We start from the raw sequence: 255,149 nt of genomic DNA, 5'->3' as shown, positions 1-255,149 counted from the left end.
AGGAATTATGCCCAGATATCTAAGACAGGAGCAGTACTTAATTTTAATGTTGCTATATCAATCAATGTTACCCGAAATCTAAGTGTGTACTAACAGGTGCTTGATAGGAACAAATGACCAGTTATACCAAATCAGATCAGCAGCCCAAGCCCAGACAATTTGGTATCCAGTGTCTTAGAAGTGGTCACTGTCAGGTGCTTCTGAGAAACATAGAATAAACCCACAATGGACAATTAGGTGATTTCTCACAAAGGAAGTTTCTTTCTAATGCCATTAAGTCAGTGGCTGATTTATGCCCTGATATGTGGGAGTTTTTATTCTGTAAAATACATTCTTATTGGAAGAGTAAACCACCAATAAAATATAAGAATGGATGTTATTTTTTAAGGGATGGTTCATAGATTCATAGATGTTTGGGTCCGAAAGGACCTCGGTAGATCATTGAGCCTGACCCCCTGCCCTGGGCAGAAAAGAGCACTGGGGTTAGATGACCCCAGCCAGGTACATGTCCAGCCTCCTCTTAAAGACCCCCAAGGTAGGGGAGAGCACCACCTCCCTTAGAAGCCCATTCCAGATTCTGGCAACCTTTACCTTAAAGAAGTTCTTCCTAATGTCTAACCTAAATCTGCTCTCCGTCAGTTTGTGGCCATTGTTCTTAGTTACTCCAAGGGATGCCCTGGCAAACAGAGCATCTCCTGTTCCTTGCTGCCCCTCTCTCCCCTCCCCCCGTGACAAATTTGTAGGTGCCACAAGATCACCTCTCAGCCCTCTCTTGTGGAGGCTGAAGAGATCCAGGTCCCTCAATCTCTCCTTGTAGGGCTTTGCCTGCAGGCCATACGAGTGGCCCTCTTCTGAACCCTCTTGAGGTTGTCCACATCCCTTTTGAAGTGCAGCACTCAAAACTGGATGCAGTACTCCAGCTGAGGCCTGACAAATGCCGCATAGAAGGTATCACCTCCCTGGACCTGTTTGTCACGCACCTGCTAATGCATGATAAAGTGTGGTTAGCTTTACTGATCGCTTCGTCATACTGACATCTCATGTCCATCTTGGTGTCAACAATCACTCTGAGATCCCTTTTCACTGCTGTGCTGCTGAGAGGGTCATCCCTTAGCCTGTAAGTGTGCTGGATATCCCTTCTCCCTAGGTGCAGCACTTTGCACTTGTCTTTCTTGAGCTGCATCCTATTTTGTTTTGCCCACTTTTCCAACCTGTCCAGATCTGCCTGGATTCATTCCCTACCCTCTAGTGTGTTAACTTTACCCCATAATTTGGTATCATCTGTGAATTTGGACAGAGTGCTTTCCACGCCCAAGTCACTGATGAAGACATTGAACAGCACAGGTCCAAGGACCTAGCCCTGTGGGACTCCACTGCCCACATCTGTCCAGGTCGATACCAACCCATCCACTACCACTCTCTGGGTGTGACCCCTAAGCCAATTTATCACCCACCTGACCATGTAATAATCTACGTCACAGCCACTCAGTTTATTTATGAGAATAGGATGAGATAACATATCGAAGGCCTTCTTAAAATCCAAGTAAATGACATCTACCTTGACTCCTGAGTCTAAGCATTTTGTGACCTGGTCGTAAAAAGAAACAAGGTTTGTCAGGCAGGTTCTATCTGCTATGAATCCACGCTGGTTGCCCTTCAGGATTAATTTTCCTGCTGGACTCCCGCAAATGTAATCCTTAATAATTTTTTCAAAGGTTTTCCCAAGGATAGAGGTGAGACTAACCGGTCTAAAGTTACCTGGATCCTCCTTCCTCCCCTTCTTGAAAATAGGGACCGCATTGGCCCTTTTCCAGTCCTCTGGGACCTGACCTGAACACCATGAGTGCTCAAACAGGCATGCCAGTGGCTCTGCTATGACACTGGCCAATTCCTTCAGCACCCTTGGATAAAGATCATTCGGGCCTGCTGACTTAAACACATCCAGTCCTTCCAGGTGCCTCTTCACCAAGTCGGCACTAACAGTTGGTGGGCTGGTGTCCCTTTTGTGCCTGTTTATGATCCATTTGAGAGATTTGTCCTGATCCATGTTCTGGAATACAGAAGCAAAGAACTCATTGAATAGCTCGGCCTTGCCCGCCCCCATCTGTCACTAATTGCCTTAGTTTGTCCTGTAGGGGTCCTGGTATTCTTTCATTAGATATTATTACTGTTAGGAATGGAGGGCTTCAGAATAAACCTGGAGAAAGCCTAAGCACTATGATTGAAGTCAGAATGGGATCACTTGGATTGCTCAGGATGATGAACCTGTCATGGAGAGAGAGGAGAAATTTTCTTTTTCTCAAACAAAAATATACTTAGCTTCTGATTTTTAAATAGATTTCTTAGAATTTCTGCTAGCAGTCCAGGAAGGTTAAACAGCTCTGAGACAAAGAGTTCAATTTTTCTTGAAAATTTGGCTTTGGGACAAAGCAAAATTCTTTCTTCCCTGGTACCTACTGAGGCAGCAGTATAAGATACCCTGGTGAGTGAGGGATGCACAGGAGAAATCAGCAGGCTCTTGTTGAGAAAAATGTGTGCATCTGTATGTGTATATATAAAGGAGACACACACATATGGATCAGCATACACACACATGCATGCATATACAATTTAAGATTTTTTAATTCACTTCGGGGAAAATCTGAAGTCCTTATTCACACTAAACTTCTGTTTAACTCAGTCCTGTTTAATTCAGCCTTCAAAATCATTGAGGACACACCCAAAGAAGGATTAAAAGCCTGATTTTGCAATGCTCCTGTCAGGTCCTGAGCAGTGACACTGTCAACTTCCATGGTTAGGCCCCAATAAGGAAACTTGGATTTTCCCCTGTGTTTGAAAATGTTTTTTACTCTGTGTGGATCCCTTTGCATTTTGCAGTACATTGATTTTATTGGTTTTGTTTCTCAAGTTCTACTTATGTCAGTTCAAAACAGTGTATATACCAACCTCATCAGTTAATGTCAGAAGAGTTTTGGGAATAGCATTTATTAGTAGTTAGTGGCTGCTTCAGAACCAGTAGGGAGAAAAAAATTGTTGTTTTTGTAATGTTTACCTTACACACTGGTGGCTGACATTATTTTTATATGTTGTGCGTCTGACTGATCTATTTGAAACCCCCCCCCACTATTAACAACAACTCGGGTTTGGGGCCTAATATATTAACAGTCTTTCATGGTTAACAGGTTTCCTTTTGCCATTAATGTTTATAGGGCCTCTATACAAACTGAAGGATATAGGAAACAAGCAATAAGAATGTGAAATATTGCTAATGTGATGAAAATTATTTATGACCAACTTGACATAAATTAACCCCAAAAGGAAGAGTGCCTAGACAGCATTAAGGGATAGAAAGGGAAGATGGAAGATCTGTGACACAATTATTGTTGTCAAAATTATTTATGCCTTTGAGCTGTAGTTCAGCATTGAAAAGGGGGGAGGCGGGGGACACAGGGTGTGAAGGCTGGTAGAGAAGATAATAAAGACTGAAAAATAAAAGAAAAAAATAGAATGAAAAGAAAAAACCCAAAATCCTATGCCTGCTTGTGGAAGTACTTGAATCCCCAACATGCCTACTCTTGAGGGAGTTTAATTATCCAGAAGTCTATGACATAAAAAGTACAACCAAAAAACCCATTTAGAAGACATTCCAACGTTACATATGTAAGGCTAGAACCAGAAAAAAGGAAATTCCAGGCAACTGGCTATTCATTTTGGGTCTGCGTCCTACCAGCACAGAGCAACTGAAGGAAAACAATAATAGGAAAGTTTTGAAACAGGAGTTTAGATTTAGTATAGTGAAGAGTGGGCTTACAGAACACAAGCAGTAAAAGACTATTTAATGTTACAGAATGAAAAAATCTTGTGAATAAACACATGGCAGCAAAAGGTATTACAAATTCACCAGCATAGGGTAAGGCAAGAGAATCCCAAAAGGTGCCATACTAAAAGTAAAATGAACTACACATTCTTGAGAATAAGGAACAAAAAAGCAGCTGCTTCATAAATAGTTACTTAAAAAAATCAAGAATTTCAAACCAACTGGACAGGAAAGGGGGAGGGGGGAAGCAATCAAACAACAATGCCTGGTTAAATGAAGGAAGACAGAAGTAAAAGAACACTAGGAAACAGATTCTCTACATATTGCCAAGTAAGTTTAAGGGAAATGAGTAGGGGCTTTTACAACTCTTAAGCAAGAAGAGTGAAGCTTAAGTTATTGGTTAGTGCCTCCAGAATCCCAGCCTTAATTTATGTTTTGCAGCAGCCAATGTTGCCTAGGGCTGAGTGTAGCCCATTATCTCCACAGAACCAAACTCAATGGGGAATCTGGAGTACTTATGGCACTTTTTCATTTCTATTTCCTGCTGACTAAATAGGGAAAACTTTGGACTGCCTGAAGAAGCAAGGCTATTTTAATGTATTTATTATTAGGGTTTCCAGTTTTAGACAAACATCAATAAAATCTCATCAAGCCACAATTCTTAAGATTATTAAATAGATGCTAAAAGAAGAAAGGAACGAAGGAGGTAAAGATTTAAACAGCACAACATAATTTAGTCTTTAAGATGAAATGAACAATTATTCCTGATCTCTTGATTTGTGTGGCTGCATTATGTATTCTACATTTGGACACCTCAGAGTTTTTCAGTTACCTCAGGATCCTAACCATGTATATATATTTTTTGATTCTCTGAACCACTTCCTTCTCTTATTAATCTGAAATCATGCAGCTTTAACAGACCAGAATCTGTCCTTGTGTTTTTAATGATGACATGTTTGCAGCAGTCGCCATTTTTGTACTAAGTGTGCGGGCCGTGGGCGAGCCGGGCCCGTCTTTGTGCACGCAGACTGTGGCCAGCAGCCTGGGCACGCGGGGCTGGAGAAAACCGCGGGGCGGTTTGGTACGCGCGAGCTAGAATTAGTCATGGAGGCGTAGTGGTTGATTGAAAAGATTATTTACTTACACCCAAGATGGTCGCGGTGTAGGCTGGACAGCTTTCCAGGTGCAGCTCCACTTGAGTCCTCGTTGGAGGACTCTGACAAACTCGGTTCTTTGGCCCCGGAGTGGTTTAGGCTCTGCGGGTTCGGCAATTCTTTCCTCACGAAGTTGCTGAAGCTCCGTGGGTTCAGTTCGGTTCCCAGGTCCCCCGGAGCAGTTAAGACTCCGTGGGTTTGAAAATTGGGTTCAGTTCCCTGGCCCAGGAGCTGTTAAGACTCCGTGGGTTCGAAAATTGGGTTTAAAGGATAGGGATACGTCTAGGATTGTGCTCGGCGACGGGGAGAGGCCAGAGGCTGTTTAGACCTCTGTTGCCTGCTTAAGAAAGGCGCGTTGGGTCCGCAAGGGTCCACATCGCTTGGAAATCTTCACACAGCACGAAGTCGTCTCCTCCTCCTGGCGAGTTCTGTCTCTCTCCAGTTTTCCTCTCTCTCCGACTTGGGCAGAAACTACCCAAGCCTTTTGTACGGCTAGCAAGCCAATAGCTAGCCGCCACGTGTGCCTACATTTAGAACCAGCCAATAACGTGGCGCGAATCTAAATACAAATGGCGGGAACTCCTTTGCACTGTGCATCTCCGAGATGCAAAAGAAATGCACCATGCAAAGAAGCTGTAAATAGGTGGGAAATCCCCCGTTGCACCAGAGTTCTCTCCCGCAGTAGAGAACTCCACCGTGCAAGGAAACTGTAATTTAGGCAGGAACATAATTTAGCCTTGCCAAAGTGCACACAAACAACAAATCACAACTTTGGGTTGTGACACTAAGCACATAAGGTATTATATTTACACGTTAGTACGTCAACTTAACATAACCATCAATTTGACTTAATGACTAATGTTCAAAAGCCGCAGTAATCAGAAGTGATACCTGAATAAAGCAACATTTAGAAATTGTGATGTTTAATTGGCTATGGAGACCACTTGACTTTGGTTACAGCTTGCTGTGGCTCAGGAGACCCTTTACAGCCCCCCTTGCATTGTTTAAGTATAATAGGATTATCATATAGTGTCCTCTGTGGGATATAGGGACATCACTGTTTTGCATTTTTTTTAATTTATAGATACTAAGCACAATCAACAAAGAGTTCCTGAGGCTGAATGTTGTCAGTATACGAAGCACTGAATAACCCTTTTTCCCCCCTGAATGCTGTGCTTTCAGTTTTAAAGGGGAAAAATAACATTGGAAGACACAGCAGTACATATATGAAGGGTTTTTTAAAATTAATTTTACATCAGTTTAACTCTCACCTGAGATATCCCCGATATGCAAGTATGTGAGAGCAGAATCAGGATACTTAATTGGAATTTTCTTCATATTTCAGCTTGACTTCTATTTGGTTTACATTGCTGTATTTTTTGTCAGAAAGTCTAGAATATTGCAGCTGTTGTGACAGATTTTTCTCTTTAAGAATCAGTCACTGGTTCATTGTGGCCACAGGGGCCAAGTTCAGCTGAAAAAATCCCTTGTGCCTAGATTAATTCTACACTGTGCATAGGTGTGCAGTAACAGTATTTATATAATACATAACAGACAACCAGCACAAAAAAAAATCCAACTGGTGCAATGTTTGCAAAAGATTAGAAGAGGGCTTTGAAAGAGTCCACAGACCGGTTTTCAACCACATTTGAGTAGGTTATGATTTCTAATAGTACCCACCAGGTGCTGTCTGCTTCTCTCATTTTTAAAAGCTTAATTATGAATTGAAGCAATTTAAAGTTAACTAAATGCAGAATTTAATGCACATATGTCTGTCTATTCATTCCTAGCGCATCCATCACTATTAGTACCTAGGTGCTGTAAAGGCTGCACCCACACACAATAATTAACAATAATTAACAGTATAAATATGTGTCTATACAAAAACAAGGCTGAATTTTCATATTTCTTTTGTTAGACTGCAAGGCAAATGTTTCCTTAAGAGATACCATGAATCAATGTGTGTAAGATCACACATTCAACCTTCAGTTTAAAAATACCTTTTTAACAAACTATTAGTTGCCATCACTGTTCCTTGTGCAGCAGGACGCACAGAAGGGGGAATGGTCCCTGCTCCCCAGAGCTTACAATGTCACTTAGGATGCTGCAAACACTTAGCCATTCTCAACTTTATGCCTGTGAAAATCCCACAGGCTAGGGGCAAAAGTTACACATAAACCGGTTTAAGTGATCAGAAACTGGTTTAAACCCATAACAAAACATAAGTTCAGTGCATATAAACCAGCTTCAAAATTGCTGAAACTGGTTTAAGATAAACCTGGTTGAATGTCGGATCAGACTTAACTGATCTGAGTCAAACTTTTTATGGAACTTCTGCCCCAGCCCCCTTCCTGGTTTAAGTTAAACCAGAGTCCCCCAGCATCCCAGCATGCTCTGCAGCCCTGGGCTGGGTTCTGCTCTCTGCTCTGGAGAGCAGGGCTGGCCCTGCCCCTCTGCTTTCTAGCCAGAGCAGGCCAGATGCATGCCAGCACGGCCCTGTTAAGGCATAGTGGGCAGGGAGGGGGTTGATTCTTCCCTCCTTCCCCCCCCCCCCCGCAGCTGGGTCTGCCTGTCTGCGGGTGAGCAGCAGAGGCAGCAGACCCCAGCTGCAGTTCCCAGGGCCAGAAGGCTCGGAGGGAGGAATTAACCCCCTCCCTCTCCCCTTCGCCTTAACAGGGCCATGCCCCACCCCCGCTTCTGGAGCAGCAAGGGGAGGGGGAGGGGCAGCAGCCTCTGTCAGGGTGCCCCAGGGAGTGCAAGCATGGAGGGGGTTATTCCCCCCTCTCTTCCCTGTTCCACCAGCAGGGACCAACACCTTAAAATAAATGGGAAGATTTGTATTGATTGCCAAGAGAGTGGTGTCAGACCCTACATCCTCTCACTTACCAGAAGACTCCCGTTTATGAGGCTCATTCAAGGGACCTAATCATTAAAGTTCACAAAAAAATAAACTGAAGAGAACTTGAACGCTCAGGGAATATATATGCCTGTCTCCAAAGCTCTATTATGTGATTAAAAACTTGTATAGTTTGCATTTTGCTGTTACAAATATCTTTCTAGATCCAGCAATAGGTAGGTTTAAACAGAATATTAACACAGAGAACTGTAGTGTATTTTGAGGAGTATTAAAATGTCACCAAAGATTCTATTTACTTTCCACAGCCCTTTTGTGATAAATGACTTCAGTAAAAGCAAAGTTTGCTTTTTCTTATTTATGAAACACCTCTTCACCTTTGTATAAAAAGCTAACTCTCTCCATGCTCTAAAAAGTGCATAAACAGTAGTTGAAAAAGTGGGAGAAAGCTCATGCCTGAGATAACAGGAGCAAAGCAAGACTTTAAAACAAAAAGCTACTCAATATTTCTTCCTAAAAGAAATGGGATGAAGCATCATCAGATTTATTTGTAATATCCCTGATTACGTAGTACAAAATGAAATGAAAAATACATCAGCCCTCAAGCCTGTTTGATTACAGAGCTCATTCTTAACGAAATATACATTTGTCCTTTGTGTTTCTTAAAGAAACATACCTTTCTGAAATATGAATGTTCATTTCCACCTGGGAGCAATTTTACAGTCTTTGCATTCTCCTATGCCTGAGGACGGGTGTTTGTGCTCAAAAGCTTGCAAATAAAGATTTTTTTGTTGCAAATATGTAGTTGGTCTAATAAAAGATACTACCTCTGCCACGAATTCCATTACGTTTGTCCCTAGGCATTTATCCTACACAGCTTTTCATACTGCTTGATCTTTTCCCACCACTTTTCCCACTCAGTCTTTCCCAATTCATTTTGGGCAGCTGGACCCCAGAACATTCTATAATTAGGCTGGTTTTTTTTTCAGAAATTGGTTCTGGACTTAAAGGGTTTCTAACAAACACCGTATAATATTTTGGCACAATGTACTGTTTTGTTTGCTTCCATAGGTATGCTCAGTAGGCAGCAGTTATACTGAAAAAAAAAGCAGTTAAGAGGCAAACAGACTCCAACAACACAGATTTTACTTGTGAGTTTTTCAGCAGCTCAAGAAAAGTGCATCACAGCTGACAATAAGTATGTTTCCAAAAGGGAATTGGTTTTAAATACATACACAATCAGTTAAACAAAATTCGCAAAATCATTGTGCTCTTGTCTTGGCTTTTACCTGTGGCTCATTAGGGTGTTCTTGGTGTCCAAAATTGCTCTATGTACTTGTGGCTAAGGGCTTGAAGGGCAGGTTCAGGATACCTTGGTTAACAATTGCTGGGAAATGCAAGGAATTGGACCTACTGGTCTAGGAGGTGCCTCCAGTCCTCTGTTCCTGTCTGTATCAGCACAAACTGAGACTCTCAATTATGTCATAGTTTGGAATGTGGCAAATATGAGTTTAAGGTTAAAATCTACTAAACAGAACACAGAGAATGGAAACCTAAGGGTGGGAGAGTGGAGTAGTTTCATAGTTTCATAGCTGGTAGGGTCGGAAGGGACCTGAGGAGATCATCTAGTCCGACCCCCTGCCGTGGCAGGAAAGAGTACTGGGGTCAAATGACCCTGGCCAGATGTTCATCCAGCCTCCTTTTAAAGACCCCCAGGGTAGGAGCCAGCACCACTTCTTTTGGAAGTTGGTTCCAGATCCTAACCGCCCTGACAGTGAAATAGCACTTCCTAATGTCTAGCCTGAAGCTACCCTCTGCTAGCTTGTGTCCGTTGTTTCTTGTAACTCCCGGGATTGCTCGGGGGAACAGGGACTCTCCCAATGCCTGCTGGTCCCCCTTGACTAGTTTGTAGACTGCCACTAGATCCCCTCTCAGCCTTCTCTTTTGGGTGCTGAACAGGTTCTCGCTCCTCGCAGGGCCTGCCCTGCTGACCCCTGATCATGCGGGTGGCCCTCCTTTGGACCCTCTCCATATTGGCCACATCCCTCCTGAAGTGCGGCGCCCAGAACTGGATGCAGTACTCCAGCTGCAGTCTGACCAGTGTCACATAGAGGGGGAGGATAACCTCCTTGGACCTGCTTGAGATGCATCTGTGGATGCACGACAAGGTATGGTTGGCCTTCCTGACCGCGTCCCCACACTGTCGGCCCATGTTCATTGTAGCGTCAATGATGACTCCAAGATCCTTTTCTGTCTTGACACTGGCGAGAAGGGAGTTCCCCCAGCCTGTAGGTGTGCCGCTGGTTCTTCCTCCCCAGGTGCAGCACCTTGCACTTGTCAGTGTTGAACCCCATCCTGTTCTCATCCGCCCACCCCTGTAACCTGTCTAGATCTGCTTGCAGCCTGTTCCTTCCTACTAGCGTACCCACTTCCCCCCACATCTTAGTGTCATCTGCGAACTTGAACAGGGTGCCTTCTACCCCCTCGCCCAAGTCACTGATGAAGATGTTGAATAGTGTGGGCCCAAGGACCGAGCCCTGGGGAACCCCACTGCCCACATCCCTCCAGGTTGAATAAGACCCGTCCACCACCACCCTCTGGGTGCGGCCCTCCAGCCAGTTAGTAACCCATCTGACTGTGTAGGCATCTGACCGCGTAGGCACCACTGCCTCCTAGTTTCTTACTGAGAATGGGGTGAGAGACCATGTCAAAGGCCTTCCTGAAGTCCAGAAAGACTATATCCACTGCGACACCTGCATCCAAAGACTTGGTGACCTGGTCATAGAAGGCCACCAGGTTGGTTTGACAAGACCTGCCCCTAATGAATCCATGCTGGTTGCCCCTGAGCATAACCTCCCCTGCTGGCCCTTCCTGGACATGTGCCAGGATAATTCTTTCGAAAAGCTTCCCCAGGACTGAGGTAAGACTCACGGGCCTATAGTTTCCTGGGTCCTCCTTCCTCCCTTTTTTGAAGATGGGGACCACATTGGCCCTTTTCCAGTCCTCCGGCACATTGCCCAAACACCATGAGTGCTCGTAGAGCTGTGCCAGAGGTCCCGCAATGAGCCCTGCTAGTTCCTTCAGCACTCTGGGCTGGAGATCATCAGGACCTGCAGATTTAAATACATCTAGTCCCTCCAGAAGTTCCCTGACAAGGTCCGCATTAACCCTAGGCCTGGGTGTGCCACCCACAGGGCCCTCAGGGGGGCCAGTGGGGGAGATATCCGGGTCCCTCCTCAGAAATACGGAGGCAAAGAAATTGTTGAATATGTCAGCCTTACCGTCAGGTGAGATGACCAGATTCCCTAGCGTGTCCTGCAGAGGCCCCATGTTACGTGGCACCTTCTTTTGCCCCCCCTATGTATTTGAAAAAGGACTTCTTGTTGTCCTTGATCTGGGTCACTAGTCCCAGCTCCATTTCTGCCTTGGCCTTCCTGACCGCCCCCCTACATTCCCAAGCTACCGAGGTATACTCCTCTCTTGTGATGGCCCCTCCCCTCCAATGGGTATACTCCTCCTTTTTTGTTTGGAGATGTTCCTGGATGCTTTTGGTGAGCCGTGGGGGCCTTTGCACCCTCTTGCCCCCTTTGATTCGTGTAGGGATTACTTCCCTTTGAGCTTGGAGGATCATCCCCTTAAGGAGTGGCCACTCCTCCTGGACACTCAACTCCCTCCAGCTCTGGGACCTCAGTGGTTCCCCCACTAGTCTTCTTCCCTCATTAAAGTCCGCCCTCCCGAAGTCAAGGGCTGCTGCCTTGCTGGAGGCTTTCGCCACCTTGCGCTGGATGGTGAATTCCTGCAACAGAAGTAGCAATATCGCTGGAACACACATAAGCATAAAGCTTGTGCTGCCACATCCACTTTTTAAGGCAAGGAATCCCACACTGCCCTACTCCAGCCCGGATTGTTGTTGTTGATCTCCATTCACACTTCCAGTGGAACGTAACAGTATCACATGTCCTGTTAAAACCATGCAAGAACTTGTGAGATAAAAAGTTTGTTTGTTTTAAATTTGCCAATGTTTTCCAGAATTTAATTTTAAAATGCTTTCAAACAATGTAGTTTGCTTGTTGGACATATTTATTTTTCTTCTGCTCCAGCTGTAAACATTCATAATTGGGATAATGTACCGAGTTAAGGAAAATGGTTTGAACAACTGGTTCCTGGATTCCCTGGCACACCATTTTCACTGCTTCTGGAATGCAGCGAAAATTAGACTTTCTTTTATCCCTTTGACTGACATGTCATGCTAGCTCAATAATGAATGTATGATCAGGAGATCACATGATCACTACTTCAAAGAGTGTATGTGCTGATTTCTTTGGCTGCGTACTACTGAAACAGTTAAATAAAGTTTTATCAACAATTTAATCTGAAGACAGGTGTTCTATTTGGGTGACCAGCAAACGTAAAATAAAGCATTTTAAAAGCTGGCGATTTAAATAGTATTGAAAGCTCAGGAATTACTCAGGAAAAATGGAAAAGAAGACCTAAAGTTAGAAGCTGGTATTTTGATGTGAGTGATCTTGGCAGGCTGGAAAAAAAATTTTAATGAATGAGAGCTTTGATATGCTTAATAATATTAGACTTGATTTCTTACAAGCATATGAATAAGTATTAGCATAATTTGGGTGGTATGTGTTAAAACCTACACTAAATATTTTGTATGAAGCTGCTAGATTTGCATGCATACATTTCTTCATTACCAGTTTCCAGTCACATAGTCCTCATTTCTGAAAACATCCAGCAAGAAATGTCAGCTTGTGCTTAATATTAAGCATGTGAGTAACCCCAGGCTGCTCACATAGTATCATAGGAAAGTAGGGCTGGAAGGGACCATACAAAGTAATCTAGTCCAGCTGCCTGCTCAAGGCAAGATCATCGCTGATTAAACCATTCCAGCCAACTGTCTGTCTAGCCTGCTCTTGAAAACATAGAAAGATGGAAATTCCATAATTTCTTTAGGTAGCTTGTTCCAATGCTTGACCACCCTCATAGTCAGAAAGTTTCTCTTAATCTTAAATTTAAATTTTCCCTGATGCAGCTTGAGGCCACTCACTACTTCTAGTCCTGTTCTCTACAGCCACAAAGAAGAGTCCATCTCCATCCTCTTCACAATCACCCTTTCGGTATTTGAAGACTGTTATCAAATCCCTCCTCGGTCTTTTCTTCTCCAGACTAAATAACCCTAGTTCTTTCAGCCTTCCCTCATTAATCTTGCTTTCTAGGCCCCTAATAATTTTTGTTGCTGTGTTCTGTACTCTTTCCAAACTCTCCACATTTTTCTTGACATGTGGGGCCCAAAACTGGAGACAGCACTCCAGATGAGGCGTCACTGGTGCTGAATAGAGCAGAAGAATCACTTCCCTTGATTTGCAAGTGACACTCCTGTTACTACAGGGGTGGGCAAAAGGGCAGATCTTGCCAGTGGCTGGACTCCATTTCCTAGCAGCCCCTGCCTGCATCATTGTGGCTGGTTTCCATAGAGACACCAGCAGCTGCGGAGCTGTGATAGTGCGGGGCCAGGGTTTCCATGGAGACTGGCCCCAGCAGCGCTGGCAGGGTGCACTGCTGGGTGGGGAGCTGCTCTGGGGCTGGGATCTTGCAGCAGTGACAGCTGGGCCGGAGCTGGGGCAGAGCCATGATCCACTGCCTGCACGCCCCTACCCGGGGCCTGCACACCCCTACCCACTCCTACCACACTGTCATCGCTGCAAGATCCCAGCCCCAGAGCAGCTCGCCACCCAGCTGTGCACCCTGCCAGCGCCTCTGGGGCTGGTCTCCATGGAAACCCTGGCCCCACGCTGTCTTGGCACTACACTGCTGGGGTCTCCATGGAAACTGGCTGCAGCAATGCAGGCAGGGGCTGCTGGGAAATGGAGTCTGCTGCAGGCCCGATCCATCCCATGGGCTGGACTTTGCTCAACCCTGTGTTAATATACCCAGTATACTGTTGACTTTTTTTGTTTTTGCAACAGGAGCACACTGCTGGCTCATTCTCAGCTTATGGTCCACTAACCACCCGTCCTTCCAGGGGCAATATGTAGTGGGTGCACGTGCACCCCCTGAGCATGGAGGTGCACCCCCTGCAAAAAGGCACTGCCAACAGTGTCGATGGCACCTGCAGGCAGTCGCCACTTGCCATCCTACTGCTGACACCGCCAGCAGCATCTGTAGGAGCTCTCAGCTTACCGCTGCTGGGCTCCCGCTGCCTTCACTGCGCTCCTGCCACTGCCAGCACAGCTGTGGCCCGCCAGCCGCTGGGGACATATGCCATTCATGCGTCCTTCTCTGCACTATGTACTTCAGCCCCCCTTCAGTTATTTTGTGTATTAGGGCAAGAGTGGTCAGTTCTTTATGACACACCTTATGACATTATTAACCCTGATAGGGTGATATTATTTCTATCAAGACTATCCTGCAATAAAATGTGGTATGACATGTTTACAGCACACAAAAACAGCATCATGGACAGAATACCTCCCTGTCATACAGGGGAATGTAGGGTGCATGAAGAAAGAGGAATGCAACAGTTTCTCCTTTCTGAGTCCTAGGCTGCAATTCTCCCTGGCTCTTATGCAGACAGTGCTAACTGGGATGTGTATTTGCATAAGGGACAGAGAGAATTTGGTGCAGTAGTTCCTCTATTGATCATATCATTTTAGCAGAAGGTTCCAGGCTCAGCCACTTCTTGTTATTCGAGAAACAGCAAATATTAAGGTAGCTAGCTGTCTAAAATGTTATTGTAATGTGAAAGTTCTGATTGGATGAATAAAAGAATTCACTATATCGATAGATGATTTTTTTTTCTGTAATTCACTACTAGCAACTCAGATTTCCACCCCTATGGAGCCTGTGGATTTTTTGGATTGTTTATTGAAGTAATTGGCATTTGTTTCAGAGTGTTTGGTGAAGGATGCCTTGGGGTTTTTGTCAGTGTCTAAAACACCCTCGAACAGCAGGGGAGTTTTATAACTCATTGTATAAAATGAATATCTAGTGTGCAGAACAGTGAGGAGATATATACAATTGCTTTTGTGATGGGCTTAGCTTGACAAAGTGTGTTAATAGAGAGTTCCTTTGTCCTCACTCCTTGGTTTGTTGTTCTTTATACACTTTTGTGAGCAAATGAATGTGTTAAATTAGGTCCTGTAGAGGCTTGTTCACAGTTTTAAAGGCATAGCATAATGAAACTTGTTTCAGACTCTGCAGGGTTATACTCTTTTGAAAACCTAGCAAATTAAACATTGGGTGGGCTTGCTTCAATCAATTCACTAACAAATGGGCAAGAGGGTGCATGGCACCCTGCCTTTTCACCCTCCTGCCTCCATATTGGCACAGGGGAGGACCAGAATTCTCTTCCTCAGAGGCTGTATGCTTAGGCCTTTTGGGTTGTCTCAGATTGGGCACCTCAAATCACTAGTCACTCTTGAAAATCTTGGTGGTAATCTGAAATAACCATCATTGTTTTAGCTGGTCTAGCAGTTGTTAAGAGCTCCATTATCAGAAGCCCATTTCAGTCTAGAGACAAAATATATTGTCCCTCACAGATTTAGGCAAAGTCATCTCCAGCAGCACTGGACTTATTTTAAGATTAAAAAAAAGCCAGTGGGCTTTCTGACCCCATTAGAACATAAATGATCTTTCAGAAAAATCCTCTGCCTTCTGACTATCCTAATGAGCTGGGTTGAGAGCTTTTTTCTAGAAGACAGTGGTGAAAATTACAATGCAAAGTCCTGAGGACATGTTATGGTTTTGAAGAGAATACCTCCTTGGTATTGTTCTTAGAATAACAAATTATTATGTTATTATTGTTATGAAGCAGGAAAATGATTTTTCCAGCAGCACAGTAACACCTGGCTAGGAAATACATACCTAGCAATATGCAGTAGACTGCTGCTTAAGAAACTGATTAGCACCAGTTTAATATTGCATACATACCATGGAAATAAGGGCCTAGTCCTATTTTCACTGATGTCAATAGATCATCAGTGGGGAGCTGGGTCAGGGCCAAGGTAGGTTGCACATACTGTTAGGGTGGCCATCATAGAGGACATTCTGTTTTTCAGCTACTCTCTCCTCTGTCCTCTATTGATATGAAACCCAATGCCTTTATGTCCTCTATTTTTCTCTTCAATAGTTAATGTTTTCTCTTCAAGAGAAAAATAGAGGACGTAAAGGCACTGGGTTTCATATCAATAGAGGACAGAGGACAACCAGACTGTCCTCTATGATGGCCATACTGTATATCCAGAGCCAATAGAATCTGTACACAGATGAGAAATGCTTTCATGCAAAAAATAAAGTAAGCCTATGAAAATACTAATGACCCATTCCTGTTACCAGAATATTTGTTTCTCCCTTTGAAGCTGGAAATGCCCATATAGAGACTATTTCTTTTAAAATTCATATAACTAAACAGTGAAAATCATCAGTCATTTAATTAGTTACCAAGACCTGAGTGCAGCGCTAAGCAGTTTTCTTCCTATGATTTGCAAAGTCAGCCACAGGTAAAATATCTGAAGATACTGAATGCTCAACATGGCTATAGGTGTCAGTGATTTTATCAACTGCACTCAGATTTTCACAGAAGAAAAACCTTTCGACTTACCTTCAAATTTGTCCTTTGAGCGTAGGAATAGGAGGGGGAGGAAAAATTCATACCAACTTAACAACGAAGCTCAGTACTTGAGCCTTTCCTTGCAAATTGTCTATGTAGTTCTGAATTTAACATCGGGGTTTCAATTTGCCCAAACGAAAGTGACTATATAAACGTTCAGAGCTATAAAGACAGTAACAATGTCTGCAGTCATACCATGCTCACACATTTGGAACTGTTAAAAGAACAAGTAGTAGTTAAAATAAATATTACCGATGGTATTTACTGTGCAAATTACCAGTATATTCCAGCTTCTAAAACAGAGTGAAATTAGCCTGTCCCTGCTCCACAGACTCAATACAAGTCACAAATTTAATGAAAAGTGAGGAAGAATGCAGTAATAGCTAGATCCAGATCTCTGCAGGCACAGCATTCACTGTAGATGGGCAAATTGACCCCCAGCTAGTAGTTAAGTCTTCCTCATTATTTCCACAGCACATAAAGTTCTCTGGTGTGAAAATGCCATAGGTTCACTTTGTTTCCGAGAGTTAGGTGGAAGCCCTATTATCTGTCTCCAGATGGACACATTGGTGTGCCAGCCTTTGCATCTGCAGTCAATGCTCCAAATAGTCACATAATTCATTCAAGTAACGTTGCCATAATTCATTCAAATACGTCAATGATGCTTAGATGGGGAGGGGAGAAGCTGCTGCATCCAAAAGAAAAAAGAATTGGGCTGAACCCAAATGAGTGTTGCTGGATTTTGTTCCTGACACTTCATTCTGGCTCAGAAAGAAAATCATCAGCATGGTTCACAGAAATTCAGGTGCACTAATCTCATCTGGCAGAAGCATAAATCTATTTCAGACTCCCTGTTAACTCTCCTTTTGTCCACATGCTTCCCAGGTAGAGAAAACTATAAACATTTTCACTTCTAGAGCATCCTATCCCCAACAGTTTCACAGAGAAATAGTACTCATTTAGATTTTATTTTAATGTTGAAAAAAATAAACTTGCTAAAGATAAAGGGACTTAGCTTTTCCAGCATGTGGGGCAGTTCAGAAGTGAGTTCCTGATCTGGAGAAGCTAGAGAATGAGAAGGTCCCTTGCACAGAAGGATGCATTCCTGCCAACAATCTGAAGGGGGAAGGTACTATCTTTTTGTTATATGTTTGTACAGTGGGGCACAAGCACAATGAGGATCTGTTCTCTGACTGGATCCCTAAGAATAGCCACAATGTATATGATAAACTCTTGCTGGGCCTTCCTCACTCCACCATCTGTTAAAACCAGAATCATGGCTGCATTAGCACTGCTGGTGCTCCACTGAAATGAGACTAGAATTGTTTTAGTGGGTGCTTCAGTAATTTGCATCCATTTCCCCAATTCATTCCTCAGTTATTCAAAGTCATCTGCCCTTCCCCCACTGCTGTTAGGAGTAGTTTGACAGCTCCTACTATGTCACCATGTGGTTGATTTCTAATGTGGATGAGGAGATGCTTGAGAAGGTGATTTCCTTAAAGTTATGGAACCTTTCTAGTGAAAGCATAAGACTTATTACTCCTTAAATTTGATTCTGTCTGATGGATCCCTGTTTTAGCTGGCTTGGGTAAATAATTCTATTCATAGCAAACCTGCTTTCTAGTGAATCATGCTGAACTGTTCTCACATCTTTTCACACAGGATATGAAAGTGTAACAACTGCCCCAGAAGAGGTAGAATTAATAGTGTATGAAGATGGTCTTCCCAGTGCAGTAAGGAGGACTGAGCTGCAATTACAGAGGAAATATTACAAAACATGTGTGCAAGGGATTCATGCTGCCATTTAGCTTCCAGAGTTCAGTATTCACTATCCCCACTGCAAAAATTTATAAACATTTTGGAACCCTTCTAGTCCATTAAAATGGGGTCCCTCTGTGTCACAGCACCAATGAAAATTCAAGTAATGTCTGATTAGTTAAAGCAGGTCCAATAAGAGAATATGGGTGTAGCAAGCTTACCTTTTTCAGGGCTTGGGTAGAGTCCCAAGCTTGAGGGTCTGCTGTTTGATTGGTAGAGCTTGTCCACCAATCCGGAGACAGCAAAAGGAAGCAATACCATGTGCTTTTCGGAAGAGGGGGGGCAAGGAGCAGCTGGACCTGAATGAGAACTGCACTAGCCAGGTCTGGAAAACTTCGGGGGTGGAGCCCCTGAAGAGTATAAAAGGGGAGCGCACTCGTCGGGTTGGGGAGAGACAACAAGGGACAGCAAGAGCTCCAGAGACGGCTGTCCTTGGGACCCTGCTTGAGCTTCAGCAGTGCGCAAATTGGCACAGGGGGATCAGGCTCAAGGAGCCGCTCAAGGCAGCTTAAGCCTGCGTACCCAGCAAGCGGTTAGGCAGTTGGTGTGCAGATCGGCACATGGAGAGCTGGCCCTGGGAGCAACTTGCGGCTCAGGTCTCACCCAGTGCGTGGGTAGGTGCACGGAGAACCGCCTTGGAAGCAGCTCGTGGCTGCTCACATTAGTCCCGACCCTAGGCTAAGCGACTGGAGCCCTGCAGTGCACCTCCATCTTTAACTAAAAGAGCCCCAGTGCCCAGAGCAGGGCCTGGGAAAGGGGAGAACCCCTGGTGTGAGACCGGGGAGTTGGAGCCTGTAAGGGCTTGGGTCCTACAAGAGACAGCCCTGGGTGCCCAGTGTGGGGCACTGGGCCATCGAGGAGAGCCAAAGGTGCCACTGGGGAGAGGTTCTTGTGGGATCAGCCACCAGGGGACGAGCCTTGACTTCTCCAGAAAGGAAGCATGAGTTACTGGGGAAGCAGGCCCCGCAAGGGAGGCTGACATGGGTGAGGAGGGTCTGCTGCCTCCACCCTCCATTGCGGGAGGGGTGTGCCCATGTCCCAGGGCCCTAAAGGGGAGGGGCTTCAGGGAAATCCCTCGGGGAGGTGCTGAGTGCACTCCCTATTTTGAGGTTGTCATTGTGTTAAGGGCTATATAGCTAGGGGTATTCTTTAAGGGTGTTTATATGGTTTATGTGTTTTAATGCCTCAGTGTGTATATTGGTATTGTTATTCATGAAGGTTTAAAGATATATTATTGTTAATTTACTTGGGTTATATAGGTTAATACCCCTATGTGTTAACTGTGTTGTATAGGTTGTAATTTATTTGGTTCTATTTTGGTATTATATGTGAATTGTGGAATATTATATATAGTATATATATGTTATATGTTAAGCCTTGTAAATATTGTGTTTTATAGTGTCTGTATTTATTCTTGTAATAAATCGTACATAGGTAAGTACTTGGTTTCATCCTAGCTCTATAGAGAGGGGAGGAAGCTGCTCTAGTAGCTAACCCCTTCCTCAGCACCCTGTCTGACCACGACCACTGTCATTGGAGGACAGGGCACACCCCTTGGGTGTACCCAGGCTACATGGGATTTTATAGCACATAAGCCTTAACAATTGAAACAATGAAAATCTTAGAATATAGCGCATGTATTTCTATATTTTCTTCACTACCTTAGTACCTGGTCTCCTAATGACACCTTTGACTCCTCTAATGAAAGATGTATCCTGTGGCTTTCTAAACATGTAAACATGGTAGCATTTTCCTTCTGAGATGGCAAACCAAGTCTATGCAATTGTATTAATGGTACTTCTTCTCAGTACTGTCCTTTAACAATAGTTTTTAGTCAACACCAGCAAGATACCACAATTACTAGGCACCAAGAGACTTCTCATGAGAGGCATATGATTAGATAGATTAGATATCTGCTGGAGAAGTGCCAAGTGACAGCTGAGGAAAAGCAGTATTTGACAAGAAATTAAGATTTAAAAAAAGCACAAGAAAATCAGATGCAGAACACTCCACACCTTTCCCAGTCTCCTTTCTCTGGAGTGGATGCTCTTTTGGCATGGTACTGTAGTGATCACTGGGTTTCATAAACACAGACGTGCTTGGATGAGAAGAACTGACAATAACTTTTATTTGTGGAGCTATAAACAAGCCTCTGCAATCTCTTGGTTTCTCTGACTAGCTGCTTAACTGAGGGACCATCTCCTAGGTACCAACTTCCTCAGTCTCCTCAGTTTGGAAGTATCTTTAAATTACAACTTCTGTCACTACAGGTATATGTGAAGTGTCTTGATTCCACAGAGATAGACAATGATCATTACTTCCATTAAAAAGCCTCATTGCAAGATTGGATTCTAACATTTGTGATGGTAAGGAAAAGAGGATCCTTGTTATTTTTTCACTTGTGTTGTGGTAGCCCCTAGGGATCAGAATCAGTTCCTGTGCGTAGGCACTATACAGACAGAAGCAGTTCCTGCCCCAGACAGCTTATGATCCAAACCAGGGGTTTCCTTGCAGTTCTTCTTAGGGTTTGTCTACATGGAGAAACTGACTGGAATTGTTGTTCTGGAATAACTCCCTATGTGGGCACCTCTTATTCTGCATAACAACTTCACCCTCCCAACTCTTATTTTGGAAAGGAGGTTTCTGCATGAGGAGTTATTTCAGGATAGCTATTCTAATTAATTTCCCCTTGGCTAGGGACAGACATTCAAAAAGCTGAAGCCTGAATTGATTCAACCTTTGCAGGTTAGTCTAACCTGCCTAGGCTGAATCGGTTTGTAACAGGACAAACATCCTATCTGGACTGAGGCAATTCAGGCATTGGGTCTGCCCAGTGTTCCCTACTTGCTGCTGCAGCAGCAGGCATCATGGCCCCTGAGGCAGAGGGGGGCATAGAGGAGAGTTAGTCTCTGTGCTCGCAGCAAGCCCCTTCCCAGCAGGAGGGGGCTTATTCAGCTGCTGGCGCAGCAGCAGGGTCTGCCTGACCAAGTCCCTACTGCTCTGTGCTCAGGGCCAGTGGCTGAATAAGCCCCCTCCTGCTGTAAGAAAGCTTGCCCCAAGCACAGAGAGGTGGTGGCAGCTGAGCCGGGCAGACCCCACTGCGGTGTGAGCAGCCTCTCTGTGCTCAGGACAGGAGAGGACTTATTCAGCTGCTGGCCGCTGGCACCACAGCGGGGTCTGCCCGGCCAGGCCACAGCTGAAGCTCGGGGGAGAATAATAGGGGGAAACATCCACTGACTGGGAGCCTAGGGGCTGCAAGTTAACCCTTCCAGGACTGCAAGTGCTCAGGGTCAGCAGCTGAATAAGCCCCCTTTTTCTGGGAGGGGTTTTGCCTCAAGCACAAAACGAGCATCACAGTCACTCACCTGGCATCTGGAGCAGGGAGTGGCAAGTGACCATGACGGAGAGCAGCCCTTCACAGCTTCCTGGCGTGCGATCGCCTTCCCAGCGCGGGGCCATGCTTGGGGCTAGCAGAGCTGCTGTGGAGCGCAGCGGCACTGCAGGGGGCTTGCAGGGCTCTGGCCCATTCCAGACCCCAGTGCTCGCTGGGAAGGGGCTTGCACTTCCTCACATTATGACAGGGGCTGCTGCCCCCAATAAGGGCCCTGCCCTGTCCCGCTGCAGCAGCGGGGAGAGGGCACGGCCAGGCAGGACAGTGCATCCAGCAGCACCTTTCAAAACTCCATTTGTAGAAATTTGGTTTTGGTTCTAAGATGAATTTGTTCACTTCTGTTCACAGGCAAGGGAAGCTGTAAAAATTCAGACCAACGTAGGGCTTGTCACAAACATTCAAAACAATAAAAATAACAGGAAGACAAAAAGAGGAGATTAACATGGAAGGAAGGAGGGGAAGGGGGAGAGAAGGATTATGTGATTCTGCTTTAGCTCTGTTCAGAATATGGCCTTCTCACACTTGACAGAGGGTCCAAACTTTGTGAACCTAATCCATAATGAAATGGGAAGCAATCGGGAATAATCTGAGGCCCAAGAAGAGTATTTCATGCAAGCACCCCATTATGCCTGGTTGGAGATGATGAAGAACGAAAACAACTTCATCCCATGCTCAGCCTGGGATTAAAAATGACAACTGCATTATGCTTCTAGATACTGTTGATGCCTGAGAATAAAGAGCCCTCATGAGGTTCTGATCTAACAGGCTCCTCTTCAGAGCTGTCCCAGTAGGCTCACCCAGAGCTTACTGTCATTTTGTTTTCCCTTCAAGTCAGTGTTCTCTAGGGGATTTCTTATGACTGCCTCCAGCACACCCAACCTGACAACTCTTAAATAGGCTCCAGTCTCAGCCTTTCCCGCACCCTCCATGCAGACAAGCAGACACAGATACACTCCAAAACAACAAGAATTCTGTAAAAATAAAGTAAATAAAGGACTTGGAACTGTGTAGGAAGCAACATAAAATTCAGGGTTTGAAGCTAATTAGCCCTTGAACTGTCAGGCCCAATTACTTCCAGTGGGCTCTGACATTTCTAAGATTAATTAGGGAGCTAGCTGTCACATTTAACAAAGAGTCACCATTATACGGGCAAAATCTACCTGCTTTCTGCACACAATGTCTTGGAATTTTACGATGTGAAACTATATCCAAATGCTAATGGGGGAGCCTGTGATAAAACTTTTGCATTCCTATTGAAGAATGCATTGTATTTATTTGCTAAAATATAATCATACAGGTTTGAAAGAAAAATGTAAATGTCTAGACATTGGTTTTAAGCTGGTGAAACTGCCAGGGAGATGTGTTTTTGTTCTAACACTACTTGGATAGTAGGGATCCTGGTTTTCTCTGATTTAAATAATCCCCAATTTTCAGTTTAAAAAAGTAACCATTTTTCCATTATTAAAATGAAACACCATTGTCTGTCTGTCTGTCTGTCTGTCTGTCTGTCTTAGCGGTGTTTCATTTAAATCACAGAAAAATGTGGATTTGGGGTTACTTTTATTTAACCGAAAATTGGGGCTATTTTTAAATCAGAGAAAAGCAGGATCCCTGGCTATTAGCAATGTTCATATATTCAACATAAAAGTAGCTTATACTCACCATAGGACAGCTCCAGTCATATTGGAGTGTAACTGTGCTTGGAACCAGCTTTCCAAAATGTTTAAGATCTACAGGGGATAGTTAAAAAAAATCCACGTATAAACAAAAGAACCGCTTGTTGCATTTTAATTCTGTTATTTTACTATTGTTTGGAAATTATTGAATTACTCACTAAAAATATTTTAAAAAAAGCAAAGGCAAACTGTACTGTTCTTACCTCAGCTTCCATGATCGGACACTTCACAGATATGGAGGTCCATAAGCTGGCAGAGGACAGAGCTGAAGAAGCAGCTGTAGTTTGAATGCGGTTTTGGCCATATGGATCTTCCTCACATCCAAGTGCTGAGGGCCTGGGGACTACCTTCTGCAGAGAGACAAGCTCGCTGTCCTACAGAATGAAGTAGAAGAAGTTCTGACCTGCTGAGTTTGCTGCTACTTTCATGACTTTTCTCTCTTCAGGAGAAAAGTTAAGACCTTCACCTACAGTTGTACATCAACAGTATCATGAGAAACCATACGCAGAAGCCCCTTAACTCAGGATAACTTATCGCTGTGTATCTATGGCAATCAGTTCTTATAGGATCAGGACCCATATGAACAGTCAGTGTTAACCAAGAACAACAACGATTCTCGATTAATTCGCCCTTCAGTGAATTGTTCCCCATATACTCCAGTTCAAAAAAAATGAAACTACAGTTCATTATAGAATCATAAAATCAGAGAAAAAAATGGCCTGAAAGGGACCTCAAGAGATCACCAAGTCCAACCATCTGCTCAAGGCAGGATCCTCCTTGTCCTGGACAAATGGTTATCCAACCTGCACTTAAACGCTTCCAGTGACAGGGATGAACACATCACATATGGATCCACAGCAGATTTCCAGCACTGGCATGTGGCCTTGTGGATGTATTTTATATGATGCAATGCATATAGTTAAAACGAACCAAAGCAAAAAAAGATTTATTTGATAACATTTTCTGTGGAGAGTCACAGGTAACAAGCTAAAGAGCCACTTGTGCCTCAAAAGCCATTACCCACATAACCACCTATAGACAGCTATTGGGTGGAAGCTACTTTCCAGAGGTGGAGCCAAAACTTCACTCAGAAGGTGGTGGCACCTGCAGTCATTTGTCTGTCTGGTGAAAAAGGATTCCACAAACACAAGACAGCTGCAAAAAGCATTGAGTCTCCTGGGCTAGGGACAGACGTTCAAAAAGCCTGAGCCTGCACTGATTCAGTCTTTGCAGGTTTGTCGAACCTGCAGAGAGTGAACTGGTTTGCAAATGGATAGATGTTGGGCACATGCCTGCTGTGGCTCAAGCCAGAAGCCCAGGGGCACTAGAGCAGCCCTCCCTTCCACAGGGAAGCTGAGCTGAGGAGGGAAGGGTGGCATGGCTAGGCCCACTCCAGCAGTTCCCTGATAGCCAGGAGTAATCCAGGCACCATGATAGTCACGTGCCTCTGGAGGCTGGTGGGGTGCAGCAACCGCCCACAGGTGGCAACGGCGGTGTGGCAGCAGTGAGCAAGAAGCTCCTGCAGGCAGCTGTGGCAGTGTTGCCGGCGAGGGGGGCGGATGGCAAGAGCAGATGCGATCAGCATTGGTGGTGATGAGCAACCACCCACAGATGCTGCCGGTGGTGGGGTATGAGGGAAGGTGGGGGATGTAAGGTGGGGGGGGTGTGCGGCAAGCAGGAGGGGGAGGGTTGGCAAGTGGTGAGTGGTGACCACCAGCAGGCACCACTGGCAGTGTCGGCAGCACCCAATCTCAGGGGGAGCATGTGCATCCTCATGCTCCCCCTACACGTTACCAATGCCAGGCACACAGGACTGCCTGGCCCCAAAGGGGAACTCTTACCCCTCCTCCTTTTCCCCCACCACTGTGGGGCTAGGAGGGGGGCCCTGTTCGGGGCTTGAAGGGCTCTACTCCCTCCTCCTTCCCCCTATCATGGGGTGGGGAGGGGGGCTCTGTGAGGCTGCCTGGCCCCAGAGGGGAACTTTTACCCCCACTCCTCACCACCCAGGACAGGGGGAGGCTCTGTTCCATGCTGGGGGGAACTCTTCCCCCTCCTCCTCCTCCTCCCCCCAGAGGGGCAGCAGGAGCACGAAGCTCAGGTGAGCAGGGTGTGGGTGTGTGGGGTGTGATGGAGGGTGGGGTGTATGAACCCCCACACACACTCACTCCCCCCATGGCATGCAGCCCTCGATGCCTAGTAGCGGCAGCAGGCAGGGAGGTCAGGGTGCTGGTGCCCAGCTCAGGTGTGGCTCTGTCCAGAGGTACCCAAGGGGAAGGATTGAAGCTTGCCTTATCCCCGCGGCTCTGTTCCCTGAGCTTGAGCCTGAAGCTTCAGCCCTTGCAGCGGGGGAAGCCCCACACTGGAGCCAGCTGCTTCCCCCGCTACCTGCTATGCAGGTCTCACACTCTGCCAAGAGTGGAGGAAGCCCCACCCCCTGCTTCTTCACAGAGTACAGTGCTAGGCTTCCCTGCTGTGGGTGTGTCCACACATGCAAGCACGGGTGCTTTCAGCAGCTCAAAAACAAGCAGTGCAAATTTGAGCCGGGGCTTTTTGCCTCAGTGCACGTGCTCAGATATGCACTTTGTTGTGGAACAAATTGTGCCACTTGGGGCAAAATAACCCTGCCTGGCTCCTGTATCTGCAGCCAGGGGGAGCTAGAGCCTGGGGCCAGCACCTGTGCTGTCCCTAGCCATATAAAAAGCTGCCCTGTCCTGGCCCCATCCGTACAAAAAGCTGCCTTGGCAAGCAGCTCAGGGCTACTCACTCTCTGGAGCTTTTGGGGCTCGGCCACTTGGTACCTGGGGACACTGCCCCTTGTGCCAGCTGGACTGCTGCAGCAGCATCCCAAATCCATTTTTAAAAATACCCCCAAATCCATGTTTTTCCACAATTAACACAAAAGACCAATCTATATACAAACATACAAAAACACACATATATATATCGAGAGAGAGAGAGAGAGCGCAATCAGTTGAGCAATGCTTTATTGGTATATTTACAATGTTAAAGCAATGTGGAAGCCTACCAGTGTCTCTATCATCAGGATAAAATAAATTCTAAATACCTATATGTGTAGATGTGTACTTTTTGTTTTCTTCCCACATGATGGGTGTGTGATGGAGGGATGTGGTGTTTGCAGGAAGGGGGTGGGAAGGGAAGAGTATTTGAACACTTGTAGTGCACGGGCCAGGTCCCAGAGGACTGGAAAAGGGCCAATGTGGTCCCCATTTTCAAGAAGGGGAGGAAGGAGGACCCGGGCAACTATAGGCCAGACAATCTCACCTCCATCCAAGGCAAAGTCTTTGAAAAAATTATCAAGGTTCACATTTGTGAGAGCCCGGCAGAAAAATTATGCTGAGGGGAAACCAGCACAGGTTCGTAGCAGGTAGATCATGCCTGACTAATCTAGTCTCTTTTTATGACCAGGTTACAAAACACCTGGACGCAGGAGTAGGGGTTGACATCGTTTACTTAGACTTCAGGAAGGCCTTCAATACGGTATCCCACCCCATACTGGTGAACAAGTTAAGAGGCTGTGACTTAGATGACTACACAGTCCGGTGGGTGGCGAATTGGCTGGAGGGTCGTACCCAGAGAGTCGTAGTGGATGGGTCGGTTTCGACCTGGAAGGGTGTGGGCAGTGGGGTCCTGCAGGGCTTCGTCCTTGGACCGATACTCTTCAATGTCTTCATCAGCGACTTGGACAAGGGAGTGAAGTGTACTCTGTCCAAGTTTGGGGATGACACAAAACTGTGGAGAGAAGTGGACATGCCGGAGGGCAGGGAACAACTACAAGCAGACCTGGACAGGTTGGACGTATGGGCACAAAACAACAGAATGCAATTCAACAAGGAGAAATGCAAAGTGCTGCACTTAGGGAGGAAAAATGTCCAGCATACCTACTACCTAGGAAATGACCTGCTTGGAGGCACGGAAGTGGAAAGGGATCTTGAAGTCCTAGTGGACTCCAAGATGACCATGAGTCGTCAGTGTGACGAAGCCATCAGAAACGCTAATGGCACTTAATCGTGCATCAGCAGATGCATGATGAACAGAACCAAGGAAGTGATACTTCCCCTCTATTGGGCACCGGTCAGACCGTAGTTGGAATACTGCGTGCAATTTTGGGTGCCGTACTTCAAGAGGGATGTGGATAACCTGGAGAGGGTCCAGAGAAGGGCCACTTGTATGGTTAAGGGCTTGCAGGCCAAGCCCTATGAGGAGAGACTAGGGCACCTGGACCTCTTCAGCCTCCGCAAGAGAAGGTTGGGAGGCAACCTTGTGGCTGCCTATAAGTTCATCATGGGGGCACAGAAGGGAATTGGTGAGGCTTTACTCACCAAGGCGCCCCTGAGAGTTACAAGAAATAATGGCCATAAGCTAGCAGAGAGCAGATTTAGACTGGACATTAGATTCATAGATTCATAGCTGTTAGGGTCGGAAGGGACCTCAATAGATCATCGAGTCCGACCCCCTGCATAGGCAGGAAAGAGTGCTGGGTCTAGATGACCCCAGCTAGATACTCGTCTAACCTCCTCTTGAAGACCCCCAGGGTAGGGGAGAGCACCACCTCCCTTGGGAGCCCGTTCCAGACCTTGGCCACTCTAACTGTGAAGAAGTTCTTCCTAATGTCTAGTCTAAATCTGCTCTCTGCTAGCTTGTGGCCATTGTTTCTTGTAACCCCCGGGGGCGCCTTGGTGAATAAATCCTCACCTATTCCCTTCTGTGCCCCCGTGATGAACTTATAGGCAGCCACAAGGTCGCCTCTCAACCTTCTCTTGCAGAGGCTGAAAAGGTCCAGTTTCTCTAGTCTCTCCTCGTAGGGCTTGGTCTGCAGGCCCTTGACCGTACGAGTTGCCCTTCTCTGTACCCTCTCCAGGTTATCCGCATCCTTCTTGAAGTGTGGCGCCCAGAATTGCACGCAGTACTCCAACTGCGGTCTGACCAACGCCCTATAGAGGGGAAGTATCACCTCCCTGGACCTATTCGTCATGCATCTGCTGATGCACAATAAAGTGCCATTGGCTTTTCTGATGGCTTCGTCACACTGCCGACTCATGTTCATCTTAGAGTCCACTAGGACTCCAAGATCCCTTTCCACTTCCGTGCCACCCAGCAGGTCATTCCCTAGGCTGTAGGTGTGCTGGACATTTTTCCTCCCTAGGTGCAGCACTTTGCATTTCTCCTTGTTGAACTGCATCCTGTTGTTTTCTGCCCACTTGTCTAACCTGTCCAGGTCTGCTTGCAGCTGTTCCCTGCCCTCCGGCGTGTCCACATCTCCCCATAGCTTTGTGTCATCCGCAAACTTGGACAGAGTACACTTCACTCCCTGGTCCAAGTTGCTGATGAAGACATTGAAGAGTATCGGTCCAAGGACCGAGCCCTGCGGGACCCCACTGCCGACACTCTTCCAGGTCGAAGCCGACCCATCCACCACGACTCTCTGGGTGTGACCCTCCAGCCAATTCGCCACCCACCGAACTGTGTAGTCATCTAAGTCACAGCCTCTTAACTTGTTCACCAGTATGGGGTGGGATACCGTATCAAAGGCCTTCCTGAAGTCTAAGTATACGACATCCACCCCTCCTCCTGTGTCCAGGCGTTTTGTAACCTGGTCATAAAAAGAGACTAGATTGGTTAGGCACGATCTGACTGCCACGAACCCATGCTGGTTTTCCCTCAGCATAATTTGTCCTGCCGGGCTCTTGCATATGTGAGCCTTGATAATTTTTTCAAAGACTTTGCCTTGGATGGAGGTGAGACTGACTGGCCTATAGTTGCCCAGGTCCTCCTTCCTCCCCTTCTTGAAAATGGGGACCACATTGGCCCTTTTCCAGTCCTCCGGGACTTGGCCCATGTGCCACGAGCGTTCAAATATTCCCGCCAGTGGCTCTGCAATGATGTCGGCCAGTGCCTTCAGCACCCTCGGATGGAGCTCATCCGGGCCTGCCGACTTAAAGGCATCCAGTTCTTCCAAGTGACTCTGCACCATCTCAGGGTCTACGCATGGAAGTCTGGCGCCTTGCTGCTGCCTCTCTACAACCCCAGTGAGAGACTTGTCGTGCCCCTCGCTTAGGAACACTGAGGCAAAGAACTTGTTGAGGAGTTCAGCCTTGTCCCCTCTGTCCATCACCAATTGTTTCTGCCCATTTAGCAGGGGTCCTATTCCTCCCTGGGCTTTCCTTTTATTCCCTATATATCTAAAAAACAATTTCTTGTTGTCCTTTACTTGGGTTGCCATCCTCAGCTCCATGGTAGCTTTGGCCCGTCTAACTGCCTCCCTACAAGCACGAGCAGAGGAGGTATATTCGTCTTTGGTGATCTCTCCCTGTTTCCACTTTTTATGTGCTCCCCTTTTGGCCCTTAGGCTGCCCTGGATTTCTGCGGTCAGCCAGGGAAGCCTCCTGGCCCCATTCCCTCTTTTACCCTGCATGGGGATCGTCTCACTTTGTGCCCGAAGGATCGTTTCCTTAAGGCACAGCCACCCTTCTTGGGCTCCCATCATTTCAAAACTCCTACTCTGCAGTGCGTCCTTGATTAATCGCCTGAGTTAATTTAAATCAGCTTTCCTAAAGTCTAGCACTTTCACCCTACTAGTTACCTTACCCACTCGACATCTTATGGTAAATTCTATTATTAGGTGATCACTGTCCCCCAGATCTGTAGGTCCCCTACCATGTCATCCCCCGTTGCTAATACCAGATCCAGTATGGCATTCCCCCTAGTGGGACCATGTACCTTCTGTGTCAGGTGGAGGTCCTGTACACAGGTTAGAAACCTGCGTGAGCGGTGGGACTTTGCTGTCTGTGTCTCCCAGCAGATGTCTGGGTAGTTTAGGTCCCCCATGACTACCGTCTCTTTAGCTTTTATGGTCTCCATGAGCTGCCTCAGGAGCCCCGCATCTATTTCTTCCTCTTGATGTGGGGGTCTGTAGCAGACCCCTACCCCCAAATCCCTTTCTCCTTGCCCCCCATGTAGCCTAACCCACAATCCTTCTACTTCCTCATCCTTGGATTCTGTCTTGATGAGGGTTGATGTATATTGCTCAATGACAAGTTAGGAAGAACTTCTTCACAGTTAGAGTAGCCAAGGTCTGGAATGGGCTCCCAAGGGAGGTGATGCTCTCTCCTCCCCTGGGGGTCTTCAAGGGGAGGTTAGATGAGTATCTAGCTGGGGTCATCTAAACCCAGCACTCTTTCCTGCCTATGCAGGGGGTCAGACTTAATGATCTATTGAGGTCCCTTCCGACCCTAACATTTATGAATCTATGAATCTATGAATCTAAGGGCTGTGGGGGAAGGTGGGTGGGTGTGTGTGGAGGGATGTGGGTTGGTGTGTGGGTAAGTGTGGGGCGATTGCTGTGGGTGTGGGGGACCTTGTAGGGGGGCTGCTCAGGAGGGATGGATCCCCTAGCCCCCACAAGGTGCAGCCCTCCCCCCCACAGCACATGGAATGCCCCTCCCCACAGGGCCCCAGCTCCCCCCTCGGGGGCCATGGCCCCTATCCCCCACAGGGCCCTAGCACCTCCACCCAGGGTACCAGGGCCCAGCTGGGTCCTGCCAGCCCTGGGATACCTCTGCCGCCTGGCCGGGCTGGGCCCTTGGTGGCAGGACCTGGCACGGCATGCAGTCCCCGCTTGCCGGGCCCGCCTGGGTCATGCTGCCCTCAGGGCCCCTCTGCCACTCGGCTGGGCTGGGCCCAGGGTGGCAGGACCCGGCTGGGCAGGGATCAGGCAGGTCTGAGGGGTGGTGGGGGAGGGTCTGGGCAGGGATTGTGGGGCTGGGGGGCTGGCAGGGGGAGGGGCAGGGCAAGGATCGGGTGGGCTGGGGGAGTGGGTGGGGTCGTCAGGGGTCCCTCCATGGTCCCCTCCCCCACTTCAGCCCCCTCCCCGATCCCTTACTCACTATCACTAAAGCCCTGGTGCTGAACACGCACAAGGGCGAGGGGCCAACCATGGCAGCCAGAGCATCACTCTGGCACCCAGAGTGTCTCCCTGGAGGACCCAGCCTCCGGTTGCCTCAGGCCATGGTCCAGGACTGTGCCCCAACCCGCTTTTTTTTCTGTTTCATATTTTTTAGACCCCAGGGGTCTAATTTTCTCGTAATTTTTCATTCCCACACATGCCTCTTGCCCCGCCTCAAAGGGGTTTGAGGTGCGGCAAGAGGCACATGCATGTTCGTCTGGGCATGCCCTGTGAGTGCAGAGCTGCAGGTGTGATATGGAGCCACAGGAATACAAGTGGCTGGGCAGGCTGGATGGGGCTGCACTCCTTGCCCCACTGCAGACTGACTGCCTCTTATCGTGGCTCCATTCTGTGCACCTACAGCTCCACACTCACAGTGGGGTAGCCCCACACTGGACTCTGTGGGGAAGCAGGGCGCAGGGCTCCCTCCACTCCTGGCAGAGTGCTGGGCCCTCACAGTGAGGAGTGGGGGAAGCAGCTGGCTCCAGTGTGGGGTTTCCCCCACTGTGAGGGCTGGAGCTGTAGGCTCAGACTCAGGGAACAGAGCCACAGGGACAAGGCAAGCTCCACTCCCTCCCCCTGTACAGCACTAGCTGGGGCTGGAGCAGGAGCTGGAGCTGTGCCTGCGCCAGGCACCAGTGCCCTGACCTCCCTGTCTGCTGCTGCTGCCAAGCAGCAGGGGCTGCACACCATAGGGGGAGGGTGTGGGGGTCCTTACACCCCCCACCTTCCTTCATACCCCACTCACCCACACCCTGCTCAGCTGAGCTCTGCACTCCTGCTGCTCCTCTGGGGGGAGGAAGAGGAGGAAGTGGAGGGGCAAGGCTCCCCCCAGCATAGAACAGAGCATAGCCCTGCACCCCACCCCTGCTCTGGGGCTTGGCAGGTTCGCATGAAGCCTCCCCACCCCCCGCAGCCCAGCAGTGGCAGCAGGGGAAGGGGAGGAGGAGGAAGAGTTCCCATCCAGCACCTCAGAGAGTTCCCCACCCCATCCTGGAAGGAGGAGGAAGGGGAAGAGTCCTCCCCAGCACAGAACAGAGCCCTACCCCCCCAGACCTGCAGGACACCCTATCCAGCATGGCCCCATTAAAGTGAAGGGGACAGGGAGAAGGGTTAATTCTTCCCTCTGTCCCTTCCCTGCAGGTGGGGTCTGCCAGCTCTAGGGGCCACCACTGCAGCCTTCTCCCCTCTGCTTCCTGGCAGACAAGCTGACCCCAGCTGCGGTGGGGGAAGAGAGGAAAGAGGGAAGAATTAACCTCCTCCCTTCCCACTTTGCCTTAATGGGACCATGCCAGTCGGTGTCTCTTCTAGGACCGGTCCCTGCTCCAGCTGGAGAGCAGAGGGGTCGGGTCAGCCCTGCGGCTGGAGCAGAGAGCCCCACCCAGCCCAGAGAGCATGCTGGGATGCTGGGGAAGTCTGGTTTATCTTAAACCAGCAAGGAGTCTAGGACAGACGTTGCATAAACCGGTTTGAGCCAAATCAGTTAAGTCTGATACTACATTCAACCAGGTTTATCTCAAACTGGTTTTGACCATTTTGAAACTGGTTTATGTGCACTGAATGTCTGTTTTGTTACAGGTTTAAACCAGTTTCTGATCACTTAAACTGCTTTATGTGTTATATCTGTCCCTAGCCCTGTACACACGACCTTCATCACAGGCAGAATCAGCTCCAGTGTTTTTAGTGAATTAAGGAGTCATAGCAGACAACTGTCAGAGAGAGAGAAGTTACTGGTATAGTATTTAGAACATGAAGATAAGGCAGGGTATACCAAGGAGTACGTCAGTGTAGAATCGATCCTCCTGTGATTCGTTATTTCCAGAAGCACCCACAGGCCCCAACTGAAGAGGACACTGTACATACACACAAAAAGGCATAGTCCCTGCCTGAAGAACTTACTGTCTACAGAGAGGCAAAAATTAGAAGAAAATATGACCATCTTCATTTCATAGTGGGGGGGGGAGGGGAGGGGGGCGCATCTGAAGAGGTTACACAAACAGAGCAAGGTCAGACACACGGGCAGGTTTAGAAAAAATCAGGAACTAGAGGCAGATCTTCTGAGTCTCTGTCATGTGCCCTAACCACAAGACATCCTCCCTTTCATGAACAGCTATCCACACACTTTTTAAACCCTAATAGGAACCTAGCCAAGTAAGAACTGGGGCACAAATTCCAAATGCTTTATCATCCTTTGTGCCATCAAGACAGTGTTTGCAAATACTCCGTGAAGCCAGTCCAATGCTTTAAAATGTTAATTGACTATACAAAAGAAGAGGAAAAAAACGTTACTCAGCAGACCACTGTTAATCATATATCAACATGTAAAAATGTAAAATCCTTGCCCCTTTGGGGTGCTATAAGAAGTGTACAAACAGAGATAACAAGAAAGATTGGTTTGTACTTCTTTTGGAAATTACTGCAAAGCTACTAGGAAAGGAGAATTTAAATCTTTATTAATTGGATTTGGTATGTTTGCTGCTTTTTAAGATAACCAGGTACTTAAAAGCTAGTAAACAATCAGTGCATCAGTAACTGATGCTAAAGAAATGAAGTCATTTGCATTGTGCTTTGGATTATGCACAGAATCCAATATGTAAATGTTTAGTCAGTCTTATTTTGCTGACTCACTGACTTCCCCTTTCAAGATCCAGTACAGTACTTGTGGCTTTGCTCAGAATACTGGAGAAAGAGCTTCTCCGTAGGCTGAAACATATTACCTTAGATGGGCTGGGTAGTTAACTACCGAGCTAAGTTTTGATTATGTATACCAGAGGTGAATACTAACAGCTAATGAGGTCTGAGTTAAGATTCTTTTAGGGCCTGATCATTTTAGGTGATAAATACCCTTTTATCAGGTACTGAATAGATTCAACTTCCTGTAAAATCAGTAGGAATTAAGGGTGCTAGGCACCACACAGGATTAAATCATATTTTTCAATGACTAAATAGTATGATATTCCTAAATATTGCATGGGTTTTTATGAACATGGTGCTTAATTTTTTGTAGCTCTTCATGTTTTATTCATTTACCAGTGAAATCTTTTGCTGCTCAATATCCTTAGACTTCTCTCAGTTTAAAAGAAAAATATTAATTGTTTCATTTCCCAAAATGGCTTGGTCACTGGAAAAGAAGGCAGTGACATGCAAACTCCTCCTCCTCTGCATCTAGCCTCTTACCAGAAGCACTACACCATTCAGGAACCAAAAGCCACCCTTGTGGGAGAGAAAGCTGGCAAGAAATCCTCCCCTGTGCTTCCAAAGCACTGGAACTCTATCCTCCTCAAGGCACTTAGTCTGACTTTTGAGACATGAATGTCTCAATGCCACCTGCTGGTGAGAACAAGGGAGGGAGACTGGATATCCATGTTCATGTTGCTTTTTTAATAGAAAACTAAGGTTTACTTTAGGAAAAATATTTATGCTTACCGAGAAAAAAATCCCCTATGCTGATTTGGGAAGCAACAAATGTGAAGTTATTAATCTTCTCAGAAAAATATACCATAACACAGTATTTTTAATTCATTGCTTTTGTCTGTCAACATAAAAAGCAAGCCTGCATACAAGTGGAACATCACAGCTCAGGCTGTACACATGTAGAAACACTTAAAGTTCTGCACCGGTTATGTGTTATGGCTCAAGGCTAAGCAGCGCATCTGATATGGGCAGAGATCTTAAGTATTTCTGGTCATGTCGTGTCATTAGCATATCATTCTGAACAAACATTTCTCTTTGTATATTAATATGTTGCCTTCATGAAAATTTACTGATGTGTTTCATAAGCTATGGTATATCGTATAGCTCATTTCATGACAGAGGTATGTGTAATAGAATTTACTTATTTCAGTGATCTGGGATTCTGGAGATGTGCTCAAGTCCTTCCTCCACCACAGACTCCGGGACCTTGGGCACGTCAACATCTATGCAGTATCTCAGTTCCCCATCCTAAATACAGGGATAATATTGCCCAACCTCATAGGAGTGTATTGAGGAGGAAATGCATTAGTGATGGTAAGGAGCTCAGATGTTAATGGGATAAAACCTATTAAGTACCTGCACAGAAACAGTGAATTTTATGGTTTTCTTAAGGTAATTTCTACAACAGTAAGAACAGCAACAACAAAACCTATTTACAATAAATAGTTACCACAGCTTTGGCTGAGTCCCCCTCTGTGCTCACCAGACTTTAATATTCAAACTCAATATCTGGATCCCTCATGCCCCTCAGCCAGCCCCTCAGCATTACAATGTCACACTGTTTCTAGCTCTAGGCTTGTGCCTCTCTCCCTGAGGCCCTTCTTTGAGATACAGGGTTCTTCTGTTTACTTGTGTGAGGCCCCAAGGCCAGTGCTCAGACATCCTAGGAATCTTTCTCTTATTTTTTAATTCAATTATAGTTTTAGGAAAAATATAGAAACAATTTTGGGAGCAGGGATTGGAACCCAAGACTCCAGCCTCCCAGTTGTATGCCCTGTTGCAGTATTCTTGACTGCATTAAGGCCCAGCTTCATCAAGAAGGGTGGAAAGCGCCCCAATACCAGTCTCATCTCTCCCCTGGTGATTAGAGCATTTTCCTGGTAAACAAGAAATACAGACTGTCACCCCTCAGGCAGAGGAGGATACTGAAACTAGGTTTCCCACTGCCTGGATCCCAGTCAGGCTGAGACAGGAGGCAGGTGTAAGGCTGCTCTGGGGTGCACAGTTCTGGGCATAAGCCTTGGTGTCTTGGGAACTTTCAGGTGAATCAAAGAGACACCTAATGAGTTTGGATGTCTCCAAGATGAGGTAGCTTTTGAGCAGGGGCTTTTTGGAAGGCAATTTTGGACTTACAACCTAAAGTCCCCTAAGTTCGGGGTTAGGCACTGAAGTTCTTTATCTGGCACTAGCCCTAAGTGACTTGCCCAGAACCTCAGAGTGAGTCAGTGCCAGTCAGGTTGAGAATTTATCATTTTCTGAATCCTTACGCTGTCTTTAAAGAACTAGACTAGAAAACTTTTCAGGATTGGGATGCTCATGGGAGTGCTAGAGAAAGAGAGCAGGAAGAGTTTGGTCCTATTTACCCGGAAAGTGTCTCTTTAATATATAGTCCAATATGTGAAGCAATCTCAAATGAACTTTATTCTGTAGCTGATATGTGAGACACACCCTGTGTTCTGTAAATATACTGCAATTTCTCATTTAGAGTAAAGTTCTGAAGAGGTAGTATGTGGCAGGTTATATTGAGAATATGCCTCAAATGGGAGACAATTATGTTGTGAATGCATTGGGAAAGTATAATCAGTAAGAAAAATAAATTATTTTGGAGCAACTTCTTCTGGACATATGTACAATATTGTGCTTCTCCTACCTAGTGAATGGCTTATAAGGGGATCTTGTGTGTGGGTGTGATCTGTAGGTTATCAGTAGGTAGGAGAATTATTTGACAACAGGAATGGCTCAAAATCTCAGAACAAAGAGCCCACATACAATTTCACTTTAAAACACTGTAAGTATTTCTCTCAGATCTTTGTGAAGTTGTAATCCAACATGCCTATGCTGGTCACAGAAATTTGCTTGGTTAAAGAGCTGTTCTGATTATCTGAATTAGGCACTATGAACTTAGTGCTCAAATGGATAATGCAGAGTTACAGTGGAAGCATTATATCACAGACTTCAGAAACATGAATTAAATTAAGCTCCATTCTAATAAATTAAAGCATTGTGTGTATTTATTTTATTTTGCCTAATTATAATAAAAAGTCAATTAGAGCCTATAAAAATCGTCCTATGTTTCCCACATCAAACCTTGCTCCATTGCAGTCATGTAAAATATGGTTAAGGGGAAGATCCCAGTGATCTGTAGGTGCCTCAGACAGCATAGAGCGGAGGCTCCAAGAAAAATTCAGGCCAACTCACAGATGGGATTCTGATTAACATCTACTTAGGAGGGTGTAGTGGCAGGGGGGAAGGGAATAGATGCTCCTTGCATCAACCCCATCTGTCTCTGTGCAGAGGCTGGCCAGTATCTAGCCCCGTAATCTTAGCACCATATTAAATAGCTTCTAAAATAAAACTGCACTGAACCATTTCTAACAAAACAGCCCTCCACTTGCTATCAAAGACAAAATGGCTTGTGTATTTACAGCTTAAAATGGCAGAAGAGAATATGTAAATGTGAAATGACTTTCCAACAACAAATAGGCCAAGCCTTTGGTGCTACATGAAAGTACCATTTCTGTTTCCTGTGAAACAGCAACATCATGACACAGATGCAAGAGCCCATCAAAGTCAGCAAAACTTCTGCAAAAAACACTACATAAGTAACAGCGGTTGAGGCCTGAGGCCTGGGGCAAGGGTGAGATGGGAGCTACTCATCAGCACGGTACGCACAGTGCAGCTGCATGGCCAAGAATAGGACAGACCCACAGCACTGGGGACCATTCTCTACTCAGTGGGCCCAATCCTGAAACTCCATTGATTTTGATGGCATGAAACCGACATGAAGCTAGAATAACGGAGAGCTAAGTCATGTTCACTGCACAAGCAGCAGCTCTGGAAAGGAAGCTGCAAAGAAGAACTCAGTATAACAGCTGGTTGCCCAAAGACTGTGTGCAGCTGGGAAAGAAGAAGTGAAAGGAAGAAACTCTTGCTTGGGTAGGAAGGACTAAGTGCTGAGAGAAGTGTGACTGGCCAAGAAAGGTCAATATTTGGAGATGTTTAGCTGCAGGGGGAAAAGCCACTGGCTGCCAATGGTAACCAAGCACTAAGATATATAGCATGAAAAGATCGCTATAGCAGTCAGCCCTTCCCCAGCCTTGTCCAGCTGTGCACTCAACAGCAACACCCACTAGATTCATAGATTCATAGATGTTAGGGTCGGAAGGGACCTCAATAGATCATCAAGTCCGACCCCCTGCATAAGCAGGAAAGAGTGCTGGGTCTAGATGACCCCAGCTAGATACTCGTCTAACCTCCTCTTGAAGACCCCCAGGGTAGGGGAGAGCACCACCTCCCTTGGGAGCCCGTTCCAGACCTTGGCCACTCTAACTGTGAAGAAGTTCTTCCTAATGTCTAGTCTAAATCTGCTCTCTGCTAGCTTGTGGCCATTATTTCTTGTAACCCCCGGGGGTGCCTTGGTGAATAAATCCTCACCTATTCCCTTCTGTGCCCCCGTGATGAACTTATAGGCAGCCACAAGGTCGCCTCTCAACCTTCTCTTGCAGAGGCTGAAAAGGTCCAGTTTCTCTAGTCTCTCCTCGTAGGGCTTGGTCTGCAGGCCCTTGACCATACGAGTTGCCCTTCTCTGTACCCTCTCCAGGTTATCCGCATCCTTCTTGAAGTGTGGCGCCCAGAATTGCACGCAGTACTCCAACTGCGGTCTGACCAACGCCCTATAGAGGGGAAGTATCACCTCCCTGGACCTATTCATCATGCATCTGCTGGTGCACGATAAAGTGCCATTGGCTTTTCTGATGGCTTCGTCACACTGTCGACTCATGTTCATCTTGGAGTCCACTAGGACTCCAAGATCCCTTTCCACCTCTGTGCCACCCAGCAGGTCATTCCCTAGGCTGTAGGTGTGCTGGACATTTTTCCTCCCTAGGTGCAGCACTTTGCATTTCTCCTTGTTGAACTGCATCCTGTTGTTTTCTGCCCACTTGTGCAACCTATCCAGGTCTAATCTAGTGATGAGGGACAATATTGTGTTCCTAGTTTTGGACAATCATCACCTTTTTGTGCCCCTGGTTCCTTTCAGATTACATGATCTTTTGGGGTGGGAACTCTCCTAGCACAGCTGTTACTATTGCAGTATTGTTACAGGCTATGAATTTTACTGAGACACAGTTAGCAGTGTTAGTTCGACATCAAGTAGAAGGCATGGTAGATTTACACTTTATAAACTAACTAAAGTATAAAATATAAGTTTTATTGTTACATTTCTGTGTTAATTGCATTAATCCTGTTATAATATTGTGTGACTCAGTTTACCTCATTAGCCTGTGCACTGAAAACTGGCCAGGTCTGGCTGTGTGCACAACAAGATATGGACTTTTAGCATCAAAGGAGTCTTGCATACCTTTGTTGATGTATTGACAAAGGTGAGATGCCCCACAACAAGGGGGGCATAAACATGACAGTGACGATGGGAGAGCAGGCTGGGGGAAACAGCCCGTCAGCTCCTCCACAGAAATCTGGGGTGTTTTTACATGTACTCCAAGGATGGGGCGCGAGTAGCTCCAAGAGCCATCAGCTCATTGAATGACTTTTAGTTAAAGCGCCTCCACTGTCATTTTGAAGCACAGGGATGCTGATACATGAGACATGGAGGCTACTGGAGCACACTAATTAGCACACTCCAGCATCCTCCCCACATGTCTACAGGCACCTGTGGAGACTGAGACAAGTGGAACAGCTGATTATCTTCAGGGGTGCTCAAGGCTGTGTGGGCTGGATTAGTGGCAGAGGGACTGCCTAACCCCATTGGAGGAGGACAGAGAATGTTTGGTTGGGCAGCCTTTGCTTCAATAAATGCCTCTATTGAAGAGACTGTCTGCTTTGCTCCTTGGGACTTCAGGCTGCACCAGGTGCCCCCAAGAGGAGATGAAGTCCCTGTTTCAGGAATGGAACTAAACACTTGCTCCTGGAGTCAGGGCCACAGGAAACCAGGGAGAGTGAGGGATTGAAAGGCAAGGATCCTCTCAGTTGGAAGGAGTCTGGGCTCCTACCCTGCTCTAGAACCATGTCTAAGGTAGCTTCAAGGGGTGCTCCCAGATACCAAACAAGGCCATGGTGGTCCCAAGCAAGCACTCCTCAGAAGGTACTCCATGACAAATATAAATAATGAGAAACTCAGTGGGCGCATCTACATGTACTATTAATGCACCTCAATAAACTCCAGTATGACTACAGTTTACATCAGTTTATTGCTCCTGGGCGCAGCATTTATACGCTTGCCTAGCCAGGGCAATGCAGCTCAGGCTGCCAGGGGACCTGTGGGGTCAGCCTGCCAATCCATAGCTGCCTTCCGCCAACTCAACATCCTGCTGCGGGGCTGTCTGGGGCATGAGGGTGCTATAGTGTGGGGCTAGCTGGCAGGCAGCCCCCGCACTGTAGCACCCTCATGCCCCAGCCAGCCCTGGTCACTGTCTACATGTGCACTGCAGCACACTAAATAACTCCATCATAGGATAGTACTTGTGTCAGGCAGTACTATATCCTACGGCAGAGTTAATTAGTTTACTGCAGCCTAATAGCACCACATGTGTAGATGGTGATACTTTATTGCAAAGCTAATTAGTCAACTCCACGATAAAGTGCACATGAAGATGCCCCCAGAGTCTCTCCATCCTCACTGGACTAAGCTGGCTCTTTATGGGGTTCCTCTTCTCAAAATTATTTTTGTCAAACAATTTCCTGAGTGCTACTCTCACAACTAGAGGTTCTCATGATACAAAATCTCTCTTTTTCTTTTAACCGGCTTCTTTAACTCACAATGCATTTGCCTCTTGGTGAAAACAGGTTTTTTTGATGGAAGAAAAAACACTTTTCTCAGCAGTGTAGAAGGAGTTGAGTATCTCAGCTTTCTGTCAGTCCTCATTCATTTAATTCCCTCCCTTGTTTATTATCTGAGCTCCCTTGTCCTCCTCTTCCCCTTGGTATGGCTGTCAGGGTACTTCTTATTCCCTTCTGGACAGTATGACTTCTTTTTCCTTTTATCTTTCCTTCTCTCTTAACAGATTCCAATGGTCATATTTTAAAGAACAGCCTATTAATTTATACCTACATTTAGTTATTCAGAGACATTCAGGGCACAGGAAGGAAAATTGAGATTTAGGGACATTACAAGATTACCCAGACTGTTAAACTGACCTGGCAACTGTTATCTGTGCTTTCATTATCTTCAGGTTGCTTTGTACTGCTTGGGTCTTGATAAGAAGGAGATATATCTGATAAAATGCAGTAGATGGAGGGAAGATTTAGGCACCATATGGCCCCACTGTTTCATTATATACACTGGATCCTTCTTCATTACCCAGTCAAGTTCTAGGTGGTAGCGCAAATGGTTGTGACAAACCTCTTAATGGGACAGGCCCATATTGCCCAACTAGCTGACTTTCTTCCTGGGCTTTGACACTATAGCTGTGATTGTCCAGAACACTGTTATGAATAAAGCACAGGGAGAGTGTGAAGGGCCTCTTGATTGCAGACCCAACACTATTAACAGAGAACAGGAGGACTGTGCTACTCACAACCTTCAGGTCATATTGTAAAGTCCACATTTCAAGAAAACAAACTCTAAGGGCCGGAACTAAAGAAGCTTGCCTGTACACTCTGAGATAGAAGCCAGTATCATATTTTCTGGTGTGTAAGATACACACCTCAAAACAGGATAATGTGGGGAAACTTTCAGTCAAATTTTATTATAATGATTACATGATTATAATGAATATATTGAAAATATATAATCATTATGTTGTATACTATATAATCTCTCTCTCTCTCTATATATATATTATATATATATATATATATATATATAAAACACTATAATCATTATAATATACTGATTGTATACTATATAATCTTTCTAGATATATAAAGATTGATATATGTATATAAAGATATATATCTAGAAAGATTGTATAGTAGACAATCACTACATTATAATGATTATAGTGATTTTTTAGGTAGCTTTGGGTTCTAAGATATGCTTTATTTTTAGGCACCCTATTTTGGGGGAAAAGGTGCTGCTTATGCTCTGGAAAATATGGTAATTAAAATGAGGAAGGGATAGTGAATGGTCTGTCCTGTTGGACAGAACTCACTAAATCTGATTCAACTCGCTCTCTCTTATTCTAGTGTCAATCATCAGTCACTCTATTAAAGACAATGGAGGTATCCCACAGCCAAATGACTTGGAGTAGGCAATTGAGCCCATCACCTTCTGCAACCCATGTAAGACATCTTCATGCCAGAGGACAAATGGATTTGTCTAACCTGGTCCAAAAGCACAGTTCCTTCCTCTGCAATGGAGTCCTTGACCCATGTGGCATTCTTTTCACTGTACCCTACCTTTGCACATGCAGGCAGAAAGAATCCCAGTGCAAGTCCTCCTTAAGCCCATTGAGTACTGGAGTCATTGTGCTAGCTGTGGCCAGAGAACCATCCCCACTAAATACCAGCCATTGGTCTATGGCCATTTTTGGTGAGACCATTTCCTGCATCCCCATAAAATGAGGTATAGAAGCCAATTCCAGGTACTTCCCTCATCACAACCACAGGCAGGAGACCTCCCCTCAGTGCTCTCCTGATGCAGTGTCAGAAACTTCAAGCAGCTTATCTCTACCTGTCCATCCCTTTTAATGTGGCTGTGTCTCTAGCAGCCATGCAGGGTCAACATCAGACATGCTTAGTTGTTTTAATGCACAATATTTTTATTTCTGCCTCAAAGAAATGACTTGCATCGGGTTGGAATTTTCAAGCTTAACCCAGCTGCATTTTTTTCTTCATAATAAGGTGCTACATTGATTTTATGAGTTGATGGATGTAGCAGGCACTGCCAATGTCAGAGGTCCTGTTTCAATCAGCCAGTTATCTGGGCAAGCTATGCAGGCTGCCAAATGCTAGACAATACCATGCTGTTCAGCGATTTTGGTAGCCGCTTCTAATGTAACGCTGCAATAATGTGCCAGCCTATCTATTTCAGGTTCCTAGCTCACTGGAGAGCTTATGTAAATAGAACCCAAAATAGAACATAGGATTGAAAAGGAACACCAGGGTCATCAGGTCCCACCCCCTGCTGTCACAAGCAACCACTTTCTGTGATCACTTTTCATAAAATGGTGTATTACCAGCTGAAAACTAGCTAAGTCTCTTGCTCAAGTTCCTTCTCTTGGAGAGTTCCAAAACCTCATTGCTCATGGCCAGTTTATACCCATGTGTCCTTGTGCCAACACTACCCTTTAGCTTAAATAGTTCTTCTCAGATGCTTACTTTCTTAAAAGTAATCATACCCCATTCTCAGCCTTCCTTTTCCTAAGCTAAACAAACCAAACTCTTTTAGCTTCCTCCCCTCTGACAGGCTCTCCATTCTCCAATCATCTTAGTAGTTCTCCTTTGCTCTATTTAGCCCTTCCGAGCACACAAGTCCAACATTTTGGGACTCAAACACAGCAAACACGGTGCGGGGGAATCTGGTATGAGGAACCCTATGGGGGGTGAGGGGGTTGTGAGTTGAATGTGAATTGGACTGAATTAGAAAAAGGTACTTGTCACAGAACAGCAGTATTACTATGGGGAATTATTCTGGGATAGGTACTTCAGTGAATTTTCAGGTACAGACAAGCTCTACATTTGTGTAAATTTATGTTACTCAATTTAATAAAATAAGACTGAATGTACATTATTAATCTTATTATATTAGGAATATGACCTGCCCTTGAAGCTACTGTAATGTCAAATTGCATCATAATGTCATCCAAAGTATGACATTATAATTTTGTAATTCCACAACACTGCTGGAACACAGAGTCTGGAAGATTGCAAATACTACTTCACCAGTATTGCTAAGTGATGTTGCTTACACTGCTGAAAGCTATAAGGAGTATGTTCACTAACCAAACTTTTCAGCTGTGATTGGTGATTTGGGATGCCTCCATGTTGAGATGCCCTCCTTGACACACCTGAGTTTCAGAGAGGGAGTGCTCAGTACTTCCTTTAAAGGTTTCCAAAGTCAGGCACCCAAACCTTGAAAAAACAATCACTAGTCACATGTGAAAATCTTTTCTCTCACTTTTAATCTTAGTATATTTCATGCTGCCCTCCCACACCTTTTTAAAAATGTCTGAAAAACATAAGCCTTTACAGCATGGACCTAGAATTTAAACGAAAAAGGTCTGCAACAAACCTCAACACAATAGGTCTTTACTGGGTTAAATAGTTACCAAAGCAGCCCTTGCACTGCAGTGTTGTGCTGCCAGCGTTTTAACAAGAGGCTCCCATGAGAATATTGCACTTAGTCTATATTAAACTCCACATGCCAGCAGTGTATGGAACTGCAGACAGGAACACTTGAAGATGAAGTACCTCTTTATATGTTCTCCCATTTAAACAAAACCATGTACTCACTAAACACAGCTAAGGAAGTAAGCAGCACCATTGGCAAGCAAACCTATAGGCAAAGTATTTGCTGTGAATGTTTATACTACGTATCAAGAATGTACTAGGCATACTGATATTACAACAATGTTCAGCCTGTGTCACTGGAAATGAGAGAGAGAGTATGTGTGTAAGGGGTGGCTGGAGGGGAGGGTGAAGATCTAATAGGTGGCTCCAGGGATGTCCTCAGACAGGATGAATAAACACTTCGGGGTGTTTGATTAAACCTAAGATTCAGATGTATCTATGGCAGAAATAAAAAATATAATCATAAAAGAAAAATTAGAAAGGCCAAAAGTGAGAATGAAAATTCCTAGTTCTTGCCTATATAGAGAAAGCAAGAACAAAAAGCTAGGAGATAATATGTCCCTAAACAAGTATTAGTTACAGCATGAAGGTCCATCAGAGGCAAGACAGGAATCCTAATCTATCTTTCAGATGGAAGCCAAACTCTAACATAGGGCCGTGAGAGAGTCCCTTCCTGCACTTCCCTGCAATTCTGCCCACCTTCTGGAAGAACCTGAATAAATACAGCATTGCTAACCACAAAGGGCTCCAAAATCAGGATTGGCCTCTTCCCTCCATTGTGAAATCAATTTAAAAGCCTGGGATTTTAAGAACCATAGAGCTGGAAGGGACCCCAAAGGAACATCGGGTCCAGCCTCCTGCATGAGCAGGAAAGACATCTGGGGTCAGATGACCCCAGCCAGGTGACTGTCCAGTCTTCTCTTGAAGACCTCTAGGGTAGATGATTGCACCACCTCTGGGGGGAGCTTGTTCCATAGTCTGGACACCCTAGTTGTAAAAGAGTTTTTCCTAATGTTCAGCCTGAAACTATCTTCCAGGAGTTTGTGGCCATTGTTTCTAGTTTTCCCCAAGGGCGCCCTAGTGAACCGAGACCCTGATGTATGCCTCTGATATAGCGGTAAGCCGCAATCAGGTCCCCTCTCAGCCTTTTTTTCTTTAGGCTGAAGAATCTGAGATCCCTCAGCCTCTCCTCATGTGGCTTGCCACGCAAGTCACTGATCATGCGGGTGGCTCTTCTAGGGACCCTCTCGAGCTTTAGCACGTCCTTATTGAACTGCGGCACCCAGAACCGAATGCAATACTCCAGCTGCAGCCACACCAATGTTGTGTAAAGTGGGAGAATCACTTCTTTGTATTTACTGGAGATGCATTGATTGATGCACGCCAGAGTTTTATTGGCCCTACCAGCTACTGCATCACATTGCTGGACATTGCTGGGTCATATTCATGCTGGGGTCTATTGGTACCCCAAGATCCTTTCATTTGTAGTGCTGGTCAGGTTAGCAATGTCCAGCCTGTAGGTGTGCTGGGGGTTCTTCCTTCCCAGATGCAGCACTTTGCATTTCTCTACATTGAACCTCATCTGTTTCTGTTCTGCCCAACATGCCAGCCTCTCTAGGTCTGCTTGTATCTGCAGCCTATTTGCAGGTGTGCCCGCACAACTCCATGTCTTGGTGTTGTCCACGAACTTGGCCAATGGGCTTTTCACCCCCTCATCCAGGTCATTAATGAAGATATTGAACAGCACTGGGCCGAGTACCGACCCCTGGGGTATGCCGCTGCCCACATCTTGCCAGGATGACACCGATCCATTCATTTGGACTCTTTGTGTCCTACCCCACAACCAGTTTCTCACTCACTTGACCGTCCCCCAGTTGAGCCCAATATCTTTCAGTTTTCTGATCAGTACCTCATGGGATACCAGGTCAACAACTTTCTGGAAGTCAAGGTATATGATGACAACCGCTTTTCTCTCATCCAGGTGATGAGTCACCTGATCAAAGAAAGAAATAAGGTTGTTCAGGCAAGACCTGCCCACGATGAAGCCATGCTGGCTGTCATTCAGTATCATGCCTTCTGCAAGTTTGTCACATATAGCCTCTTTGATGAATGTTTCTAGGATTTTCCCTGGAATAGAAGTTAAGCTAATTGGCCTGTAGTTTCCTGGGTCTTCTTGCTTCCCCTTCTTGAAGATGGGCACAAATTGGCCTCTGGGATTTCTCCAGAAGCTCTTGATTTTTGAAAGACCTTTACCAGGGGCTCTACGATTGCTTTGGCCAACTCTTGCATCACTCTTGGGTGTTCATCTGATCCTGCTGATTTATATACGTCTAATTTCTTTAATTGATTGTACACCAGTTCTATGGCAATTGTGGGAATGGTGTCAATCCCACCCTGCTCGTTCTGTGCCCTACCTGGCATGTTGTTCCCCTTGATCTTGTGAAAGACCAAGGCAAAGTAGTCATTTAGGAGTTCTATTTTTTCCTGAGTGGTAGTGACCAGGTATCCTGAGGCATTGAGCAGAGGCCCCACACTCCCATTAGTTTTCCTTTTACTCCCTATGTAGCTAAAGAAGGACTTCTTGTTGCCCTTGATTCTTGTAGCTAGTTATAGTTCAGATTCTGCCTTAGCTTGCCTAATCTGTTTTCTACAAGTGTGAGCCATTGTCAAGTAGTCTTCCTTAGAGGCTGTCCCAAGCTTTCAATGGTTTGTACGCCTCTTTCCTTTTCTGTAGGAGGGCTGCAACTTCTCTGCTTAGCCAAGAGGGTTTTTTGACCCTTCTGCTACTTTTTTCTGTAAGTAATCTGTGGGCTGGACAAACCTGGGGATCCTCTCTGTGACATCATGGATCCTTGCCCCAGGGAGACAGCAGACCTCCCGTACTGTAGGATCTGGACGGCAGGTGTCTTCCTCCATTCCTCTCAGCAGGGAGTCGCCTACTACGATTACCTGACATCTTCTCCTCTGGTTGCTCTGTTGCCTCGCAGCCTGCCTGGTGGTAGTTGTGGGTGCAGCCTCTGTTGCTGCACTGTCCATTGCTGCACTCTCTCCCAGAGATGCCAGGGCCTCAAATCAGTTTCCCAGCTGCACTGGAGGATTTGTTTCAGCTATACGGAGTCTAATTCTGCATCGTCCAGAATTAGAGGTAACTGTTTTCCATCTGTCCATGTCAGGTCCCTCTTGTGTTGCCATCCTGCCATTTGAGTGATTCTGCAAAGATTGCAAAGGTCAGTGATGAACTCAATGGTCATCACAATGACCATACGGCCTGCTAACCTCTGCCTGGACTTCCCTCACCTGCCCCTCCAGGGTCTCAATCTGGGTACATGTGGAACAGGTGAGGGGACTCCTGGCCATCCCGCCGCCCCCAGGCCCTGAGGACCCACCAGGCAACCCCTGTAGGCAGGGGGCCCAGGTGTCACCAACCCACCCAGAGGCTCTGTCTGGGTGGAGGCCTAAGAGGCTGGGTGGGAGGCAGCATTGGGACAGGGTCCCTGGCTGCACACCAAGTCACCACCCCCATTAACACTCCCTTATGTGCACTCACCTAAAGACTCGGGAGACCCTGTCTGAAGCCACCAACTATGACACGTGAAATCTCAGGCCACTCCCGTGCAAACTCCAGTGCACTCCTAAAGAGTGAGTCTGTTTGTGGGGCCTGTTTGCGCAGCTCCCACCCGGTGTAGCTTAAAAACTATTCACTGTTCTCTCTACTCTCCCCTCTGTTGTGGAGCCTCTGCAATTCTTGTTTGCAAGCTTTTCTAGGTAGTTATGAAGGCTAGCAACTTTTTTTTAAGTAACATCTAAGTTTCCCAGATAATCACCTGACTCCAGGAGCTGAAGCTGTTAGAAAATCATTAAATATTGTGAGACGTAGGATGAAAATCACACAAGTTTTCTAGATCATAAAACAGTCACTGTAAATATGGGATTTTATTTTCTTAGCATGAAAAAGACACCAAAGAACACAATGTAATCACCCTGTGATGAAAGGCAATTATACAGTATAGAAAAAGTCCAACCACCCTTAGATATTGATAAGGTCAAAGCTTTATTCCTGCTCTCTGTTTCTAGAATAGTCTAAATGCATACCCTGGATCTAAACTTCTACCAAAAGGGACAAGAAGAAGTTTGGATGCAGCTAGGGCCCATCTCTTGCTCCCATTCAGCTAGGACCCATCTCTTGGACTGTTTCTTTAAATGGCTTGAAATGAACCTAATGAAGTAGTCAGACAGCCTGTAATCATTTCCTACTGCCTTCAGGACTCCTGGGAAAGCAGCCAAGAAAGAAACTACTTTGGAGAGAGGAAGAGGTTTACTTTGCTGCCCAAAGGCTGAGTTAGGGGAAAGTAACCAAGTACTGAATTGCTTTGATGGCTTGGCACATAAAAGAGCAAACCAAAACTGCATTGTCCAGTCTCAAGTACCTGAATGAATGGGCCAAGATAACTCTGTCTTCAAACCCAACAATCCTATCTTAACACAGTCCAAGCCTCAACTCAACAGTGTTGCCTGTCTGCAGGCAGGGCCAGATTCAAGCATATTTTCTTTTTCACTTACCATTTCTCCAGGCTCTTGCACTCACATACAACACGGAAAGTGGCTGTGGGGAACCTTGTTACAGTAGGGTTGGGAAGAAAGTGTGGGAAAAGGAATTACTAACTTCAGTATGAAATTCACTTCAGGACAGATGGCTTGCGCAAAGCCTTACCAGTACATAAGCTTTTGATGGTGTGGGTTGGTCAGCCAAGACGTGTATAATGTTGAGATTCCCAGTTCTGCACCTAATCAGCCATGTGACTTGGGCACATCTCATAAATGCTCTGTGCTTCATTTCCCCCACCAGTCAAATGAGAACAACAATACTCTGCTGCCTTTGAAAAGTGCTTTGGAATCAGGTTTCAGCTCCTTCCTCTGCCAAAATCATGGAATAACTTAAAAATAAAATGGACTTTTTACTTGCTTTCTGTCTTTGAATGCTTAAGGCTCATGTTTTCAAGTTTTATGCCACCAAAAATAAAGACATTTGGAAAGAGGTGTCATCAGTATGCTGAGGACACCCAGCTCTATCTTTCTTTCTCACCTGACCTGGGTCCCACAGCCTGTCCTTTCCCAGTGCCTGGCTAGAGTTGGGGACTGGATGTAGGAGAACCAACTAAAGCTGAATCCAGACGAGATGGAGGTGATAGTGGAAGGTAGCTTCCCTTTGTCACTCAGGTTCACAGCCTTGCGGTGCTCCTGGATCCTCTATTGCACCTGCATCTCTAAGTGGCAGTGGTTAGGAGCACCTTTCACAAACTCTATCTGGCTAGAAGCCTGCAGCCTTTTCTTTTAGACTTAGATCTGGCCACCATCATTCAGGCCCTTGTAACCTCGTGGCTAAACTGTTCCAGTGTGTTCTATGTGGGGATGCCCTTGATGACTGTCTGGAACCTGCAGCTGGCTTGGCTTCTGCCTGGGGTGGATCCCCAAGAACATATAACTCCAGTGCTGCAGAATCTGCACTGGCTCCCAGTAGCTTTCTGGGCAAAATACAAGGTGAAGGTTTTGACTGATAAGGCCCTAAATAGCCTGGGGTCTTTGTACCTAAAGGGCCACCTTTTTCCTTATGTCCCATTGCAATTCCTAAGGTCAGCCAAAAGCAACCTCTTGCAAGTACCATCAGTGTGCCAAGTTTGCTTGGCAAATACAAATGGGAGGTTGTTCTCACTAGTTGCCCCTCAGCCCTGGAATTCCCTCCCTCTGAAGGCCTGCCAGAGCCTGAGCCTGGACATTTTCCAGAAGTGCTGTAAGAACTTCTGGTCTAGGCAGGTGTTTAGCAGGGATATTAGCTAAGCTGGGCTATTGTTTGGTACGGGCTGATATATAGTTTATTTTAATACTCTATAGGCTTTTATAAGTTACTGGCATTTAGTTCCCCCCTGTTCTGTTCTCTTTTCACTTGTTTTATCAGTTATTTTCTCTCTTTTGTAAGGAGCCCAGAGCCTTTGTCAGGAAAGGTAGCATATCAATCTAATACTGTAAATGAACACATAAAATTATCTGTATGAAAAAACATAGAATTTTATTTTTAAAAACATAGAAAACTGACATTCTGGTATGTGCATGACTCCAGGATCTTACAGTCTAAGAAAAACACCAAGTATTGCAACTCTCAAGATTAAATTACAAAAGTTGGCAATGTTGGATATTGGGAGATATGCAACAAAAGTTGGCAATGTTGGATATTGGGGGAAAGTGCTGGATTGGTGATAATTATTAACAATGATAGTTACTTTATTACACTTGTGTGAGACCAGAATGACAACTATTAGACCTGTTCACTTTGCAAAGGAACAGGATACCGAAGCCAAGGCCAAATTTTATTTTTTTTTAAAGAAGGAACCTCCCCCTTTACGACACTGGTCCTCTTAGCTTTTTTAAAGCATTCTCTAATAAGGGGAATTGTGATAATGCTCTCTCAGTTCCAGTTCAAGCTGGATCAGTCTCACAGTGTTGGCTCAAACTTTGCCCTCACTTTAAAGTACAAAAAAGAATAAAAATCTATCAAATACAAGATAAAACATGTTTTGTATTCCAAATGTCAGAGATGGGGAGAATCCTGAGTTTGTTAAGCGAAAGCATTTTAATTGAAGACTCATTTCCCATTTATTTCACTAAACTCAATCTGCAAGCTAACTTGTAAGCTTTCCTGTTTGTACAATGTTTCCTCTTTTCTATTTATATAGAGAATATTCCCATTATGTCTCCAAAAAAAAAAGTAATATCCTTAACGTAAGTTACAGCAGTGCTTCTAGCACTCAAAAAGGTACTAACTGCATATGCCCACACAGATTATGAAAAATTGCTTTTAGGCATATGTGGGTAGTGAATTATCTATGCTCAGTTTTATCCTGAAAAGGGGATCCTGTTAGCACAAACATTGCTCCTCCCAACAAATTACCTGCCTTTTTTTGCCATTTTGCAGGCTGAGAAAATTATCATTTAGCCATTGCAGGCAACCCAACATAAAAATATGAAACCTATGCCAAAGCATTCAAATTAATCAAATCAGTGGGAGTGAAAAATTGCATTTTGCAGTATGCAGTTGTTTTGGCTGCTTTCTGTGATCTGATTTTTTTTGTACTAGGTTTTTATGGATTAAAGACAGAAGAAAGGGTTTTTGTTTTGTTTTTTGAACTAGAACTAAGTTCCTTGAATGGTTTTATTGGGCCAGAACAATGCAAATGCTAATGCCTTCACGAAACATCCTTGTTCAGATTGCTTATCAGCTGTTAGCGTTCCAGGTGGGGGTGGAGGTTGGGGTACTGTGCATGGTTAACAGTCTACAGGTTGCAAGTTCAAGGCCATAGCAGAAATGCTGATGGCTGGCCTGTCAGATTCTAACAAAATCTGCAAATTCTGCTAAATACCTTATCACAAGGACATAAGAAAGAATAATACCTCAGACATCACTACATCCATTTTATGGTGTCTTTCCTACTCAGCATTCAGGTCAGTATACAAGGCATAGAAAATTGGTGTCTAGTCAGTTGTGTATCTTAAACACAGTTGAGGTTTTTCCAAGGTTAGCCTTGCCTGACCTTTCGTAGAAAAGGAAAGGGGGAGAGGGGTAATAGGCAATGAAGCCCTGAGCATGGCAGTTTTCTGAGTTCTGGTTAAAATGGTACCAGGTAATTAAGGCTCCATTTGTGACTACTGTGAAAACAATGAGCTTAGTTCACCTTTTGGTTACATCACTGTGTTTGGCAAAGCGATGCACTCAGAGGTGACAGGGGAAGAGAAACATGCTCAAGTTCCACCAGTGGCAGGATGTATTCTGCTTTTGGATTATGTGACCAAGCAAATAAATTACATGGTGCAGATAGGAAAGCAGCAGATGCAGAGAAAGCACTTCCTTTTTGTTTGTGGTGGGTTGAATGTGTCCTGCCTGCCTCTGCCTTCCACCTGACAATGGACGTGGAAAGAAGTGGCAGTTGCCAGGGCCCTAATTGCCTTCAGTCCCAGCCCTTGGGCTTATATGTGCCCAGGGCCCTGCCTTGTTCTGGTCAGCTGACCGGGTGCAGATGCAGGCTAATTCCCTCATTTGCCTGCTGCCAGGGCAGCCTGCACCTGTGGGGTTTCTGCCTGGCTTCTAGGGCCCTCTCTCTAGGCAGTTTCTGCCCTTAAAGGTGCAGGCACACCTTAGTGCCCTGCGACACACCTCCCCACTTAAGACCCAAGCTCACCAGAGTGGGCCTTCACTCTTTGCCACACCGCGTTCTTCTCCTTAGGCTTCTCTTGTTCTTTCTTCTGCCACCCAATAACTCAGGAACATGGGGGCAGAGGTTTTCAGGCGCCTCCTACTAGCCTTTTCCACAAGGAAGCACCATGTGGGATTTGATGGGAGCTATCCCGCCATGGGTAGTCCCCCCACATTAGCCAACCTTGGTAGGGTGGAATTTAGACCGGTCTTTTCACCGGCTAAACTAAGCCCTCAAGCATGAAGCCAGAACATCCTCTCTCCTCCTGGAAGATCTGTCCTCTAGCTTCTGGGGTACATTCTCCTCTTCACCCCAGGCTTGGTATTGCTTCATCATTATGTGCCCTGGTTCTCGTCTTCTTTGAGTCAGCAGATGTGACGTTTCTCATCTCCCTACGGCTCCTTGCAGGTCCATGAGTCTGCCCCAAAGCTCCCACTGAATCCTGAGTGCTCTCTGAGCATATTCCTCATCCCAGAATTCTACCTTTCCTCGTCCAGTCCCCATATAAACTCCCCCAGTCCCCGTATAAACGCTAACATAGGCCACACCCCTGACTCTTGCTGACACCAATTTCCTCAGTGTCTACCACCTAACTTGCTCTGGGAGGTTATTAACATACACCTGGAGTCTTGCAGGTCTCTGCCCCACTTCTCACCCAGTTACCTTGGGTGCTGAGGAACTTCCTGCTTCCTTGGTTTGGTTTACCATCTGAGTCCAGCACGGTGTTGGCTTCTGTGTGTGGCTTAGGGGCTTTTCCTCATGGTTGGATTGCGGCATAATTTGGTTTTGTCTTGAGCCTCCCTGGGTGTTTGACCCTTTCTCCTCATCTCAGGCTCTTCAGCCCACTTCCCGACTAGGGCTTCTGCCACTCTCTCCTCCAGAATATGTATCTGGTTTGCGGTGCACTGGGACTTGGGCCATCTTTGGCCTCTGGCCCTTTTGTTTTGGGTATTTCCCCTTCTGAGAACAACCTTGGCACAACAGGCCACTTGGGATTGGACTCCTCACTTTTCAGCTCTGTTGTGATTTCCTCGTCTTTCACTTCTCTTTGCTGGATCCATTCTGTCACTGTTACTGTACTCGCTTTCTGCCTGCTGGTGAGTTCTTCTAGTTTCTTTCTTAGTCAGTCCATCTCTTCTGTATACTGGCTCATCCACTAGCTCCATTTCCGATCCAGGCCTTCTTTGACTGTGTACAGAATCTCTCCCTGTGTAATTGCAGGGTCTGCCCCTGAGGGTCCCCTCCATCATTGTGTTCTTCTGCTGCAGTACTGGTCCTATCTCATCTCCTGGACTTCCTGGGCCCAAATTCCTGAATGGGTCCTGGTGCTCCTGGAATTTCTGGATTCCTAGCTGTACAGCCTCAGCGCCACCTCTCTAGCCCTGCTTGTTTTTAGAAGGGTCTGCAAGGCCTGTATCTCTTCGCCAAGTCAGGCTTTTTCCACCTCCCCATTCTGCGCCTGAGTCTGTAATGCCTTACACTCCTCAGTTTTGACCTTCACCTGTTTTAAAAGACTGCATCTGGTTCTGCATCACTTTGTAACCTTCCATCTGGGCTCTAACTTTATCCATTTACCTTGATATCAGCTTTCCTGTCTTCTCTGCTTGACTATGGCATTTGACTAACTTGTCCCGCAACTCTTGCACCAGGTGTTCTGCTTGGCAGCACTGCTGGTGCCAGCTCTCCAGCTCCTCATGCAGCTCTTCTGTCTGGTCTGCTTGGATCCGCAGTTTTTTTGCAGGGCCTCTACAAGGCCTTTTGACACTTCCAGCAGCCATGCAGCATCCTCCTGTTCATCCGTCTGGGCTGTGCCTGTGTCAGAAGACCTTGTCATCCATGCTGCTATCTCCTTCTGCATCTGCTGCAGCTTCTCTTCCCACTCCCAGCTCTTCTCTGCCTCCTTCACAATAAGCTGTTCCAGCACTCAAGTCCTTTCAGCCTCCTCCACAATCAGGCACCTAATTTCCTTGGTCCCTCCTTGTTTCTTGCCAGATTGTACCTGGCGCTCTAAAGCAGCCATCTTTCCCTCGGCTTGCTCCTTCTGGGACTTCACCACTTCTAACTCCCAGCCTAACCAAGCTGCTTTTTCCTCTACCTCATCGACCCGCAATAGCCAGGTGAAGTTCTCTTGTTTCAGACTTTTCACAGTCTCTGTCTCTGTCATGATTAGCTCCAGGCCTGACTTCTTTTCTGGCCCAGCCCTAAAGTCTTCCCTTCTACAGTCTCTTGCACCAGTATTCCCCTCCCCCTGCCACCCCGGTTCTTCCTCCAGAGCTGTGGTGCCACTGCCTTACGATAAACCCCTCTAGGTCTATATTCTGGCCCAAAGGTTCGTTTCCCTTCTCAGGGACACAGGTTTCTTCCCAGTGCATGGCTGGATTCCCGGCCAATGCACCACTTGCATGGGGTGGGGTCCCCAGAGATGGCTATGATATCTTTAGGCCCCGTGCCAGCTTTGCCCTGAAAGCACCTTCTAGTCTCGCTTGCCATGTCTTGTTGTTTGAAATAATAAGTTGGGAGGCTGTCCACAAGATTGTGTGGTCCCAGTCCTGCTGAACCCCACTAGATCCTGCTGCCCCCGGATCCCTTGCCAGAACTTACTCAAAGTCCATGCCTCTCGAGACACCCTGAGCCCTATGGGCTAGATGCATGGCTCTAAAACCACTCCTTTACCATGCCCCATGCCTCGCAGGTGGTATTCAAATGTTGTCCCTCTGAGGCCTTAGTCTAGCTTGGCCTCCTGTTGTCACTGGGCCCTTGGCCCCTGTCTAGGCACCTTCCCTGGCACCGGGCTCTCCACAGCTCCTATCTGTGCACTTTCTGGCACTAGGCCCTCTGCAGCCCCTGTCTGTGCGCCCTCTGGCACTGGGCTCTCCACAGCCCCTGTCTGCATACCCTCTGGTGCTGGGCTCGCTGCAGTCCCTGTCACTGTGCCCTCTGGCACTGGGGCTCTGCATGGTAGTGTGCCCCAACATGGTCTCCTCCTCCCTAACACTCATTAGTCTCACCAGCAGCAGAACAGGCTCCCAGGTATCTCCATGGAGTTTTCTGCACGAACTCAACTCCCCCTGGCCACTACCAGGACCCTAATTGCCTTCAGTTTCAGCCCTAGGGCTTATATGTGCCCAGGGCCCTGACTGGGTGCAAGTGCAGGCTAATTCTCTCATTTGCCCGCTGCCATGGCATCCTGCATCTGTCAGGTTTCTGCCTGGCTCCTAGGGCCCTCTCTCTATGCAGTTTCTGCACTTAAAGGAGCAGGCACATCTTAGACAGAATCCTTTGCTATTTGGAAGTGTACTATTTGTGCTGGAACAGATTTTTTAAAAAGCCTTCTGTCTGAGGGTAATATATATCATAGACATACACCTCCCCCTCCAGGTAAATGTACATTTTCAAAAGCCACCTTCTTGGCATATGGCAAATGAAATTCAGCATCAGCTAGGGATTTGACTCCCTTCGGGTTCTTTAAAATCTCTTGCCTTCATATTTTGACTCAAACCTCCTAACATTTTTTCTGTTTTTCCTAACATGCTTCATAGCATAGCGTTTGGCATAACCCAGAGGAGTCAGGTTTTGAAAAAGATGTGGCTAAGTACACACACACACACACACACACACATACACACACACACACACACACACACACACACACACACACCCCCCCTTGAAATGTCCTTTTATCAATTAGTACCATGGTGGTTTGAAGACAGCTTGATCAACTGCTGTTGCTGCAGCTTGTAGGCAGCCCAGTCAACTCTTGCCACTGGGGACAGGGGAGCTAAGGAGCACCCCACTATCTCCTCCTAGTTGGAGAATGTGCCTTTAAGAGGACTCTGTAGCACTCCAGCCAAGGGGCTGTTCATGCATACTGCCAGTGGCACTCTGTTCATTTAGTCTACAAAGTACTGAGGCCTCATACTTTGAGGGGCTCCTGAAGTGCAGCCCACAGGCCACTTGCAGCCCACAAGGTATTTGTATGTAGCTCACAAAGGAACTTTTTAATATTGGCTTTCCTTGAGAGAACCAGCTGATTGGCAAGACTGTAGTAGCCTTTGATTGTTGACCAGTAAATGACTGACAGACCTTAGCAGTAGCCTGGTGATTCATTATTAATGATAACTGATGTCCTTTGTACTCTGGCTTCCCCTCCCCACTCAAATAGATCCCCTGTGCCCCGGCAGTTCGTGACTCTGGTCCCCTCATTTCCTTCTCTTTTCTTACGAGTGCTCAGAAATGACATGTTTTGTTACAATGAAATGAACCAGGCTTTTGTTTTGGTGAAAGAAACCAAACATTTTTATTTTCATTTAAATATATTTTTTAAATATTTTCTTTTAGGCTTCCAATGTGGTCTACCTGCATAAACAGATTTAGTAAGTTTTATACCCTTGATTGTTCTAAGCAGACTAGAATACTTAGGGTGAATTCTACAGAATTACTTAAGTTTATGTACAGCTGCTATTTCAAGAAGGTATTCGCTTTTTTTCTCCTTATTATGCAAGGAAGATATTATCCAAGGTACACTATTCAATTTAAATTTCTGTCTAGGTGTTTGGAACAACCAAAACAAAGACAGAGAATCCTTCCCAAAATTGTGTTGGTATAAAGAGTTTGGGAGACCAGGACCCAACTTAACAGGGTATCTCAGCATATGACTCATTTGAAGGCCATGGATTACTCAATTAAAGTTAAGAAAATGCTAGTGCTGTGCTTCACTGGAGTCTTAGGCCACATCCAGATGTACTGAATTTGTGAATGGATCCAGGATGACCAGACATACTTTACTCAACTTTAGAGGCTACCAAAAACACTAAAAAATGTTTAGTTTTCTGGCATAGAAAACAAGTGAAGAGCTAATAACTGCTAAAGGCCTCCAGGAGCATGACTGAGCTGTGCTACAAAACAGAAACTCATAGGGAAGTGCGATGAAAGCCAAAAACAATTACAGAGATAGGGTCAGTAGATAAAGGGATAAGGCATTAAAAACTTTAAATGGCACAGCCACACAAGCCTTAAAACCCAGATCAAGAAAAAAGATAAAGAGAAAAGGAGAAAAAGAAAGGAAAAAAATGATCCCCAAAAGAATATTTCATGGAGGATCAACCCTTCAGCTGTACTGCATGATCTAGTCCCCTCTGACTTCTCTCCTTGTGCTTTCTCCAGCCAATACGTTTGATTTTGTCAGCTTTTGTGTTATTTCATTTTATTTTTATTGCAGCGACTCATGGAAGCTTCTACTGAGATGGGAGTCCAGTTGTGCTCTGTGCTATACAAATGTATAGAGGGAGCAAGGGTCCCTGCCTTAAAAGAGTTTAGAATGTACAGAAACAAGGCAAACAGAAGAAGTTACAGTTAGGACCTATAGTTCAAACCTACACAGAAAGTCTGTGGCTGTACCAGGAACTGCAATCAGATCTGAGCCCCAATCTAGGTCTCTTCTCATGAGACTATCCATGTGCATCTTTTCTTACATGGATGGCACCAGCCTGGATTCCCAGTTTGTTCCTTGCAGCCACCTCAGTATCTCCTCCTCAGTCTTGTATAGGGAGCACTCTTCCTCCAGGTATTTGCTCAGAATCCACCTTCACCAGGACCAAATGCTTTTTAAACTTGATATATTTATATATGTAAATTTGAGAGACTGCTCCCAACCTTACATTAAAACCCCACCAAGAGGTGGTCATGATTTACCAAGTAACCACATCAAATTATCACTGACATTCTTGTTTACTTCCCCGCTCTTGCCTTGCCTCTTCATAGACCTCACTGAGGAATTGATCCATAGCCCAGTGTAGATAATAGAAAGTAGAGCTGTGCGAAACAGGCGCTATTTGATTCGGATTCTGATTCTGCCTGAATCAGGGACAGGGATTCGATCCGTGGATTCAGATCACTGTGCCTGATGCAATTCGGCCGAATCTGAATCTGAAGATTTGATGCTGATTTGGTGAATCAGCGATTCGGACACAGGCACAACTTTAAAAGTTTTTTTCTACATACCTTGAGGTAGCAGAGCAGCTTGTGATAACTGCAGTGCTGGGGCAGATGAAGCATCCCACAGGAGCATGGGGGGCTCTCCAGTGTGCTCAGCAGCAACCCAGAAGTGGATCAGATCTATAGGCAACTATAGGCCAGTCAGTCTCACCTCCATCCTTGGCAAAGTCTTTGAAAAAATTATCAAGGCTCACATTTGCGAGAGCCCGGCAGGAAAAATTATGCTGAGGGGAAACCAGCACAGGTTCATAGCAGGTAGATCATGCCTAACTAATCTAGTCTCTTTTTATGACCAGGTTACAAAACGCCTGGATGCAGGAGTAGGGGTTGACGTCATATACTTAGACTTCAGGAAGGCCTTCGATACGGTATCCCACCCCATACTGGTGAACAAGTTAAGAGGCTGTGACTTGGATGACTACACAGCCCGGTGGGTGGCGAATTGGCTAGAAGGGTCGCACCCAAAGAGTCATAGTGGATGGGTCGGTCTCGACCTGGAAGGGTGTGGGCAGTGGAGTCCCGCAGGGCTCGGTCCTTGGACCGATACTCTTCAATGTCTTCATCAGTGACTTGGACGAGGGAGTGAAGTGTACTCTGTCCAAGTTTGCGAATGACACAAAAATGTGGGGAGAAGTAGACACGCCGGAGGGCAGGGAACAACTACAAGCAGACCTGGACAGGTTGGACAAATGGGAAGAAAACAACAGAATGCAATTCTACAAGGAGAAATGCAAAGTGCTGCACCTAGGGAGGAAAAATGTCCAGCACATCTACTGCCTAGGAAATGACCTGCTTGGTGGCACGGAAGTGGAAAGGGATCTTGGAGTCCTAGTGGACTCCAAGATGGACTTGAGTCGGCAGTGTGATGAAGCCATCAGAAAAGCTAATGGCACTTTATCGTGCATCAGCAGATGCATGACGAATAGATCCAAGGAGGTGATACTTCCCCTCTATCGGGCACTGGTCAGACCGCAGTTGGAATACTGCGTGCAATTTTGGGCGCCACACTTCAAGAGGGATGTGGATAACCTGGAGAGGGTCCAGAGAAGGGCCACTCGTATGGTTAAGGGCTTGCAGGCCAAGCCCTATGAGGAGAGACTAGGGCACCTGGACCTCTTCAGCCTCCGCAAGAGAAGGTTGAGAGGCGACCTTGTGGCTGCCTATAAGCTCATCACGGGGGCACAGAAGGGAATTGTTGAGGTTTTATTCACCAAGGCACCCCCGGGGGTTACAAGAAATAATGGCCACAAGCTAGCAGAGAGCAGATTTAGACTGGACATCAGGAAGAACTTCTTCACAGTTCGAGTGGCCAAGGTCTGAAATGGGCTCCCAAGGGAGGTGGTGCTCTCCCCTACCCTGGGGGTCTTCAAGAGATTAGATAAGCATCTAGCTGGGGTCATCTGAACCCAGCACTCTTTCCTGCCTATGCAGGGGGTCGGACTCGATGATCTATTGAGGTCCCTTCCAACCCTAGCATCTATGAATCTATGAATCTATAAGAAGTACTTCCAGTCCACTTCTGGATCTACCAGGGAGCACGCTGGGGGGCCTCTTGTGCCCCTCCGGGCTCAGTGATTGGCTGCAGGGGGACCCCGGGTGCCCCCCCCAGACCCAGAAGGCACCAGTCACTGAGCTGGGGGGCATGGGGAGGCCTCCGCAGCGCGCTTCCTGGTGGACCAGGAAGTGGACTGGAAGTGCTTCTGGTCTACTTTCAAGTCTGCTACCAAGTGCGCTGGGGAGCTCCCCGTGCTCTTGTGGGACGCTGCATCTGCCCCAGTGCCGCAGTGTTCAGAGCCCCTGCTACCTAGAGGTATGTAGAATAAACATTTAAAGCTGTATCTATGTCCAAATCACTGAATCTGTCCTAATCTCTCTGAATCGATTCAGAGGTTAAAGGGTCCTCTGACTTGATTTGGATTTGGAGATTTGGCCACCGGATTGGGCCAAATCTCTGCCAAATCAAATCAGGGACTGAACCTTTGCACAGTCCTAATACAAAATTCGTTTGGAGGCTTGTGTGGGGTTTGGGTCAAGCCCATATGCTATGTTCCATTTAGCCTGTGCATTCCTGTGACCAGGAAAGACATCTTTGTTTGATTTTTACAAGCACTAGCATGTTGTCTGGTGTTTGGAAAAAAATATAGAAGCGGGGTCATAAGACTGGATGGTCAAAGAAACCAGAGATAAAGCTGAGGGGAAGGGAGGTTCCTGAATGATCTCCATACTGCTAGTGTTAACCGGTTACAGAAGGAAAGAACAGGCTACCAGCAGTATAGAGTCACATCAGTAACTTCACTAGCCCTAGGACTCCTCTGTTCAGGCTGTTCTGACCATCATTTATTCTGACACCAGAAATGCAAAGGGACAGAACAGCCATTGATAATTAGAAGAATAAAATCAAGCCAGTGTAATCCCCAGCAATGAAAATAAAACAGACAAGCATCAGATTAAAAAGCAACACAACACAAGCTGACACAAGACACAATTAATGAGAACTGCTACAGTCAAAAGGAGTTTGTGAGGCCAAGAAACTGGAATCCAATAAATAATCAAGAGCAGTATGGCCGTCTTTAAATGTAGTTACAGGTAGAAAAGTGACCTCCTTATTCAACACATTTGTTCCCTATGTCTTTGCATCATATGTGCTGCCCTGAGACAATTTCCATTTATTTGAATGTCAGCTGGATATGATAAAAATGCTGATAGAAGTCACAAGTTTTGTTCTTGAAGACGGCCTAAATATTTGATTCCAAATATGTTCATATAACTCATATAGATGCACCTGTTAACTTTACTAAGGAGTAGTGCCCTTAAGCATGATACCCCATCCCATGGAGCTGCATTCACACAATGCTTTAGGTGGGCTAATTAGAAGTACTGAGTGACAGGGACAGTTAGCCCACCCATATTTAATTAATCCACCTACAGCAGTATGTGGCCCCAGTGACACTGCTTTCAGTTCAGGAAGCTGCCTCCAAGGAGCCACATAGCATGGATAAGGGTGACAGGCACGGTAAGTTTACCATGGAGACATGGCCTGAGAAATTTGTGAGAGGTCTATAGCACTTATAGTTTCATAGTTTCATAGTAGCTAGGGTCAGGAGGGACCTGAACAGATCATCTAGCCTGACCCCCTGCCACAGGCAGGAATGAATGCTGGGTTCATAAGACCCCAGACAGGTGATCATCCAACCTCCTCTTGAATATGCCCAAGGTAGGGGCAAGGACCACTTCCCTGGGAAGTTGGTTCCAGATTTTGGCCACCCTAACTGTAAAATATTGCCTTCTGATCTCCAACCTAAACCTATTCTCCATCAGCTTATGACCATTGTTCCTCATCACCCCAGGTGGTGCTGGGGAGAAAAGAGCTCTGCCTTTTTGCTGTTGATCCCCCTTGTTGAGCTTGTAGGCAGCCACCCCTCAGCCTCCTCCTGCTGAGGCTGAACAGGTTCAGGTCCTTCAGTCTCTTCTCGTAGGGCCTGTCTTGCTGCCCTCTCACCAAGGGGGTGGCCCTCCTCTCTACCCTCTCCAGGCTGGCCACATCCCTTTTGAAGCGCGACACCCTGGATCCTTCTTCTTTCACAGGATTAGGCCCTTCTTTCATTAACAACAGCATGGAGAAGGACCAGGTGCCACCACTGGGGAGATATAATCATTTAGTGATGTTGGATTTTGAAGTAAGAACCTGTCATTTTGCAGGATGCTTTTCTCATCTGTGTAAGCTAAAAAAAATCTGCAACATGCACAAGCCATCAGGTATCGAGAATGAAAGATGACACAAAAGCAACAGCATTGTCATCTTAATGAGCAACAGGGACTGGTTGATTACCTACCTAGGAGCTGCTTAATTTAAGAGCAATTACATATTCCTGGTTTGCCTTGTTGGTGTCATATAGCTATGTTCATCTGGGGAGGCAATTACTTAGCCTTTTACCTTATGACTCACGTTGTACATAAAGCATGACTGGCATACATGACGTCATAATTACACACTCTTTGTACATCACTCTTTGCACATATCATCCTACCTTATAGAAATGAACACATGATCAAAGAAATAGGTACAGTAATACACACGAGCATTATTATCAAGGGAATACACATTTGGCTGCCAAATATGTATAAAAAATTCCTCCCTGGCAGTTCAAACTCGTTTCCTACACTGCACTTAATATTTATTACTCAGAAGCTACTGTATAACAGAGCAGCTGTATAGCTGTTTTTGTTTCAAAACCAATTTTTAGGATTAGAAAATTTCAGGTAATATGATACTTGATTTGTGTGGAATCCAAGAAACAGCCAACTTCATTATAAACACATACCACTGGACTTAGGTCTGGAACCAACTCCCATTGAAGTCAGTGGGCATCTTTCAATTGACTTGAATGGAAACTGGGTTGATCCCGGAAGCTTTAGCAATGATATCTACCTAAGCCTCTATCTGTAATGTCCTGTTTGTATTTATGGCCCAGTATTGCAACCCCTTCTTTTGCTGCTGAGCTCATACTCGTAAGAGAAGTCCCACTGAAGCTGATGTGACTAAATGTGTCAGAAAGGGCTGATGAGGTTTTGCTTTTAGTTTTGATATCACAGTCCTTTTCCAGAAAGAACAGTGTCTTTCAGAACAGCTGGCAAATGTGGAAAGTTCCCTGACCCCCTGATTTTTTATTTTGACCCTTAATTAACTTTGTGCTAGACACTGTACAAGAAAGAGATAATTCACACCCAGAGGAATAGTTAAGTTTCATGGAAAAGAAAGAATGGTGTTACAAACTATTATAAAATGTTTTAGCTAATATGTCCAGCTCTTCATTTTATTTATAATTATTTGAACCTTGATCTTATTACTTCAAAGTGAAGACAAGCACACTACAGTCATTTGAACTAGTATAATCATTTGAAAACCAGCAGCATTTCAGACTCTTCTGTAAGCCAAGCCAGCTGTAGTAGTAAAGACAAGTAGGAAAATGGGGCCTAACATTCTGCTGGTCTGGGGTCAGGTGGTGAATGGCGTTTATGTACTTTGAGATGAAATTTTAGTAAGTTGTGGCACATAAGTAGCATTATTTAAGGACTTGGCTTTTGGGGGAAGGTATCTGCAAATGCTTTGCAGATGAAGACAAATGACCCCTGATCAAACACTTCTCCCATTACAAGATCATGTATTTTGAGATGAAGTTCAGTACTAACTAAGGGTCTAACCCTGCTCTAACTGAATTCAGTGGAAGCAGGAGCAAGCTCTAGTAAGGCAAAAGCTCCCTTTGCCCTCAGTCAGGTCTGGTTCTGCCACTCTCATGTTCTTTGAGTGGTCCCCTCTTCCAAAAATCATAGAATTATAGAAAATTAGGGTTGAAAGAGATCTCAGGAGGTCATTTAGTCCAACCCCCTGCTCAAAGCAGGACCACCCCCAACTAGATCATTCCAGCCAAGGCTTTGTCTAGCAGATCTTAAAAACCTCCAAGGATGGAGCTTCCAAAACCTCTCTGGGTAACCTGCTCCTTCTGTGAAAGTTTTTCCTAATATCTAATGTAAACTTCCCTTGCTGCAACTTGCGACCTTTTCTCTTTGTTCTGTCATCTGCCACCACCTGGAACAGTCCAGCTCTACCCTCTTTTGAACCCCCCCTTTCAGGTAGTTGAAGGCTGCTATTAAATCCCTCTCAGTCTCCTCTTCTGCAGACTAAATAAGACCAATTCCCTCAGCCTCTCCTCAGAAGTCATGTGCCCCAGCCCCCTAACCATCAAAGGTCATCTCAAATCTTGGTGACCCGCTGGCCCAGGATGGCTAAAGCTGCCTTCAGCCTGAATCACTAAGTCCCGTTTACAGCTGGGTCCATTTGGATCAGCTATCATTGTGCAATGCTCAATTTAACAGCTGCAGATCTGCAGCAAGATGCCTTAACTGCTCTGCCACCACACAGCCTATTCCAGGGACGGGCAATTATTTCCAGCGGAGGGCCACTTACCCAGTTTTGGCATGCTGTCAAGGGCTGCATGAGTAGACCTGCCCCTTGACAGGTGCCCTAACCCCTGGCTGCCGTCTTGTGACTGGAAGTCCCACCCCCTAAGCCCTGACCTTTGCCACCAGAAGTCCCTCCCCTTGCCCCGAGAAACACTGCTTTCAGCAAGGGGTTTTGCCATCTCAGAACCAGAAAAATACCAAATTATATTCTAAAAAGTGAACATCTACAACATTCATTACTTTAATTTAAAAGAAAATCTTTTTGTCCTGATTTACATGTGTTTGTATAGTGTATATAGAAGTGATTGCACAATAGTTTAAAATGAAACCTTACTCTTGTATGTTGTGCGGGGTGGGTATAGGTTTGTGGGGGGGTTGTGGGTGTGTCTGTGGGGGTGGATAGGTGTGGAGTGAGGGAGCATGTAGGTGTGTGTGAATATGTGGGGTGTGGGTAGGTATGGGGCTTGTGGGGGACTGTGTGTGGGGAAGGATGGCTGGGGTGTGTGAAGGGGTGTGGGTGTGGGGGTGTGCATGTATGGCAATGCAAGGGGGTGTGGGTGCATGTGTATGGTGGGATGTGCACTTGGGGCTCACCCTACGAACATACACACACACACACACACACACACACACACACACACACACACACTCTGCCCCTACACACACACATACACATATACACTGTCCCTTCCTACTCCCCACCCCTGCTCCTGGCCCCAGGGTACCAGTGCAGCCCTGTGATCCCGGTCCGGCGATGCAGCCAGGAACCATGTGGTGCTAGGCAGGAAGGCAGGGAAATAGTTGGGGGTGGGCAGAGCTGGGCTGGTCAGTCCTGCTGAGGTTCCCCCTGGGTCCTGCTGCCCAGACTTCTGTCATCTTTGACAGGAAGCCAGAAGCAAATAAATATTAAGCTGCTAATTTTTTATGGGCCCCACGGGCCAGATGGAATGGCCTGGCAAGTTGAATCTGGCCCGTGGGCCATATTTTGCCTACCCCTGGCCTATTCTATCAGTACCCCAATGGAAATACCGCAGCTATTTGTGGCATGAGGTGCTGATCAGTATGTTAGAATCAGGCTCTTTGTGGTCCACAGACTTTCAGTCCAGAATCAGTAAAAGGAGCTGTAACTCAGCAGTCTGCCTTGCTTAATGTGAAAAAGACTGACAGTTACCAGACCCAGATTTATGTGTCACTGATTTCCATGGCAACCCTACCTGGTAAAATAATGACGTTTGTAAAAGTGCATCCTGCAAGCTCTCTTATCAGCATCCAGTCAAGCTAACAGTCTGCAAGAAGTGCTAGTATTGCTGGAGCTGCTCTGCAGCTTAAAAATACTCATGGACACAGAGAGCAAAGAGCTTCAATTAGGAGACCAGCACATAAAACACCCCTGGGCCTTACGTTATTTTAGTACAGGCCAGCCAGGCGTGAGTCATGGTGTGTAGTGCAAGCCACATGACAGTAAAAAAGTCATCTCCCCCAATTAAATAAACTAGCACATAATGTCCAAAGGCTTTAAAGTGATTAGTGGATAGCACTGAGGAAAATGCACCAGCATCACAACTCCATGCTGAACCCCAGTAGGTAACCAGGAGACTGCATGAGTCTCCCAAGTTTAAAACATTTTCCTGTTGTTCAGGTAAACTTTGCAAAGGGAGGTAGTTGTAAGAACAGCATTTAGTTTACCCTTCTCGTCAGCCTATCTTCATAGGCAGGGTTGGGTGATGTCACCAGCTGTCTGCCCTCTGGGTAATCACGTGGAGTGGGCCTGGGTATTTTGCAGCTTCAGAGGAGCTGAAAGACAAAAGGGGAATGTTTACAAACTGTGATATGTCAAATGACTAGCCTTGTTATTTGGGCCATGTACCATATGATTCTAAAGATCATGGGCCTGATTCGCCCCCTAACTTGTGCCAGCATAAATCAGGAGCGGTTCCAGCATGCATAGTAGATTCATGTCACTATGACATGGAGGGAAGGGAGAAGAGAATCAGGCCTTTTCTGAGCAGCTGACAGGATAACCTTTACTTATACAGATCATACATAGTCTGTAAACCATGGTCAGTTTTCCAGTTGAAAATGAATATTCAGGGCATAAATAAAGATACAAAACAAAACTGCCATAGGGACCTATTTGTTTCAATGCTCAGAATCAGGGGCCTAATACTAACTAAACATTCCGATGTAGGCAGCTGTTTGTCCTGTGTAACCCCTGTTTAGATCAAAGGGTGAGTAAAGCTCGTGGAATTGGAGAGTTCATGAACATTTTATATTATTGTGGAAAGAGGGGGATTGAAGTGTCTGTAGCAGCAGTGTGACTGAGGCAGAGTGACCATGGCAGTAGCCCCAAGTACTTCCGGTGCAGGGAGGGAACTAGGGAATACAAAAATACCTACTGCCTGCTGCCATCAGTACCAGTGCAGCTAGTGCTGTCCTGTGCATCACAGCAGCTCTGGGTGGGGACTTCCCTGCTATACCTGTGGTCTGTAGAAATAGGGGCTGAGCCTACCTCCTGTGAGTACCCTGTGTCTTGTGTAGAAAACATGTTATACGCATTCAAGTTCTAGTCTAGTAATCCCAGTATTTCATAGGAGTGGGCCATTAGTTTTCTTGGAGGTGCAGCATATGGAACTTTTATGCAAAACTATATGGAACAAACAAGACAGAAAAACCTGAAAGGCCTGTACTTTAGTTTCAGGATTGCATTTCCAGCAGTTAAGTACTGCAGATTCCTTAATTACCATGCCAGTTCAGGTGCTCAGCCTCTTTCAGTAGATGCCAAGCCATTCTTAGCACTGGGCACTTAATTTTATGGAATTTAAATAATTATTTGAATAAACGTTGCTCTATTTAGTTTTACTTATTTACTTCTTTTAGCTAGCTATGTTGCGAACCAGCGATGTCAAGGGTGTCCCAGGTTTGATTGGAAGAATCATCACATTTGGAGTAATTACACTATTATTTTTCCTCTGAACCTCTGTGAGTAACACGTTGTTGTTTGTTTTGAACCTGTTATTGTTCACACAAAACACATTCAGAAAGAAAAGGTCAAATGTAAACAAGTTGTTTCTGATTTAATTTTGATGGAAACTTTAAAAAAGGAAAAACAAAAACAGGAGCAGTTCTGTGTGTCATTCTGCTATTAATCGCAGTTGGTCAAATGTTGTTGTCTATTGGGAGTTTTGCTTAAAAACGATATAAAAAAGAGCTGCAAAAATTTGGCTTAGTGCTGTTTATTTTAAAGGTAATGCATCCTTTTTCCTTTGTGTGTTTTCAGCTTCACTCCCAAAAAATGGACATTGATGTTTCTAGTTTTATTCTTGTCTTTCATGATATCTCTAGTTTTAATGGATGAGAAATAACAGATCTGTTTCATTGGTTTAAATTGTGAAAATTCCTGGATTGCTGGGACAGGATGGCCATTTTTTTCTGTTGTTGAATGGGCCTGGGCCTGAGCCCAAGCCCGAGCCCAAGCCAGGGGAGAAAAAGGCCAGCCGCAGCGGTGGGGGGGGGAGCAGCGGGCCTGGCCCGACGCGGCAGCAGCTGGGGGAGGGAAGAAGAGAACCTCTTCTCCATCTTGGGTCTGGGCCCACTCCTCCCTCCCCACCCGTCCTCCCCTTGTCAGCTCCGAGCCTGCTCCTCCCATTCCCCCACTGCCACCCAGTTGGCCCGGCCCCACTGCTTCCCCCACCGTGGCGGGCCGGCTTCTTCTCGGGCTCAGGCTTGGTCCTCCTCCCCCCACCAAGTGGGGCCTGGGCCCACTCCTCACCTCACCCACCAACGCCGCTGCTGCGGCACGCCCACTATTTCCCCAACCCGTGTCGGGCCTGCTCCTCCCTCCACCACTGCTGCATCATCCTGCATCGGACCCTGCAGGTGGTGATGATGGAAGTGGGGAGGGGCAGGCAGCAGGGCAGGGGGGTGAGGCCAGTATTGCTGGCCTGGCCCCCTCATTCTGTCTGCTCCATTGGCTCCACCTCCAGGGAGCAGGGTTGGGGTTAGGATTAGGGTTGGGCACAGCTAGCTTTGCCCTTCCTCCCCCCAATCCCCTGTGTCCCCACCATCATGGTGGCACTCCACCGGCCATCTGCTACTGTTGGAATGCTTTTTTGCACTCTGATTGGCTACTTGTGAATAAAGCATTACAGACAGACAGACAGACACACAGACTTAGGTTTTTATAATATGAGAAACTACATGCAGGCTAAGGACAGAAATTATACATAGACTGGTATAAGTAATTGGAAAACAGTGCAAATCTGTAACATAACAGAGCTAAGTATACATAGTGAAAAAGCCTGAGGATGAATCATTTCAGTTTTTGCAAGTTAGTCTAAGATGCAGAGATTAAAATGAGAAAAAACTAGATAGACATTCACTTTCAATTCAGGAAATGAAGCCACATGCCTGCAGTGGCTCAGGCCAGGAGCTGAGGGGCACTAGAACGTGGCTGTCTGGCATGTAGCCAGCATGGGCTGTGTATTTGCTTCCTCTTCCTGCTGTCCCTGAAGTCTCTGGGATTTGCAGTCCAGAATCACAGCAGTAAGACTCTTCAGTGCGGGGTTGCTCACCACTTCCTTTTCCTGCTTCCAGGTGTCTCTGGGATGTGTAGTCCACAATTGCAGCCAACAGTAAGTTTTTAGCAGGGCAGGGCAGCTCTGTACTTGGAGGAAAGGAAGTTTAACCCCCCACCCTCGCCCCAGACCCCAGTCAGGGTTTGCCTTTATGGGGCACTACTTGCCCCACCCCTCTCTCATCCCCTCTCTGCTGGAGTATACAGTGCAGCCCACCACAGGTCTGGGAAGCATGCTGCGGGGACCGTGATTTAACATAAACCAGGAAGGGGCATGGGACAGAAGTTTCATAAACTGGTTTGACCCAAATCAGTTAAGTCTGATACTACATTCAGCCAGATTTATCTTAAACCAGTTTTGGTCATTCTGAAAGTGGTTGATATGCACTGAACTTCTGTTCCGTTACAGGTTTAAACCAGTTTCTAATGACTTAAACCAGTTTATGTGTAACTTCTGTCCCTAGCCCAGAAACTCAGTACGCATTAACCACTTGCAAAATGGCTGAAACCAGTTTAAGATAAACCTGGCTGGATGTAGTATCAGACTTAACTAATTTAGATTAAATCGGTTTATTGAACTTCTGTCCCAGATCCCCTCCAGATTCAAGTTAACTAACAGTCCCCCAGCATCCCAGGATGTTTTGTACCTCCCCAGCAAATCCCCCCTTACAGGTTGGGTGGGCTTGCCTTGGCCCAAGCTGTCTGCTCCAACCCATCAGGGAAACATGCTCTAGTGCTCCCTGGCTTCTGACCTGAGCCACTGCAGGCATGTGGCTGCATTTCTGGAATCAAAAGTGAATGTCTGTTCATCTGTTTATCAGTTCAATCTACGCAGCCCAGACTAAACTGTGAAGACTAAATTGATTCAGCCTTGGGCTTTTTGACTGTCTGAACTTAGCCACATTGTCCAGTGCATGATGAAGTAACCTTATTCTGCAGCATCCCATGGACCAATTGAATAAGGTAGCACTCACCATATAAGTAGAAGTGGAAGAATCTGGACCAGAATACATTTTGGGAGACAGTATGTTTATGCTTGTTCACTTCCTGTAACTTAATTTTCTAATTGTTTTACCCAAGTTGAGGAATTTTTATTTATATTCACTCTGATAATTATAGTCTCTGCCTCTTAAAATACTGATGTCACTTGTATGGTTAATCTTAAACTAAGATATGTGTTACACCTGACATAATAGACTTCTTCAGGCTGAAGCAATAAGAAAAAGAGTCAACAGGAAGACTGGAAGTCCATTAAAATTGAGCCCAGAGAATCCATAGGTTGTGAAATAGCTGGGACAAAGTTAAGTGTGTAAACCTGGCCAGGAAGTTAGGTAATTGCTTACTGAACAGGGCCAATACACTATGCTCAGAATGTGGAAGACACATAACTAAGAATTAGAAGGATGAAATTAATTTTGAAACTAATATTCCAGGTATTGAATGCATGCAGAATAGGAGGGGAGTCATTACTTAAGGAGTGCCTTTCTGGGGTTGTGGTGGTTAAAAAATAAAAGAAAAGAGTGGTAATGTTGAAGAGAGGTTGCAGGAAATATGATAGAGGCAAGTATTTTTGTGGATGATGTCTTTTATTGGTAATGTATTGACAAACTATGTTTATATAATGCCTAACACAATAAGGGCCTCCTGGGGATTTTGGTGTATAGATACTACTGTCAAAAAATAAAGGCAAGATTGTTTGGACTGGTCAGAATATGACCAGGAATTCTAGATACAGATTAATATTTCAAACTGTACCTCCCTGGATTAACACACTAGATGTTTACTGTCATGGTTGAACCATAACTATGATCTCCCACCAGTTTCCAGAGTGGCCAGATGTAATGGGTGATAATAGATGCTCTGAAAGGAGGCACACCAAACTCTGCAAATACCACTTGTTCAAAGAAAAAGTACTGTTTTGTCACCCATGACATTTATGAAAGAAATGCCTAAAAATTGGAGGAAAGGGAATGTAGATATTTCTGGCTGCCATAAACAAAAGTGCCTGAGAAACAAGTCAGACAGCTTGGAGTACTGAAACATTTATAACAGGAGGGTACAGCTCTTGCCTTTCTGTGCTTAGGTAGTTGCAATCAATTTGCCAGAGAGCCTACCGTAAATTGTAACAGGTTTTAAAACAAAGGGATGATGCTGCAGTATGGTGTTGTGGGTTGAGAGCTCTGATTATTGTGCCTGGAGCCCACTTTGCTCCTTTTTCACCACTAAGGTTATTTCTATTCTTCTCAGCTATAGCAACAAGCATTTCTGTACTGCTCCAGGCTCACTGAGCACCTATATACATGCAGCGAGGCTGCTCCAATGTGCTGTAATTACAGCGCATTGGAGCAGACTTGATTAATCGAGTCTGTTAGAGCACTGTAAGTACCATGCTCCTGCAGACTCCAGCGTCATGTGTATCAGTGTCTTCACACTGAAAAATGGTGGCGGGGTGTTTTAACTAAAGATTATTCAACAAGCTTTAGTTAAAGTGCTCCTACCACCATTTTTCAATGTGGGGACACTGATACAAGTGACATTCTGGGCACTTTATTAGAGCGGCTCTTGGAGCCACTCTAATTAAAGCCCCCCCGCCCCTCCTGGCGTATGTCTATAAATGCCCACTACTTCCTGAATCAGTTGTCACCCGTCTAGTGCTAAGAGGACATAAAGGGGTTAAAACCTCTAGTAAATCTACAGATAGACACACCCAGCAGTGGGGAGTCCCATGCAGAGCCAGTTTCTTCACCACCCTCCTCACAGCCCTCCTTGATTGCTAAATGTGTCAGGAGAGAGGGAGGAGTAATTGAGAACAGCTCCCAGGACCCTAGGGAACTGCAGAGGTTTCATGCGATGCACTAGGAGAGCAGATTCCCATTGCCCGGCAATTCTCCATTTTTCAGTAGTGGGGCACGGACAGACATATATCCCTGAATCCCTAGATCCATGGTTTCAAGGGCTACTACAGAGAAAAGGCAGCCTAGGGGCAGCAAGGGCTGAGAGGGCAGGAAAACTGCCCAAGCAGCTGCTGCCCCCGCTGCAGCCTTGCCCCATTGCCAGTTGCTGCTCTACTTCACAGGGAATGCTCTTTTCCATTAACCCTTGCAGACCTGCCCCAGCCCAATCCTTGTACCGAGGTTTAGCAGAGGGAAGAGGGCTTGTCCTTAGAGCAGGATGTGGTTCATGGAGTTGTGAATCCTAGCATTGGAGTTGAGGAAAAGAGTCTTCCTGACATTAGTGGGTTAGATCAGGCTTCAAGTGCTGAGAATGTAACCAGGGGTGTAGTTTGTAGCCATGTTGATCTAAGGACATAGGCAGATAAGGTTCCTTGGGTAAATCTGATATATTTTATTAGACCAACTCAAGTGGTTGGAAAAATTCTTCATTGCAAGCTTTTGGGTACAAAAATCCTTCATCCGGCTGAGGAAGTATCTGCAGATGGTCTGTGGTCTTCCTGGATGGAGTAGTAAAGCATCCAGAGGCCAGTAGGTAAGCAAGCCAGTCAGTTAAAATGTAAATTGACGTGGTCAGTAGGTGAGAGACAGGTTGGGGGTGGGGAGGGAAAGGGGAATGAATGTAGCTGTAGTCAATGGATGAGGAGGGGTGGGGGAAGGGAAAGAGACTAGCTGGTAAAAAGTGGAGGGTTTACCTGGGGAGTCAGATGTCAGGCAGGTTATGTGTCATAAATCCAATGTCTATATTTAGTCCAAGATCATCATGGAAGGGCCACATCTTCCTCCCTACCCAGAGCAAATGAAGTGAGTGAGCAGCTGCTGGGCCAGATACTGCAGGCCCAGAAGATAGGGCCCAGCCTGGATGCCATCACCCCAGCTACTACAGCCCTGCCATCACCCCTGGGCCACACACTGTGGATGGTACATTCTCAAACATGGTCCAGAAGTAAAAGCCAATACACCCATGGCACCAACTTCGTAGACTCATGAGGTGAGATTCTGAGGTTTGCTTCAAAGATGCACAACAGGAAGCTCTCTAGCCAAGGGGAGGAGAAAACCACCTTTGTGCTGCCCTGACTCTGGACTGCTTTTGGACCTGGACACTTAACCCATGAAACTTAAGCCAGCCTTGGGGACCTGTCACAGTTACATCTGCCTCTCCCAACATACCTCTTCCATCCCAGTCTCTCCCCCTACAGGAAGTTTAGCAAGGTGGGCTTTGGACAACAGGGGTTTTCTTTGTCAGTGCATCTGCCAATGAAATGAAATGTTTAGGGCCTTTTGTGACCTCCCCTGGCCTTGTCAGCCAGTGTAACAAGGCCAAAACAGGAGGATCTTACCCAAGGTTTGTCATGCAAACACTCAAGGGTCCAGGGGGCAGTTATCTCACCAAAATTTTTCCGGTGTAGGAAAACCTCTTGAATTAGTAGCTCTGTTTGGTCCCTTTTAACATTTCCTAAATATCCAATTAGGTTTTAGTGGCCATTGGCTGTTTAATGAGGAATGAAACTGCCCGCTGCCATCCTTCCCCACCTCTTTTGCATGTGTTTATTATACCATAGTCAGAGAGGCTGACATGATGTGTGTTGTCTACTCACTTAGCTACTTAAAAGCATGCTGCTGGGAGTAATTATAAGAAAACAACAACACTATGAAGAAAACAGTCTGAAGCAAACCTGCAGTCTGTTTTTCAATTCAGAATGCTTTTTGAGCTGGGGTACTAGAGGCTTACTCACATGCTCATTTTAAAATATAAAAAAATAAAATAACTAGAGTGATTCAACTCTCAGATCAACAGAAAACTAATCTCTAAGACACCCCCTCTGAACATGGGCTAGCTCTTGTCAGCTTCTAACGAGATCCATTTTGAAAACTTAAGCTGAGCCCTTGCTTAAGTGCAGCTCTGTATTGGCATGGGGGAGATCACTTTTACACTTGGAGGGATTTGTATCTAAGTTTTTATATTAAAGCTCTTTCTGTAATGTACAAGTGCCTGTAACAAAGTCTAGGATATCATCTGACTTTGGGACATGAAGGAATGGCCACGTGGTCTTGTGGTACCTCTTGTTGTCGATTCATAGAATGGCACAAACATTATCCTACGGAGCCTTTTTGTGTAACCAGGGACTCTGACATGTAGAGCTCCTTGCTCTAATTCATGGCACTTCACATAAAATGCCATGAGTTAGAGTGACCCCCAACCCAACAGATGTTCACTGTTGGGTAGAGGGAGGGGTAGGGGGAGGGGGAGGATCAAGCTGCACTTTGGAGCCAATCCAGGAGGAACTGCCTGTCTGCAGCCTCTTTCCCCTAGCCCTGTCCTCCCCCCTCCCAGCTCCAGTGCTGTCTGCAGAATGGGAGGGGGGAGAAAGGAAAGGGAGGCAGCTGTGGGCTGGCATTTGCCCAGCCTGAGCTGGAGGAGGGACAGGTAGATTGGAGCCCCCCTGATGTTAGGGGCTCCAATCCATATGCCCCAGTCCAGCCTGCAGCTCCCTTCCCCTCCCTTCTCCCCCCTCCCTTCCTGCAGACAACACCAGGGGCAGAGCTGGGCTGCATCAGCCCAGCCCTGGTCACACAGGGATGGACAGAACTTAATGAAAGCACTCCACTTTGAAGCACCTTAATCTGAACACACGTTACATGAGGGTTAATTTGTCATGTGATCAGGCACTTTTAAAGTGTTCTGCAGCCGTGCACTTGTGTCAGACCATGGCTATAAATCACTTTCAAGGGGCCGAACATGTGACAGATGTCACTTTTTCCAGCACCCCGGATGTCTCAATGATAGCTAGCTAAAAACTAAAGTGGGGATTTTTTGCAAGTGGGAACTATGTGAACACATGTCTGATTTCACTTTCACCCATACAAATCAGGGGTAAATCCATAGAGTTAAAGCAGTATGAAAACTGTGAGATCAGAACCTAACCACAGAATCAAAATATTTTGATGCAAACACCAAGGAAGGTCCTTATTTACAACTGAATCCACAGGAAAACATCAGTGTTCCAGAAAAACAAAGGTAGCAAAGAGAAATATTATATCTAAACAATAAACATATGGCACCAGAAGAGGCTGCCAAATATTCAAGCAGTTTTCTACATGGTGCTAAAAATTTGAAGTTGTCTGTCTCCTGTGCACAAACAAGAGCTCTGATTGCTTGCACAACCATAAGGTATGCATATTTAAATGCCCAGGTATGTCTTTGGCTGAACATTTGAACCTGCCATAAGCTGTAGATTTAAGTCGCTATAACTGTTCATGTGCCTTTTTGCATGTGGCTGAGGCACCTGACTTTAAGAAAATTTGGCCTGAAGGGCCAACACAGAAGACAGAGGCCAGAATGAAAGAAATAGTCAAATATGTCCCTGTGTGCACTTCTTTCAAGGCCCTGCTATTGTGATTGCTGTTTTGTAGTTGTGCCTCCAGACCCAACTTTGTTGCTGTGTTGTGCTTGCTGTACAAACACAGCAAGCACAACACTGTTGCTGTACAACATCAATCTGGCCCTGAACAGCTTACACTTTACATAGACATTATGCCCATTTTATACATAGGAAAGTGACCCAGGTGCTTAAGCAATGTGCCCAAGGTGATCAGGAACTGAATCCAAAGTTCTTGGGTCCAAGATCAGGGCCTTAACCACAAGATGGTCCTTTCTCGCCCCATTTCCCATAAGGCTCAGCGGTCAATCCAGTAAGAAGCATTCTGGACTGAATCAATAAGGCTTTAAAAGAGGACCGACCTATTTCTGATCCTAGTTCTTCTCACTGATCTGAGATTGAATATCACATTGTAGTTTACTAGCAGGATCAGGAAAGCTGTTTCCTAGAAGAGATCAGGATGATCTCTGAGGTAGTTTTTACGACGTGACATTCTCTTTGGTAACAGGGCTGAGGGAAATATGAGGAACTAATGATAGCATCGGCTGAGATAAGAGGGAAGAAATCTTTATCTGGAACAGCCTTGAGATCAAGAATAGGTATAACTGGGCAAAGCCTGTGTTAGAATGTCCAGAGGGCTTCAGCCTAAAGATATTTCATTTCTTTGGCTGCAAAGAAAACGTGAATGCCTTCAAACATTCCTTTGGCAGCAAAGGTCAGACTTTCAAGACTAACTGGATTGTTTGCATTTACTTCCTTTTAATTCTACATGAGTGGTTCAGATCTCAAGTGCAGCTCCAGGCGAACAGAGCTGTCTTATCAGCACCTGTCTCATGGCACAGGTTCCTCAGGAGACACTGTGGAGAGGAGGACTGAGGCTGTGCTCTAATAGCTTGGCATGCTGCAGTTTGCCATAGCAACTAAGCTGCACCCAGGTGTCCTGTTTTGTAAATATGCATGGGCCAGAAATGACTGTCATTAGCTCTCCCTCAAGAAGAGCACAGTCTGATTTTCACAGAGCACTGAATAGGTATGAGAGGGCAAACCTTTTTACAGCCGTCCACAGCAAGGGTCTTTTTCTCTTTAGGCCTTCCCCCAGCCCAGCAGGAATCAAAGGAGTCACTGAATAGCCAAGGGGTGAGCGAAAGGGAGTTAAATCAGATCCCAACCGAGTAGTGAAGGTTTATAGCTGTGCCTGGTAGCAGTGTCCACCAGATGTCAGAGAGCAATGATATAATGATACAAAATCATTAGAAAGGCAACTTTCAACATTACTGGGTACAGTTCATCCTTTTTGGCTCAGGATTTGCCCAGGGATCATTCCGAGGGAAATAAGCCCTCTCTCAGGGATTTTGACTGAGTTAACCTTTTTCCTCACTCTAATGTTTATATGCAGAGTCCCAACTGCAAAATGTGTGATTGTATCTTTGCCTGGCTTATTTAATGACCTCTGTAACAGGGGTTCTGCTAACCTTGTGCCCCTGGTGAGTTAGCAATGGTGATTCAAGCACTGTTCAATCCATAGAAGGTAGACCTCATGTATTGCATTTACAGGGCTGCATTTCTTTATCATCTCCCAGCCTTACATGCAGAGGAAAAGTGTTTCTTCACGCAAAGCCTAGCAGGAACAGGTGTTGCTTCATCTTTCACTGGATCATTTAGGGCCTTGTTACACATTGCACTTTGAGCTGCTCAAATGTTGATCTATATTTGTGCTAGCTTGAGTTTAGAGCAGTCACACCTTAAATCTAAAATCCTTCTCTGACTGTCTCCAACCTGCACAGCTAGAGGGACCATGAGCAGGGGCCTGACTAGGAGCTATGGGTGTGAATTGCCACCACAGGGCTGGTGAGCCAGGACAGGCTCCTATCCCTGCTCTAGGCAGGGCTGGGGGAAGGGCCAGGAACATGATGCTGGGAGGTCGAGAGTTAATGGGATGTGGGGTGGGTAATGAAATGGGAGATGGAAAAGAAATGGGGATGGGGGAAGGGTGGTGAAATGAAGGAAGTCAGCCGCTGAAGGACAAAATTTAAAGAAGTAAAAAAAGAAAGGATTTAAAAGAAATAAAAAGGAAGAGAATTAAAGAAGGTCTTACGTTTTAATAAATTGGGATTTGGGATTGGGGGGCTAGTCATTCTACCTGGGGTGGCTGGGAGCTGGGAGCAGTAAGGGAAGGCACTTTTGGGGGAGCTACTGCCCCTGTCCTTGGAAGGAAGTTCATGGGGACCCAATCCAGCCCCCTACCTTGTCTCCCCCTTCCTTAGAGTTACCATATCTGAGAACAACTGGATGTATGGTGACCCTAGAGATGCTGGAGGACTACAACTTGAGAGTAGCTACACATTAACGCAGAGGCAGGCAAAATCTGCCCTGTAGGCTGGATCCGGCCCACCAGGCAATTTCATCTAGCCCATGGGTGCCCACCAACTAATTATACCCCACCCAGCCCATACGCCTCGCTCCCACTTTCATGGGTGGAAGGGCCTCACCCAGCCCACAGCAGCTTCAGAGTGAGGCTGCTGTTGCCACTGCTGCAGCTGCCAGGGGACCTGTTCAGCTTCCCTGGGGCCCCGCTCACTCCAGGCAGAAGGCAGAGAAGCAGTGGGTGACCTGCAGCTGGGCGGAAGCATGGAGCATAGGGCTGGGGCCAGCAGCAGTGCAGAGCCTGCACCTAGGGGTGTGGCAGGAGTACAGAGTTTGGGTGGGCAGGGTGTGTGTGTGAGAGACAATGGGGTGTGTGGAGACCCCCCACATATTCCCACCATAGTGCATGGCTGGCAGTGGGCGCAGCAGGCAGCACCAGCAGGCAGTGGGCGCTCATGTCCCATGCAAGTGCTGCTGCCTGATGGTGCGTGGTTCCAGCCAGTGCTGCACGTGGTGGTAAGGAGCACAGCCAGGCTGGCCTGCCTCTATCATGCAGGGCTCAATGTGCAGCACCCTGTGCTTCATGTGCAGCTCCCAGCACTTGCATGCCGGAAGCCCCATGCAATGAAGCCAGCTACCTTCACTGCTCCCTGCCGTGCGGGTCTCAGGATTCTGGCAGGAAGCAGGGGGCAGGGCTCTCCTTCACTTCTAGCAGAGTCTTGGGACCTGCGCAGCACGGAGTGGTGAGGGCAGCCAGCTCCGTTGCGCAGGGCTTTCCCTGGTGGCATGCGAGTGCAGGGAGCTGCACATGCACTGCAGGGAGCCCCACATGATAGAGGCAGGCTGGCCTGGCTGTGCTCCTTGCCACCATGTACAGTGCTGGCAAGAGCTGTGTGTTACCAGGTGGCAGTGCCTGCACGGGGCACAAGTGCCTGCTACCTGCTGGTATTACTGCTACCTCCGGCAGAGACTGTGCCAAGGGGGAGAGTGTGTGGCGGTTCCCCCTACCCCCCCACCCCACATACCCTACAAATGCCACACAACCATACCCTGCCCCCACAACCCTCCCACATATACACCCCACAACATACCCTATTGCCCCTCACACACACAGCCACACCCCCTCACAACCCCCCCATACACCCCCCAAACAATCCCCCCCACACAATATACAAGAGTAAGATTTTATTTTTGAGTTATTATATGATCACTTCTATATACACTATGCAAACACAAATCATGACAAAAATATTGTTTGTAATAAAATTATATTTTATAGTAGATGTTTGACTTTTAGTGTATGATTTGGTTTCTTTCTGGTTCCAAGATGGTAACCCTCCCCTCCCAAAAGGGAACAAGGGGAGGGACTTCTGGTGGCAAATGTCAGGGGTTAGGGGGTGGGATTTCCAATCCCAAGATTGTGACCAGGGGGTGGAGTACCTGCCAAGGGGCTGGGCTACCCTGGTGGTCCTTGACAACTCACTAAAACTCATTTTGGCCCTCCATCTGAAATAATTACCTGCCCCTGCATTAACAGAACATGAGCTGGGTAACAGGGATCAGAGATAAACTTGCCCTGAAGTAGTATAACTTTAAGCTGCCTAAACTGTGCTTAAAGCTAGTTTCAAATTTTGATGTGTGAATAATCCAGGGGCTAAGAGCTCCAGGAACCACCTAAAATTAATGTATAACAACAAGGTCCCTACTCTCTGGTTAAAATTAGCTTCTCATGAATTCACCTTGCAAAACCAAGACAACAGAGCCTCCCCTGACCTGCAGTAACTGGCACAGGGGTAAATTTCACCTTTTGTAAGAAAAATCCGACTGTCTCTAGGAAGTAAATACCAAATAAGTGTGAGCTTAAATGAGAGTTGCACCTTTTTCAATACTGTCAAACATACTGGCAGATACTGTTTTGCAGAAATTGCTGTTTTATTTCTTACTGGCCTGGGGGATTTCACCAACAAGGGGCCTAGAGCTGCCACAATCCCTCCTCCCCATCAACTGATTTTTCACTCTGTTGCATAAGACACAAGGAGACCTAGGACTTTCAGATCTTGTCATTTCCAAATGAGGCAAAGCAAAACCAGGTTCCAGCCTGTGCACTAGCCCACCCTGGGGCAGTGTTCAAATTGCTTGGGTTGCCACCCAGTCCTCTACTCTGCTCTGGCAATGCAAAGAGAGCAGATATACATCACAAGTTCCCTGCAGGGGATTCCCCCAGTGCCTCCAGCAGATCAAGAACCAAGAATACTCCTGACTCCTGCTCCGGCCTCCAAATAGCCCCAGGAAGCAGTGAGAGGGCTGGACGCAGATGTGCCTGAGATGTCACTTGCAGGCCATCTCAGTAATGCAGTAGCTGGCACTGGTTTGAACAGCTCCCAGGCTTCCCAAACCTGTACTTTGGGCTGGAGGTGGACAGAAAATCAGAGCTACAGCCTGAACTCTAATGTCCCCTTTGTGCTGCACGTGGGGACACAGTACAAAGGGCTTGATACACAGAACCATGGGAGTGGTGGATAGCTCTGTGAATGCCCCTGGAGAGCTCAGTCTGTGGAAGATGGCTGCTGTCTCTGCCACTCTTCCATGCTGGGATGGCTGCTGGCTTATTTGAGTAGTTTCCTAAGGATCCTAAAGGACTCAGTGACCATGTGTTTCATTTCATGCTTCTCACCAAAAGACCAAACAGGCTGACAGGGGCCAGCTTCAACAATGCCCTTCAACTCTTCTGCTTCTTGGTCTGAGCATATATCACATTTGAGTTTGGACACTTCGCTCTTGCAACAAAATGTGGACCAGTTTGTGTTGCACTGGCCCATCAAGTGGGTTGTCTGCAAGCTTGAAGCTAGTCCCAAATGTGTAACCCTATGAAGGGCATGGGGGAGGGGGTTTCCATGTCTGGCAATATGGTGTTGTTTGTTGTTAACAGTGTTTCATGCTAGGAGGGGGCACATGTTTGCACTTTCACCTTTTTGTTTTTAATATTTTTATAACAAAAGTTTAAAAAGTCAACATGAGCCATCACTCTGGGCCATGTGCATATGCACATGGTGCCCTGTGAGTTGTGCCACATGTACACAGCAGGCATGGCTGCTGAACTCAGACTGGTGGGAGAGTGGAGCGTCCCACAGGTGGGGTTTACAGCCAGCTGGGAGCAGGGGGGTTTGCAGCCTTCCTGCTACCAGCCGGGGTGCCCAGCTGGCTGCAACCCTCCCCTGCCCCGTGGGACACTTCACCATCCCACAAGTCTGAGTTCACCAGTGGCACCTGGTACACAGTGTCCTGCAGAAGACAGTGCAGGGCAGCACAGGGAGACATCCTGCTTCCTGCTAAGTACACACAGGGGACATCATGCAATCTGCACTATCTGGCACAAGGCACATGTAACCCCTGTCCATCACTGTACTGCTACTAGTCCATAGGCCAGCAGAAAAGAGAAATAAGATCATAGCCTCCCCTAACCTCTGCTTGGTCAGGAGATTATTCACTCTTCAGTGGCAGGGAAGGAGAGATACCCAGTTTGATAGGGGCCACTGTAGGACTGGCATTTGTGCATGCCCTGAAGAACATAAGCATTGCCATTTACTGTCAGACAATAGGTCTATTTTGCCTGATATCCTGTGTCACACAGGATTTGTCCCAAGGAAACAGTTGTTGCTTACCCAGTGGCCTCCCTTCTAAGAGAGGCTTATAGCGTTTCTTAGTGGGCACTGGTCCACGGTCCCTTAAGCAATAAATAAGCCTGTCACACGGGGCAGTAGGTGGATGCTGAAAGGGAGACTGAACAGAGTATGACCAGCGTTTATTCCACTGTTCCTCTCTCACTTGCAGCCTCCATCATTTAACGTCTAGAAAGTGCTGAAGGGGTCAGGTAATTTTGCATGTATACCCCCATGCCCCAATCTGTACCTGCACCTGGGCCAGTAGAACTCAGTCCTTGTTTTCCATTCACTTTCTGCCACTATGCCCTCCTCAGGGTCCCCAGTGGAGGGTCAAAACCAGCCCCTCTGGTGTAAGTGACCCCTTAGCTATCACAAACCAGGAGTCCTCACAGAGCCTATGGGCTAAAATCTACTCAGGCAGCCTCTTCTGCAGCTCCCACTGCCCAAAAAGCGTGGTCCAAAAGAAGGGCTGGAGCCCTAGGCTGGTTAATTCAACATTAATACCCCATTTGGTCCATTCACAGCCCCATTTGGGGCCAAGAACCAAGCCAGTTTTGCAGATAAATCCACAATGATGCAAGGGAAGCTGTCAGCTGAGTCACTGCTTTAATAAAAGAGTGTCACAAAGGGACTTAGCTTTGGGCTCTTATGGTCTGGCTGCTCTCCCCTCACATGCCAGACTCCTGGGTTCTTGGTAACCCAGGACAACTGGAAGCCAGTGCAGGGCCATATGTTTTAATAGTGACAGGAGATTCACCATGTGGCATCTGTCTGGCCCAGTCCTGAAGGATGTGGAGGCTCGAGTCCAAAAGAAAAAGTTTCATTTCTCAGGTTAGGGAGTTTGGAGGGATTTGCCATCTGTGTGGATAAGGCTCTTTTTACTGGGGTCAGCCCTTATCTGGCATCACTTAAAGTGACAGGTGATCACTGCTTATCTGTCCATGTCAGCTCTGGTCATCTCATTAACTAGACATGATCCAAATACTACAAACATTGTAGACAGTGCATTATGAAGCCCTAGTTGAGTGGTCAATTAGCTGTTAAAAGAAAGGCTTTCTCCCATCTCTCATCCCTATCATTCTGGAATAGTGCCATTTATTATAGTAGACATGACTCATGAACATGCCATGTCCCACCTTTTATTATGCTAGCTGTCTTGCAAGTCAATCTTTCTTCTTCAGATTTGCCACAAACCTAACTAGCACTGTTTTCTAGGAGGTTACTCCTACCAAATAACAACTACGTAGCTTCCCTAGAAAGCCTGGTCCTTCTTGCAGCTATTTTGTACACAAGACTCAGTGGGACACAGGCGACAAACCTATATTGCTCCCTTTGCTGAAGCAGCAGAGACAGCCTTTGTAATGAAAGGATCGCTGCTGAACTCAGCCAAATTCAAATGTGTCCCCTTAGCCTTCTCAACAATGTAGGAACAAGGAAATGGCAGATAGCTTGTGAAACCCTGGCTAAGCAATGTAGGCATCTCAGGGAAGTATTTCCTGTTTATGGATTGCTGTATGATTTGCTATTAATATAACAACTTTCCAAATGCATGCCCTTCATGCAAGATGACACCATACTAGCATATACAGTTGTTCTTATATTCACCAGACAAAACCTCCTTAAAATATTACTTCACATATGAAGGGAACAAGGAGGGTTACATGTTAAACAGATGATTAGTTTGAGGCAGTGGGAGGGGATTTATGCACTGATGTACAGGACTTTGTCTGAGATCACACTGTGATTTCAAGAAATACACATTTGAAACTGGATAAATATCTGTTTAGTGACAAATACTGTGTTTATAAAAAACCTTTAATAGGGGCACCCACAATACGTCAGCTCCCCTTCATGATGGCTACAGACTGGTCCAAGATCATGCTCATCAGATGAAAGGTTTCTGTTCTTTCCTCTCTTGTACACTTACAGCAGGTATTTCTTGCTTGCCACAGCTAAAAGTACAAGGTAACAGAGAATTTACCATTGTATTATCATTCAGGATTCCACTACTAGATGGTATGTTGTCTGACCCCTAGTGGCAACAGAAATTAATGACTTGGAAAGATTAAATGCATTTATTAAGCATATCCAGCACAATCAAACAGCAAGCTGCAAAGAGATTCAAAAGCAAAGGACTTGTCTTGAGGCATTTGACATAAAGATTACCTGACAACATAAAATCTACATTTTAGTGAACTGGACAAACACTGCATTAGCTCTGAGGCTGGAAGAGGAAGACCAAAGCAGACACCTGGACACACTTTTGATCTGCTGAATGTGTTGCAAGCTGAGTTTTGAACATGACTGAGAAGTTTCTCCCCATAGATTCGAACTATGTCCCAAATTCAGTCTCTTAGGAATTATTGGGTTGGGACTTCTTGTTATTTGTGAGCTGCTTTAAAATCAGATGCATCTGTTCTCCAAAGGCCACAAAGGGAATGGCTATGTGGTACCTGGCAGCACATGCTGAGACATACTGTGCCTGTTCCTTTTGCTTGAATTCCCAACAAACCAGTGTGGCATAGTCATGTTAGTGCAGTGCTTTGTGTGTTTGCAGCTGCTGAGAGCTGGAGAATGGTAGAGCCTGTGCAGTACCAAGCTAACACAGCAGAGCTTACCGTAAGGAGCTGGCATGTGTAAAACAGGCTCAGCATGGCACAGCCTTATACCATATGTATGTGCCTAAGGTGAAAAAATTAGACAGGAGGTGGTGAGCATGGCACCCTGGTGTAATTTATGTCAGTTTTGTACACCTATGTCAACTGCACCAAGATCTGGAACCAACAGAGAGCTGCATGCATTATTAGATAGGCAATCAGAAATGTTTTCTAGCAGTGGGCTGGAATGACATAGCTTGGGCACATGACAGGCCAGCACTAGAGCCTAGCCACCATCACCAGAGCCTAGCCACCATCACCATTGCTTCTCCCTGCCACTTGGCTACAACATGGCACAGGTGACGCTCCCTTGCTGCCTAGACACAAGGCAGGTGAAGCCACACACCACTGAAGCTCCTCCTGGATCTTCAGGCTGCATCCGGCCTCCAGGCCGTAGGTTGCCAGACTCTGCATTAGTCAGTGCCTCACCATGAGGTGGCTGGGGAGCAGGTAATAGCCTGTGTGTCTTGAACAAGTGCCTATCTTGGGAAATAAACAGACCAACAACACCTCAAGTGATATAATTTGCATCGCTGCAGTTGTATCTCAGATTCTTCTAAGGGCAATACACAATCAGATTGGGCAAAGTTAGCTTGGTTTAGGTGTTAACATCATCTATCCTCTAGTTTTTTGCTCTGGCATAATGCCAATGATAGTTATGTGAGTGTGTCACCTACCCATGTCCTATGTTTCCCAAATAAATGTTCTTTATTCTGCATTATGGTGGAAAGAATGGTAGATAAACATAATGGCCCCTGCTGGCTTTATAATGTATTCATCTAATTGATATCAATGCCCTGAAAATTTACTATTATGTCTGATGTGCGTTATGGGTTCCCTAGTGCAAACTGGCTTAGCTCCTCTGGACCTACATTAATTTACATTAGGTGAAGACCTAGCCCTTGATTTAAAAAAAAAAAAAAAGAATGTTAAAGAATAACACAGCACAGCAGCTAAGAGATATAGCTGACATGACCTGAGGGATGGATGTTCTGAGAACCATTTTCTAGGGGGATGTGCACTTACACAGTTGTCTATAATCGTGACATGTTATTCAGGTTTTGGATTTTGCTACAACACACAGAGTAGCTTGCCTCTTCTACCATCAGCATTAGAGAACAGATGTTTGGGTCACTGGGGTCGCAACATGGCAAAGGGAAAACAGATGAGCCAACAAGAAAATTAAGAGGGGCTTTTCAGACACATTCAACAATTGTCTACTTCTCCTCCTGTCCAAGTTCATTGAATTGTTACAGTTGATTTTATCAGGGGCAGGGTCAATAATGAGCTAGCTGGCAGGCAGTCCCCACACTGAAGCACTCATGCCCTAGCCATCCCCATCATCATCTACACATGTGTTTCTGTGCACTAAATAACGCTGCAGTAGGATAGTACTTGTGTTCGCAAGTACTAATCTACAGCAATTAATTAGTTAATTAGTTTACTGCAGCCTAATAGGGCCACATGTGTAGATGCTGAGACTTTACTGTGGAATTAATTAAGCAGCTCTGCAATAAATGCCTCATGTAGATGTGCCCAGTGTGGATCATCTTACTCTGCACAAGGGACTAGGGGGGACCAGAAGGGTTTGGGGGAGACCTTGTTTCCCCTAGCGCCCCCAGGGATAACAAGGAATAACAGCCACAAGTTGTTGGAGAGTAGGTTTAGATTAGACATCCGTAAGAACTACTTCACAGTTAGGGTGGCTAGGATCTGGAGCCAACTTCCAAGGGAAGTGGTGCTGGCTCCTACCCTGGGGGTCTTTAAGAAGAGGCTTGATGCTTACCTGGCTGGGGTCATTTGAGCCCAGTTTTCCTCCTGCCCAGGCAGGGGGTCGGACTTGAAGATCTACAAGGTCCCTTTCGACCCTACTTCTATGATTGTATGACTTGGGATACTCAAGAGAACCAAGGTGGATCAAGTAGAGGTATCAAGTCAATGTATACAAGTTATAGTCTGTTCATCCCTTTGTGGAGCCTGTCACTCAGGGGTGAAGCAGACTTTAGCTAATGTTATTTAATCTTCCACTGAGGTATTTTTCAGTCCACTTAAGGGAAGCAGAGTAAACCCCACTTTGCAAAGGCACTATAAGGGCTAGATTCTATTCCAACTATTACACACTTAGATACTTAGGCTGAATACAGAAGTGAAAAAAAACCCAAAACAAAACAGTGCTTTACTTTTACTGCATGCACCACTGTGCCAAGTGCAGAGCATGCCCAGAAGAGGCATTACATTAGTTTGACCCAGCTCCCCCAATATCTGTATAGATCACGTGCTTCAGCAGGGCTTTTTGATACTTTTATCTAATAGCTGATTGTATGCACGGTTTGTTTGGTTTTTTCCACATATGTCAACAGCCTTAAGTGTGATTCTTTTCCACTCTGCTTGAAGCCCTGAAAAAACAGTTAAAACAAAAGGTGAGTTGGTCTTTGTCCTCTTTGCATCTTTTTTGTGATTCAGTCTTAAGGATAAGGTGACGGGGTGTTACAGAAGCAGAGGTGTCCATAAATTTCTACAGAACAAGGTGGAACTGAATCACAACTTAGGTGCCTAATAGGTGGAATGAGGCTATAGGTGCCTGATAGGTGGAATGTGAGCCAACGCGGCTACAACCAAAAACCCGTAAGTGGAACAGATGCTGGCCCTTAGTGCAGAAATGTTCTGGAGCCCTAAATTCACTTCTTCATATATTTTGATATAGCTTCCCTGTGCAGACAAGACATAGAACAATACTGCTTTAAATCAAATTGTACAATAAGCAGGGTTTAAAGGAGTGGGAGGAGAAAAATATGTTGCCTGTAGTTATTATCAGTTAGAGGCTACCTGCTGGAGAGCAGGACAGGACAGGAGCCTCTGTCAAGGGATTTTCTAGACTCTGCTTCTGTGCTCATGAGTCCATAAGCCCTGTGCATCCATAAGCTTCATTACTTCTGTTTCCACAGGTGCCAAAGGCCCATAGGAGGATGTGACTCACCAGAGCACATTACCTGGGACAGCACGGCCTCCAGCAGCAATGGCCACAGCTGCATGCTGGCTCTTAAAGAAATACAGTGCATCCAACATTGATCTCACTCTAGTGAGTGAATCCAAAATAACTCTACTGATTTCTTTAGAGGCCCTGTGGACTTATTTACAATTTGACCATGGCAACCAGCCCACACATTCTGGGATTCCCATGTCTGGTACAGTCTCAGCTTGTGTGTTGTGCGCCTGTGGTGGCCATGACTACAATTCTACAATCCTTAAGATAGGGGATGTCTGTGTCCCTCTGTTGCTACAGCACAATTTACACCAGTCCCTGGCAGGCTGGAATGTGTCATTCTGAAAGGGCTCCAACATGTAGCCCCTGGGCAAGCAGAATCAAGAACAGTGACAACTTCCATCATTACCTTGGCCAAAACCCACAAGAAGGCAGAGGGAACCTGAGTCTTGTTTCCAAAGTACAGTGCTGTTTGTCACTGGGATCACTGCTGTTTTGAACTGCCTGAAGTTTTAAAAGAATGCATAAATCTCTCTGAACTTAAACTGTGGTATGATGACTGGCTCAGTGCATCACTGCAAAGCACACAGTGTAGCTGAGGCAGGCAGCAGGAAGCTACCAGGAGCTGAACTTTGACTGTGTCACGGAGCTCTGGATGATGCAAGGATCTCTAACTACTGTTTGCCAGCTGTCCCTGCAAGCCCACTCCTGCTGTGTGACTGCAGGAAAGGTTATTTTTAAAACTATTAATTTTTAAAAAATATATTTGGGCTCTCCCTGAACCTAAACAAATCTAATTACAGTTCCTTTCTGGCTGGATCCTCCCTCTGCTGTTAGACCCTGGAGTGTTAACGTAAAAAGTAAGCCAGCCATAGCTGCTAACAGGGGGCTGTACCAGGCAGCTGAGCTTAGGGCTTGAGCTGACAAAAAGCAGCCAGCACCCTGTGCCTCTAGCTCTGGGTACACCAAAGTAGAAAGCCCCACTGAGCTCTGTTTGCAGCTTGTCTTCCTCACTAAGCCCCTCTAGTATTACACTTCATGCCAGTACTGCAGACAGCTGCAGCCAGGGAACTGCTGGCTCATGCTTCCCAATTCTCTTGTCCCTTCCCCCACCTCCCTGGAGAAAGGCGTCCTATAGCAGGTACTTTAAAATGGTTGTTGCTTTTAAAAATGGGTCTGAGGAGCTGACTTGTAGCTGCTTTGAATGGATGTGTGAGAGCAGCCACACACTGCTTCTGCTGTCAGCCAACCCTCGGGTGGGGGCAGAGCAACATCCCCCCAATCTCGTGTCTGTACTCTGTCAAATCTCTGTTCCCACTGAAGCGTTTCAGTCAGCGCCACTTAGAATAGCATGTGCGAAAGTGACAGCTGGTGAAGCCCTGCAGGTCACACGACGGTGACTCTAAATCCAGCACCTCATGGGCTCGACTGCTCACAGTGGACAAGAAAAGTTCCCTCCAACCACTTGGGCTAAGTACAGACACTCAAAAAGCCTGTGCCTGAATTGATTCAATCTTTGCTGGTTAGTCTGAGTAGGGGAGGGGCCGCATGGGTGACTGGTGCCTCCTGAGGTTGGGGGGAGGGGGGCACAGTTTGTGGGCAGCAGCGGCAGGGTGGCAGCAGCAGCCAATCTCAGGACCCCCATAGCCCCCGACCAGTCGCCTGTGAGGGGCAGGCACCTCCCCCGCCTCCCTGCCCTGCAATCCCAGCACCCAGACAGATTCCCCCAGCACCAGCAGGCACCCATCCACTTGCACACCCATCCCCTCACACACCCCTGACACACACACACACACACACACACACACACACACACACATCCCAACAGTTCCCAAGCCCTGGTCCTCCAACCTCTGCCCCCCACAGACTTACCTGCCTGCAGCTGCCGGGGCATGCATGCAGACTTAGGTGATGCCCCCTGCCTCCACTCACCCTCCCTGCCCCCACCAAGCAGCTCCTTCCTGAGGCAAGCTGGGAAGTGCCAGGAAAAACTTCACTGCTGAGCAGAGCAGAGCAGAGCAGAATCCCAGACATTTGTTGATATTTTAAAAAACCACCTGGATGGAGATCAGAGGACCCGAAAAGAAATGTCTGGGAAAACCTGGATGTATGGTAACCCTAGGCAATACGCAGCTGGTAACTAAGGGGACCAGTGATGGAGAAGAGAGGAGAGAACAAATAGAAACATAAATGAGGGTCTAAACAGTAATTCTCTACCTTGATGTGCACTGAGATCCTTTCAAGGGTTCTGCACAAGGTTAGCACTTTAAGGTGTGCAAGCATGATTGGCAAGATACACCCAGAGATTTCAATTAGAAATTCATAGGCTTAAAAATATTCTGACTGGTTGTGGTCTTTCTCAGTTCTTTGCAACTTCAGAATTGCTCTATTGTTTTTCTGTTGTCAAAAAATGAGTGAAGACTAGGACATTTTCTGAGGGGACCTTGAGTCTAATGAGGAGTGACTTGAATCTAAAAAGCTTGAGACCCACTGGTTTTAATAATCATAGGTAGTGGTGCCCTAGTCAATGCTTGAGTAAGAGTCATGAAACTATTTCTATATTTCATCAATTGTCACCTGTTTAGATGCTGCTACAGAACACATAAATAATAGCATACCATATTTGAACACGTAACCTGGATTATATGATCTCATATGAAGAGAAAATATACAGCAATCTAGTAGAAGCGTGTTTTGAAAGAGGAGTACCAACTTCCCTCAGTGTTGCGGTTATTTTTAGTTATTATTGATATAGTACCATCTAAATCTGGTTTTACATCATAGTTGAATCATTTCATGTGGGAATCAAACACTTAGAAGTAATAGTTAAAGTGGCACCTATTTTCAAAACATTGCTGGTATGGAAAAAGGAATCCAGATGAATCATGAAGGTGTGACTTGCAGTGAAAATTGTCAACAGTCTGTTCAAAGTAGAGGTGAATAAGCCGGCAGGGAGAACATGATCCCGTGTCTTCATCTCTTCCATAGCTGCGATTTTATGACACACCTTAGTAAACAATCCATTCAGCAAGAGGATTACGCACTGTATAATTATACCTTCCGCTCTCGTGGCAGGAGTCCCTGTGCACAACAGCTTATTCATAGTGATATTTCAGCCAGGAAGAGAGGGAGGCTGGGACTTCAGTTATCACAGGAAGAGCCAGTGTTTGAAGTTCCTACTTGGGAAAGACTGTCAAGAGCTGATTCAGGGCTTCAGGAATGGGCTGTGCTGGCATGCTTGAGCTTCTCACATTGTAGCTGTGGCCACCACTGAGAAGAGTGCCCCACCCATTAGCTCCTTGAAATGTGGCAGGAGAGATGCCTTTGAGTGACCCTAAGCCTGTGCTAAGAGGCAGTGGCCAGGGCTGGGGCACGCTCAGAGCCAGTCTAAGCTGGCTATGCTGCATTGTTTCTGGAACTTGGCACACACTGAGGGGAATGAGTGGGTGACCTCTGCTTCTTGGCAGCAGACCCAGGGCTATGCAGTGCAAAGGCAGCATAGACAAACCCCAAGTTCTTTGGCGTGAGTTTCAGATGCTAGAAACCAGACAGTCCCAACTTTTTCTTATTGCATACCTGCTTTCAGATTTACCAGCTGCCTCCATACTCCTACCAGCATATGTTGTCTATTTTAACCCCTTAAATGCCAATTATTATTACAATGAAAAATCCACCATTACACAATTTCCCCACATACCCCCCAGAGGTGTCTTGTGTACCACCAGGGGTATGCGCCCCACAGTTTGGGAACCCCTGCTATAAACAATTCATGGGCATATCCTGAATGTGCTGAGAGATTGAATGGGTTCATCATTTTACCTCTAGAAATCTTGCTGCCTCTGAGAAAAGTGCCCCAGAGACAGCAGGACCTGAAAGAGGGAGGGTGATTCAACCTGGAGAACCAGCAGCTCTCCACATCAGTCCTTCCTAGGTTGGCCATCATAGAGGACAGTCCAGTTATCCTCTGTCCTCTATTGATGTGAAACCGGACACCTTTATGTCCTCTATTTTTCTCTTGAAGAGAAAAATAAAGGACATAAAGGCATCAGGTTTCATATCAATAGAGGACAGAGGACAGAGTAGAAGAAAACCAGAATGTCCTCTATGATGGCCACCCTAGTTCTTCCTCAGGGATGTGATTGTTAAATGGAAAATTTAGGGTTTAATTTGGAAACCTGTGTTTGCATAACTAGGGCTAGGGACAGCAATTACACATAAACTGGTTTAAGTGATCAGAAACTGGTCTAAACCCGTAACAGAACAGAAGTTCAGTGCACATAAATCAGTTGCCAAAACTAATTTAAGATAAACCTGGTTGAATGTAGTATCAGACTAATTGATTTAGGTCAAAACTAACCTGCAAAACAGGGAGCTGCATGGGCAGCTGGGCTGGAGAGGTCAGGGGGATGCGGGTCAGGAGTCAGGGGCACCAACAGTAGGGTTACTATATTTCCAAATTCAAAAAGGAGGACACCTGAGGGCAGAGGGGTATATGATTGTGGGGGTATATGCCCCCTGCCCTGCTGGTGCCCCTCACTCCCAACGTGCAGCCCCTTTCCCACCCCCAGTCCTGTTGGCTGGTGCTCCTCACTTCCGATCTGCAGCTCCCTGCTCCCCCCTGGGCTGACCTGCAGCCCCCTGCTTCCTCCAGTCTTGCTGGTGCCCCTCACTCCCGACCCACAGCCCCCTGTCTCCCAGTGCTGCTGGTGCCCCACGCTTCTGACCCGCAGCCCCTGCTCCCTCCCAGCCCAGCTACCCAAGCAGTTTGCTCACGCACACACACACCTTCCAGCAGCTGTTGGGGCTCGTGTGGCGATCATGTGATTTCCTGACAGCCCATTGGCTTCCCCACTGCCCCCAGCCCTGAGCAAAAACCAGTGGCAAAGCGAAAACCCAGACATTTACTTGCATTTTAAACAACCCAACCAGACAGAGGGCAAGGGGCCAAAAAAGAGGACATGTTTGGGAAATCCCAGACATATGATAACCCTAACCAACAGGGCTTGGCGGGGCAAGGGACTGTGGGTCAAGAGTGAGGGGCACTGACAGGGCTGGTGGGATAGATGTGGCTTGGGAGTGAGGGGTACCAGGGTGGTAGGGGATTGTGGGTTAGGAGCACAGGCAGTGCCAGTGGGCTGCAGGTCAGGAGTGAAGGGTATCAGCAGGGATGGGGGTGAGGCTATGGGTTGGCAGTGACGGGCACCAGTATGGTCTGGGGGGCAGGGTACCGTGGGTTGGGAATGAGGGGCAGCAGCAGGGCTCGGGGGAGCTATAGCTTGGGAATGAGGGACAGGGGCAGGGCATGGGCATATCACTGCCCCCCCCCCCGCAATTATATTACCCCTTCCCCTGCGACAGGTGTCCTCTTTTTTTAAACTGGAAATATGGTAACCCTGGGCATTTTTACATGTGGTTCTGATGTGGTGTTGGGTGCTTTTAATTAGCAAGCCCGACACTGGGTCAGGAACACATGGAGGCTGCCAGAATGCATCAATGTATGCGCTCCAGCAGACTCAACGCTGGATTTCCAGAGCATTGGAGCAGGCTCCCCGCATGTGTGTAAGTGCCCCCTAGTATTGCCTAATTCACAGGTCGCCAGATTCCTAAAGCAAGAGTGTTCTATGCCTACAAACAGACATCAGTTGTCCCAAGGGAAATAATTTTCTCTCAGGACAAAGTGTGATGCTTCAGACATCCATGTCTGTTATTTCAGGAGAAACCCTTAAAAAGTGCATGGGAAGTGAAGTGCTAAGTTTGTCCCTGGACATTACGAAGTGCCCCTGAACAGCTGCCCCAGGATTTTAGTACTGAGTCGACAACAGAAAAGCAGCAGTCCATTCTATTTGTGCGGGGATGGTCTACTGAGGTCCTTATGTGTTGCCATCACAGAAACAACAGTTAAGAATAATAGAGACTTGTAACTGTTCCTCCCTGCATTTTTCCCTCTTTAAAGGATAAGTGCTGTCTAGACATTTTTCCTTTCTGGTCACTCATAATTCCTCACCTTGGCTGCATCTAACAGATTCCACTGTACTAAATGGCAAAAGCATCTAGCTGCGAGAGAAAGATAAAGGAGGGCTACTGAAACCAAGCACCCCCTGTCCCATAGCGTAGCACATGCACTGATAGTAGCAGAGATGAGCTAAGGGCTGAGTGTTTAATCTGAATGACCTTTTCCTCAAAGCAGCCAGACCACAGAAAGACAGCGAGGCCACACATGATCCTCAAAAGAACAACAGGAATTCCACAGCAGGAAACTGCAGCTGTGAACCCAGAGGGCTTCCAGACCTTCATAAGCCATTATGAATTAATTAATACTATTATTAGACAAGTGTATTAGACCTATCTGTCAGCTTGCTGCTTCACAGGGCAGTCACTGCCCTGAGGACCTTACAGCCTCCATTAAATATTTAGTATGGGATGCAGAGACATACCAAGGGATGGAAGGGAAGGAAGTAATTTAAACACAGGATGAGATGGAGGTGACCTGTTTTGGGTGCTACCCATGATCAGCCTGGAGCTGTTAAGATCAGTTTACTCCCACAAGCAGTACTTGTAGGGTAAGTTCTGGCCTAGTCCCTTTTGTGGGGCTGCTGGTTATCTTTTTTCCTAGAGCAAGGTTGACGTAGCAGGGGGAGGACATGGTCAAAGAAATTAAGGCAGGAGAGGATGCTTGAGAAGAGACTGGATGGGGAGCTGCAATGAACAGAAGGAATGGAGTACACTAATCTAGTCTGCCTGGGGGAAAATGGACTGGCAGAGCAATTTTAGAATAAGTATAATTTAGCTATTCCTAACTAACTCTTTACTGTGGACTCTACTGTTTGGAACAAAAGTGATTTGGTTGTGAGAATTCCTCCAATTACAAAGCAGGGGAATCTCTGAATAAAGTCACTTTATTCCAGAACAGAGTGTCCACACTAGGAGCTATTCTGGAACAGCACTGCCAGTTGGTTTCTCTGTGCAGACAAGCCTTGGATTGGACTCTTCCCCCAGCAAATTTCTTGGTGAGCATTACAAATAGGCTGTGTTGGTTTTGTCTCCTAGACTAGAGAACTACAGGGCATTTCCTCAAGGCTCACTCCAGTAAAGCACTTAAACATGGGCTTCACTTTTAGCACATCAGTCACACTACTCAAATGCTTAACAAGTTTGTCTGGGTCAGGCCTATTTGCAATATGGTAAAAGAAACAGACACTGGTGTTAGGAACAGGAAGGGAAAAATGTTGCATATGTCCTAGTTTCAGATTAGATGGTAACAGAGTGAAATAGGAACCTCTCCTTTCAGCATGAAATTTCTTGTAACTCACTGTCCCATCTTGCAGAAGCAGAGGGAGCTGTCCCAATGTTTAAACAGGCAGGATAGTTTTCCCTGAAAAAAAGGTAAAAAGTAAACCTAGATGGCCCATCAGGGTTGCTTGGCTAAGGGCTGCCAATTTCTGTAGCCTAAGAGCAAGTTACGGGGCAAGCTTCCTTTTTGCCCTTTTGACTCCTGAGTTTGATCAGGTACCCATTCACAGCTGGGTTAATGTGGTGGGGATGGGTGTTGTGGTGGAAGTGGGGGGAACAGCCTTTGACACAAATCAGGAAGAAGACTCAGACTCACACCTCTGAATGCCTAGAGAGCTGGCTTAGCTGCTTTGCTACTGCACCCCTGCTATTTACCATTTGCAACTTGGAATGATAATTACAACTGAAGGGAAATGTCTAAGGCAGCAGTCAACAAAAGCCTACTGGCATGAGCAGACTCATTAGACCAAGGGGTGTTTTTGGTTGCCCTAGCAAGACCCTATTGCAGCCTGAATAACCAAGGGCCAATCCTGTGATTTATACAAACCATAGAGATACCAGGATGGAAACAATCTACCCTAATTGCCCTAGGGAGAAATTCCTTCTGACATGCACATCTGATAACATCAATTTTGGAGCTCACAAGCAGAGCGCTTAAAATGCGGTGGGTGTTTTCAGAAGCAATAAACATTAAGGGAGGAAGCCAGGATTTAGGAAAGAAACATCTAGTTGAAAACAAATCAGGGTGTGCAAAAGGAACTCTCTTCTAGGGTGCTCTTCACAGCATCCTGTGCTGCATTCCCTGGGTGTGTCTGCATCACAGGGCTGGGGTGCCCAATTGCACTGCCCAAGTCAGTAAGGCTTGCCCACCCACTTCTGCTCCAGAAGAATCAGCCTTGGAAATGAGACTAAAAGGCTGCATTACAAGTACCCCTGGCCCCTTCTGGACTTCCAGTGTACTCAAGAGCACCAGTTTGGTATGCCCTAACCTAACGGCATCCTCGCTGCTTCATTTCCAGTGTTGATGTGCTGGGAGGGGAAACAGGTGGGTGAGGCTCTAATGCTGTGGTGTAGACATACCTGAAAGGCCCTGGGTCCTGCATAACTGAGACACCCAAACCCTACAGCCAAATCCTTGTAAAAATCCTAGGGTAAAACCAGACCTCATGCTTGAGTCAGCTCTGATTGATTTGAGTCAAAACCTGGAAGCTGCATAGCCCTTCACAAACACATTTTGTCCCTGGAAGGAATAGTAATCAACTCAAATTAGCTGCAATTGTCCCAGAAAAAGTGTTATTTTAGATACTTCACAGGTACTTAGGGCAGAACAGTGGGTTTGTACATCTGTAGGATCCCAGGATTTGTCCTGGGAGAAATACCCAACTTCTGTTTTTCACACCCCCTGCCCACAAAGCATTTTATTCTGGGGACCTACAGGTGTACAAACCCATTGTCCCATCCAAAACCTGTGAAGTATCCAAATTAACACTTTGCCCCAGAACAAGCAAGACCAATTTGAGTTAATTGCAATTCAAATTGTGTGCATAAACACTAGTAGGGCCTGTTTTGATGCTGAAACTGGGGACAAGCTACCCCAGGTTAAACCAAAGAAAGAGATTTTGTAGGAAATGGAAGGGGACACCAGGGCTAGTGTTACTTACTTTATACCATAGGAAGCACAGGCCATAGTAAAATTCCTGGAATGGAAAAACCTTTTGTGTTCTGGTGGCCAGGATACAGATTCTACAGTTAAGAGTTGCTGACAGTCTGTCTTTCACTTTCTCACTTTGAGCAACCATCTCATGTATACACCACTCTGTCATAAGGTATTAAAAAAGTGCTCCTGTTATATTATTGGTCAGAGCAAACTGAGAGATCTGAGGACTTTTCCAGTAGATGTCCTACTCCCCTTGACACCTCATAATGGACATGGGAAGAATAAAAGGGAAGGAAATGAATACAGAGTCAGGGAAGAAAGAAAAAATGTAGGAGGGGAAGGAATTGTGGAGTGAATAATAAGCAGCACAGCAAAAAAAAATAGCTTGAAGGATCTAATTAAATAAAATAAAACAAGAGAGAAAGAGTAAAAGAAAGAGTGAAAGAGAGGGGGAGAGAAAGAGAGAGAAAGCAGAATCTGAGTAAAAATGATGGCAGGAATCATACCCCATATTATCAAATACTGCAGAAAGCGAAACAACTATAGAGAGTATCAGTAACTGAATATCAGTGACTGAAACAGAGACAGGGTAGAGCTAGGAAGAGCCTGTAATTTGCAGTTTTCCCAGGGCCTGAAAAGCCTCCAGCCAGCCCCGGGTAAAACTCTAGGAAACAGACAGATGCATATGGAGCTAATTGTTCCCAATTCTACAGAACTAAAAATAAAACCAAGGGAAAGACCTTGGTGAGCGACGTGTCTCAAGAGGATGCTGACTCAAGCAGAGTGGCACACGACAGATAAAGGAGGAGGCAAAAGTCATCCTGAGCAGAAATCTCATTACTACCACATAGCTAGTCCTACTAACCTGGCTTCTATTTACTGCCCCTAGGGCTTGAATGAAGATCATTAAGGATAAAATTAAGATAGAAATTTAGGCTGAACATTTGGAAAAAAACCCAAAACCTGCCTGACAGCGGGAGATGCAGAATGGTTGCTCAGGGCACATAGTGGAGAAACCATTGTCTGGGACCTTTAAATCATGACTGTGCAAAGTGTTGGCAGGAACAATCCTACGCTGCCCCCTAGAGGACGAACTAGTTAGCCAATGAGATTGCTTTGTCTGATTTTTATGAACTGAGTCAATGCTACAATGGAGAAATGCTGCCTTGCATATCTCCTGCTAGAGAATCCCTGCTGGATCTTTCAGGTTATGCTGGGTCTCTGAGCTACAGATTCAATTTCCTGATCCTCTGAGCAGCAATGGTAGAGCAGATGCACAGGAAGGAAGGGTGAAAAGACAAGCCTGCACCCTGACTGGCACTGTGGGTCATAGGCCGATATACAATTAGGCTGTCTTAACTGTGAAATGTTTCCCAGAGTGAGATTAGTCCCCCAGTTTGAAATCTTAGGAGGAATGAGGTATATGTAGCTTTTGCTTGGAGGTTAGGTGATAAGGGATGTACTATACCCTTCCCACAACTGACTTTGCCTACCCTAACCATAAGATCACAGCACCTCCACCAGGATTTTGCAGCAGGGTTATTAACACATGTTCATTATTGCACATTGAGCACGTGCAGTTTTTGGCAGCAAAAACAAAGCTTCAGACTCCCTCCCCTTCCCCAGCAGTGGCACACAAGTTATCCACCCCTCAGACCACCATGCAGCCGGGGGTGGTAGTTAGCAATGAGAATCTATGAACTGGTCGATGATGGGTCTAAAACAGCTTAACAGATTTGTTTCATTATTGCTTTAAACTGATCAAAGCCTTTTCCTCCGGCCTGAAAACCAGGCTAAGGCAACAAAATCTCCAGTGAAGTTAGATTAAGGATATGAGAAAAGGATCCTGAACCCTTGGTAGAGAGTGGCACTGGAGTGCTCCACAGCCACTACTGCCGTGGTCCCTGCTACCACCTCTGCTCTCTGCAACAGCCACTACTTCCACAACCACTACCTTCCTGAAAGGATAAACGCTCACTGATTCTATGTGCATAGTCACAGATCCACTGGGTCCCACTCCAAGATCACTGGGGACACAGAAGTTTCCTGATAAAGCACCGTTTTGAATAGTGTGGTGGGTACAGGAATCTTGTGTGGAGTCCCTCCATTACAAAGCTGCCCCATGTATGCTATCCCACTCTGCCCAAGGACTTAGAGCTAAGAGGCATGGGGCCCCAGACAAAGGCATAGTACTGTGGTTACCGGTTACTGTTACATCTGTAGGCTAGCATGCAGTTCATCATACCTACTAAATCCTCTGCTGGCCCTTGATATAAAAAAAGTGTTGGGAATCCAGGCATTAAAAAAGAAAATACAAAGCCCCATGTTTTTATTACTCTCTTCCTAAGAAAAAAGATAGTATCCAAATGCAGAGAAACATTTAGCACCAACACCCAGACTAGCAGCGCAATTAGATGCTGTCATGTGTTATCCTTCCTATAATTTACTACATTGGCATAGACATCTGTGCTGGTAATTATGCACAGAGTGGGATCTACAGCATTACACATAGCTGCTGGCATGCCAAAGGAGCAGGGAAGGCTCAGGCATTGCAAGAGCACAGCTGGGTGAAAAATTTGGCATGGTCAGAACATTTCACACAATGAACCCCCCCAGCAGGCTGGGTAAAATTATTGCCAATATCAAATTTTATAACGAATAGTTAAAGCGTAAATGCAAAAACAATAGTCTCTTTGTTAAACTTTACAACAGCAGAAGCAATGAAAAGGTACCCTCCATAAAGAAATACAGGTTGAGGCCTTGATTTTTAAGTGAAACACCTTTGTGACGGAGGTGAAACCAGCAGGGGAGGAGCAAAACACTCAGACCTCCTCTTATTTTTTAAATCCATTTCAGCAGACTGGCAGCCATTGCTAGAATAGCTGCAGTTTTGATATGTTCTGTATTCACTGTATTTCCCAGGCCCAGAGGGGGTCCTTACAACTTGGGGAAGACTGAAAATGTATGAAATTGGAAGAGAAATTCCAGCAGAGAATGTAATAGACCTGAGACATTTTCCCCAGCTCTTAGACCCTCTCTGAGCAAAGCACTTAAGCAAAGCCTCAGCATAAAGCATATGCTTGAGTCCCAGTTTCTGTGAGCCCAAATGCAGGCACCGTGACACTGGATCTTACCCATGACCAGTCTAGTTTGGTGGTCTGTCTCTGACAGCAGTCAGCACCAGATGTTCTAGAATCTAGAGGAAGTTGCAAGAATCTCCACTTCAGGCAGAGATGGGTTAATCTTTCCTCCCATGACTCTCGTTTGGATCACCTCTTGTTAAAAATTGACTTAAAGCCCAAAACATGAAATGTACTGTTGTTCATGCAGGTATGAACAACATGCACACAGATTAACATCAACCACAACCTTGAATATTCTTGTTTTTTATATACTATGTCGGATACCTTTTTAAATCTTGGCCTGAATGACTCTTGTGGCAGTGAGTGCCACCATCAGGATCCATGATGCACTGTATGAAGAACCATTGGCTATTATGAAGCCGAATTTGCCATCATGCACATTCCTGGGTTTAGTGCTATGCAGCAGGGAGAACAGAAGCTCCTATTCTAGTTTCTCTACCCCATTCATTTGATTAATTGCTTTCATGAAATAATGAATGGGATAGGGAAGGTAGAATGCAAGTGCACAAACACCAGTACTTGGCTGCATCAGAGCCACGGGGGCTGATTCCAGAGATACTTATGGGCTCTGGTGGGTTTTTGGCCCTTTGGGTATTCCACCCGAGGCAGGACACACATTGTACTTTGGGGAGATGGAGGAATGAGGTGCTTGGCTGAGGAGAAATAAAGAAGGTAGTGACTGAGCTGAAGGGGGTGAGAAGGGCAGATGGGAATTGGGGGTCTCAAGGGACTTCAGTGGTTTCCATACGCTGACATAATCACCTGCAGCTGTAAACTAATATTTAGTACCTTTGAAACCAGCCACCCATCCTGCTCTACCTCTTCTGTTATTCCCCAGGTCACATCTCAGGAGGCAGCTGGCCTGATTCTCTACTGCCTGGCAGCATGGCCATTTATTTCAGCAAGATGCTGAGTGTTAACATGGGGGTGAGAGTGAGAGGGAAATTCTGATGTTGTAGCATTTTATACCCACTACGCAAACACAAAAATACAAGATGCTGAAGACTTGAAGCTAAGTGCTAGTGCTGGGGTCCATTTCCAGCTCTGCCACTGATTTACTGTCTTATCTTGGCCAAAACATTTTGCTTTCTTGTGCCCAAGTTCTGCCATTTGCAAAGCTAGGATTATACTCTGTATCAGAATGTCACTGGTATTTACAACTAGTCTGACAATCTAATGTTTTCCCTCCTCCTTGATTATGTTAGAGTGAGTAACTAGCTGGGGGCATTTTAATTAGAACACTGATAAATCATTAGCTATATGAAAAATTATTAATGTTAAATTATATTTCATAGATTTCATAGATTTCATAGACATTAGGGCTGGAAGGGACCTCGGAAGATCATCGAGTCCAGCCCCCTGCCCAAAGGGCAGGACGTCAGCTGGGGTCATAGGATCCCAGCAAGATAAGCATCCAGTTTCATCTTGAAGGTGTTCAATGAAGGCGCTTGAACAACCTCCGGCGGCAGGCTGTTCCAGACCTTGGGGGCTCGGACAGTAAAGAAATTCTTCCTTATGTCCAGCCTGAAACGATCTTGTAGTAGTTTGTGACCATTCGTCCTCGTCATCCCTTGGGGCGCTCTGGTGAACAAACGTTCCCCTAGATACTGGTGGTCACCCCTGATAAACTTGTAGGTGGCCATCAGATCACCCCTGAGCCTGCGCTTTTCCAGGCTAAAGAGCCCCAGGGCTCTCAGCCTGTCATCGTAGGGTCTGCTTCCCTGACCTCTGATCATGCGCGTGGCTCTTCTCTGGACTCTCTCAAGCTTCTCCACATCCTTTTTGAATTGTGGAGCCCAAAACTGGACACAGTACTCCAGCTGCGGCCTCACTAAGGCCGAGTACAGGGGGAGAATGACGTCCCGGGATTTGCTTGAGAAGCATCTATGGATGCAAGCCAGCGTTTTGGTTGCTTTACTAGCCGCAGCATGGCATTGCAGGCTCATGTTCATCTTGTGGTCAATGATGACCCCCAAGTCTCTTTCTTCCATAGTGCTAGCCAACATAGCACTGCCGAGCCTATAAGGATGCTGCGGGTTTTTTTTCCCAAGGTGGAGAACCTTGCATTTATCGGCGTTGAACACCATCAGATTCTCATCCGCCCACTTGCTGAGCCTGTCCAGGTCAGCCTGGATCATCCGCCTGTCTTCTGGCGTGGATGCTTTGCCCCAAAGTTTGGTGTCATCGGCGAACTTGGCCAGTCCGCTTCTGACTCCAGTGTCCACATCATTAATGAAGATGTTGAACAGTATGGGTCCAAGGACAGAGCCCTGGGGGACCCCACTGGTCACAGGACACCACGATGAGTGACTTCCATCAATTACTACCCTCTGGGTCCGACCCCGGAGCCAATTTTCCAGCCAGTGGATCGTGGGGGACCCAAGGCGACAATTGGCCAGTTTCTCCAAGAGACGATCATGGGACACCAGATCGAAGGCTTTTTTGAAGTCAAGATATATGACATCAATCTCATCTCCCTTGTCCAGGTGATAGGTCACCTGGTCGTAGAAGGAAATGAGATTGGTCAAGCAAGACCTACCCGCAACAAACCCGTGCTGGCTATCCCTTAAGATGTTGGCGTCGGCCAGTCCATTACGGATGGCCTCCTTAATAAACTTTTCTAAGATCTTCCCCGGGATAGAAGTCAGGCTGATGGGCCTGTAGTTAGCCGGATCCACTTTCCTCCCTTTCTTGAAGATAGGCACCACGTTGGCCTTCTTCCAGTCTTCGGGCACTACACCAGAGCGCCAAGAGTTTTCAAAGATCCGCGCTAGAGGCTGGGCTATGATGCTCGCCAGCTCCTCGAGTACCCTGGGTTGAAGATTGTCAGGGCCGGCTGACTTGAAGGTATCCAGCTTCTCAAGATGTTCCTTCACAAAGTCAGCATTAATGGAGGGCAGGGGATCACCCTCACCCGGACTTCCCGGCCCTGTAGCAGGCTGAGGCGTCCCATGGGGCTGATGAAAGACCGACGCAAAGTACCTATTTAATAGGTTGGCTTTTTCCTGGGCATCAGTTGTCAGTTGCCCCATCTGGTTCAGCAGGGGTCCAACGTTGCCCCTGCTTTTCCTCCGGCTCCCCACATATCTGAAAAAGGACTTTTTATTGTCCTTGATGCTCAAAGCTAGCTGGAGTTCAGTTGCAGCCTTGGCTTTCCTGGTCTGCTCCCTACAGGACCGGACCAGTGCAGAATAATCCTCCTTGGAGGTGACTCCCATCCTCCATCCTTTGTAGGCCTTTCTTTTTAGCCTCAGGAGGTCTGCTAGGTCCCTGGAGAGCCAGGGGGGCTGCTGTGCCCTCTTGCTGCCTTTCCTCTGAGATGGAATAGACTTAGTTTGTGCATTGAGGATCGCTCCCTTGAGGAGCAACCACTCTTCTTGAACTCCCCTCTCCCTGTGGTCACAGTCCCTTAGGGCCTCACTGACAAGCCTCCTGAGCTTGTCAAAGTCGGCTTTCCTGAAGTCAAGGACTTGCGTGTTGCTGACCGACTTGCCAGCTTTTCGGCGGATGGTGAAGGCGATCAGCTCGTGGTCGCTGTCACCCAGCTTCCCATCAATCACTAGGTCGCCGACTAGGTCCTCCCCAGTAGCCAGCACCAGGTCGAGCAGCGCTTTGCCTCTCGTTGGCCCATAGACTTCTTGAGTCAGGTAGAGGTCATCCACGCACGAGAGGAAGCTCTGCGACTGCTCAGATTTTGCTGAGCGATCCTCCCACGAGATGTCTGGGTAATTGAAGTCACCCATGACAACCATGGTCCTGGAGCAAGCTGCCTCAGCCAGTTCCTGGGCAAACTTCTGGTCTAGCTCAGGACTTTGGGTGGGAGGTCTGTAATAGACTCCCACCATTGTGTCCCCTGTGCCGTGTTCCCCACGGATTTTAACCCAGAGGGTCTCCAGCCGTCCACCCTGGTCGCCAATATCGGCTTGCAGGGACGCGTAGCTTTCCTTAACATAGAGAGCTACACCCCCGCCCCTTTTCTGTACACGATCCCTCCTGTACAGGGTATAGCCATCTATCCCCGTGGTCCAGTCATGGGTGGAGTCCCACCAGGTCTCCGTGATCCCTATGACATCGTAATTGTTTGCACTGAGCAGGAGGATGAGCTCCTCCTGCTTATTCCCCAAGCTCCTGGCATTTGTGTACAGGCAGGCAAGTGCCCCCTGGGGGGCTCCTTCCTTGCCCACAGATTTTACCAGGGTTGGGGCTGAGGCGGGCTCCCTTGAGTGCCGTGATCCGCTGGCTTTGCAAGGATTGTTCAGCGGGCCAGCAGTGGCGGTAGTCCCCCCGTCCCCCAGCGGGCTTAGTTTAAAGCCCGGTGGAGCAGGTCAGCCAGTCTGGCTGAGAAGAGCCTCCTCCCTAGGGGAGAGAGGTGGAGACCATCTCTTCCCAGCAGCTCGCTGCCTCTCTCGCCAAAGAGCGGGCTGTGGTCATGAAAGCCAAAGCCTTCCTGACGACACCAGCGCCGCAGTCTTTGGTTGACCACATAGATCCTCCTGTCCCTTCTCAGCCCATAGCCTGAGACTGGGAGGATCGACGAGAACACCACCTGTGCCCCCAGACCCTTAAGCCCCGCTCCCAAATCCCTGTAGCGCCTCATGACCTGGCTGGGAGTGCTCCGAGCCGTGTCATTGGTGCCCACATGAATAAGGAGCATGGGATAGTAGTCTGCGGGTTTGAGGAGCTTGGGGATCCTCTCCGCAATGTCCCGGATGTGGGCCCCTGGGAAGCAGCAGACTTGCCGGGCTAAGGGGTCAGGGTGGCAGATTGGCCCCTCCGTCCCCCTCAGGAGGGAGTCTCCCACAACAAACACCTTACGTTTTGTCTTGGGGAGAGCAGGGGCGGGAGTTGCAGTTGGGCCCATGTTGCCTGTGGGGGCCAGCAACTCAGCAGGCTCTGCTGGGGCAGCAAGAGGTGCGTACCTGTTGCTCAGTTCTGGCGGGGGAGGGGCCTTGGTGCGGCGGGCCTTAGGGCCCTTGACCACCTTGGTCTATGCCCCTGGCTGGACACAGCAGGAGGTCCCAGAGTCCTCCTCTGGCCTGGAGGGAGACTGTGATCTACCCTCTGCCTCCCAGGGGAGAAGGGCCTGGCAGTAGGAGTCTATCTCCTGCTCGCAGTCCCTGATGGCACGCAGTCTGTGGACTGTGGCCTGGAGCTCCTCCAGCTGGCGTGCCAGAGACCCCAAAAGGGAGCAGACCCCGCAAGGGGAGGTCGCCATGCTCCCAGGCCCCAGAGCCTGAAAAAGGGACAGGGGGAGCCAGGGGCTCCGTCTGCGTGGAGCGCGGAACCAGGGGCTCCGTCTGGGTGGCCGTCTCTGAGGTGCCAGAGGGGGGGGCCGCGGAGCCTGAGGGGACCCTCGGGGTGCGGCGCGTGCCCATCCGTGTCATGCCTTAGGTAGGCTAGCTACGGCTGGGACTGTCTACCCTGGGGGGTGCGCAGGCAGGGTCTGGCGCCCTCCCGCACGAACTCCGCGCTAACTCACGCGCCGGCAGAGAAGTGCCCCTGTTTGTGCAGCCTGTTCGCGTGGCTCCCTGGGGGGCTGGACGAAGTAGGGGCCTGGGCGGGGCTTGACCCGGCCCGGCTCCACTCAGCTGCCACCTCCCACACACACACTAAGAGGGTTAGCCCCTTCTCTCCATGGGCCCCACTTACCCCGGCTGCGCTGGGGGTCAGTGGGGGGCTCCGCGGCTGCTGGAGGGTTTCTGGAGAGCTTCGGGGGAGCGGGGGTGCAGCGAGCTTTCACCCGCGCGTCTCTCGCCGCTCCCGCGTCTAACAATTAATTTATATTAATTTACACTTTCCTATAAGACTACAGCTATCAGTGCTTTTGAGATTTTGATTATTAATTACCCTAGGAGGGCTTTTTTGTGCATGTATTTCAGTGACAACTAGTAATTCAACAGGTTGAGTCAATATAAAATTCCTACAGTTCCCAGAAACTACACTGAGCTATTTACACAGATTGCACTTGTCCAGCCCAATTATCATTAATCACACTGGATTAAAAAACCCCCCAAATACTATGGTTGCATTTCAGTTCTAAATGATTGATTTTTGTTTCCAGCTGAAAGACAAAAAGCAGGCACTTCATCTTTCTGTGGTATCTCCGACAGCTTGTGTTCCGACAGATGTTTTTGCCATTTTGCAAACGGCCACAACATGCCCCAACTTTCCTCGCCAATGACAGTCATCAGCATGGATAAGCAGTGCCCTTTGTTAGGAAGAATCCAATACATTTTGCAAACCCTTGCCCCAATCCTAGAAGCAGTTAGCCCATTGTTCCAGCATCTTCCACCAAAAAAAGATACCAGGATCCTCAGGCAGAGCAGGTTTCACTCAAGTATTTGTCTTTGTCTGTCCAAATAGTGAACTGGGAGCTGTGTCATATAGTGGCACTTTACCCACCAATAACTGTGAGCAGCTGTAGGGATGAGTTAGGGCAAATATCAGTGGGCAAAGGAAAGGACATAAAACAATTTAAGGGACCAATGTGATGGGAAGAGAGACTGCGCCATGCTTCATAGCAGTGCCCTTAATAAAACTGCAGGAAGCAGGAAAGATTTTGGGGTAGGACAGAAATACCCAGCCTAGAATCTGTGGGTGCCTGTACACAAGCAGCAAGGCTGCTCTGAAGCACTGTAATTACAGCACATTGTAGCAGACTCAGTTAATTGAGTCAGCTGGAGCATGGTAATTACCGTGCTCCAGCAGATTCCAGCATCTCCTTTATCAGTGTCCCCATGCTTAAAAATGGTGGTGGGGACGCTTTAACTCTCAGAGCCACTCTAAATTGCCACTCCACTCACTTCCAGAGCACATGTATAAGCGCCCTGTCTGCCCTGCCATGGGTATATGCCTACTCATTGTGGCTACCAAGTCTAGGTAGGGGCTGGGACCTGATTCAACTTTGTGACCAAGGTGGTACATTTGCCAGGGACATGGGCTCCTTTAATGCTGTACTGGGACACTGGGTCAGAATGAACACAGATAGGGGAGTGTCACCTGCTCAACTGATGGCACCACTTCTTGTTGCGACCAAGCTTTGCTTTGCCTTGCCTCAGGTACGGACTGAGCTCTGCTTAACTCACAGAGCCCACAGGATCACACCCTAAAGAGATATCACTGCAGGCCCTCTAGAGCAGTGACTCTCAAAATTTTTGGATCGGGACCCATTTGTAAACATCCATGACCAGTCCTGACCCAATGACCTTCATTTCTGACCCACTGCCCCTCCCCCCACCATGTGTGGTGCAGGGAGTGCATGTGGGGTGGGCGGAGGTGCATGTGTGGCATGGGAGGCCCCAAGCAGCCCCTTGTAGGCTGGAATTCTGGAACCACGAGCAGGTTTCAGGGGGTCCACCTGGCCCAGCCAGAGCAGGGAGAAGCCGCCTTGGCCCCCCCAGGACTGAGACAAGTCCCGGGGCAGGGGCAGGGGCAGGGGCAGGTGCATCCTGCTTGGTCCCACAGCCTCCATCTTGCGGGCAGTGCTGCAGGCAGGCAATTGAGGCTCCGTGCTGCTGCTGCTGCTGCTGCTGCTGCTCAGGGGCTTCCTGCCACTGAGCCCTGCCCACTACATCTGTGACCATGCGGGCAGGGCTGGGAAGCCAGGCAGTTGTGGCACAGGTGGGCTGTGAAGTTTTTTATAACATGCTGGGGGGGGGACAGAAAGAAAAAGGTTGAGAACCCCTGCTCTAGACGATTAGCCCACTTATGTTTTCACACCTTTTATCTTCCCCTCTTCTGACTCATTGCTTATAATATAAAAGAGCCCTAGGCTGTTTTGAACAGACATGATGTGTCACTTTTTCACACTAGAAAGGATGCCCTGGCTCCTGACTCTGTTCACTCTCTAGCAAGAGCTCCCTGTAGCCATCCCAGTTGGAGACATAACACTTTTCTGGGTCAGAAGTGCTCTAGTGACTCAGCCAATGATATGCTGCTTCCCTGAGCAGGAAGAATTCCTCTGCTGGCAGTGGTTCCTGCAGCCGTGACTCTCTCAGGCTGGCTTGTCCAGGGACTCTGACTCACTATTTTATGGTTCACTAAAAAGCCTTTACAGATCTTTTCCCATCCAGTCATGACAAAGATCATACCCACCTAGAGACTATATTCATTAATACAGGATTCACTTATCAACTGCTATCTGCACCCTATCCCCCTCTCTAATTTATCAGATACTTGTGAGGGAAAATGGGTTTAACAAAAACCAGGATAGTGTATACCTATCTGTTAGATGAAGCAAAATAATGACAGAGTTCAAAAGCATATCTGCTTTGATGCCCAGCCTGGACCCAAGGCCCACTGCAATATTCCCCACTGAGTCTAATGAACTGCTTTCATGGCTGTAGTACCTACATCCTGAGCAATGATGGCTGAGACATCGCCAAAAGATAGGATGTGGGGGTAGTGCAAGGCTCTGAGAGATCCCTTAGGCTAGGGACAGAAGCTACACTTAAACTGGATTGAGTAATCAGAAACTGGTTTAAACCTATAACCAAACAGAAGTTCAGTACACATCAACCAGTTTCAAAATGGCTGAAACTGGTTTAAGATAAACCTGGTTGAATGTAGTATCAGACTTAACTGATTTGGGTCAAACTGGTTTAGGAAACTTCTGTCCCAGACCCCTTCCCAGTTCCCAGTATGCTTTTCAGCCCTGGACGGTGCTGTCTGCTCCAGCAGAGAAGGGTTGGGGGAGCAGGGGAAGGCAGGGACTGTTCCCCCACTACCAAACTGTGGCTGGGTCTGGGGCCAGGAAGCAGGGTTAAATCCCCCTTCCCCCAAGTACAGAGCTGCCCTGCCCTGCTAAACTTCCTGATGGCTGTGACTGTGGACTACAAATCCCAGAGGCACCTGGAAGTAAGAAGAGAAAGTAATGAGCCGCCCTGCAGAGTCCTTCTGCTGTGATTCTGGATTGCAAATCCCAGAAACCTCAGGGGCAGCAGGAAGAGGAAGCAAACACAGCCAATCTGGCTACATGTCAGACAGCCATGCTTTAGCATCTGCCCAGCTTCTGGCCTGAGCCACTGCAGACAGGCGGCTGCATTTTCTGAATCAAAAGTGAATGTGTGTCTGGTTGTTCCTCAGTTTAATATATGCATCGTAGATTAGCTTGCAAAGACTGAATTGATTCAGCCTCAGGCTTTTGGACTGTCTGTTCTTAGCATTAAAGAATAAGTCTTGGGCCAAGGACTTCGTGGTTGTAGGGAATAATCCTGTTTTTCTGAAAAACTACCCCAAAACCCAAATATGTTTACAGCACCCAAGTCAGACTTAAGTGAGAAGTTCTGTGCCTGACAAGCAGTGACACACAGGGCTGGGGTCACAGACGGTTGTGCTTCTGGCAGTAGACTGGCAGCCAGCCAGAAAAGCAGTGGTGGAGGCTGCTAAGTCAGAGTTGGGGCTGGTGCCCCAAATCACCACCCTTCCCGCACCAGCCTTCAAGTTACAATACTAACCCAAGTGATGCTTTTGATTCAAGAAGGCCGTGCATGCTCTTAAATCAGCAGCTTTCTAGATTAAAGTCGGAACAGGGAACCCAGTAACTCACTGCACAAAATAAGTGCAACAACCCACCCACAGGGTCTGTTTCTCAACTGCTGTAAACCAGCATATCTCTGTTGAACTCCATGTTCCTGTGCTAACTTATACCGGCTAAGGATCTAGTTAAAAAAATGGTAGGAACCAAGTTGAGAAGATTGGAAATAGGTATCTGTCACCTACACTATTTGCTTTGCTTTTTGTTCAGCTAAGATGCATTCACAGACTAGTAAGAACACCATCACAATACCATGAATAATTTGTGTCAAGAGCTGAGATTTGTTTTAAATACCATAGCATTTAATATGTACTCTTTTGCTTTCAGACTGTTCCAGGGTAATCAGATTTGGACCCTGCTAAACTAACTACAGCTCAAAGCTTCCCTACCAGGAGCAGATATGGCTGAGAAACTGGATATAAAACATCAGGAAATCCCAACTCACAAATAGCATCCAGGGGCACTGAAGTATCTTAAGAGTCAGAACAAAGAGTCGCCATTTTCTCCCCTTTTGCAATGCAAACTCCACAATGCTTCTTTTAGGGCTGGCTCAGATATCATTTTATCGTTTGTCATACAGTGTATGACAGAGTCTGGGGAAGTTGCCAGACAGTAGAGATATACAATTTCTGAACACTTCCAAGAGTGTATTTGTGGTTTCAGTGCATACTGCTTCATTTCCAAAGGGAAAAAAGAAACCCTCTTTTCTTTACAGAAGACTCTATCAACATAGAGCCTTTATTTTTCAAACAATAAACAAGTGGACAGTTGTACATAATGGAAACAGTAGAGGGCAGCTCCACCCTGCTTAATACAAAAAATATTGTTTGCAAGTACCAGTTGTTTATATATTAAATAGTATTGCTAAGGTAAGCTAGATATTTTGCCTACTGGGATAATGTTATTAACATAACACATACCCAACACCATTTTCTGACCTAGTGCCTTATCCTTAAGGTCCTTGTGCAGGCCATGGACAGCATAGCAACCTATGGCTTTTCTTTAGGAGCTTTCATTGTCCGAGTATCAGAAATGGCTGGATGAGCTACAAGTTGAATAGTTAGGCTGAAAATTATTCTGGACAGTAGCTTTTTGGATAAAAAGAAAACAAGCTTTCTTTTTTTGTGTGCCTTGGAGTGGGGGAAAAGGGCTTGAAACAATTGAAACATTCTGCGCAGATCACGTCTCAACAACCAGGTAAAATGGGTTCTTGCTCGCGTAGAATGAACCAGGACACAAACTGATGGAACTCACAGCCTAGGAATGATCTATTTCCTTTCTCTCCACTGCTTGGAACGTGGGTGACTTCTTGGGTGACTGGCAGCTGGATATGGAAATAAACTCTGAGCTCAAGTTAATGCTGACGTCTGCAGGAAGAGCCTGCATTTCTCCTGACTGCACAGATGTGTATGTGCAAAGAAAGATGGGTTTCTGACTACACACCATTTTTTCTCTCATCTCTAATCAACGTTAAAGATCAAAATATAAAATCTGGCATTCAGAGTATCATTGACATTGGTGATTCTCCTAGAAAGATTGTTGGATCCAGAAGCAACTGAATATCTAAGAAGGAGCATAACCACAGTATTTTCATCTGTGACACAATCTCAGTCCAATTATTTGTCCTGTAAACCAGAAAGAAACAGTACCAATTTGCTATAGCTCAACACTGAAATGTCAGCAAAGAAGAGGCCCCTACAGGCTTGAATAAACTAAAGAAAAATAATTAACTATGACTATTAATTTCACACCCTCCTCTACCTTTTTTTCCCATGATAAGGATCGAAAAGCAACTGCAGTTTTCTTTTTATTGTTTGACAACAGTGTTTGTGAGGGAACACCGTGGAATGGGAATTGAGTTGACAGGGGCCAAGGGAATTTTGTGGAAGGTATTGTGTAGGTCAGTGAAATGAGAGGCACATTATTCTCATGCTTTTCGTTTTGATTGTGGCACAATAGATGGGCCCCAAGGAGACAGTGCTGCAGCTCGCCTCAGGGACTCACAATGGCAGTAAAGCATGTGTGTGACATGCCTTCCTTGACATACACATGCCCTAGTCCTGCCCCAGAACTTCACGTTCAGATAAGCTCCAGTGCTTGACATTAAGGAATCACACTGAAGCACTGTAAATATATCTGTGTTTGGAAACCACTGGATCTCCTGACACTGAAAACCAAGGATATGCATATTACTGTAGTGGCAAGCTCTGCACAAGCCTCTAATATTGTAATGTCTGTGTAAGCCTCTTAAATTGTGATGCTGTTAATATATTTGCATTAGTAGATCTTTCATTGATCCCTTTGTGTAATATGTGCCATTTTTGCTAAATATGTTTAGAGAGAAGCCCCTACAAAGCAGTCTATTAGCTGTTACACACATACATAGCTTGCTCTGGTTAATGCTGTCCCTGTGAGGGAGATGGTGAGAACCAAATTCTAAATTCCCAAAGGCCTCTGAGAATGTCCCAGTTGCATTCCTGCATGCATCCATTTCCATGTGACAAAGAGCACTTATGAATGCAGAAACTCATTTGCTCCTGCCAATATAAGGTTTGTTGCAAGCATAAATGAGCACAGAAACAACCATTGTAGGATCCTGGAATATTTACCTCATGATTCTGGAGCTCACTTTACCTCCATTCCCTTTCAGGTCTCTCTCAGGCTATGGACAGACATTACACATAAATGGGTTTATCTTATCAGAAACTGGTTTAAACTTGTAACAGAACAGATGTCCAGTGCACATAAACTAATTTGAAAATGGCTGAACCAGTTTGAGATAAACTTGATTGAATATAGTATCAGACTGAACTGATTTGGCTCAAACTGGTTTATGCAATGTCTGTCCCAGACCCCTTGCTGGTTTAAGATAAACCAGACTCCCCTAGCATCCTGGTATGTTCTCTGGGCTGGGCGAGGCTCTCTGCTCCACAGCAGAGCTGGCCCCTCCCCTCTGCTCCCTGGCTGGAGCTCCAGAAATTGTCAGCTGCTTCCCCACTCTCCTCCCCACTCCCTGCTAAGCAGGAATTCCCCCCCCCCCCCCCGGCCTTGCTGAGGATGTGTCTGTGTATTAGCTAGAAGACCACATGCTGGCTACAGTCTCTGCTGAATCAACAGGCAGAATCAACGAGTAGCTTGTAGTGTCCCTCTGTTGTTTTCTTAATTGGGTAATACACACTGTTATCAATTCCCTGCTGGGCTAATCAGAGCTCCTGCCAGAGCCTGGCCATGCCCCCTCAGCTGCAAGCTGTGGTAGGAAGGGAGGGCTCTAGCAACACCCCTCCCCCACCCCCGGCTTCTAGCCTGAGCCACTGCAGGCATGTTCCTGCATTTCTGGGATGTCTGTCTGGTTACAAAACTGATTTAGTTTAGCCAGATTAGACTAACCTGCAAAGATTGAATCAATTCAGGCTCAGCCTCTTTTAATGTCTATCCCTAACCTCAATGAACTGCCTCACCCTGATGAGAACTGTGTGACACTTACTGGATCACTTCCCTCTTTATCTACAAGAAAAAAGAATGGACTGAGGTAAAATTGTTTTAACAAGCCAAGGAGCTTCCAGGACCTATTTTCCTTCTAGACAATGTCTTTCATTCTGCTCTCCCTCTCAGGGAACACAGCCTTTCTTCAAAGGCCACCCCTTCCTCTGTACGTGCCTGAGCCTGGAGGCTTACTAAATCTGAATCCCTCCTCCATTATTAGATAGTAGACAGTTCTGGAATGAATAAGCCCCCACCATCTCTGTTCATTGTGCTGTTTGGGTGTCTTTTTAGAATTGAGTTTATTAGCTTACACTGTTTATCTATACTTTTAACCTGTCCAGCTAGGATGGTCCTATCAGGAGTTAAAAATCCTGCCTGAGTAGTTCTTCAAATCACATAAGCTTCCCAAGGGGCAGTCTCCAAGGAAGGAAGGTCTCACTCTCACCAAGCTTTTAATGGATTGTTAGATAACTTGAAGTACCTGCCACTTTGGTGAAGGCCTCTTGTATGTTCCAGGACACAGACATCTGTTCCTTCTCTTAGGTGAATCTTAGGGTGCCACTATAAACTTGTGAGCAGTGTTCACACTACTTTCACAAATTCATTAAGTACCTCTATTTGCAATCAGTTCACTCAAGATGCCATATTATCTAACACACACTTTTCTCCCAAAAACTAGCTGCTAGAAACTGCATTATATTCAAGGAATATGGTAAGAACAGTTTCTGCCAGTTATGGGCAAAATTGAACATAAAATCTATACATGACTTTCAGGAAACAGCACCATGAGCAGGCTCAGTCCCCTAGCTACTGCAACTGAGTTTCTTATTACAAGGAAAGATCTTTTTTCTTCATTCTGCCATTCAAAAACAAGGTGTGCATTATATTTTGAGGTATGTAGCACATGAAAAAATATGGTGTGTTATATTGTTCACCTGCAGGCCCAGGCATGAAGTTTTCTTTTTGTGTCCCACTATTTTCTCCCTAGTCAGTCAGCCAGGCCACCTAGGCCACATCCAGATGTGCAGGCCTGTGCGGTTTGTGGTGCCACAAGCCTCTTTGTGGTGCTGCAAGCCACACATGGCAAAAGTTAGAACATGCTGGGATTTCCTAGTAGCATGAAAAACAAACAAACCCCCAAATGGAAAAAAAGCAGCACACACCCAACAAGCATGCACCAGCACACATAGAGGCTGAGCCATCCAGAGCTATGCTGTAGCAGCTAGCTAGGCCTTTGTGCTGCTTGATCTGTGCCTCTGCTGCTACAGGCCTCCAGCTCCCTCTGGCTGAAGAACCAGGAGGAGCTGGGTAAGGGCAGTTTGCCCTTTGTGGGACAATTTGTTCCACAGAGAAGGGCACGTACAGGGGTGTGCACTGCAGCAATTTGTGCCGCTGCAAGTGCATGCCCCTGCATGTCTGGACATGGCCCTAGGGACTGCTTTTAACTGCTAAAAAGGCCTGTATTTCACCTCAGGGTTTGTGAAGTGTGTGGGTTCTTCTGCAATTAAAATAAAAATTAAATTAAAAGGGAAAATAAGCCATTTTACTGCAAGGCAAACTCACCAAAATCACAGCAGTAAAATTAACATCCCTGGTTTTGATTGTGGTTTTACCTTAGGATACTTCATATAGCTTAGAATATGACTACACAAGCAAGTTACTTTCAGATGAACTAGAATCCAGATTTACAGTGCATTAGTTATTCCATAAAAATGACCTGTGTACCTTCTTATACCCTGTGTGAAATATGGGGTAGCTAGCCCATCTCTTCATTAAGGGGCAAGCTACTGGATTAAAAGCACACACAGAGTCATTTCCCATGGAGTACACATGCATGACAATCTATATCCTGGCTTACCTTGCAGTAATTTGTTCACATGCCCACACCCTCAGCTACCTAGCTGTAAGAAAAAGCATCTTTAGGTTGAGACAGGTACATCTGAAGCACTTAAAAATGGAAGGTTTCAACTATAGACAGATGTAGAACCTCTTGCCACAATCACCAGCTGAAGCGCTTCAAAATGATTGCAGCTGCATCCTTTCCAGCCAGGGAGCACAGTAGGGGCTTGTGGTGTCTTGCAGCTCCACTCGCCCTGCCGTGTGAGTGAGCACTGCACTCTCCTGTGCACCCTGGCTCTGTTGTCTCAGAGCCAAGGGCTGGTCCTGGTGGGAAGGAGCACTCCAGGAGGGCTGATGTGGGGCACACAAGTGAGGGCTAACTGACAGCCAGCTCTGCTCACTGTCCGAGTAAACACTGGGGACCCCCTCAGTACCCAGCGTGTGAGTGCTGTTCTCCACCCCCACAGCATAAAGAGGGTTAAGACCTGACTGTCAGCGAGCATTCTCCTGTGCGCTCTACCTCCGTTCGGTCAGAGCACCCCTCCCACCAGAACTGGGAGAGGCAGGACTCCCGGCTTCTGGGGGCACACCCTAGGAAAGCAGAGGCAAAATGCACAACAGAGCACTTGCTGACAGTCTGTCCCTCTTTCCTTGCTTGGGGATCTGGGGGGTGTTTGGAGCACTGTGGGGTGCTGAAGGACCAACCCACCCCCCATTAGGCTCTATAGACGATGCACACAAAACAGTAAGTGCTATATTTTGAAGTACTTCTAAATAGCAGTGTTTCTTACAGGATTAGCTTGGAGCACTTCTGCCATTTTTGGAGTGCTTCCAAGGGCCTGTACATCCGTTCAATCACCATGTGAAATGCTAAGTTTCTCCACACTCCGCCCTTTTTTTTTCCAGTAATGTAGATGCACCTTAAGAGAATGCCACCAAAAGTGGACTGATGGGCACTTTTTCAGGCTTAATGGCTTGCATCACACATCATGCAACTCTGAGGGAATGTGCTGAAACTGTCTTCATTGTCTGACATTCAAACCCTCCATTTCAGGAATCCTATATACAAACATAGTTTGGAGTATAGATTGACATTCACCTTCAACCACCTCTGCATTCATTTCTCCCTATGACTCCATGTATTTCAGGTAAAAACAATTACTCATTGTCTAGACTGACTGCAGCATAGTGTAGACATAGGGAGCTGGCCTTAGCCCTTGTCTACTTTACAGAGTTCAACTGTTAGCTATGGGGAAGTGAAAAAATCATAGCTCTGCTGACAAAACCTATGAATACAGACAGCCCTGCAGACACAATATTACTTCTCCTGGAGAGCTCCCATTGTTCAGTGGAACTAGTGAAGCTCTAGCAGCCCATAAAACTCTTGGTTCCTGGTTGCTGGATTATTGCTGATATAATTAAAGTGGCAGCAATCCCTATACAGGGGTTGGCAACATTTTTGGGAGGGGCCAAAAACATCTGCAACCTCGACTTGTAAGATGTTGTTTGGTGTGCCAAGGGTAGACAGTGGGGGAGCCGCAAGAGGTCTGATCATTTTTGAGGCAGTGCAGCCCCCGTTTTTTCCCCTCCATCCATCCAGATGTTCATGTGCCAAGCAAGATGTTTTCGTGTGCCACACTCTGGCACTCGTGCCAGGGGTTGCCTACCCCTACCCCATAATGTAGACACAGCCTTAGGTGCATCTACAGCATGGTGACTACAGTGCAATATACACACATAGGGGAGGTCCACACTGTATTGTGTACAAATGTCAGAGGTAGCTCAGATACAGAATGCAGATGAGCAGCAGCAGCACAGAGCTAATTTACCCATGTTGTGGAGCTGCTGTAGCGTAAACATACCCAAAGACATCCGTTATATACTTTGAGGCTAGAAATACTTTGTCTGCCATTCCAAGCAGTGTTAAAATGTATCCCTAGTTAAGGTGTTAGAGATAAATGCTGGTCATGTATGAGAAATCTTCAAAAAATCCCTACCCTGGCAGATGGGAGAGGGAGATCCACATTGAAGAAAGGACAAGATCTGCTCCTTTCAGGGATGCAAGCTCTGCTGCCTTAAAACAGGCATTCAACCCCAAAACAGCAGTACAAAGCCCAGAACAGCAGCACAATTTTATACTACCTTTTGTTGAAGCCACCAATTTGGGCATCTGTGGGATGACAAGGTGCACAGACGTTTCTTTGCTTTCTCTCTGCACTGCCATAAACTTTTCTGTGCTCAGTTTGCGGTCTCAGAGATCTCCTGAAAAGTTGTAGCGAGAGCACTCAGGACCACATCCTACAATGGATTCAGCAACTCTTCAGTATTTACCTCATAAGATCAGGCCTTAGAAAGGCATTATATACTTGTTAATTTTAAGACACCACACACACACACACACACACACTCCTTAGACTGCTGTGCCTATATGAACAACAACCTTGTTTGAATGCTAACAAAGTGACTGAATTGGACCGTTCTTACTGAAGTTTTATTTAAATAATTATCCTTGAGGTTCAGTTCATGCACTTCCTTGAAGGCCCAAGTCAGAGGCTTTTTCGTTTTTATAGGGCCCCTATTCATAATATGGTGGGCAGTTTCCACATGAACGTCATGTTCCCTGCATGAAAAGCAATGTGTAGCCTGTAGTTTGAGCAAAGAATGAATTTCCATGAGTCATTAAACAGCTTTTCCCAAGAGAAACAGCTGCCTCTCTGTTACATGCCTGAGGTGCGTGCAGCTCCAACAGAAGGTGGAAAAAGGAACTTCTTAGCTCTCAAGTGTAAAATGAACATTTGATAAATAGAATCATTTTTCAGACAAGAAAGCGCAGTGCTCAAACTCCCAGCACCCTGGGGCTATTTGCTTGACTCTACAGTTGGCAGAGTATTTTGCATAGCAACTCCTAGTCTTGGTTAGACATGCTGCATACTTTGTACAAGCATTTCTTCTGTTTGTTTATTTTTTAGAAATATCCCACAATCCTTGTCCTCCTCCCTGATTCCTTCTGACTTTGTGGGAAACACCTGAAATGGATTAATTCCAGGTTTAATGCCCTTTGGAAGTAAACTAAGCTAAGTGACATGAGGGTACTCTTAGAATGGAATAAAAGTGCCTACATAGAGATTTTGCTCTTACACTTTACAATCATTGCTTAGCTTATTTTACAGTAACACACTGCTTGATCTGTCCAGGTGACTGTGACTGAAGTTAGCCAAAAAAGATGTCACAAGCCAATTAGAATCCAAGAGCCCGCAAGCCCTGTCCTCCCCCCCTTCCAACTCCCCCTCCCTGCCCTCCTCCTTTGAGACCTCACAGTCCTCAGGACACAACAGTGTCTACACAAGACCATTGCATGTAAAGCATGGTCTGGAGTCTGGCAACTAACAACAGCCCAATACCATATGTGGAGGTCTATGCTTTTAAAGACAAGATTGTGTGTCAAATGAAACCCTTGACCCAGCAAAGCACTGGAGCATAGGCAATAACTTTAAACATCTGCATTGTACCCTTGAAGTCAATGGGCTTGTGTAGTTGTTTATAGGTTCGTATGCACTTTTGTACTTTGCTGTATTTTACGCCAGCTACTAGGGCTGTGTGAAACTTTGGCAGCCGTTTCATTTCAGAGGTGTTTTGGCCTGTTTCAGCACCTGAAACACTGAATCCGAAATGAAACAGAAGGCTCCAAAACATCCCTGAAATGAAACAGAATCATCCGAAACGTTTTGGATGTTTTGGAATGTTTCAGAGGCAGGCTTGTGAGGAAACAAACTCAGAAGAGGGAGGAGGAAGAGTGGGGGAAGGACTGCTCTGATATTGACATCTGTATGTGGTGGGCTCACCGCTCTTGTCCGGCAAGCCTGGCTTGGGGAAGGACACTTTGGATTGGTGGAACATTTCTATCAATCAGGTAACAGCTGGGAGGGGCTTGCCTTGCACCTGCTTGGAGGGGGTGGAGGGGTGAGGAGCTCCTGCACCTGATTGAAGACTGCACTTTGCAAGTCTGGCAGACTTCAGGGCCAGGGCCTCCAGTGTAGATAAAAGCCCAGAGTGCTCAGCATGCTGGACAAAGATGGTGAGGGAACTTGAGAAGGAAGAGCCTCCATGGGATCCCTTCTTCACCCCAGTGGTGTGCAGGCTGGTACACAGGGCTCAGGCTCTGGGAGCCGCATCAAGGCACCTCGAGCCTGCATCCTTAGCAGAGGGCTGGACAGAGCGGCATGCAGACCCGCACATGGAGAGCCGGCCCTGGGAGCAGCTCGAGGCTGCTCAGACCCACACAGTGTGCAGTCCAGCACACAGAGAAGTTGCCCTGGGAGCTGGTTGAGGCAGCTCAGGTTAGCCCCGCAGTGTGACCTGGCCAAAGAACTAAAAGAGCCCCAGAGCCTAGAGCAGGGCCTGGGAAAAGGGAGGCCTAAGCATAAGGCTAGGTAAACCCAGCCAGCAGCAACTAGATTCCCACCCCCATGAAAGCTGGAAGAACCCTTGGTGCCCAAAGCAGGGCACAGGGCCAGGAGGGGAGGTCTTGGGGTGATGCAGACAATGCTGGTGGGGCCTGATTGAGCGAAGGGCTCTGAGGCCCAGTCAATGGCTTCTCAAAGAAAACTGTAAGTTGTTGGCAGAGTCAGGTCCCACAGGGGAGGCATTCCTGAAATAAGGCAACCCCACCAGAGGGAAGCCCTGGGTGGAAATTTCCCTCCCAGCTAGACCAACAGAAGAAGAAGTGCCCCTTGCTAGCTGGGATCCAGGGGTAAACACGCCTTATAGTCTGTAAAACTGCACCTCATATTTTGTATAATTTTTATCATAATTATGACTATGTTGTACAAAATGTTATGGAACTGGGTTTATAGATTCATAGATTCATAGATGTTAGGGTCAGAAGGGACCTCAATAGATCATCGAGTCCGACCCCCTGCATAAGCAGGAAAGAGTGCTGGGTCTAGACGACCCCAGCTAGATACTCATCTAACCTCCTCTTGAAGACCCCCAGGGTAGGGGAGAGCACCACCTCCCTTGGGAGCCCGTTCCAGACCTTGGCCACTCGAACTGTGAAGAAGTTCTTCCTAATGTCCAATCTAAATCTGCTGTCTGCTAGCTTGTGGCCATTGTTTCTTGTAACCCCCGGGGGCGCCTTGGTGAATAAATACTCACCAATTCCCTTCTGTGCCCCCGTGATGAACTTAAAGGCAGCCACAAGGTTGCCTCTCAACCTTCTCTTGTGGAGGCTGAAAAGGTCCAGTTTCTCTAGTCTCTCCTCGTAGGGCTTGGTCTGCAGGCCCTTGACCATACGAGTTGCCCTTCTCTGGACCCTCTCCAGGTTATCCGCATCCTTCTTGAAGTGTGGTGCCCAGAATTGCACTCAGTACTCCAACTGCGGTCTGACCAGCGCCCTATAGAGGGGAAGTATCACCTCCCTGGACCTATTCGTCATGCATCTGCTGATGCACGATAAAGTGCCATTGGCTTTTCTGATGGCTTCGTCACACTGCCGGCTCATGTTCATCTTGGAGTCCACTAGGACTCCAAGATCCCTTTCCACCTCTGTGCCACCCAGCAGGTCATTCCCTAGGCTGTAGGTGTGCTGGACATTTTTCCTCCCTAGGTGCAGCACTTTGCATTTCTCCTTGTTGAACTGCATCCTGTTGTTTTCTGCCCACTTGTCCAACCTATCCAGGTCTGCCTGCAGCTGTTCCCTGCCCTCCGGCATGTCCACTTCTCCCCATAGCTTTGTGTCATCTGCAAACTTGGACAGAGTACATTTGACTCCCTCGTCCAAGTCACTGATGAAGACATTAAAGAGTATCGGTCCAAGGACCGAGCCCTGTGGGACCCCACTGCCCACACCCTTCCAGGTCGAGACCGACCCATCCACCACGACTCTTTGGGTGCGTCCCTCTAGCCAATTCGCCACCCACCGGACTGTGTAGTCATCCACGTCACAGCCTCTTAACTTGTTCACCAGTATGGGGTGGGATACCGTATCGAAGGAACCTTCCTGAAGTCTAAGTATACGACATCCACCCCTCCTCCTGTGTCCAGGCATTTCGTAACCTGGTCATAAAAAGAGACTAGATTGGTCAGGCATGATCTGCCTGCTACGAACCCGTGCTGGTTTCCCCTCAGCATAATTTGTCCTGCCGGGCTCTCACAAATGTGAGCCTTGATAATTTTTTCAAAGACTTTACCAAGGATGGAGGTGAGACTGACTGGCCTATAGTTGCCCGGGTCCTCCTTCCTCCCCTTTTTGAAAATGGGGACCACGTTAGCCCTTTTCCAGTCCTCTGGGACTTGGCCCGTGCACCACAAGCGTTTGAATATTCCCGCCAGTGGCTCTGCAATGATGTCGGCCAGTGCCTTCAGCACCCGCGGATGGAGCTCATCCGGGCCTGCCGACTTAAAGGCATCCAGTTCTTCCAAGTGACTCTGCACCACCTCAGGATCTACGTACGGAAGTCTGGCGCCTTGCTGCTGCCTCTCTACAACCCCAGTGAGAGACTTGTCGTGCCCCTCTCTTAGGAAAACTGAGGCAAAGTACTCGTTGAGGAGTTCAGCCTTGTCCCCCCTGTCTGTCACCAATTGTTTCTGCCCATTTAGCAGGGGTCCTATTCCTCCCTGGGCCTTCCTTTTACTCCCTATATATCTAAAAAACAATTTCTTGTTGTCTTTTACTTGGGTTGCCATCCTCAGCTCCATGGTAGCTTTGGCCCGCCTAACTGCCTCCCTACAAGCACGAGCAGAGGAGGTATATTCATCTTTAGTGATCTCACCCTGTTTCCACTTTTTATGTGCTCCCCTTTTGGCCCTTAGGCTGCCGTGGATTGCAGAGGGTTAACTGGGTTAGTTTGGTATAATGGGTTTTTGGCTTATCATATTGTAATTATTTATCTGTATACCTTTGGTGTTGTTAAAAGATATTGCTAAGAATATTTTCAGAAAGTTTTCTTTTGTTACATATTAGAATATTTACATATATATATATATATTGACTAAGAAATAATATGTATATTATAATTCAATAAACTGTAAATAGTTAAGAGCATTGGCATTGAGTTGACTCTATACAGGAAAGGGGGACCCATGCTCAAATCACTGGTGTCCCTCTCACAGCACTGTCGCCTGCCTCTTCTATCCCTTCCAATTGAGGATGGGCACAACCTTAGGTGTTCCCAGGTTACATGTAGCTGGCCAGTATCTGCAATCTGTCCCTGAGGTCCCTTCCAATCCCAGTCTGGGGGAGGGACGGAGAAAGAACATATCTGCCTTTTGTGAAATCTGTCTCTTGCAGCACAAACAGCAGAGCACAGCATCTGAAGGGTCTAAGCTGGTAGCAGTAGGTAGTCTGTTGCTACCAAGTTGTAGCCAGTCATTAGCCAATCCTTTCCCACTTACCCTTGCCTACCATCCCTATTGTTAATCCCTTTCAAATATTTCTTCCCCAAACACCTTGTTATTTATTCTTGTTATTTTTATTCACCCCAAACAAAAAGAAAGCTGTGCTTTGCCTGGCAGTATCTCATCACTGTTCAGGAAAGCACTACACATATACAGCACACAGACACACATTTTCCAGCACACCAAACATGAAACGTGCTGGAAAGGCAGGTGCCAGGTCTTCTGGCAGGGAAGCAAGAGGGGGCAGAGTAAGACCTGTAAGTCCCGCCCCCCCCAAAAAAACAAAACAAACAAACAAACAAACAAACAAAACCTAGATGCACCCTCTTTTCTGTCAGACTTAAGGCTTCTGCTGCTAGTGGCAGCAAGGAGGTGGAAGCAGTGTCTGCACTTGCCCCACCTCCACTAACACCAACAATAATAATAACCCCCAGCACCATCAGCATGACAAGCACTAGCATGACAGTCTCCTCCACCCCAATTTCAGTTCCCAGCCTGAGCCTTCCAGTGCCAGAGGAGGAGCTAGATCTGGAACCAAGGGAGCTCAGTGCTATAGCCAGAGAAGTTCTGGGGAAGGAGGGGGAATCTGAGTTTGTGCTCCCTACCTCTCAAAGTTCCCCTAGAGCCAGGTCTCCTTCTCCAGAAAGCACCTCAGAGGAGGTTGAAGTTGTGGAGGCAAGTGGCTCATCTGAGTCAACTCCTCCTGTTGTTGTGCCTCTGCCTGCTGAGGAGGTGAATAAGGCAGGATCCCCACCCGCACCCCAGAAGCAAATCGGTAGTGTAGTGTGGGATCATTTTGAGGTGGCAGATGATCCCACATATGCTATCTGCCTGCATTGCCAATGCAAGACCAGCCCACAGCAAGGACAAGAAACACTTTCGCACCATGGGGAAGATGATGCATCTCAAGAGGCACTACTCCCTTGCCTTTGCTGCTCCTCCTCAGCCTGGCACCAGTGGGAGCATGCCCAAAGGGAAGTCCCCCTCTCGCTCCAAAGCCCCCATCCCCCAGAAGCAGAGGTAGGCCACCCTGGACCTGTAGGAGAAAGGCAGAGGGAAAGGGGGACACATTCCAAAAGCGAGCAATGTCACCCAGAGCATTGGGGAGATGCTTGCTCTGGATGGCCAGCCCTTCTCCTTTTTTGAGCATCCAGGGTTCAGGCAGGTCATGGCACTCGTGGCCCCATCATACCAAGTGCCCACACACACCACTTCACCACTTTCAGCAAGATGGTGGTGCCCTCTCTGTATGAGGCATGCAGGGAGTACTTGAGGGAGAAGCTGAGCAAGGCAGGTCCATAGGTGGCCTTACACTTCACCTTGGACATCTGGAGCAGCTGGGGTGTGTGCGGGCTGGGAGCGATCCGGGCCCATTTTTGCGCCGTGTGGACTGTGGCCAGCAGCCCGGGCACGCTGGGTCGGAGAAAGCAGGCGACACGCTAGAATTAGGCACGGACGCGTAATGGTTGATTCAAGATTGTTTACTTACACCATAGATGGTCGCGGTGTAGGCTGGACAGTTTCCCAGGCAAAGCTCCGCTTAAATCCCCAGTTCAAGGACTCAGACTGTACTCGGATCACTCCTACGGAGTTGTCGAGGCTCTGTGGATCCTTTTGCACGCAGGGAAGAGGGATATGTCGAGGATTGCGCTCGGTGATGGGGAGAGGCTAGAGGCTGATCAGACCCCTGTTGCCTTCTTTGAATATGCTGGGTCCAATAAGCTCCGCAGCGCTTAGAGTGCTTCACAAAACGTGAAGCCCTCCTCTTGCTCTCTCCAGATGGTTGTGGAGTCCTCCAACTTGGGCGGAAACCACTCAAGCCTCTTATACAGCTAGCAAGCCAATCGCTAGCCGCCACGTGGGAATATTTTAACACAAGCCAATAATGGGGCTCGAATTTTAATACAAATGGCGGGAACTCCTTGCAACGTGCATTTCTATGCTGCAAAGAAGAAATGCACCCTGCAAAGAAAGCTCCAAAATGGCGGGAAAATAATTCAGTGGTGCCAAAGCACACACAAAACAAAATCACACCCTTGGGTTGTGACAGGGTGGAGATCATGCCTTCCTCTCCCTCACAGGGCACTGGTGCAATCAGTCAGGCCATCGGTGGGTTCTCCTTCAAGCGGAGGTGACAGATGAGTCTCACATGGCAAGGGAGATCATGGGGGCTATGAACCGCATGGTACAGGGGTGGCTCATTGGGCAGGGCAAGCTCACCCATGGGTTCATGGTCACTGACAATGGAGCCATTATGGTCAAGGTGGTGTGTGATGCTAACTTTGTTGGCTTCTGCTGTGTGGTACACAAGTTCCTCCTTAGAGTCAGGGATGCCTTGGAGGGGGACAGGGCTACCGGTGAGGGCGCCGTCACAACCAGCCAGCTCATTTCAAAATGCAGGAATGTGGTGGGCTACTTTCACCACCGCATAAAGGAGGGCAAGATGCTCCAGGACAAACAGGCAGAGCTGAATCCCACAGCACAAAATCATGCAGGATGTGGAGACTCAGTGGAATTCCACATACCTAATATTCGAAAAGCTGGTCAAGCAACAGGAGAGATTGGGATCAGCACCCGCCTTAACAAAACAGGATGGGATATCAACTCTCAGATCTTGGTGGCCCTCAAGTTATTCCTCAAGGCCACTGAGAGCCTCAGCACTGACAATGCCCTCCTTAGCCAGGTGATTCCCATAGCGAGGGAGCTTGAGAACCAAACGGAGAAGTTCCAGGGGATCAATGTTCCTGGCTGGGTCAAGCCGCTGTCACCAGAGGTGCAGGCACTGGTGAAGCGACTGAAGGGAGGCATGAAGAAATGGCTGGATCAATTGTGGTCTAGTACCATCCACATGCTGGCGGCCATGTGAAGGGGAGTGTGTGCGCTGAGGGTGAAGGATGGAGCATGTGCACCAGCCAAACCCTGGATCACTGGATGGAAGTGCTGGTGAACAGAGTCAGGGAGGCAGAAGGGCAGAGGCGGGGGGACGTGGAAGAAGGGGAACCACTGTCCCATGCCAGCACTCCATCCACCAGCCAGTCTCTTCCACCACAGGCACTGTCAATATGGGCCAAGGGCATGGCTCCCATGTTGGGGTCCACAGGCACCAGACCCCAGCATTGTGTAGGTAGTGCTGAGGCCTCAGTGGCTACCTATCTCACTGAGGACACGGACCAGCTGCTCTGTGACCCCCTTGGCCTACTGGGCAAGCTGCAGCCAGGTGTGGCAGGATCTGGCCACGGTTGCCTAGGAACATCTGTCCTGTCCACCGACCAGCGTTCCGAGTGAGAGGGTGTTCAGCATTGCTGGGGATGTTGTGACACCCCACTGCACCTCCTTGGATCCAAGTTTGGTGGAGCAGCTGGTGTTCCTCAAGGTGAACCTCCCACTGCTGGGGTTCCCCAAGCTCCATGTGCAGATGGAGTAAGTGCCATGCTCCTCACTATGTCCATACCTATTTCTGCCCACCCCCCTTTTTTAAAAACCATTTAATACCCCATTCTCAGAGCTGGAGGAGGCATATATTGTATCATCAGCCAGCAGGGGAAGAGCATCTTCCTGCTAAGCTTCCATGCCAGGATGAACTTGGAGGTATGGACTGCAGCTATGGGGAAGGAGGAGACCCCAGGTTCTGGGCATGACCTAAAACTGTACCCTGCCAGGGTCAGGAGGCCTGGTGGGACTGATGGAGGTATGGCAGCCCCCAAGAAATGCAAGGACCGCAAGCCTCCCCAGTGAAAGGCAGGTAGGAGGTGCCTTATAACCTCCAGCTACCACACGCACGCACAGTCCTGGCTAGGGAAAGCCCAGATCTGTAAGATCTTTGAGAATCCTGAAGCTTGCTGGTTGCAGTGGAATTGTGAAGCTCCAGGTGAGCTTAGCTGTCTGGAATGCCATCTGCAAGGCATGGGTTGCAGTGTAAGGGAGATATGGAGCTGTGGAACAGATGTCACCCCTAGACATCAGGGGCCTAAATGAGCAGCCTCCTGCCTAGGTAACATCAGTTTTGCATCAAGGTGTGGCAGGTGAAAGAGGGGCAGGCGGTTGGCCCAGAAACAGGTGGGCGGGCCGAGATCTCATCCACACTGGGAAGACCCCCTGTTACGGCTACCATCCCTGCTGCATTCATTCCACTCTGTCTTAACACACACAAGGCAGACAAGGGTTTTTGGGTCAATCTGATCTCTTTTATTAGACCAGCTGAATAGCTGGAGAAGCAAGCTTTCGGGTTTAAAACCCTTCATGAGGCTGAGGAAGCAGCTGCAGTTTGTGTGTGTACTCTTCCTGGATATATTTCTCCAACTATTCAGTTGGTTTAATAAAAGATATCAGAGGTACCCTCAACTGGTCTGTGCTGGGGCCAAGACCCAAAGTGGGGGGGGGTCAAGGGGCCAGGGGCCCACTGCGAGGAATGCCCAGAGCAAGAAGCTCAGGATTCCAACTGGCCTGAAGGTGGGGTCAGAGCCTAAGGGGGAGCCAAAGGTCCCAGAGAGGGGACCACAGCTGGAGGGGGCAAAGGATGCAATCTGCGAGGTATGGGCCTCAGTGTAGGGGAGATACGGAGCTGCAGAATGGATGTCACCCCAAGACATCCATTCTAAATGGGCAGTCTCTAGCCTGGTAAACATCTGAATCAGTTTTCCATTAAGGTGTGGCAAGAAAAAGAGGGGAGGGCAGGTGGCCCAGAAACAGGTGGGCAGGTGGAGATCTAACTGGCACCGGGAAGGCCCCCTGTTACAGGCTACCATCCCTGTTGGTTTCATCCCGCTCTGCGTTAACACACACACAAAGTCACACATCACAAGTTTTGCTTTGAACAGTTTAAGGTGCAGTTTCACAAAAATCCCTGCACCTATCTCCTTGAAACTTGGTAAATAGTGTGCCCTTAGAAGGGGCTACCATCCCTGCAATTTTCATCCAAATCAGGCAAGAAATCACAAAGTTATAGTCATTTTAGTGATTCCCTATTCTAGTCTATGACCGAATCACCGAAACAGTATTGAAACTCTGAAACAGATTAAGCCAAATTGAAACAGAACAGTGATCTGAAACACTGAAATGAATCACTGTCCCCCTTAAATGGCCGAATCCGAAACCGAATTGAAACAGCCATTTCACACAGCCCTACCAGCTACCCAGACACTTGCCAAAGATTCTGGCATGCTTCAGAAAATACCCTATTTTCCAGGGCATGAAAATTCTGCCTCCCCTGCCAAACAAAGGTCTAAAATTAAGATGCATCTTAAACAATAAATCTGCATAATGAAAATGGAAATTCTTGAACTAAGTCTTAAGGAAATTCAATCAAATTTATGTTAAGAAGTTTCTTCCACAATGTTATCCTTTTGTGGTAGGATGCATCTTATACACTGAAAAATACAGTACTCTTGGGCTTGCCTGCAGTACCTCACTGCTGCCGCTGTACCTATGTCAGCATAGCTAGCTCAGCAAAGGCCCCTCACAGAGACACAGTGTATGGGGTAGGTAGGATTTTTCTGCCACCACAGTTCTGCCATGTCTCTACACAACATTAACTAAGCCAAGAGAAGCGCTATTCTGTCAGCATAGCTGTGTCCGGACAGGAGGCACAGATGCACTTGTCAACTTTTTATACCTCTAGGTGACAGAGCTCTACCAACCAAACTTTGTAATGCAAACCTGCCCTCCTCCTAGGCTTCAATTCCATTCCCATCAGAGTCAAATCACAAAGCTGCCTTTGACTTGCATGGTGCAAGATCAGAACTCGGGTTCTCCCACCAGCATCACTGGGCTTCTTTTCCTTGCCACAAGGGTGAGTCCTGTCTGCCTCAGTTCAAACTACTACTCTGTCTTCACCCCTTCCACAATGCCCATAACGTATAAGCATCAGCAAAATAACTTTTCACATTTTATATACATCAGTATCAAATAAACCCCGTGATATGTCTTAGTATCCCTTTAAATGGTCCATGAGCCCTCTTATGGTATGCACCATGTTCTATGATTTTAGAAACTCCCAGAAACTAGAACAGAGCTGCAGGGTATATAAGCTATTAGGCATGCCTGTTACATCTTTTCAATAAATGTGGTTATTTGGCCTCTGCAGCACCCATGCAGCCCCTTCATGTTGTGTTTGCTGTGTAAGGAGAAAAAACACAATAACATCTCTGTTAGTTATGAATATTCTTCATTGTGAAGTTATTACCACCCTTGCTGATGCAGTCGTAATTGTGCTGGCTATGTGTTAAGCACGAATGGGCTTGGGAAGTTGGACCCTGAATTCAGCTGGCAGCATTGTGACCTCTTCCCCTCCATCACCCACCAAAGTGCACACCATGCGAGGTGCAAAGCTCTCCTTTTCCTGAGCTCTTCTGTGGAAAGTAAATAGCAGGGAGCTCTCCCATCCCCCATTCACTGAATGCAATAAGGAATCATTAACAACAGATAACTGAGCAGCCAATTGTGCTGCACAGATTGTCTCTGCACTGTAGTGCATGCTTTGGCGTATGAAAAGGCTCTCCTTCCAAGGCGATATTAGAACCAGGCTTCTTGTGAAAGTGTGCATTGTCTTTAAGCAAAAACAGAAGCTGAGAGCTATTAATAGCACAGTGATAAATTATAAACCTGAAATAATGGCAGTATTTAGAGAGGCATTTTCATCCCTGGGGTCTAACGTGCTTTGGAAAGGTGGGCCCACATTGTTCTCCTCTGTACAGGTTTGCTAGCTCCAGCAGAGAGTGATGGCATGGCTTATACAAGGCCTCAAAGGGGGGCAGTGGCAGAGGTGGGAACAGCACCCAAGGTCATTTGTATACACCACGGGGATTTACTTTGGTTTAATTCTCCCTAAATTCAAGTGGTGGTTTTTTAAAAACACAGCTTCAGTTTAGGGTGAAGTAAACCCCTGTGGTGTGTACACAAGGGCAGGGAGGGGAGGGCGAGCTGCTGGAGGGCAGAGTGGTCCCTGAGCTGCTGTGGGGGATGGGGAGAGCTGGTGCTTCCTTCCATGGCAGCAGTAGTGCCCCCCAGGTGGCACCTGCCCATAGGCACCCAGCCCGGGCAGTCCCAGGTGGCACTGCAGCTGCTTGAGGGAAGCACCAGGCCCTCATGCAGCTCAGGCAGGCTCTGGGGAGAAAAAAAGAAAAAGAGATCAAGCTCACCACTTTTTTTTTTCTTTCAGTGGAGTCTGCTTGCACAGGCTGCCACTGGGCTGCCTGCATGGGCTGCCTGCATAGCATCTGAGCTACACAGGGCCCGGTGCTTCCCTCCGTGGCTGTAAGGTAGCAAAGTAAAACACCTTGGACATGTTTTATTTTGCTGCATCCCAAAGTCATTTAACGTGCATTATGTCACCAACATGTAAACAGCTGCACCATTAAAACACTGCAAAAGGACATTAAGCCACTTTAAGGCTAATTTTGTGGTGTGTACAAATGTCCTGAGTCTCCAGATCCTCACTTACTCAACTGGTTGACTCTGTACCACTCTAGTTCATCTTATGGAAATGTATGCTGACAACTATGGTTACTAACCTAGCCCCTCATTCCTTGCCTGCTGAGTTGTTGTGATGGTAGCCATTTTCTCTCAAAAATTGAAGCAGTGTGTTTGCACAGACAGTCCCACAGCTCCACAGCCAGGGCAATGGCACATTGTCCTTGCCCTTTGGCTTGTACTTGGAGAATTTACCACTTGCAATTCCCTCCATGGCCACTACCCAAGAGAGAAGAGAATTAGCAGCCATCATGACCCTTTCTACACGTGTCATCTTGGAAAGATCACCCGTAGTTCTTGAGCTTCAGAGAGAAGGTTATGAGGATTACTTAGCAGAGGGAATATTTCATTATTTTCTATTTAATTAGGTTGCCATTCACGTAGCTGTTGGTAATCCCCCTAAATCCCCCACCACTAATGATTCATGCCCTTTGCCTCTTCCCTCCCACTCCATGCAATGATATCCTGCCTGGTTTGAAACCTCGTTAGCTTAATTTAAAGGGCTATTTTACTAGGGAGGGTGATCCATGCCAAAGCTAACACAGGAAAGGAGCTGTCATCTGTTTACTCTTTATGACGTGTTATTCCTGTTCAAAAACTCATGCCAAACCCAAACATTTTTATCATCCTCATTGTTGCCAGGGAAAAGACACTCTCCAGCAACAGTACAACCATTTTGCCCTGTGTCTCAGGATGCACTCTAGGTATCTTGCTTCCTAAACAATAACAGGACACCTTCTCATGGCTTATTGCATAATTAATGCAAGCTGGCAGGCCTGAACTCCTCTGAGAGACTTTGGACACATAGCATATGTTCATAGATGTGGCCCTTGTCTAACCCTGCCACACACTGCCTGTCATTCCTTCTGCTTTGCGCCGTTAACTATTGGCATCTGTTAGACTTACTACCCCGATCAAGTCAGGAGACACTCATCCAAGCAGATAATATTGTCATACAAAGATGAAGTCTTTCAGATCAGAGTGTTTCACTGATTCAGAATCCTTATTCAGCAAGCATTATACACCTCAAGTGTCTGTGCTCGTCTTTATGGGGGACACTGACCAGAAGAGTTACTGCAGAATAAATTATTTTGGCATCACTCCTCAAGGGGCTGATTGATTTCAAAATAACAAGGAATTGATTCTGGAATATAAATACTCAGATAAAATTCATTTTCATTTCAAAACAATGAGTCCATGCAGGGATTCATTCCAGAATACCTCACTCCACCACTGCTTGCTCAGCAGTAGCTATGGTGATCAGTTTCTTTGTGCAGAGAAGCCATAACAGCGTTAGGATCATAGTAAAGTGCATATTCAAAATGGATAAAATAAACAGAATAGAAATGAAAACAGAGCTTGGAATACAGTATTTAAACCCTAAACCTCCCACTAGCTGATGTATAAAGAGGAGACAGAGTATTATTTTCCTATAGTGTCTTCTATCTGAGAATTCCAAACCACTTTACAGACATTAGGGAGTGCTGACACACAACACCCCTCCATAGCAGGCATGTTTGTGCTCATCATCAAGGTGAAGTAAAAGTAGAAAGAGAAATTAAAGGGCAAACCCCAACCCCTCCTCGGTGACTTTAATCCTCCATGTACTATACAGAATGAAGAGTTGGGAAGGTAGGGGAGTTCCTACTGCATTGTTTCACACAAAAAATAGGATGTGGTAAGAATAGTGGGTGCATCTACATGTAAATTTAATGCGGCACCAGTTTACTTCCAAGTAAATTACTCACAAGTAAACAGTCCTGGGCACATGTCTACATGTGCAGGAAAGCAGAAGCAGATATGCTGCCAATCTGCTCCCGCCTTCTGCGGACCTGCAATGGGCTCCTGCCACTACCGAGGGTGAGGGGAGCTCCAGGCTCTGGCTGCAGCTGCCAGCAGCCGGCAGCCCTCTTGAAAAGCCAGCCCTACTTCCTGCTCCCTGGCCAACTACTTCCCTGTCCAGAAGCAGCGTGTGCAGCACAGGGATAGCAAATGTCAGTGCTCTCCTTGCTGCCTGTGCCTCCCAGTGTCATGGGTGCTCCAGCCCCTGCCCCTGGAAGCAACAAGAATTGCCCTGTGCTCCTGCTGCTTGCTGTGCTGGCCCGCAATTCTGACTGCCAGCTGGCCCACAGTAGTCTCACTCCTTCTGGCTTCCCCCACGTGCAGTGACTGCCTGCCCACCTGCCATGCACCATCCCAGGACCACCACGGTGCATCCGCCACCTTCACCCCATCCACCTGGCTGGACTCCAGCAGGAATGCCAATGACAGGCTCCAGGATGCCACCACCAGGGCAGTGGGAGTACCACCTGCAGCGGCAGCAACAGCAGCAGCCACCCCTCACTAATGCCCCAAGAGAGCTGCACTCCCGCCAGCAGGGGCCAGGGCACTGGGTGCAGGAGGTGCTAGCCAGCCACCTCCTCCAGCACTCCCCACTGTAGCCCACCTGCACCGCCGCCCATGGACCCCCCCTCCTCCCAGTATCATGCTCACTGCAGACATGTCTCACAAGAGGTTTTTATGCCCTTTACATCAAACAGAGTCCCCCTCCTCACTCCCTCCCCAACAAACAGAGCCTCTCCACTGCCCGCCCCAACCCACCCACCAACAATAGAACACCTTCTTCTCCGTGAAAACTACGTACAATGTCCTTTGTGTACCATCCCAGGATGGGAGACTGTGGGGTGGGGCTGCCTAGGGGGCAGACCCTAGGGACAGGCAGCCAGCACCCCAGGCTCTGGCTATTCTCCCATGGGTGCGCACACCACGGCAAATTGGGTGAGCGGGAGGCTTGTCCAGAGGTGATAGTGGCCAGTGCTCCCCTGGCACAGGTGGCTCTCCATCCAGCAGGCGGTGTCCAGGTTTAGCAGGACTATTGCGCAGTTCTAGCTCCACTGCAGGCAGCTCTGGCTCTGCACCCACATGGAGCCAGGGCAAGCAGCAGGGTTTGCCCAGGCAGGGGGTTAGGTGGTGCCAGACCTGAGATGGGGGCCAGGCTAAGACTTCTGGCTACTGGAAGTGGCACAGGACCTCCTCCCAGGCCCAGGTGGGGGCCTACTGCTGGGCGGCAGGTGGCGCAAAGGTGACTGTCAGGTCCAGAACCATGTCCAGTACCCAGCAGCCATTATCTATGGCCTGCATTGCCCTGCCCAGAACTGTGCTCTGCTCCTACAGGGCCTCTACCCACTTGTGCTCCAGGGCCATGAGCTACACCCAGAACTCCCAGTCCTCCTGATCCCATGCATCTTTGCAGGCCACATCCTCCACCTGACACCTGTCCTGGCAGGTCAGGTCCTCCACCCACCAGGCTTGAGCATCCCCCAGCTATGATCAATGCCGTGACCAGGAACTGGCACATCCACAGGTCCCCTGGTAGAGCTGGCGCATCCACAGGGTCCTGGCGGTGGGTGGCAGCGACCCTTTGGCTGCATCCTGGCTGCCATGTGTGGCCTCTCCCCTTCATGTAGCTGCAGGCCCTGTAGAGCCATGAGAAAGAAGATGTTTGTATGGGTTTGCAACATTTCTGAGCTAAGATGCTCTGTACCAGGGGCCGTGCACTGCTTGGCCTCAGATTTGGAGTTGGGTGTGCACAGGTACCCAGGGACCATAGTAAGTTGGGTGGGCAGGCCTGGGCCCAGGTGGCCACTGACCGGGCCTCCCGTCCCTTCTTGCTCCCCTGGAGCCAGTGGGCCACTGGTTGCTGACCACAGGCAGCCTACATCCCCCACCCCATTTTCTGGGCAAGACAGGCCAGACTCCTGGCAGCACCTGCTGCTGTGACTCCAGACCCTGCTGCCCTCCGGCCCCCTCGTCTTGCAGGCCAACCACTCTGCTGCACTGCTGCCCAACCCACAGCACCTGGGCTCTGGGGGTGTAGGTCTCCCAGATGACTGGGATGAGCAGCTGCCCATGCCCCTGCCCTCTCCACAGTGGGCCTCTCCAGGAAGGCTCCCCAAGCCTAGATGCTTCATGCCATGGCTGCGCCCTGAGTGTGCCCCTGCTGTGTGGTCCCTGGGTAGTGTACAAGAAGCTTTTTGTGCAGACCTAAGGGTGCCCAACCCACTACGCCTACTGCTGCAGGTGGCCATGGTGCCCCAGGCAAACTTGTGCACCTGGCACAGGACCCTGAGCTACAATGGTGCAGGGGGCAATCCCAGGCTGCCCTGCATTCTCTACCACCACCTGGATGGCTACCTGTGGCTACAACACATGTCCCTGCCTCCCACTACCAAGCAGGACATCACCTCCAGCATTAACACGTTTCTCAGCATGTGAGAGGCCCATGCCCACCTACCTGTAGGGGCACAGGCTGCTTAATTAAGTTTTTCACTGTCTCCCAACTCCCTGCATGATGAAGAGGGGGAACCCAGGGCCAGGGGAGTGTGGGTGGGCTGGGTGGGGAGAGGAGGCAGAGGCCAGGGTAGGGAGTGTCCAGCCGCCTGTGGAGGGTTCAGGATTGAGAGTATGGTCGGGGGTAGAAAGGTAAGAAAGATTTATTGACTTAACAAAAACACAACTACATGTAGTAACAAAACAAACAATGACAGACAAAAGCAACTCACGTCGGCAACTTATCGGCAGTCCCCTCTGATGCCTGATACACAGCAAGCTTCTCTTTCCACAAAGTTCAGCGAAGTCAGGCGTCCCCAAACAGCGCTGTCCGAAGGGTACCTTGAAGGACCCTGGAATGCAGTTCTTGAGCTCCTCGAGGTCCACGGGCCCACTGATCCAGGCAACAGCTAACTAATCCTTTTCACAGAGCTGTATCTTTCTTCTGAATGGTTTCCAGATATTCCAGCCAATTTAAAGCTTCTGAATGGTTCTGATAACGTACAACCACTCAGATTCCTTTTACTTCAACTGTCCTTAGACTGACCAATAGAGTACAAGTCTTGCATTCCTTTGATAAGGTAATTTTAACTATGCCACAGGGCCTTATTACTTCAAGGCTTTGCTAAATTTACTAGGCCTTACTTTATACAAGGCCTCACTACATCTTAAACTTTAATTAGGCTTTTAGCAACAACATATAGCTTAATATCTAAATAAATACAGAAAAATACTTGGCCTAATTTTCATAGAGCCTTCAGCAAGCACCTTTATTACACAGGCATACTTTTCAGCTGTCACAGGGAGGACCTCCCCCACAATGTGGGCCTCACAATGTGGCTGGGGCTGGCATAACTAGTGGCTCCATGCAGTCATGGCTATCAGCGATGGTGTGCAGCTCTGGGTAGTGTTCTCAGATGGTGGGGCATGCCAGCTGGGCATCTGGCTGCCACCTACCCCCAGGGTGGAGCTAGTGCTGCTGGTAGCCAGTGGTGGCATGGCCAGATGCATCTCATGGCAGGGACTGGGGCTGTGGAACTGGCACAGCAGGCACTGGCCTGGGCTCCCCAAACTGCTGGTGGAGGATGCAGCAAGGGAGCTCATCAGGATGGGCAGCTGCAAGTCTGAGGGGCCGTCCTCTGGTGATGTGTCACTGTGGGAGCTAGGCTGGGGCGGCTGTGGCCTGGGTCACGGGGCGTGAGGATGTCCATCAGTTGCCGCATAAAGGGGATGGACTTACCGGCACTCCCCAACCGACAATTGTGATCAGTGATAGCAACCCACTGTGCCTGCAAGGCCTTGACCTTTATGTGGCACTGCTGTACCAACTGGTTGTGCCCACACTTCTGCATCCAGGCCCTCATAGATGTGGATGTTGGAGCATCCGCCTCACTTGAACTGGTGCTGCACCTCTGCCTCAGCCCATAGTGCCACAAAGTCACTAGTCTCCTAAGCAATCAGTATGGGCCCTGGGTGGTGGGCACAGATGTGGGCATGGGCATCGGCAAGGACATTGCCATTGGAGATTCCATGCCGGCTCTCTGGGCCTCTGCGCAACTGTCCCTGTGCTGCCAGGCCTGGGCAGCTGCCTGCAGTGCCCAGCACAGAGGCCCAGCCATGTGGCTAAGGCAATGCCCCACAACACCTGCAGGCTCAGGGCAGGCTGCTAGGGGTGGACTGTGGGCACCTGGAGCTGGCCCTAGTAGCCAGAAGCTGTCTGCAGCTGGGCCTGGGTGCTGGCAGGCCTGGCTGGAGCCTGCAGCAGCCTGCAGCAGCCTGCAGGCCTGGACGGCATGAGCCTGGCAGCCGCACAGCACTAGTGGTGCCGGGGTGCAGGCAGGCTGGTAAGGCTAGCCTGCAGCCTGCCCAGAGGGACACAGGGCCTGGAGTTACCTCTGGCTGCCTGCTGGTGTGCCCCAGGTCTCAAAATGCCTACAGGCTTTTAAAGGCCTGAGGCAGCCCAGTCCTGGGGCAGGAGAGGCTCCCAACCCAGACCCCTAGGGCTAGCTTCAGGCCATCCCCCTAGTTGCAGGGCTGATCTGGGAGCAAATTTTGTCCTGGGTCGTATCTACATGTGCATTACTGTGTAGTAACTAGTTGTATTACTGTGAGTAAATTTGGGGTTTTTACTGTGCAGTAAGCGTACACGTGTGTAGATGCATATGCTTATTGTGCAGTAAACTATGCTACTGTGCGGTTAAGTGTCTCATGTAAATGCACCCAGTGAGAAGCAGATATCCCTGATCCCTCTCACAAGGAGGGAATGGGTGGGACACAATGTAAAGGATCTACACAGGCTAATTCACCCCCTGACCTGGGTTAGGCTCTGTGGGAGTACTCCATGGTTTGTATGGGAGTTGTTCTTACAACCCACCCAACACCTTAACCAGTCTGGGTGAGGGGATGGGTTTGTCCCAAGGAGCATTGATCAAAGGAGCACTGCACAAGCAAGGATAAGAGGCAATAGCAAAAAACAGATGTCTTGCTGTGATGGCCAGTTCATTGCTCAGACCCTACTCTCATCCCAGAATCAAGGATGTGAGGAGAAATTGCACTGCATAAAAGGGCAGGGATCACCTTGGAGTTCCACTCACAAACAACTGCTTGCTGATCAGACCCCTACTCCACTCTTCCAACTGATTCACTACAATACAAGTGGGATGACTGCCATGAAGAGGCACAACACTAAGGTTACCACTCCCCTGGAGCTGCACAACCATTTTGCACCTCTCACATCAACTGAGCCAGCCATACCACCAGTTCCAGCATGTGAGAATGGAGGGCCACCCGCACCTACGCCTAGAAGAAGGTGCACAGTTATCATGGTGGGTGACTCCCTCCTTAAGGGGACAGAGGAAGCAGTCTGTCACCCTGACCCCTTAGCCCGTGAGGTCTGCTGCCTGCCTGGAGCTCATGTCCAGGATGTGATGGAGAGGATCCCCAAACTTGTCAGGCCCTCCGACCACTGTCCCATACTACTCATCCACATGGGCACAAATGATATGGCACAGAGCAGTCCGGGCTGCATCATGCATGGCTATAGGGCTCTGGGGCCTGGGCTCAGGGGTCTGGGGGCACAGATAGTTTTTTCATCAATCCTCCCAGTTGCAGGACATGGGGTCCAGAGGGAAAGGTGCATTGGTGAGGTGAACAGAAGCCTCCGGCGATGGTGCCATCACGAGGGGTTTGGCTTCTTTGACCACGGTTCGCACTTCAGAGAGCAGACTGTTGGGAAGGGATGGCCTCCACCTCACCTGGAAGGGAAAGAAGCTCTTCTCAGCCAGAATGGCTGACCTTCTTGACAGGGCTTTTAACTAAGACCACTGGGGATGGGTGGTCTATTAACAGTTCTAGCCCAGGTCATGTCAGCCACATTACTAATAACTTGGGCAGCCCAAGGGAACCTGCTCTGATGACAGCCCAAGGAAAGGTCCCACCTCACCCCATAGAGAAGCATGGGGCTTCTCATGGCACTCTACTGCCTATACACAAAAGCCAGGAGCTTGGGAAAGAGGCAAGAGGAACTGGCTCTTCTCTTATGTGAAAATGACTATGACCTTGTAGGGATAACAGAGACCTGGTGGGATTCTACCTGTAACTGGTCTGCTATTTTGGAGGGTTATATCTTGTACAGGAAAGACTGTTTTGGGAAGAGGCATGGGGGTGTTGCTCTCTACATCAAGGATCAGTTCACTTCCCTGCAAATTGAGTTTTCTAACCATGAAGGGCATCTTGAGACCCTCTGGGTCAAATACAGGGCGAACATGAGGAGGGTGACATACTTGTAGGAGTCTACTATAGATCTCCCCACCAAGAAGAAGAACTTTATCAGGAATTCAATAGGGAACTGGTCGAGGCCATGTGCTCCCAATGCATGATTGTCATGAGGGACTTCAACTTCCCTGACATCTCTTGGGATGAGCGCATGGCCAAATCTGACAGGTCGTGCAGCTTTCTTGCTTGCAATGGTGACCTCTATTTAACACAGGAAGTCTATGGGCTAACTAGGGGATTGCTTGATCTGGTCCTGGCCAAAGGGGAGGACCTGGTGAGCAATGTGAGGATTGAAGGGAAGCTTGGTGACAGTGACCATGATTTAGTCACCTTCTCAGCTCACCGAAGAGCAGGCAAATCCCTCAGTAAAACAGAAATCCTTAAGTTTGGGAAGGCTGAATTTTGCAAACTCAGAGATTTGGTAAATCAAGCAATTAGAGGCCATACCCCCCTAGATAAGAGTGTATATGAGGAATGGTCATCTCTCAAGAACATAATCCTTGAGGCACAGGGGAAGTAATGTAATCAATAGGCAAGAAAGTCCCCTTGGCTGAACAAGGAACTGTTGGACCTCATTAACCTCAAAAGAGAAGCCTACTCCAGTTGGAAAATGGGAAGCATCACCAAAGAGGACTACTCAGGACTCACCTGCATCTGTAGGGAGTGGTCCAGAAAAGCCAAGGCACAAACTGAACTCAGGCTAGCTTCAGAGACCAAGGACAACAAAAAGTCCTTCTTGAGATATATGGGAAGTTGAAAAACAAACAAAGGTAGCATTGGGCCTCTGCAGAATCAAACCGGGCAGCTGACATCTGACGCCCAAGAAAAGACCAATCTCCTAAATGACTTTTTCACATCGGTTTTTCACCCTCCCAAGGGGATCACACTGTCAAAAAGGAAATGAACCAGCTTGGGAGCAGGTGGCGGGCCCAAAATTGATATGGATCAGATGAAGGAACACCTCGAGAAACTGGAAATTCACAAGTCCGTGGGCCCAGACAGAATGCACCTGAGAGTTTTGAAGGAGCTGGCAGGCATCATTGCATCCCCCTTACCAAAGATATTTGAAAATTTGTGGTGCTCAGATGATGTCCAGGAAGACTGGAAAAGAGCCAACATGGTCCCTATCTTCAAGAAAGGGAGAAGGTATGGCCCAGGGAATTATAGAAAAATCAGTTTGATGTCCATCCCTGGAAAAATCGTGAAGAAAATTGTCAAGGGATCCATCAACACCAAACTAACAGAAGGCAAGTTTCTGAAGGCCAGCCAATCTCATGGCTTTGTGACTGGCAGGTCTTGTCTGACCAACCTCATCTCCTATGACCAGGCGACATGAGCCCTGGACAAGGGAGATGACTTGGATGTCATGTATCTGGATTTTAAGATAGACTTTGACTTAGTTCCCCACAATATCCTCATGGCTAAGCTGGGGAACTATGGCCTTGATCATCTTACGGTCCGATGGCTAGGTAACTGGCTATGGGGTCGGACCCAAAGAGTACTAGTTGACGGGAGCAAATCAACGTGGCACAGGGCGACCAGTGGATTCCCTCAGGGCTCAGTACTTGGGCCGGTACTCTTTAACATCTTAATTAATTGTGCCCGCCGCTGGTCCACTAGGCATTCTCTAGCCGCTTTTGCTCAAGCAGTTGACTGGGTTGGCTCCGGTCCTGCTTGAGGACCCCAGAGGGTGCCTCGGATGACGTTGGAAGACCCCCTAAACTCACCTGCCACGACTTTGAATGGATCTTCAGTGGTGGGGGTCCCCTTTGAAGCAGCCTCCAGGGTCGTCACGCTTTTGGCAGGCACTCATGGGGCTCCGACCTCCCCTACACCCCGGCCAGACGCCACCTTCTGCCACGGGTCTCCCAGTCTTCTTTCCTACTGGCCCCTCCTCGTCTCTTGGACTTCCTGTAGCCCCAGCTCAACAGGACCAGGCGGCCTAGGCTAGGCTCCGGTTGAAGGGCTAAGAGGCCCTTGAAGCCTGCTGACCCTCTCCTATCCTGACACCCATGGTGCCACCACATGTAAAACAAAACCCCACCACCGTGCCTACCGGGGAGGTATACCCACCAGGCAAGAAAGCCTGAGAGCAGTAGTGTCCTGGCTCAAGCAGCCCTACGACTGCCCCGTGCCTCAGAGCCCCTTAGGTGGCCCCCCCCTCTGGGGACGTTGCCGCGGCCCCCTGAAGTCTTGTAGCCCTGGCCGGCTCCTCTGGCAGCTCCTTCATCAGGGTTCCCCACTGGTACCTCTGGCAGCTCTTTTGCCAGCTCCTTTGCTGGCTTTTCCCTGGCTCCTCTGCCGGCTTCCCTGTCAGCTTTTTCACCAGCGTCTCTGCCGTCTCCCATGCCAGTTCTGCTGCCAGCTTCCTTGCCGGCTTCGCTGCCGACTCTCATGCTGGTTCTGCTGCCAGCTTCCTCGCCGGTTCTGCTGTTGACGCCACCGGCAGTGCCTCCGCAGGCTCCTCCTCTGCTGTCCCGGGCTGCCCAATGCAGCGGCTGCGCCTCTCGGGGTGTGGGCTTCCCCGTCGAGCCTCCGCTCACCAGCCTTCCTTCGGTGCCTCCTGGGCTGAACTTTATTCCCGCCGGGTGGCGTCTCTCACTGACGTCACCTGGCCGCAGCTGAATATGAGTGCGGCTAATGAAACGCGCGGGCGGTTTCCCGGTGTGCACTCCTCTGCTACCTCCAGCTCCTGTGAGGGGTAAGTACGGGCTTTCTTCTCCTTTGGTTTTGGCCCGGGGTTTCCCCATAGCCCCGGTATCCCTGGGACATTAATGATCTGGAGTCAAGAGTCAGATGCGAACTGGCAAAGTTTGCGGATGACACCAATTATGGGGGAGGGCGATCACACCGCAGGACAGGCTGGGGATATAGGCCGACTTGGACACACTCTCAAGGTAGGCTGACTAAAACCTGATGGCCTTCAATGTTGAGAAGTGTAAGGTGCTGCACCTCGGTAGGAAGAACCTTCAACATACTTACAAACTCAGCAGTGCTACGCTCGCTAGCACCATGACCAAGAGAGACTTGGGGGTCCTGACTGACCACAAGATGAATATGAGTCACCAAAGTGGCCAGCAAAGCAAACCAAACTCCAGTGTGCATCTACCAATGCATCTCAAGTAAAACCAGGGTTATCATCCTCCTGCTTTACTAGGCCTTGGTGAAGCTGCAGTTGACGTACTGCATTCAGTTTTGAACCCCTCACTTCGGGAAGGATGTGGAAAAACTTGTGAGAGTCCAGAGGAGATCCAAGACCTGGAGGGCAGGCCACATGAGGAGAGGCTGAGGGACTTGGGACTCTTCAGTCTGAAAAAGAGAAGGCTCAGGGGGCACTTGGTAGCAGCCTACAATTATATAAGAGGGGTACATTAGGACCCAGGAGAACAGCTATTCACCAGAGCTCCCCAAGAGATAACAAGGTCTAACGGCCATAAACTCCAGGAAGGCCGATTTAGACTAGACATAAGAAAAAAGTTCTTTACGGTGGGAGTGTCCAGGGTCTGGAACAGCCTCCCCCCAGAGGTAGTGCAAGCACCTATTCTGGACTCTTTCAAAAAACATCTGGATATTTTTCTTGCTAGGATCACTTGATCCCAGCTGACTTCCTGCCTATGGTGTCTGTGTGTGTGTGGGGGGGGGGGAGGGGGCGGGGGCGGACTCGGTGATCTCACGAGGTCCCTCCCAGCCCCTAATGTCTATAAGACTATCTGTGGCAAATTTGGGTCTCAAATGAGAAATATTTGAGACGTATGTTCAGTGAAGATTCATTGAAATCTTCCCAGATGACAGCCCAGGGTTTCCTGAGGCTGTCTCGTCTCTACAGGGAGAGGATCTAAATTTTCTTGACAACACCAGATGGGCAGTATGCACTGGAAACTAGGAGAGATGGAGGGAGGATAAAATATACCTGAGGCTACAGGGGTTGCTAATTACAACCTGGGCTGTACAGCTGAATGGCACAGCAAAACTATTGTTACTGTCCAGTACTCCAAATAACATTTTTAAAGCAGTTTAAAGCCTGTATTGGACTTGCTTTCCCAATTCTCTGGTGAAAACCTAGCCTCCTAGGCCCAACCTTGTGAGCTTGAGCTCGCCAGTAGCTACTAATAATTGTGTGTTTTCAGGCAACTCTCCAGGGACCCCATTGGTTACAGCATTGGCTATGGATTCAGAAACCATGAGTTCCACTGTCAGCTTTTCTATAGGTGTCTTGTGTACCGTGGGGCAAATCCCTGGGTCTCTATGCATCTCAGTTGCCCACAATCAGACAGGGAAGCTAGTGCTTCCTTGGGCTGCTTGTCTACTAGTCCTTGGCCTCATCTACAGTGATCTGGTTCTGTCAGCAGAAGACATGTCAACAGTCTGCAGCCACCCCCATGAAGCCACCAGAGCTCATGAACTTCCCATCCATGCATTTCTGCCACCTCTGAACATTTCCCCTTCAGTAGCTGTGCTGCCAGGGCATGAAGTGCACACTAGGAAGGCACCAGCACCTGAAGGGACCACCACAGCCAGCAGAAGGCAGGGCTGGCCAGATACCTCCTGCCAGCTGCCAGACAACAGTGGAAACAATGCCAGCTGCTCAGCAGAGGTGTTATAACTCCATCAATAAAGGAACTTTCATCATAGATGCCCTCCAAGTTTGCCAACAGAACATTGTGTTGTAGTATAGGCCTAGATGGAGAGCAGAAGCTGTTTCAGAGCATGTGGTTTTATAATGTACTTATAACGGGGCATCCAGATACAACTGTAATACAAATACTTGTACTACTTTGCAGTCAGGGGCCACATTGCCTAAATAAATTCTCATTTGCTGGACTGTCATATGCCAATGGCAGTTTAGTTTTCTGGTTTCTAGCTTTCAGTATGGAGATGTTGCTTACATTTGGTGCTACACAACAGAAGGGACATGTAATGGTTACCATTTGTTCGCCAAGCTCACGACTCGCCACACTCAATTGGGTGGCATTTATCTGCCTGTTATGTGGTAGCTTCCAAATGATGTATGCAAACAGTTCTAAAGTTTAGGGAAATGTCTGGGCATCATTATGTAGAACCGTACTCATCTAGGAGGTGGCAGGGGGCAGAAAATTGAAAGAAGGGGAAGTGGGGGACAGATGGAGCCCCTGCCATCTGTTTAGTACAGCCACAGCTTCAAGCACTTCTCTAATCCCCTACAGATCAAACAACTTTTTGACGGCACTCAAAAATGCCCTCCTGAATAATACCAAGCCATCTCCCTTCTGCCTATTCTCCCACTCCCAGTAGTGTTTAGCATGTTGACACACAGAATGACTTATTTCCCAAACAGATAATTGTGATTGGGGAAGAGGAATGGGTCTTGCACGGGAAAGAAAAAGAATGGGGGGGGTCCTTGGATAGAGGGAAGAATAGGGGTCACGCAGTTCCTCTGCCATGAGGAGGAATGGAAAATGGAGAAATCCATGTGGGGTTGCTGGCTGAGTGGGGGGATTCAGGTATAGGAGGAGGGAAGAATGAGGCAAATAGCACCTCTGGTGTAGGGAGTTGCAGGGAATCCTTGAAACAGAGTGGGTGGGAGTACAGCACACAGGGGTCAAATAAAGGGAATGCAGGGACACCAGGAGCCCCTGGAATATGCAGTGAGCTCAACCTATGGAAGTGATGAAGCATGTAACCCACTGTTGTATGGCGCTGCAAGTAACTATTAGAAGGAAAAATACCTGAAGGGGGAAGCGCTTAGAAAGAGCATCCAGCTGCTTTCCTGAAATCCACTGGCTTTGTTGCAAGATTCCTTTGAAACTTGCCAAACTTGGAAGAGCTCACACTGATCTGCGGCACAGCTCTGGCACATCTTCCAGTTCAAACCTATCAATATGCCACCAGACGTTTTCCTTTGGGCCTCAGAATCCATAAAGGGGGAAGATTTGAGTTGATCATCTTTTACTGTCCACTCTTGGCCTTGTGCCCCCTGCTGAGAGAGTGCATTTTCCACCAGAGGGTCATTAACAGACAAGCTACTCACCTGAATTTTACTATAGCAAACGTGTCATATTCAGCTCCAGGCAGAGGCTAAATACTCATCTTGGTGAGTTTACCTTTTGACAAAACATCTCTGCCCCTTGAGGAGGAAACAGAAGCACCTGGCTGAATGCAGTATCCAAAAGGCTCCTTCCTCTGTCTTTTCAGTGACTAGTAGCTCCCTGAATTAGAACGATAAAGCAAGCTTCTTCACTAGATACTAGGCACTAGAGTGTTTTAAAACCTATGTTTTTCCTGAACAGTTTCTGAAGCGCATTGGTGAATGTAGCAGAGTTAGGAGAAATACATTCTACCAGAGTAGAGAGACCCACTCTGACCTGTCACTTTGTTATCAAATCACAATATGCTGATGGAAAGATGGTGCACAGCATAGAAAACATCCCTTTTACCCTATGCCATAATTAAATGATGGCCCTCTCATGTTCTTTACTCTCATTAATCAGTGAAAATAGAAATGTAGCTGCTTGCTAATCTTTTTCAGGAGAAGCAAAGCTGTTGTAGCTTAACAAAAGATGCACTGCAGACACGTCTTTGCAGAAGGAAATGCCAGCATTACCAGCTATGTCATTGCAAAAGCCTCTCGAGCTAAAAATACAACAGCAACTACAATGTACAGAAGTTAGCTTCCTGCCCATTGGATGACAGTAGTGTCTGAGCTTCTCCAAGTTACCCTGTTTCACAGACACCTGCTTATGCTCTGTCCCTCCTGAATCGCAGACCTAGCAGCACAGCTCCCCCAGCTGTCAGTTAGGATCTTCTGTAAGAGCTCAGTTGCTCTGAGCCCATGACCCCAGATCAAGCTAAAGCCGACATATGGTATTCAGGTGTACTTCTCTCTGCCGTGTGCTGCTGGTAATTTAACAGTGGGCTCTTACAGAGTGTCCTCCCAGCCTTTTATAAGCCCCATAGAATTAAAGGTTTGCCTGTAGAAGTGTGATAAGGGACTAAGCCTATTCAGTCATTACCCCCATCCCCTTTAAATAAAACCACAGTTGTGTTCATGTTCCTGATTGAATAGGGCTCTGCATGACATCCCAGTTATGACTCCACTTGACCATTGCCTTAGTAATTCCCCCACACACATCAGAGTTGCCATGTCTGGCTTCCCCTCTCGCAGACAGGAAGGTCCTACAGGGCTTCAGGAGAACTCCAGCTGCAACAATGATAGGCACTGCACAGGTCTGGGAAAAAAAAACACTCAGTGTGCTTGCCAGCATTACTGGTTCCTACAGCACACAAGCCCAAAGGGGCAGAACCTGGCTGGGCACTGTGCTCACATCCAGCCACCATCATCCTGAGGAGAGACTAGAGAAACTGGACCTTTTCAGCCTCCGCAAGAGAAGGTTGAGAGGCGACCTTGTGGCTGCCTATAAGTTCATCATGGGGGCACAGAAGGGAATTGGTGAGTTTTTATTCACCAAGGCGCCCCCGGGGGTTACAAGAAACAATGGCCACAAGCTAGCAGACAGCAGATTTAGATTGGACATTAGGAAGAACTTCTTCACAGTTGGAGTGGCCAAGGTTTGGAATGGGCTCCCAAGGGAGGTGGTGCTCTCCCCTACCCTGGGGGTCTTCAAGAGGAGGTTAGATAAGCATCTAGCTGGGGTCATCTAGACCCAGCACTCTTTCCTGCCTATGCAGGGGGTCGGACTCAATGATCTATTGAGGTCCCTTCCGACCCTAACATCTATGAATCTATGAATCCCAAAGCAGTAGCCACTCAAAGGCATAGAGAGCAGCCAGTGGGAGCAAAGCAGTGTGAAATGGAAACTAGAGAACTATCAAAATAGTCTGAAACACAGATGCAACCATGCGCAAATTATCTCAATCCAGTTTACTCCAAGGAGAAACAACTGTTAGTTCCAACAGGATAAAAGAACCACAGCGATGCATCAGTTATGCAGGTTTAAGGAATTGCCCCGGTGGATGCAGATTCTCTTATATCAATATCACCTGCCTGTGCAGACAAGCCCCTGTCTATTTGTACAGCTCTTGCATTAGCAGACTATCTGAGCACCCCACAATACTCAGTGTGTATCTGTCTTCACAACACCCCAGTTATTCCCATTTTCCAGATGTGGAACTGATGCCCAGAGGGCCAGATCCTATCCTACCTAGCAGGTCCATAGTGGATTTTTTTCTACCTTGCTTGACCTTTGCAAAACAGTCAGTACAAGAGACGGGTAGGCCTTTCTTCTCCATCTAGCATAACCAAAGGTGGGTGACTTGGCACAAACCCTGGGCAGTCAGTTGGAATGGAGGCAGGGGACTTCAAGTTCCAGCCATGGAAAGCAGGGTGGGGTTAGGAGCATGAACAACTGATGCCTCCTGAGACTGGGGTGCACCATGGCAGTGAGCGGGGACCACCTGCAGCCACCGCTATCAGTGTTGATGGGGGGGGGGAGGGCGGGGTGGCGAGCAGCTAGCATGGACCGCATGCAGATGTTGCCGGCCATGTTGGCAGTGGGGGTGGGGCAGGTGCAAGCAGAGACCACCCACAGAAGCCAGTGGCAGCCAATCCCGGGGGGGGGGACATGCCCCACCATACAAATCACCTATGGTCAGGAGTTCTATCAGTCTCCAGCCCCGCTCTCTATGGGAGATATGAACATAGGCACCAACTCACCCACAGAGTCAAACTTGCGGATATTAAAAACAAAAAAAAATGCTTTACCAGAAGAAATAGCATATTACTTCAACCAGGGTCTGCAGTGGCTGTAAAGATCAGGTGGTTCAGTGGCACTTTTTGGCGCTTTTAGCTGAAGCTGATTCAATCAGCTTTTAGATAAAAGCGCCAAAAAAGCCCCACTAAAGCGCCTGTTTTTTTACAGATGCTGCAGAGCTGGGTTGAAATAACACACTACTTCTTCTGGGCATCCATGGGGCTTGGCACCTTTTACGTCTGCAAGCAACCAGCAAAAAACAAAGTTGGCGCCTATGGACACCAATGCTGCAAGGGGAACTATCAGATGTCATTGTCAAGAGCCAGGTTAACCCTTCCCTGGCCCTGCAGCCACTGCCAAATGAAGGACGTTGGATCCTCACTCACTGTATAAAACTGCAGTAGTTGTGGGGCTGAGGAGGGTTAGCCCTGTTGCTGGCTATGACACCTCCCCACATAGCAACATCCTGCTTCACAACACGGGAACCTCAAGCCCCACTGCCTCCATTCCAGAGTCCCAGTGTAAAAACTATACCAGGTATAAGTCTGCCCCCCTGCGTGCAAGCCCTACCAGTTACTCCTCTGGACTTAGTCTTAAGGCTAAAATGATGACATGTTACAGAAGTAGACACTTTACTATTTTTCCAGGGATTTGAGCAGGATACAATCACACCAAGGTGTCTACAAGGTGGAAGAGGATCTGGCCCAGACAGATGAAGGAGTCTTTGAAGATCAGGGCCTAAGTAACTTCTGGAGATCACACTGGATACCTTTGCTGGAACAGGCACTCAAATCCAGGTTTCTCCTGCCCTAGGGTAGGGCCCAAGCCACTGGACCACCCTTTCTCTTTCTTGGACTGCAAGACCATCTTATAAAGAAGTGGATCCCAAGCTTTTTAGGCTCAAGACACCCCTCGTTAGACTTGAGGTACCCCTCCATAACTTGTGATTTGAGGCTCTTTATGACAGTACCTTTAATAGTGTTTTTAATGATTTAATTACTTTAATTGACTCATCCCATGTTTCTTCTAAGGGAAGGTGGCAGTACTTCTTGGCAAGCAAGCTAATAATACACACATTTGCTCTGGAGGTTTGTAGTTTGTTCCAGCAAACATCGAGTCAAGGGCAGCATGGTGTTCAGTGTGTGTCACTGTGTGGTGGACATTTTTAGCTGCTTCTTGAAACATTTTTGTTCAAAAGGCACAACAACAGACAAGGGCTTTTCATCACTTATGTGTGTGAGCCTGGAGGAGAAGGCACATTCTGCAGAGCCAATCTGGCAGCATTCAGAGACGGGGTGACTATCAGGCAGAGATGCTACCACAAACTTCTGTTCAGTTTGCTAGCACAATTTTAGCAAGGTTCTCCCAAGCATAGCTGTGCAGCACAGCAGCAGATTCACCTCTTCCCATGGTTCACCTCAGACTGCTGCTCCACATCACCCAGCTTCTCATGCTCATCTCAGTTTTCTACTTTCTCAAACTAAGTGTCACCACAATTTAAGCAAAGTAATGGCACTACAGTTTTAGAACAGTCTCCAGAGGGAAAGAAGCTGTTCTACTCAGCATTTGATTTAGACTAATTTTATTCAGGCTAATATCACATTGTGCAATTAATGCTGTTTTGATGCATTGTTCTGCTTTCGTCCTGGCTTTCATTTCCCACTTTTAATAACACTGTCCAGTAGGGCTGTTTGAAACAGCACTGTTTTGTTTCATCCTGCATTTCACCATATAATTTAATTTGGAACAGTGTTTCATTTCGAGTTTCATTTCATTTTGAAACCCCTGTTCCATTTTGTTTTGTCAAAACTGTTTCACTGTCTCAATGCTGTTTTGATGTTTTGCCTATAGGCTATAATGGGGAAGCACAAAACTGCCTATACCTTTGTCATTTCTTGCCTGATTAAGATGAAACTTGCAGGTATCGTAGCCCCTGCTGAGGTCACAAAGCCTGCCAAGTTCAAGGAGATAGGTGCAGGCGGTTTGGAGAAACTGCACCCCAAAGTCTTGAAAGCAAAACTCATGTCATGTGTGTGTTAAGGCACATCAGGATGAAAACTACAGGCATGGTAGCCCCTCCTGAGGCCACAAAGCCTTCCAGCTTTCAAGGAGACAGGTACAGGGGTTTTTGGGAAACTGCATGTCAGGCTGCTGACAAGCAAAACTCATGACATGTGCAACTGTGTGTGTGTGTGTGTTAAGGTGTGCCCTCGCTGGTCCTGGGGCCTCTACATGACACAGTAGTTTGCCCCAGTGAGGTCTCCTTCTCTACAGCCTCAGTGTGGTCCAGCATTTTAAATGATAACAAGTAATAACTGAATAAGCAGCACAGTAGCATTAGCAGCATCTCAGGCAGCCAAACACTCACAGTCATTATCAGAGCAGTCCTTCCCCCCTGCTCCCCCTCCCTCTCCTTACTTTCTGTTTCACTGCAGGCAAGCCCAGCTTCAGCTTCGAAATGTTTTGAAACTTTTGAAACATTTCGACTGCCCTTGTTTCTTTTCGAGTTTTGAAGCCCTTCGTTTTGTTTCAATTTCACTATTTTGAGCTCAAAACTAGTTGAAACAGCATCAAAATGAAACAGCCGTTGAAATTTCACACAGCCCTACTGTCCAGCTCACCAATTCTTAAACACAGGCCTGACTTTTGCCATTGGCTGTGGCAAAAGGAGCTCATGGGATCCTTGGCTGTATAAACAACAAAGGAGTAGGGAGTGACCTTACCTCAGTCTATAGTGTTAGTGACAGATGCTGGAGTGGCATGCACAGGTCTTTCAAAAGAAAATTGAAGAAGATGCAGGAAAAAAGCACATATATGACTCAGGAAGTAGAACCATGCCTTAGAGAGAAAGACTTAGTGCTCCATCTGCTTAGCTTATCAAAAACAAAATAGAAAGAGGACTTGATTATGTATAAAATGTCTTTGTGGAGAGAAAACACAGGGGACACCAGTCTTTTTAATGGAGCTGAAAAAAATATAACAAGGCCCTATGGTAGGGCATAGTCATGAAGCCAAACCAAGTTTTTGACAGTGAGATGGTTTAACCATTGGAACAAACCACTGAGGGAAGTTAGTCTCCACTTTTCTGTGCTTTCAAATCATGGTGGGATGGGTTTTTTTAAAGAAATGCTTTAGTCAAATGTAAGCTACTGAGTGTGGGGTGGGGTAGCTGGGCAAAATAGGATGGGCTGAGATGTACTGAAGTGCAGACCAGATAATCTACTGGTCCCTTCTGGCCTTACACTTCAGGGCTAGGGCCAGACATTCAAAAAGCTTTAGCCTGAATTGATTCAACCTTGCAGGTTAGTCTAACCTGGCTAGGCTGAGCCGGTTTCCAACCATACAGACAATCCCTCTCGCCTGAGGAAATTCAGGTACATGCCTGCAATGGTTCAGGCTAGAAGCCAGGTGGTGCTAGAGAAGCTCTCCCTTCCCTTGCAGAGCTGAGCTGAGCTGAGGGGGGCGTGGCCAGGCTCCAGCAGGGCTCTTTTTAGGGAGGGGTGTAAACTCCCAGCCTGCCTGCATTCCCAGGCTTTTCCCCGCTCACTGCTCAAGGGGTCAGAGTGTTGCCAGTCCCCAGCCAGCACTGAGGCAAAGGTGGGGTGTGCATTGCATGCATCTGTTGAGGATACACAGTTTTTCACTGTCCCTCCCTGCTTCTGTATACAGCCTGCAGCAAACTGGCAGGCAAGCAAGCTGGGGTTGGGGGCACTGATAACTGTTTATCACCCTTATCTTTATTGCCCCATTAAGACTGTTGATTCTACCTGTTGATTCAGCACAGACCCAGCATGTGGTCTATTAGCTAATATACAGACACCTCCTCAGCAAGGCAGAGGGGAGGGGGGAATTCCTGCTTAGCAGGGAGTGGTGAGGGGGAGGGGAGAGCAAACAGCTCTTAAACAGGGTTTCCAAGGAAGGACATTAAGCTACCTGTTAATTAGCTCCAAAAAGCCTGTCTGCTTCTGTCATCTCCCACAGCATGGACTGTAGCCAGCATGCTAGCTAATGCTGAGGTGTCTGTGAGGGATGGGGGAAGGTCTGCTTAACACAGAGTGGAGAGGGGAGGGAAAGGGAGGGGAATAGGGGAACAGAAGCCAGGCAGATGCCTGCAAAGACTGTGGAGCTGTAGCCAGGGAGCAAAGGGGATGGGCCAGCCCTACTGTGGAGCAGAGAGCCCTTCCCAGCCCAGAGAGGATGCTGGGATGCTGGGGGTGTCTGGTTTATCTTAAACCAGCAAGCAGCCTGGGACAGACATTGCATAAACTGGTTTCAGCCAAATCAGTTAAGTCTGATACTACATTCAACCAGGTTTATCTCAAACTGGTTTCAGCCATTTTCAAAATGGTTTATGTGCACTGAACATGTGTTCTGTTCCAGGTTTAAACCAGTTTCTGATCACTTAAACCGGTTTATATGTAATGTCTGTCCCTAGCCCAGGAGCTCAGGCTGGTATTTCTGAGGTCAGATTCTGCTGTCCACTCCTGTGATGTTAATAGGGAGGAATCCCATTAACTTTGCTGTCTTCAACTGAGAAGCTCCATTCAATTTTAAATGAACTCCAAGGAATCTACTCCTGATTTATATCAGTGAAACTGAGCTCAGACTCACTCCAGACTCCTCTTAAAAGATTCATACAAGGATCATGCATCTGACAGACACTGAGCAGATGGTAACATAGAACTGTGCTGCTGCTGGGGGAGGGAAAGGTATATCCTGCATGGAACAACCAACTCTATTCCTTGCCCCCACATCAGTCCTGTTAGCTAGTGCAGGAGAGGTAGCAATGGTTGTGACCTCTTCCTTCTCCTCTTTGTGGATTTGTTTTTGCCCTAAGCTCTGCCATGGGAGAGCAATCACTCATGATGTCTGATCCCTACTCCAGGCAGGTGTGTAAATGCAAGACAGGTTTCTTCCCCTTGTACATGCATATGGGCTTGTCTGAGCTGTGCATATGGACTTGTCTGAGCCACGTCAGCCTGGAGGCCCTGAGTGCTCCCAGCTTTCAATCATCTTAGCAGCTGTCTTGAGAAAGCTTTAAGACTGCTGAGTACTTAAGGCCATCCTTAAGGAAGTTTTAAGAGATTAAGGGTAGCTCAATTATTTAAGGTTAGTGCAACGTATTAAAGCAGTTCCTCTCCATTACAGTGCCTCATCTCCTTCAGGACATATTTTACAAATAGCTGTGTTCCAGAGGAAGCAACCTGCTCCAAAAGCCGAACAACCTTTAAAATGCTTCAGGATTTCAAGTCTGCTCTTGCTGCTTCTTTAAGCAGTGCAAGGCAGGCAGTCTCACTGGATGTTTTCTTTGCTGCCTCCAAGGAGCTCTTGAGAGAACTGCCCTCATCCACCAAGTTCAGAAATGAGATGATGAACCTGTCCTGTGGTCACCCCTCAATGCCCCTATTGAGCACACCAGACAAAGCCTTTGAGTGCAGCAGCAGGGATGCTTCACTATCTTACTTCCAAACCTGGAGTGCATGAAGCAGGAGGAAGTAGGTGAGAAAGTACATCCCCATCAGCTCTCTTGAGAGTACCACAGAAGCAGTATAGATGGGTTTCAGGAACTGCAGCGCTCAAAAAGCTGACATAGCCTGCAAGCAGGGTTGTCAACTCTCTATAAATGTATTTACTTTATAACTGCCACCCAGGGTCTGGCAGAAGGGTTACATTTATATTATGTAAAATCTATGTCGGTAAAACATATATAAATAAAAATGTAAACTTATGCAAACCTTCCCCTGAAAACCACACACACACACACACACACACACACACACACACTAAAAAAATTTGCTTTTCAGTAAAAAAAATAAATTCTTGGGTTGACAATCCCACCTGGAAGTTCCAAAAAACAAGTAACTTCAGATCAAAGCATTTATAAGCTTCACTTGTGTAGTCTGTGAAAATCCTGAGCTCACAAGATCTACAAGTTGAAGAGCTACATAGTCTTTTCTGTACAGCAAATTTAAATAAAAGAAAAAAAGCTGATGCAACATTAAGGTTGAAAGATAAATTCCGAATAATTTCAGGGGAGTAAGACATGATTACCTAGTGTTTGTTTCATAATAAGAGATATTGTTTTTCAAGATACAAGTTAATTCCTTTTGTGGGACATTATGTGCACAGTATACAGGTGGTGTAATTTTGTGGTATACTGCAATGATGGGATGAGAATTCTGCTGGGAGCAGAAGAGCTGCAGAAAATGCTTTGGGAAGATGAGCTGGGGAACCTACTGATGTTTCTCTTTGGGAGCAAACAACAATTGCCAAGTGCCAACAAATCAGTGAAATGAGAACTAAATCCACACTTCACACAGACCCAACGTAACACCTTTCAGTATGTTCAGGCTACATGGGCTCACAAAGAATTAGGCTGTCTGAAGGACTTGGCTGGCTGTCAGATGTGCTCTCAAGACATTATTAGGCTAGATGACTTCCTTTGACCAAGGTCATGTGCAATATAAGCTTCTTACATCAAATTAGCTTGCACCTCTCCTAAATAATCTCTTGAACAATTTGGCCAGGATGTGAGAATGCTTGCCATTACTGTGTTGCCAGTTGATGTTATTATACTGAATACTGTTTCTGATTGCCTAAGTCTCTGTTATAATATCCTATATTTTTTATGACTCCTTCCTTCCTTCCTTCCTTCCTTCCTTCCTTCCTTCCTTCCTTCCTTCCTTCCACAACCCCAGTCTACACTGGCTCGGTGATCTAGTTGTTTTATCCTTTATAGAGCACCTTAACATGTTGCATGTAGTATGGAGTGGTAGCTTAACTAGGGGTGGGCAACTGGGGCACCAGCCCTGGGCACCCACTTAGAAGGGATGTAAAAATGGCATCCACCACCACTGCTAGCCCAGCCATCGCAGCCACTGCTGTCAGCCTGGCCCCAGCTGCCAGTGTGCTGCACCTGGTTGTTATGCTTGTGGCATGGGGATTGGTCTCACAGTGTAATACCACTGTTTGGGGGCATTTGGAGAGATGAATTGGGGAAGAAAACCTGCTTCAAACTATGTGGAATTATTCCTACTCCAGTCACATTCCCTGTAGTCAGGGACCACCACCCTATGGTAACTACTGCATCTTTAATATCCTTGTAGGATGTGTGTGGGTTCAAAGGAGAGGAGTTGGCTGAGAGAGCTGGCATCATCTCCCACAGGGACATCTCCAGGGATTTGCTGCAGGACACTACAGAGGGCAGCCCTCCCTCAGCACTGCCCTGCCACTCTCCTGCAGTCGCAGCTCTCTTTCCTCACAGATGCCCTAGCCAAGCAAAATATTTAAACAGTGGCTTAACTCGACTATCCTAGTGACTTCACTGGGAACTGAGCATATGCTTGAAGTGCGTTGTAAGGTCAGGGACAGTGAAAGAGCAGAGGGGTTTCCACTCTGACAGGACTGTAGAAGAACTGTACCTTGGAGGTACTGATCTCCCCAACTTTTCCATGCCCTTGGCCCATTTCCATTAGATTTGCATAACCTCCACAAATGGAGTGTGCACAAGAGAAAAGCGTGTGTTTTTATAACCCAGCAGGTAAATTATAGATTTTGCTTCTGAATTACAAGATAAAGTTGATTTATAAGAACAAGCACTGCCAGACTGTAGCCAGCGTCAACATGGTCCTGAATACCACATGCAAGCTTAGACAGAGAGAGGCAGAAAAATATTTCAAAGTAGGAGAGCACAGAAAAGGATGTTTTCTCAGTGGCTATTAGTGTTTTTCCCCATGTTATCCAAGGACACAGACAGGTCTATTCTATTTACATAAGAATTACCGGGCAACTTACTGACAAGAGTGACAGAAGGAGGAAGCACCAAACTGTCCGCACAACAGATTGCTGCAGTCACAGATGCAAATCAAATACTAGGAGGTATAATCTGCAGGAGCAGAGATGACTCACAAAGTTCATTACAGCATTGTGTGTAGGAATCAGTAAATGATTGAGTCCAATTTCATCTTTCCTTTGTGTCCGTCTCTCTCTCAGCTCTATGGCCATGGAGCTCAGAAAGTCATTTGTTTTACAAGCCAGACCAGGCTTACCATACAAACTGGACTCCATTCTGCATTTACCCAGCCATCTTCTCCACTGCATGCTTCACGCCCCTGTCCTGGCTTAGGCAGCTTCCCAACCTTAAACAGCAACTATCCAGCAACGGACTACTGAACCCCTGTTCTTACCAAGGCACCAGACATTGCTCTGACCCAGAAGCAGCTGTGCTCCTCATCAACACTGACCACCTCATCACTGGATCAAACAACATATATTATTTGAGGTTCATTTGCCTGCTCCTCTACCAACATCATATACAACATCAACTGCTTACAGTGATGTACAGTGCTCCTCTGGGGCAATTCTTATGTGTAAGAATGAATGAACACTTATTTGACATCTATTCCAGAAAAGACACGCAAGCCTGTGGCAGAACACTTTAACCTCCCTGGACATTTCATTGTTGGCCTCAGGGTAGATTTTGTTCTTAGATAATATAACTTTAAAAAACATCTTGAATGCGAAACTGCAGAACAAGAAATCATCCACAGACTGTCTTGTGTTAAGGATGATTTAACAGAGACTGAAGATTCTTATCCCATTTGCCTGAACTAGTTTTTATAAGCTCTCTGTCCCCAATGGGTTAACCACTTTGTTTTCTCTCCTATCTGCCTTGCCTTTCCCAGCAGTGTCCTCTTCTTTTTCATCCCCCTTCCCTTTGCTTTCTGTTTAGAAGCTTTGCTTCCTGCAGTCCCTTCACAGCCTCTTATGAAAGCTCATGCATCTCTGATGTAGTTAGTCCAGATGGTACAAATATATCCTGCCTTCTGCCTCACTTACCTAGAGCCAGTAAGAGCCTCTTGCAGGAAAGAAGGGATAAAGCATTTGACATGAATCATGGCACCTTCACTCTCTCCCTGCCTCTTGCAAGGCCCTGAGTAACTATGGCTGGACTTCTGTGCGGCATCTTCTCAGCCAGAAAGCCTGGCAGAGGTGGGAAGGCCAGCACTCCCCTGCATTTCAATAGCTCAGTCACTTGCCACTGAGCTGAAATCTTTACTTTTTTGGTTGGAAAAATCAAAGTTTGTCTGAACTTCATTAGATTTCTCTACACGGCTACCAGCTAAATTACTCACATTAGGGTGCCTGTAGACATGCTGTGAGGCTGCTCCAATGCATTGTAATTACGGCATGTCAGACAGAGCAGACTCGATTAATCAGGTCTGCTGGAGCATTGTAATTACCATGCTCCAGCAAGCCTCTGTGGCTCGTCTCGTATATCGGCATCCCCCTGCTTCATCAAACAAGCTTTAATTCAAGCTCCCCCATAGCCATTTTGAAGCCTGGGGATGCTAATACACGGGACACTGCAATACTTGAATTAGAGTGGCTCTTAGATCCTATCTAATTAAAGCACCTCCCTTTTACACATGAAGCAGGAGTAAAAGCGCCCTTAGAACCAGACACACCCACTTCCAAATTACCTCAAAAACACCACAGCAAGACTCTGAATGCCCTCTCACCAGGGCATTTGCTGGGGTATCATGGAGAAACTGGAGAGGCATACGCAACTGGAGCATGCTACGTGGGTGGGCCCTAGTAGGAAATCCCAACCTAAGTGAAGGCCAGAGGAGCCTGTTGGGATGAGAAAGTCTTGGACAGGCCTGGCTCTGTTGACTTACATTTCCTTGCTGCAACATTGCTGTTACACACTGACCAATGAAGGGTTAAGGTTCGTGAGGAGACCAGTCAGCACAGCACTAGACACCCTGACCCCAGTTTGGCCTGAGCAGGCTGCCTGTTGAATCAACTCATCTAGCTGGCTGTAGCCCTTGGCTTAAGAACAGCACAAGCAGCTGCACTTAGCACAGCACCTCACTCCTGAAGTAGCTTCCTGACTCTGCTCGCCTCCAGGACTGGTTCCTCCCCCAACTCTACCTTGGGTTCACCTCTTCCCCAGCTGCTTCCAGTAGCCTAGATTCCATGGCTCCTGGTCTCTGGCATTGCCTTAAACTTGACATCTATCGTGCCCCTGTCCTGAAATACTAAACTCTGGTCCCTGGCCTTCCTCCTACATCTGCTCCTTGAATTCTCCCAACCCAGATGCCCACTTCTACCCACTGAACCAGACAGCTTATGCCTCAGCACTAACCCAAAGCAAAACTCATACAGCAGCTTATGCCCTTTTTTACTACTTCAGCCTATATTAAGTGGGCTTGGATAAGTTTTGTCTTTATTCTTTTTAAAAAGAAAAAGCAGCTGAGGACTTTTCTATCTGTTAGCCCAATGCCCCTCCAATTCATGGGATGATGTTAACTTCACCAGTTGTCTGGTAGACCCAGCACTGCAGGACAGACCTCAATGGGACATTTATACACCATGGCAGTAGAGCATCCCAGCTGTACAAACTAGAGTAAGTAAGCAGCATATGCTCAGAAACAGCCCACTGCAAACCTAGAAACAAGCCAGTGATGGCACTCCTTGATCTCCACTGTGCTGGACAGCAGTTGCTGAGGATGACCCTAGGGCAACCTCACCAGCATGCTTCTGGGCTTGGAGTGGGAGCAGATGGGCAAGGTGTGCTGAAAGCTGTCCTGGCTGCAACAGGCAGCCATTGTATCAGTGGTAGCATGACTTCTCTATTTTAATGAGGCAAGGTAGTATTGCCATAGCAAGTCAATGGGTGCATCTACATGTGAGCTTTAATGCACACTAGACTATTTTACTGCACATTAAAGTGTCATGTAAAAAAAATGAGACATTATGCTAACGCACAGTAAAAGTCTACTGCACATTAAGCATCACTAAAAAAGTGTGCAAATGCACTACTGCACATTAGCACAGCCTAATGTGCATTCATTTCGTACCTCACATTGGAGGTACTAAATTTAATGCATTAATACACCTTTTCTAATGTGCATGTGTGGACGTGCTCAAGGGCTACTAGATTAGTGCTCTTATGCTTTCCTCCAGATGTCCCAGACCTCTCACAGTCAGTGAGCAATGCTCAAAAGGTTTTGAATTCTGTGAGGGGGATTGTGGTCTACATTGGGGGTGGGGAAAGTTGGGGTTTTCTTTGTTTTTGTTTTTTTTAATACCTGCCAAGCTAAAGATCCCAAAAAGCAGGTGCAAATCAACAGCACCTTCTTGCACCATGATTTAAGGGCAAAGGAAGCTTTCAACCTATACCTGAGAGATCCAAGGACTCCTGAAAAAACAAACACCAGAGAAGAGAAGATCTAACATTTCTGACATATATAAAGGGTGAAAAGTGACCAAAAAAAAATATTTTGTGAAAAACAAAACCTTTCAGGATGAACTGGGTCAGCCAGGGCCTTTCACGTCTGAATTTGTTTCATATGGTCTCAGTAGGAATAAAGGTCTTGAATTTCTATTCCTTGGCGACATGGTAAGTTTAATGGATTTTTCACTTACAATTTGTTCCACTGGGATCACACTTCAGTGTGTCAACATGCCACTGACACCAGATCTAGGCTTCCACTGCTAAACAACAAGGATTTTTGTGATATCAGACCCTTGAAGTCTTTACCCCTTCATAATGTAAGCAACACTTGTCTACTCCTCAAAGGCTCTTCCTTCAAGCTATCTCTATTTTATGCCTTGTTTCAATTCATAGACCTTCTGCCCAGCTATACTTGCATGAATGCAGGCTAGTATTTTCCTCTAATGGTGATATAATAATTTTTTAGAAGATTAAAAACTAAAATTATTTCCTACAATTTTGCCCTTCCCCACTACATTTTCAAATGAGGAAACTGTTCTGGAAAGGATGTGGTGACACACAGAGGCTAGCTCACATCTGTGGAAGAAACTAGGAGTTGCTGCAGCCTGTCTCTTAGTGAAGGAGTGGGCCCCAGTGCCAAAGCACAGGCTTTCATGTCCACTGAGCTCGAGGTGACTAGCACAGAATCCTGGAGCTGGATGGTACCTTCAGGGTCAACTAGTCCAACCCTATGCAGAGGTAGGATGTGCTATTCCAAAACCATTCCAGATAAATGCTTATTCAGTCTCTTTTTGAAAACTTCCAAAGAAGAAGATTCCACAACTTCCCTGGACAACTTGTCCCTTTGTCTTACTCTTATGACAGCAAGTAAGATTTTTCTGAGGTTTAATTTAAATCTGCATTTCTGTGACAAACCTAATTGCCTCATATCCTGTCTTCTGTGGCCAGGAAGAACAGTTGTTCTCTCTCTTCTGTGGCAGCCTTTTAAATACCTGAAAACTGTTCTCATGTTCCCCACTTCATCTCTTTCTCTCCAAACTAAACAACCTGGCTCTATACGGTTTGCCTTCCACATCCTTTATCAACTTTGTCACTCGCCTCTAGATCCTGTCTTGTTTCTCTATATCCTTCTTAAAATGCAGAGGCCCAAACTGAAGGTAACAGTCCAGCCAGCACCTAACCAGCACTGAGCAGAATGGCACTATCACCTCACGTCTTGCACACAAAGTTTCTGTTAATGCAGCCCAAAATGGCATTTGCTTTTGTAGCGCAGCTATTATCAGTGTATCCCCCAGAGCTGTGCACAATGTTGTTTTACAACCAAGACATACAGTGTCAAGCAGAGCCAAGGGCAAAAGTCGTAGCCCAAGGGACCACCAGTTTTCAAGGCTGGATTGCAGCTACTACCCTGCACTAAAGGGGGAAGAGGATTTTAGCATCTATTTTTCTCCTTGTCCCTCCTCCCCCAAACCATGAAGGTGGAAACCACAAAGTGGGGAACTGGCTAGTGCTGCTGGCTGTGCTTCGAGAGGAAGAGGGCTGGATTGTGGACCTTTTCTGGGCTCATCACTTAAACAACAGCAAACAGCAGACCCCTGCCTGAAGTTGCCTTAAAAACCCAAGTGTTTGGCCTGGGGCAAAATTTCTCTCTTCATGGAGCAGAAAGGGCACAAATGTAAAAATCAAACTGAGATGGGGCCAGGGAAAACCTAGAGATGGATCCCATTATGGGGTCTCTGGCACGCCAGCTGGAGGAGCTCTAGGCCACAGTCTGGAGGCCATAGTCTGGAGACTGTGTGCCATTAGGGACTGTGAGCAGGAGACAGACTCCTACTGCCAGGCCCTCCTCCCCCAGGAGATGGAGGGTAGACAGTGGCTTACACTCCAGGATACTCAAGGAACTGGCAAGCATCGTAGCTCAGCCCCTGGCATGGATCTTCAAGAGTTCCTGGCGCTCTGGTGTAGTGCCCAAAGATTGGAAGAAGGCCAATGTGGTGCCTATCTTCAAGAAAGGGAGGAAAGTGGATCCGGCAAACTACAGGCCCATCAGCCTGACCTCTATCCCGAGGAAGATCTTAGAAAAAAATCAAAGAGGCCATTCTCAACGGACTGGCCAATGGCAACATCCTGAGGGATAGCCAGCACGGGTTTGTTGCAGGTAGGTCTTGCTTGACCAATCTCATTTGCTTTTACGACCAGGTGACCTATCACCTGGACAAGGGACAGGTGATTGATGTTGTATATCTTGACTTCAAAAAAGCCTTCGATCTGGTATCCCATGATCACCTCTTGGCAAAACTGAGCAACTGCGGCCTTGGGTCCACCACGATTCACTGGCTGGGGAATTGGCTCCATGGTCGGACCCAGAGGGTGGTGGTTGATGGAAGTCAATCATCATGGTGCCCTGTGACCAGTGGGGTCCCCCAAGGCTCTGTCCTTGGACCTATATTGTTCAACATCTTCATTAATGATGTGGACATTGGAGTCAGAAGCGGACTGGCCAAGTTTGCTGATGATACCAAACTCTGGGGGGTAAAGCATCCACACCCAAGGACAGGAGGGCAATCCAGGTAGATCTTGACAGGCTCAGGAAATGGGTGGATGAGAACCTGATGGTGTTTAACGCCAAAAAATATAAGGTTCTCCACCTTGGGAGGAAAAACCTGCAGCATCCTTATAGGCTCAGCACTATGGATGAAAGGGACTTGGGGGTCATGACTGACCACAAGACGAACATGAGCCTTCAATATGATTCTGTGACTAGCAAAGCGAGCAAAACGCTGGCTTGCATCCATAGATGCTTCTCAAGCAAATCCCAGGACGTCATTCTCCCATTGTACTCGGCCTTGGTGAGGCCGCAGCTGGAGTACTGCGTCCAGTTTTGGGTTCCACCATTCAAAAAGGATGTGGAGAAGCTTGAGAGAGTCCAAAGAGCCACGCACATGATCAGAGGCCAGGAAAACAGACCTTACGACGACGGGTTGAGAGCTATGGGACTCTTCAGCCTGGAAATGCACAGGCTCAGGGGCAATCTGATGGCCACCTATAAGTTTATCAGGGGTGTACACCAGGACCTGGGGGAACATTTGTTCACCAGAGCGCCCCAAGGCATGACAAGGCCAAATGGTTATAAACTCCTTCAAGACTGTTTTAGGCTGGACACAAGGAAGAATGTCTTTACTGTCTGAGCCCCCAAGGCCTGGAATAGCCTGCCATCGAAGGTGGTTCAAGCACCTACTCTGAACGCCTTCAAAAAAAAAAATTGGATGTTTATCTTGCTGGAATCCTGTGACCCCAGCTGACTTCCTGCCCTTTGGGCAGGGGGCTGGACTCAATGATCTTCCAAGGTCCCTTCCAGCCCAAATGTCTGTGAAATCTGTGAATTATGTGCCTGTCTGTAGACTTTTAAACAGCGCTCAGGTCATGGTGAGGGACTTCTCAAAGGGTTTTCTAAAAGGCCCTTCAGCACACCATGTAGCATACCAGTAAGTATGTGTTACAAATCCCCCTCTGCATCAGAGCCATGAAATGCAAGGTGTTACAGCCCAAGCTATGGAGCCCTAACTCTTCAACTTAAGTTGAAGCAATTTTTTTGAGCTATGGAGATCCTCAGTCCACTCCCCAAACAACAACTGACACATGAGCATGTCATGCAAATTAGACCTGCATGGTAAGCCCCCTAGCAAACACCATGACCAGGAGAGAACTGAAACAGTCTTTCAGTCCAATCCTTTGTTGTTGCAGGTAATCCCCTACTATAATCCTTTTAGGAGCTGACTAGGCTCCCTCTTAAAATCAGGTATGTTATTTGGTAAATCTCCCCTTCCATATCAGAGCCTGGGCTCCAGTGGCTTGAACTGTCCTCCTAAACCAGAACGGTGGCTTCTCACCCTACCTGGGAGTCCTCAACGCCTTACCTAGCCCCAGTGGTCTGATGGACAAGGTGCTGGTTTCCAGAACCAGGGACTGTGGGGTCAAGACTCTTTGGAAGTATAAGCTGTTGGCAGAATTGGGAGTGTTTATTCAAGACTAAGTAGGGATTTGAAATACAAAAAATGGTTTGTTATAAAGAGGATAGTGGTCAACTGTTCTCTCTATCCACTTATGGACAGGATAAATAATGGGTTTAAATAGCCACAGGGGAAATTTAAGTTAGATATTGGGAAGAACTTGCTAACTTTGAGGGGGATTAAGCACTGGTACAAATTTACTGAGAGAGGTTTTGTAATTGGTGTACTCAAAATCTTTTAAGAGTGGGTAAGACAAACACATGGATGAGATGATTCAAGACAGGGAGGATTCTTCCTTGAGGAGCTTGGACTAGGTGACCCCTTGGGGTCCCTCCCAGCTCTATGTTTCTACTGGCTGCAGGATGTTGACCTACTCCTATTTCCCTCAATTAATTTGATTATGGTGGGAAATGCATTATCTAGGGCAAGGGGCAGTATGCCCTCAAAGCAGTCAGGTTCTAAGTTCATCTGATTCCCACAGTGCACTCCACAGCTGAAACCGCCAGACCATGAACTTCTGGTCTTGGTTTCACACACTTTGTTCTGGGTTTTGTGAGCTCCAGTGTCCCAGAGCAGCACAGATGCCTTTCAGGGTCATGCATAGGGACATGAACACTGACTGAACTGAGACCTGTCTCTTTTCAGGGCTTTGAAGAAGACCAGGGCTGGAATATAATAGAATGAGAAAGGCTTTCTCCTGACAGCCTGTACCAATGAAGAGGCAAGCTGGCAGCTATTATTCTCTGTGATACAGAGTCTGTCTTGCTGACACTTTTGAATCAGATACAGAGAGTCACAGGAGTCCAGCATGGGGAGGAGGAACACCTAGATCTCAGTGTTCGGTCATCAGGTGGGAGAAAGGAGCACAGCTTCCCAGTGCATGGTATAATTGCGTAGATGGCTAATCAGATGCAACTGAGGAGCAGATAAGCATGCTCAGGGACTTCAGTGCATGGGCATAAATTAAGATAAGTCAAATATTTATTTTAAACGGCTGTGCCATATGCTGATGAAATGCTAATCCTCACTGTACAGCCTCACTGTAAATAAACTCCCCTAAACCACCTCCCAGCCAGTGAGTTACATCTGTTTAATCAAACAAACTAGCAGAAAGTACAAATACAATCAGCATAATTGAACAGTGCCTTCCTAGAGACGGTCAGTCAACACTGGGATGCAGCATGGTCCAAGAGGAAGGACCCTGGGCTGCGAGTCAGGAGATATGGGCCTTATTTCTGGCTGTGCCTCAGACTTGCTCTTCACTTCTCTTTTCCAGCCTGCCCTTTTCTGTCTGCATAGATTGTAAGTGCCGTATTTTCTCACATATAACCCACACCTGTTTCCTGAAAACCAGTTGGTGAAAAGGCGAGTGGCCCTTATGTGCCAGAAAAATGGATCCTCACAGGTCCAAATTTGGTGGCAGTAGGATGGAGGCAGTGTGAACTGCAGTGGCTTTGCGAGTCGCATTAAGGCTGCCAAATTTCCAGACCCGTGGGGAGCCCACAGATGGATGACATGGCCAGTCTGACCTGGTGCACAGCCCCTGACCCAGCATGTGGGTTTGGACCTGCTGTGCCAGGTCAGATCAGCATGTAGCCCCAGACAGTGCACAGCCGCAGACTTGGCATACCAGATTGGTCTGTGGGTCCTATCCAGCATGTGGGGCTGGCTCAGCTCCCTAGCTGCTGCTTCTCAGTTTCTAATAAATCTTTTTCCCCTTCATGTTGCCTTTCAAAAACAAAGAGCATATCATATATGGGGGCATGTTGTACGTGAGAAAATATGGTATCTTGTACAGTGCTTGGCCCTTCCCTCCTCATGACCTTGAATACCACATTGTGTGTGTATTAGTTACACACCAAGTGTTAGCAATAATCCCCTTCATACCTGGGAGCTGTTTAAAGAAACTGAGCTGGGAACAGATCTGTTAGGAAGTCAAATATTATTAAAGCAGAGCAAGGTACTTCCTGGTGTCCTTGGGAACCTGAACTGGTGACTGGCAAGTCTCTGAGCAACCAGGCTGGTGGCCGAATGTACAGGTAGTGACTGGAGGGGGTTTCCTTTTTTCACGGAAGCAGACATTTTGTCAGTTCATCCCCCTGACAGCATAGGCATTCGCACTGCATTGTCTTTATCAACATGCATATTGCACAGCGCTGTCAGCAGCTCCTTCGAGTTATTCTCCTTTGCCTTTATCATATTTACAACCCCTTTGGCAGAGTTGCTATGGTTTCTGTTACTTTGAGTCCAATTGGTATTCAGCGCATTTCCTCTCACCTTCTCTGTCCCAATGACCTTTATTTCACAAGGAAGATCTCACACAATCAACTTGCTTTATTATATGTTGCTCAACAGACTCTACAAGAACACCCACTGCTAAGTAAGAGAGGTGCCTGTTGAACCAATTCATCTGTCAAAGACGTGCGGGAAGAGACATGCAAACAACTACCATCATTTCCAAACAAACCAAAGGCACCATAAAGTGCAGCACAATGAGCTAGCTACTGGATAAGCTAGAGGTAGATCAGGAAGTTGTACCTCCCCAGTGGAAAGGCACTTTGGGTAGGAATCAAGGGCTTCTTTAAGCAACTTTGTTCTATCAGATTGCCTTCCTAAGGTCACTCCACACAACTCTTAGGGCTGGCCACGCGTGTTTCCTACGTAGTAAACTGTGGTGACTGCATGGTAAAAGTGCAGCAGATACACATGACTTGCAGCCCTATTGTGGCTTGGATCCAGGGTGAAGTTACCCCTTGAAAAATGTTTAGCAACTTCATTGTGTCGCTAAGTCACTAGGTGGAACACGTGTCCCTTCGCCTTACAGATTTGGTCATGGCCCTCACGAGGGACCTGCTTGCTCAGTGGAACTGGCTCCTTTGCCACCTAGTGGTCATGTGGTGATATATATAGTAGGGAGCCAGTTTAAAAGAGCTGATCATGAGCCTGCTCCTTACTGCCACAGAGTCAATTCTAGGGTTAATTGTAAAGTAGTAATTGTGTCATGTGTCCAGGCCCTTCTTACTTTTATTCCTGAGCACTTGTTCTCAAGCCAGTGGAACTACTCATGCAATTCACTGCTCACAAAGGGCAGTCTTTGTTAAGCTAACAACCTTGTTTTTATTTTGGGAGGTTTTGGGCAAAGCCAATCCCAGTGCAGGAGGACACCATTCAAGAAAGAATGCATGCTCCTTTTTTTAAAAGCTATGAAATATTGTTTCTTAACAAGACAGTTTATTAAAGGAAGAGCACTAAGGCTGCCGGCATGCAACTGTTGTCCAGATACTGCCACCCCAAAAACCTCCTAACCCCCAAATATAAAGGATAGGGACAGACATTACACATAAACTGGTTTAAGTGATCAGAAACTGGTTTAAACCTGTAACAGAACAGATGTTCAGTGCACATAAACCAGGTTGAAAATGGCTGAAACCGGTTTGAGATAAACCTGGCTGAATGTAGTATCAGACTTAACCGATTTGGCTCAAACCGGTTTATGCAATGTCTGTCCCAGACCCCTTCATTGTTTAAGTTAAATCAGACTCCCTCAGCATCCTGGCATGCTCTCTGGGCTGGGTGGGGCTCTCTGCTCCACAGTAGGGCTGGCCCCTCCCCTCTGCTCCCTGGCTGCAGCTCCAGCAAAGACTGCAGGCGTCTACCTGGCTTCTGCTCTCCCCTTCCCTCTAAGCAGGAATTCTGCCATCTCCTCTGCCTTACACAGACACTTCAGCATTAGCTAGCAGACCACATGCTGGATATGGTCCGTGCTGTGGCAGACGGGACAAAGGCAGAATTAACAGGTAGCTGATAATGTCTCTCTGTTGTTTTCTTAATGAGCTGATAAACACCGAGTTAGCAGCGATAAACACAGTTATCAATTCCCTGCTAGGCTGGTCAGAGGGGGGGGGGAAGAACCCCTCCCTAATCAGAGCATCCTGCTGGGGCCTGGCCACGCACCCCCTCAGCTCAGCACTGTCGAAGGGAAGGGAGAGCTGCTCTACTGCCTCTCAGTTTCTAGCCTGAGCCACTGCAGGCATGTGCCTGAATTTTTTTCAGGCAGAGGGGATGTTTGTGCAGTTACAAACTGGTTCAGCCTAGCCAGGTTAGACTAATCTGCAGATTGAATTAATTCAGGCTCAGGCTTTTTGAATGTCTGTCCCTAGCCAAAGGAACCAGAAATTCTTGGTTAAGTTTCCCCACCTAACTCTGAGATGAATGTTTGTTACAGTAAAGGCTCATATTTCCAAAAGCTACAAAAGACACAGTCAGCTCCCACACAACCACATACCCTTAACTCTGCCCCTGCATGGACAGCTAGCATGGGGAACATAAGAGTACCTTGCCTACTCTTAATAAAAGCAACCCATCATTTTTTCTGGGCCACTGTGACATGGAATTTGCTGTAGAGACAGGGCACTCTTACCTGTGTCCAGTGCGATCATTTTGGCTGACCTTCTCTTTCCAGCTCTGAGTGGGATGACCTAAAAGAGTACATTGCCTCATGTGCTGGTAGCATGTTCTCCTGACACTCCAGGCACAGCTACACCATGGTGGCAGTGTACCTAGACAGGGATACTCCCAAGCGCACCCTGCCACTCACTCTAGCTCCTATGCACCAACCCAGAAATGCTGTGGTGAGGCTGCTCCGAGGGTGTCCCTCTGAGGTTGCTCTCAAGACTTTGGTCTTCCTTGTGCATGAGAGCAGCTGTTGGGAACAAGTCTGGAAAGGCCCAATCAGTACCTATCCAGGATTGGAGCACACAGGAATAGGTGGATGGGGCATCCCAGCCAGGACATGCTACCACCCCGTGTATGCCCTGTTGAGCTGCAGTGGGCGATGTGGCCAGACTTGCCCAGAATGCATTGCCACAAAGTTAGGCAACATAGTCCTGCAGCTGATGGGAACACATGCTTGTGTTGTTCCAAAACCCGCACTCATTCCCCTCCCCATACTCCTCAGCCACATTTGTGGTAATTGGATCAGATGAACTGGTCACCACCTTGTTGCAAAAAAAATGGTCTTGCTCGAAGGGTAGAGGGCTAACACAAAGCAGTCACCTGTGGTGTGTGAGATCAAGTGTCACGTGCTGGCTTATGCAGTTCAGTTAAAATGTGATTTGAGGTAGGAACAAGGCAGCAAAGCTTAGTGCATCTGCAGTGGTCAATGTTTCTGACAGGTGCATTTATAGTGCAGTAACCTGAGTGGGTATAAATACTGTCAACCTCATTATCTGAATTAAGGTAATCCCCAGATGGCTTGGCATTGGTGCACACTGTGGTTTTCCAGGCAGCATACACCATCTGCAGCAGCTGAGTCTGGGGGCTGCTGCCCAGCTACTGAACACTTTGGGTTAAGTGGGAGAGGAGACAAGTTTACAACTTGCTTTAGAAGCTCATGGCTACATTTCCCCCAGGAACACCCACCATCACCATCACTAGCAGCTATATACAACCAGTTTTATTCCATCACAGGCCTGCTGAGATGCACCCCTTGGCAGCTGTTGGCCCACACTGAGAAAGTAGAGCCTTTGCTCAGTAGCCATACTGTTGCCACAAACGTTGACACCAATTTATTGTATTCTAGTGACACTGCAGAGTGCCAAATGGGCACCCTGTTATTTCTAAACTATTCATGCTCAAAAACAGGCCAGGGACAATAAGTACAGAGAGAAAGAAAGTTCTGGACTGAGAATGCATTCCTAGACCAGAGTCAGGACAACTACTCCCAACATTGACAAGACATCCCACATTAGCCTTTAATTGATTTTCATGTTATGTCATTCTTTCTTTAGGTTATTATATAATTTTTGCTAGTTTGCTGCAGCTTCTCTTACCTTTACAATGAAAAGACCATGGCAAAGCAGTTCTTGGACATGGTATTCCACTTTCACAGAGTGAGCTGCTGTGACTTTCTAGGCGATGTTTTTACCTTTCTTAAAGGTGTTAGAACCAGCTCCTTTATTAGAAGGTGTCCTTGCTCAAGGTTTCATTCACGAAAGATTAGAAAATACAGGTAACCACAGGTACTGGGATAAGAAAGTTAACAAAACCTGAAACCAGGGAAAAATCAATTTGGTCTCAGGAGACCATGGTTCTCTTCCTAGCTCTGCACTGACCTTCTCTGTAACCTCTTTTCTAACAGTTACTGGAGCCATCCCTTCTGAAAGGCCTCCTGGTTAGCAGCACCTGATCATATAACTTCCTGAGTGCCTGATTAGACTTTCAATCCTTAAGGGCAGGTAATAAAGTAAAGCTGACCACCTGTGTGAGGTCTGAGCAGGGCATTAACTCTAAAAATCAGATAGGGCCTGTGCTCCCTGTCCCAGTCTCAGTCATGCAGCACACAGGTTTACAGCTTGTGGCAACAAAAGGCCAATTTAGGACAGAAAGCATTATTGATGGCTATATCCAAAACACAGGCTCTGAACACTAATCCCTTGCTGCAGAGGTTTTTAGTGACTCAAATGTCAATACCACAGGCTGAAAAATCCAACTCTATGTTTGAAGACTCTTGGATCAATTGGCAGTAAAACATTCACAGGAACAAACAGAGAGAGACTCCACACATTTATTACTTACCACCAGTTTACTAACACTACAGAATTAATGGTGCGTGCTAGCAAGAAAGGAGTTCACAAATGTTTGGAATGACTGCATCAAACTAAATACAGTTTAGAAACATGTTTTCCCTTTAATTTAGGTGCAAAATATTGAGATGCTAGACACTGAACAACGTACAAAGATCATAAACAATCCAATTGTTGTTCAAGGTTACAAGGCATTTACATGCCACGCACTGAGGTGTTCAAACATCACTGAACAAAGGCTACAACCTACCATGGCACAACTGCAAAGAGACTATTAAAAAAAACATGGACTTGTGTCCTGCTGACTGGATCCACAGCTCAGCTATGCAACCCCAAGTTCCTGCTGAAGTTAGCCCTGCCCTGCTATTCACACATGATTGCACTGCCTTGCTGCAGGTACACTAGGCCAGATATGTCTTAAGATATGGTGTGGTGACTCACTGGCATGAGCTAGCAAGTTCAGTGAAAAGCTAAAGGAACAAAACCCTGCTCCAAGCACCTGCTAGTGCTCTTGCAGGCACAAGGGTGACTGTGTGGTGACCCAAGAGAGGGAATACTGTACTTGCAGACATCATGAATCAAGCAGTAGCTGAAAGCGCCCGGTTGAGGCCACTGACACCGTACAGCAGCTGTGTGAAGCTTCTGAGACATGAGGTCACTTGTAGCAAGTAGAACCCGTGATGTCACCAGTTACAGCCCCAGATCAGGTCCAACTGTGGAAGAAGCAGCATGTGGAAGGATGGAAATAATGTTCCAAGCTCCAAAAGCTGGTCAGAGTTAATCGAAAAGTCAACTTGGCAGGTCCCGCTAATTAAAAAAAAGACCTGCAGACCTTTGTCACACAACAGACCTGCAGATAAGGGCTGCCCACCCCAGTAGACAGGGCATTTGACTGGGGATCAAGAGCCCTAGATTTCTCCTAGTGTTGCTCCCAATGTCCTGTGCTGGGCAGATCATGTCACACCTCTGTACCTGTTTCCTCTAACCCATTGTCTAGATCAGGGGTTCCCAACTTTTTGTCCCTTAAGGGCCATTTCAAAGGGGCAGTCCTGGGTGATGGACTATGCACTGGGAATCCCTGGTCTAGTCTAGTTGCCATGGACAGGTTCAAGTTCCCTGGGCTCCAAGGTGCCAACCTAGTACCACGCATGGAAGAATCTCATTGGTCCTATTAGTGCTCCTGGATCTCTGTTGTAGTCACAAGGAAAAGTAAAATTAAAACTCAAGTGAGACTACTCACAGAAAAGGCAACCAGCTCCAATACCTGCACCAGAGCAGGGAGCAGGTAACCTGGCCTGCAATGTTATTTTAAAGCTTTTTCCTCTCCAGAGAGACCCGGTTCTGCACTGGGCTGAAATTAATTCTTGTGCCAAAGGCAGTGAACTAGTTAAGTCCCCCTTAAACCTGAAACCTTGTTGTACTGGTGCCTGCCAGGAATGACTCCCACCCAGAGCCTGGGCAGATGACACATTTACACTAGCATGAGTTACTAGAGTTATGTACTCAATGTAAATTACCCTGACATCTGGAGCAGACAGATATGTAACCCCCATGAGGTAGTTTCATAGGGGAGGCAGCCATTACAGTCACTTGCCACTAGGCAGCGGGCGGGCAGATAATACCATATTTTCTCACCTGCAACATGCCCTGGAATATGATCCACACCTTGTTTTTGAAAGGCAGAAATGAAGAACAAAATCTTTCCTTCCAGTGAGTAACTGAGTAGCAGCAGCTAAGGAGCTGAGCCTGTCCATCATGCTGCTCCCTGTGGATCATGTGCATGCTTTATTTACAGTTTACTCTAGTAAGTGGCAGAAATGGCTCTTACCATATTTCTTGGATATATTATACACTCCAATTTCCAGCAGCTGTTTGTTTTTTTTTAAACTTATACGTGGTATATGAGAAAATGCTGTGAGCAAACAGCTAGCACAGGATCAGCTGTGGACAGATGGCATCTATAATGCTATGACTTACACCAGTGGAGTTTGATCTCTTATTTGTCCTGGGCAACAATATCCATGATTCTAGCAAATTACATTGTATAACACTATATGTCAGGAGTGTGCTCCTTTTTTCACTCTGGTGTAAAGGCTGATTGCATTGGTGTAAATGTGTTGTGCGTCCAGCCCTCCCCCCCACCCCCCCAAAAAAACAGCAAAAAAACCCCCAAACACCCTATAAGGATGAAATCTGGTTTTCACTTGCTCATCTGTCAGTGTGGAGACTGCAGCTAGCTTAGTTTGATGGTTGCTTGCATCAGGTTGCCCAGCCATGCTTGACCCAGCACAAGTGAACAAATGGGCCAGGGAAAAAGTTACATGGAGGCTTATGCTCCCCCCCATGCAGGGGATTGGTAGGGAGAATCCAGGAAGCCCACTACCCTCACTGCTAAAGGACCCAGAGCAGCAGGGTCCACAGGTCCTCTCCCCAGTCCTGGAGTTAAGGACATTGCAGGGGTGAGGACATTGTGCTTCCTTCTCTTCTCTGTGCTGCAGAAGGCACTGTACCCAACTCAGCCACAGCAGGCTGTGCCTGGGGAACCCCCACCATGTCAGAAATTCATAATCCAAACAAAAGCACAAGGTGGCATAAGCATGAGTTATCATCAAGATATTTATTGGGATGTTCTTCTGTCTAAGTTAGAGCAAGCCTTTGTCTAAAAAGAGCAAACTGTACGATTCATGGGCTCAGCCCAAGGTGCCTTCTAGACAAAAAAATACCAACAAAGTATGAGCAATCAATACAGCTCAGGTTCACAGGCTTACACTGTAGAACTGCTGACATCTCTCTGCCCACTAGTAAATGACTTGGTGAGGCCCCAGACCAGTACTTGCTCTAGTGACTAGAAAATGCAATTCTGATCAAGCCTAGCTAATGCTATTCAAGGAGGTGTGGTGAGCTTAGTGGGTTAATGATGGTATCTGAAACCACAAGATCTAGCCAAAATCAACAGTGGTAAGAAGCTGCTTTTATTCAATAGCAGTTTGGTGGCAGTGACTGCATCTTTATTGCCTCCATGGAGGACCTGAGAGTGCTGCCAAGAATCAGGCCCTGCATCCCCTCTCCAATGGTGAAGTCAACTTTAGGGAATGTCCACAGCACAGGCACAGATCTCAAGAGCAAAACAGGGTTACCCCAAGGTGACTTGTCTGCCTCTCTTCCAAATTTGGGGTGTGAAGAGTAAGTAGGCAAAACAGTGCTTCCTGGTGGTTCTCGTAAAGGGCCTGAAGAAGTGGTACAGACATAACCCATGAGGACTCTGTGTCTATTTCCAAAAGGCGAGGGGCAGGTTACCAACCTTGTCAGGACTGCTGACAACCTCACTGGCAATGTCATCAGGAGGACAGGACATATATCAAACTGCAGCCCCTCATTACTCCCAGCAGAGGAAACTCCTGAGTAGCTAGCTCTGCAACACCTGATGGAGTCCTGTAGAGAGGCTTACATGCTACTGCTGGCATGACAGCTATGCTCTAAGGAGGGGACTTCTTATACCAGAGATTCTATTCCAGCACTTCTCTTCATTTGCTTTGAAGGAGGGGGAGGAGAGAAAAAAAAGGAAAAATCTACAGATATGAAATGTTTTCCCAGTATTGTACATGTTAAAGGAAACATAAAATAGAACTGTTTACAGTTAGAACTGACAACACGAACAAGTGAAAAACATCACCATGCAGCACAGGCAGGAACAGAGAATTTGGGACTGAAAGTTCTGTGTCCTGTGTCTTAATATTAGTGTCTTGCATTCAAATGTATGTTTTGATGCTTCTTAATAAATAACAATAAAAAAATCTAGAAAGCACAAAAACCAAATCCAAGCGGATGGGATGAGTATGAAAGTGGAAGGCATAAGTCAAGTCAGTTTAAAAATCAATCGTAGTTGAATTACTGCCACTCTGTACCAGAAGAAGGCCTAACCTGAACCCAAGTAATCAAGAGTCTTCATTTTTCTTCTCATATGTATGGGTGGAAGCCACAAGTAATATTCTCAAGTCAAAGATGGGGGAAGACTTACACTAATGTAGAGTGGACCAAAGTGAGATGAGCATCCACGCCAAGATTTCAAACAACCAAATCACTGCAATTTGAATGCTGAAGCTACCCAATCACTACTTGTTATGATGATGCCAATTTACCCACACACTCTGCTGAGAGCAACAAAGAACAGTGGCAAAAGAACAGCAATTTCAAAGCCATGTGTGGGCGAACAGAATCTGATGCTCATTGAGAACATTACACATTCTAAGCAGAATAAATGCAATAAACTTTTGTAAGCTTCTCTGGCTATATTCCCATGTCCAGTTGGCAGATCCAAGCCATGAAGGTCAAAGGGGCAAAGTTAAAGGACACTGGGGCTTATCAGAAAGATAAGGATCATTTCCAAACACAAAATATTTCTCTTGCTGTTTATGCCCTTTTCCCATCAGCCATAAAATGTTTTACTCTCCCCTACTTGTTACTGGTTTTCTTCCCTTCAAGTGCAAACAGTGTTTAGAAGGGAGAAAAAGCTCCAGAAAAAGCTCATGTTTTATTAAACCTTATAAAAGATTCCTAACTCATTTTACATTTCACAACTGAATACAATTAAAAAAAACCCATAGCAAAGCCAGGCTCTGCCTGAAATTAAGCAGATCCAAACTCCGCCATCCATTTTTCATACTTCTCCAGATCTGCAGCAGATACAGACTTAGAGATTTTCTTCAGAGCCAGCTCAAAGTCCCCCTTGGTAACAGGCATCTGCAGTTCTTCTTTAGAAAGTGCACGGATCTCTTCTGGGGTTAAGCCATTAATACGACGTCTCATTGCCATCAAAGAGGCATCCCTGGAAACACAAGGAAATGTATGGGAACTAATTGCTAGTAGTATGTGTTGTGAGTCGTATGAATTTGGATTACATTCTCTTAGACCACTGGAAGAAATTCTTAAGAAAGCATTTACTTATATTATAAAGATGTAGAGCACTTTTTTTCTTAGCTTCCATGCTCAGAGATTACTACATTAATTCAACACACTGGTATCCAAATCCATTTCAGCATATGGTAAACAGGCAGAGATAATTAAAACCATAAAACTGAAAACCCTTTGCAATGATTCATGGGGCTGAAATCTCAGGTTTTCAATGCAGTCACAAAACTCATGGAAAAACCTCTGCTCACTGCTTTCGTCTCGCTGAAACACTCCATTCCCCTCAGTGCAAGCACCAGCTTCCCTTCACAGCATCAAGGCTCTTAGTATTTGCAACCTGTTCTGATAGAGTGGCTGAGTCAGTAAAGGGCAGAGCAGCACGTGGAAAACAAAAATGCTATGTGGCACCCACAGGGCTCAGGCCACCAATGCTTGCAGATCCTTATGCTCTTTATGCTTGATAGCCTCTTTTCTTGGTCCTTTGTAGAGCTCTGCCAATCTTGTCCACCAGAGGAGAACATTGCTGATTCCTCACAACAGGGCCCACATGGAAATTTCAATTTTGTGTCCCTGTCAACAGGCTTTTCTCAGCTAGGGACAATACAGGCCTCAGGGATAACATTTAATCTGTCGGCCACTGCAACGCTCCAAAGAGTTGAGAACTCCAGAGTCATTTTAACACAACCAAAAGGACAAAGCATAGTTGCCACCATTTCCGAGATGTGCATTTAGACTATAAGTTGCTCAGAGAAAAGACCCAGGGCCAGATTCCATTCCACCCATCAAATGTCTAAGTGGTACTCTGGCATCTAAGTGGCTAAGTATAGTTGAGACCCTGAAAAGCAATTTGCCTAACAGGTGGGTTGTGTGAGGCGCGGAGCAGGTCCTCCTCCTTCTGCCTGCATTTTGTGGCATAATTTTGAGGCAAAGATGAAGGCACATTAAAAAAGTTGTATTTTTTTCATGGACTTGAGCAAGGTGGAGTAGACCCACACTTAGACACCTAATAGGTGGAACAGGATCTGGCACATGGTTTCTGTATGTGTGATGCAGATTCTAGCACTAGATCTGCATGGGAAATTTCCAACTAAAGGCTGTCCCACAAAAGGCCAATCTGTCAAATTTCTATGGCAACATGATGATTTTGAACAAATTCTGATGGAAACCAGACAGGTTTCCTGCCAGCTCACACCGTTGGCTCCTCTGCAGCTCGCCTGCAGGGTGATGAGGAAATGTCAGGCTGAAAGCTTTGGCTCCCAAGCTCCTGGTTCCTCGGCAGCCCCAATCCCACAACTCCCCCAGCTCCTGGATGCACCAGGAAGACTGCCCCAGTGCTGGGGCTTCCTATAGCTCCAAGATGCCCAACTCACTGCAGCTGAGGGAGTCTCAGAAATGTTCTGAAAAAGTAAAAAAGAAAGGACCTACTGACCTTTTGGAAATGAAAAGCTGAGACACCTTCTCTCAGGGAAATTCCATTTTTCCTTCCATTTCAAAAGGTTTTCTGCTTGTTTAATTTCAGAGTTTCCCATGGAACAGAGTCCAGTTTCCAGACAATTCTATTTGGCTCAATATGGCCCTGATTCACAGTTGGGGTCTCTGGACACTACAGTAATATTTAGTAACAAACTAAATGTCATTTATTAGTGGCAGTAATGCCAGCAGTGCCTAGCAGTCTTCATCCCAGACCAGAACTCCATTGTGGTACAAAATAATTACTGCCCATCCCCTAAGAAAAGTTTCTTGTGAAAGGGCTCTCTCTCTGGGACAGGGAATTCCACCTACTAAACCCCTGGTTTAAAAAATAAATAGAAAAAGGCTTCACCCCACACTAACAGACATTGCTCAGTGGAAGTAAACACTGGGAACACAAGATTTTCTGGGGCTGTCCCTCTCCCCAAAATCAGGGTACACAGTCACATCTTGCACACACGCTGCATCATCCTGAGGATAGGAATGAATGTGCTAGCAACTGTATTTATGCCTTAAAACTGATTGTGGCTGGCATGGGTTTGACTGCATTTTATATATGGCCTCTTGCCACTCCCTTTTATCAAATAACTTAGCTAATGATTATATACTTGTTTATTTTTTACAAATTACATGAGAAAGGTACCTGCACACATTAGTTATATCAGCACCAGAGTAGCCTTCAATCTTCTCAGCAATTTCTTCAAGGTGGATATCAGGATCCAGCTCTACTTCCCGAAGATTAATCTTAAGCAGCTCAGCTCTGCCTTTTGCTACAATACAAACATTACCTGGTTAAAGACCTAAGAATATGTTTAAGTCCCTATAGCACATGGGAATGAAAACTCAGAAGTACGTTTTCTGGCTTTAAATGGAAGCTACAAGTTAAAAAGTTCACATATTGGAAAATGGAAAACAAGAACAGTTGCCTTTTCAGTAGAACATGTAGTCTAAAACACATATTGCTTAAGTACTTTATAAAAACCAAGAGTGCTTTAGAATGTGCGGTCATGCAGAATGCCTATGCTTCTCAGGTAACAAAGCATTTGGCTGTTTGCTTTGTATTCAACAAGAAATGTGATCCAGCAGACCTACGATTCTTCTCAGTCTCTCAAATGCACCCCTCTGCTTCAAAGTTAGACTGCACATTATTTATACAAGGTTGATGACACTTACAATGATACTTCTAGCACACAGTTGCAGACAACACTCAGACCCGGACTGATACAGCAAAGCTCTTAAAACTATGCCAAACCTTAAGCTAGCACTGAAATGCTTTGCTGAACTGGCAGCTTAAAAAGTTGCTGATGCCTGATGGAAAACAGAAGTATTACAATTAGAAACAACTCTGCTGGTCAGCTTTCAAACACAGGTGCTGTGCGCACAAAATGGGAACTGCTGCAGAAAGTACTCATTTACACAGCCAAGTAGTCACTTGGCGCACACAGAGCATATGTGTATTAAAGTCTTATGTTTGCAACTTGGGAACCCACATTTGGAAGCCTGTCACTTTGGGGATGGGGAAAAAGACTGAAAGAGGGCTCTTCTCTTGGATTTTACTACAAAGGAAATGTACATGAAACTAACATCTTCATTTCTACAGCAACCATTTCTGATGACGCAGGATAAGATGGCCACATTGGAAGAGTAGACAAAGTTTTTCAAACAAAGCCCCTGTTGGTCTTTACTGGTCTCCCTTGAAATAAGAGAAAAGAGAAAAAACACAGGTATGTGTATACACACACACACACACACACACACTGATGTTAGGTTAACAGTAGTTTTACTAAGAGGTTGGGTTATGGATTTGTATAGGATGGTTTAGATAGAGATGATCCTGCCTCAGGCAGGGGGTTGGACTAAATAACCTCTGGAGGTCCCTTCCAGCCCTATCTCTCTATGATTCTGTATCTGACCATGGTCTCTAAGTGCCTCACAGAACTGTTTCTAGTACAAAAGGCTGGTAAACATTCACATAGCTGGCATTTTCTCCTGGATGAGTGTGTGTTATTTACAGAGCATCAGCCACATGCATCTGGTACACAAGCAGAACCATTTCTTTAAACCAGAGTACTTTTCCATAGGGGCCAGAAAGCCCTGCCATCCCTTAAAGAATGCTGCCTGATGAACTTCACACTCACACCATGTCCCACAATTTTTTTAAAAACTTTTCCAACTGAATCCCAGAGTCTCAAATTACCAAGCGTGATTATAAATACATTGCCTAGACTTACACGGAGAAGCTTAATCTCCTCCCCTGTGGAATGATATGATAAAACGGAAACCCACAAATACAGTGGGAACACATCTCATAAGTAGTACAAGTTGTACTATGTTATGTCAAAAGCAAGTGTTGTTTCACTGGAAACAAGAGAAAAAAAAAACAGGTGGAATTTTAAACTAATTGGTCATAAAGACAGCTACCCTGTTATGAGCTGTTCCTGTCTGGGAACCGTGAAGACAAGCTGTATGCCTATTAAATGTCCTTATACCTGCTAAACTCAATCACAAGTGCTGTCACCATGAACGTGCATCTTGTTATCCTGAGTGCTCATGCAAAGCTATGAGGCACCCATTGTACCAAGCAGAAACAAAACTATGCAAACTTCAAGTGATAAGGATCTTGAAATTAATAGGACATATGAATGACAGCCACAAAAGACAATACAAGCTGAGATGTCTTAGGGCAGGAAAGCAATCAGCCTGCTGCATTCTGAGTGACTTGAAGTCTAGCCATAAAGGCTACCAAGCAGTGATTTATAATGCACTAAGCCTGAGAGTGAAAATTCATGGATCCACTTCTCTGCATTTGTCTGCAAGGGCATGGAAGTGCATTTGCAATATTTCTTAAAATGTCCAAAGGCTGCCTTTGATGATCACTCAAGGATTGACTGTTAAACATTTAAAATAATTCCAGGCTCATTAAAACTAGCTTTGTTTTGAAAAGTAAGAACCCATCAATGGATCTGCAATGAAATACTGCAGCTCTTTGTTTTTAAGCCCCCAAGCCATTTTTCTCTCTTCTAAGAAAAACAAAAGCCAAATAATTAACCCCTGAAATACAATGTTTATAATAGAAATGTCAGGAAACTCTTCACAATTCAAAGAAATACTATAGATGGTGAGTTTCCTGGAACAACCATTAAAGAGAGAACCCCTGTAATACTCATACCTGTTGGCAAAGCGATATAAATCCTTTTCTCCAACCTTCTTCGCAAAGCTTCATCAATGTCCCAGGGAAAATTTGTGGCAGCAAGCACCATCACCATTTTAGATGGGTCATCATTTTCTAAGGCACCACCTACCCCTGTTAGTACAACAGTGTAAGAAAAAGTCATTTTAACAGTCTCAGAGAATTCCTGCCTTTTTACAGGTGCTAGACTGGCAGGCCTTGGGGATGGAGATGCTCCATTCAATAAATAGACAGCACATAGACAGTAGCAGGGCAAGCTTCCTTATGTCACACTCCCAGCATGTCTCCAAACTGCTTTGAAAGCAATCTAATGCTAGAGAAGAGAGGAGTTCATCTGCCTTGCTGATCAGGCTTCTGCTGAGATTGCCAACAAGGTGATTTTGTGATGTGTGGACAGTTGTCCACCAGTGACTCACCTGAAACACCCATTCAATTTATTTAAGCCACTGAAAATCCATGAGGTGGTAAAAGTTTTCAGTCATTCCCCCAACCTAAAGTTAGATTAAAAAGGAACCAGTTCCTTCTGGGCAAAGAGCTGTGTCTTCCCTGCATTTTCTCCAATGTGCCTTCACACTTTGAGGCATTAGAAAATGATTGTGAGAGCAACACCACCACAAGAATGGGTTACCTAACCCGTATACCACTACTATTCCTGTGATGATGGCCTCAAAAACACATATACGCCGAATGCCCTGACATGTTGTGAAAACTGATGAACAAATTATACCAATTGTCGCTGCTAAATCCAGGATTGTTAAATCAGACCAAGAGGACCTGCCAGAGTGAGTCAATAAAGAAGAATGAGTTTATTTAAAACTTTGTACTCTCTGTGCACCACATCAAAAACAGAAGTCTGGAATTAGCTGTGCAAATATTCCTAATCTACCTATCTTTTTTTTTTTTCACGTTAAGGTGGGGGAGGAGTTTGGTCAAAGTGGCGTCTTAAAAAAAAGAGTTTACAAAAAACTCTTTTTCACTGCTGAGAAAGAAGAGAAGAAAAATAAATCCATTTTAAAACCAAAAAAACCCCAAACCAGATACTTTTTTATTTATTAAAAAGATCTGTTTTGAACACCTTGGAACTAAGTCAACTACAAGCTTTGAATTCCCTCCCCTCCCCCCCTCAAAAGGATGCTTCTGATTTCCCAACCAGCCCTACTTGTTGCTGGGCAATGAAGAGTCCTCAAAGCTGTACCCAAATCCAGAAGATAAACTGCAGCCCAACCCCAAAGCAACACCTCAACACTAATTACCGTCCATCTGAACAAGCAGCTCCGACTTGACTCTGCGACTTGCCTCGTGTTCATCAGATGTGCCTCGGCGACTGCAGATGGAATCTATTTCGTCAATAAAGATTGTTGTTGGAGCGTAGAACCGAGCCTTTATTCAGAAGTGAACAAAACAATTTAGACTACAGCAGTAAACATACACCCAGAGCAGGCTCAGGGCCTTGCTGTGCTATGCAGTGTGTACATGCACAGAAAGACACCCCACACCACAAACAACTAAATCTGAAGTCATCCTACAAAGACTTTGCACATGGCACCCAGTGCTGCTGACAGTCATTGGGGATGCTTTCTATGCACATGAGCTCTGCAAGGTCAGGGGCTAAGACAACAAGTATCTTGCAATGAGTGGGGAGAAAAAGAACACAATCAAAATACAGACAATGTGCAAGACGTAGTTTGGTTTTCCTAATGGCAAAAACATAGGTGGATACAGGGGAGTCTCATTCTCAGTCTCTCTAAAAACTACAGGATGCTTTAACCGATCCAGAGGGAGTAAATGACATGTTGCACCTGTGCACATGCACACACACCCTGAGTTGCATACAAAATATTTCTCAACAGCAGTTCAGGATTTGGCCCTCGTTTTCAAAAATCAACATTCCCCCATGGAACATGGAAAACAAAAATAAAACGTATTTTATTTCCCAAACCCACTACCTATCATTACTCTTCATCTTCAAAAATATACTGAGAAAGGTCTGGTAAATGAAGCCTGCACTTCTAGCCACCTCATCCTGCTGCCAGACACTAGAGGGTGCTATGAGGACCAACCACACATGTCCCTTCCCACATGAAGGGCTCTTCAGCACACAGATCACGTCATTGAGACCTTACCATTTCAAAGAGGAGGCGCACTAGCTTCTCAGACTCGCCCCTATACTTGGACGTCAGAGTAGAGGAGGAAACATTGAAGAACGTTGTTCCACATTCAGTAGCAACAGCTTTGGCTAGCATTGTTTTGCCAGTCCCAGGCGGGCCAACCATTAGCACACCCTACAATTCAAGATGGAATAAAAGCTGAATGGCACCACAAAAGCAAGCCAAGAGTAAGCAAATACAAAGTCACTGCAATCGGCTGCATTGTGCTAAACCCAACTATGACTCCGAGTCTTCATATTAATGGCTCAACAATGTAACTGATGCATGCTTGAGTGGGGGTGGGCTGAAAACAAGAATTTTTTTTTTCCTCCCAGAACAGGAATCAAGTTTTTGGATTTTTTTTTTCATTCCACTTTTACATGAAATCAGACACACACTTATACAAGCATAAAAGCCAGTAGCCCAATGGATGGGGCACTTCTTTGGGATGTGGAGGACCCAAACTTCCTAACTCCAGCTATGTGCAAGTCTGGCTGATTTTCACTTCGCTTCACTAAAGCCATTCATAAAGTACATGGGCAACTCACACTGTTTATTCTCTCTCTAATCTATCCAAATTACCATAGCACTTGAGCCCCTCACATTTCAATGCCTGTATCCTCAGGACACTCCTGTGATGTAGGGAAGTGCCATCATCTTCACCTTACATATGGGGAAATGATGCACAAAGAGAAGAGACTGGCAGCAACAGAAATACTTTGGCACTGAACTCTCCTAGCTGTCACGGAAGTGAAGTACCTAAACATTTCTCTGGAGTTGGGCCTAAGTGATGTGGTCAGTGCAGCACAAGAAATGCCCACAGCAAAGCAAAAAAATGAACCTCCTAATGTCCTAACCACTGAGGCATCCTTTTCTCCCCTCTCCTGCTGACAGAAAGGGCAAGATGGGAAGTCTCAGGTGACCTCTAAGTCCATATCCATTTATTCACTCTTAAGTGAATGGATATTCTAGATGGGGAGACTGAACATTTTCATAGGCCAAATAAGAGTTTTAGCAGCATTGCTTGTTTCTGGACCTGACCAAGAAGGGAGGCATTCATTTTTAAATGGTCCACGGTGGCAGGGCCTCCTGAAGGTAGGTGGTGGTAATGACCATTTCTCCTCCTATGGAGGAGTCAAGGGTTAATGCTGACCCATAGGAGAGGGGTAATACTGCATTTTCTCATACGTAACTTACACCTTTTCCCCTCAAAACCAGCTGGAGGAAACTGGGCTGGGCATTACATGCAAGGAAAAGAGATCCCTAGGGCCTGAAAATCTGGCAGGAGGCGAAAAGGGGCAGAGTAGTGGCTGTGTTAATTGCTGAAGCTCTAGGACCCGTGGGGAGCTTCCTCCCCATCTGCACGCAGCCCCAGACTCAGTGTGTGGGGTCAGACTTGGCACACAACCGCAGACCCAGTGTACCAGGTTGGTCTGCAGATCCCATCCAGTGCACGGGTCCAGCAGCAGACTTGGAAGCAGGCTCGGCTCCCTAGCTGCTGCCACTGACTTATCTCAATCATATTTTTTCAGGCTCCTCTTCAAAAATCAAGATATATGCTATGTATGGCAGCATACTATATGCAAGCAAATATGGTACTCAATAATGTTTTCAATAAAATTCCTCCAGATACTTTAGAAGGCTACTTCTAAACTGTATGCCTCCTTCAGATGGGGAAGTACGTTGTTTTTCCCACCCCATAGTGGCCAAGAAGAAAAGTGGTGACTTCAACACTCTGCTGTTGAGAATGCAGTTTCTGAGCAGCTTGCTTTTACAAATGCAAGATCTGATTATAAGCTAACAAAAGCTTACCAAAGTAAAGTCATACTGTGTTTCAAGGGTAATCAAATTAGCTGGAATTAGACTTGCACATCATAAATGTGCTTTGCAATTAATATCTTACATAAAATGCCACAGTAATAAAATATCTGTTAAATGCGATCTATGCTGCAAATTAAGTTTCATCTGTTCCTCACAAAAATTTACTTCAAAAAGCACAAGGAATGACATGGAAAAGAACTATAAAAACAAATCAACCAGGAATGCAATTATTCAAAAAAGTACTAATCAAGAGCAATAGCTTTTCTATGCCTTCTTTTTCCATTAACTCTTAATACCTTTATTGCCATCTAACACTTCGCTAATGGGAGCGCAAACATATATTCATCGGTAAATTAAGTTACAAATGTTCATATCCTTCCCATACAGTCAATGGCACAATGTCACTTTTTAGGCTGCCCAAAATTTCCCAGACTCCAGGGCAATAAGCATTAAAAACAACAACAACAAAAAAGATATTGGCTTCTCCTCCCTCAGATCATTCAGACATTGCTTACCCTGGGATTCAGTCACTGCTACGATGGCAGCAGCACTAGACAATTGTTGCCAGCCCACAGCATACACATGGATAATTGGATGAAATTTCCTGGCTTATGATATACCAGAGGCCAGGCTAGATGATCTAATGCTCTTTCTAGATTAGTCACACAAGGCACCTATACACATGCAGAGAGGCTGCCCCGATGTGCTGTAATTACAGTGTTGGAGCAGACTTGATTAATCGAGTCCGCTGGAGCGTAATAATTACCATGCTCCACCAGAGTCCAGCGTCATGTGTATTAGCGTCCCCATGCTTAAAAATGGTGGCAGGAGTACTTTAAAATTAATTAAATTAGTTTTAATTAAAGCGCCCCCTCTGCCATATTTCAGCATGGGGACGCTGATACACGTGACACTCCAGGTGTTCTAATTAGAGGGACTCTCAGGACCTGCTTTAATTAAAGCCCTCCCCTCCCCACCCCCGCGGAGCATGTGTATAAGCACCCATAGTTTACCCCAGTTTCAAACCAAGCTAAGCCTCCCTAATTTAGATCATGCTGTACCCACAAAAATTGTGATTACACTGGCTCCCCAAGTAGCTAAAATCCCAGCATAGATAAGGTCTCAGTCCTAAAATTAATACAGGGAGTTAAATTCTGCCTTCAGTTTTCTACCTAACTCACCACTAGCGAATCCAAGGGGCTTATTTCTCCCATGCCTTGGATCACGAGTAGCTGTGTCCTTCTCTATCACATAGGTGTAATGTGACCAAATGAGGCTGATGGCATTATTTATCCACTTTGCACAAGTCTGGATGGCCCCCCAAGGTGAAGGCCGTGAGAGAATCAGGCCACTGACAGATGCTCACAGTGCGAAAATCAGCACAAAATTTGAGCCTGAATTTCCAGCTAAGCTAGATGCCCAGGGTTGGGAGGAGGAGCGTGCCAGACCAAACTACTTGTTCTTTGTATCATCTAGGAGTCTGGCATTTACTGGCTTGTTAAAATCCCTTACAAACACAATGCCTTCTTTATTCCCCTTCTCAGGCTGTTAATCCAGAGTATTCCAATAAGCTAAAACACACTGCAGGGAGCAAGCGTTTTGATGAAATCATGGCAGGGTTATTTCTTGTTGTTGTAACAATCACTAGCAGAGCAGTGGGAAGCACAGCTAGAGACTGGGCCTTCTTGGCACAAAGAACAGTACATAGAAAGGAAACAAGCAGCTCCTGGCTATTCAGAAAGCAATGGCTGCAAATATCCAGCACCTGTGTTTAGTCAGGAGAGCTGGCCTTTTCATACCATGCACCCATTTTGAATGCAGAGACAGGCTGTGAAAGCAGGATTGGGAACTGTTCTCAGGAGAGTCTGAGTATCCACCAAGAGGAAACTTGGCTGCTTTTTCTCTGAATTATTGCCCTGAATGCCTAGAGTCAACATCTGCTTGCTGCTGCTGCACTGCGTACAGCAAAAAGCAACCTTCACTTCAAAATATTTCATCCTTCTAGCACAAGCAGAGGGCAGTGGTAGGGAAAAACACACTGTTCTGTGTAAAAAGGAAGAAAGCAAAATTGCAGCTTCACAAGTCATTTGTAAATTCTCAGATGACAGACTATGAATGGGCTCTTCAGAAACCAGCTTACGTTTCAGACTGAACAGCAAGGAGGAAAAACCTAAGTTCTAATTTCCTTCCCAGTTGGTAACTGCCCAGTTTCTATGGCTGGCACCAGAGGGACAGGCACAGCTAATCTCACAGGCAGAAGGAACACTCCAATCCATGAACTGCGCTGTGGCTCTTGCAGCCATCGGCATGTTCTTGTGAGGGGACAGAGGAACACTGAAAACGGGAGCTGCCAGCAGTGTGCTAAAGAAGGCATGCTCAAAAGAAGGGACTGTGGTGCCTTCTAGTAGTATTTCCCTTAGGCAGTGCTGACTTACAAATGATAAAGACAAATTAAGTGTGGAGACCACTAGCCTGCTGGTGAGAGGGTGAGCCAAGGTCAGAGGTAACCTCCAGCCAGACAACGAAAAGCAAAGTCTGGCCCTAAACTAGTGATTAGATATGCAGCCCCAGTGGGGAAGAAGGGACAGATTTTAGTAATGTGTGTCCTTTCTTGTATTGGTGAGTCAGAGTCTTCGTGTCTGCTGCTACCCACATACACAAGTGCTTTGCCAAATCAGAGCCACAGACAGTATAGTAAATAGGAAACATATCCTCCTGAGTTTCACCATTACAACATTCTCGGAAAGTGACAAATCCCTAAACAAGTATCAGTCAATCCTGTACCAAAAACGACATCATTTTCTGTTTATAGCCCTGTAGCTATTTTTCATCTATAAACCTCCCAGCTTTTCCACACATGTCCAGATATTTAGTTCAATACATTTTGCATAAATGGTTATACTGTGATTTCATTAAGCAATTACAGTATTCATCTTTGCTAAAAATTCATGTGTGCTGGGACACCACTACTGTGATGACGTGCCTCATGGCACCTGACAGCTTCCTTTAGTCCAGGAACGTTTACATCGAACACATCACGGTCCATTGCCAATACGAGGACAGTTGCCCAAGACCAACAGCCATCACCAAGACTGAGGGGGTGGCCCAAACCCCCCTTGCACTTGCCACAACCATTCTCTATGCCCTGGACTACCCTCCACCCCAATAACTGTACCCCACATGCTAAAACCTGTATTTGAGTGTGCTTGACCACCTCACAAATCCCTACCAATGTGGTTACCATACATGGGGTCTGGTATCCTCTCAACAGCAATTTGTTGCTATGTTTTCTTCCCCCACCCCCTCTGTACCCTAGGCTAATGCGGGCTGCATGATGAACTGCAAGTCTTTTATCGTACCAACCCACCCCAACTACATCTCATGTAGCCACCAGGTGCGGGGTCCCACATTCTCTCTAATCTCCACAAACCCATGTCCTTAACCAGTTTTTACTGTGCATTGTTTTAATGTTTAAATCTATATCAAGGCAGCATGTACACACATGTTACAACACTATGTATATGTAACTATATGTTGGCATGTAGGTAAATGCCCTTACTCAGCCCCTAGACTAGGGTAATAAATTCTCACCTTCCAAGGCCGTCTGATCCCTTTGAAAAAATCAGGCATCCACATTGGAAGAACAACAGCTTCCCTTAATAACTTCTTGGCTTCTTCCAAATCTGCTATATCATCCCTGTGCAAGAAGAGTTAAATACTGCAGTTTATGCACACAATATCTTACTTTGGTTTTAAGACATGAAAAATTGAAAAAAAGTCTTTCAGTTACTACTGTCCTTTTTAGTATGCTACTCTGTTCCTAGTGAGAACATTGCTATAATTTTGTAGCCTAAAAATGAACCTGCCTGTGAAAGGAAGGAAAAAGTGACTTTCAAGTAAGGTTACTGCAAGTTGCTAATTAAAATTTTTTTGGATCATGTGTTCATCAAAGGAACATTTTTATAGTTCTCCAGAGGGCAGTTACACATTTTAGCATTACTTGTTATGGAAATATCGCACATAATATTGGCTAAGAATGAAAGTCTCACACTGCAGTCAAATTAGTACAGTTAAAATGAAAAGTCCCATTTTTTTCCAGTTTGGAAAGTCATGATGGTTTCCCATTTTCTAAGTGGTAAATACAGACACACTCAGAGGATGTACTCAGCCCCTTTCCACCTGGCAAAAAAATTTAAAACTGAAAATCCTCATACCAATGAATGCTTGGATTCCTTGATACAATGTCCCTTTCGAGTGCTTCAACCAAGTCTTTGTCATACCCAGCTCCATCAAACTTTGGAATTTCTCCATCTCCAGCACCTTCCTGAGGGGTTTTCTTTCCCTGGGAATGAAATAACACAAGTTAATAATAAAACTTTTGCTTTTAAAAGCTCCAAGATTAGAATTATACAACAATGTCGTTCAGCTACTGCTCTGCTCAAGCCAAGAGTAATTTCAAACTTTCATGTATAACTCTGGACTGTTTCATTCTCATTACAGCTAAGAAAGCACATTTTTGTTTTATCCTCTGTGAACACACACTATCCCAGAAGTATGCTTTAATGTACTATTTTTTTCTTTATGTTAATCAAGAATGTATTTGGTTTTGTTTAAATAGGGGCAAACAAGACCCTAGTAGCAATAAGATACTCCTTAGATTACCAGCACAGCTGAATGCAGGAGCGGATGCATTTATAGCTTAATAGTGAACAACCTGTCATGACTCAATGCTGCATTAAATCCTGGTCCATAGGTGGTCCAAAGGTGTATTGTGATTGGTTGGTTAGGCCAAATGTTACATTTGTTGCACTACCTGCTGACCGTACACAACCAGGAGCCTAGTATTACAATCATGATGATGTCACACTCATCAGCTTTAATGAGGAGGAGCAAATAGATGCTTTCCCCTTGCTTTTTAATTATTTACAAAGATACAAAGGAGCTTGAAGACAAGGCTTTTCCTACTCAGTCGTTACTCTTCTCACACTGCAAACAACAGTCTATTTCCTTTCTCTCCCTCATAGCACAGCCTCACACACAGCTGGGATACTTTCAGGAGTTCATATTTATTTAAATGACTGCGTTGAGAGCTCTAAATGAGTTCCCAAGCCAACCTAAGCCATCTTTATATCACAGTTGTATTCAGGGTTCTGGGAACTATCAAATGAATCAGGGAAAGCACAGCCTCTGCCCCAGGCTGCTCACAGTCTCCAGTTAGCAGCTCCAGAGCTCTGCTGAGCTAATGGGTGAAGAAACATTTCCTCTCTGAAGCACCATTACTCCGACACTTCAGAAGAAAACCACTTCCCTTCCCAGCTCAACGGCTGTGCTCAGTGGTGCCTGAGAAGCAGCTGCATTGTTTTAACTGAACTGGGCTCAATAGGAAACTGGTTTAGAGTTGTTATCGCAGTCTCTAAAAAGCATCAGCACAAAGCTAAAGTATCCCAGCTGTCTGGAAACAGCAATGGAAAATAGCATGGAAAGGGGGCAGAGACAAATAAGCTAGCAGAGGAGAGCAGAAAAGGCCAAGGGCCAGTGTACAATGCCCCTTCCCTATGCCCATTAGCTCACATGCCCTTCAGGGAGCAGCTGGTGTCCTTCTAGCCTCTTTCAACTCTCACTTCAAGCCAAAGTCAGAGCTACTCAATATTCCCGGTTCAGTTTTCATGACAGAAAGAGAGCTGAGTGTTGCATTTAAACCAGAGCTTGCTTGTCTAAAGGACACTGAGCCTCAAAGAGAAAAAGAACAAAGAAGGCACCTGTAGAGTTCAGAAGTCTTCAAATGAGAGTGAGGTTTAGATATAAAAAATGTATGCAACAATAAAAACATTATTCATGGTAGAAAAAAGGCAAGAGTTGCAGCTTTTCCATGATATAGAATTCTCTCATAGCCCCATAAAACAAGCTTTTTTTCAAGGTGGATCAATCTGCTACACATGCTCCTGAAAAACTGCAGGGGCGTATTTTAAAAAAAAATTAAACATTAAGCCATGCTTTAAAAGCAGGAAGCCATGGGGGTTTCAGACTACTAGTGCACTGCAAAGGCAGCTGAAAGCAGCAGGACTGAATGACATACCTGAGGTTGGCTCCCACATTTGAGCAAACTTTAGTGTAGCTTATTGCTGTGCAAAAAGATGGTATACAAATAAATAAAATGATGCAGAACAAACAGTGATAACGATGCTTTGCAAATAAAAAAACAGCCAAAGGCAGAGAACCAAATGCACAGCTGGCATGTGCTGAAAGCATGCTAATAACACTTTATCCATGCACTCCCACTAAAACCAATATGTAATTACGATGAGCAACCACAGGGTGGCAGCATTAAATGAAAAACACTGTATGAAGACTGGCAACAGTACTACAAAGGCTGCCTGAAGAATAACTGTGGAAGGAAACGAATACATATGTCTTGTATGCTAAGTAAATATGAGACGCTTGTTTCATTTGTGCACTGGCACTCGTCTTCATGATCCTCTCACCCGCAGCATTCACAAGCTGCTGCTCTCCTAGAGTAATAATGACTCGCAATTGAATGCATTTTTATTGGATAAATCATGTTTATATACTAAATAATCACAGCTGAGAATTTCCTTCCACAGCAGAACTTTTTTATTTTTTAAACAGTCTCTTGTAAATGATCTATTCTGACATAACTCATTAGAAGGTTTAGTTGTTCTACTGCTTCAGAGTTTGTTTTGAATTAAATACCAATTTGCAAGCATCTTGACAATCTTAGGCAAGAAGTCTTGATGAAATTTAAAGATCCAGAAAAAAAAGATTCAATTCACCAATAAAAAGAGCTGAAAAGGAAACCAACTTCAAGAAATACTTTAATGCCAGACTGATTAATGTTGACTGAGCATCAATTTGGAAGAAAGGACATTTTATTTCTTATCTGTACTGAAAATAAAGCAAGTTTTAAAATGTTTACAGTTTTCACATGTGATAAAGTGGCTTATAGGTACAGATCATAGGTCCAATCCCACAACCCTTACTCAGGTGATCAGAAGTAGATCAAGGATACCACAAAGGGGAGCAGGGGGAAACAGCAACCAGCACTGCAGGGGTGGCTCTGCTCCTGGTTCCCAGTCTCCTTCCTACTCCACTAGGACAGATAGACCATATTACAGGAGCAGCAGTTGTGGACTTCGTTAAGTCCCCAAAGCAAGTAAGAATTACCCACCTTCTCCCATCTTCCCCCCCCCCCCCCGCCCCCCTACTCAGAAGCATGTGCCCCATCCCTGTCACCCCCTTTCTTGCCTGCCACTCCCACTATCCCCACACTCCTCAGTGTGAGGAGGGCTCCAGAGCTGCTCTAGCCAGGCTGCATGGAGAGTTGGGCTCAGCTTGGGACAGCAACGGTGAACAGGCAGGTTCTGGACTGGAAGGGAATGCCTGGGTCATCAGGTTGAGTCCATAGCAATCACAGACAACCACAGTCTTTTTCAATCTGTTCCTTACATCATATTTCTTCTGCCAGGAGGGTTGGGTCCCTTGCCCCCCACAGGGCACCACCTTCTTCATCTTCTCCTGCATTTCCTTAGTCTAAAAAACTAGTTGTCTTGTCAAAAATAGAACCCTATGGGTGCATCCCGATGAGCGTGCATGTGCCTCTTGCAGTGTCTTAAGGCCCTTTGAGACGCTGCAAGAAGCACATGTGGGAATAAAAAAATGTTCCCTGCACTGCAAATTTGCAGTGCAGGGGAAAAAATTAGACCCCTGGATATCTAGGGGTCAAAAAATACCCCAGGGCAAAAAAAGGCAATCTGAGGTTGGGTCCTCCACAGAGACAGTCTGGTAGCCAGGCAGAGAATCTCCATGGCTGGCTCGCACCCCGGTGCTGAAGCATGCTACCTGCCAGCATGGGGCAGCAGGGGGCAGCGGTTACCAGCCCCTGCCGCCTGGCACCCACACTGCCACTGTCCCATTGCGTGGGTGTAGCCGGGGTCGGCAGGGCACTGCATGGCTCCATGCTCTGTCAGGCAACTGGGGCAGCTCAGGCTGAGAGGTACCGGGCCCCAGGTGATAGCTGCAATAGCTCCAGCTGCCTGACAACGCGTGGAGCTGCACGACACCCTGCCGACCCGGGCTATATCCATGCAATGGGGCAGTGGCAGTGCGGGTACCAGATGGCCGACAACAGTCCCCACTGCCCCCCGATGACTCTTGCTATGCTTGGGGGGGGCTCTGCCAGGAGGCCCCAGTGACCTTGATGGCAGCTACTACTGCTGCTGAGCGCGGGGTTTTTTTTGTTTGTTTGTTTAAGTACCAGGAGGCTGGGGCCGGGCAGCCATTGGGGGTTTGAGGGTGCAAGCAGGGGGTGGGACCAGGCATGGCAGCCATTGGGGTGGCTGCAGGAGCCGGCAGGGGATGGGGATGGGGCCGGGCGAGGCAGCAATCTGGGGGGCTAGGGGAGCAAGGGGGGGGGCACGTGGGCCCTGCAGGGGGCTGGTGGTAGCCCCTGGGGGGTCATGTGGCCCCTCTGGGGGGCTGTAGCCTTGTGGGGGGGGGCTGTCCACGAGCTGTGCGGGGGGGCTATGCCCTGTGGGGGGTAGGGAACCCACCCCTCCTGAGCAGCACCCCACACTGCCCCCCCATGATACACCCACACACCCCACAGCCCCCCACAGCCACCCACATCCCCCTTCTTCAAACCCCACATCCCTCCAGCACACACCCTGAGTGCCTAGCTGCCAGACAGGATAAGACCCGCTAGCAGGAGCTGTGGCTGCAGGGGCAGCTGTCCCCACATCCTGGTTAGTGAAAGGGTCAGGGGGTGCTCCAAGTGCTCTATGATAAGAAAACTGAAGGCAAAACATATAGGTATTTAGAATTCATTTTATTATGATGATAGAGACACTGGTAGGTGTCCAAATTGCTTTAACACTGTAGATATACCAATAAATATATTGCCCAACTGAGTGCTGTCTCTCTCTCTCTCTCACTATATATAGTGGACTTTTGTTTTAATTGTGGAGGAACATGGATTTCAGGGTATTTTACAGAGGGACTTTGGGATTTTTTTTATCAAGAATTTTTCAATTTTCAAATAGGGAAAACCAGAATTCCTGCTAGGGAGGCAAGTGGCAGGACCCAGGCAGAGAAGCCTGCTCCTAGCTGGCACCTTGGACCCAGCTGGAGGTGGCTGACCTCCTGGCCAGTGGGGGCCAGGAGGACATGCTTTGACAGTTCAAAGCAGGCCACCACACTGGGAACATCTTCCAGGCGATAGCTGCCCAGATGGCCGGGCAGGGGGCACACATGGCAGTAGTGCCGCACAGAGGCCAACTCTTCAGCCACAGCCCGCTGGCAGCTGGCTCAGAGAAGCAGATGCCTCTACTGGCTGTGCAGTTCTCATCTGGGTTTGGCAGGTGCCCAGCAGGTCACAGCCAGGCAGCAGCCCCCACTGCCAGACTGCTGTAATGGATAGAGGGTGCAGGGAACTCTCAGGGCTCCTTCAGCAGTCCAGCTGCAACAAGGGGCTCTGTCCCCAGGTACCAATTGGCCAGGCCCCAGAAGCTCCTTAGAGCGAGTAGAATGGAGCTACTTTCCAAGGCAGCTTTTTGTACCGATGGGGCCAGGACAGAGCAGCTTTTTACACTGGGATCACTCTAGCTCCCCCTGGCTACAGATCCAGGAGGAGCCAGGCAGGGTTATTTTGCCCCGAGTGGCACAACATGCACCACACCAAAGTGCATGTCTGGGCATGTGCGCTGAGGCAAAAAGCCCCGGCTCAAATTTGCACCGCTTCTATTTGATCTGCTACAAGCACATGTGCCTGCGTGTGTGGACGTGCCCTATTAGTCCGGCCTACTCTACCTTTGGTAAACCTCGGTTGCTTTTTACCCCATCTTCCATTTACTTTTATTACTTTAGAACAAACTTTGAAAGAAAAAATAATTAATAACTTGCCTACTGCAGAAGATAAGCTGACAGGCCTGCCTAACAGGCTGATAGTTAAGGTAGCCAAATTGCTTTCCCTCATTTTCTTAATATAAGCATGTTTGCTCTTTTCCAGCCATATGGCACCACCTCCAGCTGGATAGATTTATGGATAATATTTACTATCAGGCAGGTAATTTCAGTCGCACGTTCTTTCAGAATTCTGGGATGAAGATATCTTGACTTGAGTGCGTTAAGCTTGTTGAGTTTTGTTTCTACCTCAGTTGTGGTCATTTCTATTTTCAAACCCTCAATCCCACTAGCCATCCTGCCTTTACCCCCACAGTAAACTTTATCATTCTTAGAATAAGGGAAAAGATTCATTTGGTTTTGCGCCTTACCTAGATTATCTTTATGGGAAAAATCTGCCATCAGGCACAATTTCATTCACCCATTCTTTCAGAATTCAAATGGAGAAAGGTCCCTTCTCTTACCATGTGTAAGGCTGAATGACCTAGTAGGGATCACGGAGATCTGGTGGGACTCCTCGCATGACTGGAGTGTAGCTGTAGAGGGATACACCCTGCACAGAAGGGACAGAGTAGGGAGAAAAGGCAGAGGGGTAGCTCTCTACGTGAGAGAGCAGTACACCTCTCTGGAGGCTGACACTGGCTCCAAAGATAAGCAGCTTGAAACCCTCTGGGTCAAGCTACCGAGGGGGGAGGGCAAGATGAGAGAAACCTAACTATAGGCATTTACTACAAGTCACCAAACCAAGGGGAAGAGCTGGATCTGGAGTTCTCTCAAGAACTGACAGAGCCCGCACGTACAAGGGACTTGGTCGTCATGACTTCAATTACCCGGACATAGATTGGGAAGAATACTTGGCTAGGTCAGATCATTCACACAGTTTCCTGACTGTGATCAAGGAACATTTTCTGACCCAGGAAGTGCAGGACCAGGAAGGGAAGGTGAATGGGGTGCACGAAGTGGTCGTTGCTCAAGGATACGATCCTCAAAGCACAAAAGAAAACCATTCCTGCGAAGAGGAAAGGTAACAGAAGGGCTGGTAAGCCCTTCTGGCTTAATAGGGACATTGCGGTCCATTTAAAAAAAGAAAAAAGAGGTGTATGCACAGTGGAAGCTAGGGATGGTCCTCAAGAAGGACTATATAACAGTGGCCAGCACTTGTAGGGAAATGATCAGGAAAGTCAAGGTGGTCACAGAGTTTAGGTTAGCTACAGGAATCAAAGACAATAAGAAGTCCTTCTTTAGGTATGAAGGCAGTAGAAAGAAAACAAATGGAAGTGTGGGACCCCTGCATAACACCTTGGGACAGATGGTAACCGACATTCAGGAAAAAACTGAACTCCTGAATGCACACTTTGCTTTGGTATTTCACCAGACCAAGGGGAAAGTCAAGCGAGATAAGGCTCATAGTGGACATGCTGGGACTGACAGCCTCCCCACTGTGGATGCTGAGTGGGTGCAATACCAACTAGAAAAACTAGACATCTATGAAGTCAGCAGGACTGTATGGACTCCATCCGAGAGTGCTGAAGGAGCTGGCTGACATCATCGCAGAACCCCGGCAAAGCTCTTTCAGAATTTGTGGTGCACAGGGGAAATCCCTGAGGATTGGAAAAGGGCCAACATTGTGCCCATCTTCAAAAAGGGGAAGAGGGAGGACCTGGGCAACTATAGGCCAATCAACCTAACCTGCATCCCAGAGAAAATCCTGGAAAAGCTCATTAAAGAATCTATGCATGATACGCTTGCAGAAGGTAAGATTCTGAATGACTCCTTCTACGACCAGGTCCCTCACCACCTGGACATGGGAGACGAGGTAGATGTTATATACCTAGACTTCCAAAAGGCTTTTGATCTAGTATCCCATGATATCCTTGTGGGAAAATTGAAAGATTGTGGGCTCAGCTGCTCGACAGTTCAGTGGGTGGGAAACTGGCTACAAGATAGGACACAGAAAGTTCTCATGAACGAATCTGTGTCGTCCTGGCGCGAAGTGGCCAGTGGTGTCCCTCCGGGGTCCATGCTTGGACCGGTGCTTTTCAACATCTTTATCAATGATTTGGATGGGGGAGTGAAAAGCTCACTGGCCAAGTTTGCAGACGACACCAAGTTATGGGGCAGTGTGGTCACGTCAGAAAATAGGTTGCAGACACAGGCAGACCTGGACAGGCTAGAGAGTTGGGCAGACCAGAACCAGATGAAGTTTAACACTTCCAAGTGTACGCTTCTCCATCTGGGGGCAAACAACCCTCAACATACACATGGGCTTGGTGGTGACAGCTTGACTTGCACCATGGCTGAAAGGGACCTAGGGGTAATGACTGACCATCGTATGAACATGAGCCGTCAGCGTGAGGCAGTGGTCAACAGGGCAAACAACACTCTGGCATGCATCAACCAATGCATCTTGTGTAAAACTAAGGAAGTGATACTCCCACTGTACTCAGCACTGGTGAGACCGCAGTTGGAGTACTGCATCCAGTTCTGGGCACCGCACTTCTAAGGACATGGAAAAACTTGAGAGGGTCCAGAAAAGAGCCACCCCAATGATCAGGGGCTTGAAAGGCAAGCCATATGAGGAAAGGCTGTGGGACTTGGGCCTCTATACTTAAATTTATTTAAGTAGAGAAGGTTGAGAGTGTACTTGATAGCAGCTTACTGCTATATCAGAGGAGTGTATCAGGAGCTCAGTGAACTACTGTTCACTAGGGCACCCCCAGGGAAGACCAGGACCAATGGATACAAACTCCTGGAAGGCTGCTTCAAGCTTAATACCAGGAAGAATGCCTTCACAGCCAGGGTGTCCAGACTGTGGAATAAACTCCCTCCAGAGGTGGTGCAGTCACCTACCCTGGAGGTTTTCAAGAGGAGACTAGACAGTCACCTCACTGGGGTCACCTAACCTCAGTTGTCTTCCTGCCTAGGGGCTGGACCCGATGATCTGCAAGGTCCCTTCCAGCCTCTACCAATCTATGAATCTATGAAGGACCACTTGGTGCTCAATAACTTTTGCAAGGTCTAACTCACTAGTAACTAATATATTAATACAACCTTAAGAATGTTCCTAAGTACTACCCCTGCACATATAGACAATGATGCTTTACTTTACATTAAATTAAATTAGTAAAGAAGCAGTAAAGTGTCTTGTGTAGGTGCATGCAGTATGTCTGACTCTAGTTCTTTATAAGATTTTTTTTAAAACTCAGTGCAAGGGTAACTGATATTCTGTCAAGTGATGTGCTAAGAAAGTGGAATGTTAATTTTAGCTCCACGCCAGAACCTGGAAAACAGCAAAGTTAAATTAAAGAGGAAAAAACTGAAAGGAGACAATTATGTTCATGCTTGTGTTAAACAGTAATGTAAATCATGAAATGTAGCCTTTTTTTTTTAGATTGTGACATTTTCCTTTTAATTTAATAAGCCTTTGCAATAGAAAGCCTACACACTTCCAAAAGAGGTTATTTATGAGAATGTATAATTGGGGGGAATTTTTCATCTGCACAAAACATATAACCATATGGCAGCTAGCTACGTATTTTATCGAAGTGTAAAAAACATATTTGTAGCACTGTTGTATCAAGAATAGACAGAATATTTTCCTTCTGCCATCTAGTAACCAAATTATGCAGATAAAGGCATTGTTTAAAAGTACTAAAGGTAACATATTTATGACACTTCTCCATTTGGCTTCCCTCTGGTAGGATTATTAGCAACATTGCTAGACAATTACCATCTTCTAAGTAATACAAGTACAGCTTACCAACAGTCAACACTTTCATGCCCATCACCAGAAACCTTAGAGTAGCATTTCTCAACCTCTGAGTCACAATCCAAAAATGGGTTGCAAGAATATATGAAAGGGTTGCGAACCTATTTAAAAATGGATCAACAAACTTTAAAAATAGATTCTCCTTTAAAAGAGAAAAACTTGGGAAACTATGGCTTTTCCCTTACCAGCTGGCAGAATTCCAGCCTGCAAGGGGCTGCTTGGGGCTCCCTATGCCCTACACACATCCCGTCCACCCCACACACTGGGGGGCTGGGGCCTGGAGCTGAGGGGGGGCAGTGGGTCGGCAGTGAGGGGCACTGCCTCGGGACTGGCCATTGATGTTTACAAATGGGTCCTGGTACACAAAAGGTTGAGAGCCACTGCCTTAGAGTACATTGTTATACCTTCAGTTTAGAGGTAGGACTTTTGCTTTGAAGGCTGCCTTACACATATACTGTGAATTAAACATGTCACAGACCATGATTCCAATTCTCCATTTAACTCGCAGAACTGTAACCAACTGTGCAGTACTTTTAAAAGCCTTTTATAGCTTGCAGCATGGTTACTTGTTATTTTAAATCTTATTGACCCACAGTCCTGAAATTTCAAAAATGACTGAACTTTACCTGGTGGGCTTCTCAATTGTGCTGTGAAAGGCTATCCAGGGCTATCCAAACCTCCAGGGTTACTTAAAATGTTTTTGTACAGAATAAAAAGTTATGGAAATGGTCATCTTTCTCTATCCCTTTGGCAAAGCAGGATTCTTCCCTGCATAGCTTTGCTCATTCTTGAGCATGTAGTTTAGACCTATGCAAAACTTAACAAGATTTATTCACCAGTTGCAACTTGTATTTATTATACTATGTGCCTCAAACATTCAAGACTGTATCTCACAAAGATAAGCATCATGTTTCAGTTTGGCACTATTTGTTACTATGGATTCCTCCTAGTGACTCCACAATTAAGTTTATAACAAACTGTCTTACAAACACCAGTTTTCATACAGATATACACCTCTACAGTTCTCAAAACAAATCCTTTGTGTCTTATTTATAAATCTACATGTCAGCGAATCAGTTCCCACTTCTCTGTCTTTGACTCTAACACTGCTTCTCTTTTCCAAACATCCTTAAAAACTAATTCCCAGACTATTTTAATACTCTGCATTTTTCACTACTGTTCTTCAAAGAAACATCTTTCCCTAAATTTTAACAGACACTCAAAGGGACAGTAAAACATGGCAATGTAAAAAGAATAGTTAAAAACTCAGCTAAGCATTTAAAGCTGTTTTTAGCTTGGTAACGTTGCAACTGAATCATTGTAAGGCATGCTTTTCTCTGATACATTACAGAAATAGCTCATCAGCCTACAGTAGGATTACTGTCAGACTTTTGTTCTTTTATTAATAAAGGAATCCCACTCCTTCTGCCTGATAACACAACACCCACTCCCACGCCTTGCCCCCACTGTTCTTACCTTGTCATCTCTCCCTTTCGCTCTAGATTCCCTCTCCCGGCTACTGGCAGGCTTCTCACTTTTTGATATTGGGTGTGCTCGGCCCACAGGCCCACGTGGCTGCAGTCCTGGTGATTCTCTCCTCAAAGGTTTTACTTCTCGGTTGGGACGTTTGATCTGAGGGGGAACCCTAGCCAAAAAAAAGAAGATATGTATTAGGGTCCATTTAAAGTAAATAAAAAGGCAATCTATTAATACTCCCTTCACAAATCACTTGCAAAACTGACAGGCCAAAATTCCATTGCTTGTTTATTCTTTTCTAGTTGTAAATCTGCAAATCTAACATCTTTTTTCTGTGTTTGATTTGTGCTAAATAGCTCTGAAAAAAGAAAATGATCAGTGTCAGCAGCTTGGCAAAGCTAACCAAACCTACAATAAACAAATCAGCATGAGTGTGGAAAAAAAGAAGTAGATTTCAGTTTCTGGGTTTGAATTTCAGTTTCCTGTAGCTATAAATCATGAGAATATATTTTGCCATACTGAAAAGCATAGATCCCATAAGAACAATCATGGAAGAAATTCCTGGCAATAATCTGGCTAATAACTTTGACAGGCTCCAGCATGCAAATGGGAAAGCCCGTGAGAAATGGCACCCTATCTCAATCTTCTTTTCAGTGAAAATGTCAACACTGAAAAACTGTCCAGAAAAGTAGACTTTATTCAACCAAAATGTACCTCCCACACCATCTCTCCCGATGTCATGGATATTAATTGAACGGTAGCACATAGACACAGAATTTGGTTTTACAAATATTAATCTAAGTCCTATTAATTTTGCTTTGGAAGTCAGTATGGACTTGAAAGGTAGAACCAAAATATATGAACATATTAACTTAAGTGAATGTTCCCTTTAAATTCTTTACTCATATTTGCGTCCATTATTTCAAATTTTGAAACTATTTTACTGGAATATTAATTTTTAAAAACATAACCCTGGTACAAGCTAGACATGATTATTAACTTTTACTTAAAAATAGTAAGTCTCCTATACCAAATGCTTCATGAAAATTCTTTTTAGTCCTCTGCAGGTGGAACAAATTAAATTTATTTTAAAAATATAGTGGACCGGCTAGGACCTTATACCATCACCAGATAACTTCAACTGTAACAATTCAGGTGAGTTCACTTTGCACTTAATACTGCCCAAATTTTTCTGCACATGTTAAAGCTTATAAAAATGGAAGTACTAGCTGAAGAAAATGGATGCAGAGAGATGGTTTACAACTACTTGGCCTTGCTTGATTAAGGCTATGATTTTTCTCCTTACAATTTTTAGTAAATCTCACAGTGGAGGTACAAAAAAAAAAAAAAGAAAACAATGTTCACAGAAAAATTACCAAGCTTGTTGCACGCCTACAGCAGCTAAGCAATTGCCTTACTGGAGAATCCTAATGGGCATTATAGTATAGCTTAGAGGGCTCATGCCCACAGTCTTTCCTATAAGGCAGGACTGCCCAACTAGTGGCCTAAGGGCTGCATATGACCTCTGAGGGGTTAAACTATGGCTACTGGGCTCTTGGTCTGGGCACTGCTCCCACATCACTCTCTTGCTGCTGCTGCGGGAGTCTCTGGGATCCCTCTCCTTCCTCTGACTTCTGCTTCCTACCCCTGCCAATCCAGGGTAGAGCAGGGTGGGCACCTGCCACACAGTGCACTGGTAGTGCAAGGGCAGTGACACAACATGGCAGAGGGCACCTACACAGCAAGGAGTGCAGCCTGCCTGGCATATGGAATAAAAGTCCCAAACTTTCTTTGAGTTCATAGTTTCTTGACTTCTGTGAAAAAAATCATAGCCTTACACACAAGGCAAAGCCATGAAGAATCAGCTTACTGTCTGGTAGGTGCCACACTGAGACAACCAACTCATTTCCTATATGCCATAAAGTAACCTTTCATTAGTAACTGCTGATTACAACCACCTAGACTGGTAGCCCCTAGCTTTGTTGAATGTTCTCTGTTTTTTCAGGTCTGTCATGTGTCAAAGATACCTGGCAAGATAATCAAAAACCACAAAACCCTTTCTATTACTGTTGATTGCTGCTTGCCATCCTAGAGGTGCCTGCATTCCCACAATGCTGTTTATGGGCTCCTTTATGAGGAGATGCACTTTAGAAAGAGACAACCATGCATTTTCACCACATTTTATGGTTTCCCTCATTTCCAACTGGCAAATAACCTTGTAGTCATAGAGAAGAAAGGCTGAAAGAGACCTCCAAAGGTCATCTAGTCCATACCCCTACCTGAGGCAGGATCATCCCTATCCAAACCATCCCATACAAGCCATAATCTAAACTCTACATAAGACTACCATCAACCCTGACACAACACAGATCTAACACCCTAATCTCCCACAGGTAAAGCAGGGGAACTACAGGAACCAATATCCTGCTTTTATAAAATGTTGTCAGTATAAGCCTATGAGGTCCTAGTTAGAGGGCCACGCCCCCCGCTACAGACGAAGAAAAACCCCCCACAATCCATATTAACCTGGCCATGGGGTAAAGTTCCTTCCTGACCCCAAATATGGAGATTGGCTTCACCCTGTGGAGGGGCAAGACCCTCTAGCCAGGAACGTCTGGCTTTGCTCCCATACAAGCCACCATGAAAATCTTACAGACTTTATGAAAATCCTTTAATAAACAGTAAGGTTAACATGCTGTACAACCCTCACAACACAGAAAAACAGATAATTACATCAATTTCAGAGTACCACCTAGCTAAGATGAACACCATTTTTCATAACAGAATATGAGAACAGAAATATGCCAATGGGGCTTGAGGTAATGAGAAACTAATTCAGAGGAAGTCATTCTACAGACAACAGCAGGCTCTGGACCAGGTCTCAGTTCTGCAAAAAGTTGTTCTACATGAAAAAAAGCTCCTTCAGTGGTAAACTGATGCCTGTAGCTTTTGCTTTGGAGCAATGTGTTATATTCCTTGAGCTGTGTCATAACCAATACTGATCTCAAAAGACAAGTGAATAACAAACCCTATGTTGTAAGGGATCTGGACAACATGATCTAATAGTTCTTTTCTGTCTCTAGTTTTTTATAATTCCAAGATAATTTTAATATCACAAAAGGAAATTCTGACAAATGTATAGTTGCTCAAGTGAGTTTCTTATCAAGGCAATCATTAGTTAAGGCAACTTCAACATACTGACAAACCTCAATTGTAGGCCTTAACATAAATACATTATCCATAATAGCCAAACACACTTTCATTTCTACTATATGATGATAACCCAATTCCTCAAAAAATCAGATATACCCATCAATGCAGGGTTTTTTTCACGTGTCAACAAATTGATCTTTTTTGTTGCAGAGGATGTATATCACCAATTTTAACCATTTAAATCAGGGATGGGCAATTATTTGGGCCCATGGGCCACATAGGGAGTTTAGGTGAGCTGTTGTGGGTTGAGTCAGCACTGCCCCCCGCCCCCGTCATAGCTCACCAAAACTCCCTCAGTGGCCACCGCATTCAGCCAGGCAGCTGGGATAGGGTCACAGGTAGGTGGAAAGCAGTGTTTGGGAGCGGGATGGGTAGGTGAGGCCCAGATCACAGGACAGGATCTTGGGGCAGTGACAACAGGGGGTTGGGCTGGCACAGAGCTGTGATCCGCTGCCCACACGTCCCTGTGACAGGCATGGGTTCCACGTGCAGGAGTATACAGGGAGTGGATCATGGGTCTGCCCCTGCCACCAGCCCTGCACTGTCACCACCCCACAATCCCAGACCTACCTCTGGATGCCGCTCCCCACCCTCCTGCAGCCCCATCCTATCTGCCTGTCCACGGGGGGGGTCCTGGCCAGTCTCCATGGAGACCCTGGGATCACTGGGCAGTGACAGCATGGGGCCGGGCCTAGGGCAGAGCCATAATCCACTCTCTGCATGCCCCTTCACACAGAACTGATGCCTGTCACAGGGGAGTGTGGGCAGATCACGGCTCTGTCCTGGGCCCCAGTCCTGGCCCTAGCCCCACACTGTCACCACCCAGTGATTCTGGGTTCTCTATGGATACTAGCTGGGACCCATGCAGGCAGGCAGACGGGATGGGGCCACAGGTGGGCAAGGAACTGCATCCAGGGCCAGGGCCAGGATCTTGGGGTGGTGACAGCACGGGATCAGAGCTCGGGGCAGAACTATGATCCACTCCCCGCACACACCTGCCCATGGAGCCCAAGCCATACAGGCAGCAGATCATGGCTCTGTGCCAGCCCCACACTGTCACTGCCCCGCCCTGCGATCCTGGCCTCTTCCACCTATCTCACTCCTGAACGTTGTTCTCTGCCTGCCTGTGGGCCCATCTCAGACATCTGGCCGTGCACACTGCCTGTGCAGGTCCAGCCTCTAGCAGACTCACTAGGGTGCCCGGGCAGTAGGACTGGGTCTGGCAGCCAGAAGAAGCCACTGGAAAGCAGATCCAGTTGCAACGCTGCCCCAGCCCTGCTGCACACCCAGGGGCAGTGGGACCAACCACATGCACCATAGCCCAGGCTACCCACCGCACCTGGGTTGCATGGGGCAGAGGGACATGCTGTGGGCTGGACAAAATCCCCTGGTAGACCAGATCTGCCTTGCAAGCCATATTTTGCCTAGCCCTGATTTAAATCAAGTAGGAAATCTTGATTCAGATCACCTAATTTAGACTTGTTTTGCATTTGCATTTTTTAAATTCTTTTCCAAAGGAAGGTGGATTCTCATTTGCTGTTTACCATTTAAAGTGCTGATTTACAAGTATATAGCCTTTATATTATATTGCTATTTCTTTCTGATAACCAAGATAATACATATATAGGTACATACTCTTTAATGTCTTCAGCGACTTGGACGAGGGAGTGAAATGTACTCTCTCCAAGTCTGCGGATGACACAAAGCTATGGGGAGAAGTGGACACGCCGGAGGGCAGGGAACAGCTGCAAGCAGACCTGGACAGGTTGGACAAGTGGGCAGATCACAACAGAATGCAGTTCAACAAGGAGAAATGCAAAGTGCTGCACCTAGGGAGGAAAAATGTCCAGCACACCTACTGCCTAGGAAATGACCTACTGGGTGGCACGGAAGCGGAAAGGGATCTTGGAGTCCTAGTGGACTCCAAGATGAACATGAGTCGGCAGTGTGACGAAGCCATCAGAAAAGCCAATGGCACTTTATCACGCATCAGCAAATGCATGACGAATAGATCCAAAGAGGTGATACTTCCCCTCTATCGGGCGCTGGTCAGACCGCAGTTGGAGTACTGCGTGCAGTTCTGGGCACCGCAATTCAAGAGTGATGCGGATAACCTGGAGAGGGTCCAGAGAAGGGCCACTCATATGGTTAAGGGCTTGCAGACCAAGCCCTATGAGGAGAGACAGGGGCACCCGGACCTCTTCAGCCTCTGCAAGAGAAGGTTGAGAGGCGACCTTGTGGTTGCCTATAAGTTCATCACGGGGGCACAGAAGGGAATTGGTAAGGTTTTATTCACCCAGGCGCCCCCGGGGGTTACAAGAAATAATGTCCACAAGCTAGCAGAGAGCAGATTTAGACTGGACATTAGGAAGAACTTCTTCACAGTTAGAGTGTCCAAGGTCTGGAATGGGCTCCCAAGGGAGGTGGTGCTCTCTCTTACCCTGGGGGTCTTCAAGAGGAGGTTGGATATGCATCTAGGTGGAGTCATCTTAACCCAGCACTCTTTCCTGCCTATGCAGGGGGTTGGACTCGATGATCTATTGAGGTCCCTTCCGACCCTAACATCTATGAATCTATGAATCTATTTATTTAAAATTATGTAGCTTAAAATGCACTCACTCAAATATTCTGAAATTGTTTTTATGATGTTAAAAATTATGAATGATGCATTTTTAAAACATTTATTTTACACTTTCAATTTGTTTCAAGCTCTGTTTGAATGGCAACTCAAATTTCACAGAAAGTTCAAACAGATTTTAAAAATTATTTGTTTATTAATTAAAATGTAAGTGCATTGGTTATATCAAGAAAGGATAAACATGTTTTGCATTAAAACTAAACAACATATCAATTGTAAATTGGATCAATTGTTTCTAGTCACCTGTCTTCCAAGGTTTTTGATTTCCAACTGCCAATCAGTCCCTGTACCATCAAAGCATTAAACTAGTTCAGGGCCATCCAACTTCCAAGAGCCAGGAGCTGCAAACTACATAGGCTGCACCAGAGGCACCCATGGGCCCCTGGGCTACATGCTCCATGGATGCTCTCCGCCTACCAATGCACTGCATGCCTGTGATCCATCCTCCCCGCTTGGCACATCTGTGACCCCCTGTGCACTGTATGCCTGTGGATCCCCCCACTTCTACACTATGCACACAACCCTCCCCCACTTCACTGCACTGTGCGCCTGCAATCCCTCCACCACGTGCCTGTGACCCTACCCCACTACACTAGGGGCCAGTGACCCTCCCTGTACTGCTGCACTGCATGCCTGTGCATCCCAAGTTTGCTCACAGGTCCCTGCACTGCTGCACTGCTCCACACCCTGGGATGGAGGTAAAAAGCATCAGCCAGAGGAAGAAAGGGGAGCCCAGAAACTCTGGCTGCTGTTACAGTGGAAGCAATGGGGAAAGTGGTGGCCAGGTAGGAACCTGGAAAACACAATGTAACCCCTCAGAAGGCATGTGAGGCCTGCACATGGGCAACTGGTGCCTCCTGAGTCAGGGGTGGCACTTGTCCCCCAGCAGCCAGTCAGCGACCAGGGTGTCCCCCTGCGGCCCATCTCACTGACCCAGAAGTGCCAGCAGCACTTCTCCTGGTGCCCCCACTCCCTAGCCAGCGCTCTCAGCAAAATATAAATTGCAATTGATTATAGTACCTGTAGAACTTAACTATAAATGGTCATAATTTTGCATTTTATTTCAAGCATTTATTTCTAGTAATAACAATGCATGTAAAGATATTCTTTTGATAAAAAGATATATTTTATATATAAAAATCAGTGATTTCAACCCATCTGGCTTTCAAACCCACTTACCTGTGCTCAGCTGGAACAGGAGGCGGCCAAACAGCAGGATCCCTAAAAGGCTCATCTTGGTAGGATACAGGAATATCTGCAGGTTTGTCCATCTTAAAACTCTCTAGCATGTTAACAATACTCTTGACTTGCTCGTATTCTTCCAGTAACTCTTGTCGGACCTTCAAAATAAGTCATTTATTTAAGAAAAAAAGATTTAGAAAATATGAAAAAATTTACTGCTTTCTAAAGAGTAAATTGATGATTATTAAGAACTAAGGGTTCTATCCCAAAAATGTGTTCTTTCTTATTATAGTGCAGTGAGCATGCTCAAGTGAGCACAGGCCATAAGATCCAAGCCCTAATACAACATGGTTCAGTAAAATGTAACATTTAACTCATGAGATATTAACTTCATAAAAATCAAACCACAATATCCTGCTGAATTTATAATGTTCAGATATATTTTGAAATATGTTAAGGAAATTGAATGTAGTGGGTCATGCTATGTTTGATTCTGAATGGTACAGGGATCCTGGATTTCTCTGTTTAAAGATCCAAAATGCTCTGATAAAAAAAAAATCCAAAAGTCTCTGATTAAAAAACCCCAATGTCTGCGTTTTTAATGAAACACCACTATACAATTTTAAAGCAGTTTAATGTGAATACACGCACACAATTTTAAAGCAGTTTTGGAAGCCTACCAATTCCACAAACTTACATGCAAACTTGAGCTAGATCCAGACCAGCGGTGCCCAACTTTTCTGCTCCAAGGCCAGATGAGTGGAAACCACTCAGGGTCAGTCAGCAAGCTAGATCCAGCTTGTCATCTACATCCCATCCCTGCATTGGGCCCAGCTCCAGCTCTAGCCAATACCCTGTACACCAAATTTAACCCGAGGCCAATTGCATCTGCAGCCCTGACATGCACAGGAACGTGTCACCTGGCCCTCAGGGATTGGAAATTTGGCAGAGGAGAACAATGGCAGTATTAACTGCCATAGTTCTGCTGCCAAATTTCTAACCCATGGGGAGCCCTGCAGGCCAGATGATATGGATCTGTGGGCCAGATATGTCCCCTGGGCCAGAGGTTGAGCACCACTGATGCAGGGCCGGTCCAAGGGTAATTGGTGCCCTAGGCGAACCGTGTTCCTCAACACCCCCACCACCTCCAATATAGAGGAAAATAAGAAGCCTAAGGAGTATAGGTTCATCTTTTAGGATGACGTTTGCCAGCAGTATGCTCTTGTCATAAGTCTGTTTGAGAGCTGAAAAGGTAGGAGTCGCAATTCTACTGATCTTTCCTCTGAGATCTTTTCAGAGGTCTTTCTCCCCTTACCAAACCAAAGGTCTTAGACCAAGGTGGAGCTGTAGCCAGCTAGGGCTGTTATTTAAAATGATGTTCCTGTTATTTTGTTTTGCATATAATTTTGGCGCCCTCCCAAATTTTGGCGCCCTAGGCAACTGCCTAATCCGACTAATGGTTGGACCAGCCCTGCACTGATCCAGAACATGGCAAGAGCATCAGTAAAGCACATATTAAGGCTTTCTTATTTCATGTTTGTTAATCTACCACCTGTTGGCCCGATCCAAACTCCATTAAAATCAAGAGCAGCCTTTCCTTTATAATGCCCCCAATTCACTTTTCAGCAAAATCGAAATATTTAAATTGTAAAGTCAATGTGGCTATACCACGAGCTAATAAATCTTAAACTCCATCTACACTGAGGTGTTTATATTGCAACAAACTCAATTTCTAAGCATGTTGATGGTCTTTATTCATATAACACACTTCTTAGAACAATATTAGCTGGTGATACAGTTCATATTCTGGACTCAAGTCCACATGTAAGTTTGCAGCATATTAATGTATACTAATGTACATTTGAGTGCACCTGTGCTGCACATGATTTTGGGGATCCTCCAACTGCTTTGCACCAGAAACAAGGTCTATTGCCCTAATGCACTTTGGGGTCATGCTGACCAGGTATCATGGCTCTGTAAAATGATGCAAGAGGTACATTTTTATTAGGGTGATACCTTTTAAGCTTAAGCACAGCATAGTAAGGAAGGAGAAGAGAATTTCCCAGAGGTAACAGACAAACAATTAGCAAAAGAAAAGAAGCTGATATAACTGGGAGACCAAGACCTATCAAAAGGGAAGAGGGTCATTCTCACCTTTCATGTGTGGGAAAAATTCAAGAACCAAGTAGGTTATAATGTGCCATAAAACCACTATCAGTGTTGAGACCCTGGTACTTAGTGTCCAGACAGCTTATGAATTTTTGTTCCTAAGTTTGCCTTTTAAAGGTGTTAGGCAGATCTCCCTTGAGCACGAGGATGGATAGCGAGGTCAGAAAGGGAGTGGTTGGTCTGTGAGAAAGGTGCTTTTAATGGTGTATGTATGTCTCTGTCCTTTTTATTTCCTGTGGAAGCTCATTCCGGTGAGTAGCTGCTGTTCAGTTTTATCCACCTAGTTGCCATGAGGCCATTTGGTGCATTAGATCAGATATATTCCATTTTGGGAAACACATGTGTAGGAACCATGGATTCTGATGGTTTTGTTGTGGGGTGGGCTGTTGATTGTAGTAGCAGTGGAGATATGTTGACAGGTTAAGCAGTTCTTGCTAAAGCAAGGCTGTGTCCCACCTGGTGTTTGTTGGGCAGTGGGGAGTTTGCTTCTGATGATGAGTTGGGCAAGGTAAGGAGGATGTTTAATGATGGCACATAAGTAAGATTGGTCCATTTTCTGTTGTACGCTCCTGGAATTGGTATCATTTCAACATTACTGCACTATACCAGGCACTGTACACCTATCTAGAGCCTTACAGAGGTACTGAAATATCTTGCCTTCTAGATGAAAGTTCAAGAAACCTTGGAGAAGAAACATTGCAACAAGGATGCTTATAAAGCTACCACCAAAGGGATGGCTGAATTGGGTTAGAACCAGGGCAGGGCTGAAACCTAGAATGTAAAATCAGCTTACAAGAAAACAAGGAAAACCTGGATCCCTGATAGCGCTTGTGCCTCCTTTCCATACTACGCGGAGCTGGGCAAGGTTTCATCAGGGGATGCTACCACCAAGCTGCAGCTGGTAGTGATACTCCTGAAGCAATGGAGGGATACAAGGACTAACATGGACTCCAGTGAGGAAGAGTGACCTGAAAAGCAGGACCTCTTCACCACACAAGAGCCTGGGCAGGTGCCGGATGCCTGAGAAGACTAAGAAGTTTCTGGCCTGCATGCTCTGCTTGTCAGCTAATGAGTGTTTGGATTTACTAGATGTGTTCTTATCAGTAGTAATAGGCATTGTATATCAGGATATATACCAGGAGTTTGGTTTTTTTCTGCAGGCACATGAAATGCTGCCACAGTGTGTGGATGTGAGCCACTCAGAGACGTTCTGAGTTGTAGCCCCCTTCCTTTGCGGCCAAAATGGCAGCTGTGAGGGGTAGGGAGCACAGCTGGAGAGTAGGAGAAAATCTGCTCAGAAAAAATTCGCTGCTCTCAGCCAATCTGTCAGTGCCCAACCCCACCTTTATTTTGCTCAGCTCTTACCAGTCTTCTGTCATAGTAACCTCCTTTTACTTTCTCAAAATACCAACTGTGTCTCCCTCTTCAAACTCACAAGATTCAAAAAGGAAATTCTTATAATAAAAATGCATTTACTATGTACGGTACAAACTAAGAGCAAAATGAATGACTGCATTATCTCAATCTTTTTAAAGCTACAGTTTTAATGGCATATTAGAAGGTACCTGGTACAGGCACAAAGCCCTGCAACCAAGCACTGTGGCTGTTAGGTATTTGTTAGGCATTTTTTTAAGCATAAAGAATTACTTTTCAAAAGCATAAAGAAAGGTTAAGGTGTGTTTTTTTTCTAGAAGGAAACATTAACTTCATTTAGAAAACTCTCTCTCAGCATTTTCACATACAAGGCAACCACAAGGCAAGAGGTATAGGACACTTCAGAATGAATTGCTGCAAAAGTTCATTTATTTCTCCAAGATCTTTGTTCATCAAAATGTTTGATGCATTCCTATACATTGCAGTGCAGTAGGGCTGAGTGAACCAGGAGTGGGGATTCCCAGAGCTGAGAAACAGAAGGGTTTCTCAGCTCTGAAAGAAAGACAACCCAGAAGCCAGCAGTGAAGGGCCTCTCTATATCCAGAAGGCTGGCTAAGCAAGCTGTGCAAGACCTAGGAGAACATGGAAAATGCCAGGGAGAGGAAGAAGCAGCTTGTGAAATACATGAACAAAAAACAGCATGCTGAAAAACATGTTTCACTAAAGCTCCCCCACAGTCCACCTCTTCCTCCTTTCCTATAGATTCTGGAGGACAGTTCTTATTGGGATCAGCATTTAGCTACAAAGACTCCTGGAGGCACAGACACCACCTACAAGTATCAAAAACAACAGCTCCTAGGGGCCCACTTTGAGCCCTCCAACCCAACAGGGTGCAAAGAGGGGCTGGTTTTGCCATGGCATTCCAGTTCTTAACATTTCCAGGAGGGTGACTAGGCTGAAACCCTTTTTTTAGGAATTACCTATTCATACTGTTTCAAACTGTCATGCTGTTGTCTCTACTAGTTTATATTTGTGGTTCTAAATATTTGTACTTTTGCATAAACATTTCTTGCAGTGACACCTATAGCTGTTTGCACTCACACTTTTGTTAAAAAAAAAAAAAGAATGGTATTATTACATTATATTTTTTATTAATTCATCTGTAATATAAAGTACCACAAAAGCCAAAAGGAACAGAGCATCCATTGCACAATGTGAATCTGGACAACACATCTCAAAGAACTCCAATTCCTCTAAGTCAGGGGTGGGCAATAATTTCAGGTGGAGGGCCGCTTACTGAGTTTTGGCAGGCTGTCGCGGGCCACATGGGTAGCCCCGCCCCTTGACAGGTGCCCCGCCCCCTGGTCGCCATCTCATGCCCAGAAGTTGCACCCCCTAACCCCTGACTTTTGCCACCAGAGGTCCTTCTCCTTGCCCACAAAAATACTCCTTTCAGCAAGAGGTTTTGCCATATCTGAATGAGAAAAATACCAAATTATATTCTAAAAAGTGAACATCTACAACATTATTTTGATTTCAAAAAAATATTTTTGTCCTGATTTACATGCGTTTGTGTAGTGTACATAGAGGTGACTGCTCAATAACTTAACATGAAGTCTTACTCTTGTATGTTGTGGGGGGTGGGTATAGGTTTGCAGGGGGGTGTGGGTGTGTGGGTAGGTGGGATGAGGGAGCATGTGGGGGGGTGTGTGGATACGTGGGGTTTGGATAGGTATGGGGTTTGTGGGGGGAGGGTGACTGGGGTTTGTGTATGGCAGTGCAAGGGGAGATGTGGTTGCATGTGTATGGTGGGGTGTGCATGTGGAATTCACCCTATGAACACACGCACACACATACACACACACTCTGCCCCTGAGCCTGCACACACACACACACTCTGCCCCTGAGCCTGCACACACACACACACCTACCAGTGAGGTCCCGTGCTCTGCAGTCTGGTGATGCAACCAGGAGCCATGTGGAGTTCGAGCAGGGCTGGGGCAGGAAAGCAGGTAACTGACTGGGGGTGGGGCTGGGCTGGGCTGCGCAAGCCTGTTCAGGGCGCCCTCTGGGTCCTACTGCCCCTGGCTCCTGTCAGCTTTGACAGGCTGCCAGGAGTGAATAAATACTAATTTACTTAAATTTTTAGGGGCCTCGTGAGCTGGACAGAATAGCCTGGTGGACCGGATCAGGCCTGTGGGCTGTATTTTGCCCACCCCTGCTCTAAATAATATCTCATCCTTCTTCCAAATGATCACCCAAGCACACTTCTTGCTATTGGCATCTCCACAGAAGCAGACCTGTTCATGTAATCAGGATTTTGAAACATGAAGAGAATAGTGACCTGGCTGGGGTTCTCTGACCCCAGCGCGCTTTCCTACCAAGGGCAGAGGGGCAGACTCGATGATCCACTGAGGTCCCTTCCAACACAAACATCTATGAATCTCAACACTGCTTTGCTAAATGTAGCATATGATCTTGAGGCTTCAGATATCACATAATGGGTGCATCTACATGTGTGCTTTACTGCTGAGTAGACTAATTAGCTCCACAGTAAAGCATCACAGTCTACACAGCTGCCAGTATTAGGGTGAAACAGATTAACTCTGCCGTAACATAGTACTATATGGGACAGTACTATCTTACAGCAGAGTACTTATGTGTGATCAAATGCACATGTAGACTGTGACAGAGGCAGGCTGGGGTACGAGGTTGCTAAAGTGCCAGCTAGCTCAACACTGCAGGACCCTCATGCCCTTCACTGCCCGGAGTCTGGACCTTCTGCCAGCCCAGCTCAATGTGCTGCAGTCCTGGGCAAACTGCGCCAGAGTGTATTTTATCATACAAATTGCACATGTAGACGCACCCAACATGTAAACAGAGCTCCAAATAGCTGCTTTGCAGAGCTTGTGTTCTGTGGTGTATACTATAATGGATTTAGGTACTTGGTCTTAACTATCTCATAATTTGTCCTAATACCATGTACAGTTCACTTGACAAGCTAACTGGTGAAGACAGTGACTTTGTTCTCATCTCTGTATCCACAAATTTTCTAAAACAAGGGTCAGCAATGGTTTCCAGAAGTGGGCTGGAATAACTCAGCTCAGGTCAAAGGTATGCGGCACAAGGACCCGGAAGGATGTGGGTAGTGGGGTCCCGCAGGGCTTGGTCCTTAGACCTGTACTCTTCAATGTCTTCATCAGTGACTTGGATGTGGGCGTGAAGTGTACTCTGTCCAAGTTTGCGAATGATACTAAATTGTGGGATGAAGTGAAAACTCCGTAGGGTAGGAAACAATTGCAGGCAGACCTGGACAGGTTGGAAAAGTGGGCTAAACACAATAGGATGCAGGACAAAAAGGATAAATAGAGAGTGCTGCATTTAGGGCGTAAAAATATCCAGCACACCTACTGTTTGGGAAGCGACCCTCTCAGCAGCACAGAAGCAGAAAGGGATCTTGGAGTCATAGTAGACTCCAAGATGAACATGATTCATCAGTGTGACAAAATCATCAGCAAAGCTAACCACGCTTTATCATGCATCAGCAGATGCGTGACAAATAAAACCAAAAAGGTGATACTTCCCCTCTATGCATTGGTCAGACCGCAGTTGGAGTATTGCATCCAGTTTTGAGCACCGTACTTTAAGAAGGATGCAGATAGCCTTGAGAGGGTCCAGAGGAGGGCCACTCATTTGATTAAGGGTTTACAGGCCAAGCCCTATGAGAAGAGACTAAGGGACCTGGACCGCTTCAGCCTTCGCAAAAGAATGCCAAGAGATGATCTTGTGGCCATCTGCAAATTCATTAGCGGGGCACAGAAAGGTATCAGAGATGCTCTGTTCACGAGGGCGCTTCTTGGGGTAACAAGGAACAATGGTCACAAACTGACAGACAGCAGATTTGAGAGTGGCCAAAATTTGGAATAGGCTTCCAAGTGAGGTGGTGCTCTCCCCTACCTTGGGGGGTCTTCAAGAGACATCTGGATAGGCATCTGGTTAGAGTCATCTGACCCCAGCACTCTTTCCTGCCAAGGCAGGGGGTCAGACTTGATGATCTGTTGAGGTCCCTTCTGACCCTAGCACCTATGAATCTATGACCCAGCTGCTGCCGCCATCACTCCTCTTTGTTGTCCAGCTGCAGTGCAACATGGCTGAAGGGCCCAGCTATGGGTGGCATAAGCAAAACCCTTGCTGCCAAATGCCCTTGAAACCCATACTCCATGGGCAAGATCTAATGGCTCTGCAGGTTGCCAATTGCTCTTCTAAGAGACAAATCAACTGGTTTTATCACTTTACATATAAAAAGTTTGGGCCTATTTCATGTTCAGAACATGCAGAGATACTTTAGGTCTAAAGCTATGCAGCTCTGGGAAAAATATGAGCTGTTGAAGCTGCTGATTCAGGCAGATCCCTGTGATCACTTTGCACAAAAATTTAGACACACCAAATCCAAATGGAAAACCAAGTAAGGCAGGAGAGAGGGCAAGAGGGTTCGCTATTGGGCTCTAGATCTCCCCTATCCTTTTTGCTGAGGTGATTGCATCTTCCATTGAGAACTGCAGCAAGGAGCATGATGCTGCTGTTTTGAATGGAGAGTCAACAAGAACTGACAAGACTAAGATAACATCCCACAACAGGAACAAATCTTCTTCTGATAAAGATATCTTAGTTAGGCCCTTCAACACCAAATTTTTCCCTAGCTTGACCATTCACGGCAGACGGGTGCCAAAAGTCATCACTTAGCCTACTTAAACTGAATGTAAGGATGTATCCCTCTGTTTTAATTCTAGAAGGTATTCACAGTCTCAATGTTTCACATGGTGTTAAGAATCGCTACCACACCAGGAAGGAAATCTCATCCACTGTGCCAGGTATCAGATGTCTCATAGCAGCTTCCCATTATTAGTCATGAAATCACAAACAGATGAAGAACAGGATCATTCTGTACTCTGATCCCATCTATGGAGCCAGGAAGGCACTGGACAGGGATTCTGGACTCAGGCACTGCCTTGAATGGAAGATACGACACTTCTTGTTGGTTTGTGTTGCAAATAGCCTTACTCAGGTATAATCCTAGGATAAGAAAGTGTCCTGAAAGTGGAATTTTTCATCTTTCTTACATGATACAAAGAAAAATTCTACTTTAGTTGCCTGCCAATCCATTCTACAGACCAAGTGAATGCGCTACAGCCAGGATTTCAGCATGTCTTCCTGCTCCAAGGACAGGTGAGCAGATGAAAGCTGTCGGGAATCTTAAGTACGTAAGGCTGTCAATTGAGCAGTATGGCATGGTCATACGGAGTGGTATGGTTTGTCAGTAGTTCTCTCTTCATCATGCTGACAGGCCCCAGTACAACCAATAAGGCCCTTGCAATCGATGTGGGTGGGGTGCCATTGAGATTGGCCCTGGAGATGGATGATGACTGCCTCAGTATTTGTTCCAGAACAATAGTCTTGACTTCCTGTAGGAAATCAAAGGCTGAGGACACGCTTGTGGGAGTGTTTATGGGTGATGTCACATGTTCAGCTTAACACTTACTAAGCTCAGTTAAAACATAAGCAAATGCATATTCAAGCAGTTTAGTACGTGTTAAGTGCCGCCGAGACACTGCAAAGTTGCTCCCTTTCAGGCAAGGATTATCTAACATAATAGTTTCAATATGTCACAGCATGCCAATGATTTACAACCATTTCAAGCAAACATGTGACTACACTTATGAAAACATTATGAGCTATGACTATTATCTAACTCAATGGAGGAGGTAGATGGCATCATCGTTTAGCTTTGGTGTCAAGCCAAAAGAAATCTCAACTCAGTTATATACGTAGAGTCCTGACATTATCAATGGAAATGAGGTGGACAGCTGTCACAACTCGGATTCCTGACAAATATGTCCTGTTAGTGACATGAACTTCTTATGGGCTGCATGGTAGTCTGTAGCATACTCACAGGTAGACTGGTTGAGGTGATGTTATTGCCCCCTAAGGATCTGTGCTACATTATGAGCTAATACAGTGAACATTCCCAAAGGAGCCTCCACAGGTGTTCCCGTCACAAAATGGTAGGTCAATGGAGCCAGGACCTATGATGTAGAAGAGGCACTCCATAATATCAAAGGCATCAGGTCTTCCCTGAAACTCCAGTATCAAGTCATAAAGTGCAGCTGTGCATGCCAGCTTTATCGTGAACTGCTCAGAGCCTTGGTGGGAGGGTTATGTGGTGAAGATGTCTTTTTGTAGTGGCTCTTCATGGAGGATATGTTTCTGTAACTTCCTATGCCTTTATTTTGTCTGAAGATCATTTCTTGCTGGTCTTAGTCTGAGCAGATGCAGGTGTTCTGTGGGCTTTAGAGTCTGCACTCATGCTCGTTGACTGCCAGGAAGCATGCCTAAGTGAGTTCTAGAAACCTGGGTATATTGTGAACTTCAGAGACTTGCCCAGGAGATAAGTCTGTAATACAGTCTCCTTGTCCTCGAGGATCCAGAAATTGAAGGATGTACAGGCGGAGCCTTTTCCTTGAAAATGGGATGATCAGAAAGAGTCAAGGCATTATGACGGTGTGCCTATATTTAGTACAGTCCCCATTACAACAGGGCAAGACTGACATCCATGCCACAACAAAGACACCATTATAGATCCAAAGAATTTTCTCGCGGTCATAGCTCAGACAACAAGAAACTCCATCTCTAGAAAGAAATGACTGAGGGAAATGAACCAAGGCATAGTCAGTGCATGCTACCTTTTTATCTTCTGGATGCAAAACACATGAACTATGCAGTTATGTGTGCATCACATGGATACTGCTTACCAAAAAATCTCAGCACATTAGTGGGTATGTAGACAATCTTTTAAAAGAGAACATCATGAATGGAACAGATCCTCAAAGAATACACTTCTAAGCACTTGGAGGAGAAAAAGGTGATTAGGAACAGTCAGCATGGATTCACCAGGGGCAAGTCATGCCTGACCAACCTGATTGCCTTCTATGATGAGGTGATCGGTTTGGTGGATGCGGGAAGACCAGTGGACGTGGTGTGCCTTGATATCAGCAAGGCTTTTGATACAGTCCCCTACAACATTCTCACAGGCAAACTAAGGAAGCCTGGGCTAGATGACTGGACTGTAAGGTAGACAGAAAACTGGCTGGAGCATTGGGATCAGAGAGTAGTAATCAATGGCTTAATGTCTAGTTGGCAGCCGGTATCAAGTGGAGTGCTCCAGGGGTAGGTGCTGGGGCCAATTTTGTTCAGTTTCTTCTTCAATGACCTGGAAGATGGCATAGAGTGCACCCTTAGCAAGTTTGCAGATGACACCAAGCTGGGAGTAGTAGTAGATATACTGGCGGTTAGGGCTAGGATTCAGAGTGACGTAGACAAATTGGAGGTTTGGACCAAAAGGAATCTCATGAGGCTCAACAAGGGCAAGAGCAAAGTCCTGCACTTAGGATGGAGCAATTCCATGGACCAGTACAGGCTGGGGGCTGGCTGGGCAGCAACTCTGCAAAAAAGGACCTGGGGGTGACAGTGGACAAGAAGCTAAATATGAGCCAGGAATGTGCCCTTGTTACCAAGAAGGCTAACAGCATACTGGGCTGCACTGGTAGGTGTGTTGCCAGTAGGTCAAGGGAAGTGATTATTCCCCTCTATTCAGCACTGGTGAGGCCACATCTGGAGTACTGCATTCAGTTTTGGGCGCCTCACTACGGAAAGGATGTGGACAAATTGGAAACAGTCCAGTGGAGGGCAACAAATATGGTGAGGGGACTAGGGGGCATGACTTATGAAGAAAGACTGAGGGAAGTGGGCTTATTTAGTCTAGAGAAGAGAAGACTGAGCGGGGATTTAATAGCAGCTTTCAACTACCTGAACGGGGGCTCGAAAGAGGATGGAGCTAGACTCTTTTCAGTGGTAGCAGATGACATAACAAGGAGCAATGGTCTCAAGTTGCAGCAAGGGAAGTTTAAGTTAGATATTAGGAAGAATTTTCTCACTGGAAGGGTAGTAAAACACTGGAACAGGTTACCCAGAGAGGTGGTGGAAGCTCTATCCTTAAAGGTTTTCAAAACTCAGATAGACAAAGCTTTGGCTGGGATGATCTAGTTGGAGGTGGTCCCGCTTTGAGCAGGGGGTTGAACTAGGTGACCTCCTGAGGTCTAACCCTAACTTCCTATGATCCTCTGAATTTCAGGTCAAAGCATATGATTTACCTTAATATGCACATGAGAACAAACAAATTCTTATACGCATTACCTCCTGGTTTCCTAACCCATCATTTTAAAAAAGGGTACCAAACTAGTGCAGAGAAAAAAGTAAAAAGGAATCTTTATTTTTGTGGAATCCACTGAAGCCAACGGGCATGGTCCAATGTTTTGTATTCTCTCTTGTAGCTAGGGGGCAGATTTTTAAATAAACATTATATAATTGTATTGATGTCAATATAAGTCAGGCAAGAGATGTTTTGCAAAAGGCACTATGTAAATTACAGTATTCCATGTTATATACCAATCCGCTCAACCCAAAGGAAAACCCAAAGTTTATCATGACAAAAAGGACAAACCTGGGAGAGAACACAATTAATGCTTGTAACTGGTATTACATGTTTAACAATTTGAATTTTAACATAATAATTTGGCATTCTCTCTTTAGGTAGGGGATGCATCTTCTCCATCTTTTCTTACTTAGCACTCTGCAGAGCAGTTTTGTCTGTAAATCCTCCAAACGTTCATTTGTTGGTATTAGAGAAATTTCCTTGTAGCACTGAGGAAGTAAAAAATCAAGACATAAAACAAACTGCTCAGGTTTTCCACCCTGGAAGTCAGGGTATTTTGTGCCATTCACTTTAAGGGGGTCATGGCAGATTAGTAAGTAGAAATCCAGCAGCACTTAGGAAGAAACTTAACTTTCAGCCCAGGCTAAATTCAAATGTACTTATCCCAGGTACCAGTTTAACTTCACTCACATGATATGTATAAGTTCTCAGCTTCAGAGTAAATAACTTGCATTCCAGGAACCTAATCTAACAATTGCTGGTTAATATTTTATTTCATTGCCACTAAATCAGTCATTTAATGATACAAGTGCATTCCCTCAAATCATAGCTCACTGCAGATTAGATAGTTAAAAGATGAGGCAGCAAAAGAAAATCACTGGCATAACTGTATTTCCAAAATATGCAGTCACACACAATTAGACCACTGATTAGCGAGACAAACTATGTGAAAACAAGAAAATGGATCCAATTAAAACTAAGAATCCCTTCTAAATATGCCACAAAATCACTGCTGGAAAAATGTCAACTAAGTGTTATAAACTTCATCTAAGCTAAAATATGCATGAACTACATTTTTTAAAGCTTGGACAATGCAACATTGCTTCCAAAATCTACATATACAGTGAAGCAGAAGCACACTGAGTATACAGCCATATCTTCATACCTGTTGCCATTTGCCCTTGACAGCTGGGTCTCTGATGGATTGACAGTGTCTCTGAATCTGCTGGATGACGCCCTGGTAATATACCATGGAGGAGTCATAGTTCCCAAGAAGTGCATATTCTCGCCCCTTTTTGGCATTATCACAGATCTCAGCCAAATTCATTTTCTTTCACAAACCTAAAAACATAACATTTATTCATCAGAAAAACTTTTTGCATGCTGTTTAATGATTCAGAAAAACAATCAGACAGGTGTCATTTTGTCATTTCTTTTAGGGCTGCTTTAGGTCCATTTTATCATTAAAATATAGAAACTATTATGGTTCCTTGTTATGATCCTGATTATTGATGCAATAAGCTTTGATTGACCCATATCACTGATAAAACCAGTGCACTGTTTTTGGCCCTGACCCTGTTAACTCACTGCATGCAGACAGTCTGCTTTGCACACAATGCACCCAGCTGACTTCAAAGACCTAAAGAATTGAGCTTCCACTTGTATAACACCACAACATATTAGCAGCCAGCAACGCGTGAAGCACAAATCACATGAGGCGTTAAATTGTTTATTATATTATTTGTATTACATACGTGCTTAGATGCTCCAATTGACATCAGACAAGGTCCTCTGGAGAGTCTTTACCTAATGAGGTTACATTACAGTGGAACACCAGCTCTGCTGCTTGAAGGTCAATTTTCCTATGTACTCTAAAATCCACTTCCTTAGGGACTGCTCTAAAATGAAGTGGTGCAGGTTTGGGCTTGTTTTCCAAGCATGGGTTCCCTAGCTACAGCCCCTCATCACTATAAAGAGCTTCTTATGGCTAAAAGTTTTACCAACATTTTGGGAGGGATCAAATCATGGCTTTGATTGGGCTTAGAATGATTTAAGTTGCTCAAACACATTCTCCATCTAATGCTTACCACCCAATATTCCTTGGAGGACGTCATATTGTACGATGCACAGCAAAAAATTCAGGGGGTGCTCAAATTATTTTGAAAAGAGAATCCATTACACACCTGAATGCTTGCTGGGAGTGAAAAGGGAGTAGTAGGGAGGGGAGATGTATTGGGGCGAGAGGAATAGGAAAGGATAGGTGACATGGAGTGGGTAGCAGAGCGAGTGGGAGATTAGCAAGAGAGAGAACTGCTTGTTAACACCACACTCTCCTCTCCTGTGTGTGTGCATGTGTGCTGGTGGCATCTGGTAGGCCTTGCCCCTCTAGGGTTTTCTGAACTCCTGTCCCTGTCCATCAGGTACATGCCAGGATATGAGAAGGAAGGGAGGTAAATCCCTGCCTCTCTGAGTCCCTCTACTCCCGCTAACCTGTACAAGCTCTAAGTTAGGACTTGAAGGAGTCCTGAAGGTAGCCTAAACTTAAACCTCAGAAAATCAGGAAATACAAAATTAAGGTACATGGTAACAATGTGTGGCAGGAAAACTGGCTAGAGGAAGGGGGCACAGAGGGCAGGCCAGCTCAGTGGGCCATAGATGTGGCTGAAGGGGGCCTGGCCAAATCAAAGCAGGAGTCCAGCGAGGTGGGAATATAGAAGCCAGATCATTAGCATGTGGTTTAAGCTGTATAACCTAGGAAGTGCCCAACGCTCCAGTAAACTGCCAACTGTGGCATATGTACAAAGAAACACAAGGCACCAGACAGCAAAGAGCAATTTTTTACAGGCTAATGGATTCTATAATGCTAATTTCTTAATGGGGCAGAAAGGGAAGAGTCAGCTGGAAAAGGAGGTGTTACACAGGAAAGATAGGTAATTTTGAGGGGATGTGGGTTGCTGGGGTAGAAGAGAGATAAACCAGTCTTCTCTCACATGATTAAAATTCTGCAAAAGTGTGGGGGACAGATGATGCTTAGTGACCCTACTAGAAACCGGACTCCAAGCATTTCAATGCACAACCACCATCCCCTTTCCCCTGCAGTAAAGTGTGCAGGAGGGGACAATAGCAGTGAATTGCACAGCACCTCCTACTTCTACTTATTCACTGTAACCTCTCCTCCCCCTTGCAAGCCTACATGTTAACTGTAACTGTATACGTTATTTATGGACTAGAACAACAAATATTTCTCTTTCACTAAATAAAAAAGCAATGAAAAATTCAATGATAAAAGTTTCATTAACACAGATAAACAGTTGCCTGGAAATAGAGTTCAGGTACATGGCTACACAACCTTAATTCTGCCCTCATTTAGCGATGCCCCAACAGAGCTCTAATACTGTATGTATATATTTTACTTCTGCCTTTGAACTGTACAGAACAGGGGCTCCTTACTCCTACCCTACAGCTGAATACTCAGCATGCTGCATGGAAAGGACATCCTCTCTAAATGTTGAAGCCTCTCCATTGCCTTTCACATCCCCTTCACCTTTACTCACACAATGCAACCTAACACTGCATTTTCACTTACCTAGCATAAAACCCAGAGACCACACTCATTTTCCACCTAATTGCTGACAATCCCTATGGCAAGAACACTCCTATACCCTTCTGCTGTCCTAAAACTATGCAGTGCAGTGGTGAAACACGCCGCACTGGATCTCTCAAGATTTCACGCGCACCCTTGACTACAAAGAAAAGGCCATGAGCTCGTACTCGTCCCAGAGATGTACAGCCCTCCCAATATGTCTCATATCACAATCACCAACCTGCCAGCCTGCTCCCATTAATCCCTCCACCTAACACAGCAAATGCAGCTGGAGCACAAGCAGACATGCCATACTGGTCACTGCCTGCTTCACATAAGGCTTCATGGGCATGTACCTCTGCAGTTATCTTAGAGCTAATAGTTCCCAACGACAGTATGCTGAAGAGGTCAGTTAGACTTCATGCACAGGTGGGAAAAAACATCCATCTACACAGTCTCCAACTGATTTTAATTTGGATTGTGCAGCCAAGTTCTAGCTGTACAATATGGCCCAATCTACCCACCCAACAGCCACACTGCAAATGCAAGACCTCTCTGAGTCATAGGATATGACAGGGGTTTTCAACTGGGGGTATGTGTACCCCTGGTGGTACCTGGGATGGCCTCAGGGGGTACTCGGCAGTGGGCACCGCAGCTGGCACTTCTACCACCACTGGCGGCACGCTCACCGATCAGCCTGGTTCTAGCTATGCAACATCCGAATGACATGCCCGGTCCAGCAGAGTGGGTATCAGATAATCATCACCTCAATGCTCATCGTGTTTGCTTGCAAGAGGATGCTAATGTTGGTGTGTCTGTCTTCCCACTGGATTCAAAGGATCTTCTGCAGGCAGCACAGATGGTACTTCTCCAGTGACTGGAGGTGTCTCCAGTACACTGTCCACATCTCAGCTCACACAGTAAGTTAGGGATCATGACTGCTTGATAAGCCGTGAGCTTTGTTTCAGATCTGATGTCGCAATCTTCAAACACCCATTTCCTTAGGCATCCCACTTGCACATCTGAGGAAATGTTGGATTTTTTCATCGATGTCAGCCTTCTGTGAGAGATGGCTTCTGAGGCACAGGAAATACTCAACATTCTCCAGAGCCTCACCATGAATCTGAATGATTGGAGCTGGGATCTGCTCATTAAGAGCTTGTTGATGGATGACATAATAGCCTTCTGAATGTTAAGCATCAGTCCCGTTTTCCTGTATGCTTCGGTAAAGACACTGACAATTGCCTGAAGGTCTGTTTCTGAATGAGCACACGCTACAGCATTATCAGCATACTGGAGCTCTATGATCGAGGCTGGGGTTGTCTTGGTTTTGGCTCAGAATCAGCTGAGATTAAACAGTTTACCATCCATTTGGTAATTTAGCTCCACTCCGACTGGAAGCTTGTTGGTGGTCAGATGTAGCATCACAATAAGGAATATCAAGAAGAGTGTTGGAGCGATGACAGTCTTGCTTAACTCCCTTAAGTTGCTTAACAGGTGAAGCACAGCAGTGTCAGCTACTTTCCAGTAGGAGCCAGATGAGGACACTTCAATAGAGCAGTTCAGTGACTAGAAACCTCACCCAGAATGATTCAATTCCATCATTTGTCTGAGAGGATTCAGATCCACTTCTCCCCCTCACAGGTGAATGGCTCACAAGACTAGAGGCTATTTGGGGATAAACCCAAGCAATGAGTTTAAAGCAAATGGAGCATCCCTGGGAATTATGCTTCTCCTCCAAGCATTAAATGCATTGGTGCTTGGCATAGTTAAGAACAACTCATTTCCCTAAATCCCCAAATCCAGTCCTTCTTCCAGTTTTGCCAATGCAGCAGAAAGAATGACCTCCTAACCGGTTCCAGAAAAAATAAGAAATATTTAATTCTTGGAAACATATGTTAAAGTCAGAAGATTGTTTTTTTTTAAAAAAAGACTATCACCATCATTTGGTTATTAAAACTAACTTGGAAGAAAAGAGAACAAAAATAAATGAAAAGTGAAGATGGAAGTTAAAGACACCATGGAGTTCCAGTTCTCTGCTCAGTCAAGAAGCATGTGGGGCCAACCCCTTTTTAGATAATTTTGGCTAAAAACACTTCTGAGTTTTAAATGAAGCATATGTAGGTTCCCAGAAGTCAAAGCTTTTCCAAAGGATGCCAAGAGCAGAAATCTACACTAACAACACACAAATAATTATCTAAAGAGATCCCCTCTAGAGGAGAGATTATAATTAAGTCTTCACATTCATCACTAAATGGCTTCTCTTCAAATGTCTAGTCCACCCCACAACGTTATGCCAGCATTGCTGTATCAGCAAAATCCTGGTGTAGATGCAACTATTCCAAGACATGAGTATTTTTATTACCTTAGTTTATTGTTCATGAGGTATTTACAGGTAAAAAAAAACAAAAAAACTCCTGAAAGCTTACATTGCATTTTCACTACAGACTGCTAGTCGTGGCAGTATAATAGTAGCAAAGGCTTTGTAGTGCAGACAAACCCAGAACCAGCTAATAAAAATGCCAGTTTCTGCCAGCTGTGAATCGTTTTGTTGAAAACTTGAAAGCATCCAAGTATTTTGTTGACTGCTCAGCTAAGCATCCAGCCCTTTGAGACACATCTGAACCTGCAAACAAACAAAACTCCATATTCCCATCAGTCTCTAATCAATGCTAACTGTGTCTTCAAAACAATTCCATAAGGATCAATTACAAAAATGAAGGATATGTGGAATTTATACCTGAAACTGCCAGTTTAACCTAGTTTAAAACTTGCCTTCAACTTGATCTCTTTGTTTTGGGTTATTCTTCAAGCCATTGAGTATTTTGAGCTTAATGTAATTAATAATGATAGAGAAAGTAGTTAATTTATTCTTCTTTGTATTTTTTTGAGACAACAGTGACATTTTTCTGAACTGTTTTTCTTGTGTTTGTTTGCTTTCAATGTTTCTGCACTCCAGTTTAGTTGATTTTAACTTATTAGTCTGATGGTTTAATTTTGCCTTTCCCATAACATTTTATATATATTATATTATAATCATATTAAATGTAATATATAAATGTATAATTTTTATATAAATTATATTATGCTTAATAAATATAATTTCCTTATTCTGACTTCAGACCGCATAATATACTATACCCAGAGATGCTGGAACTTTTAAAGCAATGTTTCTCTGCTGATAAAATAAAACATAAATATCTTTTCCATTATCTGTTTATATTTCCTACTATACGATAGTTGCATTTTTTTTTAAAAGGAATAACTGTTTCAGGTAAATTTAAAACAGCTTATGCATTACTTATGGCACCAGCTTCTCACCCAATTATCATGTGACTCCTTCCTTCAATAGACCATAACAGCTCCATAGCATCTCAAAACACCCTTTGGGACTTTTTAGCTCACAGACCATTGACAAAAAGAAACATTACAGACCTTCATGTCAATATAGCTGCCACACATGGACCCTAAGCCCACTTGTTAAAAATCCTACACTTGCTAGGCTAAAAAGGTCACAAGAGATATTAATCTTCATTCTTCGGAGCATAAGCTGAGCTGATCCCTATCTGGGGTCAGAAAAGATTTTTTCCTACGATACTGCAATGCACAATTGATCAAGAACCCTCTCGGAAACATCAGGTACATAAAGACCACCGAGATGCCCATGCACATTTTAGGCAAAGCAGGAAGCACCATCTATTAAGATTGCCCAAGACTTCCCACAGTAAGGATGTTTTCAGTGGCTTAGAGCTCTACTAGTCTTCCTCCTGTTGGGCTGAAATTTTCCATACCAAGCATCTTCCTCAGGCCGAAGTCTGGACTGGAAATTTCAAACAAAATAGTTCAGATGTTTCAGAGGACAACGTTAGGGGAAAATACATACTGTATTTACTCAAATATAAGACAACCCTGAATTTAAGATGCCCTACCCTCAACAGGGAAAATTTATAAATTTAACAATGTATATAAACAAATTATTGGACAGTTGTCTTTAATTCGCCCTCCCCACCACCGTAGGGTGCGGGCAGTGGAGGAGCAGGTGGTATAGGATATCAAGTAGCTTGGCCACAGCTTGTACCTTCCCCCTGCTACCTCTGCCCTCCCTCCTGTCCCTCCCCCCCTCAATCTTCTGGTCCCACATCCCCACACTGCTTTTGCACCTTCTTTTCTCCTCCCCTCCCCTCCCCAGCCTTTGCTCCCTCCACCTTTACCCTAGTCCATACCAGCAGGATCCATCCACACTGCAGGCCTGGGTCACTGACCATGGCCCCAGCCCAGCCCCTGTGCATGCCATTGCCATGAGGCCAGGCTGGGAGTGTGCTCAGTGTCCTAGGCTACAGCATGGACAGAGACTGCCAGTGCAGAGCAAGTGTAAGGGGAGAAGAGAGAGGGGCAGGCAGGGAAGCAGAGGTTATGTGAGGGGAAAAAGGAGGGGATGGCAGGGTGCAGCTGCAGCTATGGCCCCAACCCTGAGTAGGGGCTGGAGTCCAAGGCACAGCAGCTGCTGTCCCCCCCACAACTACCCTTGTGCTCGATTCCAAGATGAAAGGAGTGAAACGGGAGTGAAAAATGGGAATGAAAAACCTTGTCTTAGAACTGAGTAGATATGGTATGTCTGTTCACATGAAAAAAAATTCTTGAGACCTTTTCTTTGAGAAACTCAGTGTCCCCACTCTTTGGAGCCACAATCTGAAATTGGGCAGGTACTGTGCGTCAGAAACACTTGGCAGAGACCTTCTTTGATTTCCAACAGTTCCAACCTCATAGTTGCACCTCTCATGATTACTGGTGCTCACAGACTGTGCACATGCGTTCCTCAAAGAACAATGGCCACATTCTGCCCCAGCACTATGGGGTAAAGCTTGAATTTTCTTGTAATGCTGCTCCCGCATAGGGCCAGGCACTAGAGCTGAGAGCAAGAAACCTCTGTTCTCAATTACTAATGCTGCCTTAGTAGTAGAAGAAAAGAGGTGAAAGGAATTTGACTGACATGCTGAGAAGAGAAAACCTGGACCAAGGAGGACAGAAAGGATCTGCTTGAAACAGAAGCTGGGTGAAACTAGGACTTTAGGTGGAGAGAGAAGAGCTGTGATTACACGAGTAAGAAGATAGGGATTGTGAGTTTGGAGGCTGGTGGGGAGTATCAGGAGTCATTAAGAGAAATAAAAGGATAATTGGCAGCCATCTGGCTGAGAAGGAGAATGAGAGGCTGTAACACAGACTGGAGGAGCAGCAATGGAGGGGGAAACTGGGACCCTCTGAACAAGGGAAGTGGGAGTATCAACTAAAAACAAAGAAAACAATGGTAGAGAAATAGATCTGACAAAGAACTGGGGTACAGGATGGGTCCCAGTCCTGTCTAGTTAAGGAGACTGGGACAAGAAGAACCAAGATGGGAAGAGAAAATGAAACTGGATAAAGACCCTGGGGGGGCCTAAATGCTGAACGAGATTGTGAATGGTATGAGAAGCCTGAGGAAACTGGGGATTGATATGCAAAGAGAATGGCTCTGAGATAGGAAGTAGGATTGTGCAAAGGACGGGAAAGGGACAGGGACAGTGACAGGACAGGTTGAAAGGGGTGGAACCCTGCCCTCCAAAACCTGGAACAGAATTTATGGTTTCTGAGACTCACCGTTCTTCTCCTATCAGCAAGTATCTATGGGACCCACTGGCAAAGCATGTCTTATCTGCAGCCTGGGCTGGAAATTCTGCATGCGGTGTGCCAGTGTTCCCACCGGGACTTAAACCCAGAGGTTACCGGCTAGAGGGTCTTGCCCCTTAGTTCAAGTTCAGACCAATCACCATCTTTGGGATCAGGAAGGATTTTTACCCTATAATCAGATGGGTAGGGACTGTGGGGGTTTTGTCTTTCACTGTAGCAGGGGGCTTGCCCCTCTTCCTAAGATCTCTTGAGCGTATATTAACAACCTTTAAAGCTGCATGATATTGGTCACTGTGGTCCTCCTGTGTTACATGTGGCAGGTTAGGGTGTTAGATTTGTGGTTGTGTCAGGGTTGACTGAGCAATTTTGCTAAGAGGTTGGACAATGGATATGTATGGGATGATCCTGCCTCAGGTAGGGGGGTTGGACTAGACCTATAGAGGTCCCTCCCATCCCTGCTTGTTTGATTCTCTGATCCCTCACTATTCCCCATAGTGAGGATAATAGCCTATTTTTGCCATCAGCTACTTTCTTAGTGCATGTGGCAGAAGTCCGTGCAGTATATTTATAACGTCTAGTGCTCCTAATGAACAATGTGGATATCCATATTGTTTGAACTTCTGTTTTCTTCATTTTTTTAACTAAGAAATCATGATCAGGGAATACTGAAATATTAATGAAATCTGTCACAACCCAAGGGTGTGATTTTTGTTTTGTGTGTGCTTTGGCACCACTGAATTATTTTCCCGCCAATTTGTAGCTTTCTTTGCAGTGTGCATTTCTTCTTTGCAGCACAGAGATGCACGGTGCAAAGAGTTCCCACCATTTGTATTATAATTCAAGCCCCATTATTGGCTTGCGTGAAATTATTCACACGTGGCGGCTAGTGATTGGCTTGCTAGCCGTATAAAAAGCTTGAGTGGTTTCTGCCCAAGTTGGAGAACTCCACGAACACCAGGAGGAGGAGACTTCACGCTGTGTGAAGATCTCTAAGCGTTGCGAAGCCTATCAGACCCAGTGCATTTCAAGCAGGCAACAGAGGTCTGATCAGCCTCTAGCCACTCCCCGTTGCCGTTCGCAATCCTCAACGTATCCCTCTCCCTGCGTGCAAAAGGATCCACGGAGCCTTGACAACTCTGTGAGAGTGCCGAATATTGTCTGAGTCCTCAAACAAGGATTTAAGCGGAGCTGTGCCTGGGAAACTGTCCAGCCTACACCGCGACCATCTTCGGTGTAAGTAAACAATCTTGAATCAACCATTACGAGTCCGTGCCTAATTCTAGCATGCCGCCTGTTTTCTCCGACCCAGCGTGCCCGGGCTGCTGGCCACAGCCCACGCGGCGCAAAGAAGGGCCCGGATCGCTCCCGGCCCACACAAAATCAAGCACTCAGAACTGTGCACAGAACCCAAGCCCCTTTGTACATATATATTATAACATAATCAATCACATGACTGCATACTCTTTTTTTCCACGGGACCTCCCCTCATCTTGTACACAGGATGGGCTGTGCTCATTTAAATGCGAGCTACTCAATTGTACAGTATTCTCATGGTTCCATCTGTGGTATCAGGCCATATTTACTCCACCTTAGTCAAACCTCTAGTCTGAAGATAGTATCACCTCAAAGGCTACTATGGCACTCACTACTATATCCTCCAAGTGATTCACAAACATTCATTTGTCTTCCCAACACGCCTGAGAAGTGAAGGAAGGAGCAATATTTCATAGACATTAGACACTAGGGCTGGAAGGGACCTTGGGAAATCATTGAGTCCAGCCCCTACGAACCCCACTTCACAGGTAGGGAAACAAAGTATAGAAATAGTAAAGTAAAAAAGTAGCCATTAATTGTAGATGCCAAAGACATGACTTTTTCAGAGTACTTGACATAACATAACCACTTTGTTCAAAGCACAGCTTTCCTTGACCTCAGCAGCTAGTGCAAGCCTCAGAACTTCTGCAAATCAAATGCCAGGGCATTAAGTCCATCACTCAGATAAGAGGGCTCCACAGTTAGCGATCACCTCTGAAAAGTTTAGTTTAAATGACTTGCCAAACATCACAAAAGGCCTCCATGTCAGAGGCCAAGTGAGAATCCAATTCTTTATATTCAACTCCCTTAACAAAGAGACCTTCCATTCTGATTCTCATCCTGCATTCAGTCCTCTGCCCCATTTGCTATACACCTTCCAACTTCTGAAACAAATTAGAGAAACCCTGGAGACAAAAGCCTGCTTCACTACACAACCCCACACCAGGCTCATTCTATGCACTGAATGAGGCAGGAGTCCTGTAGAAAAAAAATGTGACTATGCAGTTAAAAACTGTATCATATGCATGTACACAAGGCAGTTTAATGAAGGTTGTGCAGGGCACCTGCACTGTGCAAACTTCTGAGTGCTTGACTCTGCAACGTTAATAATGTTCTGCTCCTGCAGGTGTGTGCATGCAATAGATAAGGCTAGCCGTCTGTACACCAATTCCTGTGCTCTTAAAGGGATCTGCCTGGTCCAACCTATATTTACTTGCTTGCCTATCTTTAGGTAGAGCTGAGCTGTGACCTCTTTAGGGCAGGGCCCATCCCCTACTGAATATTGGAAAAGCACTGTGCACTACTGTAACAAAATAGGAAAAGGGTAGTTGTTTGAGTGTTCCTTTGGGAAGCAGAGATTCTATAGCTGTTTAGCATATTGTTTAAAATATCATCTTGCCAGGACTGTTATTCTCTTCCTTTTATCTGAGGGCCCTAACACATGTTCAAATTAAAGCTGGATAAAAAACCAGCTATAGAGTTGTTACACATTTTCAAGCACTAGTTTTATAGCTGATCCACTTTTTACAGCTGGATAGACATTTATATCATGTGGTAACTACTTTGTATCTGTGGCTGGTCTACATTTATTTTGTGATCATGAAGTCAACTGCATGACAGATGTAATGTGTAGCAGGGGCCACAGAGACTTCAGTGAATGTCTTATTTATATTTCTGTGAGAAATTATGTTTCTTGTTCTTCTAAGAGGTATAGTTTAGAAATGAGAAAAGTGGCTGGCTTTCAGAGTGTGTTTTTAGATCACAAGAAACAAACTGAGTTTGTGCTCAAACACTAAAAATAAAACTAATAATCTGGGGTCAAAGCCAACCTTGCCATAACTGTTCAAGCATTTCAAATGAATTCATTGGAAATGTTGGCAGAAGTAAGGCAAGGAGGATTTGGTCCTCAATCTTTGAAGGCTTGACTAGAATATGATCTGATACCTTCTAGCAGCAGAGTACAAGTAATTAGCTTTACTGCTGCTACTGCATCTAGCTACATCAGGTAGAAGACAGCTGTCACACTGCTGTACGTAACTATCAGGTAGCAGGTATCCTAATGTTTCATCTGCTTTCAGTGGAACATTAATTGGTGAAAGCAGCACAGATGAAAAATTTAAAAAACAAGATATCAGCTGCTTTCTACTTTGTGCATTTTTTCACCTTTACTCATTCTGCCCACTGTGCATAAGATACCCTCCTTGCTCTTGTCAACCAAGCCAATATTATCTTCTCATTTAAGGTCCTGTTATAGTCTTACTTTTCTGCAAAGTCTGTAAGAAGATAGTCAATTATTTTCATTGTGCTTAATGGGATCTGTTCTATTTCTCTAATAAAAAAACACAAAGATGTGAACATGCCTAGTGATAAATAATCACATTATCCTATTGCTGTAACCTTCATCCTGGTTTGTTCTATCCCTCACACCTTCACATAAGAGGTCATGTCTAAATATAGTCAGCTGTTTTGGGTAAGGACAGCATCTTTCTTGTCTCTGAAGGATGTATTACACCTTTGGATGTTGTAAAATAAATAAGCACTGAGAACGTTTAACCTTTTTGCTGTTGAACAGCACCCTAGATGTGTCCACTGCATTTAGCAGGATGTTTTTCTAATTAAATTACACACAGGCTAAATAAAACATTAAGGCTGCAAAGTCGACTGCTTAAAAGTTAGGAAGTGATAGAATTAAGGTTGCCTGTGTAATCTTAACTCAGCCCTCTTGTGCATGTGCATTATGATATAGTTGTTAATTAGTAAAGGATTACAACGTAGGTTTTCCAAATAAGCCCTGCCTCGTTCGGTATGCAGCAAAGCTGTGCTTTGGGGATGAATCAAGGTTGGGGAGTGAATGAGGTTGCACAAAACCTTTTGTTCTCATTTTTTTTTGTCTTACTGTAGCGCCTAGACATTCTAATCGTAGACTGGGAAACTCCTGCTAGGTACTGGACAAACACAGCACAAAACTCTATCCTCACTCCGCAAGGCTTGCAACCTAAGCATAAGACAAAACATAGCAGATGGCTACAAACAGATGGGAGAGTACATTGTGACAGCGCTGGTCAGCATGATAGGCAGTGCTCTTGTACACTAGCAGCCTGTTAAGTATTTTTGTAGCCATCATGGCAAAAGAGAATGTTAAGAAGGAATCTGAAATGAAATAGCTTTATGATGTCTACTCCCCTGTGAGGCTTCTCCCCACAGGAGGAACAGATTAGGAGAAAGCACAATGATTTGCACTTAAAAATGTAACGGGCACACAATGAATGTGGGTATCCTGGGTTAATCAGGTATGGGAGCTCACATTTTCACAGCAAATGGTGGGGCTGGTGGGGAGTGGCAGGCCATGGAAAACTTTCAAAGTGAAAATGAGTAGCTTATGTCTGATGTGAGAAACAAGAGGGAGCTAGTAGAGGCATGCGGAGAGGAATGCCCTGATCAAAGCAAGAAGCAACAGCAGTCAGTATAGATCTGAGCAGGAAAAAACCCTATATTTTTCAAGGCCAAAGAAAAATACGTCACAGTAATTGTAGTGTACAATGATTAGAACCTAGAAAAAACCTGCCAGTTGTGTGGATGGGCTAGGAAAAGCCAAACCTTCAAATCTTACATAGACTGAAGGGGCCATAATCATTGCATAAACTGGAACGCAGGCACTGACTGAACAGTGCACAGTGCCCAGAACTAGTGGACACATTTTTCCTAATTTCTCATACCTTCATTTCCCTATGTGAAAAAGGGATAATACTCACTTTTCTCAAAAGGATGTTGTGAAAAGAAAGCTATCAATGGTTGCAAAGAGCCCAGATCCTGTAGGTAAGCTAATGAGAAAACTGTCTTCAGCCTATGGTTTGAAAAAGGCTGTAATTAAGGCATGGGATCATGTACTGAACAAGGGGAAAAAATACTGAAACAGTTGATCATGAAAGAAGCCCCGAGGCCTTTGGGAGAAGCCTGTGGAAAAACTGTGTGACTGTGTATTTGGCATCAGAATATACAGATACAAGTGCCGTGTCTGCATGAGATGCAGGGGTCCGTGACTACTGCTCAGTAGTGTCATGTGTCAGGAAGCATGATGCAATGCTACTACGCAGTAGTCATGAGCTACTGCACAGTCAGTGTCATGAAAGCCATTCCTCAGCGTTACTGCAGTCATTTAATACTTGTATAAACTGCGCAGTCAGCCTCCTTTATAGATGCAGCCAAGGCATCCAAGCAAGGTTTGCCTGGCAACTTCAACTCCAGCACTGCCAACTTTGGAGGGCTTGACTTTGTAACCCCAGTGACATTCTTTTAATACTAATTTTTGCATGTAATTTCCTAAGCTTTTAAGAACTCAAGAACTGCCATTTACTGGGTCAGACCATAGGTCTGTCTTGCCAGTAGCCTGTGTCACTCAGGGGCAGGGAGTAGATGCTGAAAGGGAGAGTGAATTGGGTGTGACCAGGGTTTTTCCCCCTTGCTCTCTCATTTGCAGCCTCCAGCATTTAAGGTCTAGAAAGTTCTCATTCAGAGGCCGCATCCCTAACGTCTGGGCTCAACAGCTACCAATGCCCCTTTCCTCCAAAAACATGTCGTGTCCCATCCCTTTCTGAACCGGGCTCAGCTGTCAGCATCCGCAGCACCTGAGGGCAGCGAGGTCCCGGCTACCTGACGCTCTTCGTGAAGAGGAACTTCCTAGGGTTAGTTTGACACGGGTTGTTGGGTCTCTTTTACTGGACATCAGATTTACGCAGAGCACCTTGTCTGCCTATGTTCATAAACCACCACAGCTACAACCCACACCCCTGCCATTAGTTTTAAACTTACTGCCCACTCCGTTCGTGTTGCAACCCCCAGTTCTCGCCTTGGGGGACAGCCGGTAGCAAATCCCTGTCGATGCTCTCCCCACCAGCCAGCATGTTGTCAGCCCTCCTGGTGCTCGCCACGAGCCTCTCTTTTCTCAACACATTAGGCCTGGCCCCTGCAGTCTCTCCCCACATGGACGCCCCTCCAGGGCTCATCATCCCGCCGCCCCTGCCTGAACCCTCCTCTGGGTCCTGCACCTCCCTGCCGAGGTGCGGGGGGGAAGCACTCAAGGGGGAGCCACGAGAAACGCGGCAGGAGGGCCACGGCCCCCCAAGCCACAGGGCGGGGATGGAGGAGCTCGAGCCCCCGCTCCAGAGGCCTCCCCCGCCCCAGCACCGTTACTTGGGCCCCGCGGCCACGGCCGCGCCCAGGCCTGGGCCTCCGCCAGCGCCACCCAGGCCCGGCCCGGGGCGCGCTGGGGCTTGCAGTTCCCGCCGCCCGCGCCTCGCCCAGACCCCCGCAGAGCCGCGAGCCGGAGAACTCCATCTCCCAGCGTGCCCCGCGGCACAAGCCTCCCGCGCCCCCTTCGCCGCAGCACCGCGGGGGAAGGCTGCGTGCCCGAGCCGGCTCGCGCCGCCGCCGCCGCCCCCCGCTCTAATGGGCTTGTTTGTCGCGCCCGCCGCCGCCCGCGGATCCGCCGCGCTGTTACCTGGGCTGAGCCGCCGTCGCCACCGCCTTCGCCCTGCAGCGCGCCCGAGGGGTGGGGGGGCCCGCGAGCTCCGCCAGGCAGCGGCGCCCGTTGCCATGGAGACGGGGGAGGGGAGAGGACGCCGCGCTGCGGCGACCCGCGGCCCCGCCCCCCGCGGCCGGCCCCGCCCCCCCTGTCCTGGCGGCCCCGGGGAGCTCGGGTTGATTGCCAGGGTCAAGGCCCTTCCGGACATGGGCAGAAAGCCTACCAAGCCTGTTGGTTGTAGCCGTGTCGGCCTAAGGAAATCAAATAAACATTAATAAACAGACCTCTCGATGGGGTCTGACTGCCCCACGGCAGAACCAGGGTTAAAAAACTTCCACGCGGATAATTGGGGAAGAAAAGCAGGCTGCTGTCCTTCATGTGGACTGACCCATACTTTGCTCCTGGGGAGCACTGAATGTTAGGAGTCTTATTTTCTGTGTCTGGGACCAAAATACCTCCTAGTGGTTACAGACAACCACGCCAAATGTAACACCTGCTGAGTCATCTATTATCACTAAATGTGGAAGCCAGTATCTCTGTGACTTAATATAAACAACAGAAGGCAGCTCTTAGAAGGGAAAAAAGGTTGCTCTTAGCAGCTTTGTTCGCAGGGAAGAAGGAGCAGTCATAAAGCATGTGAGATTCCAGCTAGTGAAACACGCGGCTAAACCAAGTGCCTAATTTAGGATCTTCTTCCTGTAAAGCAGTGTTGCAAAGTGATTAGCTTTTCCCAACTGTGCCTGACAAGACTATGTGTCAGCTCTTAGTTCTTTATAAAACATGAATTATAGTTACTTCCCTAAGGGTAGCACAAGGAGATCTTCATTTGCAATCAAGTTTTTGGTGTTTTTCAGTAGATGATATAGGGTTACACCTGGGCTTGCACTCTTTCCCCTAAGCCAGGGGTTGTCAACCAGGGGTATGCATACCCCTGGGGGTACTAGGGACAGCCCCAGGGGGTATGCATGGTGGCGTGGGGAAGCAGCGCGCAGCAGCATGGAAAGGTGAATGGTGGCGGTGGCTGCTGCATGTAAGCTCCCCACCCCCCGCTGCAGTCATTCACCACTTTGCACCACTGCCATGCACCACTTCCCCATGCTGCCATGCGGTGCCCGCTTCACATCCATCTGTTCATCAGCACCCCCCTCCCCCTGGTCTGGAAGGGGTTACAGGGATACCCACCAGAAGGGGTGCACTCCTTTAAAAAGGTTGAGAACCCCTGCCCTAAACTACAGAACATCACATAGGAGCATAGAAAATTAGGGCTGGAAGGGACCTCAGAAGGTCATTTAGTATCTCTGTGAGCAGTGTTCAAGGCAGACTCATCCCTGACTAAACTATCCCAGGCAATGTCTGTCTAATTTATCAGAATGGAGGTTTTACAGCTTCTCTAAGTAGGCTGTTCCAATGCTTGAACACTCTCATAATCAGAAAATAAATGACTCCTAATCTCTAACCTGAGTTTCCTCTGCAACAGTTTGAGGGCATTGCTCCTAGTCCTATCCCCTACCTACAGCTATGTAAAAGAGGGGCTCTTCATCTTCTCCATAATCACCCTTCATGTATTTGAAAACTGTTATCCAATCTCCCCTCAGTCTTTCCTTCTCCAGACTAAATAGTCCTAGCTCTTTCAGCCTTTCCTCATAAGCCATGCTTCCCAGGTTCCTAATCATTTTTGTTACTCTGTGGTGGACCCTTTCCAACCTGTCCACATCTTTTTTGAAGAGTGGGACCCAAAACTGGACACAGTACTCCAGGTGAGGCCTCACCAATGCTATATAGTGCAGAAGAATCACTTCCCTTGATTTGCAATTGACATTCCTGTTAATACAACCCAGTATGGTGTTGGTATTTTTTGTGACAAGAGCACACCACTGACTTATATTTAGTTTATGGTCCACAGGAACCTTCAGGTCCTTATCTACAGTACTGCAGCCTAGCTACTCATTCCCCCATCTGTGTTTGTGCATGCAGGTATTCTGTTCTAATGCAGGAATTTGCACTTGTCCTTGTTCAATCGCATCTGACTGATTGTGGACCATTGTTACAGTCAATCCAGGTCATTCTGTGTTAGGGACCAAGTTGTATGTGGTCTTGCCTAATGGTTAAGCCATTGACAGAAGGCAGGGGCTGGGTCAGAGTTTGGGAGCGAAATCACCAGGTCTGGAGGGAAAATCCAAGGGCAGAGTCCAAAAACAAAGGTCAGGGTCAGAATCAGGGTCTAGAAATCAGAAGCCAAGTTACCAAGTCTCAGGAATAATCCACAGGTCAAAGTCTGAGAACAGAGCCAAACTGGGGTCAAGAGCCAGGAAAGCCAGTGAGCACAGCAACCAGAAGGCTTGCCCAAGTACACTGGATCAGAACTGTTGACTGGCCTGGGACTCTGCTGCTGGGGCAACATGGATGGGCAGCACACTCAGGCATGAATCAGGAAGTCACTCATTCACCTGGGCCAGAGCTTGTCAGCCAGAGACTTATGGCAGGTGGGGCTGCCCAGGCAATCAACCCAGGCTGGGCTACCTGGTTAGGGTCCCTGACATTCTGGATCCTAGGCCCACTCTCCAGAGGCTCTGCAGCTCCACCCAACTTGATGTCATCTACATATTTGCTAAGGGTGCTCTCAATCCCATCATCCAAATCATTAATGAAGATGTTGAACAGTACCAGACCTAGGACAGATGCCTGGGGACCCCCACTAGATTTATTCTTCCAACTAGAGACTGAGCCACTGGGGACTACTCATTGAGCACAATGATTCAGCCAGCTTTGTATCCGCTTTACAGTACTTTAGTCTAGTCCCGGGCTGGGCAAAATACGACCCGTGAACTGGATCTGGCCCGCCAAGCAACTCTGTCTGGCCCATGGGGCCCCTCCATAAAACAATTATTACCAGCCCATGGCTGCCCTTCTGCAAGCCAGTGGGAGGTGAGCTTTCAAAGGTTGTGTGCCATTGGATTGGGCAGGCTTTGTGCTTCCACCTCTGTGGGGCTCCTGGCACTTCATCTGGGAGCCCCATGTAGAGGCACTGAATGTGATGGCACACTATTGGACAGCTGGTGAGTGAGAAGGAGAGCTCCTGCCTGCAGAAGTGGGGGTGGGGTTTGTGGGTGGGGGTGGGCCCCTCTGCCATGGTGCACAGCTCCTGCTGGCAGTGGCAGCAGCAGGTGGTGGGCCCTCAGGGCTTTCCTGGCCCGCTGCAGGCAGAGCCCCCCAGCAGTGCACAGCTCTGGCTGAATCCTGAGAGCTGCACGTGGTGGCATGGAGCCTGCCCAACCTTGCATGCTGGTGCACACCTTCAAACCAAACAAGGCTGGCTCCATGCCAACACATGGGGCTCCTGACACTGCAGGTGGGAGCTGAGTGCCATTGGGCCAGGCCGATGGTGCGGCTCTGTGCCTCCATGTGAGACTTCCACCACTCCAGTGGGGAGCCGCACATGGTCGCACAGTGCCTGCCTGGACACCCACAAAGCCCCACATCCCTTCACAAACCTCACACACACACACCTCCACAAATCCCACCCCTGTCACACACACACACAATATACAAGAGTACAATTTTATTTTGAGCTATTATGTAATGACCTCTATGTACACTATGCAAATAGATCTAAATCAGGACAAAAATATTTTAAAATACAATTAAAATATGTTATAGTAGATGTTTAGTTTTTAGTATACGATTTTTTTTTTCAGATTCCAAGGTGGCAAACTCCCTCTCCCAAAAGGAGTGCTTCTGGCAGTGGGGGGGAGGAGGAGGGAGAGAGGGGAGGGTGGACTTCTGGTGGCAAAGGTCAGGCATGACTACTAGCTCTTGGTGAATTCATCAGGGCCGCCCTGAGGGTTTATGGGGCCTGAGGGCAGGTGTGATGTTGGGGACCCCACCACTTTGTGTGTACAAGGACCCGTGTGTGTACAAAGCTGAGGGACCACATGCGAGAATTCTTGCACACACATATCACACGTAAGAATTCTCACATGCGACTCCTCCCTCCCCTCCCCTGGGAAGTGGAAACAAGCAGGCTTTCTCCACTTCTTCTCGTGGCAAGGAGGGCTAGGCAGAGAGAATTTACCTTGGAGACAGGTTACTATAGCAAAATGACATTAACAGTTTGCAAGTGAAACATTTATTAAACTTAGGCTACAAAGTTAGGAACTTAAGAATAAAATGAGGAGAGGAAAGTTTTAGTATTTTTTTCTCGCCGTCATGAATGCAAAGTCATCAATTACATCATTATAATTTATTTGCTTTGCAAGTACGTTCTTCACTGAGAGCATGATCAAATGGTTCAGCCTATCCTCCCCGATCGCTGACCACAGGTAGTTCTTAATAATCTCAAGCTTACTAAAAGTGCATTCCCCGGATGCAAGAGAGACTGGCAAGGCAATGAGCATTCTCAAGCAAATGCATATCTGAGAGAACATAGATTCTGTACCTTTGCCATAAATCTGGTTGAGAAGCTCAGGTGCAGTGTCCATGGCTCCTCCAGAGGTGCACAAATTTGAGTCTTTCCTGATTTTGTAAAATAGGCAAAGCTCTTCTTGCAACTCATCCTTGTTCACATCTCGTGGGTATGTGGTGGACAGGGGTTCTGCAAACTTCGCAATTTCATCATCCTCTGCAACAGCTGGTGGGTCAAGTATGGGTGAAAACAAAGCTTGAGAGTTCCCCCATGTTCTCAGCTAGGCTTGGGAGATCTGAAAGGAGCAGATGCATGGCTGTGGTGAACACTTCAACCCTGAATTTATCTTCAGGGGAAGAGACTGTGTGTTCTGTATTGGCTGGCTCATTGTGAAAACGCTTCGTCTTTCAGATTCGTCTGTGCGTTCTCTTGAATTCGGTGGTGATACCTAACCCCCCCCAGCAGTGACCTCAGCTTCTGTGAGAAGACTTAGCCTGGAATCAATCAACCGTTGAATTTCTTCCAGGAGGCTCTTGACATGTTGCGCCCCTTCCTCCATGGTGAGCTTGGATCCTTGGACAAGCTTGCTTCGGATATTGATGGACTGCAATATCTTGTACCACACTGTAGTCAAAAGGATGAACTCAAAGGATTGCATCCACTCAATGAGACCTGAAACATCAGCCTGGGTTTCTGCTGTCAAGTCCAATTCTTCAATTTTGAAGAGAGAATTCAGCATCCCTTTAGGATTTTTCACGAGGGGGGCAAACAGCATCGATTCTTGAGCCCAATGTAGTTGTTGACACGGAGTGAAGAGAGTCCTGCAGTTTCCTGAAGAATTTTTCAACTTGCAGGACTGCATGAAAATATGGTGTACAGCTTCTGTACTTTTCTGAAATATGTTTTCACTTCAGGGCTCTTCTCCATGGCATGGATACTACATAGGTTCAGAGAGTGTGCACTGCAGGGTGAAAAACAATGCCTGAGGATTTTCATCCTGTATCCTAGTTTTCACACCCTGGGTATTTCACACCCAGACATATTTGAAGCATTGTCATACCCTTGGCCTCTACAGCTCTGCAACTCTACCTTTCACTCCACCCGTACTTTATCTGCTCCACAATGTTTACTCCTTTCTTTTTATTGCGGTCCACCATTTTCAGAAATCATTCCTGCACATCCCATTTTCCATGTTTTTCATATACATATCTCATGATAAATACCAACTAACTGCTCAGTATGTGAGACATCAGGTGTCCCATCTATGACGATTCCATAGTAGCGAGCATGTCTCACCTCCTCAAGAATCGTATTTAGTACTTTCTTGGCACACACCTCCAAATATTCATCCTAACTATGCCAGGACATTTGGTGCGCCATAACAGTTTCAAGGTGGCAGTTCAGACTGTAATTGTATTTACTGATGAATTGCACAGTAGAAAGCAACAACCCACAGTCGTCATGCTCTAGGGTAGAATGTGATCCTCAGAACGGCAAATTTTGCTCTGCCAGAAACAGGGTAACGTCAACCAGACCTTGCAACACTTTACGCCACTTTTCCTTCTCCGAATGTATACCCTTTTCAAAGCATTATCAATGGTTCCTTTTCTGCTAAGACCATTTGCAAGATCTTTCCACTGTAAATAATGTCAAAGATGACCAGAATTGGTGAAGCTCAGGCGCAGATCCGGAAACCAGATTAATTGTCTCATTCTTCTCATTTGATGCTGTCTCCTTCAGCTTGCACCACCAAACCTGACTCATTTTCATATTCTCCTGCTACATCACTGCTTGCTTCCTTTGTGATGTTTTTATGATCCGAATATTCTTCATCCCCTGCAAGTGATGTGCCACCCGCATCACCTGTTCCCCTTCCAACTTCCTTATTTCCTTTCGTCACCCATCCAAACTGATCCAGCGTCTGCCTCCCCTTTTCATCCTGAGCTTTTTTCTCCTTTGTCTCCTTTCTTTTTGATGCCCCAGATTGATAGGCGCGCTTCATTTTTTCTTACACGGGGATAAGGGGATAGGAATAGGGTTGTACTTCTCCTGAGCACCTCCAAATTCCAAACCCTTCTGGCAGAGCTTCTCTCTCCTACCAGTTTCCAGGGCCCGGCTCAGTCTCACAGGTGGCCTGCTGGCTGGCCTCCTCCACTCCTCAGGAAGGAAGGATTCCTCCCTCAAGGCCTGGCCTCACTCCACTCCTAGGCCTTTCCATGTGGTAACTGCCATAGAAAATTACTCTCCAGTGGGACCTTGCCTGGAAATCTTAGCCGGTGCTCATGTAACCCCATTAGCTGGGTTGTACTTGGTTCAGGCTTGTGGGTGTGGCAGAGGATAAAAGCCCTGCCCCTGTTTAAGCAAAAAGAAAGTAACTTCAGAGAGCCTAGACAGGGGAAGGAGGATTGTCTTTGTGCTGTTGCTGGAGAATAAATTTGTATATTTAGCCTTTAACCCCTTGATCAAGGGCACTGTGAGATTGCTCATATTCTTACGGGCCTTAGTAAGCAACTGTTGGTGTTTGAAGGACCAGAAGAGAGCAAGTCATCTCTGCAATACTGAAAGCAAGATTTGCAGTTTGGAGCACAGGCTTCTTCAGTCAAGAAGGACTTTAGTATGGTTTTTTTCCCCAAGAGTTATACAGACACTTTACATTTAAGTACCTTCTGAAGTGGGGAAATATGTGAACCTGAATATGTACTATGTCTAATGTTGTTATTTTCTTGAGAAATATAAGGAAAACAATATATATTATTTTAATTATGATATTATTGCAAATTAATTTCTGACTTTGGCCCTTAAGAATCCACAGAGCTTACATTCACTCATGACTTGAACTCTTTCCCCTGGAGGTCTTTCTGTGACAACAGGCCTGATCTGCCACTGATCCCTGCTTATAGCCTGCCCTTCTGTCCTCACAAGAGACTCTGTAACCAGGGCTACTTGGCCCAGGGCCAGTCATAAGCCTGCCAGATCAATCTTGTCTCTATTGCTGCCCAGAGCTAAAGAAAGATGTTACCTTACCGTGATTGGTTTAGACTCCCCCTTGGACATCAATGAAGCAATCACTCACGCCTTGAATAAGTGTCTGTTTCACATGCAACTATGTATAATACTAGCCAACTGCCTGTCAAGAATGAGAGTGGGGCAGGGGGCTGGGATGGAGTGCCGCCACCTAACGCCCCATGCTGCCGCTGTTCTGCCTCTTACCAGGAGCAGGGTGGCCCCGGCTCTCCTACCCCGTCCGGTCCTCGGCGCAGCTTCGGAATCATGGCGGCGCTCCCCCATGCTTGGAGCACTCTAATCGGCTGTTTCCGTCAGCCAATCAGTGCACGACTAAAGTGTTACGGACAGACAGACTTAGGCTTTTATAATATTAAAATTTACTTTATAGTCGGGGACGGGTCCCATAATGTCACAACTACATGCTGAGAATGATTCAGTGTCATCTTACACTCTAATACACCAATTTCCTATTTTATGAAAACAAAATACCAAGTATTCTGGTGAGCAATGTTGCAGGGCAGGGGCCAACAGTTCACACGGGACCTGACGCAGGGGGCCCTTGCTTTGCAGGGACCCAGGGCAAATTGCCCCAATTGCCCCCCACTCTGGGCAGCCCTGGAATCCATGCTGGCTATTCCTGATCACTTTGTTCTCCTCTAGGTGCTTCGCAATAGATTCCTTGAGGACCTACTCTCTAATCTTTCCAGGTATGGAATTCAGACTGACTGATCTGTAATTAATCAGATACTCCTTTTTACCTTGCTTAAGGAAGGGCACTAAAATTGCCCTTTTTCAATTATCTGAGATCTCACCCAGCTTCCATGAATTCTCAGAGAAAACAGCTCATGGCTCTGAAATTACCTCACCCAATTCCTTCAGTACCCTAAGATGCAACCCATCCAGATCCTGCCAACTTGAAAGCATATAGCATCTCTAAGTCATCCCTTACCTCTTCCACCATTACTCTAGGCTGTTGGACTCCTTCCCATCTTTGCTGCCAGCTGCACACATCATCTGGTAGATGATTTGATTTGTGAAGACTGAAGTAAAAGAGGCATTAAATACTTCAGCCTTCTCTGTGTCATCTGTAACTACAGAAACTAACAGCAAAATGGCTGCCCAGGCTATATGTCTGCAACAAAGTAACACAGCACCAGGGAACACTGATGTGGCATTTTATTGAGCACCCGATCCTTTACAATTACATAGAGAAGTGATGTGGTCCAGTAAACTATCCTTGCACACAAAATGGTTTTATTTCAAAACTGTTGTTAGTCTCCAAACCACGCTCTGAATCCACCCTCATAAATTACTTTCTGCATTCCGTAAGGGAGCTATGGTTTCTTTGGTCTTCCTTTTACTCTTGACATGCTTGCAGAATCCCTTTTTATTGCCTTTTATGTCCCTTGGTAGCTGTATCTCAAATCATGCATTGGGCTTTCTAATCTTTTCCCTGAATGCCCTTGTGATACTCTTTACTCTTCCCCAGTGTTAGGTTCAAGTTTCAGCTTTTTATAGGGATGACAATTACGTGGTTGTATTGTTAGTTTTGGTAGTCTATATTGAAAGTGGTCCTTTAATTGGGTATCTCACCTTGTGGGGAGTTTGCTCCCTCACAACCTTGGCTGACTTGGCCTATCATTGTAGGATTCATTTTAGAGGTTCAACTCATTGAAAAGATTGCTGTCAAACCAGGCTGACCTCCTGTTGTACTTCCCATCCATCAAATTGGGTAGCCTGCTCCTGCACCTGTAAAAGGGCCTCTTTAAAGTACTGCCAGCTCTCCTGAACTACTTTTCCCCCCAGACTTGCCTCTCAGGAGATCCTGCCCACCAGTTCCCTGAGTCTGCCATATGTAATACATGTGTATATGTGTATGTGTACACATATATACACATATACATATAATATATTGCTTCCCCCAAATTGTTATACAAGTTGCTTTATTTTGTACTTTTGTGAGACCTACGCAAGCCAGGGCAAAAATCTTCAGAAGCTCATAAGTTGTCAGCAGTGGACTCCCCTTTCTTCAGGGACCACCTCAAACAGTACTTGTCTGTTTCATCATAACAGTGTCCCCCTTCATCATGCATAAGAACCAGACAAAGCGCAACACAGAGTTCCAGGTACCATACAGTGCTCTGGGCACAGTAGGAAGAGCATGGTGTGTTGGCTGTTTTAGGATGAAGGCCTTTCATAGATTTCATAGATTCATAGACATTAGGGTCTAGAAGGGACCTCATGAGATCATCGAGTCCAGCCCCCCTGCCATAGGCAGGAAGTCAGCTGGGATCAAGTGACCCCAGCACGAAAAACATCCACATGTTTTTTGAAAGAGTATTGGTGACTCATATTCATTTTGTGGTCAATCAAGCCCCTCAAGTCTCTTTCAGTCATCGTGCTAGTGAACGTAGCACTGCTGAGCCTGTAAGTATGTTGAAGGTTCTTCCTACCAAGGTGCAGCCTCTTACACTTCTCTACATTAAAGCCCATCAGGTTTTGTTCAGCCCACCTTGAAAGCGTGTCCAAGTCAGCCTGTATCCCCAGCCTGTCCTGCGGTGTGACCACCCTCCCCCATAATTTGGTGTCGTCCACAAATGTTGCCAGTTCGCATCTGACTCCTGAATCCAGATTGTTAATGAAGATGTTAAAGAGTACTGGCCCAAGTACTGAGCCCTGAGGGACTCCACTGATCACCCTGCGCCACGTTGATTTGCTCCCATCAACTAGTACTCCTTGGGTCAGACCCTGTAACCAGTTACCTAGCCATCGGATGATCAAGGCCACAGTTCCCCAGTTTAACTATGAGGACATCATGGGGAACTAGGTCAAAGGCTTTCTTGAAATCCAGATATATGACATCCACATCATCTCCCTTGTCCAGGGCATGTGTTACCTGGTCATAGAAGGAGATGAGGTTGGTCAGGCAAGACCTGCCAGTCACAAAGCCATGTTGAGTGGCATTCAGATGCTTGCCTTCCATTAGTCCAGTGCCGATGAATCCCTTAACAATTTTCTCCAGGATTTTTCCTGAAGCACTGCTTAATGATCAGACCCACCATGGGGACTGTAACAGGAATGTGATGAACATTCTGGGAGGACTGGGAGGTGTTGATGCTCTAAGTGGTTAAAAATTGTTTGTAAATGCCCACTATTCAGCATTCTCTCAATCTAGGTGTAGCTTCCTGAGTATCATGGCAGTTGACAATTTACTGACCTGGCAGGGGAGATAACATGAAATGTTTTTCAGCTCAGGTGGTTTTACTTACCTGTCAGGGGAGATACCCTTCTCAGCCTTGAATAACTCATGTAGTTAAAGGGTGGAAACCCACCCCTTGCACTGCAAGGAGACACCCCATCAGGAGTCTACTAAAGCCTCCCAATGGGGAGTAGTCCACAAGTTATGGTGATGGGGGATTGCTCTTGGACTTTCCCTCTAGCTTGCTCCTTTGGTCTTCTGGCTTGGGGCAAGCAAGACTAGTGGGTATCTGAACTCCAAGGCCTCCAGGCTTGGGGCTTGCATGTAGGATGCCTGCCATGGATCTGGGAATGTCTGAAGCACCAGGATGAAGAGTCTGGGAAGAGTCTGGGAAGTAGGATACTTACCGGTGGTAACACCACACAGACTTGAATGATTGATTTATTCAAAGTTGATAGAATTCAGAACTGATCTGGCTGATTTGGCCTGAGACACAAAATTTCAAAAAAAATAAGGAAGTTGACAAGGTATGGCAAGCAATGAGGAGGATGAATTAAAATGGTAATGTACTGATATGCAAGAAAAAGGAATAATACCTAGCTATGTGAATTCATGTATTTGCCTGAGATGGTTCAAAGCATGATGGGCAACTGTCAATCCTCTGGATCATGGTGTACGTGTAAGAAGTCTAGTCAGACGCCTGATGCACCCACTTGTAGCCGATAAGTCCAACTGAAGAGCGACACAGCTTGTTACAAGTTTTACATATCCATGTATTGTCTGAGTTGGAATCCAAGTTTACAGAACACTGCTTTCTTCTTTCTCGCTTTGCTTCCATTCTCTGGATCAAAGCTTCATGCTGTGCTGCACCCAGTGCCAGATGTTCCCTCCAGATCAGATGGGATTCTGTTTTTCTCTAAGCTTTCTACATTGATGTTTAATGACTTCATATCATTTTTACACACATCGTGGTACTGCCATAAAGGGTGACCCCCACTTTTTAGAGCAGGAGTGTGGAAAATATGGCACACAGGCTGAATCCAGTCCACCAGGCCATTCTATCTGGCCTGTGGAGCCCCTAAAAATTTTAGTAAATTAATATTTATTCGACCCAGTTCCCTGACAAAGCTGACAGGAGACAGGGGCAGTGGGATGCAGAGGGAGCCCTCCAGCCAGCCTCACTCCACCCTCAGCCAGTTCCCTGCTTTCCTGACCCATCCTGCTCCAGCACCACCTGGCTGTGGCTCCCAGCTGCATCGTGGGACTGCGGAGCACAGGGCCGCACTGGTGGGGGGGGGTGAATGCATGTGCATGCATGCGCACATGTCTGCAGGCACAGGGGCAGAGTATGTGTGTGTCTGCAGACACAAGGCAGAGTGTGTGTGTGTCCACTCATCCGTGTGGGCACAAATTATGTGGCCAGAAGTAGTCCAGACTGTCATGAGTGACTACAGAGCTCTGGGGTCCAGGCTTAGGAAGTCGGGGGGCACAGGTGGTCTTCTTGTCCATCCTGTTGGTCAGCGGTCGCTATCAGCATCAAGACACCTGCATCAGGGAAGTCAGCCTGAAGCTCCAGAGTTGGTGCCATTATGCAGGTTTTGGCTTCTACAACCACAATCTGCACTTCCATGAGAGAGACATCCTGGGACAAGATGGTTTTCATCTCTCTTCTAAAGGTAAGAGTCTGTTCTCTTACAGGTTGGCTGATCTCCTCCAAAGGGCTTTAAACTAGGTTCGTCAGGGAATGGGAAAGCAAAGGATAAGGAGAACCTAGGATCAGCGAGCCATGAGCAACTCACTGGTTCAGTCCAGGTAAGCACTAAGGTAAGCACTAAGGGGCCCAATAGACATCAGGATGGGGGGTACCAAGGGCACCCACTGTGGGGCTTAAATGTCTCTACACTAATGCTAGGAGCATGGGGAACAAGCAAGAGAAACTTGCACTCCTGCTTGTGAAGAACAACTTCGACCTGGTTGGACTAACTGAAACCTGGTGGGACCCTACTCAAGATTGGGCAGTAGACATTGAGGGTTACAGGTTGTACAAGCAGGATAGAGTAGGGAAAAAAGGGGGAGGGTGTTGGAACAATATACAGCCTCCATAATCTGGTGGGATCAGAGGAGGGCCAAACCAAGGTACTGTGGGTCAGGATACAAGGGAGTTGGGGGAAAGGGACTTGGTAGTGGGGCTCTACTATAGACCACCACACCAGAAGGATGAGCTAGACCTGGAATTCTCCAGACAGCTCTCAGAGGCTGTATGGTTTAAAAATATGGTTTTCATGGGTGACCTAAACTACCCTGACATCTGCTGGGAGGAACAGTTGGCTAAATCTAACCACTCACATAGGTTCTTAACCTCCATACAGGACCTCCACCTAACACAAATGGTATACGATCCCACTAGGGGAACCACCTTGCTGGACTTGGTGTTAGCTACAGGGGATGAGCTGATGGGGAATCTTCAGGTACAAGGTAACCTACGGGATAGTGACCATCGATTGATTGAATTCACTATCTGGCAAAGGATGGGTAAACTAACCAGCAGGGCTGAAGTGCTAGACTTCAGAAAGGCTAACTTCAATGTGCTCAGGAGATTAGTTAGTGAGGCACTAAAACTCAAGAGCATTAGTGAAATGGGGGTCCAGGAAGGATGGTTGTTCCTCAAGGGAGTGATTCTACAGGCAAAGGAGACAAATCCCATTGCACATAAAAGGGGGCAAAGGGACCAAGAAGCCCTCTTGGCTGAACGGGAAAGTCCAGGAAAGCCTAAAGGCAAAAAAAGAGGTATACAGGCTGTGGAAACAGGGGGTAGCTACAAAGGAGGAGTGTACCTCCCTGGCTCACACTTCCAGGGAATCAGTGAGGAAGGCCAAAGCAGAATTAGAACTTAGGCTGGTGACAAAAATTAAGGATAATAAAAAGTCCTTCTTCAGGCATATAGGAAGCAAAAGGAAGGCACAGGATAGCATAGGACCCCTACAGGACAAACTAAGGTAATTGGTGACAGAGAGGGGGGACAACGCTGAGCTCTTCAATGAGTTATTTGCATCTGTATTCCTAGACACAGACCAGGACAAATCTCCCAATTGGACCATAGACAGACACAGGAGGGACACCAGCTCACCAACTGTTAGCTCAGGCTTAGTGAAGGGGCGCTTGGAGTGGCTGGATGTGTTCAAATCAGTGAGCCCGAATGAACTTCAACCAAGGGTGCTGAAGGAATTGGCCAGTGTCATAGCAGAGCAGCTGGCATGGCTGTTCGAGCACTCATGGTGCTCCGGTCAGGTCCCAGAGGACTGGAAAACAACCAATGTGGTCCATATTTTCAAGAAGGGGAGGAGGAAGGAACCGGGAAACTATAGGCCAGTTAGTCTCAGCGCTATCCTTGGGAAAACTCTGGAAAAAATAATTAAGGATCACATTTGTGAGAGCTCAGCAGGGGAAATAAAGCTGAAAGGAAATCAGCATGGGTTCACTGCAGGTAGATCCTGCCTGACTACCCTTGGTTCTTTTTATGACCAGGTCACAAAATGATTAGATGCAGAAGTCAGGGTAGATGTCATCTACCTGAACTTTAAGAAGGCCTTTGATATGGTATCGCATTCTGTTCTCGTAAATAAACTGACAGTCTGTGATACAGATGATTACACAGTCAGGTGGGTAGCAAATTGGCTTAGGGGGTCACCCCCAGAGAGTAGTGGGGGATGGGTTGGTATCAACCTGGAAAGATGTGGGCAGTGGAGTCCCACAAGTGTTGGTCCTTGGACCAGTGCTATTCAGTATCTTCATCAGTGACCGGGATGACGGTTTAGAGAGCACGCTGTCCAAGTTCACAGATGATACCAAATTATGGGGCACAGTTAACACACCAGAGGGTAGGGAATGGATCCAGGTGGATCTGGACAGATTGGAAAAATGGGCAGAACGAAATAGGATGCAGTTCAACAAAGACAAGTGCAAAGTGCTGCACCTGGGCAAAAAGAACCACCAACACACTTACAGGCTGGGAACACATCCAGCCACTCCACACTTACATCATGCTGACGCCAAAATGAACATGAGTCATCAATGTGACGAAGTGATCAACAAGGCTAACTGCACTTTATCATGCATTAGCAGGTGCATGACAAACAGGTCCAGGGAGGTGATGCCTCCCTTCTGTGCAGCACTGGTAAGGCCACAATTGGAGTACTGCATCCAGTTTTGGGTACCGCGCTTCAAGAGAGATACGGAGAATCTTGAGAGGGTTCAGAGGACGGCCACTCGTATGGTCAGAGGCCTGCAGGCAAGGCCCTACGAGGAGAGACTGAGGGACCTAGATCTCTTCAGCCTTCGCAAGAGAAGGCTGAGAGGTGATCTTGTGGCTGCCTATAAATTCATCAGGGAAGGGCAGCAGGGAATAGGAAATGCTCTATTTACTAGGGCACCCCCAGGAGTAATTAGGAACAATGGCTACAAATTGATGGAGAGCAGATTTAGGCTGGACATTAGAAAGAACTTCTTCACAGTAAGGGGTGCCAGAATCTGGAATAGGCTTTCATGGGAGGTGGTGCTCTCCCCTACCTTGGGGGTCTTCAGGAGGAGACTGAACAAGCACATAGCTGGGGTCATCTGACCCCAGCACTCTTTCCTGCCTAGGGCAGGGGGTTGGATTCGATGATCTACCAAGGTCCCTTCCAACACTAACATCTATGAATCTATGCAGTGCCATGATATCCCTCTTAGGGCACTGCATATGTTATAACACACGCTTAACACATCTCACTTCCCACTGACTGTGCCTGCCAGGTCTCAAGGAGGAACTCATGTGCTGCCTTAGCACATGCTTCTAATGCTGCTCACTGCGTAAGCTCCAGTGGTCTCAGAGAGATCCCATGATCTTCTCAAAAGAAGCCCAGAGACTCACCTGCCATGACTTTGACTTTTCTTTCAGTGGTGGGCTCCCCTCTCGCGATCCCCCTTAGATCAGCTGCGCCCCCTGACAGGCATCTATGGGGCTCCACCTCCTCTACACCCCAGCCATGTGCCAGATTCATAGATTCATAGAAGTAGGGTCAGAAGGGACCTTGAAGATCATCAGGTCCGACCCCCTGCCCTAGGCAGGAGAGAAAACCGGGCTCAAATGACCCCAGCCAAGTAGATATCAAGTCTCCTCTTAAAGACCCCCAGGCTAGGAGCCATCACCATTTCCCTTGGAAGTTGGGTCCAGATCCTACCTGCCCTGACTGTGAAGTAGTGCCTTTGGATGTCTAGTCTAAACCTACTCTCTAACAACTTGTGGCCGTTATTCCTTGTTACCCTGGGGGGCGCTAGGGGGAACAAGGTCTCTCCCAAACCCTGCTGGTCCCCCCTAGTGAGTTTATAGACAGCTACCAGGTCCCCCCTCAGCTTTATCTTGAGAAGGCTGAACAGGTTAAGGTCCCGTAGCCTGTCCTCGTAGGGTCTGCCCTGCTGTCCCCAGATCATGCGGGTGGCCCTCCTCTGGACCCTCACAATGCTGTCCACATCCCTCCTGAAGTGCAGCGCCCAGAACTGAACACAGTACTCCAGCTGCGGCGTGACCAGTGTCGCATAGAGTGGGAGAATCACCTCCTTGGCCCTGCTTGAGATGCATCTGTGGATGCACGACAAGGTACGGTTAGCCCTGCCGACCATGACCTCGCATTGTCAGCCCGTGTTCATCTTGGAGTCAATGGAAGATCTCTTTCTGCCACCGTGCTCCTGAGAAGGGAGTTTCCCAGCTTCTAAGTGTGCTGCTGGTTCCTACTGCCCAAGTGCAGCACCCTGCACTTATCAGTATTGAAACCCATCCTATTTTCGTTACCCCTGTAACCTGTCCAGGTCCTGCTGTAATCTGTCCTTCCCTACTAGCATGCCCACCTCACCCCAAATCTTGGTAACATCAGCAAATTTAAACAGGCTGCTTTCCACCCCATCATCCAAGTCACTAATAAAGAAATTGAACAGTGTGGGACAAGGATCAGCTTTCAGGACGGTCTGTTAGAGTTGGTGTGACCCGTCCTCCAGTGATGATTTTCCCTGCTCTCTTCATCGGCTGGGCTACCATTGACTCCATCCAGCTGTGGAATCAGAAAAAATATATGCCTTAAACTTTGATTATTTTAGTTATAAGATGACATAACCGCTTTGTGTAGAATTGCTGGCTCTGTACAGTAGAACAGATAAGGGCAAGTGTTTGTTCTTTGTAACTCTTCTGCAAATGCTTCGCTCACCGCGGCCTTGAAGGTAGGAAAAAAAAGTATGTACAAAGTAGATTTCCAGGTGCAAGAAGGAGGTTTGTGAACTAACCCCACCTCCCCCATAATTCCCATCCTGATTACAGCAAAGAAATAATGAAGTAATATTATAGCCGCTTTTCATGCTAATTTCACTATATGATCACGTGAGTTGTAAGCGCCTGTTAAAAAGTATATAAGCCTCCTGATTTTGCTCTTGGAGGGGGACCCCTTCCAAGTGCTTGGGAAATCCATGTCACTTTGGAACTCCCCCTACAGCTGTAGTTTCTTTTGAATAAAAGCTTCTGCTGACCTGACCCAAAAGTACTCTGTGTGTGTTTCCACGACACAGCTCTTGATTCTGCTTCGGGACTTTTGGGCTGTCCCTTCTCTTCTTTCGGGTCTTTGGCTCTAACCCAGCTGCCTGCAGGGTCTCCAGGCCTCCTCCCTTGGAGTGTCGGTCACAGTCCCAACCCTCACCTCAGGGTCTCTTCAGATAGTCCCCAGTAGCAACGAAAAAGAGAAGGAAGAAATTAACAGAAGAACGGGGTGGTGGGGGCAGGGGAGGACACAGTTCACTCACTGTCCCGGAGCTGGTCATCCCAGCTGTCCCCCAGCGTCATCCTGGCTCCTTTCTCTCCTCACGGACCTCTCCAGTGGGTCCATCTCTGCATCCCTTTTAGGTCACCAGTACTACCTATGTCCAGGGTGGGAAGCACTTCCATCCTCCACTCCCTGCAGTGCTCCCCCAGCATTCTTCCCAGTGCCGGTTTTTATCCTGGCTGGACAGCAGGGTGATGCCACCTGCCCGTGCTGGCTCCAGCTGGAAATAAGTGCAGCTCATGAACCATGCAGATGCTTTGTGCCGGCACGGCTCATCTGCCTCTCCCTGGCCTGACATCAGTAAGTTTGCCCTGGTTTCAGGGCTATTCTTGTAGGGGCGGGCTGTCCCTGCCCAAAGTCCTACCATGGGAGGGGTCTCTTGTCTCCCGGTGACGGTCCCCATGGGACACTGACAAAGAGCTTAGACACAGAAATCTGTGACAGATCAATGCCACCATGTTTAAAGTGGGCCTGAGATCCCATCACTTTTTCTGGCAGACAGCCACAGTAGCACAGGAAGTCACTCAAAAATGATAAGATGTTTCTGAAAGCCTTGTCCTATGTGGCTTGCCCAAAATCTTATCAAGTGTCAAGAAGTTATGGGTATTGGAATTGGTTATTGTAGTGCTAAATAGAGGGGAATAATCACTTTCCTTGACCTACTGGCAACACGCCTACCAATGCAGCCCAGTATGCCATTAGCCTTCTTGGAAACAAGGGCACACTGTTGGCTCATGTTCAGCTTATCATCCATTGTAACCCCCAGGTCCTTTTCTTCAGAGCTGCTGCCCAGCCAGTCAGCCCCCAGGCTGTACTGGTGCATGGGACTGTTCCACCCTAAATGCAGGTGTTTGCACTTGTCCTTGTTGAACCTCATGAGATTCCTTTTGGCCCAATCCTCCAATTTGTCTAAGTCACTCTGCATCCTAGCCTCCAGTGTATCTACTACTTTCTCCAGTTTGGTGTTATCTGGAAACTTGCTGAGGCCTCAGGACAAGTTTTTAAACAAGAACAATATTTTGAATTGAATCTTGAAAGCAAACACAGCATTGAGGTAGAGCCAGAGCATTCAGTGTAACAGAGGTGATAGTAGGTACCAAGGAATGATAGTGAAAAGGATGGTAGTTGAGTAATATTTGTAGAGACAGCCATTGATGGGTGGAAGATAAGATTAGGAGCATAGAAATGAAACAAGATAGTGCAGCAGCTAAACCAGCTTGATGAAACAAACAGAATGCAAAACATGCTAGTGAAGGTGTATGTGTAATGTCTGTCCCTAGCCTTGAAGGGAAAGCTGAATACCATATTTAGGAAAGGGGTGCCAATAACCCTGCCCAAAATGCTTGGGCCAGCCTCGACGGTGCTGTGCTCATGACAGAATACAGATGGTTGTTTGGAGGGATACAGTGAAAAAGGCAGTAAACTTCTGTAGGAAGGCACTGCAGAGCGCAGGAACTGCAGAAGTAACCCAGCTGTATCAGGAGAACAACTGAAAGTTTTTTCCCATCCTAACTAAACATATTCTCTGACTTGATGGAAAGTTCTGACCTAAGGCAAACAACAGGCTAAGTGCCTGGAATGAAAGTTTAGCCAAAGTTCCTAAAGGAAACTTAAGAAAATGTTTAAGAATGAGAGAGCAAAAAAAACCCACCAAGTGCTTGGTTTCATTTTGAATCTACTGACCTATTGATGTCCAAGCTATCCTGAAGATCTGATGAAAATAACAAACTAGAATGGTGAACCACTTCTCAGGATACATCTGCTTTGTAAAGAATCACAAGTTTAGAAAGCGTGGTTAAAAAACAAAGCACAAGCTACTGTAAACTCTAGTTCCAAAGCTAAACTGGGTGAACATAGCTGCTAGATGAGAAAGGGTTCATTTATCCTCCTCTTTATAGATAAGCTTAATTTTTGTCACATTTTAAAATTGTCTAATACATGCTGATTTTTTTTTATTGGAAAGTCTCATAACGTATTTCCTGTAGAACTCATGTAATGGTTTCCAGGTGAACAATTCAATCTGGTTCTGATCATCAGAAGTATAAAACCAGGGAATCTTTTTTCATGATAAAGTTAGTACTGTATTTGGATACTGGACATTTAAAAAAAATTTTGTGCATTTACCTAATGCATGCAAATATATCATTGTGTCAACTCAGGGTCAATGATGCAGGAAAAAAAGTGTGTCATTACAGGAATGAACCACCTTTTGGCTAATACTCATTCCTCTCAGTCTGAACCCGATTCTGGTTTCACTTACACTAATATCATGCCAGTGTGGGCCTCCAGATGTCAGCCCATATACTCATGATTTATATCAATCTAAAAGTAAGAAGAAGAACAAGCTCTGTATCTGTTACTTATATGCAAGGTTCAGAACCTAAGCAAAATAGCCAAATGGAAGTACTGATATGCTATAAAAAGGGTTCCTGACTTTTATATACAGATCTGTGTCTCCGTTTAGACTTTCAAGAAGCTACTCCAGTTCAGCAGTGTTTGGTTCCATCAATGACCAATGTTAAGAGAGTTTTTTCCGATGTCTATTGTCTAGCCGTAATATATTTTATCAGCTCATATAATTAATTGGCTTATGTTTATTAGGGCAACTTAACAGGGGTGGTCAGAAATCCAACAAAATGACAGATCCAGTGTTTCAACCACCTTACCATTTTTAATAGTTACTAGTCTCCTTTTTGGTAAAATTATGTCTTGTACTCTTTGAAGTACAACAAAACATCAACATGTGATGACCCTAATCTGTAAAGGGGTTTTTGAAAGATATTTTTCTGGGACATTCCACACCATGACTTGCCTTTTGCCTTCTTTGGCTAAAAGTCTAAAAATCTTTGTCTGATCATTAACTCCAGGACAGAAAGAAGGGGATGATTCCTAAAGAACCAACCAAACAAGAACAGAAATAAAAACTTCACAAGAAAATGTCCTGAAGTTACATTAAGCTTTCCTGTATACAATATTGTCTTCTTCACGGGCACATTTTCTCTCCAAATCATCCCTCTTGTGACTCTAAAACAAGAAAAGAAAAGTAGTGCTTTGTGTATAATCAGAAAGTTTGTTTTCCATTATACTTAGAAATGCAATAAAATTACACCATGTGGCTCCCATCCTACAATTGCAGACTGAGGAAATGTGTACATCCGAGTTGCTCCACTGAGTTGAAGGAGAACACTTAACGTGTGAGTGCAGGCAGGACTGGGGCTTCTGTAATTACATGTCATAAAAGCAAAAGTACAGAGTTTGAAAATCGTAGTAGAATTACTGTACACACAGTAGACTTGAAATACTGAGGATGACACTGTGCTGTGCTGCTAAGATGCACAGAACTCCCAGCCCAGAATGCAATGGGGCTTAGATCGTGCTAAGTCACCAATTTACTAACCTAATCCTGAGCTGCTCAGGAAAGCTGGACATGCCTGTAGCCTAATGTTTACAGCCCTTAGGACCTGTCTAAGATATGGCAGTTACTTTTGACTGCCCCAGAGGCAGCTACCCTACCTAGTATCTCTGACTGCTGAGCACTGTAGACATACCACCTGCACCAGGGCTTACAAAAGAGTCTTCATGAACCAGTCTTAAGGCTGTTTCTTATAATGCCTGTGCCCGCCTGGTCTCGAACATCCGGTCACGTGCAGCCTTGGCCCGAGTGGCTGGTAGTGATCACCCTTTGGTCTTCTGTAGGCCGGTGAGTAGATGTTTATCCCCAGAGTGGCCTTCCCCAGTCTTTCCTGCCACGACTTTGAATGTTATACCAGTGGAGGGGGGCTGACCACCCGAGATTCCTCTGTGGCGGGGAGTCCATCTGGCAGTCATCTGTGGGGCTCCACCTCCCCTACACTCCAGCCTCATGCCAACCTTTGGCGGGTCACTAAATCTTCTTGGCCGTACTCTCGATACTGTCATACTCCCGGGCTTGGTAGCCTTCGTAGCCCTCTCCCGTCCTGGGTATTACTCCCCAAGGATAACTCAGTTAGCCATGAGTTCCCCGCAGTCCCTCACTCTGGTCCTGAGGCAGACTCCGCCTGGGTCACAACACCTAACCCATGCCCCCAAGACAAAGATGGAGTACAAAGGAGCTCTGATGCAGCTATCCAGTCCGCATCACCTTGCCCTACTCCTCAACCCCTCCAAAAGGGGGAAACAAAAGAAACACAATACAACTACATCGCAAAGAACCCGTACAGTCCCCTCCCTGGTCCTTACACTAGGGTAACTGAGCGCCTTTGTTCTCTATGAACCCCCTTGGGGTTAGACCCTATGTGTGGCTGGGGTAGCCTGTGACCTCTCACCCCGAGTCGTCTCCCCCTTCACTCTGCCCTGTGACGTCTGCGGCACTGGTCCTCTTCCCCACTGTTAGGGATGTCCCTCTTCCAGTGCCTCGCAGTACCTCCCCAAGAGCCTGGCTGCTTCTTATATTAAGAGTTAGGACCCAGCCTCTTGCTGTCTTGCTTCACAGCCCCTCTCACTGCTCCCGTCTGGTACATCCCAGAGGGAGAGCCTCCTCCACCTTCCGGGTGTCCCCAATGCTCCCAACTTCGATGGTGTAGACAGCCTCTTCCAGCTCTCCTGTCCCTCCGGCGCTGCTGCCTTTGCCAGCACCGAGAGCCTCTCCTGACTCCTCAACTCTATTGTCGAGCTGTCCTCTGCTGGAGCAGACAGCCCCTGACGGCTCTCTCTCCCAGGGAATATCCCGGGGAGCGTCCAGCATCGGTGTCTTCCCTGGTTCTGCTCTCTCTCCTCCTCCACCTTCCCCGGTGGTCCGCTTTATCCCTGCTGGCCCATGATTGCCGATGACGTCACCAGCCGGCTTCAGCTGGATGAAGGTGCAGCTTACATCCCGCATGGGTTTCTTTCCTCGCTCCAGCTGCACCACGGGTCCTGTTGCCAGTAAGTATTTTTCTTGTGTTATTTTTATGTTTACTTCTCTTTTTATGTATGGTTCCTGTCCCAGGGGGTCCCTGTTTATTGTTTGGGGTTGTTTCCACTGCTTTCCCCTGGGACAGTGCCTGTACTGGAAGAGTCACAAATTCACAGAAGTTTAGGACTGGAAGGGACCTCGTGAGATCATTGGGTCCAGCCCCCCTGCTCTGAGCAGGAGAGGCTGCTGGGGTCAAATAACCATGAAGAAGTTTTTCCTTATAACCAGTCTGAAACCTTCTAGGAATTTATGACTGTTGCTCCTGGTTTTCCCCTGGGGCGCCTTGGTGAATAGTTGTTCGCCTAGCACCTGATGCTCTCCCCTGATATATTTGTAAGATACCACCAAATCCCCACAAAGTCTTCTCTTTTCTAGGCTGAACAGTCCCATATCTGCCAGCCTTTCCTCTTATGGCTTGCTCTTCAGGCCTTTAATCATATGAGTGCTTATTCTCTGGACTCTTTCAAATTTCTCCACGTCCTTCTTGAAGTGCAGCACCCAGAACTGGATGCAGTACTCCAGCTGCAGCCCCACCAATGCTGAGCAGAGCAGGCAAATAACTTCCTTAGTTTTGCTTGAGTTGCAGTCCTTCCCTCATAGGATGCAAAGTTTTCTTCTACAGGGTGTACAGGATATGAGATTAGACTTTTATTCTAAACATGCAGGATGTATAACTCCTAGGAAAGGAATAATAATTACTGATCTTAATACTGATCCTTACTTTCCCCCGAATCTACTCTGAGGAGACATAATGAGAAGGAAGGCAATATTTTCATCAGGCCAGAACTCATACTTCTGAATATCTTACCCTGGATGGCTGGTACACCCATACCTGGAAGCAGGCATTCAGCAAATGGAGTGTGGTTTCCCCCAAAATATCAACTTTCAGCCCTGAAGTGCTTAGACATTCTGACGAGCACAGTATAATTGCATAGGTCCAGGCACATTAGATGCACACATTCAACATTCGTATGCAGCCTTTGATAACAAATGTAACTAACACCACATTTCATAAGCACAAGATATTTCTCACACTGACTGTAATCAAGCAACATGCTGAGGCCTTCTCGCACACAGTCAGTAGCTCTCTGCAATTCTACACAGCTGTCAGCTAGCTCAGAGGTCTAAGTGTAAAATCTACCCCACAGGGACATCATACAGTACAATGACACTCTGAGGAGGCATTGAATACATAAAAATGGAATGAATTATACTTCTTGTTGTATGTCTATAACCCTTTCATCCCTGACATATACAATATTGATTATATTCTCCACCCTGTCATCCAAGTATAATTCTACAAAAATTACAAACATAGGATGATATATAATGTAGGTTGGCAGTCTGTGAACTGCACATATACGGTATTTGTAATTATGGCTGGGAAGTATATTGGAGATCTGAGCCTTACATTCAGGAATAACCCACATAGGGGAACCATTTGTCACTAACTGTTTTGGAAAAAGAAATGCAAAATATACTTTTACTCCACACAACATGCTACATTTACATACAGTGTATGACACAGCTGTATTATAAATCACTTTTCCAAACAGACCCAGCAGTGAAACTTTAGATGCAATCCTTTGGTGATATTTCTAGCACACAGTAGCATTTGGCCTGTATTTTTTCCCTGTTTGAAAGATTAAGTTACTATTCAATTTAGTTTCATTGATATTCTAAACACATTCAATTCTTTGAAGGAT

General features: G+C 46.4%; 1 protein-coding gene and 1 non-coding gene across 4 annotated transcripts; both read right to left on the bottom strand.

The window, feature by feature from the left end:
- Positions 1-21,777: 21,777 nt before the first annotated feature.
- LOC102558354 (uncharacterized) lies at positions 21,778-167,280 on the bottom strand. Its single transcript, XR_002093454.2, has 5 exons — positions 166,686-167,280; positions 66,120-66,227; positions 23,534-23,704; positions 23,317-23,384; positions 21,778-22,012 (listed from the first exon to the last, which is right to left on the bottom strand). It is a non-coding gene; the product is annotated as an uncharacterized LOC102558354 (transcript).
- Positions 167,281-170,036: 2,756 nt separating this feature from the next.
- On the bottom strand, positions 170,037-231,144 carry KATNAL1 (katanin catalytic subunit A1 like 1). Of its 3 annotated transcripts, none has more exons than XM_006274948.4 (11): positions 231,038-231,144; positions 216,145-216,320; positions 203,165-203,325; positions 196,135-196,303; positions 185,189-185,316; positions 184,566-184,671; positions 179,130-179,288; positions 178,260-178,386; positions 176,986-177,120; positions 174,460-174,586; positions 170,037-172,263 (listed from the first exon to the last, which is right to left on the bottom strand). In XM_006274948.4, exons 2-11 carry the CDS (start codon positions 216,304-216,306, stop codon positions 172,065-172,067), a joined length of 1,473 nt encoding a protein of 490 aa, XP_006275010.1. In that variant the 5' UTR covers positions 216,307-216,320; positions 231,038-231,144; the 3' UTR covers positions 170,037-172,064. The 3 variants fall into 3 exon arrangements, with proteins under 3 accessions (XP_006275010.1, XP_014451431.1, XP_019352914.1); XM_014595945.3 differs by lacking the exon at positions 231,038-231,144 and adding an exon at positions 230,350-230,704; XM_019497369.2 differs by lacking the exon at positions 231,038-231,144 and adding an exon at positions 216,734-216,764.
- Positions 231,145-255,149: the final 24,005 nt, after the last annotated feature.

The sequence above is a fragment of the Alligator mississippiensis genome, chromosome 1 (genome assembly GCF_030867095.1).
Source record: "Alligator mississippiensis isolate rAllMis1 chromosome 1, rAllMis1, whole genome shotgun sequence".
In the NCBI taxonomy this organism is placed as follows: domain Eukaryota; kingdom Metazoa; phylum Chordata; order Crocodylia; family Alligatoridae; genus Alligator; species Alligator mississippiensis.
Note: the sequence above shows the minus strand (reverse complement) of the source record. Positions and strands in the feature narration are given on the sequence as shown.

Coding starts and splice junctions, on each gene's coding strand:
- KATNAL1 (XM_006274948.4), bottom strand. CDS start 216,306: ATGAATTTGGCTGAGATCTGTGATAATGCCAAAAAGGGGCGAGAATAT. Junction 178,387..179,129: donor TGCGCCTCCTCTTTGAAATG/GTAAGGTCTCAA, acceptor TTCTGAATAAAG/GCTCGGTTCTACGCTCCAAC. Junction 172,264..174,459: donor GATATAACTAATGTGTGCAG/GTACCTTTCTCA, acceptor TTGTGTTTCCAG/GGATGCCTCTTTGATGGCAA.